The sequence below is a fragment of the Mchenga conophoros genome, linkage group LG14 (genome assembly GCF_057382185.1).
Source record: "Mchenga conophoros isolate Kocher_MC1m ecotype Shallow Benthic linkage group LG14, M_conophoros_male_GT1.1, whole genome shotgun sequence".
NCBI lineage: Eukaryota > Metazoa > Chordata > Actinopteri > Cichliformes > Cichlidae > Mchenga > Mchenga conophoros.
In genome coordinates this window covers 33,960,910-34,249,267 of record NC_140539.1, presented here as the reverse complement: position 1 = coordinate 34,249,267, position 288,358 = coordinate 33,960,910, and the positions used below count along the sequence as shown (strand labels likewise).

The window sequence follows — 288,358 nt, the reverse complement described above, 5'->3', positions numbered from 1 at the left end:
TATTTTCTTATTTTGTTTTCCCAAGCGAGCAGGGTAGAATAATGAAGGCTGACCTCTCTGGCCTCTTGTTTTTTTTAAATGTAGCTCACCTGCAGTGCTGACACGGATGACACCACTGGCTGCAGGGAGCGGAGAGTCAGAAAGGGAAGGGACTTTACGGGGGCAGTGCACACCACCAGCTTTTGATACCAGTTAGTAACAGATGTGAGGCCTTTCAATAACGTTTTCATTATTTCACATTAAATTGCATGTACTTATACCACTTGAGCATCATCTGAATAAGTATGACTGTAAGGTTTTAGTTGCGTAAAAAATTTAAAACAAAAAAGGTTTTCTGCATTTGAAAGAAAAGATCTGACCAAGGGTTATTTGTGAGGTAAAAATCTCACAAAGTTATAGGATTATTCCAGATGTTGCTGTCTGCAGCATTAAATATTACATAATAAATCTTTTTATTTTTTTTAATGACACTGAAAAAACTTCCAGCATGCACTACATCACCTGTCTTTAATCATTTTGTTTTATCTCTGTTGCCAAAGAAACTGATGGTTTGATTTCTCAACAATCCTCCCCAAGAAATAACATTTCTTTGGAAAGGTTATGAGGCCAGATGATGCAGTTCTGATGTCCAGATTTTCTTTTCTTTTGCTTTTTTGTCAGTTATCACGAGCTCCTATGTTTAACGAATAACTCTATATTATAATGTAGACAGTATTTTGTTCTTTAACTTTGATTTTTACAAGATAAGTTAAGTCCTATTTTCTGGATTTTCTGGATTTTCTTTTTTTTTATAAGACTTCCTTTCTCAGTGTCTTATTTGATGGGCGTCTTTTAGGTGGTACAGCTAAAAGACGTCCATGGTGTGCCATAACTGACAGGAATATTAGAAGCTAGGTTTATTTAAAACAAACGCAACACAACAACTCCTTTCCTCTCAAAGTTTGAACCTGTCTCTTTTTTCATCCGTACGAGGCACCAATGTGTGAGGCAGCTCTCCGAGGAAAGGCTAAACAAACAGGCTGGCCCAGGCACAAAGAGGCCGCCACTCAGAGACATGTGGCAGCAAAACCCTCTCAATCCATGTCCCCACCCCCCGAAAGTTGCAACGCTGAACCCCTCACACTCCCACCAGAGCCACACAAACTCCTCCGCATACCCTGCGCATGGAGCCAGGAGGAGAAAAGTTGGAGGAAGGGAGGGGTGGTGGTGGTGGTGGGGAAATTCTGATTCCTATTCACCGAATGTCACCACCTTACAAAAGGGGACCGCATGACACTGCCACTAAATCAGAGTTAATGGACTCCTTTCTCAGTCCTGTGAACATGACAGGGGGCGTGTGTGTGAGAGTAAGGGGGTGTGGAAGAGGGACAGAGGCTGTGAGGGTGCCTGTTTGCCCCATTGAAGGGGCACATGGGCCAATGAGCCTTGTGTGATATAGTGAAGGTAGTGGAAGTGTGTTTTCCTGGGGCATTAGCAGCTTGTCCAATAGGAAGCTTCGTGTCTCATTCAACACTTCTTTGTTTTAAGCAGTTTATAAGTCAGACAACATGTCGACTCGGTGCTTTCAGTAAATCATTAAAAAGACAAATGTTAATCGTATGGTTTGTTTGACTTTTCGGTACTACTCTTTCGCCACAGCCGATTAGTGTGTAAGACACAAAACAACATAACATCAATCACGGGGCACTTTAACACTAAGCACCTACCTACACAAACCATGTTGGTGTAAAGGCAATCAATCAAACTAAAGTGAAGGTACGGGGCAGGACCGTCCACAGGGCTTGTGGGGCGATTGTCAATTTGCATGTGAACACTTATTTCACAATGAGGAGCCAGACTGGGGGACAGCAATTTTGGAGCCGTTTGTTATCTTCCCTATGGGGCAGTACCTAATACAAGTAGCCCCTCCTGCCCCATACCAGGCTCAAAGTGCACGCCTCAGAGGTCAGGACGAAGATGAGTGAAGATGGCATTGGTGTCACTTGGTAGGCATTCATAACTGCCGAACCCCCCGCCTTTCACTACACAGAGGAGAGGCAGAGAGACAGAAGCGGGGAGACGTGGAGCCCCAGGTACCGACCTCATTAGCGGATAAAAGCAACCTTTCTGTGTGACCCCTGACCCCGGGAGTTGCCATGGAGCCTTCCAGTCGATGCATAGATGAAGCATGCTGGTATTGCCCCCAGCAGGGTAGGGTGAATATTGACTGCTGTGAGAATTATGAAGGTCCCACCCCCCGCCTCTCTCATGCTCAAATCCACATTCGATCGCTTCACGATCGTCTGAACTCACTTTTTGGAGTGCATGAGCCGTTCTCTCTTGTTTCCTGCTTTGTTTAAATCGTCTTAATACCACTCAAAAAGTTAAGCTCATTACATGCTTGAGTTCACCTTTGATGTGTAGGAAGGAAAGTTATTATAGTTTACATAAGGACAAAATGAAAAGCTTGCATGTAACTTTTGCCCTCCTTGTTTCTACTCATCACATTGGACACGGAGAACTTTTAGATGAAATTTAAACTAAAGGTGATTGCTGTGATGACTCACAAAATCTTGAGCTGTTTCTCTGATTAAATTTGCCTCTCAACTTTATTTTAAAGAGCACTATAAAATTAAAAGGTATCATTTGTATTATTATTGCATAAAAGCTGCTTCATGCATAAAACTAAGAGAGACTTCATTGGTGTAGTCATACCTTGGATGATATAACCTGTAGGAGAAAGTGTAACGGTACAGGGTGTGTGCTCATGCGTGTGTTATGTGTAAGTATGTGCATGCGTGCATGTGTAGTTGTTGAATAATGATGGGGAGGGGGTTATATCTTGGTCATGCTGACTGAGTTTTATAAGCTGTGGCTAACCCCACTCCCCACAGCTGACTGAATATTAAATAAACAGAGCCAAGTGGCTGAATTCAGCTCAGGCTGGAGAAGCACTATTTCACCAGCGCTGGGCCTCCCCCATGGGGCCCCCACATCAGCCTGTCTTATTCTTGGCAGCTGCAGTGGAGAGAGGCAGCCTATGGGGTGGGTGGATGCGGAGTATTTGGCTTAGTGTACAAGGGGGAGGTGAATGGAAGAAAAAGTTGGAGGGAGTGAAGAAAGAGGGAGGCTGGTGGCTGGTGTTTGTTTCTGTGCAGCTGTGGGGATGAAAATCACAACAGCGGCAAGACGAGAACTGTGAGTTGCGCCGTCACTGGCAGCTCAAATTTAAAGTGTGAATGTAAGGTGGTGTTTCAGTGTCAGCAGGTCAAACATGATCAAACATGCCAGAAACACTGCAGGCCTATATTTAATCCGGTGCTCATGTGTGATGTGTCTGAGTTGATGGCATGTGTCAGAACATAAATAGACAACAATATCATCCAGAGGCCTTTCCTCCCATTCCCATTATTTTTCAAAATACATTTTAAAAGAAAAATCTGCTGTTCTTTAAGAGCCCAACACAGTAAAGCGCAGGCATAAATGATGATGACAGTGCACAGAAACTACAGGAAGCTAAAAAAGAGGTGGGCATGGCTGTGCGTCGGCCCTGTGCAAAGTCTGTATGCAGATCTTAAGAGAGCGTCGTCTCCATGTTATAGCAGGGTAAAAAATATGTGGAACAGCTGGACTGTGGGCTGGACTTGCTTGTGTTTGTGCTCTTCTTAATCCTTTAGTTTAGCCCATGCCACAGAGAAGACCGAAGTCATAACAGAGAAGAAAATAACTTCTTTTTAATGAAGTGAAGCAAACAAAGTGTTAAAAGAAACTGTCCACCACAGCTACTGTTAGTGCTTCTCATCCCACTTTGCTTATTTTTTGGCACTTGACCCTTTTCTTGGTGAAATCCCCAATCACTGTTATTATTAAGCACACCTGATTTTGTTGCCATGAGGTTTAAATGGCTGATAGCTAGTCTGTTCCCACTGAGGAGCCTTTAAAATCACATCCGAATAAAACCATTAATGATGCCTAAATCCCACTATGGGACTTCAGTTTCAGACTTGTGTTAAATGCTTGCTTTGTCTTGCAGGCAGCTTACAGTGACACCAAAACACATGTATTTTCCCACTGTGGGTGTATAGCATAGAAATAGTGTGCAGTTTTTTAAAATGTATTTGACACTTCTCATCTTTAATTGTAATAAATTGGCAGTTGGATTACTTTTCACCACTGCCATTACTCACACCCTGCTCTTTTAGCACACGTTACTGTACTTTGTCCTTTGGGAAACAAAAAACCAACCATCCCAGACTGACTTCACCCATTCTAGACACCGAATAAAATGCATTTGATATCAAGCTCCTATTTGATTTATAAAGAGCCTCCACATGAATGCTATCAAGTCACAGCAAGCATCTGGGCAGGTCATGGGAGTCATTTTCTGGATGGAGTGAATCCGCAGGGCTACAGCCTCCCACACCCTGCTCTATAAACACAGCTGTCAGTCTTGTGTCTCCTGTCATTGCCAGCTCCTGTGTTTTATTCTCTCCTCTTTCACATAATTTGAGCTGCACAGCTGAGCAGGCCGAGAGGTCCCAGTCAGCATCCTTCACTGTTGTTGCTGGATGTGGGAGAGTTTTGCTTACTTGCTGACTGAACCGATTAAGCAGCAAAGAAATATATTAGAGATGCACCCCTGTGTTTACAGAGCAGGATTCACCAGGAATGTACACTACAGCAAAACACTGGCCATCTTTAATGGCTCACGCTAAAAAGCAGCCTCGCACAGAGTGAGTTCAGCTAATTGAAGCCAGTGCCTGTGTTTTTTTGATGAATTGTTGTCCTCTTCATATCCCTCCCTAAGCGTCCACCCACACTGTGCTTTAGACCTCCCACAGAACACTACAAACATACATTCAGATGTATTTGTGGACGCACACACGCGCGTACGCACACACTCAGCAGGGCAGGTAAGAGCTGTAGTTACAGAAATGTTGTTTCATCTTGACCTCAGGAAAGCAAAGGCCTGGGTACAGCTGAGTGGTTTTCAAAGGGTGAATGAAAAATGAAAAAGGGAGCAGGAAGACTGAGAGTGAAGGGAGACAAAGGGAGAAAGTGTGTGTGTGTGTGTGTGCGTGTGTGTGTGTGTGTGTGTGTGTGTGTGTGTGTGTGTGTGTGCATAGTGGAGGAAGACGGAGAACGAAAGGAAACACTGAGAAGTAGAAAGATAATGCCTGCTAAAAACTCTCTGTGGACTCCCGTCTGCTTCTCTCTCCTGCAGAACGGTGCAGGTCGGCATTCCCCCTCGCTCTCCTTGTGTGGTCCACAGTTCCAAGTCATTCCCAAACAATCGGCATTAATCCAGAGTATGAGGAGCCGGGAGCACAGTGCTGCCAGACTGCCGGAGCGCACTCACCCTGGCCTGTACTGACACATGCTACACTACACCTCTTCGAACACCAAGACACACACACACTGATAGACTCATGCAGCCTTTGATCAGACATGCTACAGTAGTAAGTTGCATTAAAATGGTAGAGTGGGCTTTCTTAGCATAAATACCATCCCAGAGCAACATCACAAACTGCAAAACATGCGAGATTTATTTAATAAAAAGTTACAAATTAGCACTTTGGCAGAGCTGTTTTTTTAAAGAATAATTTATTTTCGTTTTCTCTTACTGTGGTTTTGGTTATATGTGTGGTTGTATATATTGGTTATACAGATTTCCCCATCTTGGATCTAGGTGGTGAGTTCAACATGAGCTACTTTTATAGTAAAATTTAATTCCTTTTAGGGCTCAAACTGTAGGGAAGAAATTTCATAAACAGAGTAGTATGTTCACTTATTTCTAACCTATATGGTTGCTTGGCTGTTCCTGTGCTCTGCTCAGAATTAATGCATTATTAGCTGCTTATTAAACTATTTAGTTCCGAGCTGAGCCGACAACGGTGCGCTCACTCAGGCACATGGCGTTCAGAAAGCCCCTTAAAGATGTATTTGTTCTTCTATACGAGCTACAATAATTGCTATAGTTTTGCAGCGTGTGTGTTTAAATGTCTTCCTTCTTAAGGGTCATCTTTTTTATGTTTCCACAGGTCTAGTTTGCATCAGGCCAAAAATTTAATATTGGCTGCACATGTCTAAATCCATGAAAGCTTCATGTTGACCAAAACTCTCAACCATCCTCCTCACTCACCTGCAGGCCCAGAGATGTGGGATCTGCCAACATTGTGTGCTGCAGCCTGGAATGTACACTGCTGGCAATGCTAAGAGCAAATTGCTGTAATCATCCATTACTCTAATTTAGTAATTTACCTGACTTTACACATCCATCATTTTCATAAAATACTAGGCACATGGATGATGAGGCCCAGCCCCCAGTACAGGGCCCAGAAAACATTTTAGTCTCACTAGGGGACCAAACTGGACACCCCCTTTAGCCTCTTACAGCCTAATCACCATATATGACCAGCCATTAGTCAGCCAGTTCAGACTGACCCTGACACCATGTCTGCCATCCAAACTCCACCCCATCTTGTTTTTTTAATCCCACATGCAGAAGGTGGATGTGCTGCTAGGAGGCTGGCTGGATGGAGCTGTGCTGAGGAACCAGGTCACTAACTCCCTTACGACCATTACTGTAATTAAAGTTGGCATTGTTAATTGTTTTTTGCTGGTCCTAATGAGTTTGGGGTGGCAAGAGGGGTGCGGATGTCGCAATGCAATTAGGGAAACTGAAGGAGGGGGGAGGAGGTGAGGGAGTTTTGTGAGAGATGGGGAGTGATTGGGGAAGCCGGGGTGGGGAGAAGGAAGCGGGCGTTGGAGTACGGGATTGAATTGTCAGTCCAGGTTATGATTAGGAGGCACAGATGCGGCCATGTGAGAAATGAATTTCATGGCTGTTGATTCTGCGATTTCTCCTGGAATGTGGGGGTTTGCTGCTGAGAGGGAGAGCTTCTCAGACAGAGGACTAACACTCTTCATGTTCTGACACAACAAGACAGAGGCATGGAAAATGAGAGAGGAAACGGATGTGCACAGCAACTAATGATGTTGAAGTTGTGCTTTGATCTCCCTTTTAAATATCATCTGTTAGAAGTGGTGTAAAATGAATTTTTTTTTATTATGATGCCAAAATGGGCGTCAGAAATCTTTACGTATATACTAATTGTCTTAAAGCACCTTTGAATTATCAGCATTCTCAGTTATTATGAAATCCAATTATTAGTAGTGTTGTGCATCCAAATGCACTTCTGTATACAGCTTTTATGCTTTGCTTTCATTTTAGTGCAGAGCGATGATTACCTGAAGAAGCTGACACAGTTTGATCCATCAGTCAAGGGAAAGGCAATCACAGGAGGAGAGGTTACACTACAAGCCTGACCAGTTAAGTGACAGTTAATCAGGATGCCACAGATAATTACTCCCTTGTGTTTTTGCAGGGATGTGTTGGATCAAAGGTGAGAAGCTGAAGAAAATGTGGCAAACTTCTTTCTGTTTTGACTTCTAATGTGAGCACACTGTTCCCATTTCTATTTGGAGGGTCAGTATGTGTGAAACGAAGGGATAGCAGGGTGGATGTATGGGAATAGGCTGCCAGGCATAATTTACTCTGGCCAGCACCAGTCTGGATACCAGCCTTTAGCCAGCTGCCAACCTGCCATTTCTCAATAAGCTTCCCAACCCGCGTAATTCCCCGACCTTGCTACCTCTCCCAGGCCAGGGTTTGACGTCTTTTACATTTCAGGATTTCTGGGGCTAGACAACTCACAGAGATGTTGGCCAGTGAAATTTATTATAATAAAAACATCATGGTTGAGATTTGTTTGCCCTAGAAGTGAGAAATGGTTGTTATTCAGCTTAGAAGAGCACAAAACATCATAAATAGTAAAATGGGAGATGGGGTTCATCATGGTTCAGTGAGAGCAATTAAGACATTTACAGTTATTCCTAATTATACTGGATTTCCCGCTACAGCTCACTAGTGTTGGAATAAATGACGCTTGTAATTATTTGTCTTGACCAGAGGAACCAGAGCGTAGAGGTGGGAATTAAGAGTGAAGGGTGAGAGTACTTTGTTACTGACATGATTTTCCTTGTCTCAGCCTATTTTTCACTGAGCAATGTGCTCCCTAACAGAAAGGGTTTTACAGCCCTGATAATTAGAAGCTATCATGATGAAATAAAAGCTGAACTATAAGCCTTAAGGTGGGCTTTCAGTTTCAGTTTATAGTATAAAGTTTGCTTTTTGAAATGTTAATATACTATCATATTTGGGGTTTCATCTGAATTTGCTGCAGGTGTTTATAAATGTGAGAAGAAGAGAAGAAGAATTTTGAAATGTTAAAATGTTGACTTCTGGTTATTGGTGGTAGAGTCAGCCTGGGGGTAGTGAGCCTGAGCAGTGGGTTCCTGAGGAATGAGGTAGTACACTTACTGTAACAGGGTGTCACAGCGAGAAAAAGTGTTGTGTCTGTCCGCTGGGGCCATCGCATCATGGAAAACTGAGCACAGAGCTCAGCCTGTGCAGAGCTGGACAGGCAGGTTTTCAGCAGCCTTGTCGGAAATGACTCAGGAAACTCCCAAAAGCATTTGCAGCGCCATCGGTCCTGTCTACAGTCCCACAGTGTGGGAGAATACACAGGTGCAGATTTCACGTGTGTACATGTGTGTTTGTTTGAGCGTGCAGCTGTGCATAGGGCTCTGTTTGTACGTGTCCTGCTGGGTTTGTTAATGAAGGAATGTAATTGGATTTTTTGGGTCGGTGCCGTGGCGTTCAGTAGAGGGCGGTGCCGGTCTGAACCCCCTGAAGAGTGAATAGATGAGGGAGACAAACCTGTAGGTTGGATTACCACTGTGCCCTTTTCTCCCTTGCTCTGTCTTCCCAAGGTAGGGGATTATGGTCTGTATGAGCAGAAAGGCTGGCGAGGGAGCATTTCATGAGTTTAGCTTGTTAAGAAAAAGGGCAGATCATGTGAGGCTACACAAATTGTGCTCTGAATGTGAATGCTAAAGGTATAATCTTGCATAGGTCAGCTAGTGCTATTCAAATTATATCCACAGAGTTCGTGAACTTGCACCAAGTTATTCTGCAAGTTCTGTGCACGTCAAATCACACTTTTATGATAACAAACTTATGAAACACTTGTGTGACTTGAGTCCATTACAGATGAAAATCAACCATAGCTGGCTGTTCATTTGCTGAACTCTTTACTGCCTTGTACTCTTCCTGTTCAGTGAACTGACTGAATTAAAAAAATGGAGGCTGAGCCTGTGAGACATGCCATGACAATGGTAAAAAAGAAGAGGGAGGATCTGCAGATTGTTTTTCTCCAACTAAAGCAGTAAAACAGAGGGAGACATGGAGCGAGGATGAATACAGGTTCGCCCTCACTCTCACTCATTCCCACCCTCCCTTGTTCCCTTTGCCTCGACTGGGCTATTGTTCATGGTCCCCAACCTCCTTGTCTTCCGGCTGGGACTGGAGTAGTTCCCGATGGCCGCAAACTGGATTAGGAGCACCCATGGCTCTGGTCATTCTCTGTGGATTTGGGAGGGTTACTGCAGCTTGGCTGGGCTATGGTACTTTAATTACCCTGCCACCAGGGGGCCTCAGAGCAGCCCAGCGGGTATCAAGCAGGGCCTACAGGAAAAGCTTCTGTCTTTACATGGGAATAATCCCCAAGAGCCTCTGATCAGGTCACTTTTTTCTAAACACTAACAGCCATTTTTAACCTTGACTTCTAGGCTTCTGAATGCACTACACTTTAAAAACACCTAAAAGCATTTGTGTTTGTTTAGTATTGTCCACCTTTAAAATTTCAAAACTACTTAAAATCACTCTAAATGTCATAAACTTAAGTTTGCTTTGCATCACTGAACCACAGCAAAGCAGATTTAATAATAATAATTAATCCATCCATCCATCCATCCAACTTTGTTTGATTGTTGATTGTTAGAGCCTATCATATCTGTAACAGAGTGAGACACTGTGCACAGGTCATTCAATTTGATCTAAAAAGCTATCTCACTAACACTGCAATCAATTTATGTGGGCCAGATAGCATTCAAGTGTTTTTGTATTTGAGAATCAATGAAAATATATCAATCGGTGTATAGATTGAAGACATGTGTAGACTTGTATGTATATACACAGCAGCGGTTTATTGTTTTCTAAGTAACAAGATGAGGGCACTGCTCCCTGTTTGAAAAAGGAGCCTTTCTTTGTGAATGTTGAGATTTTTTTCATGTGTCTGTGGCGTCCATATCAGACCTGCTGCACCTGCCAATGGCCCACAGACTTCCTATGAACAATCAATAAAGCCAACAATGACGTCAGTACCATGAGACTACAGCTGTAAACTGATTTTACACATTTCACTCTATGTATTATTTTATGTGATACTGCTAAGAGACTCGAAATGCAACTTTGGGCCAAATGGCTGAGAATGGAATGAGAAAATATAGACTTTAAATGCCAACATCTGGACCTGGCTTAATGTCAGTGTTTGCTGTGTGTGTGTATGTGTATATTTGTGAGTCTCTGTGGCTGTGATATAGCAGATACAGTGAGTGTGTATTTACTTCTGAAAGAGCAAGGTCTGACGAGAAGGAGGCAGAGCACAGGCACAGACAAAGGTAGGCCTGTGTAGCCTGTCCACCGAGGACCTGTGGAAAATTCCCTGTCAGTGCTGTGCCAAGACGCCTGGCTCTGCGAGGCGGGACTCCAGAGGAATGTGAGAGGCAGACATGACCAGGAGAGCCAGCACTTAACCACAGCCAGGGAGGGTAGAACAGGGTTACCCTAAAGTGGTGGTTTAAATTAAGTAAACTAATTTCTCTTTATAATTTAAAAGAAAGTTACAGACTTTATTTTGTGACATTCATCCATCTCTGATAAGAAAAAATGTAAATGTTACTCAAACAGAGAGCTGCTGATTTACATCTAAATATACAAAACGTAAACTCCATGAACACATGTCATTTTGGCTTAGCAACCAAATGCAGTGCAGCTCAGCAGTAACATGTTTGGTGTTCTTGCATGTTTCTGGAAAAGTACTGCAAGTCTGCCCTCCTGGAATATACAGTACAGTATAATGTGGAACACAATGCACAGGTATGACCTGTGGGGATGAAAATATAATATATTTTGCGCTCTATAAAATAAAAAGGAATAGAAAGAACAAAACAAAAACTATATCTAGTCATAAAGGCCTGACAATAATTTACTATTCAAGAGAGGAATTAAAGATTTTTTTAATGTATGCAGACACAGAGGCATTGGTCAGGTGTGTGGTAGGGGTGAGGGCTGAGAGATGAGCTCAGACAGGAGTCTCCATGGACTATGATGTTTACCGACAACACTGTAATCTGCAGTGAGAGCAAAGTGCAGGTGGAACACAGTCTGGAGAGGTGGAGGTATCCTCTATTGAGAAGATGTCTGAAAGTTAGTAGAAGCAAGACAGAATACAAGAATGATACTCTAAACCTGGGCTGGGCTGCCCCATGTGCATTTCATTTTCACATCTTTAAAAACACTCATGATTCCCAAATGACTCACAAACAAGTATAATTTGGATGACTGTCCGTTTAAAAAAAGCACAGTGAGTCAGCTCTCGTGTACATATCTAAATAGTAGTTGCACGTGTTCACTTTTCACAGGGTTGGTGCTTTGATCTCTGGCCCTCTGCTTGAAGGTAAGCCTGCGCCATCCTTGCCGGCTCAGTTACTATTGGTGTGTGAATGGTGTGAATGAGAAACATGGTAAAGTACTTTTGAAAGGTGATACGTAAGTGAAAGCCTACTAGATGTGATCAAAAGGATCTGGGCACAGGTCCTTAAAACCAAAATTGATTTAAATTTGACCAAAGTCACATTTAAGGGCATCATGACCAGTTTCCAGCAGCTGCTATTTTTATATTCCTCTGAGTAAGTCCTATTCTGATCACTCACACTGTATACTCCCCAATCTGACCACAGACCACAGCTATGCTAAGAGACAACATTTCCTTTCAAACTGACCTGAATTCCACATCGTGGTGATGAGTGCTAGGTCTCCAGGTATGATCAAGTTTTCAGTTGAAGAGTCATCTCCTAACCTGCAAGTGCATGTGCAGGAGCCTGCAATCTTCACTCCCCACCCACACCACTCACCAGATTTGGTTTCCTGCAACCTTTGTTTCTGGTCATCTCTTCTATGGAAACTCCTTTTGCCTACTCATTAAAACAACTCAAATCCACCAATCGCTTCTACTTCTCTTTCAGTGCAGCCTAATTTTAGGGAGCTGTCCTCAGGCTCTTCACCTGGCTGTCTGGCTCAAGGTGTCAGTCTGGGCCAGGTGTCCGCTTGTACCCATCACCTCTTTGGTGAGGCATTTCTGACCTCAAGGAAGTTGTCAAAATATCCTGCCCCACCTGCACTGGAGGCCTTCAACTCCTCCAGCCTCTAAACCTGCTGATTGGTAGAAGGTACAATCTGGTAATCGTGAACTTCCAGGAACGGAACTGAATAAATGTTCATTTTCACTAATGAGCATGAGTTATTGCCATGGATGGACATTAATAATGAATAATGAACAATTATCGAGTCAGCAGGGTAGAGCAGTGATTAGAAAGCCTGTCTCTCAAGCAGAAAGCTTGAATTCAATCATGGCTGACAGCTAGACCCCTTGGGGTGCTGTTCTGTTACTGATTTGGTGCTATGATGGCTCCTTAATGAGTGAGAGGCACAAAAAAATCTGAATTAAAATGGTTGTTATTCATTGTTTGTATGTGACCTGGGAATTATGGCAGAGACTAGTTTGTATCGAATAGTGATGTAGTGTACGATATTCATTGTGTTGATGGGGTGCAGAGAGGAAATTGTCAGGTCTGTGGCTCCAGTGGGGCTACTGAGCCTGCTTCAATCAGGCCTAGGAATTGCCAGGACCCTTGCATATGGTCCTGCTTAGGGCAGTCCCCAGCCTCTCCACAATAACGTAACAGTTGCTTGCTTTTGCTCAGCTTTCTAACACGTCAAAGCTACAGAAGGGAGCAAAGGCAAACTGCTGGGTGTACTTCTGTGCCGTGCTACCAAAGCATGCGTGAAAACAGTCAGGGTTGGGAGGAAACACATGCTCAAATACATAAATAAACACACATATGGAGACTCACATACACAATGGAGAGAGAAAAAGGTCAGCTCAGCCTTGCCCCCACCCTTGTAGACATTCCTGGAGCACCTGCACTCACTTAATATTTTGGCAGGAGTGGAAAAAAAAAGCTCTTCTGCTCAGCGCCTGTCATGTTTGTTCACTGAAGGAAACAAGTTTGGTTTTAATTAGAATCCCTGCCAAGAGCTGAGGTAATTGCCACTCTGTATATCTTGCCTCCTTTTTAAAATTTCTTTTCTTTTTTTTGTTGGTTCATATACTTTAAAACAGAGCTCAGTGGGATCCATAAAAACACAACAGCATTTATCTAAGCATGTTTTAAATGCAGTCAGAAGGTGCATCCATGCTTGATATTGAAACAAAAAGTTAGCAAATGTAGAGTACATGCAAACCTGGTTTGACGTTTTTTTATACAGAACATTGTGTATGTGGGTATAATAAGTCGGACAAAAACTGCCAAATCCCGCCTCCCTATATGTCTATTTCTGCCTTGCTGACAGTTTTTGGCCTCAAACACAGTTTTGTCCCCAAGGGGTCCGGGGTTCCGCTCTTACTTAGCCCTCCCCACCTCCATCCATCCATCTCCCCTTGTTCCCACCTGTAACCCAGCTGTGGCTCTGTGGAGCTCATGAAAATTCCCACCAAATTATTCTAACAAAACACCAACATCTGCTGCTGAGAGACACCCCTTCATTAAACACACATGCAAACACAGTCATTTACATACAGAAAGTCAAGTCTTGGTGTATGGTAGTCACAAGCACCATCAGTACACTGCAGGGACACAAATCTTTGACAGCATATACTGTATAAAATATAAATGAACTTTGTGAGAGTTAACAAAAGCAAACACAGACATATTTAACAATAGATTCTATGCGTGTACCAGACAAGTCTAATTTCAGGTATAACATTTCTCCAGTAATATCTATCAAGTGAAGCAAACAAACATTGTTTGCCCACTTCACTTCACTGAATCCCATTCATCTGTTTGTAATGTACCCTGGAAGCTGTGTCTGCATTTGGTCTGCACACTTTATGATATGGTGCACAAAGTAATTTGCAACTTTCGCCCATACTAATTATTTTAGATGGCACGATACCGCTTTTTTATATTCGATGCCGATACTGACATAAATTTGGATATCTGCCGATACTGTTATGAATCCGATATAGTCTACTTTATAATCAATGAAACTGTTTTTTTAATGTCTTGCTTCATTTTGTACAAGTTCATACCAATTTTTCACTTTTTTACAAAACTGAAATATCACTACTTCCATGTCTAATTGTCTGTAATGGAGGCGGAGTAACTGGATCCGCACTCCGTGACCAGGAAATGCTCATGACGCAGGGGGAACAAATTTTGTCGGGGATACCTACCTTGGCACAAAACCTGGTTTGGCAGCACGTAGCGAGGCTCCAGACACTTTCAGTGTGAACTCCAGACCACACACAACAGCCGCTCTATCAGGTGAGGCACACTGCTCCGACATGCTAAGGCCACTACCTGGGTTACGCCATGTCGTAGGTTTTGTGAGGTATTTTTGGATATTTAATGGATCGGATTACTTTTTTTTCCCTCCTCGATATCCGATCCAGTAATTTAGGTGAGGATCAGACTGATATCGATAATGTATATCGGATTGCTCCATCCCTACTAATTATTAACTGCAGAATGAATAAATGACATCAAAGACAGCAAAAAATTGAAGAATTTAACTGAAGAAACCTTTAACCAATTGCACCTACACGGCAACATCATTGATAATTTACTCAGATTTATTATGAATCATTGACTGAACAACACAAAACATTTTTACAAAACATTTTTGTAAAATAATAATAATAATAATGATAATAATGATGATGATAATAGCATCTTTGAGAAAAACCCTGGCAATACTAGAAATCATAGTTTTGCGATGTTCAGTCACTGAACCTCGTTAATGTTTTGTTAAATTTTCTTGGTTTTTTTTTTGTTTGCTTCCATTTTTGTAGGGGGACTGAATAAACAAATCTTGCATGGATAGAGAGATGCACAAAACCAGACACCACTTGGTGATGTGATCAGTCGTGAAGCCAGTGAGTTCTTGGATCAAACCTCTTTCAAAAAACTATTGCATGGCCACTCACCTGTTAAAGTCACCTTATGTTAGGCGTTGCAAATATATTCAAAGATCACTTCGAAATGAAGTGCGGGGAATTGTCCTTTGCTCAGCGGTCACAGGATCATCATCTTCATACATTTCATTTACCATTTCTGGTAAATATGTAGTCTTTTATCACACCCTATGCAGCCAGTCAAAATGTAAAGATTGAGTGGATGTGCTTGAGACAGGAAGACACTTTTGATTTGTCTGCCTGCCAATACGTGAATGAAATTTGGGGATGTGTTTTCTCTCGGGTTATTCGCGACGGGGCCTCAGATGACTTGCGCACATGCTGGGGCTTTCAGAGGGGCTTTTATTTTGATTTGCACCAGCAGGGGATGGAATGGAGCCTGCTTGGTCTCGCTCCATCCAAGCCCCTGCGGATCCATTAGAGCTGCGCTCCAGTCCAGAGATGAGACGCCGTGGTGCTGATTTACTATTCAGAGGTTATTCATCGCCTGTGGATAAAAAGACAATTGAATTATGCTGTTGGAACAGAAAGACTAGGCCAGAACAGTTCACAGCATACGATCTCTGTGAACTGAGATCAAATGACAAGAGAGCAGGCAGATAGAAAGAGACGTCTGATTTGTCTGATTGCTCCAGGCGACTTCCTGTTTCTCTGATCAGGAAGTGCTGTTTTCAGTCAAGGCTGCTAATACTCCCAGAGATGTCAACAGAAAGCTCAAGGTCAGTGATCAGATCTGAACTTAGACAACATAATCGTGCTCAGGTGTTTCAAGTTCAAGCAAAAAACCCAAAACCCCCCAAAAAACCCAGACATTTGCTGTCTATAAAATTAACGATAAAATAAATTTATTGAATATTTGTTGTTCATTTGGTACACAAAAGCTCAAAACCTGAAAGGCTTTACATTATTTTGCAGCTTTTCTGTCAGAATAGCGAGGCCTAGAAGCTAGAAGGCATCTAGGAGGCGTCCTACTCAGGTACCAGAACCACCATAACTGGCTCCTTTCAGTACAGAGGAGACTTGACACTAGAGCTGGTATGAAAGATGGAATTTAGCATCTGAATCTAATCTAATCCAATTAGCACCATCACTAACAACAACTGATGCTTGCTTCCATTGATGCATGTTTTAACATTGACCATGAACACCACAGCATGCTGAGCATCATCATTTCAGCAAAGAGCATCACTGTAAACTTTGTCACAGTACTGTAAAGTAGCTTGTTTAGCCAGCACTGCACTGTCTGCTAATTTCGTGCAACATCTGAATAACACAAATCCAGTAATCTTCCATGTTTTACAAAACCATAATTCAGCAAAACATCATTTATTTAAAAATTGTAAAATGAATTGGGACATTATATGATTATTTATTATTATAAGATTTATGTTTAGCAAATGTCATCTGCTGAACAGTACTTACCTTTGAAAACAATTTCCCATCTTCCTCTCCTTTCCTGTCTTTTTTAAAACATCTTTCTCCATCTCACTGTTTTACGTTTAACTAGCAGACAAACTGCACAGAAACAATTTGTCTGCTAGCTTAATGTAAAAAATTCTACATATGTACATATTTGTCATATTTGTTGAGCAGTTTGAAAATTTGAAATGACCTGTCACCATTTTTTTAACTCCATTTATGTTCACTCCTCGTCTGTATCACTAGCTAAATGCTAACTACCGTGACTGAAATTTGTACATCTGCACTAGGAATACCTCAAAGGGATGGGGAAAAAAGTGTGAGCTGTGAATGTAATTATTTTCTTATTACAAGTATCTCTATGCTGTCATCTGCAGAATGTGAGAAATTAGCTAATTCACTCAGTAACATGCATTAATCTGCCCACTCACTGACTAAATGTTTAGAATACTGAAAATTGCTGACTTTTGCTAAAAACAGTGGAATTGGGGTGCAAAGCCTAAAGAAACTACCAGGAGAGTATTATTGTTAATGAATATAAACAAACAGTATTCTGTTATTACACGACCTGTTAGACCAACTGAGCACCAACTGATCATTTTTGAGTATTTAATTATATTGTTTCCAGACAGACTCTGACCTTAACTGTAGACTAAAAGCTGGAGATTTGGGATTGGCTAAGTGGGCTCTGAATTACCAAATAAATATGCTTTTGTTTTATTTCAGAAATAACATTGCATACTTTGTTTTTTCTCAAGAGTTTATTTATTTTTTCCGCTACATGTGGCACTGTAGCTATTAGAGAGGAGTGTTTAGACCTGGCAGCTTCTTCATTTCCAAAGACTGTGTGCACACAAGCTTCTTGTTTAAAGGAGATCATGTCATATTTGACAAATGTCCAACATATACAGTTGTTGCTGCTGTAATGAAGCAAGGATGCGGTCAGGTCTGAAAAGTCAAAACACTGGTCACACACCCAGCAGTAAAATTGTTTCTTGGATGTTCAGCTTCCTTCCCCTCAGTGACATCATGCTGTCACTGCTGAACTTCCAACTGTACAGCAGTAGACATTCTTTAACCTTAGTGAGAGTTTAGACAGTTGTTCAATGAGACGATCACCTGCAAGTGATATAAAATAAAAGAGACACTCAATAAAAAAAAAGAAAATTGCAGGTTTGTGCTTTCTATTAGATCACTTTTAATCACTCCTGCAGAAATGTCTATGCCAGATGAACTGAGGTGTTGGCAGGACATCCCGGTTTTTGAAGGGATGTTTTACTCATTTCCCATCACCTGTTTGGACTCACTGATATTAAATTGAAAATACACATTGAAATCCTGGGAAACACTCAGACTGCAAAAATCTAAAAACATAAACAAATGGAAAAAACGTTGAACAGCACTAAGCTGTGTAACTACAAGTTAAGTCCGCTGGGTGGCCTTTGCTCAGGGGGTGGCCCATCCTGGCATGCTATGAGTGTTGATTGTATACAGTGTGAGTAGCAATTGTAACACCCCCTGCCCTGTTCGCCAAAGGGGAACATAGCTCCCCGTGCACCTCACCTCCTGGGACACAGAAGGTGAGCTGGACATGAGCCTAGATAAACCCAACGGCTGATCCAGCTGGGGTTGTGTCAGGATCGCCTGGGCGGTGGGGACAGGCCTGTCTTTGTCCAACAGGAGCTGCGTGTGGTTCAGTATCTTAAGAGAGTCGTAATCACATTGGCGATCAGGGTGTTAACAGGCCTCCACAGCTGTCAGAAAGCAATGCACCCTGGGAATGCATGACGAAGGAACCGCTGGCCCTCGATGCGTGGGTTGCAGTATGTGTTAATCTCTGTACACACACAGCATGCATATGTCAATTCATTTCAACAAGGGTAAAATGGGCGGACGCCTCATTTCTTGTCCAAACACACCAACAGCTATGGCAGCACATCAACAGCTTCACCCTGTGTAATTTAAATGCCTTTTGAGATCTAACTGGGACACTCTGTCAAGGCATTCCTCCTTTGAACGAATTCTGAACCACAGAAAATGACTGGATTCAAAAATAAACAACAATGTCAAACAACGATATAATTTAACAACCAAAAAAAAAAGAAAAAAAAAAGGGCATACCACAAAACATTGTCAGCTTTAAATCAGCCCAGAAACATTCCCTCTTCCCTGAAGAGGCATTTGAAGGCTGTTTGATGGGTAAAGGGTGGCCCAAAAATAGCCAGGTACTGAGACAAGGAGATCTATAGGGCACTGCAGGGAACTCTGCTCATAACCCATGCTCAATACCTTCTGTCTAGGGTCTGATTCATGGGCAGGGGTCAGTCCTTCAGAGTATATATCAGGTTCTCGGTTTGTTGCTTTTAGCAGCTGTTATTGCATTTAGAAGACTGAGCTCCCTCCACTGAATCACAGGAATAAACAGAGGAGGGGGACTTTGCCCTCATGGGCCCCAGCGTGGAGACGAACAGGAGACTGGATTGTCACAGTGACGCTAACATACTACAGCCCGGCCCAGGCAGAGATACGTTAACACGAGCCCATGCCAAGCTGTTTCTAGGCTGGCAGTCAGTGCACCACAGGCTAGGTGGTCCACCCTTATTTACCCCTTTTAGCTGCACGCACAAGCTTGTTTAAACAAAGTGGGTGCCTTTGCTCGGCTTGTGGACGTCATCAGACCAGGGAGTGTTGGTGTGGCCTTTCCCTGGAGCACCCTGGACTGTGTACTCCGGAGAGAGAGAGGAGATGTTGCCAGCTGCAAAAGCTAGACCACAGCAGCCCTTGTCCCAGTTGTTTGACCAGATAACTGGATGCCAAAAAAGATGGTGAAACTGCATCAAAATCTTGGCTCTCTGGCAGCTCTGATTAGCATTTGGATCCTGAAGTCAAACTCTCTTGCCAACAATTCAACATTCTTCCACTCCACAGTGCTGCCAGCTCCTTCTGTGATCACTTTAGACTCACTCCATCACCTGCTGCCTACTCCATGCAGGTGAACACAGTACTAGAAAGAACAGTTAATGTGAGAAATAGCTTACAAAAAGGGAGATCATGAAGACTTTTGATTATATTCACACAGGCTGTGGGAAATTTAAAAAAACGAAACTAAACCAAAGTATGTTTATAACAGGTACAGTCATACAGTTCTTCCCTATTTGTATAGCTTTGTACTCGTTCAGCAGCGGTACCGTTTTCACATCCTCTGACTGTTTGCATTTGTATATTTGTGATTTGACAATGGACATGAAAGTTGTGAAAATGCTGAAAGTGATGCATGTTTAAAAAACAATGAAGTTATGATTATTTTTTCTATGTTTCAGTAGGTTTGAAAACTAAATTTCTTGCCTATATATTTTTGACTGTCTGGACAAAATGTTTAACTAAAATAAAAGAAATCCTTAATTATGTTGATTAAAAGGAATGTTCTTTGATAAAGCCTCTCAAAGGCACACTTGTATGTTTAATGGATTTGGTAAGTTGAAAAAGTAAATAGAGCCACAGACACAAAAGATTTTTATTAACTTTAAAAACAGACATAATACAGGAATTAAGGCATTTCACCCCATACATTCATTAATAAACTGTTTCTTTTTCACGTCCCTAAGTTTCGCTCCCTCTCTTTACTTAATTGCAGTTTGTTTCTTTTGTTCCTTATTGTTTCCTGCATTTCCTCATCTTGTCCTCATCCCCTATTGTGTCGATGCTTTTAGTGTCTTCCTCGTCTTCTTTCACCTGCTGTTTTAATTTGGTTGTTTCCTATCCTTGTGTGTCTCCTGTGTCTTGACTCTCTTTGTTTGGATTCTGTACAACCTCAAAGTCCCCTCCATGGATAATAGAAAGCAACGCGTTCTTTTCATTAGGCACGTCTCCTTCATTCTAAACACATACATTCTGTAATTGTAGCCAAGGAGCACAGCTTGAACCTCGTTTCTGCAGTGCTTCAACACAACTCTGTATTATCCAAATATTACTCTACAGACTTCATACATTGACTGTTGTTTGTTCATAGATTGTGGACTATGGACCAGTGCAATAAGTGAGTTCCTCTTTTCCTGCCTGCCCAGCAGATGTGCAGTTTTATTGGGAAAATATCTTGCTCCAAATATTCCAGCTCTTATCCTGACCTCCACAGAAATTGTGATTTTTCATTTCACAGCAACTTTCCAGACAGTGAAATTTTGGATGGAGCTTCTCTGATATTTTTTTAGTTACCATCTCTTGATTAATGGGCATCTAGTAGCTTCACTTTCATTTGGTTAGAGAAGCTAGTGATTGTGTGTTGTTACTGTGAAGTTTAATGCATTCAGAGAGTTCAGAATTGTTTTCAACTGACAATTTCTAATAAAAAAAAGTTAGTCTCATTAGGAAATGAGAATACCTGAGTTTTAATTCAATGAAAAAAACTTTTGCGGTTTTGCAAAAAGGTAAAATTGCCCAAACATTTTTTTAATTTTCAGTGATTTTTTTTTTAAAGTCCATGTTTCGGACAGTGGCACAATTTCTGTCATAGTTTGTCTGTCCTTGCTGAAGCTCTCTGCCTCATTCGTCTGTTGTGCCAGTATGTGTGTTCATGTGTGTGTGTGTGTGTGTGTCTGGTAGTGATGGTTTTTGTGCAGTAGCAGGTCTCATTGGAGATTTCCCGCCTCCTGGTGCCGCACACTTGCAGGTAATCACGCACCTGTCTGTGATGACCTTGTGAAGAGCCAATACTAAGGAGTGGTCTGTGCTGGATTGTTGAATGACTACAAAACCTGTGGTGCAGAGGTGTGGAGAGCAAATTGTAAATATGGAATGAGGTGCAGTGGAGAGCATCCTTCTGGAGAAGGATCAGTGAGATTGGGATCTAAAGACGAATGTAGAATCGAGTTTTGGGATTGCTGCTGTTGCACATTTTCACTGTAAATAAATTCCCTGTATTCAAGGAGTCCTGCTTCACCGCATGGCAACGTTTTCAACTTTAATTCAGGGTGTTTAACAAACATTCTGGATTTTTTATATATTCTTTATTGCATGTATAAGCACTAGTGGTCTGGTTCCATGCCATAAAAGTGCCTTCACCATGTTTAACAGATAGTGTGGTATATTCCAGACCACAAGCTTCTCACCTTCTCCCTGCTTGTCTCTTTTAATCATTCTGGTAGAAGCGGATCTTCATTTAACCTGTCTGCAGATTTTGCTTCTTTTTTTCAGAACTTTGCAGGCTCTTTTAGATGTTTTCTGGCAAAGTCTAATCTGGTCTAGTTGTTCTTAAGTGTAACCAGTTGTAAAGCCTCTGTATTTCCATTCATGAAGGACTCTCTGGACTGCAGACCTTGACAATCATACACGTATATCTCCTTGAGAGCGTTCTTGACTTGGCTGGATTTTTGAAGGGGTTTTTCCTAACAAAGGAAAGAATTCCACAATCGTCTACTTTCTTTGTCCAGATCATTCCTCCTTTTAAAGAATGTACCAGACTGTTTATACGGCCACTCCTAAAGTTTTTGCTATCTCTGATTAATTTTGCTTTTTTGTTCAAATTATGTCTTCCTTCATTTGTATCAGCATCTCTTTCGATCTCATATTGATAGCTTTAGTTATCAAATAGTTCAAGTTCAACACTTTGAATCAATTTCAGATCTACTTAATTTTGTAATGGAATATCAGGGCAACATACCTCACCTGGTCAATTGCCTGAAAACGGTCGGCTGTAATTCCCAAAGAGTCAAAACAATACTTTTGTTAAGCCATTTGAATTAAAGCTAAAAGTCTGCACTTCACTCAGTCTTGATTTAAAATCCATTAGGGAAGTGTACAGAGGCAAAAGTTTGAGAAATGTGCAAAAACCTTTAGACCGAACTGTACGTTGTCCATCTTTCTCATACTGTTGTATCAGCAGGGAAATCGTCTGATCAGCAGTGCCGCATAACATATCATAATGCCACACATACAATTTTATATGTACTCTGGATTATGAACAGATGGTGTCAATCTGAATAAAAAAAAAAGACTATTGAATAAAAGATGGTAAATGGCCTGTATTTATATAGCGCTTTACTAGTCCCTAAGGACCCCAAAGCGCTTTACATATCCAGTCATCCACCCATTCACACACACATTCACACACTGGTGATGGCAAGCTACATTGTAGCCACAGCCACCCTGGGGCGCACTGACAGAGGCGAGGCTGCCGGACACTGGCGCCACCGGGCCCTCTGACCACCACCAGTAGGCAACGGGAGAAGTGTCTTGCCCAAGGACACAACGACCGAGACTGTCCAAGCTGGGGCTCAAACCGGCAACCTTCCGATTACAAGGCGAACTCCCAACTCTTGAGCCACGATCGCCCCAGATAATTCACTGGGCTGATGTGCGGAGTTTCTAGAGTCTGGCATGGCCTTCCTGGACAGAGAACTGTACTCTCAAGTCAAGCTGAAGCCATTTACTGTGGAATTTTACCTACAGACCATCTCCTAATGGCCCACTGCTGTCATTGATACAGGCCACATCCATATCAGTCAAGAGCAGTAGGGGGACTCATTAGTACTTGCCATGAAGGCCACTTGGCTGCCCACTTTATCATTAATCAAATTCACCATGTCCCTTACTGGCAACCAATAGAGTGTAACAAGCAGTGCTATCTGATTGCTTTGATGAAGCATCTGCATGTTTTCTATCACCCTTTTGGCCCCCCAAGTGGCCTCGGGTGGGCTAATGTTATGGGCCCAGCTAGGTCAGTTGGGACTGAGTTTGAAAAAGGTGGCTATCTCGTATGTCCTCCCCTCCTCCATGCCATTCTTCTGTGTGTCCCCCAACCCACCCTGCAGCTTCTCCAGCACATGAAAGCTAACAGAGGGCATGCTGCTCTGATCCCAGCCACTGACATGATTTTTTGATCAATGGCTGGTGCCTCTGAAGGGCCTTTTCCAACACTGCTGCTCTTTCCAGCCTCCTCACCCTTAATAGTAAACCCCACCCCTTCTCATTCCTCTCACTCTAAAGCTTGGGCAACTCCAAATGTCAGTGATGTTAGTTTAGCCATTGTACACGGCTGGCCGCATCTGAAAGGGTGACTTGTCCCCAGGCCAGCCCCCTACAATGGCCTCCTTTCTCACTCTGACTTGTTCTCAGCATTTTCCCCCCTCCATGAAGAGAGGACTCTCTCTCTGGCTTTCTTAGCTCTTTGGCTCTGCTGAAGATCCTGGTGCCAGAGCTAAACCGGAGGAGAGGGAGCAGGAGATCAAGTGAGAAGGCCAGAAAGAGAGAGAGAGAGAGAGAGGGTGTGAAGAAAGGATGGAGGTTGGAGGGTCAGTGGGGATGTGGACCGTGACAGGGCAGTAAGCTGTTTTATAACCAGAATTGTTACAGTGCACTCTGCCAGTAATTACCAGCACAGAGGAACTGCGGTAAATCTGTCTTTCACAGACTGGCTAAGCTTGTTAGTGTGCTTAATCGGACAGGGAAGGAGTTTGTTGTAGTGCTGAAAGCTTTGGCGACTGAGAAAATGTGCGTCCGCTTCCTTAATAAAGAGTGACGACAAGAGATGGGGTGTGGAGGTCGTTGACAGAGAAAGCCATACATATATGTTGAATTTGCGGATCAGCATGGGTTGAAATTCCGCATCTGTGAAAGATAGAGCGGTACGTAAAGACTGACAGAGAACTGAGGAGCAGGCGAGGAAAAAAGTTCAGAGCCCTTATTTGGGCCCCTTATTTTTTAGGAGGCAAAATTGAGCCCAGATGATTGGTCAGTGGAGACGAGGGAAGTTTTTTGGGAAAGGTCCATGGTGTGTCTGGAGACAGCTGAGAGTCCTTAAAGGCAAATCCAGTCTGTCAAATTTTTTTCAATTTATGATATGAGTCTAATATTTAAATATTAAAGCTGTCGGGATCTGCCATGCCACAGTTTACTTCCATGTCTCTTTGAGTGTTTAGGAAACTGTGAGTAAAATCCCACACTATCTTCACACAGTTCACTTCATGTCAGTGGGACCGTGTAGTTTTATGCTCTAAAACATCGTAATGTATTAAGTATACAGACAGTAGCTGCAAAATACACACACACACATATATATATATATATATATATATATATATATATATATATATATATATATATATATATATATATATATATATATATATATATATTAGATGATCGCTTGAGGTTTTACTTGTTGTTCATCTTTGTATCTGTTTCCTAGCTACTTTGTAAGCAATCAAAGAGCTTTTCAAATTCATTGCCTTAAGGCACCTTCAGGCAGCTTGGTCTCAAAGCTTAACTTTCACGATCCAAGTTTGACTCTTGGATCGTGTCTTCAGCTCACAACCACCACCTCAATGCTTTCAAACTGAACTGAGCCTACTGACACCACTTTTATTACCGTTTAGTGACATAATTATTGTCGTTAAATAGTCTTCCTCATCTCCCTCGAGGGAACGGATCTATTTTTTCATATTAAAGGAGGAAAAAATAATTGCAATATCTTCTTGAGCAGCTGCTTGCTGCGGCTCTGCCAGATGTTCCAAGAGGAGACACACACACACACGCAAAGATAGCTTACAACTTTCTCTCAATTAGCTTTTTGTTGACACTGAACATCTGGAGCAGAAAAGGAGATGGCGTGGACAAGACGAAGCTTAACAAGCAACAAGACAAACACTGTCACTGGCATTATTTTTAAGGAATGAGGTAATTACTTTGGCCTATATCATGATCGTCATTTATGAGTTTTTAATATTTTCAGTCAGTGAGTCTTTTCACTCTCAGCAAAAGAAAAGTTGAATGACTTTGTCCTTATATTAACATTTTCCGGTCTGTCATATTTAGAAACCACTTACTATCTTTTTTATTAAGCCAAGTTGGTTTTATACCAATGGAAATGAAATGAAAGCCCAAATATGTCACGAAATAAGCCAAACCAAAATCCACTGGTTGGCTTTTTAAAAGTCAACCTTGTGCGCTGCCATCTACTGACGGATTCATGAAGTGCTTGGAGTTTTGCAGTCTCGGGGTCAGGTATTTCCACATCTGGAAGGCACATGGCTTCTAAAGCAGATGTATGAGGGGTGAGGGGGTCACCCGGGCCCTTTAATGCAGATTAAAGAAGAAAAGTGATGAACAGCAGAGATGAACAAACGTCTGTAGTGGCTCCAGGGCTGGACAGACTCTGAACAGCATCACTCAGGTGTGGCTCTGAAAATGCTACAGCCGACTGAAAGAAAGAAAGAGAAAAATCGGTCATATGAAATTACAATATATGAAGATATTCATGATGTGTGGTAAAATCAGTGCAGATTTAGTTCTAAGTAAAGGCAAATAGACTTTTGGCTTCTGTTGAGCCTTTGTTCCTTCTGCTTCTCTGCTTCTCGCTTTGCTCAGACATGTTTCTTTCTCCCTCCCCTAAATTCCCTCCTTTCAGAGAGAGGTCACAGGCCAAGGACTGTGACCTACCCTGGGGGTGGGCAAGGGTCCTCCCCCTCCCTTTTCCTTTAGAGATACGCTGTGTCTCCCCATCTCTTTATTTTGTATACACCTGAGTCCCTTATGCTCTCTTGGATCAACTGACAGTGCAGAAAAAGCCGCTGTATCCAGTTTCCAGCCAGACTTTAGATTTTTTTTCTTTCTTTTTTTCTTTTTGGCAAGTTGTGTTGATTTATTGTGTATACAGAAAAAGACAGAAGATGATTCAGAACCAGTCAGTTCATAAGTCAAAGGTGTGTGTACTTTTTTTAACACTAAAATGAAAAGAATATACATACACAAGATTGTTCTTAAGAAAGATGATGCCACAATAACCTCTTATGACAGTGTAGTTGAGATCTCAACAGTAACATGGTATGACTGTTTCAATATTGACCACTCTCCCTCCTCTGGTACCCCCTACATCTCTTTGACACTGCGTCTACATTTGTGTTAGCTTAGACCTGCAGGAGAAATATGTTCCACTACACTCCATCTGTCCCCTATGCACTTGGTCCAAAGTAAAGTGTTGCTGGAGCTCTTTCTGCTTTTCAAACACTTTTAAAAAACATGCCCCGGCTACACTCCTAGCTCCTCTTTTTTGACAAACCAGACGAGCAATATTTCTGGAATAAAGCTGGCCCCGACCCAAGCTTGCGTCCTTGCACCGTCTGGATGATCAGTGTTCAAGTACTAGTGTGTTTCTGCGTACGTGCTGGAAGCATGTTTTTCTGGTTAAAATGCGAATGTGATCTTAAATGTCCCAGTTTTACATTTTTTCTCCATTTATTATTTTTTCTTTGCATTTTTCCACCGTGTTTGCTCAAACTGCACCGATTTATCATTTTTGTGTCTTCTGTAATTTTCATCATTGCCCTCGAAAGCATATTTTTGTCAGATCCACTTATCATTTTTCTCCACTTTATGCACAGATAAATAAAGCTGAAGACTAATCCAGATATTTCTACAGAAACAGACATGACCGGAGGAGCTTTTGAGTCGTCATAAACTGTTGAACTTGGGTTTGCGAAGTTTTATAAGTGGGATATGAGATTCTGCTCCTCAGCTGGTGGCATTCCTTTCCTCCTCAAATGCAATTATCTTTTCCCATTTGTCTGTTTTTGTTTTCCTTGTGCTTCCCTTTTATACTCATTTCCTGTTTTGAGCTCCACCAGACTTTTAGCCCCCTCTGCTCCCCCTCCCGTAAGCATGAGAGCATATCTGCTATTTACAGCCCGCAGGGGATACCTGTCATTCTCACTGCCTCATTGTGATAGCCATGGTGACACCCAAATTCCATGAACTGCATGTCTTGACCTCCAACCACTCCACCATAAAGCTCTGACCCCTCACCTCCACACCTGGGGATGCAGGTCACAAAACTTATTGCTGCTGATTAGAGGGAGGAGGAGGAGATGCAGGAGGAGACAGAAAAACAGACAGATATAAATCCTTTGTCTGACAATTTTTCAAACTCTCAGTAAAAGTAAATTAAGAATCCTTCCTGAAGTCAAGTGACTCCTTTGAATATAAAGAAGAGTTCTTAAATGTTGTTGACTGTGTGGTATAACAAACTGGTAACAATCTCTTTTTTTCAATCTGTTTTAGGTATGTAGGTGTTTTTACAAGCTTTCAGGCTTTAGGTTATAGAGACAACCTGCAGAAGTAGACACATAAGAAGGTGATAAGAGACTCTTGCGAACTCTTGACCTCCTTTCAAGGGCAAAGTTACAGATTTACAGACTGAAACTGAATTTAATCTCTTAGCAAAATAATAAAATGTGAGGACATAATTTAACAACTTCCAGTTACCAGTGGAAAATCACACAGCAGCAGGGATTCATTCTCTTCTCATGGTCCGATTTCTGTAGTTTCTAAAAATATTTAATACGTCTGACTACTTGTAAAACAAGCCGAGTCCACTCTCAGGCACCGTGAAAAAGAGAAGAGACCTGCGCTCGTGTGCTAACATTTAAAGCCGGTTGAATTAACCCTCCAGCCTTTCAGGCTGCATTAGTACATAATTACGTGGTTTCACGTTTTCCCCAACTCATACTTACCCATGTAATGGTTTACTTCTGCAAATATTCTAGTCCGCTATATGCAGTGAAGGGGCTACTCGTGAATGGGATGTAATCTGAGAAAAATCCTGGGAGACATGCATAAGTCGTTTAGAGAAATGATCTGAGAGAATAATATGTCACAGACAGGAAAGGAAGGGTGATATTAAACTTACTTGGGTGTTGACTTTTTGAACAACTTGTTATAAAATCCACTGTCAGATTTACTTTTAAGCTTTTTTTTTTCATATTTCACTTCACCCACCTTTAAAAAGCTTTCCACAGTTATCTATCTCTTAATCCCCCCACAAAGCTTTCTGACGTCTTAAAGAGATTCAGGTCTTTACTTTATATGTGGGAGAACAATCTGAGATAGTAACTTTGCAAAACCAAGTTTTACAAGTGAGAGTCACACCCTTAAAAGCACCACTGAATTCTGCTTTTTTGGCGCTTTTGTCAGTGAAATTTTATCAGTTTATCGGCTGTTAAACTCTGATTACTTTTGATGTCGTCAGCTTTGTTTATGGTGATATTGTCTCTATTAGGCTACGTATGATGACGTAAATAAAATGAAATATACAAAACAAGACAAGATGACATCACCATACATGAATTTAATACTGAAAATCTGCACTAATGCAAAGTAAAGGCAAAGCATGCTGACTGATAATCTAGTAAAAACGAGTAGACACAAAAAACTTGACATAATATAACAATGAGTTTCATGTTGCCATAAAGAGGAACCAAAGCTCTCTTCCTTGTCCTTTAACTGCGTGTTAACCCATCTGTTACGTTTATAAACTTTACAGTTCTGACCAGGAGTGTTTTACAAGCTCTTTTCCCTCTGGAACAACCGGTCAGTCTCGTGGTCTCGTGGTCTAGATCTAATGAGGCAGACATTATTGTTGGCTGGGAGACTCGAGCGTCAGTCTAAACCTTTGTGCCAAGATGCCATTCTGAATCCTCTGCTGCTGCTTTCCATTCGACTGCCAGTCTGGCTGCTGAACACCCCTGTGACGCCCACCTGTCCATCACTGTTTGTTTTCCTGTCTTCTGGGCTGTCCACTCTTGGGCTAAACCACACAACCATCTGCTCTCTCCCTGGCTCCCGTCCTCTGAGACACGGATCATGAAAATGTTATTCCAGTGTAACCTCAGTAGAGCTACTGGAACCCCGATGCTCTGGCACACTCCTGTATTGTCTCAGAGAAGTGTGGAGAGAAAGTATGAAGGGAACTTTACTGTAACAGAGCTTGCCTCCCCAGGATCCTGAAGCCTTCAGGGCGAGCAGGACGTCAGGTCAAAGGCCACCAATTCATCTGTTACAGAAACGCTGAGAACACATGGTCAGACACCAACACCTCCTGTTTCTTTGTCCATGTGTACTTGTTTTACTCCTTACTACAGTAGCACAGTCTTTCTATTTCTTCACCCGCATGTTTGATTTCTATTCCTCTTTTTTATCTAAGTATTTATAGACTGCATAAAATCCTCAGTTAATATCAGTCTTGTTTGCCTTTATAAATGCAAATGCAAATTTTTTTTGCTTATTACCACATTGTCAATGTAGAAGTTCCTGTGCTTTTTCATATTTATGATAACCAGCATGCTCTTAATTCAAGCAGGCCATGAAATCAAGCACAGCCACAATCAGATCAGTTGATCTCAATGCCCACATCAGCTGATGGCTCAGCTGATACACATCCATGCGTTCAGTTGGAAAGTCTCTGCTGTTTAAGTTGTTTTAGCTCATATATAGATTCTGCACAAGTGATTGGAATTTTCAGGCTGTACAGTGTACATGTATCACTGGATGAAAAATGATGATCCAGCAGTATTCCTACAAATGTATAAACCTGTCATGTATCCATAACATTTATGGAGAAAATATGGGGAGATCTGATCTGTCGCAGATATTTATATGGGTCTTATCTGAATATGAATATCATGAAATATTTTGTAGAATGCAAGACAGATATATTCCAAAGATTTCAGATCTGGCAGAATGTCATCAAAGATTTTTCCAGGAAACTGGGTATATAGCGAAAGAAAATTTGATTACATTATTCTGACTTATCTCTAAAACTGACCGAAATACTCTTCTGAAATTATCAAGAGTCAGGCATCGATCCTTCCTTGAAGTAATTTCTTGTTTCACAGAAATGCTAACTTAACTCAGTTTATACCTGTAAACTCAATTCAACCCTTAAATCTTACCCGAAAAGGGAATAAATCTATATAATCCCCAAAAGATCAATTTTTATGCAATTTTTAATCATATAGGAGCAAATGGAATATCCACGACTCAGTGCATGTATTTCTTTGGACATTTTATTAGCCACTAAATATTGAAATACAACTAACCATTCTTATGCTGAAGAAAATATTTGAAAAATATTAATTATTTGTGGCAAGTTGTCTAAAAAATAAAAGTAATCAGTAAATATAATCGGTAAAATCTTTCTCTCTCTCAGGTGTAGCTGTGGGCTGGTTCCTGCTAGTTCACCTTCGGGCAGAGCTTCCCCACACTGGGTGTCCTTCCACATGTGTTCTGAATCATCTTGTCAAGCTTCTGGTATTCAAAGGCTGGATGGTGTTGTAGAAATCCGCCAGACTGTTAACGCCTGTATGGTGATAATCAGGCCCCTCCTTGATAACCTTTAGTTCTAGTGTTTTGCCTTCACTAACCCCGTTTCTCTGCTTGCCTCCTAGTTGCCCATTCTAAGCCTGCTCTTGTTTATTTGCACTCCTAAAGAGGACTTCAGCTCTCACCGCCAGCCAGCTACTCACCTGCCTGCCCACCACCAGTCACCTTGGATAACAGCCTTCCCATTTGTAACACTTCCTGTGGTTCAGTTGTGGGAACTGACAAGTAAGACTGTTCAGTCACATAACTCTAATCGCAAAATGAGTCTGAATTTACCTCGACTACTTCTGTCTTTGTCTCTTCTCTTTAACAGTGATACTGGTTGCGTTCTTGTTGCTAAATCTTTCCCCGAAGCTCCAAAGCTCTCTGTTCAATAAACACTGTAAAATTGCTGTTAGTGTGCTGAGTCTGTCTTAATCCATACTTGATGACGACAAGGTGCATCCAGTGTGTTTTCAGGGTCAGCAGTGAGCTGTTGGATTAAGCGCCTTGAGGCAACCGTTGTTGTGATTCAGCACTACATAAATAAAACTGAATTGACCTGAACTGAGTCACATTTTAACCTTAATCACTGTTATTTTTCTAAATCTTAAAAAAATGATTTTTGGTACTTTAACCTAAACAAACAGCTACTGAAAGTGAAAGAAAACATGTAAAAAATTAAACTAACCAGTGAGAGAAAAAAGTACACATTACCAGTCTTGTGAAAAACCACAACCACTCCATCTGCCTACTTACACATGCTTTAAGACAAACATCAGATGATTATTGCAATCCTTAATTACTGCTTTGTTGTTTATTACTGGTAAATATGTGAAGGTTAATGAACTATTTATTAGTGAAGATGATCAAGTATTACAAGAGGACCAAGTCTTTCTAATAACGCTAATCGGACAAAATAACTTTAAGACTCTCAGAGTGATTCGACTCTATAACAACAGCACTCACAGTAAAATTCAGTTCACTTCTATGAAGAACTTTTTGAACCATAAACCTCTCCATCACATCCCTTTCAAACTACCCATTTTTGCAGTGTCTGTGCTCTTCTCTCTTCTCTTGTCTTTGTTTGAAAACAGCTTTCAATTTCCTGGGTAGCTGCCTTCAAAGGGAACGGGAGGGGGTGAGAGGCCGAGCGGGATACCAGAGGCACAGTGACAGCTGGGAGGCAGGAGACTCTGAGACGAGATCAGAGGGTTTGAGTTTCTGACCGCCACAGACACGCTGTCATTCTTTGAGCTCCTGCCCCTGCTGCTTTCAGACACACACACGCATGTGACACATGCACAAGCAACCACAGGCGAAAAAGTTACCAAAACACTCGCATTTAAACACATGCAAATGCAGAAATAGTACGTTGAGAATTGTAAAAAAAACAAACAAACAAGGTGCATACCTATGCACTCCATAGCAAATATGCAGCATCAAAAAATGTGAGCAAAGACAGTTGTTTGTTGAAAGCTCACACATAGCAAACTTTCCCAGGAGCACCTGCCCTGACTCGACACCCTTCATCCCGCAGCCAGAGATCTTCTCAGGCTGCGGCACAAGTTGCAACATCAAGCTTTTATTCCCAGGTGATGATGTAAGCGCTGAGGGAAGAGCGAAAATAATCGTATTCAATTTGCATAATGTGTTGACTTTGGAACCGATACCTTTCTGCTGGAAGGAACACAGAACCTTTTCATTGGCAGCACTCTCACTCAGCACATTTTAGTGATTAATGCACTCAAACAGACTTGAAACATCTGTCCCACTTTCTCATCTAACTGTCTTTAGCTCCTGCATTTGGCTTGCCCGCTCGATATGGGTTTCAGCACGTCTGCTGTGTCGTGGCTTGGTTGGTTTTTCTTCAAAGCCGGCCAGGTAATGGCTTTTGTGATGCTGCCACCATCTCACAACTATAAAGAGCTTTTGAAGGTTGTGGCGCCGCATTACAACAGTATCTCCACTGTATAATCAGACCTTTAAAGTGGCCCGGGGAGCTCACTGAGAAGAGAAACAAATTACATCCTGATAGCAGTGGGTAAAGTGATGCCAGCCTGTTTTGTTGCTGCCTGACATGTGGCCTGGCAACCCCGACCAACCCCTAGAGTAAAGTGACATCAGCAACCACAAAGCACCCATTTGCACACGAGCAGGGAGCGGGAATAAACAGAGGATCTGTTTGAAGAGGTTCACTGATGCTTTCCTAAGTCTCACCTCAAAAACCAGAGTGTTGACTGCTCTCATATTCCCAGTGCATCTCGCACTCAGAAGGAAAAATATGCATGCGTAGTGGAGGCGAGCCTGACACTGAGTATGAAAGGAAGAGTGGAAGAAAATGAGACAGTAGGGACTTGAGCTAGAAAGGGAGAAGACGAAAGAGAGGTGGGTGAGAGAGGGAGAGGCAGAGTGAGGGAGAAAGAGAAGGGGGGAATGGTCTTTGTTAATCCTTCCACATCTGGCTTCTATTAGGATGTGGGGGCCGCTAAAATAATGTTTTTCACCCTACAAGCCTTTCTGTGCTATAAATTACCCACCAGCCACTGTGCCTTCCTGACTGAAACTCCTTCAGTGGGCCAGTTTGCGTTTCTCAGGCAGTCCGCTCGACTCCTCCCCCTCCTCCTTCTTGCTGTAGTCTTCTCTGCTTTCTCCATTTCAAAACTCCCTCTTAACACTCCCGCAGTAAAATCAGGCCTTTCTTCCTGTCAGCCTTCCACACTTCCACACTGTCCTGGTCTTTATATTATTGTTGATGTCAGGTATTTAGATATTTCTATCCAGCAGGGCAGTGTTTTGCTCTCTCTGTGACCTTGTGAGCTATCCCAACCCAGTCCTTTAATTGTGCTGAAAAACCACATGGTTCTTTCTCCTCTTCTTGCGTATGACAGGTTGGAGCACTGCATATAGATCACAGCGTCCAAAGGTGTAAATTGTGAACCATTTTAGTTTAAAGATTCCTAGCCAGAGACATTTCACGTTTTGTCTAAGCTAGGTGATTACATTTTTTTCTCAAATGCATGTTTGTTCAGCATGTTGATGGTTCGGTCTTCCAACATAAATCTAGGAATCAGCACCGTATTCTGATTCTTTCTGTAGCTTATGAGGTCTGTAAGTAAGCTTTATTTGAGGAAACAGAGTACTGTGTATAACCACTTGGCTTATGGTGATATTTTTAAGTGTTATTTATGGTTAGAGATGCTCTTAAGGCAATGGAAACCAACCTCCCCAAACATCTGACCACACCTGCATATTAACTTTTCAAAACTGACAGTGCGATATTCAAAACCACTCCAAGCCCCCCCCCTTTTTTTTTCTTAACTATTTCTGTCACTTTAAATGTTTGAAATCCAGTAAACACCAATAATATCTTCCTGGAAAGACCAGACCTGAAAACAAATGTGCTTATGCCCGTTTTTAAGACAGTGTCACATATATGGAAGCGAACCCATGTTTGTATTTCTGCATCCAGAAAACCTGCCACAAAGAAGAGAGCGTAAATATTGAATTTTAATGTGGGATTTGCCTTTGGTAGCATTTTATCAATCTTGGGGACGTCACTGTGATTTAAGAACTAAATTTGAGGATGTAATGTCCCTGAATTGTAGGAATTCGTGATTTCTTTTTCTTTGCCATGGTTTGCATTGTCAACTAAATGTCATAATGCACAGTCTTGAGTTCACTGACCGAGATAATCCTATCTCAGCTTTTTCAGCACGACTGACAAATCAAAGGCACATAACAGCCAGAATAGCTTATAGCTGATACCGTGAAATGTTCTCTGAATTCTCCCTTGCAAGTACTGAGAGTCACTAATCACTTTATTAGGCACTTAATTTGTAATTGTTCATGGCATGGATTCAACAAAGTGCTGGAGACATTCGCCAGAGATTTTAGCTCTAACAAGTATTAATATGATGCCAACACTTGGTTGATTTGTAGGCTGCAAATACATAATGTAAATCTCAAGGTGCTCTATTGGTTTAGATCTGGTCACTGTGCAAGCCATTTGAGTATAAGATTTGAGATTTCGATGTCATGTTTTTAGCAACAAGTCTGAGCTGATCTGAGCTTTGTGACACTGTATTGTCCTACCTGAAGCAGCCATTAGAAGATGGGTACTCTGTGCTCATAAAGGGGGACATGGTCAGCTTTGATCCTCCGCCAGACCGTGGCATTTAAACAATGCTAAGGGTACTAATGGGCTCAAAGTGTGCCAAGAGGATATCACCACCAACATAGACCGTTGATATAAAAATGGGATGAATCCATGCTTTCATGTTGTCCACACCAAAACATTACAATCTGAATGTTGCAACAGAGCTTGAGACTTATCAGACAAGATTTGTCCAATCTTCTTGCGTGCACTTTTGGTGAGCTTTTGGAAATTGCACCCTCAATTTCCTGTTGTTAGCTGACAGGAGAAGCAGCCGATACAGTCTTCTTCTGCTGTCACCCATCTGTTTTAAAGTTCAGTGTTTTGTGTGTTCGGAGATGCTCTTATTGTAGGTATAGTTGACCTTCTAACAGCTTGAAACAGTCTGAGAATTCTCTTCAGACCTATGGGATCATCAAGGTATTTTCATCCAGTGAATTGATGCCTTTCAAATCCACTTAAATCACCTTTCTTCCCCATTCTGATGCTTGGTTTGAACAAGTTTTCAAACTCGACTTCTTTGTTTCTCTTGGTCAGTATTATGAATCTACAGCACCCTTCAGTCTCTCAGCGATGAGACAGCCAGTTCTGATCTGTTAGGAGCGAAGCGCATCACTACCAGGAGTTAACCAGAGTTCAATGTGCAGAAGCGCATAAAATTAGCAGCGGGCCTGCACGTACGGAGTCGGAGACATGAGGTCTAAGGGCTGGGGAGAGGGCCAAGGCAGGGCCGTGTGGAGGAGGGAGAAAGGTTGCTGGAAGAGGTGAAGGGCGGCGGGTCAGTGCCTCTTCACCAGTAACACCAATTAGATAAATAAGAACTGACAGCAGAGGATAAAGGGGAGAGGACTGACTAATGTGCAAATTCAAAAAGCACAAGTGAACTGAGCGAACCTGATTTTTATAGCCATTAGACACCTGTTTCAGGAGGGCAGCTGGCTGAGGCTTCATCAGGTGGACCCCTATACCCAGGCACATCTGCTCTGAAACCAGAACCCAGCAGGCTCTGGCGGCCTTCCTCTTAATGAGCCCGATCACTGTTGAGATGCTTTTAGAGATCAAACCGAGTAAAGTAAACCACAGCCATTGTGCACTGCTGGTTACTGTTTGCTTTATGTACTTGATTGATAAAAGATCCTGTTATCTATCTGGTTTTTGGTTCACTGAAGAGTCATCACAAAAGAGCAACAATCCCCGCCTCACTCTCTAAAATCGCTGCTTCACATGTATTCTGTGAGCATCAGGAAGAGCCATTCAGGAACAGAGAAATGGAGGTATTGTATATCTGTTCAGCATGATTTATATGTTTCAATTCAGCAACTTTTGGCAGAAACAGCTCAACTTCTTACTGTTTGAAGTCATTCTGAGAAGCAGCAGCATCAAATGGAATATATGGCCAGATTTCAGCACAAGGTAATTCTAGCTGGTCACGGGCTATCACCGAGATGGAGTGAATGTCATCCCTGTGCGGGCATCCACTGTACCAACAGGCTCTTTGTTACATACACACATGCCCTCTGTCTCTTCATTCTCTCTCTCTCTGTTACAGTATCACATAATTACCTCGTGCACTTCTGCCAATTCCTCAGATGTTCAAAGGGAGTCACGTCTTTAGTCTGCTTAGATGGGCTGGCCAGAGGATAGACTGTCTGGATCCAGGCCGTCTGGTTCAGTCTTTGTGTCTGTTTTCACAAATAAAATGTAACACTGGCCTTAAAACCAGCTCAGGATCTTAAGGACTGTGATTTATTATGTGACTTGCATATCTGTTTATCTCATTTTGGAAAACTGCAGTTGCTTTGCCTATCGGCTTGCTTGACGCCTGCGTATCCTCAGGCTGTCAGAGTTTATCTCAGCTCAGAGCCAGAATGTCTAGATAAGAGATGAGCAATGAGATAGATAGTTTGAAAAGATGAGGGCAACAAACTCCAGCATGTCAATACCTCAATTTGTCCTATGAAAGCGAAGAAAAGAAAGGACTCGCACAAATGCACTGTATGTCACTCATGCTTAGGATACTTCAACTAACGTCATTTTTCTGTCATGACCCAGTGAAGTATTTGTGTGGACATGGGGTGTGTGAGAGAGTATGAACAGGGAAGGCTTTTCCTCCATGCAGGAGTCTAAAATATCAAAGCCAGAAGGCCGTGGGGAGGATGAAGAGGGTGGATACAGCAGGAGGGTTTTGAGGTGGCGGGGGTTGTCTTTTGTTCTGACCCCTCCACCAGGATCCCTTGAAAAGATCACCGAACAGGCCGATTTGTCTCGGCTCTGAGCTCTCCCCTCTGATTGGTTATGGTGGGCAAGCAGATGTTGGAGCTGCGGCAGGGGGTTCGGATGATTCCAGCTCCTCACTCTCACACCGCAGGACAGTCATACAGCACCAGCAGCTCTCAAACGCAACCTGCTGAAGCAGGGGCCCACAGGCTCACTACACACCACTCGCTTGGGTGACTCTCAAAGACAGACACACACCTACCACTGTTCACTTCTTCTTCCATGCATCAAAGATGAACATTAATGCTTCACCCTGAACTATGTTTGCTTCTGAAATTTATTATGGGCGTTAACTGACCGTGTATGAATCCACTTCAAGGTGCTCTGACAAACTAAATATGTTGTCATGGGGTCATAGCTTAACTGCTCTTTGAGAGTAGATTACAACTGCATGTGGAGCTTCTGAAGTCTCTTAGTTAATTTTCAGAACTGTTAAGGAACCATCACACTATGAAATTTAACAATCCGCACTAAAGCTATACAGCTAGATTGAACTGGATGCATCTTACTGTTCCTACAGAATTGCAGGCTACAACACGAAGCAGCAGTTACTGCACTATCTGTTTCATGCTAAAAGCTCCTCCATGTGGTCATAATAACAGCTGAAAGGCACATCACACAAATCAGCTTCTGCTGCTACAGCTGAAGTAAACTTTGAGTTTTTGTTACATTATTAAACATTTAGTTTTGCATTTATAGTCACATAGAATCCAAAATTTTTATTTTCAAGTACATCCTTCCCAGGAGTGGATGTCCTATCAAATTCTCCCCAAGATCAGACTGTGCAGTGCTCTGAGAAATTACAAATTACTCAAGGTCTGATTCTCATACTCTACAGGGCTCAGTTAGCATGTTAAGTATTAAAGTTCATGATAACATTCTTCCTCTTCTTCTTCTTTCATCTGCTCCTTTTAGGGGTTGCCACAGCAGATCCTGTCCATACCCTATCCATAACATCCTCTCCTGTCCCATCATCCCTCTATGTGTTCTTTTTTTTATTACATCCATGAATAATCTTTGTGGTTTTCCTATTTTCCTCCCGCCTGGCAGCTCCACAGTCAACATCCTTTGTCTAATGTATCGACTATCCGTCCTCTGCAGATGTCTAAACAATCTCAGACAGTGACGATATAAAAAAGACTGGACAAGTCTTGAGAAAGCCTCTTCTCTCTAAAAAGAACATGGCAGCACAACGTGTTTGCAGAGACGAGCAATGAGCAAATCACAAGACTTCTGGAACAATGACCTTTGGAGAGATGAGACCAAAGCGTAGATATTTTTTCGTTAATGCACAGCAGCAAATTTTTGGTTAGGTTACCTAACAGCTAAAGATTTGCAGAAACAGGGTCATGCCGTAGGACAGTGATGCCAAGCAGAAGTTAATTTAACTCTATGATAATGATTCATCAGATGCTGCTGAAATCAGTAGCACTTATTAGCAATGTTAGCACCAGCAGTCTTCTTTCACTGGATGTTAATGTCCACATAGATGTTATGCATCGGTCCACTGGCATGATTACATGCCAGTTTACTCTGATACACCTTTGATTCAGCTGTTGATCGGTTAGTGGGTTGTCATCTGCCTGATTTTCCACCCCCTTATTTTAAACTTACCTTTACACAGAAAGAAGGGTTTTGCCATCTGCATCATGGCGGGTGGCAGAACTTGTTTTTTTTAAGCTGAGGGTGGAGTCTAAAATATACCAACACCACTACGACTGGATAGGCATACCATTTGTGAATCATGCAGTGATTGAGCTTTGAAGTCCTGTTATATGTTCCACGATCTACTTGCTGCTTCTTCACTGTTTGGCCAATGAAGTGGGCTGGGCCTTGAATATTCATTATAAATCTCAATGTTAAAGATACATGAAGCTTTGTGAGCTGCCACAATTATAGAAGCTAATTGGTTGCCATATAAATTGTTCATTCTGCTTTAAAACTCTTGAAGTTTTTGTCTATTTCAAAATGTAGTTTTAGCACTAATCATATGACCTCCTATGAGCAAGCGCTTTGACAACAGTGAGAAGGAAAAAAACCCTTTTAACAGGAAGAAAGAGAGGGGGATTATTTTTTAATGGTAATTCATGTTTTAATAATCATTATCAGCTGTGTTCACATACTACTTGATTTTCTTTTCTTCTTCTTGTTTCCCCTCGCTAATAGAGCTAACTGCTAAAGATTAAACGAAAAGGATGCCTTAAGGCTAAAACTCTGACCGAGCCTGGCTTTGAGTGAACTAATTAGAGTGATTAGTGTAGAGATTACTTGTCTGTGTGTCATTTAAGCGATCCTGTTTCCCATCCTAGCAGTTCTGCAGCTCTTTATCCCTATCTTTGGCTTTTCTGCTACAGCAGATAAGAGTCCAGCATGTACATAGTGGTGATGCAGAGTCAAACTCAGCGTAAGGCTGAGCAGGCAATATCTTCTGCAATTTGGAGGGGGGGGGGGGGGATAGTAATTGGTCTGCTTTGCATCAACAGACTGATGCTTGCTGAAGGCTTTGGGTCCCCTACAAACCCTTCATGGCAGAGTTAAAGAAGCAGATATGCTATCTGGAAAAATCAGCAGGCTGCTCGCTTTATACAGTTCCCATACTTGTCCCTCTTCTGCTTGGCTAAAGATGCAGAATAATTGCCCACTTACTTTGTCTTTTGCTTTCCCCTTTCTCTTCCTGACAATTTTTTTTCACACAAAAACACACAAACAAAGAATCATCATGAGGTAAAAACAAAGATGAAAATACTGGCAAATCAAAAAAGGGATAAGTGACCTGGAACTAGTTTAGAATAAAAAATAAACATCTGTAGGTTAAGTCAGGCTAAGTCTCTGCATGATATCTTTTATTTCTAATTTTTATTTTATAATAAAAGGATATATAGATTTAGTTTCTGGCTTTATGCTGTTTAAATGTGCAGTTAGAGGGTTAGCTGGGGTTCATAAAAGTCTGCATCTAAATGTGCGCCTAGTTTATACATCCAACAAATCAGAACATTTGGAAAGCCGGGGTGTTTGGTGATAATCATCCAAGATTTATGGGTCCATGGACTGTGTTGCTTTTTCTTACGTAGAAACAAAGCAGATGGAAGGCTATCACAATGGTTTTTATTGACAATATGGCCCAGCAAATGGAAAACCTTTCAGCCCAAGCCTTGACAGCTGGCATCGTATTCAGTATGAAGAGCAGAAGTGAAGTTTGGCAGAACATCTTTCACAGCTACAGGAGGAGTTTTATAACTATAATATATATACAAAAACATCTTCAAGGCCTCTGGTGCTTTTTGCTGATGTGTTTAAAGCTGATTTAAGATTCATCCATTGTTATTTTTCTCTACATGGCATATTTGCTGCTCAAATGTCTGTGTGTTTCCTCCATGTGGCTTTGCATGTTTTTGATTTTCCTGCAGCTTCAAATGATGCAGCTAATTCTCAGTGATCTAAAACAGGAAGGCGAACTCAGGAAGGAATTTCTGATTGATTGGAATAATGAACAGTTCAGTTTGTCAGAGTTAAAGCCAGAAGGTCAAAGGGCAATGCTTCCCGAAGAACAGACAGGAGTTGTCTTATCCGCTGAAAATCAGCCTGCTGTGGCTCTGATGTGTGTGCGAGTTTATTCTCTTTGAAGTGCACCGCTCCCGTAGGTGTAGCATGGCGTGACTCAAGAAGAAGAGGGTGAGGAGACCTATGAGGGGAGATGTTCTGGTTGTGGTTATCGGTGTGCTATGCTGGCATCCAGGCAGCACAGCATGTTGGAGAGATAACAAGCCTTTAGGGGGGAGAGTGGGGGGAGAAAGGGAGTCAGACCATCCAACTTTTAATACTATTTGACCAGGCCTCCATCCAGCTTGTGGACAATTGAAGTCTGAGCCAGTAATGCACATCTGTGCCTTATTTTATTGCTGTTCCAATTTTGTCATGGTATGCGCAGAGGGCAACAAACAAAGCACAGTTTCACCTTGTTCCCATATCACTGACTGAAATTTTCCCCCTCCCTCCAGTCGCCTTCCTCCTCCCCCCATATGGAAACCCATTTGGACACACGTAGCCATGCATTGGGGTGAATGCAAAGTTACAGATCTTATATTGAAGCAGCATTCCACTGGAGCCCCCATGGGGTACATGACGGGGTTTTACTTAAAAGAAAAAAGGCAGGCAGGGGGAGACTTCAAGTCTGAAGAGGATATTAGAAAAATACATTGAAAAAAGTCCCCTCTGGCAATTTTTTTTTCACTTTCAGGAACAATTTGTACCTTTCCCTCAGAGGGAAAAGTGTGTTCACATGAGAGGGGGCGGGAAGAAGGGATGGATACCGTTTTTCTTTTTCTCTTTTTTTGAGTAGGTCTGAAATGCAGAAGATGTAATGAAAACCAACTGGCAGGCCGTCACTATCTATCTGTCCTGGTCAAGGAGTGCATTGACTTGGAGAGGAAAAACAGGCCCTCTCTAATCCAGTCAGGCCTGCACGTCTCTTTTTCTTCATTAGATTCCTTATTTTCCTTCTATTTTATTTTCAACATAGAAAACGGTGCTCATGTCTTTATTTTTGCAAAGCAAGAGAATGTCCTAGAAGAAGAAGAAGGCGACAGCTTCAGCTGAAATGAGCTAATTTGTAACTCGCTGAGGTTATACATTTTTATGTCAGCATCAACTAAACTTGATTCATTGTTTTTCCAAACATAAAGAGCAACACTATGATCATCTTCCCCTTTATTTTTCATCAACATGAGCACACATCATCCAGAAAGATGTCAGCTGTGCTTTGAAATATTAAATCTTGGCTATCTGGAAGGTAAACACATCAGACTACACTGGCTGACTCCTGAGTTATGTTGCATCCACCTGGCTGCACAGTGAAAGCCGTCTTTGGATTGATGCTGAATGGTGACCTGCAGCAGGGGGTTCAGTCTGCAAGGCGATACGAGAGCTCTTTCACAGGATGGTGCTTTCTAATCCACCCTGCACAAACCCAACCACCAAGCCCAATATTAGCTTTTCTGCAGCTGGCCAGTGCTGGTAATGAATATGAGCATGTTTGTCTGATTGTGTGTGTCTTGTTCCTGAGCTCCGGAAGGAATGTGGCTATGGATCACGTTCTGATGCAGTGCTGAGATTTTAAAAAATTATACTTTATACATATAAATATATTGGATATATTTATTTTTTACAAAGTTGTGTTATCTGCTTTGTACCATGACTCATGAAAGTTGATTAGTTAAACATTTTTTTATTATTTTAAATAGGAAAAAGTCATAAATATGAGTCACTATAGTTTTGAGAGCCCAAGACTTTACACTTATTCTTTTGACGATTAATCCCAAACCTACAGGTATAAAGTTCATACTGATGTAATTTAGAAAACCACACCATTGAGAGAAGCTGGAAAATCCACAATTTTGGCACTTTTACTTTACTCTTACTTTATTAAAATGATGAATGATGACACTTTCTTAGTGAAGTTATCACTGACTCAAGTTGCAAAGTTGCAAAACTCTCCAAAGATATTAAGTGAGCTTCTTCCATGATTTTCAACGAGGACTCTTATTTTAAATGCAGTGATTACCTGATCAATGACTAGAGAGAATGAATTGTCATCTAAAAAAAGTCCTATCAAAACTACAAAAGCACTCATAAAGTGAGTGCCCCCCCAGGTATGCTATTTCACTTTTCTAAAAGAAGGCAATGACTTCCAACAGCCCCTTCCACCTTTACACCAACTTTCATGTGTTAGTTGGACTCTTGCTGATAAAAAGACGAGCTAAAATAGCGTTAAAACATTAACTTTCACTGACATTTAAAAGCATAGTGACACTATGTGATGCTAAAATCTGTTTGAGTCAAGCTGAATTGGATTAAACACTTCAGACAAGGCCCTTCTGTGGTGCCCATTTTAGCCGTGAAACATTTACGACTGCCAATCTGTAGTTAAATGTTTGTTAACACACCTTCCACTGTTTTCCTAATCATCAGTCATTAGTGACGTCTAACAGCCTCCCCTCATTAACTGTCCCAGGCTGACAGGTAGAGAGACCCTTTCATTCCCTCCATATTTATTATGGCCCATTTTAATGAGCACTTTGGACCATCACCTCCACGCTGTGATTCATAGCATTTCTAGCAGAGATCAGAGGGCCTGGCCTGTTTTGTGCCTGTGAAGCTGGCAGCCTTTCCTGAACACTGAGCCAGCTTGGACACTGAGGGGACACAGCTGGGCCCAACATGGCAAGAGGTGTGAACTCCCCGGGCTTAATGAGCTGATGGCTGGACGGGGGCCTCGGAGGTTGGCCCTTATATGCACAGAAGAGATAAACTCCATCAATATGTGATTCCACCATTCCTCACAATCAAAATGGCAATTCTGAATCAAGCTGGAAACTAATCTGTGTGCATTCACTACAGTGCAGTAGACATGCAGTGGATTTAGTTTACCCTCAAAATGAAAACTGGCCTGCCTTTGCCTCTTGTTGAAAGAGGTAAAAAAAAAAAAAGAAAGGAAAAAAAGTCTTTAAAGGTTGATCCACCACAGCTAATATCCTCTGCAGCCAAAGAATTTCATTAAGAAAAAATCTAAAATCTCATTATCTCATAAATTTCCCTGACAGCCACATGCTGATAAACAGGCCATTCAGTGGCAAGCAAGTCCTTTATTAAAGCAAATATGTGTGTGCAAGCTCACCATGAGCAGTAAAGAAAATAAACACGACGAGGAGTTTGTGTAAGGCACCAAGTTTTAAAAACTATTAAATATAAAAAACAATTCCTTCAGATACAGTTCGAAAAGGGCAAAATTAGACGAAAAATTGTTGCTTAGGTGTGTTTTTTTCATTTAACCAGTCACACCTATTTACAAGTATGAGCTGCTAAGAGCATTAAGACATAGTTTCACATAGGTAAGATTTTTTTTAACCCATTTTTAAATACACCGCAATACCCTTTAAAATGTAGTTAACATTGCTATATAATAAAACAAAAAAAATTGGCATGAGCAAAACAAGAAATAACGAGGGTAATGTGGCTGAACACAACACCGAACAAAACAAAACATCCAGCATTCATCACTCTAAAAGACTACTCAATTCAATAATCCAAGAAGGTTAAAAAGAGAGCATCTGTGATGGTGTGGTGGTGCACTAGTGCACAAGAGTAACTTCATTAAAGCATCATTAAAGCCATATAACGCTTTCGAGCTACAAGTAGCATATTTTTCAGAGAAAAGTAACAGCCAGCAACTCCCCTGGCTGCACCATGGCATTTAAATTACTTACAAAAGCTCCTCATTGTTTTATCTACTTTTCACATATATTCATCATCATCATCATGAAATAAACAAAAGAAAAGAATCAAAGAATAACGTAAAAATGAGTCCTCTATGAGCTTGGTTGTAGCATTTATATAGTTTTTTTTTTTTAAACATTGTTAATCTTAGACATAGTCAAAGTCTTTTCATCTGAGACCTTACAAAACCTGACTTCAATCCACAGGAGAGTTTTGTTTTGTTTGTTTTTTTAAGTCAGAATACATTTCGTTTATTTTAGTTTATTTATTTATATAGCAACTTTTATTTACAACAGTGGTGTTAACTAAAGTGCTGTACAAACATACAAATTACACAATGAAATAACACACAATAAAATAGCAATATCAATTAACATCAATGCCAAATAGCAAATAACAAATAAGCAAATAACTCTCATGCACTATTAAAAGCCAGTGAGTAGAGATGTGTTTTAAGATAAGATTTAAAAAGATTGAGGGTAGGAGCCTGTCTAATGTGGAGAGGCAAATAATTCCACAATTTCTGCACCACAACTGCAAACACACCTCTAAGAACCAGCCTCGACCTTGGTGCGGCCAAGAGCAAAAGATCACCGATCTAAGAGCTCTAGGGGGCATATAAGGCTGCAGTAGGCCTGACAGATACCCTGGGGCCTGTTCATTCAGCGCTTTATAGGTCACCAATAAAATTTTATAATTGATTCTAAAATGTACAGGGAGCCAATGAAGCGAGGCAAGCACCGTGGAGACATGTTCTCTTCATTCGATAATGTTAAATCAGAACAATAGTCAGCTGGGTGGAGGAGCTCAAGGCTGTTGATTTAACTACACGCAGTAACGTCAGCTGAAGCTTATTGTCACAGCCTTGCTGGAGAATATGATTCTCTGAGAGGTCAGGGTCATCTTGGCTGTGCTACTCTGTTGCCCTGACCCTGCAAGTATATCCAATCACAAGCACCTGGGATGAGTTAGTCATTATAAAACCATTTGAAAAAGTTGGTGTGATACTGCACCTGTAGCAGCAGTTGGTGGTCTGCTGAGTTCTTCTCCTCCTGATCCCAAACTGCCTAGCACTAATTGTGAAGTAAACTTGAGCTGCCTGACTGTTCCTAATCGTGTCCCTGAGAGCTTCAACCTGCCCTTTCTCTCTTTTAACCAATTTGTCCCGGATGCCTCATCTTGTCTTCTTTGTCATAATATTTGATCTGTTTAAACATCCGCATACACCTTTTCTTCGGGTGACTATGCGATTGCTTCTTGATTGCAATCACATAGCAAAGACCTAGAAAAAGAAGCACGCTCATGGTGCTGGAAGATGGAGGTGCACGCAGTTTCACACCACCCCCCAATGGCATTATTCAGTGTGTCATTTACATCATCAGCCTGCAACTCAGCAGTGGCTTCAGTCCTTTAAGGCAAGGAGGCAAAATGAGGAAGGATGTCCAGCGGTCTCATGCTGCGCTCAGACATTAATCGTGGGAACACACACGCCATGAAGTATATGCCTCTTTAGAGAGAGGTTTTTAATACCTTTTAAAAGGCTGTAAACTGCCTTTCATTGCCCTGATCAAGAGACCACATGCACAGCTGCAAACTTGCTCGGCCATAACACAATGACTGTCACCATCTAGAGTGCAGACAAACCAAATGTGGTGGAGAAAATATAAATTCATTTAACTTTATGGTTGATGGACTTTTGTTCAGCATGCCTAACTCGAAGCTGGAGCCTTTTCAGACAGCTCTATCTGGCTCCCAGTTGTACTGTCTTTCCAGCGGTCCCCCGGGAACTGCAATTTATGGAGCAGGGAAGAGGGAAGAGAAGCCTGCAGCATGGAGCACATTGTTCACGGATCTAGCTTGTTTAACTGGCATGAGGGAGAGAGAAAGAAGGAGGTGGGCAAGCGTTGTAAAAAAATACAGATATCATTATGAAGACATCAGTGTCTTTACTCCACATCTGCCTGAGATTTCCCCACAGCCCATTCTGTTTTGTTTAAACGTCACAAAAACTCCTGTGTCGCTGATTAGATAGGGGTCATCACTGCAATGTGGTTGGAGAGACAGAACATGCATCTATACAGTTACATATATACACAAACACACTAAACAGATCTACAGTAAATCTGAAAACGGGCAGCTATGTACACATACTTTCTTTGTTTACGCTCGGTACGTTTTCCTGAGGCTCCACAGTGATTATCTGGTGATATTCTGCAGTGATTGTGCGCCTGGCCCCTGCTGTGGGCTGTGAAGCTCCACTTCTGCGAATGCAAACACATGGCAGATGGTATCTTCCTGGTTGGTGATGTTTGACCAGTGTGATGCACAAAATTTTTTTAATACTTCTCCTTAGATGAGGGCGCTGTTTTTATCAGAAGAGGCAAGCAAAGAAAAAAAAAAAAAACAATGAGGGCAGCGGACGCTCTATCACACCCTGGCATCCTGTTCTCAGCCTCCATTCTGTTTGTAAAACGCCAGGCTCTTTATCTCTGCTCATATCCTGAAAACAAACAAGCATGAAGGCATAGTAAAATATCCTCTAGAGAATACCACTCAAGGCTTCCAGTGATACCCAAGTGCTCTGTTTGTGGTTTATTTTAGCACCGGTGGGAATGCCGGTCCACTCCAAAGGCCACGATGAGGTAAGTTTAAATATCCAAATATTTTGGGCATGTGCTCCACTTAAAGTTGACAAATGTGCTCCACACTCAGGAATTCATGTTGACAGCTTGATGGATGGTTTCCTTCTTAACAATGCCACTTGGTAGATACTTGCATATTTGCACAGTGACATCTACAATATGCAGCTTACAGACAGGTGACAAGTTAAAGAGAAAAAAAAGACCAACATGTTCCTTCAGAGCAGCTTAAATGTAGTTTGGCATTGATTCTTCAAGTCTTCAAGTAGTACACTGAAGGGATGAAGCAAAATTGTTCCAAAAGGTATTATTGTTTTAATGAGATGTAACAAAATCTCCCTTAGCAGGGCAAGTGGTTTGAAATGTGGAGGCTGCAAAGCACATCATAGCAAACAATTCACACATTTCATGCTTATCAGACAATTCAGTGACCACTCAGGTCATGTGGATAGGTCCATGAAAATATGAAAATTTGCTTTATTCATTATATGATATAGAAATATTCATTTCCACCTGTTTATGTATGTAGTATGTGGGACAAAGGTGCAGATTTCTTTTTATTTTTTTGATGATGATCAAGCCTCTAATGGAAAGCCTTGAACTACTAAACATTTATTTGGGGGCATTTAGCCTTTATTTTGGACAATAGAGTAGAGCAGACATGCAGGAAATGGCCTGTGGTAAAACTGAACTGAGGTCCTTGTAAAGCCTTTCTGCACACTGGCACCCAGTAATCCTTAAGAAGGCATGTTGTCAGTTATTAATCTTTAAGAACACACAAAGGAAACTTTCTGAACACTTGAATTCAAAATATCTTATCAAATATTTTATGTAATATTAGATTTAAAATTAAGCAACTGCTATACTAGATAATTATCCTGGCCAGGTCACCTCCTTTCAAAAGGTGTCCTGGCAAGGATGGCAGTAATTTAACATCACACATTGTCAGGTGAACACATAAAACTATATTAAAAACAAGTCCAAGTCCATTCTTCTATGATAGTTTTATATTACACACACATAAACTTGTCCCTTTGTCTATGCTCCATATCAAGAAAATCATGAAAATAAGCCTAGTAGCATTTGCAGAGAGACAGCAAGACAGAGGAACCAATAAAATACAAGGTTACCTGCACCAAGGTGGCAGGCCCTCTGCTGAGGTATTACTTAAGACAACAGTCTTGTAATCTAGGATTGTGAGTGACAGAAAAGCCTCACATTATATAACTGACAGGTATGTGGAACAAAATAAAAACTTGTATAAGAACAAAAAGACCTCATTGTCACTGTTGTCCTAAAGAACAAAAACAACATTTCTTTTTATCTAATTAACAATTTTTGTCTAAATTGTTTGATTCTTGGTTATTTCTCCAAAGAAATAACCTCAGATCATAACAGTTTATTGAACCCTTGCACCAGATGCACTCCTCACATAACAAAGCAATAGAGTTCTCATAGAAAAGTCAGCAAAGAAGTCACTTGGCAGAGAAAAAGCATGCTGAATGTGGAATTCAGGCTGAGAGTGTGTGCCTGATGGTTATATGACCAGGCGGGGTGTGAGTGAAAGAGAGTGTGGTGACCTGTAACAGCTCCATGACTCCAGTCTGGGGCTTTAAAATCCACACGCCAGGATCCCGGATTGAACCCACTGCAGACCCCACTACAGTAAAGACGAGGCAGCCCCAATGGGAAACTGATCGTTTATTTAACTGCTCTTATATGCAATAACTAGTGACAGGAAGTCCTTTAAACAGCAGCAGTTACTATTTATGTAGTCCCTTTTTGAAGTAAACACACTTGCTGCCCCTCCTCCTTGCTGTAGACACCCTGCCGTTGAGGAATGCACCCATTCACAAGCTGGTGGCCATCTTGGAAGCTTGCCTCTCACTTCCTGTTTCCATGGCTACACTAGAGCGCTATGGGAGATGATAAGCACTTGCAGGCTCAGGTCCTAATCCTCTTCATCTAGCTCATTTTCTACATCACTTCATGGCATTTGGAATGAGCTGGAAAAGCCAGTTACCCGCAACAAGCATTGCATTTTTACACGGACAGAAGCAAGAGAAGAAAATGCGGTTACCCTCTCTCTCTCTCTTTTTTTTTTTTTGCTCTGATCTCAGCTTCTCTGATCTCAGTGCAGATCAAGATAACCAGTGACTACGTATGAGAGTTAAATGTGTCTGGATCTGGATCAGTCGTATTCTGATCCGCTCCTCCAGAACTGCATCATAAATCACAAGGTCACCATGAGCCTGTGGGACTGGAGGAAACTTTAACGTTAAACTGGGATGATATTTCACTTCAGCCTCTTCCTGCTGCACTATTCCCCAAATGCCCACTACCAAGTCAAGAATGCTTTATCATGACAACGGCACATCAGTGCTGATTTGAAAGCTGCGGATGAGACTGGAACATCCGTCTTTGGCTGACAGAGCTCAGTAGACGTGAGCGTAGGCATGGATGGAAGGAGGGATGCTTTAATGACTTTACATGGGTAGACACTGGATATCTTTTGCAGATGCTAATCATTTCACAGTGTGAGACGCTCATAAAACAATGTAAATAAATAAGTGCGAGTGGAACTATTTAGTCTCAAAAACTCTTTTTTTTCTACGGATAACCAAGAAACACTAGTGACAACTTTACAGACACACTGTTTGTAAAAATGTGTGGAAATCTGACCTTTTGTTTTTACATAAGAAAACTGACTGAACTTAGACACCAAGCGTATTTCATATACCTAATAGCAATTTTCAAAATGTGAGCTACGCCATGTAAATGTATTCTTTTTTTGTTGTTGTAATAATTAATGATGTAATCGCTACTATCAGCAATCACATTACACTAAGATATAAAAAACAGATTCTACAAAACTGATTGGACTGCACTTCACAGTGCAAATGGCCTAATGATCCAAAGCATACCGCAAAAGCAACTCCCGAACTTCTCGAGGCAAAAAGACCAAAAGACCAAGTCTGTCACTTGATGTCAACCCTATATCTTCTTTATTTGCTGAAGATAAAACTGAAGCAAAAAGACTCGCAAACATGCAGCAACCAAAGGAAACTGCAGCAAAGGCCCGGCAGAGCATCTCAGGGACGAAACACAGCATTTGGTGATGTTCATGGGTTCCAGACTTCAGGCAGTTATTAACTGCAAAGGGTTTACTTTGAAGCCTTAACAACAATTACTCAATTACTTTTGAGCCTCTGAAAATGGGGACTTTGTAAACACTTTGTAGACAGCTCATTCAAAATGTTCTGTTACTGTCATATCATATTTAAGTATAAAAATAACCTTTGTGTTTCTGCCATTTGTGTTTGGCAGTAGTCGTATTTATGTGGATGAATATATTTGATGGATTGTGGACAACTTAGACAAAACAGGGACAGCGTTACAACCTGGAGTCAGACATTTTTACGTCCCGTGTGCTTCTCACAGAGCCATGATATCAGACGGGAGAAAGCCGTAAAGGATGTGCAGGGTCAGCGCAGTGTCAGGGGGGACTCTGGGTTTCTCTACTTGGTAAAGCCCAGAGAGATGTGTGAATAAGTGAGATGTTACAGACTGATGAAATTCCCAGAGAGCCCACGATGGATAATGTGATCCCACCACAGTGATGCAGAAAACAGATGGAGAGGGCTGCTTTCAAATTTCTCTTTCACCCTTGTCTTTTACACATCCACGAACACACACACACAACTGTAGCTCATACCCAAACCTTCTGAGAGACGCAGTGTACACATATATATGCTCATCGCACACACCTGTCAAAGACATAGATATATGGCTCTCTGAGGGGAAATCCATTGAGTCTATCTTGTAAAATATTGTGATTTTTCTCACTCTCGTATATATTTCTTCACCCGGACAGTTTTCCCTGTCTCATAAAAAGTCTAAAATAAATGTCCTTGTGCTCGCTGCTTAGGACAAACATTTCTGTCTTCTACTTAGAGCAACACAGGACTTTTCATAGGGTTGCACTCTAAATTCACAACATCTGTTTTAAAGTAAATTATGTAAATTGTGGTGTCAGATCTGAGGCCTAGCAATTAGGCTTTGGTATTTTGTCCCACTGACCAACCAATAAACCCTGACTGGCTCAAACAGGGGATGTTTCTTCTGTTATCTGAAAGTGCCTTTTAATAGCACTGGGCGACAGGCGTCCCTCAGGCCCCTGCTGATAGAGTCAACACAACACACTGCTGCTTTGCAGGTCATAAACACTCTGTTGACAGTGCTTGGAAGCTTATTATCCTCACAGCAAAGGACAACATGCTGAATGTACCAACTCCAAACAGTCCCAGCCTGGACTTTAGAGCTCAAAGCCTTTGTAAGACAGTCACGTGCCATTTCCCTACCTTTTCAACCTCGGTCAGGCTCGGGAAACTTGATTGCATAAAGTGTAAACTACAGTGGCTGTATGCTCATTAAAAAGTAATCGGAAATTGGCTAAATGTGTTGTAATCTATTGGTATTTGGAATAAACGCTGATGTGAGCCAGGAAACAAGCCGCATATAAGTTAAATGTGGGCCAGAGGTCAGAGCTGCTTTGTGTGCTTAATGTTTCTGCTGCTTCTGCGCTCAGTGAGCAGCTATCTGGAGCTGCTGTGGCTCAACAGCGTGGAGCTGGCAGCTCCGTACAGACAAGTGAGTGTATCCCCCAGGGGGCCAGAGACAGCCGAACCCTCAGTGCATGAGAAGTGTCTGTGCTGTCAGCTTTGGTTCCCAGCGTGGCCTCTCCTCCTTGGTTGCCCCACCCGCCCCCATCGAGGCCCTCCATGGCCCTTTGTGTGTGGACCGTGCTCCCTGTGGACTAGCCGCTCTCTGGCCTTTCACATGCGACTGTGTCCAATCACCCCGTTTCCCCCCCCCTCAACATCAGGAGTCTCTGTCTCCATCTCCAACCAGTGGCTGACCCTGAGAGAGAGAGGCTGTCATTAGTGAGCTGAATACCTGCCTGAAGGAAAATTAATCATTTGTGGAAAAAAGATGAGGAAAAAAGAAAAGAAAAGCGGATAGCTCTAGCTAATAACATTGACTTCATAAAGGTTTATAAGGTTCAACAGATTATGGTTATTATTGGTTAATAAATTGTGTATAACTACTTCAAATCGCTATATAAGCAAATAAAGAAACAAGCTTTTGGCTGTAATAAACCCTAATGTGCTTTTGTGATAAACCCTTCTTCTGCCAATTGCATTTATTTAACGTTTAAAAGTGATCCAGCTAAAAAAGGTTCTGATGGTCTGAGGAGAGGAGTAGCAGTCTGTAGTCATCAGGATCTGGTTACGTTTAAGCCACTTTCATACATGTACTGCACCCCTGAAATCTTCTAGACATTGCCTGAAGGAGCTGCACATGAGATCACTTGGACCAGATATTACACAGACTTGTGAACGGAGCAGATAATTGTGCTGAGACTTTACAGCGAGCACATGTGTGCTGATGTGCATCATATCCTACATCCTGAATGCTCTATGTGGGCAAAACACCTTGCCTATCTACCAGCATTTCCAATAAGTGAGAATGTATCAGACACAGATAATGTCTTGTTGTATGCTACGTCTGTGAAAGGGCAGATTTAGGCAATTTCTGGAGAAATTTGTCATGATTTTAAAGGTAATTTGTGAAAATGACTTATGCTGGGCAAAAAAATTCCTTAACCAAAATTAGGACCTTGTAATGCCAAAATAAGCAATTTAAAGTCTGTTGGAATGTTTTTTAAATAAAGGTTAGGACTGTCCAACTCTTCTGAGCGAAAACAGAGGTGTGGCCTCTGTCCTTCATCAGACAGCTTCACCACCTCCTCCATGTTGTTTTCCCTCGCTCGCTGTGTCAGAGATTTGCTGGTTTGTTGGCTTTGGCCGTGGCCATCTAAAGCCCTGACTGGGTTGACCCAGCCTTGGGTGGACTGGCTCACACCTTCCATTAGAGTCAGCTGTCAGATGGTGAGCTGCACCTGCTGTCTAAAGCAGGGTGGGCCCGCCGTCGCTGCCTCCACCGCCCAGCCAACGCTGGAACACATAATTACTACCTCAAAGATGATTATGCTGTTTACTCATGCCCATACGCACAGCAGATGACTGTTTCACACTCACAGCTCGCTCTCCCCTGCCTCGCTGAGAAGGCGTCTCACCTAGTGATGAGGAAATTGTAGCAGCCAACCAACATTCAGACCATCCAACCAACAGGCCTGATGCCAAAGAATGACCCACAGCTATTAGCTGTTCAAACACCCTCCCTCCCTAATAACTTTGACTCAAGTCAATAGTTCCAGTGAGAGCTGGTTTAGTCTACAAAGAGCAGAGAAATCTGATGAAAGTAGTCCCTGAGACTGAAACACAAGATTAAGACAGACAGACAGAAATTAAATGAGCATTAAGCAGAAGCATGTTAAATATGTGTGGTTATAGCTTTACACTGTAGCTGTTCATTTTACTTTGACATACCAAACAAATACTTCTTACCTATAAATGTGTCTCCTCACCATCTAACACAGACGCAGACTCCTCTTTGTGCATAATTCAAACTGAATATTGGAGTTTCTGGAATTGTAAGTAGCATTACATGTGTAGTAGGTTTTCTTGTAGTAATTACCAAGCTGCAGGAGATCAGAGTTTATTGTGGACTATTGAATCCTCTCCCTGCTTTTCACTTTATTAAAAAAGGGCCCAACTTTTAGCCAACTTAGACCAGGCCAGTATTTCAAAATATCTGTGCTGTCATTTTGTAATTTTCGAGATTCATAAGTGACATAAAATCCATCAGTTTTTTTGAGAAGCATTGATTGTTTACAGTAAAAAGGTGATATCAGTGTGCATCATTAAGGTGGTATTAAATAGTGGGAGAATGTTGTGGTAACGTCCTGATAACGCTGTCCACGCGTGTGCGCAGACGAGGAAGGAGGAAGTTATTTTCTCGTTAGACTGTAAAACTTGTTAATGCACAGTCTATACAGGGCAACACCCCCCAAGCCCTCTGCTATTTCTCTCCCTCCCCTTTTCCAGGAGTCGTATTGAGCGTCGGGGCTGGGACATTCCTGGTTTGACGACCAGCTTCGCCGCTGCCATGATTTGCGGAGCAATTCGACACTGACTTCAAAGATGCGTGTGTGGAAGAGGCAGCGGTAGAGACGGAGACCGAGCACTGCAGAAAGTTACAATAAGACAGACATACAGAGACAGAGAGAGAGCGCCAAGTCGGGACTTTTACTGAGAGAAACGGACTCCAGAGAAAACTCTCCACCACCGACGTAACGCGAGTTTCGACCAGGGGGGACTTGGCGCACCTTGGCCCCGACGCCTGCGCTGCTTTTACGGGTTTGAACTCTCTCTCTCCCCTTTTCAACCTCTCCGACTGCTTTCATGTTCCTCAAGCCGTCTCGCACTTTGAGCCCGTTTCTAATGGAGGGCCCGGTACGGATTTGCCAACAGAAGAATGCGTTTTGCTGCTAATTCACCGGACGTCTCGCAGCTTTTGCTCTCCTGCAACAGAGGTAAGACGGCACGGAGGGGAGGCAGAGAGGGGAGTCCCGGGCTGGCTGCCTGACCGGCTGGCTGGCTGGGAGAAGACCTGGGGTAGGATTCAATGTGGAAAGCTCGAGTTTTCAGGGAAAAACAAAAGAGATGCTAGGATAAAATAGGCAGAGAGCTCCACGGTGCCGATTTGATCCATGTTGTCTCGTTTTCTTAACTTTGAATTGTGGCGGAGAGACCAGCGGCGCGGAGTGGCACTGTGGCGAGCGGAGCGTGTGTACGTTTCCATGAATTAAGGGCCCGCACTATAAACCAAGTCTGCTATGACTTTAAATAATTATTGCCCATAATTGTACTGGCGGCACTGAGTATTGAGTCTGCATTGCTTTGCGTGAAGTATAAGAATATGATGTTATGGTCCTAAAAGAGCTTGAAATAATCTCTTTTAAATTCTAATGCTGAAATCAATTCATAAGACTCCTTTAAGCAATTCTTTTGCCTACAGCCATGGTTTGTATTTTGCTTGAACACGCACAGAAGCACTCAGATTAACGTTGCTATTCAGCAGTTCTCTTTATCCTTTATGTATCCCCTGATTTGAAGCAAAAGAAAATCCAAAATATTTGTTTGGTAAACAGTTCTGGCAGCTCCTTGAAGGCAGCTACGCTCGAGTTAACATCCCACAGTTGAAATCAGATGGCCTGCAGGCTCCATTTCTTCTTTGAAAGATGAAAGAACATTTTTAGAAAAAAGGCAAACATGTCACTCCTCTGACACATTGGATTCACCTTGGTAAAAGCTGAAAATGGACTGTCAACAAGTCATACTTTTATTATAGAGAAGATCCACAGAAAAACTGCTCGAGCTGCCACATTTACCACTGTGCAGAAACATGGTGGCTTGGACTAATATTTGAAGTAGTGTGTTTTTTTCCTACAAAAACAGAGAGCCTTTATTGTTTCAGATGAATCCCCAGAGGGTGTCATAAACGTTGGTTTGGTAAATCCATGTTACCATTGCTCAGACACTTGGCAAGTGCACAAATCACTGTGCAAAGCATGCAAAAGCGACTTTACCTGCCTGGCAGACAGAAGGTGTCATTATTTACTCAACCAGGGGCATGCTTTTGACAAAGAGTAAAAACATTAGAGACAAAGAGAAATCTTTGAGTATACTGAAGAAAAAATATGCAGGTGTGCAAATATATGGTCATGAAACAGCCTTCACGTTGCTCAATTCTCCTCGGTTTCATGTTCCTTCTCACTCTTCTAATCTTACAAATAAAAAAAACAAAACAAAAAAGTAGAAATAAAGACGGCGCTGCTTTGAGCTCAAGACTAGTTGTACAAGTGTGGGCATGAACTAATTTTATTCAGGCTATGCACTTCAGGAACTTAAAGATTTATGTTTTCACAGTCCTATGCTGATGTAACCCAGTTTTCTAAATCATTGTATTTATAAAACTTTCAGCTAAATGTGCATATGAAAATGTAGTATGCACCATAAATATTGTAAGTGATAATATGAGATTAAGACTGTTGCTCTGGGTGGAAACGTGGAAAGCGGCAGAGTAAAAGTGACGGTAACGTGGTGGCTGCTGATGCCAGATTCCTCAACTTCCTCTGTCTGCTGTTCATCCTTATCATCAGAGCTTCACAGCGACTATTGTTACATAGGGGTGACTCTCAGAAAGCTGAACACTTAAAAGTTATCAAGAACAAAGTCTTGAATCCCTCTCGAATGCATGACATCGAGTCAGTGGGACACACATGGCTGCACTCAGATAAAACACTTTCAAGTTCAAACAGTTGCTCACGCATTGTTACGTTGGTGGGGGACAAGAAGACACTTCCGATGGCTTTCAAATCCTTTCAGTGCTTCCCAATATTGGGTGAGCTTTTGACAAGGGCAGAGCGAGATTTGCTCTTTGTGTTCAGGGCGTTGATTTTGAAGGAGAAATCCTTCCTCAGGTTTGAGTCTGTTCCAAGAAATTTTTCTTTTTATAAATAAACAAAAAACTAAGGTGTAACTTTTTCTGCAGCCGCTTTCCCTCATTGTAACCTAATTGGCTCTATGATCCTTGCATTGCTTTCTACTCAGTCAGTCCTCTTGGACCGACTACTCCTTTATTCAGAAAGCTCAATTGCCAAACGTATCTTTGTTTTATGGCAGCAGAAATATGTGTTTACAGTCTTTATTTGCTCTGTTATTTTTTTTTTAAATACCGTCTATATGAGGCTCTCTTTTGTGTCCAAACTATATTGCTGTATGGTATAGTACAAGTTCCTGATTTTAAACTTTCCAGAATGACTTTAATGTATTTAGTACAATTGACTGTGTTTATCTATAGTAGCTTTGTATTGGGAATGTGACTGAATTGGAGGACAGAGCCTCAGACCCTTTTTTGTGTGTGTGTGTGTGTGTTTGTTTTCCCTGCATGTATTTAGGGAAATTAATAAACCATTAGTGGCTCGGCGCTTATCAGACAGACCTGAACAAAGCACAACGATGCCATTAAGCGAGTTGGAATAATGTTTGAGCCATTAGGGTGCTCGTTAATGATAAACACATGTTGCTGTAGGAGAACTATGTTAAGTGGGCAATTTGGACATAACCACGTGTAATGATACCAGCTCCGGCACTTATAATGGCTCTCTTGATTTTTCTGATGCAGTACTATATTCTCACAACCACTTGCACACCAGCAATGACAAATGACTGCTGAATGTGGTTTTGTTAATGATTAAACCAAAAAGTAAAGTCATATATACAGTGAAATCTTGCAGTTCCTGAGATTATAAAACATTTTTTAATACTCATATGATTAATTAATAAGTTGACTGACAATTAAAGTCATTAAAGAAAATGTAAAAAAAAAAATCTAATATCCTGAGATGCTTTTTTTCCCTCTTACTTCAGACTCTGGGAAAGTCCAGTGGCCCTTCTCATCATTTTCTCACCATTTTTAAAGTAATTCTGCTGTTAAAACTAATTGTGAATAAGCAGTTTAGTTGTAGATTTGTAGATGAAGGTTTGTCTGAGGTGAGTGTGGAGGAAGAGGGAGACTCGAGTATATTTTGGCCATCTCCCACATTCTCCCCTTTTCTAAGCCGAACAGATTTGAGGCCTGTCAGTAAACCTCAGTTCTGGCTCTAAAGTGAATGGAAGTGAGTTTAAAACCTAAATCACAATGTGGCTTGCTTGTTTATTTGGTTTCGCGCTCTGATCTGTCGTATTATTGCACCATTGGATTCAACCTTTGGCTGAGAAGAATGTTATGAGAGTCATAAAGCAGGAGAAAATTTAGTTTTTGGAGCGGTGACGTTAGTTTTCATCTCCTTCACAATATTTTGACTGCTGGAATTAAGACTCATTCATTTTCTAAATCTCTGATTACTAATCCATTTCAGCTTCTTAGTAATAATAATGTAGAATTTATGAAACAGTTTTATGGTTGACGTTAAAACGTACAAGTAACTATTCCCAAACCAAAACCTGGCTTGTTTTAAACTCTTGACATATAGCCCTCCTTTTACTCTCATTGCTCAGGGATTGAGTCATACTGCAGCATTTTTACCATTTTCTATTGCTGCCCTTTACTCTGAGAGCTTCAGCTCCCATTCGTCAAGGGTAGAGTCAGACCTCAGGCCCCATTAGATGGACAGAGGGGAGTTGTGGGCAGCATGCCAAAGAGCCCCCATGTTCAAGGAGCCATGGGGGGTGCTGATTGACAACACCCAGCAGCCATGGGCAGGGGGTCGCTGGGAAAGATGGGCAGGTCAGAGTAAGAGTTTGAGCTCTTGTGACTGCTGGGTTGGTGAGAGCGCCCTGCAGCTGCGGTGCTAACAAAAAAGGCTTTACTTTCCAACTTCAGTTTCCCTCTGTAAATATATTCTGTGGGCTGGCTGTGAGCGGAACTGGGTTGGAATTGAGGTAGCTGTAAGGTGTCGCTTGTGTTTATGTGAAGCAGACATAAGTAGCGCTTCTTATCTCCTATGAGCTCACACTGTCATTATTTTAACTATGCTACACACATTTCTCTCTGCGGGACCCCCACCTCCCCCACCCCTCCCTATTTCTTCTATTCCCCCGACTCTGACAGATGATCCAAACACAGCAGCACAGACTCGCCGTACTACGCAAACTTGTTTCTCCTGTAGGTTACAGATGAGCTGCGTGCTTCCTCTGGTACGACTCTTCCGAAATGTCAAAGGTGAGCTGACTGTAACTCAACGTATACACCAGCTCTCAACAGATCACCATATTGAGTTTCTAAAAATTCAGAACCTTGAAGGACCTGAAACTGGATAACGACTTTCAGGAGATTTGAGAAATAAAATGAGAAACATCAGGGCATAATTGTTAAGACAAACAAACAGTTTTTGGAGCAGCAGAAACAGATGTTCCAGCCAGCCACTGAAATGCAGCGGAATGAGGAGATAGGCAGGGTGAAGAGGTCTGCTTGTTCTCTGAAAAATGTTTGCATACTAGGGCTGGGCCATATTATACCGTTCACGGTAATACCGGTATAATGTTAGGCATAGGAAAATGAAATATCGCGATAGAATGGGAGTAAAACGCGCATGCGCAGTGCCTTTGTTTTCATACGCACATGGCCGATTGTTGAGTGAAACAGATGAACCAGAATTGGTTTGTAAAAATGGTGCAACTTCCGTGATGTGGAACTGGTTTGGTGTTTGTCCGTCAGATACACAACAAAGCACATTTTTTTGCAGAACATGCAAGCGGCTGTTGTTATTGTCATATTTGTCGGACTAAGATGCTCTTAAATCTGGGAGTAATCTGGGTCCTAAACTCCGTATCCCTCAGGTCAAACAACACTGCAGCATCACTTAGAGTTAAAAACTGTCTAAATTCTTTCATCTTTAATAAAACGATCAGCATTGCTGCTTTACCAGGTGTAACTATAAAGTTTAACTTCCAGGCATCCATGAAAACAAAAGTTATTACATTTAACGGAGTTAGAAGTTAGCAGGAAGCTAGCGGAAGTTAGCTCGCTAGTTTCGCTAGTTACCTAAGCATGATATTGCATGTTCTGACTGAGAGATTTCTGAAAAAAATCAAACGTACAGCTCTGCTATCACTTCCAACATAAATGAAGACAGGAAACTAAACAGCAGTGACGTTTGTAGGGTTACTGAAGTTGGGCTAGCTGGTATATGATGTGCTACGTGATCGCTAGCGACACAGCTATGTTAGCATAACATAAACAGTGAAGCTGGAGGACGAACACTAACACTTTTCCACTTATAAAAGTTAACGTGAAGGTTCTTCATGGTTAGAGACAAATGCAATCGCATGGCAGGATGCTGTAAACGGACCAAACTTCAGTCAGGAGAACAACTGAGATAATCCATCCACAATACGAGGTTAGTCATTAATATACTGCAACAACATGGGAATAGAGCAGCTGCAGAGAATTCAACATTAATGAATCAATGGTACAGAAGTGGAGGAAGCAAGAAGAATGAGTTTAATAAAGTTTGATTTATCTGACTGCTTTGTTTCGCTTAATGTGCCTTATAATCCCGTGCACCTTATGGTCCGAAAAATGCGTACTGCACACTGCAGTTTAATGTTGCAAAGCACCTCTTTTTAACCATATAACCATATTATACGTGGTTATGCTCAGGATATGTCAGCCCATTTCTACTGGAAATGCCTTTTGGTTAAACTTTCAGCAAGGAATTTGCATTTGCACTGTTACATTTTTATAAAGCTTTAATGTACATAAAAACCAGCTTCTTGTTTAAGTGAAAATAAATGGAAGGTTGTCTTTTTGCGCTAGTAATGTTGTGGAGTTGTATTTTGTCTCGCATCAATTATATCGTCGGTTATATCGTTATCGCAAATTTTCAAATATATATCGTGATAAATATTTTTGGCCATATCACCCTGCTCTATTGCATACTGTTAATGTAATGGAAATACAGGCCTTAGCTAAATATATATGTGTCCATGCTTTCAATATGATAAGGGAATGTAAGCCAATACCACACACGTAGCGCTTTAAAGCACAAACGCAGCGTCCAGGCGGCCGCGTAGATTCTGAGAATACCCCAAGGGCAGGTTGTGCGACACAGTGGGATGCACTTTTTACCACAGGAAAATATAGTTGGGTTAACTTTGATCCATAGCTTGGGGATGTGGGGGTTATATGGATAGAACAAAAGATGAAAATGGACTAGAATACTTTAATGATCTCGAGCCATGGTTTGAAGTACGTCGCTTTCTCTAGATGCCTTTATTTATGGGCTCATAATCATCTGAGGGAGTGCCTCTTGGCTTGTGCAGCTACAGTACATGTGTCTTTAGCATGATGCAGAGCACCACATGCACGACAGAGAACAAAATTTTCCCCGGGAAGGCCTAACGTGGCATTTGCGCGTGCAGATACCCGATGAAAGCCATCGTCCTGTGTTGTTAATCAGCCCCAGAGAAGATTTCAGGGAGTGAACTTATGAACTGGACTCCTCTTGCAGAGTATTTCAGAATATTTTTTTTCCCCTTTTCTTTCTGCATCCTCAGCGTCTTCCTGTTTGCAAGATTAATTTCTTTTCCCCTTCCTGTTAGCGACCCCACTAAATACGCCTGCATTAGTCCGTCACCTCGTCGCAGGCTCCAAGAGTTAGCCTTTTCTGCTTGAATCTGCGGAGCGACCGCAGCTTTCTATTTCAAATGTTGAACCAATAAGTCACATCTGACATGGGTTTTCTGCAAACCAGAATGTGTGTGCTGCTGAAAAGCCAGCACAAAGATCAGCAAGACTATATTAAGGCAAAACTAGCGGCTGGCACTCCCCTGCAGCTGACAAACAGGCTTCTTGTTTGAAGGGCTGTTTTCCTCCCAGATCAGAGTGTGAGGCAGTGTGGGTACTGCTGCTGCCTGCCTCTGGGCTTGTGGTTGTGGGTGCCATTTTGGGCCTTCCCTACTCTGAGATGTGAGCCTTTAGGGAACATTGGAACCCCCTATTTATAAAAGATATTCAAAGTGAGTGGAGGAATGTAAGTCAGAGGGATAAAACATAGGGTTGGTCCAGCCTTTTACATTGTTCGGAGAATATTTTAAGATGGGAGCAGACATTCTGCATCCTGCGGAGTATAGTTCTGCCTTGAGATGGATAGATAAAACTCTGTTTTGACTGACTTTAACAAAGTAAAGTAAATCACTGTCACCGTTTCGCGGCGCTTTCACACAGTAGCAAACACACGAACCCAGACAAGAAAAAACAGAGTTGCCGTAAGCCACAGTTTTTCTATTTCCGCTGTGTTTTGGTGTTGTCATTGAGGTTGCGTTTCTGTTGGCGCCGCTGCAGCACTACATCATCTCCCAAAAGCTTTTCTCACCTCCAGTGCTGCAGCAGTAAGCAGCGGGGACCCTAAACATTTCGGAGAGCTTTTTACAGTTTGACCAGGAGCCAGAAGTGGAAACTCGGATGATGTGAGTGTTGATGTATCGCCACCGAGTTTGTTTTGCGATCATTTGATGGCTGCGCAGCAAAAGAGGAGCGTTACAAGGAGAGACGGATAAACATTTAGACAAACTAAATAAAGCATTTACACACTCTGTTTGGGACTGTATATTTATCTTTGGGTCTTCGAGCTTGTACGTGTAAGGGGGGGTTGGGTTGGTTTGTTTGGGTTTTTGCAAGAGATTTGTGGAATCTGTGAAGAAGACTAATTATATTTTAACCTTTTTGCATGTCTTTGTTTTTGTTGTGCCGGTGGCTGGGGAGTTTTTAGCAGATGAGGCTTTCCTCACCCCGTCCACACACACACACACACACACACTCCTCTCCAGCATGAATATGTTGCCATTACTCTGTTATACTTACAAAGTGCATTTATCATTATGAAAAAATGAAAATGTCTGTGTGCACTTTCTTTCTCACGCCTCTCGAGTGACAAATGAAGAAGAGCTGCTGAGGCAGCCCAGTTCAGTTTTATTTCTGGCCGGTTTTAAATCCTGACTTTGTGAAACTGAGTTTCTTGTTAGTATCTATTTGGACACCTTGTCATTTTGTTTTCGCTGCACATGTTTGAAATTACATTATTTAATGTATGTTTCAGTCTGAAAGTGCTTTTGGTTGGCAGCCAGGGACCTATCAGGAGGAGACTGAACAGGAATTGTTTGTCTGCGTCTTTGCTGCTTGTTGCTGTAGAGACACGGGCAGTGATGGAATCCAGGAGAGCTGGGGAGGGACGGGAGACTGCGCTTAGTGGAGAAAGGGTGGGGGCAGCTGGATCGCTGTATGCCCATGGTTTATAGCCCACACAACAGCATTTAAAACACAGATAGCATCTTGACTCCCACAGCAGAGCTGGACATTTTCAAGTCTTTTGGCAAACTTGATCATTTTTCTCCTCCCCTGCATCAGCATGTTTTCCCATCATCTCTCTAATCAGGACTGATAGTGGGGAATGTAAATCTGTGGCCTCCTGCCCCCGGTGCCACGGCTGCACAAGCTCCCAGCTCCCCTCGCACTTGCCATGATGAATCAACGTCTTGGCACATGCTGGAGATCAGTGTTATAACGCACCCTGCGGGCAAGAAGGCCTTCTTCTGCATTCCTTCTTTCCATCAGAATTACCTTTTCGTCTGAGCAGACGTTCCCCTGTGGGCTGAAAGGCCTGTGAAATCAGTTGGAAGGGCCCAGAGAGCTTAGACAATGGGGTAGGGTTGTTAGTTACATGCGCTTTGCAAAAGGTCTCGAGGTGGCCTTGTATGGTGGCGATACCCAGGGATCTGTTTCCAATGTCCGAGGCTGCTATTGAGTTTCGCCCCTGTGGTTAATCCTGCTGTTCAGGACCTTGGGAAACAACCATACCTCCCTACTTTCCTGTCCCTCCCCCGCACAGATTCCCAGGAAAAACAAGACATTGCAGAACAATCGCCAATTAAGATGGGTCTTACATACTGTACCATTCAGTCTCTATCCCTTCTGTCTCAATCTTTTTACCCCCTCCCTCTTTCTATCCACTCTCAGCTCTCTGTTTGTTTCCTTGGCCAACAAGCCTGAGGGTAGAATTAGCACTGTCTCCCAGGTCCCGGCCCTGGCACTTTGGGAGGGTCGGACTCTGGTGAACGGAGGCGTTGTTGGGAGGAGGTGGGGGAACGGGGTGTGTGTCCTTGGTAAACAGGGCTTTGTGGGATGTGACTGTCTGATCCCCAGGGGCCTCTCCTTTCATTGCTCTTCTGTCCCGTACAACAGCACTGTAGTCAGGACCTTGGCGTCAAGATGCTCTGGGACCCGCTTGGCCTCGTCATCACCCTGCGCCTCCCGGACTGATGGTTGTCTGTCAGCTGCACACAGACATGAGAGAAACAAGTGTCTCAAAAGTAGCCTGTCCTTGAAGATGTCTGCTGTAGAAAACTCTGTTTAAATCTTTTATTGAGACACCTTCATTAACTTTCTCAGGCTCAGACAAGTGCAGTCGATTTGTCTCATGGATAGACTAAAACCTCCTTCTCATTGTAAAACAAAAAGGACCCTCCCTTTCTTTCCCTAATTCCCTCAGTTCATTCCAAATCATGTCTGTCTTTTTCTCCCTTACTTTAGCTCACCCCCTTCTGTCTAAGACAGTCCCACTTTTAATAAGATCTCAGTCTTCAATCAGACAGAGTAAGGCCATACCAGAGGCCCAGTGTTTCCACTCATTAGTTTTTCTCGGTGGCCCCGGGCTGCCTCGGTGGACTCACCCAGACCAATACAAGAAGCCCATAATGGTCCCTTAGAGTCTGTTCTATGAGTCGGGTCTTCCAAAGTTTCTGGGCTGAGCTGAATGTAGCTCGGCTGAATCATCAGTCAGTTTTGGCAGTTTTGGATGTCTTTATCTGTACGCTTCTATCTCTGAGCCAAATAAAGGAGGAGAAAGAAGTTTGGGCTTGGCCACTTTTCACCTCCTATTGAATGTTTCACCTTTTTAAATCCTACACATCTCCTTTTACTTCTCTTCCAGAGAGCCTTTCTTTTTATTTTTCTGTTATAGCTTTTTTACCCCATTGCCTCTCATCATTCAGAATTTATCTCCCATCTCTTGTGTGTATGTGTGTGTGTGTGTGTGTGTGTGTGTGTGTGTGTGTGTGTGTCTTTCTCTGTCTTTTTCTGTGTGTCTGTCATGCTCTCTCTTTGTGGAACTGAGGAATGTGTGTGCTGCAGATCCTCTGTCAGTGAGATGTGGGGCGAGTGCAGACAGGTTTGGGGTATAGCATGTGAATCCGCTTCGGCACACAGGTCAGATTAGACCATCATACCAGAAAAGACTTGCCCTTTCTCTTACACCCCACTGATCATTTACCCTTGACATCTTTATCTCTAAGCTTCAATTGGTTCTGGTCACCTGTAACAGTTTGCTCTTTCTTAAACTAAACCTTTTGATTTAATGAATTTGTGCTCTTCTACTATTCATTATTAGTCATTTATGATAAAAACATGATATAAAATTAGTGCATTAATGTTGGAGGGCTGCATCATGGTGTCTGTGTTTCTCTGTGAAGCAGAGAAGCCAGGCCCCTGTCTCAGTCAGCAGCACCAGTTGTGACCTGTTCTTCCTCTGCCCTCCAGGTCTTTGATGCTTCGCTGCATTGCTTTTGTCCCTGTTTACCCAATATGACAGGGATATGGGCCAGTCCCACATGGGGGCAGATGGGGCTTTAAGTAGTTCCTGCAGAGAGGGGGCCAAAAAAGAGGTGCAGGTGCTAATCGCCCTAGAACTCAAATCCCTTTCTTTTCCCTGAGGGCAGCCTGTCAGTGTGTTTATTTTCTCCTGTGTCATCACCAGGGATCCTGCTTGTCCTGTGAGGGGGTAGATGGTTTTATTCCTCTGTTTGAATGTCTCCCTTGATAGAAAAATAAAGGTGGTGCCTCTCAATCATATATCTGTACTGTGGAGTTGTCCGGAAGGGAGTATGACAGATGAAGTAAAAAAACAACACAGAAAACAGAGTTACAAAGTCTCAGGAGATTGATGTTTTTCTTGCAGTTGCACCGTTAAGCCAAGTGTCAGTCAAAGATTTGCCAAACACACATGGGTCAACCCCCCACACCCAAAAAAATAGGAACGTTTCCACTTGAACTCGCTGACACATCCACCTAATTTTTTATTTTAATAAACTCTTTTTCGGTGTATCATCTTTCAACGGTGCACAGTTGATTTTTATGCAGGATGTCACTTCGATTTATAGCTGCTCGATCCTGCCTTGAGAAGGGCCATGCATCCACACCGTGAGTGCAAAAACAGACAGTATCATAAGATCAGATTTTCGGGAAGGAGAGAAAGAAAACGGGAATACCACATATTTTCCTTTTAGGTGGTAAAATGTGGAGGAGTGAGATCAACACTCCACCATTAACACTGGAAAAGAAAAAAAGAGTCTCAGGCTGATCCGGCTCCAGTTGACAGGGACTTCCCCTTTGTAAAAGGACCACTCCAACTTTTGTCTGGGTGTCTGGAAATAGGAAATTGGACTTGCCTTTCCATGCAGCCAGTGTTGCCAGCATTAGGACTAGTCTCTGATGAAAGATAAGAGATATCCTCACAGTGTCTGTCTCCACTGAGGAGGCTTCATGGTGGCGGATGTCAGGGGAAAGCCAAAAAGATAAGAAACAGGAATGATGCCCTTGTGTTTCCTCGTTGTGCCAGATCAATAGGGCAGATAGGCAGCTGTGTGTGTGTTTACACAAGGGCATCCATTCAGAACTTTAGTGCCCAACTGGCCCTCCTGATGGGAGGACTGAACAGGTTAAAATAAGAGAGCGAAGGAAAGGTAGCCAGAGGGAAAAAAGCTCCGGTTTCTCACCGTACTGTGTGCCAGTGTGCCCATGCTTGGTTGTTCATTGTTTTAGCACTGTTGTTATTATTGTAATTATATATCATTATTCCGGCAGAGAGAGAAAGATAGTTTCCACTGATGACATGGGGGTAGTGTGCAGGGCCTGTTGCAACTTGTGGGCTGGAGAAACGCCAGCCTGCAAAGATGTAAGTTTGATCTGTGTGAAGTAGCATGGACACAGTTAATATGGAGCCTAAAATGCAAAGAATACACCATATGCATCATGGCATGTTCCTGAAACTCGGCAGTTGTAAACTAGCTTACAGGCTAGAGGGTTCACAAAGAATTCATTTTTAAATATTAATTCTTAAGCACTTTATTCTTGTTTTGCTTTAAATATTTAGTTGTGTGTGTGTCAGTGTGTGTAATTGAAACGGAGACAGCTGGAGGTAACCTCTGGGAGCTGTCCCAGAGCCACCAGACACCCGCTGGTTCATCCTCTCGCTCTTTTGCTACTCCTCCATAACCTTTGACCTCTGGGTGATCAGGGGCGTGAGCCTAGAGCTGGAAGAGTTTATTATTTCCTGCCTCTTCTATCCTTCTCCTCTCAGTATGCCCTCTGAGAGAATGAGAGAGAGCAAGATGAAGAGAGTGGGTATGAATACATCAAGTGAAGGCAGCAAAAGCCCCAGCATTCAGAATGACCTTAAAAAATGCACAGTGTTAACTAATTAGCAATGCATATACATAGCGTTGGCACAATAAATCATTTGACTTGCCATTTGTGGCTTTTATAAGAATTTATGAACCTTTCACCACCATAAAGCTAGAAAGCATCTTCTGATTATATCGAGCCCCACTAGATTGCATATAAAATATAGACAGAGGTGCAGGGGTGTCACCTATTGGTCTTAAATGCTGCATTTTGAAGCTTCAAAAGGACCACTTTACCTGCTTGGTTGTATAATACAACTTGTCGATGTCACAAACTTGATGGAGAGGTCCAGTTCAGTGGGTCGATTTAGTGGAAGTTTGGCCTGGCTGCTAGAGTACCTTGTGTTGTTCTGTCCATTAAAGTAGTCACTCTCTTGATGTCTTTAAATGAGCAAATTATATGTAAAAAAGCAAAACATTCACACCCCCTTGTGTAGTTGTCTCGAAAGGCCACACTATCCATGACAGTAACCAAATTCAGAGACTGCTGTTTCGACTGAACCCTTCATAGAAAATGTTTTTACCCCAGTTAATCATATTTATATACTATACACCAAATACAGTAGATGAAAATTTAAAGAAGGTCTGAGGAGGGCGTGAAGTGAGAGTGGGATGGACTCCAGCGCTATTTACTCGTGGGTTAGACCACACCTATCATCAGACTTGACCTTCACTTTCATCCCAACTACACTGCTCTTCATGGCAATAACTTTCAGAGTTGCTATTGGGTGTTTAACATGACAAGGTAAAATTGTATTAGTTAATCTTCTTACAAAGAAAGCTTCATTGGTTTTAGTTTGGTACAATAGGCCTGTCTCATTGTGGGAGGCTCTGAACCTTTACAGTATAAGCTTGAGACATTAATTACAGTTTGCACATTACTAATTGTGCTCCTAATACACACAGCATTACTGTAATTACATGTAAGCACTTCACATCCCTGTGTTTATTTTTTGGCAAAGTAATTAGCAGATTAATTGACGACAGAAATAAATATTCATTGTAGCCCCACGCCAACAGGTCTTTTTCAAGCCCTACTGCACCCTCGAGAGGAGGCTAACCAAATTGACCTGCTTGATTGTCGGGCGGACGAAACAATGTTTTAGTTAGAGAATGAGGGTTAGAAACCTGTTGAGCCTCGCCGCTCCCACCCAGGCATCATGCTTTTAATTTGACCCACCCTTCAGCCTCGGTTGGCCCTTCCGCTAATGTCTGCGAGCCACGAAGCACCAGTGTGAATATCACAGCTGGACAACCATTGTCCCGCCAGCCTCAGGCTCAAACCCTGGTTAGCAACCAGGAACCTGGGATCAAAGCTTGCCCGGATTACTCTTAGAAAAAGGAGGAGGCGTTGCATTCGGAGGGGGGTCTGGTTGAAAAGGATAGAGGAATGCTCCTAATTACGTGCCCTCCACTTCTTTTCTGTCTCTCTCTTTGGCTCTTCTCTTGTCTTACCGTGTGTGTCTGGCCTGCACTTCAGGCTACATTGAACCTATGAGGAAGCAACACAGTGTGACAAGAGAGTGATATTAAGAGTGAGGCGACGGTCTCTCCACAGATACTCCATTATCAGGAGATCTCAGCGGTCTTGTGGGAAGAGAAGGAAGCAGAGAGGCTGGACATTCCAGCCTCCACACAGACACTGAAGTGGGTGAGAAGAGGGGTCAGAAGAGAGGGTGGGAGGTGTAGATCAAGGAGTGTGTAAAGAGGATGTGTCGTGAAGATTAGAGGGATTGTCGTTCAGGATTCAACGGGAACTTAATTGATTTTTTTCCCCCACCTCTGGTTTCCTCTTCCTTGCTTTGCTGTTTGTTTACATGTCGTCTCTTGCGCTCGCGTACATGACGCCATGTTTCTCTGCAGAGCTGCGGCCTGATATGTTTTTCTACTCATCTGTGTGTTGCAGGTTTGCTGAACAGACGTGGACGTACTTACTGGACAACACGGCCTCTGGCAGGGGTCAAAGTGCACCATGGACAGTGGCCTAAGGGTCCTCCTGTCCACTGTGCTGTGTCTCAGCCAGTCTTTGCTGATCACCTGCTCATGTAAGTTGTTGTACAGCTCTATTTACTTTTATTAGCAAAGAATAATTTTTTTTAAATGGAAGAAGATCAGCTTCAAAGCTGACAAACACAGTGGATGCTGTCCACAAATGAGGACACACAGATAGTTAATAATAAAGGCAAATATTTTCAGTGTCAGGTGGATGATTTAGAGGCGTGTTCCTGATTCAGCTCCTGATTGGCCATAAATTAACTTGTGCAACTCAAAGTAAATATTTTGGACCTTTTAATTACACATTTTGGTCTTCCCTAGCAAAAAACAAATTAATACTGGAAATTATTGGTGTAAAAGCAGTTCTGTTGAAAAAAGGGAAATTGTTGACAGGCTGTTGGATTATACTCTTTCTAAATTATCGCAAGCATCTTTCTGCCTTTTACTTTAAGAAATGTATTGACAAATACTGCACAGTAATTTGTCAGTCAGTCTCTATTGTGTAAGTTTATTAAAACAGCTTTAACAACAATGCGACAGTTATAATTTGATTTATAATTTGAGCAAGCCTGCCGTTTATTAATTCACATGTCTGAACCTGTTTTTCTCTGCTCTCGTCTTCTCATCAGCTCAATATCCATCTTTCCACTCTGAGCCCGCCTCCTTGGTTCAGAGTCAAGGCTCTGTTGTCCATCTGCAGTGCTCTGTAAGTCCTCCATCAGCGGTGGTCTCCTGGCGCTTCCGAGGCCTTCCCCTGGACCGGGACAGTCTGCCTGGTGTGGAGCTTGGCAGTGGCTCCCTCACAATCTCCTCCCTTATGCCCAGTCATGCTGGTGTCTATCAGTGTGTGGCACGCTTAGACCACGGGCCCGCCATCGCCAGCCGCTACGCGCGTGTTGCCATAGCAGGTACGGATGCAGAGAATTAGAGTCCTGTGCATGCTCCCGCTCACTTCAAAGCGCAGTGATGAAGAAAGAGAGGAAATGGCCTTGAGAAAAGGAAGGCTATTTCGTGATTGCTGAACACTTAGAAAGAATGCCTATCCTCAGCTGCCTGCTGCTGAGTGGCGGAGGGGAAGGAAGCAGTAGGAGCTTTTACTCGGGCATCGTTCCAGATGCCTCTTGACCGGTATCCTTAATGAGCTTTGGGCTTTCCTGTGTGCAGCATGTTCCTGCTGGGATGCTTCTTGCTCTTGGACAGTATGCTAAGAGGCTGACCTTGCTTTGGAACTGTATCAGGCATGAGTCGAATCACTCACTGCAACAATAAACAAGCCAAGTGGTCCAACACAAACAGCTCAGCTCAAGTAGTGCTGATCATCTTTGTCACTGACTGTGCAGATGCTCAGAAGATATTAAATGTCTGATATTCTGGACTCAAGGAAAGTTGAACTAAGGCAATTGTGTTTATTTCTATCCATGCAGAAATATCAAAATACGAAGATGGCCAACGGCGGTCATTATCAGTGCAGGAAGGGAGCACTGCTCTTATAGAGTGTCCTCTACCACGTAGCATTCCTCCAGCTATTCCTAGACTGAGGATACAGGGGGGCTGGGTGGAAGCTTCAAAAGGTATGTTTGAAACTCAGATAAATGTGTAGTTTTTCTAACTGTATATGCTGTTCTCTGAAAAAGTCAAAAAGTGTTCAATTGTAAAAATACCACTTATGTCAGTTTTCTTTATTTATTCATGAGCTCTAAATAGACTGTAGAATATTTAAAAAGTGCAACACTGCACTACGCTAAATATTATTTATATATACTATCACTTATCAAAGGGAGATAAAGGTGGCTCTCATTTATGAGGCCTTTTGAGTATTTTTGAGCTTTATGAAAATTTTTCATTACATGTAAATTTTCCATGTGATTTTGTGATATAAGTGCAAGGCAGAGTTTTAGATTTAATGGAATCTGGTCAAATGAATTTTCCTTGATTGGTACATATTCCTTCTATAGTATTCTTGTTTTAATAAATAAACATTTGATTTTCTATATTTCATTTTTATTGCTTTGTTTTTATTGATTTTAAAAATAATTTGTTCCAGTGTAGAGACTCTGATAAGAAGTGAAGACTACTTTGAGGGAGTTAAGTAAAGTTTGGTGAAGCCATCTGTGAATATGATTTCCTCAAAACAGACACTTCCATTTGGTCATTCATTTTGAAAATTTATGAAGGAATCCATGCATTTGTCCCCTTTTGTTCATCTGCTTGTGGTGTGATGCATGCTGGCTGTATACTGTGGAGGCCTTCCTATTACTTTAATCCTTTCCTTCTCTTTTCAGATGACTATTTAATACTTCCATCTGGCAACCTCCAGATTATCTCTGTTTCAGCCCAGCACCAGGGCATGTATAAATGTGGTGCAGTGAACCCTGTTACCAAGGAGACCGTCATACAGTCTCATGGCACTAAGCTGTCCGTCAAATGTAAGTTAGATGATGTTAAATCAAGGAGAAGCGTTTATATGTCTGCTCTGTTATGTCAGACCAACGAACGTCTTTGTCTTTTTTTTGGTTTGTTTAGATTCAGACCCCTCCTCCTCAGTGCAGATCGTTTATCCCAAAACCCCAAAGACTGTTTCGATTGAGAAGTCGCAGCCGCTGACCTTGGAGTGTGTTGTGTCTGGTAGTCCTGCACCTGCAGCTAAGTGGTTTAAGAATGGCAAGGTCATACCGGGGCCTTCTCACCAACGACAGCACAACAATCTGGCCTTTGTTGGGGCGATGAGAAGCGATGAAGGCAGTTACACCTGCGCTGTTGAGACGGAGCAGGGGACTCTCGTCAGCGCTAACTATACTGTGAAGGTTCTCGGTAAGAAAAACACAATGAGAGAGGAGTGTGAGTGGTGACTGTTTGATGCAGATGTTTAACATTTCACGCTCACCTTCACAGAGCCTGTTTCCATCATCGAGGGACCGGGGAACCAGCTCGCCTCTCTCGGCTCCTCTGCTCGTTTTATCTGTGTAGCCCAAGGAAATCCATCTCCAAACATCACCTGGCTGTTCAACGCAGAGCCCATCACCCCTTCACATCGCTTTCAGATCTCTGGATCCTCACTTGTTGTTTCAGATGTGACACGACAGGATGAGGGAGTTTATCAGTGTCTGCTGGACAATGGCTTTAGCTCAGCGCAGTCCTTTGGAATGCTCACAACTCAAGGAGGTATGTATGATCAGTTATCTCTATCAAACAACAAAAGCTGTACCGGATTGCCTTGTTGATTCCTAGGTTGGGAACAACTAAAGGTTGTTTTCTTCTCTTAGGTTTAATTCATCCCAAAACCAAACATATTTATTTTTCATTCAGCCTTTAGTGACATTCGTGCCGCTAGATTGTTTCGGTGTCTGGTTTTGGAGATTTCTTCAGTAACTGGGTTATGATTTCACTGCTGATATTTTTTTCTTTTATCACTTTGCGCACCACAAGACAAGTGCCATCTGGTCCCATTATGTTCAAGAGAGTGCAGAGATCTGACAGCCAGTATATCCAAAACTTAGACTTTTCCCTGCATTTGCATCACAAATGGAGGAGTCTTAGATTGAAGATGTTCCACACACCGAAAGTTAGAAGTTCCAAGAAATACACTGCATTGCAAATGTTACAAAAAATTTAGGGTATTGTTAGAAAGGGTTAAGGCATCTTACCAGATGGGATCTCTGTGGGGCCTGTGCATACAGTATCTGCAGGGAGCCCTCGCTTTGTGAGTGTGAATGTACGTGTTTCTCTAAGGACTGGCAGGGGAGGCTTGGCCAAGGCCGCCCTCCTCCTGAGCCTTGAACTGAGCTTGAGCGTGAGAGTGAGCTTTGTGCGCACCGTCGGGGATAAGCCCCCGGACGCTGGAATGTAAGGAGTAGCCGTGGAGGGTTATGACGAGGACCAGACCACCCAGCTGTCAACATCATACACAACTGCCTTTTATTTATTAATACATCACAACCATCCCCCTCCTCCTCCTCCTCCTCCTGCAGTCTCCCCCAAGCTTTCCTTCTACTCCAAGGCCCCATTCCTGAGCTCTCCTTGCTATCTTCAGAATGATTAATGCGGCTACATGCAGAACATAGGGAGTACAAGTCACCATCAGGTGGGTTCACTGCAAAATGTTTGCTTCCCTCCACAAACTGCAGAAATGAATATTTTTTGCTGCAGACCACTTTTATACACAAAACAAGCTGATAATTCAGTTTGTTATCAGGTACCAGGCACCGGAGCTTATCAAATGCTATTACATTCAAATTAAACAGTATTATTGATTTATGTAGCCTGTGATAGTAATTCATCAAAGAAAGAAATTTGGTTTGACAGCACCCTGTATTTACCTGCTGATGTGCGTTATTCTATCATGCTGTGGTCTGGGTTTCTTTGACCTTTTATGAATTAACATGCAAACTAATCACAAAGTTATCCACTAAAGTCATTATTTGTTGGTTATCAGTGACAGAAGATCATTAAGTGCAAGACTTGGCCTTTTTACTGCCTGAAACTTGTGAAACAAGAGGAGTCAAAACACTTTACTCTTTACTGGATCCGTCTTCACAGGAAGGAGGTATCCACAGGTCCTCCAGCAGGCTCTTTCCAGGCTCCTGTCTCTGTCCTTAATCCTTCATGATTTACCACCACATTCACTCCCAGGTGCTCTCCTCTAATGCCATGACCTTTTTCTGGGAAGAACCTGGCAATGTATCTTTTTCTTGGTTTACTAGCACTTGTAATGTACCACTCCTTCCCATCAGAATAGTGAGGTCGCTGTGTCCTTAATCGCCTCCTCCTCTCTCATTGTGTCAGAGTAGGAGCCCTGGCTGTGGTTGAGCTATGAGTCAGAGCTGTGGAGAGGTGAGAGTGTTGCAGGGCTGAACGAACAGGAACGTGTGGAGGGCTGGATGTAGCGCTGAGGTCTGATTCTCTCCGGTATTTTAATGGTTGGTGTGTGGAATGTGTGGCAGCTGGCCACAGTCCCAGGATCAGGTCTAGTGTTACCAGCTCTAGGCCTGTTTGTTTTACAAAGTGAACCGGTCCCACATACACCAAAAACAGCCTGAAACTGGACCCAGGACCCTGCAGTGTGTGTGTGTGCCTCTGCGGTGTTTACCTCCTTACTCACTTGTTTTGTTTTTTAATATTCAGCTGTGACTCTGTTTGACCTCTGAGATGTGGCTCAAAGTTGAGCAGTCCCAGGTTTTGTGGCTTCTAAATGTCTGTGAAAAAAACCCAACAGTTCACCTGAACTTTGCCAAGCTAATGTCAGCCATAATAAGACTCCCAGCTCGCATGATTTGCCCAGGTGGACCACTCTGGCTCTGACAAGGATTTAATAAAAAAAGCAAAGTGTGATTTGATGTAGCACTGTACACATATTTGTTCCAAATGTAAAACTTTCCAGCAAGTTGCCCTTTGTGCACAGGCGGGGCCACTGTGTTAGTCAGCTTTTCTTGGTGCTTTCTCCTCCTCCATGCTGTACAAAACTGAACAAAGATCCACAATTGTATTGGAAAAAGTGAACATACACAACACAAAAATGAGATCAACAAATATAGTACTGTTAACGGTTATTTATGGCATTTGTTTGCCTAATGCCATGAAAAGCATGACTTTCCAAAATCTTATTTTCTGCCTAAAGTATGAGCAAAGATAGGCGTTTCCATCTACAGTCATTTGTATTTAATGGTATGACTCAGGAAAGTTGCACTAAGACCCCCTACACAGAACAAAGCAGGCATCACTGACGGTAGACTTGACGTTGATTAAGTCTGCACTGAAAAGATGAGTCACCTGTGGAGGTGGGTTGAAAAGCAGCTTGCAGATTGCATGTGTAAAAGGGTATCAGCTGAGACTTGAGCTGATGTGGCCTGGTGATCATAAGTTAACAAAGTCTGTTGTGAATCTGACTGATCTTTGATGCGACTGTATCACATCTCACTTTAATCATCTCTGATCTTCCTCACTGACAGATTCACAGTCGGGTTCCACTGTTGGTGCGCTGCCTGAAGCTTCACCGTCACTCCACCCGATACAGGGCGACGAGGGCCACGAGCGTCTCCTCACAGAAAACGAAGGAGATCCGATTAACCTGCCGGCTGATAGGAGCGGCAACCGTCCTACCCCAGAGGCACCCATCATCATCAGCCCACCTCAGACTCACAAGCCTGATGTGTATGATCTGGAGTGGAAGGCGGGGCGCGATGGAGGCAATCCCATCAACGCCTATTTTGTTAAATACCGTAAGGTAGGGAAAAATCTTTTTCTTTAGTTTTTCTGAAATATTTTGCTCATATTTTACCCTGAAAATATGAATATGAATAAAAGGCTGTTCACTTTCCTTCTAAAATATTTGCTTCAGAAATCGTCTCACTCTGACTATAAAACTGCTAGTTAAACTTTGTTGGCAGGAATCGGTTTTGCTGGAGTTGGAAAATGTGACTGTGGAGCACCTGTGTAAATCACAGCCTTTGTTAGTGATGCTGCTCAGGCTTCTAAACTAAACTGAGACTAAATATCACTGTCATTTTTAGTCATGCTGTTGTATGTGTCTGTGTGTCAGGTTGATGAAATGGGAACGGTGGTGGGAAGCTGGCACACGGTCCGTGTGCCTGGCAGTGAGAAGACCCTGCGGCTGTCAGAGCTGGAGTCCTTAAGTCTCTATGAGGTGCTGATGGTGGCTCGAAATTCAGCAGGCGAGGGTCAGCCGGCCATGCTCACCTTCCGCACGGGCAAAGGTCAGCCCAGTCACTGGCTTATAATGAAGAAAACTCTCAAACACTATTTAATCAGTATCTGCTAATATTCCTGGGAATTGCTAAATGCTGTAAGAAAAAAACTTTACTCTCATTTCCACCAAAGCTACAAAGATTGAACAATAAATTAAGGGCCATGCTGAGTTAAGGAGGGTCTGGTTGTTTTTGGACATTTTGCACTAACATTGAGCAGACGCTAGAGAATACATTTGTCGGAGAAGAAACAGAAGCATGTTCTCCGCTGATAGCAGTCTCCGGAGGACAGAAAAATGAGCAAAGCACAATGAATTTTTCGTTTAGGGTTGCAAGAAGATTTACTGTAGTTTTTGCGCAATTATATTAATTTGAGGGATTTAGCTTGATATTTGTGATTTGTGTAAGGCCAAACAAAGTGCCTTCAACTTTTGGCTTTTGGCACAGAATGAAGAAAAAATGATAAAATCTTATGCAGATCAATGAAGACAGTTATTGAAATTTTATTATTATATGCAGCCATTTACTCAGTGTAATCGTAGATTATTACCTTACCTGTTCAGGTATTCCAGCAGGTCGTCCAGTCACCATTGTGAACACAATCATAATGACCGGTGTCAGTCATCGTAGACAAGCGTGAACATGCTTTTTGTCTGTTTAGAGACAAATAAAAGAAGAATGACCGCAAGTATTCCAACACAATAACAATTGTGCTTTACCACAGCAGGGTTACAAAATATTCCCTGGTCAGAAATATGCAAAGCCAGGGATACTGCCAAAAACCACAGATATGATTATATCTTCGGGGTGGTTCATTTACAAAATAGTCCAGGACCATCAAAATGCCAACCTCTGGGCTCCTGCGTCCAGCCAAACTCTACCAGAACAAGAAGAAGAGTAACGTGCATTTTTATGTGTCTTCTGTTTACCTCTTCCTGCTTTTAGGAATCCAATTCTGGTAGAGAAATACTAAATCCATAAACTTTTATGCTTCCACGAAGTCTATAAAAATATACAGTCCTTTACAACCATTACAAGTCACCAAATAGATACAAAGAACTCAAATACCCACAAACAATTTCAAAGGCCTGCCGTAAACTAAGAAATTTGCAGGTTTTATACGCCCATTTTGTTTAAAACACGTCCTAGTGTGCAATTTAAAACACAGATCTTTATGCAGCCGTAAGCAGATTTTTACAAAACTGATGTTTGAAGTGTGTCCTCTGGTGGCAGTGCTGATGTTTTTCTTACCTCCAGCTTTTCTTCTTCCTCTCTCAGAGAAGAGCACCTCCCCCAACAAGAATCCCTCCAAGCCTCCCGTCATCTCCGTGCCACCCAAAGCTCCAGAGGACAAAACCCCCAACACGCACTTTGGAGTTGTCATACATGACAGAGGTTGGTGCCGACACAATCGCAGACTGTCTGAAAGGCCCTGCGTTGTTGCTGCAGCTGCTGGACTCTGTGCAGACAATGATTGTGGGATGTTTCTGGGGAAAATTATGGGGCTTTCTGTCATGTAGCTAGTTACTGTGGAGTTCATGACCAGACTGTGTTAAACAGATCGCAGAGCTTAATGTTTAGATGTGGTCTGCTTTGTTTCTTTGTGCCTCAGAGTACAAACAGTCAGATGATAGTTGACACCCCGTAATGACTCTTTGGGAGAGAGATGCTGTGAGATTACACACAGCTTTAGGGTCAGAAATGAGTGTGTGTATCTGTGTGCGTGCATTTGACTTACTCGCGTCACAAGCAGGCCCTACTTTGCTGAGACTCACATTAATCTTTTCACTAACCCTCTTTTCTTTCTGTCTTACTCGCTCCTGCCTTCTCTAACTCTGTGACTAAGGGGCCAGGCAGTAAGTATACATCCCTCTGTGGCTTCCCTGTGATGTGCGTGCTTTACTTTTTTTCTTTTTCCGTAATCACGTTTGCATGAATTCAGATGCAGTAATGACAGGTACGAGTTTAATTCCTATTTGCTTTTTTTCACCAGTTCCAGAGGCTCCCGATCGCCCGACCATCTCCATGGCGACTGAAAGTTCAGCATACGTCACCTGGATCCCGAGAGCCAATGGCGGCTCTCCGATCACAGCTTTCCGCGTGGAGTACAGACGCGGCCGCAGTGCCGAGTGGGTTGTGGCTGCAGATAACATCTCACCTCTGAAGCTGTCTGTGGAGGTTCGCAATCTGGAGCCTGGTGAGTTTACACATCGTTCACAACTTCTCTCTACAGTCCAGTGATGCAGAAAATGATTGATCTGCCCAGAGGAGAATTTCCTTTTTTAAGGAGATTTGAAAAATAGCACAATTCTTATAAATAACTTTATGCTGCCGTTTGGCTCGCAAAAACTTTACCCCATCACTGACAATGAAATCAACAATTGATAAACAGCAATTAGTTGTTGTTATTATTTCTTGGTCTATGTTGATTTGTAGTTGTCACTGGTCTGCAAAAATGCTGATGTGAAAATAAGAGAAAAAGTAATAGTGAGAATAAAATAAAATACCCAGGGACAATTATTAATAAGGGAAAATAAAAGTTTTATGGTCAAAGCATTGAGGGCTTCTCAAACTTTATAAACCAGATAAAACAGATCATATCATACATCAGCAAATAGTATATATATTATAAATAATATAAAGTTTCAACTATTAACAAGATTTCAGATGCTGTGCCATCAGCTGTTTTTCCCCTTTCAGTTCCAATACACCAACTAACAGCATCATATGAGTGTTGCCTGCTTAAGAAATCCAACATTAGCTTTTGCTTAGCAACACTGTACTGTAACACTGCTGCTCCTGTTGTATTTCTCACTCAGGATCCACCTATAAGTTTCGGGTGGCAGCCATGAACATGTACGGTGAGAGCCCCCACAGCATTCCCTCGAAGCCGTACCAAGTGCCGCAAACAAGCCCTCCTAAGACAGACCGTCCAGTGGTTGGGCCTCATATTTCATCCACGGATGCTATCAGCGACACACAGATCATGCTGCGCTGGACTGTGAGTAGTACATCATGGAAGTAGTAGTGGCATTCAAACAAGCGCATTTAGTAGTGAAAACAAAGATAAACTGTCAAAAATTATCAGTGAGTTTTACACAAAACTGCTGTATTTACAGTAATTGTGTCCACGCAGTATTCTAGTGCATTGACCAAAATTAGCATTTAAAAGGTTTTTCAGTCGTGTTTGATTATCTGGCTACTTTTGTTTCCTTGTGGATTTCCTTTCTGTGGATACTGTGAAACAGTGATGTCACAGCTACAGATATGAAATACTGTTGAAATGGAAGCAAGAAAGTATAAAAATGAAATACTAACGCGTTTACATTCTAGTGGCAACTGTTAGGACTCAGCACCTTTATGGCAGTGGCTCTGTTCGGTTGCTTGGGCTGGAATTTTAAAGTGAATGAGTAGAGAGCCAAAACGTTTCTTTCAGTGGTCACCGGAACTTAAGTCAGATCTGATTAAACCGTGCTTAAAAAGTCTGTTGACTTGTGCAAAATGCCATGCCATTGTGGATTTATTTACGCCTAAATACAGGGTGCCGACATGATCAGCATCTCCGGTTCAACCCACTGGAGCGCTGAACAGTTGCTGTGGAAATTCATGTTATGTTAGCCAAGAAAAACAGCGCGTGCCCTTACCTACATGTGTTCTACGATAATGAGTGGAGAATTATGCCAGCCGCAACATGGTTGATAATGTTTCCCGCTTTTACTGATGATTCCTGTTCAGGCTCCTATAAGAGCTGCATCGCTTGTAATTGTTTCCAAAGTTAAGTGCGCATTCATCAAAATGATCTGAACAACTTCCTGTCCCTGCATAACAGTGGAAAAGTTTGGCTGATGAAGTGACTTTTCCAGGTGGCTCACCTGTGTTTGAACTGATCGTGGTTCTTTTGCAGCCAATCAGACTGTACTGATAGGAGCTCTGCTCCAACAGCAAGAAAGGGAGGCCCTGTCCCTCTGGGTTTTGATTCTTCTGTCTTCAAAGCTGTTTCTGCCTTACAACAGTTTTGGTTGCAGATGGATGTAGATAGTTCCCCACATTTACTTAACCTCAGACAGCCTCATTATTTCCTCAACTTCAGACAGACAGTGCAATCACAATCTAGCTTGCAGTCTTGTACATCTGCTGATAACAGGGCCCGCTATTAGGTGCTGGAAAATTTCCTCTCTTTGTATGATAATTGCTTACCAGATTGCTGTAGTCCAACATAATCTTTTTTCCATCCCCATCCAGTATAGTCCCTCGACTAACAACAACACTCCGATCCAAGGCTTCTACATTTACTACCGGCCCACGGACAGTGACAATGACAGCGACTACAAAAGGGACGTGGTTGAAGGTAAGTGGAGCTACATGTTTTACCGCGTGTATGTTTTTCCACTGCATACCGAGTGAGTAACGGTGTAGAGTGTTTGTCGACAGCTTCCCCCAGTCCTGTTGTAGACGTAAGCTCGTGCTTTACAGATAAACTTGGAAGTGTAATGGATACTGTGTCGAGAGTGGTGTGCATTTTGGCGCGTTGATTTATAGAGAGTGCACTTCTTTCTGAAATCTGTTTTTAATAAATGGTTGCCAGCTAATAGGCCGGAGATGTAATATGAGCCCGACCAGACGAGAGCAGCTCAGGTTGCTGGGTGGAATGCTAACAGTTGAGCTGGGTGCAGGAAGGGAGGGAGGGGCATCCATTCACTTTGCCCATCTCTCCAGCATCTGAGTATGTGACTTTCCACACTGCCAGGGACAAATGTCTGTTTGGTCTTTGTCCCCAGCGAGCAGCTTGTTATTACACCGAAGTTACAAATTCCAAAAATTCAGTCATTAAAGAGAGAAATTTTAAGATGTGGATAGCTGCGTTGCTATAACATTTAAAAATTAGTAGATTTAAACAGGAACCTCTGACCAGCTTACACTTAATGTCAGATTTTAAGAGCTGAAAAAATGGTAATACCCATCAAAGCCCAGTGTTATAGTGTTATGGTATGCTCATAAAATTACAGTTTGGCAAATAAAGTATCAAATCAGACTGAGCACAAGATTTGGACTAAAGAAGAATTTGTCTTATTTTTTGCACTAAAATGTTGCCAGTTTCAGAAGAGTGGCAGAAGAGAGAATGGCACTTGAATCAATTGTCTGGTGATTAAATTGATTTTTTTCACATTTGCATGTAGCTGAGGCCAACCAACTGGTGACCATGAGGTTTAACTTGCAGTACCCAAAAAACTGACCAATTTTGAACCCAAGGCACAGTCGCTGCAGTCAGTCTCAGACAGGCTGGCAAAGGTTTGAAGATAACTGCCGACAATTAACAACCAATCTTATTTAGACTGTGCTGAGTTGAACATTTTGGATTTCTGTTCAATGTGATTTTCTGTGTATTTAGATGGGAACAGATTTGCAGCAGACAATAACAGATTTGGAATTTTTGCTGTTTTATCACAGTTAGTAATCGTGTTAGTCACAAACAGATTGCGTGCAACTGCCAGCTTAACGCCATTCAATTGCAAACCGTTAGCAGACTGATAGCCATCTAAATGCCCTTTTATTGCTGTCTTGATGCACTGAAGTTGCTTTGAGGACGGCAACTGACTGATATCAAAGGCAATTACGTAGTCTGTTTATTGCACATGGTGCAATAATGTTGGTTGTGCCACTGTCTCCATTCATTGTGTGACTGTAATATTATCCTGGTAACGGGAAATTGCCGACAGGTTTCTGACTGATCTCTTGTCCTGTGTGACTGAGGCCACAGTTGGAAAAATAAAAAGCTGATAAAATTGGACGTAGTGACCATAACATCACCTATTGACGTGTTAAGTCCCATTTTTTAGTCTTAAGCTAAAGGTTTTGGCCTTTTATGTCTTTTGAAACTACACTTGACGAGGGAAGGATGGGTCAGATTTAGAATACACTCATGCCATCGCTGCTTGCCGATCACAAAGGAGACCTGTCCCATAGCATACCCAGCCTTATCCTTATTTTCTAGAAGAGACCTTTTCTTGCAACAGTTTCTAAGTCGCTCACTTGCCTAGAGGCATTTTTGTTACGGTGATACTGACATTAAATACTGAGATTCAGTGTATGCTTCCTCTCTAAAAACGTGTTCCCACTAAAATTACCTCGGGACATAGGTAGTACATGTGCAGCGATTTATTATACTTGTTATGAAATGAAACATGACAAGTACAGCAGCTTATTTCAGCCTCATTTGTAGGAAATGTGGCATTTCCATGTTGGAGACTGTAGCTGTCTCATCTGTGATTTCAAAGCACGTAGTAGTGTGATAGTGTGTAGTAGTGCAGCAGTGGCGTGAGTGTGGAGTGGGAATACTGGAGGCAAGCCAGGACAAACATGAAGCTGCCATATATGGAGCTTGTCTCGAATAAGGCAACTGTCTGGGTCCTGGTGAGACTGTCAGAGAAAGAGACAAGGTTTGGGTGTGAAGCAGAGAGAGAGGGAAAGAACATGACCTGAGTGAGAAGCCTGAAGCGAAGGACAATAGGAAGCGAAAAACTGGCTGTGAGTTTAAACAAGTTGTGTCAACACTGACTTGTAGAGGAAGTGATTTCTCACCTTTGTCCCCCTTTTTTCCTGCCTTCCCAGGTATAAAAAACTGGCACATGATTGGACATCTCCAACCTGAGACCTCCTACGATATCAAAATGCAGTGCTTTAATGACGGGGGAGAGAGTGAATACAGTAACGTCATGATCTGTGAGACCAGAGGTAAGGAAACACAACGCTGTAATGCAGAAGAAATGACTCACACTTTAACCAAACCTCTAGTTTATCAGAAGTCCAGGCATGTTTCTGCAAAGGCTGTAACTTTAATGACGGGTATGATCACCAAAATTACACAACATAAATGTACTGGGTTTTATGAGCTCAACAACAATGGCTTGCATTTTATGGTTTGGTGCTGTACCTTGTTATTTTCCTTAACGCAAATGGGTAAAAAGTTGTTCCTCATGTCCCCTTCTTCCTCTCTTCTGCAGCACGCCAGTCTCCAGGATCACCCAGCCAGCACCCTATTACCCCATCTGACCCCCATCCTGTGGATACCCCAAGCCCTCCTGGAGGACTGCTCTACGTGATTGTGGGCTCTGTTTTAACGGTGATGGTGTTCATCCTGGTGTCCTTTATTATCATCTGTCTGTGGAGGAATCGTCAACAGAACAACATGCACAGTGAGTTTAATATCAAAGTAGACTAGACTAAAAATCAATACCCAAACATTGCTCAGGGTATGAAAAGCAAACTTTTTCTCGTAGCATGCTCTATCTTACACTGCTGTTCACTGCAAGATGAACAGCAAGCATGCAAGAGTTAACTCATTTTTGAGAATAGCTGGCCCCAAGACAGCTTGTGAAACATATTCCAAGTGTTCATTCCAAGTGCATATACAGATCCCACAGTGCCTGCAAAAGAGTTGGCCATTGTTAGATGAGCTCTTTATCAGACCCGCTGGATCTGTAAATAGCTGAAATTTTGTAGCTTAAAGATTTCGTAGACTGGGTCACTGGTTTCCACCTTTTATGTAAGTATGAGGGTCGCATATGATTCATCGCAGTTCATCAACATCTTAGTTGATCAAACAGTTGGGCACATGATACCTGTTACAATATGATATTTGAATTATGTCACCAGTGCTGAAATGCTTGTTTGGTTGCTTGTCTGGGGGGCTGTAAACATCATCAAAACTGGCAAAGCCACGCATACAACCCCAATTCCAAGAAAGCTGGGATACTCAGTAAAATGTAAATAAAAGCAGTGATTTTCGGGTCTTGCAAACCTATATTTAATTCACAATAGAACACAGAAAACATGTTTAAACTGAGACATATTAGTATGTCATGAAAAATATGAGCTCATCGAGAATTTGACGGCAGCAACACATCTCGAAAATGTTGGGACATGGGCAACAAAAGGGAGAACATTTTGAAACTAATTGTTACTTAGCAACAGGTCAGTAATGTGATTGGGTATAAAAAGAGCATCTTAGAATAAAATAGAATAGAATAATCCTTTAATTGGCCCACAAGGGGAAATTTGGTTGTAACAGCAGCCAGAAAGACACATATACAACAAACAGTACACAGGACACAGAACAGAAACATACACAATTTTTTTTCTTACATATTTACATCAAGGACAATGGTTACTATAAACAGAGTACTGTACAGTTATTAAATTAAATAAAATTAGAAGAGGCAGATAGGCAGAGATTCACCAAGTTGCGTCTACAATTTTTAACATTGTCAGAATAATATAAAATTATGAAGACTACGTTAAATAACCTATACTAAATAATATAATCAAAAGACTCTTGATGCCTGTGACTTTCAAGCTCACAGATGGAGCTGTATTGAAAACTAGAAATCACTACGTGGGCTCAGGAACGCTTCCAGAAATCATTGTCTTTGCCATCCACCAAAAATGCCACCATCACCAAGTGGAAAACTCTACTGCGGTCAGAGCAATCAAAGATTTTTAAATCATTTTATTTTGCTGTTATTTACAGCTTTCTTGGAATTGTAGTTTTACAGTTTTTTTTGTCTATTTAAGCAATATCCAAAACTATTCCAGCTGATGCCCTAAATAATTTTTCAAGCTAAAGTTACTCCAGAGCTGAAACTGGTCTTGTTCCTATCTTGATTGTAGCCTCTCTTGCTGCAGAGTTTGATGCTCCCGGCTACCTGTACCAGTCACCAGAGTTGAACGGCCATGTGCTCGACTACACCACGCTGCCTGGCAACAGTCGCATTAATGGGGGTATCCACAGTGGCTATGGACACAGTGGCCAGATGTTACCCCAAGGATGCCATCACCTCCACCACAAACTCCCGAATGGCTTGGCACTGCTCAACGGCTCTGGGAATCTGTACACACCAGGTCCCCCGCATGGCCACAACGGCACCTTGCCGCACAGCACGCGGGACTGCGAGCACTCACACCCTCACCACCATCATAACGTGAGTGCTGAGGTCGTGGTGTCCATGTCCATGATGTTTTAAATTGTGGTATTTTACATGCACAGGTACAAATTCCATTCAGTGTGGCTTAATCTGGTGTTTGTGTCTCCCTGTCAGGGTGGAGGCATGTACACAGCTCTTCCCCAAACAGAGTCTTCTGATTGTATGAGCTGTCAAAACCTCTGCAACAACAACAGGTGAGATAGCATAATCTAACTCTTAAGCAAGGTGTTTGTATGGGTTTTTGATCTATTTTACACTTGGCAGGTGAACTGAAACGGGACTTTTCTTAATGGGCTTTGTAATACCAGTTGTATATCCTTTTTCTTATATAGTTATGTCCCTGTACAGTTTTCTTACATCTTCTCTTTTTTTCTCCAATGAAAATATGACATCCCCTTTTTAAGATTATTTACTTTCAATTGCAGTGATCAGTGTGGAAAATCAAATGAAATAACAAGCAAACAAGTGAAAAAAATCTGGAAATGGAAATTATTGGGATTTCAAATTAACGTTGTTTACTTCAAATTGGGCCTAAAAATACAGATCGGTCATATTTCTACTAAGATATCGCTGAGAAGTGCTCAAGAGCCCCTTTTGAGATCCAAACACACACACGGACACATTTGCCTTCCTTTTAGTCCTGTTTATGTATTTAAGGGTCCCCAGCATCACAGTTTACCCTGTGTGCACCCAGCCAGCAGACCTAATGAGTCCTGTGTTTATTTACCTCCGGCTGCTGGGAAAAGAGGGGGGTGAGGTCACAATCCAATCGTGTCCCGATTGAGGGAAGCTGAGTTCGGAAAAACAGGGACAACTTTGCTGCGTGCAACTCTCTGCTTTTTGGAACTTCACTGAAGAGCAAAACCACAATGTGTCACAGTTACTTAGAGGCTGTGTGGCCTGTAATCTCTGATGAAAACAGTTTTTGAAGCACGATGAGAGCGCTCCAGTTGTGTTAGAGCTGTCATTGTTTTGTGGACTAGTAATATTAATTCAGAGTTTTTCTGTGTCTGGTGGCAAACCTTCAGAGAGAAAGAATGAGCATGTAAAGCACTGCTAAGAGCTGTCAGAGAGTGAACACTCAGCAACGCACGGGCATTAATGAATGTTTCCCTTCCATCTCTGTTTGTCTCTGACCAGATGTTACAACAAGACCAATGGCACTTTCTCCAGTGGCACGCTCCCTCTAATGCATCGCGTGGCGCCGTGCCAGCAGGACGGGCTGGAGATGGTGCCTCTGGGCCAGGTTTCATCACAGTGCCGCGGCCACGACAGCCACACGCATTCTGTGGACCAGGAGGCCAACGCAGGATACCGATCAGATGAGCACAAAGAGTCCTCGCCCTCACAGCATTCCTGCTGTCTGATCAGCAACAATGAAACCTATCTAGCAGACAACACTGGTGAGACACGTTTTTCCAGAAAAAAAAGTTCTTTCCATGTATTTTGTCTTCCATTTCTGCATCTTCTCACTGCACCTATTATGCAATTAAATTCCCAAGTTATATCCAAGCTTCTCACATGATTACAGATCATTTAATTAAATTGGCTATAGAACAAGACGTAGGCGGGGACAACCTTGTCGCCTTAACATTATGTAGCTGTTATGATATCCCGGTCTCATTATTGCCCTTGATCATAACTCAAGAAGTGGGTGAAAGAGTGAGTCACTATTGCAAAGTGGAAGAGTTGAAGGAACCACGTCAACTCGACCACAAAGTTTTAGACCATGTAAGAGCCGCTGCAGAGTGGGGTCGCTGAGTGCTGAGGCACTTAGAGTGTAAAAGTCACCAGCAATCTGCTGACTCAATAACTGCAGAGCTCCAAAGCTTCTCTGCCCATCAGTGCAAAAACTGTGCAGCAGAAAGTTCGTGGCATTGATTTTCATGGCCAAGTGGGTGCAATGTGAAGGTGACCCAGTACTTACAGTGCTGGTAGGCTGATGTTTTCTACACATTTCCTAGTGGGAAAAAGATCCCATATGTAGCTTTTAACAAGTTGCTTTAAGAAATTAGCGCATTAATTTAAAACATTTACTTCTAGATGCTCACGGTTCAGCACTGTTGCATTGCTAGTAGATTTTTATATCACTGCCAATCCTGATGTTGTATGCAGACAAACTATGCGGCGTCACCACAAATTACACTGTGGGCCTCTCCAGAATCTCTGCTTGTCTTTTTTAATACAAATAGTAAACCAAGGCCTCTCGCTCTCTCTCACTCTCTCTCTCGCTCTGTGTGCAGCTGGGGAGGAGCCGGAGTGTGTGGACACGGAGGGGCCTGTGGTGCGCTGGGAGAGTCTTGGCCTGCCAGACTTGGACTGTGACGAAAAGCCTGGGTGGATCTCCAGCAGCAGCCTGGCGGGAGAGCTTATCCAGCCTGGCCCGCAGGAGGCCTGAACATAGCCCACACACAAGCACACTCTCCCACAGTTTGGAAGTTTAGAGAAAACAGACAGAGAGGCTGAACGAGAGCTGTGGAAGTATCAAGAGTGGAAAAAAGGAAGACCAGCGAGCGGTGGGATAGTCAGAGACACTGCATGTTATGGTGACGAGGACACTAAAGTGTTGATTGGACTGAGCTGAGATGAGCAACGTGGGGGAAAAAGAGGGACTACAAGAGACTGAGAGCGCAGTCAGACGGAGAGAAGCGAAAAGACACTATATCCCACTGGCGGGAAGCGTCTCATAAAAGATCAAAAACTCTTTAGATGACTTATTTATTTTTTTGTAGTAGTAAAATATTATTTCATATGAATGTATCTGTTTTAAAGAAAAAAGTTTGTCTTTTATATTATTTATGCCTTTTGAATGAGAAATACTTTTTATTTTTTGTTGTGTTGTGTCTCTATGTGTTCCACTCAAGTGTGGAGATTAGCAGTTGTCTGTGTAAAGTTTTGTAATAATATAAAAAAAAAAGATGTGGGAGAGTCAACAACAACCTTTTTCAATGTCTTTCCTGACCTCCTTCATGTGCAGCACCCGATGAATGATTGCCGTAGTGAATTTCCCCGCCTCGATCCAAACCCATCGATATTTCTGGCAGGCCTTTGATGTGGCTGTGTGATGGGCTGTTCCACTGCAGTGACCCCTGAATGGGGTGAACGCTCCCTGCACTGTTCAGATTAAGGCTGATGCGCTTTGCTTCACTGACTGTTTGATAAGTCATCACTTTACACAAAATCCAGTTAACTTTGAGAGCTCTGATGACCTGCTGACTGCAATCTATTAGAGAAATTGAGTAGTTACATTAAGACAGAGATGTTAAGTGTGAGCAGCCTAGATAACTTTGCAATGCATCAGTGCAAATGCTCGGCCACAAGCAGAATGTTTCTACGAACAGCAGGAAATACTATGTGCAAAGAAATCTTAAATCCTCTCGTCAGTGTGGCATCACTAGTTCTAAAAACGAAACGTCAACCACTTTACAAAGAAAACAGTTTTTAATGTCTTATTTTGCAGGGAAAATGGCCATAACAACACAGTGTTATTAAGTCTGTAACACTATTGTGTTAGTCTGCAGAAATGTCTCAAAGATGAAAGAATGAAATGAAACTCACTGCGTGGCCAGGTATCATAAAGGGCTAATTAGGAGAATGTAGCCAGTTTTCTTTAAACCGAAACTCTCAAGACATCACCTGACAGAGTTACCTGTGAGACACAGTCAACAGCTGGTCCATGTGACATCAGATTAAAAGTTCGGTGTAGTTATTTGCTAGAAGTAGCAAAGATTCTAATGCTTCTCATGCTTGAAAGTGCATTTTGTGTCACCAGTGAACTGAAGCTTTTAGTGGCTTTTGTCGAGTACCAGAATCTACTGCTGCAGTTTTACAATTTCTGTGAGGAAAAAACCAGAGTGAGAAAAACGTGACGGGCAGTGAGAAAAGCACCAAATAGAGGAAACCAGCAAATCAGTTGTGAAAAGTTGCTGTGTGATGTTCCTGCTGTGCAGATAACTCATTCATAAAACACTTGTACAATATTCTTCTCAAGTTTCAGCCTGTGTTGCCCATTTTCTAAAGGCATAAAACCTCTATTGGTTTTAAAAATAATCTTCATGGTGTTTTGGCTGATTGAAGTTGATAGGGTTGCAGCAGGCGGATGACGGGGCTGGCTGTGCTTCACTGAGGATGACTGCGGTGCAGGCTTTCCATGCTTGGTGCCTGTCTGCCTGTGATTTTTGCCAGAGTTGGCTGCCAGTCCTCAGGCCCTGGCTCGCATGGCATTTCTCCTCCCACTGATGGTATACGGGATATTCCTGGCTCCTGGATTTGCTCGCCTACTGCTGAGGCGTGGCGCAGCATCTTCCGGCTGTTATTTTTATTTTTGATGGAGGTTGTTGTGCCATTAAGGCAGCCAGAGTCCATTAAGCTGACTTGAATTGTTTCCCAAGAAGAGTCTGTAGAAGTGTTGGCAGCCCTGAAACTCTAGTTATTTAAATTTACACTGATTTGATTGTGAGAAAGAGAAAAAAGTACCTATTGGCTCCAAACTCGGCATTACAGAAGCAGACTCAAGTTTCCTCTTAGCATTTATTTTATGTCCATACAGTGTCTATTGTTGCTGTTTGGAAAGAAAAAAGAGAACAAAACAATGGATAGGAAATGAAGCTGGAAATGAAGGAGAAATTATCCGGGGAGGGAGAGGGGATGCTGACAGAAGCAGCCTGGGATGATGAGGAAAAGATAAGGACAGGGTTGTCTCTAAATGAGCTGCTTCTCCATCTCCCACGTCTGTCAGTCGGCACTCTCTCCCAGCCCTGCCCTGCACCCTCTACCCACACAGCTACACCCCTTCATTAAGGAGCCCATGGGAACAAGAAAGCTTATTGTCCGCCCTGGAATTTTTGCCCCTTGCTGCAGAGCGGACCTGTTAACGCCAGTCTCTCTTCCCTCCGCCCACCATTCTTCCTCTCTCCCCTCTTCAGCACACCCTGAATGAATGCAATTCTTATGAATCGGGCAGTGTGCTGTTAACTCGGTTGATTCAGCCACGGGCGGTTTTATCCTTGAGATGTCACAAACCACAAGTGAAGCGTGTTGTTGTTGGATGAAGTCCAGCGGTGTTCCAACGGGCCCCTGCAAAGGATGAGCTCATGTGCAGAATGCTTTAAGACTAATAATCAAAGTCTCCCTCGAGGATATCTGGTCTTTATTTGCAGTCAGCCTTTGTAGCACACAAAAATGCTGCAACGTTTTCATTTTTGTACTTTCATGCTGTTGGAGCAGCTGGCTGATTATGAGCTGACTGCACCTGTTGGATATAATTAGGGGGAAAAATACTCTTAATCTTTATTTAACCTCCATTCCCTTAACTGCCCCGTTTTTCCTGGTAAATTTGCAATTTCTTTGATCGGACTGATCAGGATCCATAATGAATATACTGATGATACCTTGTGTTGACATGAGCTAATCTTCAGAGTCAACAGTATTAACAAGTAAGAAAAAATTCACCCTAGATGAAAAATAAATGAGGGTACCAGCGCAGGAAGATAAGTAGCGATATGTTTATTTTACAAATTAATTATTTAGGAGAAAACTTGTTTTATGTGCAAGCGTTTCTGTCATTGCTAAAAGGCTAAAACGTTTATTCAGTTTGCAGCCTGGAGCGATGTGCTTTAAAATGATGAAGTGTGTCAGTCTGCTCTGCCGCCGTCTCTCAGTCTGTTGATAGCAACAACACACAGAGGTTATCTAACGATCGTTCTGTACTTAAGGAAGGAATAACAACGCAGGATGGTGGTTATTGGAGTTCAACTGAAGATTTCACGAACAGTATATGTCACTGAAGAAAAGAACAAGTAAAATGAGTCATGTCCAGTGCACAAAAAAATCCAGATGGCTTTAATAATCAAGAAAATGCAAGAGTGGAGAAACACTGAAATGAAAACCACAACCTCAGGTCTACATGGTGTCACGCGTTGTAAGTTTATATGGCTACAAAGATTGCAGGAGGCAACAGTGCGGTCTTTCACTGATCAAAGTGTTTGAGTGTCCTTCAGCCCAAACTGGTGTTTTCCCTGTATTGGAAGATGGAGTAAGTCGGTTAGTCTGGATTATATACACAGCAAAGTTTCTTTATTAAAAATACACAAAGATATTTATCTCGATTCACCAGGACGTCATTTATAAACAGGAATAATAAAGATGATGTTTATAAAGGGAACGCATTTTGAGGTACATTTTGTTCAAAATATGAATCAAACTTCTACAAACCATAACAAGTTTCAAACTTCACACCTTCAACGTAGATTTCTGGAAAAGCACTTGCAATCTTTAAGGCCAAGCTTTCTCAGGTTTTCTCATATATGACAAAGTAAAAGTATATATTTGGAAATTGTTGTAGTTGTGTAGAATTGCTGTAGGCTCCCTTTAACTGTGAAATTGTCTTCACCTGTATTTAAGAGCAAAACTCCTCTCTAACAACGTAAACTCTGAGACAAATTACATCAAAACTATTTGCGTTATTAAATGTTAGGGAACTTATTTGAGGGGGGGGGGGGGGGGGGGATTTGCATGAACCGCTTCTTTAGAGCAGATATATGTGAAGACATACACAACAAAATCAGCTGTCCTCTACATCCAGTCCAGTGAAGTAAAACGTTATCCTGGCCCCTTCCTCTGTATCGTACAAAGCCTGGCAGGTGTACGTCCCGGCTGCTTCACTCTGAAGCTCCTCTATGACTAAAGCGGAGGTGTTCACGGGCACGTGCATGCGACCCAAGTCGCTGGACTGAGACTGAACCTTCGGGCCTTGCCCGTAGTTATAAGCCAAAGCTATATTATTATCGCTTCCTGGTTTGGTGAAGCCCCAGATGAAGATGGTCGGCATAATGGAGCCACAGTCCAAGGTGACCGAGCCTCCCACAGTTGCGTTGGTATGGGAACGGATGTATTCCACCTCCTCGGGGTCAAATATCTCCAGACCTGCAACACAAGACAGGCAGAGTCAGTTACCTGCCTGTGACTGTGTGCAAAGAAAAGCTCTTTTTTTCTCAAGTAGACCAAAGCAACATTATTGACAGATTTATGCATTAATTGGTGTCCTTGGAAAACTTTTTTAAGACCTCACAGTTTGTTGCAAAGGAATCGTGTCAGCATAAACAACACATAATTAAACACTTACAGCTTAACGCCTCTGGCCACTTGATAGATCACATTTTATGATATCTCCGCCTGAGCTTAGCAATTTGACAAAATAATGATACCGGTGTGTGATAAAGAGAAATTCTCCTTGCCTCAACTCGCCTCCACCTGAACATTTTAAGGTTAAAGTACAATGAGCCTTTACCGTGTAGCGGAAGAGCCATCCAGCAGAGGAGAATGCAGAGATAAGGAATCATCCTCAGTCTCTCTCCGGTGCCACAAAGTTTCATCTGGAAATCTCAAGCCAGGGGGCTATTTAAAGCCTATCACAGTGCTGATAGTGTGTCCCTCTCCACTCTACACTGCTGTACACACTGAGAGTGACTGAGCGAGGCAGGGGGACTGACAGGGAGATTTCTTTCAAACTACACTGGATTCCCTTTAAATTATTCATCAATGCTTCCACCTCCCCAGTGTTGCTCCATTTTGCCTGTCTCTCCAGCTCTCCACTCATGACTGGGCTAATGGCTGGACCTGAGAGTAAAAGGTGTAGGATGTCACGGTGATGCCATCTCTTCATATATTATTAAATAAACCGGTGCAGATAGCCTTTTCAGAAATTCCATCACTTCCAGCGTGAAATGGAAACGAGGGTCTAGCAAGGTCAGAAAATTGCTAGCTCCTATCACAACGAGTTATTATTTACCCTATGAGAAGCACGCAACCTGAATAAATCCCTACACATTCACACAATCTTCCTAATGCATTGTGTCATCCAGTCTTTGACTCATGGAAGTAGTATACCCTTAAAAATGCATGTCTTTGCATTATTCATGTATGGATATTAGTCCAAAAATCCTTAGACTGCTTGTTCAAGTTGGACATTCATTCACTTATCTTTGTTGTTACAAAAATAGTCTGTGTTTGGACTAGATTTGGGGGGAGACAAACGTGAATATCATTAGCAGAGCCACCCAGCAGCTTCCAGTAAAAGCAAACTGTGTTTCTCAGAGCATCTGGCTAATGTTTGGGCCTGCAAGCTGCAGCAGTAGAGGCTGAAGCTGCACTCCATAAAACTGCTCTAACTGTGCACAGCTCCAGACTAGGCTGTGGAGCAAGCTCTAATTACTAAGCGCTTCATCTTTAACTCTTTTTTAGAGGGGAAAGGGGGACTAAATTTAGAAAGTGTCTGGAAAACAAACACATATAAAACAAACACATTTTGTGAGGACTTTAACCCCTTAATTCCATGTGTATCTTATTTGATACATGCAGTTTTTTGAGATATCTCCATCACAAAAGTTTGTAATGAGTTCACTGTCTTGGAAACCTTTTAACATGGAGCTACCTTTTAGAAGGAGGTGTTAGCATATTTTCTTACATACCACTTCTATTTAAATATTATTATATCATATTAACCTCTTATAACTGGCCCAAAATCACAGGATAAAAGAGCAATTTCCAGTCACTGAAGAGGAAAGGGTGATAGGGCTGAAAGCTCTGGGAACAACTTAGTAAGTCAAACTTCTAAAAAATGGGGGTAATTTATATTGTATCTGATCATCATAAAATAGACTTCAGATAAGAAATGAACCAGCTGCACTGGCCTGTGCCAGTGCAGCTCCGGTCACACCACTACCCTGCAGCTGCTATGAGCTGTATGTCCAAGTTATGACAAAAGACAGAAGAAGCGTGAGTTGTCATTAATGAGACTAGAAAGTCCTGTTTCGCTGGCGAAAGAGCTGACCAAATTCTTTACTGGTGAAGCACATCCTTTCGAAGCACTGTAGTCCTGCATACAAGGAGCTGCCACATCTGCTGGCTGCCTGCCTGATTTGCTGCCTGGCTGCTTGCAAATTTTTTGAAAAATGGATAAGAAAAAGACCAGGCGACTGGAAAATATGAGTCATTTTAAAAGCAAAATGTTTTTTGGAAGGTGGTTGTTGTGGGGGGTGGCCTTGGTGGGGAGTTAGTGATGAAGGCTTCTTATCTGGACCCTCTTAGCCCTGTAAAAGCTTTCAGGTGCAGTGCCCCATTGAGCAGATCCGGCCAGGCCGAGCTCTTGCAGCTTTTTTTTTTTGTTCTTGGCAGAAGATGAGAGAAGAAAATCAGACTCAGATAACTGAGACTATAGAGGGGTCTGTGTAACACTTTACTGCCACCCTAACATGTCCCACCCTCCCAGACTGTGAGATCTTGGCAATAATGCACTTTATGAGACAGCAGAGCTAGCAAAACAGGTGGGTTCCTTGAGTGTGCCCTATGATTAGATCAGTCATTACCACTGGCATTGTTGAAATCAAAGATAACCTCTCATTGTAGAGGACCACCTGTATTGGAATGTGTTACTAAAGCTAAACAGAAGATGATTCAGTCGCTGGATGAGAAAAAAGGTCTGGCCTGGCTTACAGTAAGGAGTGTGTGTTTTCACTTATTTAATGATTCCTTTATTTTCCCATTTGATAAAAAACTGCAGTGCAACCACTGTGTTTATTTTTTCAGAGCGTTACCCAGTTTTTATTAATGTGAACTTCCTCCTATTTGTGTCTTCCGTTGTGTCTTCCTTTCCTCATTGTCCTCAGACTTGAGTCTCACGCTGGCTGCAGCTGGCAGGTTTCCTCTTCCCCGCTTTTTCTTCTCTTGACGGTTGGGTCATGGACCACACATTGAGGAGGTGGAGCGAGACTGTTGTATTACTCTAGTAGACAGGCTAACATATATTAGCCACCCTACCATATATGTCTTCTCTATCATCATCTATCTGCCAGGCAAGCAGAGTGAAGAGGTAAGCCAAGTTTTGCAGAGGTTTGCGCTCGTAAAACACAGAAGCCCATCCCTCATGACCTCTATTTCCCTCCTGGCTGGCTTCTCATTTGTCTAGTCTTAGACTTCACCATTTCTCTGCAGAGGGCTCCCTGTTGGGCCTTCACCTGAATCACTGAGCAGAGCACAGCACAGCTGACTGGCCTTGGAACAAGGGCAGCAGGAAGGGTCCTCTCCACAACTGAGCCCCAAGAGTGCACAAACACAAAATGTCATCTTAAATCTGCAGTTCTGCAGTTATCCATTTGTTTCCATGCTGCTATCCAAGTTAAACTTGGTAAGTAGCAAAACAGATCACTAAGATTCAAATACACAAGAATACGGAAATGATCAAATATTACAACCAATTAAAATGAGTACAAGGTAGAGAATAAACCACATCCATAAAACAGCTGTTCACTGTAGTTAAAAAAAAAAGCTTAATTGCTTCCTTGCTGAGAGGTCGATGAGAAGATTGATACCTCTGTGTACAGCTGTTTCCAGGAGCTGATTAGTTAATCACCAAGTCTTGAAGTGCAAATTTAGGGAGCTACCATATAATTAAGGGCTGCACAAAAACAAACAAACAAACAAAACTGTTCTAGTGAGTCTTTGCAATGTGTCTTTTAGGAGCTTGCTTTCACTTTCATACTTTTTTGAAGTCTTAGTAAGAGCTTATTTCTAGACCCCAGCGTTATTTGTCACCATTAGAGAAGTTTGTTTTGAATACTGGAGCAGAACAGTTGAAACCGAAGAAGAATGGTCTTGTTTTGATTACAGTTTCAAGTGAATGAGGATGTCTACAGATGTACACTTTCCTTGTGGGATGCATAAAATATTGAATGTCACAAGCTCGCTAATACATTTCTCCTTGACAGCACCGTGGCTTTATGTTAAGTTACCAGTCTGTAGCTCTCGACCCAAGTAAATAGTCTTCCAAACACAAAAATGCATGTAAATGTTTAACCAGCATTTTAAAGCCGCACAAATTAAAATAACAAGGCTCAGAGGTGCGTAAGTACATTTGACTTTGAACCAAGTGAGATATTTTGCGTGTCTGAAATGATTCATCTTTTAATCAGTCCCATAACTGCTGGGTGGATAGATAAAGCTGAATGAGTAACCCAGAAACTTCTTTTTATTTTTGAAACATGCAAAGACTGATGTCATGGCGAGACATTGTTAGACAGATTGAAGGTTAGCTGTAAATAACACAAATGTTAACTGATGAAAACAAAGACACTAAATCTGACTTTAGCCAAGACTAACAAATTCAAAAGAAAATTTTCAGTCATTTTTATGTTAAGGCCTGTATTTTATGGTGGACTCTTCCGAAGCATACCTGGATGGCCCTAACACTTGCTGGAGCAGAAGAGACTGGCTCCATGTAGTCTGGAAATGAATTTGAACAATCTGAAGCTACAAACTAATGCACGGCACTCAGGCATAATGCATAATCCTTTTTCTCAGTTCTGGGATTGTGTTGTCAAGCATTACTCACTGTACACTTCTACATTTGCACACACACAATTCCAGAAATGATGTCAACTAACACTAGAGCAATACTTTACCTTGTGGTAGAGCCACATTTGCCCATTTTGTTAATGTGTGCCAGTAACTTTGTAAGACTATCAGTAATGCCTCCCAAGTATAGAACAAAGTAAGCATCAATGATAACAGATATGACATTGAGGGGTGCTCCTAAATGTAGAAGTTGTAGAGTAAGCGGAAACTGCAGGCAGGCTAAAACAACAAATATGATGCACTAAATAGCTGAACATCACTGATGTGGGCTGGCATTCAGATCAACTGCCATCTATTGATTTTGTAGCCTGCGATTAATTCTTTTAAACAAATGTTATTTGGGTGGCCTTCAAGTAGACTGAAGTATTAAGATTGCAAAACAACATAACTTGTGTAAACGATTGACTTGAAACAAGTGTTGTTCTCTTGAGACTAGTGGAAAGATCTGCTTATTCTGCCTCATTTCAAAATGTTTACACACACACTGAGTCCTGTAACATGAGGACCAACTCTGGATCGAACACAAGTAGTTTCATTCCACTGACAGAAGAAACCAGACTCAGCCAAATGCTAAAAACTGTCTGGCTGAGGCCATTTTTTACAGTGTGCTGGTCTGAGTGGTGCTTGAAAGGTGCTAAGTTGGGTATGAAAATCGCAGAACTACAGAGATCCATGTCTTTGGTCCATGTCAGGGAACGTGCAAAGTCCTCGACTAGTTGACCTGGAAAGAACCAGATGGGGATTGGGATTTAGGGACCATAGAGGCCTTCTGCAAACAACATGTGGAAAGGCTTTGGTGGCTAATGTAGCGTGGAGTATTTATGTACTGAGCAAAGACTTGACCACTGTCCATCAGGATACAAGGAGCAGATATGCCACATTCATCCGTGACCTCAGCAACCATTTCCACAAGACCCCCTCATCCAGACCAGCTTCCCTCCACCACCCCTTCTCCTGCCTTTCTCCCCACAGGACACTCATGCTGCTCCTGGTTCAGCTGTTTATTGTACAGTAGCTCAAACCCACAATCCTCTCTGAGCAGGTGGTCTGCCATAGGCCTCTTTGTTTTCCAGAGTCTCCCATGGCAGCTGAGGCCATAGAATAGAAGACACGTGCAATAATCTAGATCTATGGGATTTAAAAAAATGTTTGGTTTAATTGATTTAGTTTGAATGTCATCATAGATGAGATGAGTGAGGCCGACACAGTGCTTTGCTCAGTGAGTATTCTTTTTTTGTGGTTTGACAAAGCTACTTTATTTTGTAATGCCTATAGAGTAATACTGGAGGCAGTAGTGAAGCAGCAAGGTCAGTTTAAATGCTGCCACAACAAATATTAAATGCATTTATTGTAAAATAGACAACAAAATTATTTAATCACGGATAATGTTATATGTTACTAATATTTTTAAACACAGTCTTCAAGAATAACCTGCCAGAGATGAAATTTAAGACATTTGGAAGGTCGATTTTTAAAAAAAGGATCAAAATAAGAGAAACAAAATAATTTTCACAAGATGCTAAACTATCAGATGACTTAGTGATTTAAATGATTACCTTCCCCTTTTTTTATTTTCTTTACCTTTTCCCATATTTAACATATTTGTGCTAAACTGGAACTGGCATGACTACAAATGATTATTTGTAAACTCTAATGATTTAATGCACATTTGATGAAAAATACTGAGATTTGTTGGAAGATGACATCTTAAAAAATGTGCTTATTTGCCTTATCATAAAGAGTTCAGTAAGGAGCGTGAAACCTCTGAATTACCAATACCAGGAAACCATTAATTTCTGCATAAAGTCAAGAAATAAGCCAGCACATAGCATCTTATAGTACAGGGTAGTGCAGAGGATACTTATCCCATCTCCAGCAATAATGTTAAAGGCTTCACTATCTGCTAAAGGAATACAGTCCTATTTATAATAACTATCACATATATTTTACCCAGTGATGGTTTAACTAGAAGTATAAACCATTTGGACATTTTCACTGTTTATAAAGAAGCTGAATCAATCTGAAAGTTGGTAAGAACACGGTTCTAAACCCACAAACTGTCGCATGCTTTCCAAAATAATTTGCAGTAATTATAAGATGCAATGAGATGTTCCGTGGCTTTGGGCAGAACTTCCTTTTTCTTCAGAGACAGATGACATACATCACTGTTATTCCCTTGTTCAAACTGATTATACTGCAGCATTTGGGGATCTGTTTGTATCATTATCCAATTTTTCAACAGATGCACAACAGTAAATTATCAGTTTCTTTCAGCAGAATGTGAAACAGCAATATGGCATGTTAATGTGTCCACTGAGCCAAAAATTAACTTAAAACTGCTTTGAACATAACAGTGAAATTGCTATTTTGTTTGCAGTGGGGTAATGAAGTTGTCAAAAGTTGTTTAACTCCATGGTTTTTCAGCAAAAATATACCCTGTGTAATTTACGAGCACGCCACTAATTTGGGCAAATAGGGGTGTGAACGTGCATGATGGTGGTTGGCACGATGCTAGCTTATTCAACACTGGCAGAACTCACAGCTGGAAAGGAAGTCTGATAGTTCCTCCGTGTTGGTCAGGCTCCCATATGAGGTCAATTAGTATTCACACTGAATTATTTTCTTCTACTTATTTGAGATGTAAATGTATCCACGCATGCACCTAAAACTAACTTTGTTCATCACACTTAAAAGTAGAAAATGTATTGTTTTCCTAAATTTCACTGGTAGTTTTACTCAAGCTCAGCACACAATTTTTATTTTTTTTTACATGGACATGTTAAAGTCCACCAACAAAAAGGCTTCCTGTCCTATTCTTGTACCTTCAGTTGTTTTACAAACTTCATAAATGGATATTTGCTCATTTTTAAGTGGGGCCTGCCGTTTATATGGAAGCAGTCGCTAAAGGCTTTTAGGTGGGCAGTGGCCATGCGGGATTTGCCTGTACCTTTTACCCCTGTCTCTCTCTCCTTATTTGGATCAGTAATTTTAAGTATGAGGTGTCCAAGTTTGACATCCACACTGAAGGACAGACCAAGTACAGAACAGCTTTCAGACATAACCACATCTTGTTTGTTTGTCAAGTATGTCCTAGAAGAACAGAAGGAAGTCAGAGCAAACGTCTGATATGAAGCCGTGCTCTGTTTTTCCACAAGCTGTTTTTCCACAGCTTTAAACCACAGACAGTGTCACCAGTGTACAAAGCTTTCATTCATGCACAGATTGGCAACAAAAACAAACATCAACAAAGGTTTAAAAAATCCACAGAGCAGCCTTTTCCAGTTTGAGAGAGTGATGCATATCTCCTAAAAGTTGTGTCTCGCTCATGTAGGTTTCTCCACTAACTGCATGCTTTTTGTAAGGTAAAGACATTAAAGCATTACGCTTTTTTTCAAAAACAAACTTGAACCCTGGAGTGCCTTTGCCATCTGGAAGCATTAGAGTGCTTGTCTTAAAGATAAAAATGATATGAATTGCTGCTGGCAACTCAAATGTCCAGTCTGGGATCAATTACATAGACAGGATCCAGGGAAAAACGAGGGAGCACAGATTCTATATCATGGCTGGGCCCAGCATAGGCATGTAACCCACATACACCCACATGCAAACACACACATGCTTAAAAAAACTGCTGTGTGACCCGCAGCTTGTGCGCACAGTTCCCTGTGCCTGGTTATGGATTGGCTGAGACCGCATGCTGCCACATTCCCGCCCCACTCGCACACTGCATTTAACAAGCGACTTGCAGTTCCAGATGAGGCCACTCTAGGCCAGCTGCTCTGTCATGTGGGCCGGGGCAAAGATTTCTTCAAGGATCAATAGAATAAACTTGTCTCTTTCACTGCCCTGTGTAGTTTCATACTGTGGATCAAACTCAAACAAACAACAAATTATTCAATTTTAAGCATTATTTTCCAACTTTATGTTCACTGCCCAGATTTCTCTAACATGTATCCAAAATTCAGCACCACAAACACATCTGCCCAGCAGTCTCAGCGAAATGCATTGTGGGATTTTTAACACAGTGGAAGGGAGGAGGGTTGTAATGGAATGAATATGAACAGCACAAAGTAAAAACAGGCCAACCAGGAGGGGAGAATGGGAGAAAGACAAAAGGATTTAATAGGATCCAGACTGGTTTGAGTTTGCACTGTTTCAAAGGAACACGCTGCCATGTGTACATATACACATGCCGTGATTCTTTAAGGCCTGAGCAGACAGGACCAGGCGTTCACAGCTTTACAGAAGGTCACGGCAACACGTCCAGTCCCCATAACCCTTTTTAGGGTCAAGCTTCAATTCACACAGAGTGAAGGGCCTCACCTCATGTGGCCCCTTTAAACTTCATAGGCACAGCCTGCTCTGTGTCTCCCAATAAATGGTAAATGGCCTGTATTTGTATAGCGCTTTACACAACCTGTCATCCACCCATCCACACACTGGTGATGGCAAGCTACATTGTAGCCACAGCCACCCTGGGGCGCACTGACAGAGGCGAGGCTGCCGGACACTGGCGCCACCGGGCCCTCTGACCACCACCAGTAGGCAACTTCACCTACCGGTAGGTGAAGTTGCCCAAGGACACAACGACCGAGACTGTCCAAGCCGGGGCTCGAACCGGCAACCTTCCGATTACAAGGCGAACTCCCAATCGAGACCCTCACAAATTTACCCTCACAAATTTAAATACACTCAACTGCAACTACAGTCAATTTTTACACATTATTGTACAGTGATGGATTTGTAGGTCTCTTCTGGATACAATCTTCATTCAGATTATTTGGAATTGATTCAATATATTGTATTTATTACTTTAAACATATAAAAAGACAATTCCTAATTATTTCCCGCAATGATTTTTTTTCCTGTCCCATCACACTGAAAGGATGGATCCTTCTATAATTGTATTCCAAGTTTTAATAACAAGTATTTGTTTCTTTAATACTTTTAATTCTACCTATTCTACATAGATTATTCATAAATAAAGAGGTAATTAATGTTTGGGAATGAATGCTTACAATTAAATACATAAATAATGCTCTAACTGAAGATCAGATCATTTTGTGCACTTTGCATTACAGATGTAATTCCACATGCAGTGAAAAACAAAAATATACATATTTAAATAGCCTTTTAAAAAAATGCCTGGAACCTAACTTCTTATTATGTTTTCTTTCTTTACTTTATCTTTTCAATGAACCATACAATACTTGTGTAGGCTGAATGGTGTCACTGCAGGAAGAGAATGGTGAATGAAATGGTGATTAAAATTCATCAGAGTAACTTTACTGCCATCTACTGTTGGATCTTTGTCCCCCACAGTGAAAGTTAGTCTGCAAATTTTGTCTGCTTTCATGTTGAAACCTGAGCCGTGAAGCATCGCTCTGGTCACCAGTGTGAAAACTTAGAAAAGGGCCTATTTTTACAATCTGTTAGAAATTTTGTTACTCGCAGCTTGTTGCAAAAACACATATTTTGCCCCCAATTTCTTTAGCTCAAGCTCTGAAAAATGCCAGGCAAAAAATAGTAATTTTGAACCAACAAGGTGGTTTTTAGCTCAAAAATGGACATATCTTGGTCAAAATAAGAGAAAGAGAATAGAAATGGTAGGACTAAAAACCATTTACAGCACATAAACAGTATATGAAAGTTATGCCCTTAAGAACTACGGGGGGAGAAAAGATCTGACACAGGTCCTGAGAGGTGCATCTGGCACTTCAGCTGATTCAACTACTGTTCACTAAAGCCTCATTAGAAATCATTTCAGTACAGTACAAGGGTGAGAGTCAACCATTTTTAAGGAAAGGAAACAGAGAGAAAAGGCTGAGGTAAGACAAATTACAGAAGAAAATCAGTGGCAATGGGTCATAAAGAGGGATGGAAGCAACTTTTAAATTTTCAGTTTATTAGTCAGTGTGTTCAGAGAACATCAGGAGAAAAGTATAACACTCAACATCTACAGCCACCTGTGAAACAAGCTGGAGCCTCTGTAATGGTTTAGGGCTGCATTTCAGTCAGTGGTGTTGGGGATCTTGTCAAAACTTGAAATGATGCAGAAATGTGGATGCAGAAAATTACTGTTCAATTTTAATTCACCATCTGATAACATCTGGAAAGCATATAACTGACAGCGGTTTTTAACAATGACAAACACGCAGTCATGGACTGGCCTCCCCAGAGCTCAGACCTCAACATTAGTGAAGCTTTGTGGGATCTTCTTTACAGAGAACAGGACAAAAGAACATCCAAAGAATTTATATATTAATGATATCTGTGACATATCAAAAAGGTTACATTTTATTTTATTTGCAGATGACACAAATTTTTATTGCTCTGGAGAGAATTTGAAAGATTTGGTTGATATTATGATTTCTGAGATGTTAAGATTAAAAAAATGGTTTGATGTAAAAAAAATTATCTTTGAATCTGACAAAAACGAAATTCATGATATTTGGCAATCGTGTACAGGAGGAAGAAGGTGTGTGTATGGTTGTGTGTGTGTGACAAATAAAATTTGAATTTGAGAATTGATTGAAAGAGTTACTGAATTTTGCTTTTTGGGTGTAATAGTAGATGAAAATTTGACGTGAAAATCACATATTGAGTATATTAGAAAGAAGATGGTTAAAAACATTTATATTTTGGGAAATGTAAGAGATTTATTAGACTACAAAACAATGCGCATTTTATATTTTTCATTGTTTTTCTCATACTTTAGTTACTGTGGTGAAGTTTGAGGGAATACATATGAGAATACTATAAAACCTCTAAACTTATTACAGAAGAAAGTGATACGAATGATTCATAATGTTAAATATAGAGAACATACAAATAAATTATTTATAAAATCAAAATTATTAAAATTGGGAGATTTAGTGAAACTACGGACATTATTAATTATGTTTAAGGCTAAAAATAATATTTTGCCTTTTAAGTTACAAAGAGTATTTTTAATGTGTTCGGGGGGAGAAGACAGCAGAAGGAAATTTTATTTGAAGCATCAGCTAGCTAGGACTACACCAAGATTAATGGGTCCAACGGTTAGAGGTATACGACTGTGGGACTCTCTTCATTATAATCTAAAGAATTGTATAAATTTACATTGTTTTAAAAAGTGTTACATGTCTAAAACGATAACTCAATATGAAGAATGTGAATGAAATTGGAGTTAATTGAAAAAGGATCCATTATTTTTTTTGCCTCATTTATTTTATTTATTCATCTTTTCTCCTTGTTACTATGTGGAGTAGTATATTCTGATTGTAAATTTGTTGTTTGGTTTGAGTTGAGAGTGTTAATATTAGTTTGTTCCTTGATTTTTGGTGCCCACTTGCAATATAAGTTGGATTGTAGATAGGGGGCAGGGTTTAATAAGAATATTTTCTTCTTCCTGCTCCTTTTCACACATGGTTGCAGTGCTTTACTGATAGAAAGTGTGGTTGGTTTGTCTGAAAGAACTAACTGTGGAAACGGTTGTACCAAGTGTGTGAAATAAATAAAAAAATGAAAGAAGAGCTTTGGAATGTCCTTCAAGGGGAATGATATCGGAAGATTACTCAAAGAAATGAGAATAAAGCTGGTATAAAGAGAGTTCAGTTGACGAATAAAGGTGGTCAAACCAAACATTGATGCTCAAGATTGTTAGAATTGTATAAACTCTTTTTTAAAAAAAAAATCTTATATACTTTTTTCCCATTTGTGTTTGCACTTATTTCAGTAAATCACTGCACCTGTTTCCCATTCTGGCACTGCTGCCACTGAGCATTTCCAGCTCATCATTTCCAGCTCAGCCTATATGCAAAGAAACATGGGTATATGGCACTCTTAAGTTGTTCAATGAGCTTCAGGAGCCCCTTCAGAAACATATTCTCCTTCAGTTTTTTAGGTGACTCTAAACAATCTAGGTATGAGCTGTTCACAGCTGAACATTAGAAAGTCTTGTCTTTTTTTGAGAGTAAGATATCAAATAACCAAAAGGTTATGTGTTTGCAATTTAGTTTTGCTTATACTTTCTCATTTATAGTACCTGTGTTTGTTTAAAACCCCCTTATTCAATCTAGTCCCAAGAAGGAGACATTTGTCCGTCAGTATGCTTAACAAACATTACTTACTAAACATCACCTTGGTCCTTCCTGGGCTTAATCCAAAAGCTGCAGAAAAGTACCCACATGAGTATTTAGGTGTACCAACAACCTTGATCATAATACAAACAAGATTTTGGAGATTAGAGGTCTTTGACAAAAACTCAAATGCCCATTTCCCCCTGGTAATAAACCACAATCCCTTGCACTCACAAGGGAGTCAATTATATACATCCGATCCCTAGAGAATAGATGAATAAAAACATTTCCAAAACAGAAAGCTCAACACGTCCCAGTTTCCAGCATAGGACCTATAACTGCTTAATTTAGCTCTCTATATATATATCGTTTCTCCTTTTCCTGTCATTTCTGTCTTCTGGCTGCCCTCCACCAAAAAACTGCAGGATTTTTTTTAGAACAGAATAGAGTTTATTTATTTTGAACATGTAAATATAAATTTAAAGTAAAAGAGAGATGAAAACATGATTGTTGCTGACTTTGCCCATCTGGGAATCCACCTGTTTGAGATACCAGTGCTGTGCATCAGTTGCTGCGCCAGCCGCCATGGCAACCACTTACAGCCCCAATTACATTTACACTCCAGCCAAAATACACACACACCACTGTCAGACTGTTAGAGAGAGTGAACACAAAAACAAATCTGTGTATGGCTGCTGACTATTATTCAAGCTGTTTCCCAGTGTCAGCCACTGATGCAAAACTCCGCTGTGGGCTTCACTGCATTTTCAAATAGAACCTTATCTGTTAGAAATATTTAAAATGAAGATCAATGTATGGCAGGAGGCAAATGCCAAAACAGCTGCAGTTTTTTCATCCATGCATCCCAAAATTTTATGCTACACAACCCTCCTGACACAACTGTCCCCATTTATCCAGGTTTAGGACTGGAACTAGGAGTGCACTGGCTTGTTGTTCCCCGTGGTGAGGGTTACCCCTCTCCCTCAGATACACTAATAAGGGCTCATTTGAATCATTGTTTGACCTATCATGCATGTCTTTGGGCTCTTGGAGGAAACAGGAACACCTGGAGGAAATCCATGCGAACACAGGGAGAAAAGCATCAAACCCCAAATCTTTCACTGTGAGGTCTCAGCACTAACCACAGCACCACAGTTTCACTTTCAGCCATGTTTTTGAGAAATTTGTTTTGAGAAGGGTAGTGTGTTTTTTTTCTGGCAGGTTTATTAAAAGTGATGAGTTATGCATGCACAACACAGGAAACAGCAAAATTCATTAAGATGTGTGTATACATTTCAACATACGTACTTTGTGCAAGAACATTTATTGCATAAACAATAGTTCCATTTATGTGAATTTGTTACAAAAGACAACCTGTATGATATTTTTGGTGAAGAGCCCACGGATCAAATAGAAGTTCATTCTGTTGAATACCTGGTGTTCACAGATGTGCTCTGTTTTACCTCTGAAAGCATCAGCACAGACCGTAGGTGAGGGACACGACTCCTTACATTGCTACACACAATGGCAGGGGCAGCGTTTTGTCACCACAGAAACCATTAGTTTCTTGGCAACATTTCGATCCTCTCTAGCTGAGTTTAAAATCAAATCTAATGACGGCATTTCAGCACTTGAGTGAAATAAGAATGTTGGCGAGCAAAGTGCTGGTAATGGCTTTGGCAGCATATAAAAAGATATACTGTATGTGTGAAGGGGAAAAATGATATTGCACAGAAAACTTTGGCTTTTTAGGTCTCAAATAATAATAATGGAAAAGAAAAAGAAATGCAGCGCTTTCTAGCAGCTGCTCATTTGTGTTTCGCAACTAGACCTTTAGGCTCGAGACCTGTCATCTGTAATGGTCTCGGATGATAAGCGTTAAAAGGATAGCATGCATCATCACCATCATAAATGTCAACCTATTAAAGTAAAGCAACATTCCTGGCGTGCAGCAGCAGTCGAGCCACTAGTTGTTTACCCATATTAGTAATTCACCCACTCAGACTGACCTCTGAACCTCCCAAACTGATGCCATTTTTAATTAGTCATTATTAAGCAACTGCTCAGCCTAAGGAAATGCAGAGGGATCTTCTCGACTGCTATATGCTTTAAGCAGCTCTATGTAAAGATCCTCGTTTTGTCATCATTATCACTGTTATTTTTGTTTCAAGATCCTTTATTTGTAATATAATGTTATGGAAGGTTCCCCCTTAAATACATCTCCCTGCTTATTTTTCTCTGTAGCGCCATCACATTCCCTAAGGGTAAACCAATTTACATTCTTGTTTTGCTCTTCAGATCCATGCCAGTTTCCATGACAACATAGTTTCACTTTTTCATCCTCTCTGTCTTACTCCCTCAGTCTCTCTCTCTCTCTCTCTCTCATTTCCCACTGCTCCTTTCTTATGTTCTCTTGACCTTCCTCCAATGTTTTTTTTTCTTTCTCTCTAAATACCAGCACCCAAATTCCTCCTCTCCTCTCGCTTGCTCACCTAATTGAGCTCATTCCTCTGCTTGCCATATACAAGCAGAGAATAATGGACTCAGATAAAACATGTCTCATGGGGGGAGGGGGATGAATTCAGAGCATCTTTTTTACATTTTCATCATAATATACAAACGCAGCAAGCTCTGCCTGAAGGCTATTAAACATCTTTGGGCTGGTGGTGCCTGGAGATTAAAATGAACTGAATTAAAAACAATGTGCAGCCGAGGTTTTTCTTTTTTCGCTGATTAATAAATTACACCTGCTTGACTCAAAGAGAATAGGAAGGAAAGAATGATGCCACTATCAAATGACTCTAAATTACTTAATTTCATTACAAATCTACTTTTTTATTTGTAATAGAATGAAAAAAAATGTGGAATTTACCAAGTGGCATAATCAAAAACCTCCAACTATTTGATTTCTCAGTGCTGACAACAGGTGTGACGGTACTTCTTCGTCTGATTAATGCCAGACCTTTCTGTCTTGTCTGGAAAGAGAAGGTCAAGCAGAAGATGGTGAGCCTCTAGCACACCAGTGTGCCACCTTTCACTCCTCGTCTGCCGGTGCGGGAGTCACAACAGGTCAATTTCTCTTTTTTTAATTTGTGATTATTTTCTTCATCTCAATTCTGATTCCACTCCACTGCCAATCTGTTTTAGTCCACTTAGTCTTGGTTAGTCCTTCCTCTGGGATTTTTTTAGTGTCCCCTTTCTTAACATTCAACTAGTTGTCTTTTAAAACCAAGGTAGGATTTCTTACTCACCCTCAGAAAATTCTTGCATTGCTAGTTGCTCAAAAAAGAGGCAACTGTCAATGATGCAGTTTCAGTGAATGCAGTACATCTGGACAAGGAAATTGTGTGATGTGCTCTGCTCCTGAACAATGTCTCTTGATTGTGCCACTTAGTTCGGGTGAGGTTTGGAGCAACCATCACGGGGAAATTGTGGATGCCTTTGCTACTCCTGGATATAACCCCCTATTTTCTTGATGAAAGTACCCGAAGTCCAATCTCAGTTTAGCAACGCTTTCGGGAAGAAATGCCTCGAAGTTCACCTGAGGCAGTTTTACCAAGCCTACTTCTGCTACCCAAACCACTAGAGGGAGCATTCAACTGAAAAAAGATGAAGGGTTTAACAGTGCAACAACTGGATCCTCACTCTGAGCAACTTTATAATGGTTCTCCCAAACATTCAGTTACTAAACATCTCTTTCTAACTGTTTATGCAGTGGGTGGATGAAATCAGAGTTTTCTACTGCACGATGGTGTCCATTAGGAAAGTGGTGTGGGAGCTGAGATGGAAATGGTGATTTCCAAGACGGCATAGGTCTTATCAAATGGAAATAAAACACTTAACTGATTGAGTGATTCTTGGATTTCATCGCTTGGTGCACTTGAAATCTGTAAATCAAAATTTTATTTCAGGGATCTTACATCAGTATCATCTCGAATTAATATAAATATTCAGATAATCTGAAGAGAAAGGGAAGCAATCCACCCTCGGACAGCACAGAAGTCCAGCATGACATATCAGCATAGTGACATACGGATGCCCGTGTGGCCACACTAATTATTGTCAGCGACTGGGAGTGATATGGACTCGAAGAGAAATGCAACGTCCTGCCCTTCTACATCTTGAATAGTGGGAGTCATGAACCGCTGCAAGGTGACGCGTCCTCTGATTTCCACCGAAACTTCAACCTAGACACGGCGTGTTATTAATCATCACCCGAAACGCCGTCAAACTGCACCAGCTCCTTTTCCTATCAAACAGCAGGATCGGGACCATCTTGCGCAGTGTTACGGCGGACGGAGCAAGCGGTGGCGGCCACTCCGGGGAATGTCGATTGGCCGTCAGTCCTGACATCGGCCTCTTCTGATCTCAGACAGCAGCCAAATGGGGTAGAGTACACAGCATTTCAAAACACTGCCACTGCCGAGACATGCTAGCTGTTCGCACATATTTCGGAGCTGTCTTCGTAACGTGTGGACCCGCATAACTTTCCCTTCCTTTTAGGAAGTCTTCGGGTCGCTAGCAAGCCAATAACAAAGTTCAAATCCCATTAGCTAGCACTGGTTCGCTTGCAGATGTGTGCTACGGCAACGTCAGCTTACGAGCAAGTAGCCTAGCGAAGACATGAATTAGCATGCTAAGTTAGCCCGTGGACCTGGCTGGCGCACCAAGTCTCCACTCAGGAGCTCTGGCTGGGGTTCACATCAGGGCATGTGTCCTTAAATTCTCCTAACAAGAATGCGGTGCTTGGCCAACTTTATGTTTCACTGGTCCCCGTGTGCCGATGGGGACACTTTAATGCAGATGTGTAAATTTGACCGCTAGCTAATCTGAGAGTCTAAGCCAAAGCTGCATTTGAATGGTTTTTGTGCTAAACAGCTAAACCGTGTTCAGTGGGTGACAGGCTGCGTAACGATACCTGTCACTTAAACACAGGCTCAGCGGGGGCATGTAGAGCACGACATGCCGCTAATATCCCCGCTGCTCAACTATTACTGTCTGTCACTTTACTGTTACCCCATTCAGCGTTATTTTAATTTAGGAAAATGACCATTGTTTTAAAATGTTTTTACTTTAATAGGCACGCTTGCTGCGCTGTGATTCAGTTACACAACGGCTACAGAAGCGTGTTATAACAAGATTTGTATATTAATACAATTACAACAGGCGTGACATGGTAAAAACACAACGGCAATTCTAGTTTTATAGCTAATTGCGTTGACGAGGGTGCCAAGTGTTTGCATAATTGTTTAGGGACACACTCTTTGCCCCTCACCTGTTTATCTTCACCACTCTCTCTCTTTCTCTCTGTATGTCCGCATATGTCATATATATTTCTGTATGCATGTGTGCTTGATCTCAAGTATAAAACTTATAGCATCCCATGGTCCTGCCAGTTCAGCCTGTTGAATATGGGGTGACAGTAAAGCAGTTACTTCATACTAAGGCTTTTCTCTTTTTGGTACATAGCCTCTGCTCATGTGTGCACTGGCACTTCATGCTGTGTGTGTATCTACAATATCCTGGTGAGCTATATATAGCACCTAACAGAGTTTGCAACTTGATCCGAATTGTCTTTCAGGGCTTCAGTACCCTCTGTGTTTCTTTCCATTGGAAGTGAAACATCTCTCAGCATCTTTTCTTTTCCTTTTTAAAAAAAAATGCTATATATGTCTTTACCTGAAGATTAGTCCACAGCCTACCTGTAGACCTTCATTGACTGAAGCCTGTTTTTTTTGTTTTTAAATGTGTTTTGTCCTTTGGGGCTGTCTAAATGAGGCTGTAGTGGATAATGATGGAAATCTTGTGCAAGGCAATTAATCCACTATGTAAGGGCATAATGAACGAAATATTATTGGTGTTGTTTTTCACTACATGCGCAGCGCTTGACAAAATACATGGACGTTTTGGTACTCGGGCACACTTAGAAGCACACGCATAAAACAAGTGACAGCGCCAGTGATGATTTGGCAGTCTTTCTGTAACAGTAGAAAGGAAAGAAAGCATAAGTAAGCATGTATGCATTCATTGATTATATTCTAGGCATGAATGAAAAGTCTATTTCCTGTCTCCCTTTTAGTCCAGAGTTGATTTGAATGAATGCGTTCAAGCAGACACAGATTTGGTGAGCTGCTGACAAAGTGTTTCTTATCTGGTTAGGTGATCTGAGAACTTTGGGGTGAGTTACAGGGAGCGCTGCGAAGGTGAGCTATGAAAGAATAATGTGACATTGAGAACATTTCCACACCATTGAATATACTAAGACACTTTAGTACCAGAATCTATAGACTAGTAGGGGAAAAACTGGGCAAATCCTCAGTCTAAATGAAAGTGCACTACGACTCAGGTGTGTAGTTCACGTTAATGTCACAGAGCTGTTGTTTCTGTGCCTTTTCTCTGTGCTTATCTTTTGCATGTTTTGCATACAGTCCTGTCAGTGGATCATACTGACCAGTGTGCGCTGGTTCTCAAAGCTCTCAAATGACATCAATACCCCTTGCTCACACCAGGCACATTCAGAGCTGTGCATTCAGGCTCTTTAACTTTAGTTTGTCCGGTCAGGTGAAAACAATGCCATTTGAACTCTGCACAGCATAACAACAGTGAGTGTGAAGGTGTTAGTCCTTTCCTGGGATGCCGCTTAGACGTGACAGGGGAATTTGAAGCAACTACAGGTTAGATGATTTAAACTGTATCGTTGCATTGATGCAGAAACATAGTTTATAAGGCCAGTGATATTCTGGATGATTTAAAGAGGAAGATATTTTTTTAATCAAACTAAGTATTTGTGATACAAAACCAATTGCAGAAGTGCTCCCACGCTTCATCATTGCTGAGCTTACATGCTTCCTTTTCCAATCACTCTTGAACTTTAGCCAGATCTAACATTTACTATAATTTAGACAGCAAAAGCCAGACATGTGCAAAAGCTTAGATGATCTGGAGGTAATTTCCCACCTTGAGTCCAGTATTTACACATCAGCTTGTTTAATCCAGGTGGACTTTCCTCTGGGTTTTCTTTCTTCTCTGGACAGTCACCTTTCTGCTTCTACCTCTGACCAGCTAAAGGTTGTAGTGATAAGATTTTTTAAAGTTTCTCATTCTAGAATTTCTGTGTACTAATTTAGTTAAAGGGTAAATTGTTAAGGTCTTGTTTTGTTTAGTGTATACTTTTGGTTCACTGCTTTTTTGGGGAATAAATCTTCTAATGGTCTCCAGAGGGACACCAGTTGGCTTTGCGTTCTGTTACCATCCATTTTCTGTTGTTTATCTAAGTTTGGCTTTTTGGGGGCAGTAGTCTAAACAAAGATGCCCAGGCCTCCCTCTCCTAGGCCACCTCTCTTTCTGCTTTTCTGGGAGGACATCAAGACTGTTGCAGCAGAGAGACTCAATCAATCCAGGGTGTCCTGGGTTTGTCCCGAGTCTTCTCCTTCTCTTCTAATAGGTGACCAGGGGCCATTCTACTCAGATTTCCAAAACACCTCAACCGTCTCCTTTCAGTGTAGATGAGTACCAGTCTACTACCTGCCTGCCTTTCTTCTGAATGACTGAACTCTTCTTTGGGTAAATCTTATCATCAAGATGGTGAGTTTAAGAGTTGTGTGGACCTCCACGCGACTGCTCTGACTTATCCACCGAGACTTTATCTTACGATGCACCACCTGCTTACCAGGTGGCGGAGGTCAAAGAAGTATATCAGGAATGACATGACTGACTCCATCAGTCTTTGTCTTTGTCTGCCACAGAGTGCAATCCTTCAGACACCCTTAAAAGGAATTCAACAGATCTAAAAAGTTAGATGTTATTGTATACTGCATGATATTTGTTGCATAAAACTTATTTTCATTTAGATCGTCTTTGACCTGCATGGACAAACATTGTGTCTGGTTGCACAGAGTGGCCATCCTCTCCTGTGCAGACTGGGAAATGTGTGTTCAGCTAGACACTGAATGGCTTCTGTCCCTCAGTCTTCCATTTCCAGCTGCTTCTGTGCTGTAATGCCTGCCTTCTGTCTATACTGAGGCTGCAGTTCAGCCTTTTTCTTTGCTCCAGTTGGCTTTCTTCCCAGAATGTGCTGGAAAGGATACAACCCTTGACCCTCTGTACAAAATGAGCCCAGAATTTCCTTATCCGTGAGCTGAGGAAAAACTGCAAATTGAAAACCATGAAAAGATTTCCAAACTGTGAAGGTCTTTGTCTGATCTACGTGTGAAATGTTTACATTTCCAGGCATTAGCAGCTCAGACTACACGTGAATCAAGCATGTGAAATATCCACCCTGTCTCTGGCACATGAACTCAGGTCATCCTTCCTGTTGTCACTGTTCAGTTAGGCCTGTTATATCAAAAGGCAGCAATGCAGCATAGCAGGGGATTGCTAACAAATACTCCACCTACCTCAAAATTATCACCAGCCAATCCATGAAATTAATCTTTCTACAACTGCAATACACAAAACAGTTCTGAGTTCACAGATTGAGAAAATGAAACTTGATCTTTATTTTACAAACTAACCAAAAGCTTAAAATAGCAGAGACTACCTTCTCTTATCTCTACATGAATTTAGCTTTCTTCAAAGCATTAACCAAATGTTTTAGAGTTTTACAAGTTACTTGTACACAGTAGGCTGTTATTTGAACGCATCTATCATCCAGTAACTTGGTTTTCCATTGACTACTCAGATGATGCCTGTTAATGTTCTTTAGATGGTCTAATCCATTAACTGCTAAACTATTCAAACTCTAAAGCTTTGTTTTGGGGTTTTTCAATTTTAGTGCTGCAGAAATCCTTCGGTGTGTGTATAATAACTGGATTCTTATACATTTGCACATGTGTATCTGTACACATAAGGGAGACAAGTTAAAGGAAAGACTTGAACTCTTGCATTCCTTTTATTGATAGGGATGGTTGCTCTATTATTCTGTAGAATAATTGTCCTTGTAGAAAGTGGTTCTGCAAAGCAATACAACATGTTCAGAGTATTCACCTTTACCCTATGATGAAACATTCCTATCCTGATGGGAGTGGCTTTTTCCTGGATGACATTACCCTCCTTCAGAGAGCATCATGTTCATGGGTTTAGCATTGAAAATTATGTGAATCATATCATTTGGCCTTTGCATTCAGCAGACCTCAGTCCAATTGAATGCTTATGGAAGATCTTTGTATTACCACTGCTATCATCAAGAGGGAAGACGTATCTTTTGGAAGAATTGTCTTGCATCACTGCAGTAGAGTTCCAGAGACTTTAAGAATCAACGTCAATATGCACCGGAGCTCTTTTTGCAGCATGTGGTGGCTAAACATCTTATTTAAAATCCATATGATTTTTGCCCCATATAATTCGTTACTTGTTACATCACGGTAAGTTAGAATACAAAAGAGGAAGTGTTTGTCTTCAGACAACTTCCGTTGAAGTGAACAGTTGTTGTTTTTTTTGTAGCCTTTGCACTATTGCAGGACCTTTGCTCTGCACATGGTTAGTCTATATTTATACTGTGCTGTGACATGTTTTGTTTCCATGGCAATCTGCCACAACAGTGCCTGTCACCTGTGCGCTGTCCCACAATGCACTGCAGTTTACTGCTAGAAGTACTATAAGCAGAGTGACAGTTGAGAATGCAGCACTGAATAGCACAGAGTTAAAATCTGTGGATAAACTTTTTCCACATGTAAACACGTCTATTTTTTTTTCCCCTTTTAATCAAAGGTTAGACAAGCAGTATCCTCATTTTTTTTTTTTTTTTTTTTTTTAACAGGAGATAAGGGCAGGAGGAGGAATGGAAAGACTTTTGCAGCAAAGACTATAAACCGAAAGAAACACATACCAATATCATTGAATATGGTCAGTAATTCATAAATGGGGAGTTTATGAATTATTGGGGAGAGCTCTAAACAGAAATTCCAAAAATGCAGTGTTCATTTATCCCTGTTTCCTCCAGGCAAACTTCTGAATAAGTTCTGTTTGTTCCTTTTTTGCATGCATTGCCATATGGCAAAAATATGTTGTCCTTCAAAAATGGGAAATCTGACTTTCTCTGTGCAGAACACACACAAATCAGCGACATCACCACTACATTTTTTTTTTTTTTTTAACTTTTTGAACATTATCAGTAGTTTCTTTGATGATATGCTGCCATTTTTTTTTTCATCATCAGATATGGATAGTGATTTCCAATTAAATAACCTTTTAATGTTTGAGACCCAAGTGGGTAATATGTATATGAACACATTTTTAAATTGGTTTGTATTGCAGCAGAAGCTTGCAAAATTGGAAATGTCATTCACTAGAGAAAGTTTAAAGGCTGAGATTTAACATGTACTGATCGCTGTCACTCAAAAGTAGTTTGACATTACTGGTCACATTTGGTTTTTTCTTTAGTGAAAATTGGCAGGAACTTGATGGCTGATTCAACATATTTAAGCCTAAGAGAGCACTTATCATCATCCCTGTTAATTTTCTAAAGTTGCATGGCTTGCAGATCAATTTGGCTGCTGGAGGCTGACAAAGCAATGTTGTATTTGCCTTTCAGCTTTGTGTCGTCCCTTTGATTGTTTTTTTTTTTTTTCTTTCTTTTTGCATTTAATTGTCCAACATTTAATTGGAGTATCAGTTGTGATAGGTGGAACATGACTCCAAAAGGCATCAAGTAAAAAAGGAGTTATACTTTGCAAAATTTTAGAGAAGCCTTTCTTTTAATTTTTTTTTTTATTGTGCACAGTCTTGAATGGGTACCCCTTTCACTGTCACTCTGTGACAGTGTTTACAAAGATTTCCATTCTTACATGCTTTGTTAAAGCTATGGCTTTTTCACAGTTGCCATTAGTGAAGGCCAATGTTATAAATATAATGACTTCTCAAATTATTCCAGGAATCAGCACCTTAGGCTCCCTTAAGTAGTTGTCCAAACACTGAAGAAGAAAAAAACTCTCCACAAACCAGGAGAAAGCAGTAAGAAGATTTCAATTCAATTTTATTTATGTAGCGCCAAATCACAACAAAAGTCACCTCAAGGTGCTTCATAGGTACAGAGAAAAACCCAACAATCACGACCCCCTATGAGCAAGCACTTTGGCAACAGTGGGAAGGAAAAACTCCCTTTTAACAGGAAGAAACCTCCGGCAGAACCAGGCTCAGGGAGGGGCGGGGTCATCTGCTGCGACCGGTTGGGGTGAGAGAAGGAAGACAGGATAAAGATAGCTTGGTGGATTCTTTGTGTCGTCCAGAATGGATTCTTGCTGCCAAAGGGGATGTTAACAGGCCATTTGGCACACTGTTACAATGGCGAGTGCCCATATTAAACTATTTATTATAACCAAAGTTTAATATAATGAAGTCATCATATGTAGAAGTAATTCTATGAGCCAAAAGCTTGGATTTCAGGCTTCTCCAAATACTCCATATATTGCTTCTTCATTGGTTTTTCTTCTACTATTGGAAGTGTATGATATCAAAGAGAGTAAATATCATGAAAAGGTCACCTAATGCTGAACGCGATAGTCCCACCCATCTGCTGTTCAAACCTTCCATTTTTGAGAGGTAGCCAATCAAACGTTTAATGAGAATTAAAATTGCAGCTTGGTTGAGAGCTTAGACGAATTGAGGACCTGCAGAGCAGGATAAATAAATAGTACTTTTGATGTGTGAATAATGCAAAGCTATTCTAGTAACTTAATCTTCTGCATTTTGGAAATCCTATACTTTGCTATCCACAGTAACACTTTATATATTATCTGTATCTGCAATATTTTTTTCCTCTTTTTATATCAATTTCACTATTTCAAACATCATCACAGTATGTCCCAGTCAAACTGTTCCTGCACCCCCCTCCTTCACTGTAATGATTGGGTGTCATAGTTATTTACACATTCTCAATTAAATGCCTTCAAGGCTGTCTGGGTTATGTCACTTTTAATAAAAATTTTCACGGCCCGTTATAGAGCTCACCGGTAGATTCACCAATAGAAATCTTCTGAAAGAGACACCGTGTCTAACTCTGGGGAAAGCGGTTAGTGGTGATAAGGGTGACAATTTGGGGCTTGTTTACAACCTTTGTGTATGGAGTTGTGCATGTTGGAGCCACATTAACCCACATTTGTGACACACATTTAACTTAACAACATACAAAAAAACCATATTAGAAAATACTTTAAATCCAGTTATTGTAAAGGAATATGGACAGACGATTAGATTTAGTCTATGTATTTTGGTGGGAATTTATTTGAAGAGAGAATCTATCATTAGGAGAAGCCACAGTAATCATTTCCACTTCCAAAAGAGTTACTGACATGATCCTTACAACTTGCATTTATACTTTCTAACCTCCCCTTTTTCTAGACCTTTGCAAGGTTTTAAGTTGAATTAGTCCTTCACAGAAGCGATGTTATGTGAAGTCACACAGGTTGTGTTAGCCGTGACCTTGCTGTAAGGTGGAGCACAGAGCGGCAAATCACATTAAACTTGGTTTCCTTCTCTTAGACTACATTTTGACTGGCGCCAAGTGCAAATGCAGTTTGTTAAACAGCTAATGTCTAAAAAGTCAGTTTAACTGTATGTGCTCTTGCCTCACACACATTATTCATTCATTAGTACTGTTAAACACTTTGGCCTCTGTTTACTACTGGTGATCAACAGAGCAGCACTGTGTATTCGTATTTAGTTCTCTCCGTGACCTTGCAGGGCTGCACATGGGTAAAGATTGCATTGAGGCTTTCTGCCAGACTCTCCAAGAAATGGCTAACGTTATTGAAAGGGTTGTATTTTAACCCAGTCATCTTTTCCCAAGCCCAACCTTGTGTTTTTATTGCCTAATCTGGAATAAACTGAAACTGAAAATCAGCTGGAGCAGAAGTTTGTAGAATTTGCAGAACCGTGGCAACAGTGTCTTTTGTGGCCGTTTGCAGTGGTGTGTTAAATCTTCTGGGCACGTGAACACAACAGGTGAAAAGTAGTAATACAGCGGCTCAACTGCTGATACAGCAAACACAAGGATCTAAATAAAAACCAGAATTTATACTGTCTGCAATAAATGGGCAACTCGGTGTAACAGAAACTAGTGTTGCCATCTGTTTTACTGAACTGATAACATAAACCTTTTGACACGCAGCTAAACCTCTGATGCAATGAGATGACTTGTCTTAGGAGCAAAAAGTACTAAGCTGACAGCTAACAACCAAACATGAAGCAAGACACAGCAGTTTGACTGTAAAATATTTCACTGATGCTAAAATGTTAAACTATGCTGAGCTCATAGAGTAAAGCCAAGTTTAAGCTTTTTTTTATTTTATTTATATTTTTAGACATTTTAGACATTGCAGAGCTAATTGATTGTACAGTGATCAAAAGTAGTTAGCAGCTAGAAAGACTTGTGACCCACACTAGCTTTAGTTATATACACAATACATTACCTCTGATTGCTGTATACTCAGAAAAACTCGTGTTATGGTGAAATTTAGCGTGGAAGTACAGCAAAGAGCATCTGAAAAAAGAATAAATAAAAAAAAAAAAATGCTGAAAAATAGAATATAGCAAGCATCTTCTACTCTCATAGTCAAATTCCTTTTGGCAAATATATTCAAAACACTCAGCAAACCTCGAGCCTTAACTGAGAGAAATGATGTTTGTTTCCCTCAATTTCTGAAAGAATGTAAGAGCATATGTGTGAGTGTGATGGCCTGCGTTATGTGCATTTATCTTGCATATATTGGCTTTACATGTAAACATCATGTGTTGTGGATTTTAAAACTCATTGAATTATTCCCCTTGCTTGTTTGGAGCACAAATTGGACGCAGCTGGACAAGATCCAATTTTCAAACTGAATTTGCTTCTCAAACAAGTTGTGCAAATGTCAAATGGGGAACATTTTCCTTACCACATTAGACCTCGCTTTTGCATAAGCACGTGTCCAGCTGACACTTGCCTTTAAAAGCAATGGAAAAATGTTGGTTTGTGCACAAGACAAACTTTTATGAACTGGCTCCTGAGGATTAAGTTTTAATGTGGGCTAGAATGAGCAGCTGCTCTAACTTAGTAACTGGTAGTGAATGTGCTCATAATACAAAACTACGCCGAGAGATTTACAGTGTATGACTGAGGTTGATACTGTACATCATTGGATGTTATTTTACATTTCGTATTTGGAAAATTGAATCATCTCCATTTAATCAACAGTTACCAATTGAACTTGTTTGTCTTAAGTAGATACTTCAAGTTAACTCAGTAAATATTGTGCACATGAGTATAAATCCTTTAATTGTACACACCCTGCTCTGCTTGGCGCAAGACAATAACTTCTGTTCTCGCAACCAAAGGCAACAGTCTTTACAGTAAAGTTATCATCTCATCTGTCTTGCTCGGAAACAGTGGCATGCAATGTCATAGGCTGCAGTATGCATCGCATGACTTCATGGATATCTGTAACTTTAAACAAGAGATGCCATTTATGAAGTACTACCCCCCCTGGCTGCTGGCATGTACATTTCCTATGCTGGGGATAACATAAGAGCTGTTTATAATATTTTACTCAATCTATTTGCATACACAAGCATTTGCTAAATATTATGAAAACATTACTTTGATGCAAATCAACACTATAAATGACTTCCTCTATTAGCTACAGTACGAGGACAGGTTAAACAAAAGCTGAAATTTATAGCTTTTATGAAGGTAGGCTGGTTGGCAGTATTGCAGTATAACAGAGTGCATTAGTTGAAACTAAGCTGGGATCTTCAGAGTCTTGGAACACTGGCATATTTGAAAAGAGGCAGTTCAAATATAGACACACTTCCTGTCAGTCTCCATCAGTCCACTGAGTGAGCATTTCATTTAAATAGCTGCCTAGACAGACTTAGTTGTTGACATTCTTGGATGACTGAGCAGAATTGTTTATGAATAGCAGAATTTCAAAGTTGGGTGAATGATTTGGATATTTAGATGCTGAAAGAATTTATTTGATTGTGTACCAAAGTGTTCTTTTCTCTTTAATTACTGTTGTGTTTTATGGAAAGTGTAAAATGAGTACTATTATGCCTTTTTAGTTTTGGGTTTTTAAATTTTCCCCCCCCCACAACATTAGAAAGGAAAGTGCATGTACTTGTGTGTAATCTTGAGTCGTTGAGGAGCAACTACCAAGCTGAAACCCAGTGCACGGTCACCGCATTAGCTTTTGCATGTGCTAACTATGAAGTTGGCAGGGCCCTGTAACTATTTATACCGCCATGCGACAGAGTCATTTTTAACATATGTTGCAGCATCTCTCTCAATATAATCAGGGAATCTCTGAGCTGATGCCTGCTTATGCTTAATTTTGTGTCACCACCTAAAATCCCCATTTTGAACCAAGAAATATACATTTAGTTCTCTGTATTAATTCTTTCTTTGACAGCTTGACTGTTGCATCACAAAAACAAACTACATCATGATGACGTGTCCTGTTTTACTGTATGCAAACAGTGCGTACTATAAAACTGTGTGTGTGTGTGTGTGTGTGTGTGTGTGTGTGTGTGTGTGTGTCAGTTGACTTTTCAAAAGGCTGAGCATACTTTTTGCAGTCAGCCAATGAAGTACTCAGGCCTGTAACCCCCCTCCCCACCTCCAACCACCACCACTATGCACCTTATGCTTGCATTTGTGCTGTGTGCTAGCAGTGTAGTGTGTTGTCATTTACTGAGGCACATGTATCTGAATTGCTACATAGAGTGTATCAATTTGTGCAGCTTTTGAAGTTACTTCTGCATTAGTTTCTTATTTTTGGGGGGCTATGTAATTGGTCAGTACGGCTGATTTATTAGTTTGGTAATGTGCAATTTATAAAGAAGCACTCCCCAGTTACATAACGAGCTAGAGGCTAGAGTATATTGGTCTATATACATTTCCAGAGTGTGTCAGCATGTTCTTTAGCACACTTAAGACTTGAATCTTAATTGAATGTATAATGAAACTCCATCATCTCTGCTCTTACCCATTATGGGAGGCTGAGTCTTATCCAATTTCAACTTGGGTGTAAAATTTATCAACATCTTTCATTAAAGGGCCAATATTTTAGAATTTGAGATGCATATGACAACACCATATTTGAAAACACCAGAAATAACTGTAGGAGACCGTATTTGATCAGGAAAGCCACAGTCTGTGTGACCAGATGGAGAGCTATAATCTTGTCAACATGAACAGAAAAGCTAGACGGCTAGATAGAATTTTCAAACCTGACAGAAATTAAATGAATAGGGATTTGATTTTTACTTTATTTCATTAATTGCACAGATGTCAGGTTGATCTGATTTATTGTACTTTTCAAATGTCACCATAATTAAGTACTTTATCATATCTCAAGCTTGACTTTTAAAAATATTATGCTTGTGTGGTGAGGTCACCATGTAATCAATGCAGATGACACCAAATAAAGTCAGTATTTGACCCCTGTTGCTTTCTAGAATAAACAAGTTGCTGGAAATATTTCTCTTGAGAATGTTTTGGTTCTTTTGGTCTATTTTAATTGTTTGGCTGCACATCCATGATGTGAATCTCTTGTACCTCCACATCCTGAAGATGCCCTATTGTATTAGCATGTGATGACTATAGAGTCCATTTGAATACAGTTAACTTGTTGCCATGTCATTTCATGAAGTCAAGAAGCAAGTTTGAGATTATTTAAGCCTTGGCAAATGGTTTGTATCCTGGTGGAAGCAGGAAGATTGGTACACTGTGGTCATAAAGGGATGGACATTGTCAGCAACAATACTCAGGTAGGCTATAGAATTTACACAATGCTCAGTTGGTGTTCCAAGAAGAGATCCCCCACACCATTACACCACCACTACCAGTCTGAACAAGTTATACATGGCAGAAAGGATCCTTGCTTTCATTCCATCTAGAAATTCTAATCCCACCTTTTGAATGTTACAGCAGAATTCAACACTTGTTTTATTACACAATGTTTTTCCAGTCTTCTATTGACCAGTTTTGGTGAGCCCAAGCTCACATTGCAGTCTCATTTCCTATTCATAGCTGACAGGAGTGGCAACTGGTGTAGTCCTTCCAGATCTGAGGCATGTTCAGAGATGCTGTTCTGCATACCTTGGTTGTAACGAGTGGTTATTTGAGTTACTGTTGCCTTCCTGTTGACTAGAAGCAATTTGGCCCTTCCCCTCTGACCTCTGGTATCAACAAGGCATTTAATTTCAGAGAACTGTCGCCCTCTGAATAGTTTCCTCTTCTTCTGACCCTTCTTTATGAACTCTGAAGACAGGTGTGTGTTTAAATCCCAGTAGATGAGCATTTTCCAAAACAATCAGGCCAACCAAAACTCACTGCAGTTAACTACAGTCAGTATAATTCTATACTGTCTGATTCTATATAATTCTATGCACAGGAATGTAAAGCCACACATGTATACACTGAATCCTTAACAATATATAAAATTGCAAGGCTTTTTTTTTTTTTTTTTTTTTTGCTTCAGTCCAAATAGCTTTCTGAGATTTGCTAAAACATGCACCTTGTGTATATTTAAAAAAAGAAAAAAAGAAAAAAGGTGGGTCCTGGCAGGTCAAAAAAACAAACAAACAAAAAAACACAGCAGCCACAAGGGTTACCACCATAGTAGGAAGCTTTAATTGCTCTTGCAGTAATATAAGACCACATTAATAACATTGATTTTTACTTCACCTATGTTGCTTTGCTTTTTTGTGTGTTTTGGAGAGGAGATGCATGCCAATCTCCTGCATAAAACGGAGAACAAACGAGAGACACAAATAGCAGTACAGAGTGTGTACTGCCACTGTGATGTAAATCCTTGGTTTGTAAAGTCCCATTTTGAAGATTCGAGTTGAGCGTTTCCACCATCGCTATCTTTGTTGCAAAAAACCAAAAACAAATGTGATGTATATTAAACATGCAAATGTAATATAAACTCAGTTCTCTCCATTCACTCTGAGACAGGCTTCATTTTCAAGCAGCCACTCACAAAGAACATTACAGTAGACATCCATACATGTTGCAAGAAGTGGTGGATAATGGCAGCATGAGGCTGAACTGTTTATAGTGTTCAAGTGAAACACAAGATTTACTTCGGTGACTCTTCAATTCTTCCACTTTTTCCAATTTAAGCTGCACCCTTATTGCCTTGATTCCCCTCAACATGCCAACAGTAGCATAAATGACAGAGTTGGCTTGATAACCACTAGACAGGTATTCATTTTAGCCGGCTCTTTCTTCTCATAAGTGTCCACTTGAAGGTCAGCCTGTCACCATATGATTAGTCTGCCTCCCCTTTGTGTTGCACAAAGCAGTGAGTCATACTTTGTCAACAGTTGCAACGTCTGACTGTCCCTGTTTGAGTTAATGAATGATGAAATCCTCAGCCAGTGAACAAGGCACCCTCCTGTGCTGACTTGAGCCAGTGTTGGTTAATGACTAATGGGAGCATTGTGTTTACCATTACCTGTGAAGGTGAGTGAGTGCTACAGATGGTTCTTTTGGAGCGGAACAGCTGACCTGATTGACTAGGATTGTGTCATCAGTCAGAAGTGTTTACACGCGATCTGCCTGATGTCAGCCAAAGATCTGGCCTAGATATTTATTTTAAACAGGGTTTTTTTTTTTTTTTTTGTTTTTTTTTTTGTTTTTTTTTTTTTTGACCAGCTAATCTTGAAACCTGCAAATATTGAAGAACTAATGTTTTCTGCACAGGTATCTTTTATGGGATGAACTCAGTCTGCTTGTTTAGAGCTAGTTGTTAGAATGCATAAAATATTTTTCACCAAAAACAGCTCACTGCAGTAGCAGATATTAAAAACATAAACTTGAGGTTATGGACATAGGCAGGTGGTGGTGTCAAAAGAGTGCCAGCTTGCAGCAGCAGATTTGATTTGAAGTCCTCCATTACTAATATTTAGCTTCATTCTTGCTTGGGAAAAGTCTGTTGTTATACCTTAACCTTTTCTGTAAAGAAAATAATTGAAAGTCTATGATTAGGGCCTCATTACCTGGGATCTTTGGTCACTCTAAATTACATTAAAGCAAAGGTAGATAGTTCTGATGATGTCTTGAGATTTGGTTGCGTGTCTAAATAGTCCAAAAATAAAATCTGTTAGTATCGAGTAGTTAGTTTATCTGTTTTGTGCTACAAGTGTGAAACAGGAATGAGTGTGTCTAAGTGAGGGAAACAGGATTTTTGCTAAACAGCATTGTATGTGGTGGAGTTTTTGCGGTTTGCAAAGTGTTTAGAAGAGGGCGGTACCTTAAACACTGCTACTGAGCTACTTCTGAGTTTCGGGTCCCTCCCCCAGCTCAAACTCAGTTTTGCACTCTTTGTCTTAAAGAGACAGTTACCTCGGTGTGTTTTTGGCCTTACTCTGTTATCAGTCTTTGGCTTTTTCTCTCTCTTCTGTCTCATGACGTTGACTTTGACCCACAGGTTGAGGACACATGACTAACAGTGTTAGCTGTAAAGGTCGCCGTCTGCCTCTGCTAATGATATTCCTCTGTTACTGTCCCCTAGGTCTATGTGTGGTCAGTGAAGCATCCTGGAAACCAGCATGGCGATGTGTCAGCTGAGTGTCTAGGTGAGATGAGGTGAGTGAACACGGCTTAAGTTTGGTTTAAACACCTAACCTAGAACCAGCCTTTAAAATACTGATCACTGATTTATTTATTTTTTTTCTTTTCTCCATCAGTGTCGCCTGTAAGCAATGTGACTCCACTGACTAACAGCCCAGCAGTTCTCCTTACCAGACCTTCACCTCAATCACCAGCCTTTCAAATGCACCCAGACAATAAACTGGCCAGTCATGGCAAGCAGGTCACCGGTGACAGCCGATCCCAAATACCCAGCGTAAATCAGCAGGCGCAGCAGCAGCAGCCAGGATCTGCTACCCACCTGGGTTCAAAGGGCATTGGTTCTGGCAACCATGGAGTCAAAACCAGCCAGTTGTCTCTGAGCAACCCTGGGCTCAAAGTTGGCAGCCAATCAGTGAGTGGCACTGGAGGGATGCTGAAAACCAAAACCAAGCGGGATCGGAGCGTCTCCATTGACTCTGGTGAATTAAGAAATGCTGTTCCTCCAGTCCTGGAGACAGATGCCAAAGGGGGTAAGACATGTATCGATATATAGAGGGTGCTCTGTAGTGAGTTCTTTTTTTTCTTCTAATTATGCATAAGTTCATTTCCTTTACCTCCCTATCAGCCAGATCTTTACCCGAAATACCAGATTACGTGCATTCACCTCCTCCACAGCAGGAAGTGAATACAAGGACTGCGAGGACAGAAGAACTTGTTTTCTCTCATGCTGAAATGCCCTGACCTTTCACTGAAGCATCAGAATTTCCCCCTGGCTTTTGATTGTTTTCGCCATGCCTTCACAGCAGTGACGTGTCTCAGATGAAAAAACATCTGGGGTTTCTGTAGTGCTCTGAGAGCAAGAAAGCTAATGTGGTTGTGACAACTTAGTAATGCTAGAGAGGATACTATTAAAACAGGAGGTGATGAGTGTAAATATTTTTGTTCATGTGGTTCAGTACAAAGTGCTTGATTTGCATTTGTTTGCTAGTGCTATTTTAAGAGTTCATCATGTGTTTTGTGAAACTCATCTGAGCTTCCTGTGCATTACTCGAACCTTGCACACGCACACATACACAAACACCACACACACATGCACAGAACAGAAATTGTCTTATCAAAGTTAATGATTTGCATTATGGGAACTTGCTTTTTGACCCCAAAAAGGGTGGAGAGTCCCCACAGTATGAATATGCAAACACAGTAATGTATCAATACATTAATAATTAACACAAACACACATAAAAACACTCAGGGATGAGGTGTGGTCCCAGCACATAGAGCAGCAGAGGCTAAGAGGAAAGAATGAAAGATTGGGTGGATTGATTCAGACCCACAGTATTGATCCATAGCACTACTGCAATATTATTCTTTGACAATTTGACAGTTTATCAAGTGATGTTTTTTATAAGAGAAGAGTTTCCTAACCATAGTAGCTGTATTTTGATTACTTTGATAGCTACTTCACATGGGATATGCCATGCCTTGAGAATTATTAAGATGCAGCTATGTGGGACAGATTAGTTTTAAGAGGTGAGCACGGTGTAATTAGATGCTATATCTTGTTTCAGTTTTGGGTATAACTTTAACAAATTTCTGCTGCTTTCTGACGTAGCAGGTATGGAATAAACTTAATCTTTCTAGAGATTAGCTCGGCTGGTGTTAGACTGTGAAGTTAGAAGCGTGAGCCTCAAGCCGAACTATACACTCATGTTCTCTTAAACTGTGATGTTTATTGTTGAGCAACTTAAGATGCATAACACACACATGATCATAATCTTGTGCGAGTCTTCCAGTTAATTTAGCGGCATGGGTTTAGACTTGCACCATTCTGAAAGTGGTACATGAAGATTGTGGGAAATTGCAGTTGTGATTCTTAAAGAAAAGTGGCCGACCTAATGGTGATGAAACTGACTCTTGTGCGCTATCAGGTTATCAGAGAGGAGTCCATGTCTGCACAGGGACTTTAGTAAGGTATTGTGCCAATGTGTGCCACTAGAGCGGCTTAATTCAGCTTTGGCATTGATTCTTTGCGATTCTGCTATAGGAGTAAAACAGTGCTATGGTGGTGAACAGAACTAACACTAACATTTAAGTTTCCCTTTAATTTGTCATCATTTATCCATTCACACAAACACAAATGTTCAGATCCATTTGGTTATCCTACATGTGTTATATTAGCCAGACCTTGAAATATGCAGTGAAAAACTGCCTCAGTAACTGTTTTTCTTAGATAAATCTGTAACTACTACTTTGAAAAAAGGTACCAGTCCTCCCTCTGCTGTTGGGTTGTCTGTACTGTCATTTCAATTTCCTTTTTCACTTTAACTTTATAGGTTGGGAGTGTGGTTACCCAAACTCATGCTTATTTGGAAGTAGTTTTACGCTGAAGACAAAAAGATGATCAATGAATTGTCATAAAGCTTATCTGGAAGCATGTGCAGTCAGTAATCAGAGAGATCAGAGTGTGCTGATCTTTTCTTTAACCCCTAGAGATTTATTCATCTTTTGAATTTGCTGTCCATTTTTGGTTCTCTGTTCTTTGTGGAAATCTTAGGCCAGCCACAGCAGTTTGGACCGACTGAACCACAGTAGCTCGTGTTCTCACAAAATCGTAACTGTGTTTTTTGGCTAAATGTTTTTATAAGCAACACTCACAGTAGTGTGAAAAGTGTTTGACCCCTTCCTGATTTCCTATTTTTGGTTTGTATGTTTATCACACTTAAATGTTTCAGATCATCAAACAAATTTAAATATTACACAGAGATGGCACAAGTAAACACAAAATGTGGTTTCTAAATGAAAATTTAGAACCTTCATGGTCCTGTGTGAAAAAGTGATTGCCCCTTAACCATATAACTGATTGGGCCACCTTTAGCAGCAACAGCTGCACTGAAATGTTTGTGATAACTGGCAGGGAGTCTTTTACAGTGTTGTGGAGAAATTTTTGCTCACTTATTTTTGCAGAATTGTTGTAATTCAGCCACATCGGTGGGTTTCTGCATGAACCACCTTTTTAATGTCATGCCACAGCATCTCAATCAGATTCTAGCCAGGACTAAACTACTCAAAACTGTATATTTTGTTTTTCTTAAGCTGTTGAGACAGAGGTTGGGGAACTCCAGGCCTCAAGGGCCGGTGTCCTGGAGGTTTTAGATGTGTTCTTGATCCAACACAGCTGACTTAAATGGATAAATTACCTCCTCGACATGTCTTGAAGTTCTCCAGAGGCCTGGTAATGAACTAATCATCTGAATCAGGTGTGTTGACCCAGGGTGAGATCTAAAACCAGGACACTGGCCCTTGAGGCCTGGAGTTCCCCACCCCTGCATTAACAGGTGGACATGCTGGTGTGTTTTGGATCATTGTCCTGCTGTAGAACCCAAGTGTGCTTCAGCTTGAGGTCATAAACAGATGCTGGACATTATCCTTCGAGATGTTTTGTTGGTATGATGTTCCTTTTCTGAAATGCTGTGTTAATTTTACACCAGATGTAGTGGGACTCAAACCTTCATCAGTCCACAGAATATTTTCAGAAGTCACGGGGATCATGCAGATGCTTTCATGCAGATGTGAGATGAGCCTTGTGGGGTTTTTTTTGGTCTGTAGAGGTTTTCTCCTTGAACTCTCCCATGGATGCCATTTCTGCCTAGTCTCTTTCTTACTGTTGAACCATGAACGCTGATATTAACAGAGACATGTTCTGGGTTCTTTTGTGACCTCTTGGTTGAGTTGTTGATGTGCTCTTGTAATAATGTTGGTAGGCCAGACACTCCTGGGAAGGTTCACCACTGTTCCAAGTTTTCTCCCTTTGTGTATAATGGCTGGAGTCCCAAAGCCTTAGAAATGGCTTTGTAACCCTTTCCTGATGGATAGATGTCAGTTACTTTGTTTATCAGGTGTTTCTTTAGTGACATGATGTGCAGCGTTTTGAGATCTTTTAGTGTACTTTATTTTGTCAGACAGGTTCTATTTATGTGATTTCCTGATTCAACAGGTGTGCCTGTAATCAGGCCTGAATGTGTTTAGTGAAACTGAACTCAACTTTCCAAAAAATGTAGATAATCACAGTTTGTCTGTGAAGGTTCTCAGTCATCCAGGCCATCGTAGTCTAAGGAGCTTGGAAAGAAAAGCGTTTGGACTTCTTTAGGTTGCTTGAAGATGTTTCACCTCTCATCTGAGAAGCTTCTTCAGTTAATCACAGTTAATTCAGGATTTACTTTTTCAAAGAGAACCAGGTAGGTTTGGATGAGTTTTCTCCCTTAATCAATGAAATCATCACTTAAAAACCACATTCTATATTTACTCCGGTTATCTTCGTCTAATATTAAAATGTGTTTGATGATCTGAAACATAAGTGTGACACATATGCAAAGTGCTAGGAAATCAGGAGGGGGGGCAAACACTTTTTCAAACCACTGTAGATGAGATGAATAAAGTTGGCACACAGTTACATAAAAAATGACGTACATACAGCTAAAATGCCAGTGAAATGTTTACCTGCAAGTTATTTTGATAAGCCAACTCTGTAATATTTTTTTATTGATTTCTTTTTTTTATATCGAGTCATTGGCGCAGAATCCGGTGCCACTAATTCAGATGTGGATTGTGAAAGTATCAGTCAAAGGAAAGCAGGGAATATAATCCAGTGTATTTTCAGTATCTTGTGTTCTTGTTCCAGATGGACATGCCTGGAATACCTTGTGAGGTGTTCGGGTGCTGTTCCTATCAGATCCCAGAACCACCACATAGTTCAGTATTTACAACATTTTAAATTTTGCACAAGCAGAAAGACTTCATATGCTGCTTATGATATTTTTTTCATCTTAGAAAATGAATGGGAGTGAACAGGTATGTGCACCTTCTGGCAAGAGCAGCTGAAGCATTTCTGCAGAAATGATTTAACCTTCTGGGGTCGACAATTGTGCCGGCGCAAATCACATGACTGTTTTAAGATGACATAGCAGCAATACGCAGCCATTTCAACTTGGGTGGAAAGCTCAGACTTCAACCTTTATACATTTTTTTTTTTTCAATCCTAGCAATCCATTTATGTGGATTTTATTGACAGTTTGATGTATATAAGGCCTACACCACAAAAATGAATTAAAGCCACCAAAATAATCGTGCTTATGTTCATGTTGTGGATACATTTTAATGTAAATAATATACAAGAGTTTGAGATGGTTTAACAGCATCATTGTCACATCTTAAAATATGTAAAATGCTGGATACGAAAGCAAAAATAATCTACATCACATTTAGTGCTATATTTTAAATCTCAAAGTATATATTTGGGATTCGGGTATTTGTCTTTGTTTAATATTGCAAAGCAACATTTACTAGCAATGGTTGGTGCTGCTCTCCCAAAGGATTGGATTTAGGGTTGGCACATATGGTTACTTTAACCTCACAGGATTAAACATGGTCAAATTAATTCATGATTCACCAGTTTTTACTAAAACGTACCTTGCAGATGCATACCATAGCTCTAGTTAAAAATAATCCCTAATTGACATGTCCTACATTTTACTCACAACTTCATTGTGCAGCCAATTTACCATTTTTATGACCATATTATGATTTTAAAGTGAGTCTGCCATTAGAGATGCTGTTCTGAGCTGTAAGTTGGAGCCCTGTGAACTTTCAGCAAGTAAAGCACATTGCATGTGAACAGACAAAGTTAGTTAATTAACTTGTGATTCTGGAAAATACAGTTGTACGTTAGTTGTAACAGTAAAGAGGAAATTGTATAACAGATGCATGAATGTGGATGTGTCTGTCTGTCTGTCCTCTAGAGGGTGTTATGCGCAGCAAGCGGCGGTGTGTTCTGGAAAAGAAACAGCCGTACAGTGGAGATGAATGGTGCTCTGGACCTGACACAGAGGAAGATGAAGACAAGCCACACACTACAGCCCACCGTGAGTGTGAATACCTCAACACAGTGGTGAAACACACTGTCATTTGCTTTTGTCTAAATATGGAAATAGTGTTACTGTGACCACAACAGTCGACCCCCCCCCCCGCGCGCTCCATCCAGCACGTCTGTTTTATTTTCTCTGAGGTTCAGTTGATAAATTATCTTTTGCTGTTGGAGTTCCTGCACACACAAAACACTAAGAAATAGAGATGTCTGCTTAGAATGCCTTACTATCCCCTCCACTGATGGGACTATGTTTTTTTTAGCGCACTCTGGTGTTGATTTCTTGTAGCCACATGAATTTGCTGGTATTTAAATAAAAATCCAAGCTATTTTAGAGAAATGAAACCACTGTGGGGCTTTTTAATTATTTATGTATTTTTTGTTTTATTGTTGTTGTTTCTAAGGGGAGCGAGGGCTGGCTGGTCCTATCCAGGGACGCTCTGATCGCTTGACTTCGGGATCCATGCCCGAATCTGGAGGTCCAGCAATGGGATGTGGGGTGGGACCAGGGCTAAAAGCAGATCCCCCTCAGGCTTCACAGCAAGTGGTCTATGTTTTCACAACCAACCTTGCCAACAGGTGAAAAATATTTGCAGGTCAATGATTCATATGGAGATTAAGAGTATCAGCTTCTAAAAGTGGCCATTTTATTTTTTGACAGTGCTGCAGAGGCAGTAATAAAAGGGCAGGCTGATTCCATCCTTCTGTTTCACCAGCAAAACGTTCCACATTCAAAGTTGGAGCAGGTCAGTCATCTCTTTTTCTTTTTTTCTCCTAAACTGATTAAACCACATGGGAGTAAAAGTGTTTTCCACATTAAAGACCACAGGTGCAAACTATGTGTGAAGGGTTTTTGTATTTGTTTAGTTATTTTAATCTCGGATGCCTCTCTGTTCCTGTTTCTGTCTGTCTGTCACTTCTTTGGACTGCTGTAAAAAAAAAACAAAAACACTTAGAAGGGTATGTAGTGCTATTAATTGTCTGGTACCAACAAACAGCAAAACTGCAGGTGCAGCGATGAATACTAGTGATGTGTCTATCTCTAGAAGACAGACACACTAGTAGTAGTTACCCATTTAATACATGAAGGCTAGATAATGTAGGCTACACGAGCAGAAGACAATCACATCAAAGTGACAAAGTTCACATATAGAAAATAATTTAGCCTGATAAATGATCACACTACTAATGAAAATATATGAAAAGCAATTGCAACTGCAGGAATAACATTTTAAAAGTTCAGCCTTGTGTTCTTTGTCCTTTTTTCTGCCACAGGGCCACCCATCAGGGAAGCTTTCTAATTTATCTGAGAAGCTAAATACCAGTAGCTCACCACCTACAGGCACCCCGAAATCCCAAAGTGGAACTCCACGGCCAGCCTCTGCAGGTGTTGGGGGTCCGATGCATACTGCAGGGACACCGTCATCAGCAGGGCACTCTGATAACGAATCCCCTCAGACCAGACCTGGCGGAGCTTCCAGCAATAACAGTATTGTCACTCATAGGTCAGAGGGAGGAAGCGTGGTAGCACTTGCTGGCGCAGACCCAGGAACTGGAAATGGGAAAGGCACAGGGGGTATGCCTCTTCCTGTTTCTAGTGTCTCTCCCTCGGGAAGTCCCTCCATCTTAGCTACACACCTACAGAGTGATACAGTACAGAGGGGTGGCCAAGGAAACACAGATGGTCTTTCCAAAGAGCAACTGGAACACAGGGAGCGCTCTCTGCAGACGTTGAGAGACATAGAGAGGCTGCTTCTGCGCAGTGGATCAGGTGGAGGCTCTGGAGACCCTGCAAGCTCTAACAACAATGCTCTTAATAACTCATCCAATCCAAATAATAATAATACTGATAGGGGTGGCATTCTGGAGGAAGGTAACAGTGGTACTAATAACTCTGGAAATTGTGGTAGTGGTAATATGTTATCATCAGCCTTGGCTCCAATGGGCGATATGAAGAAATATGAAGAACCCTTGCAGTCAATAATTTCTCATACACAATCCATTGGTGGACCTGCCCTTGACAGCCCTCAAATGGACTCTCATCATAACCTGCCACAACCTCCACATCACCATCTGTCACCTGGGGATGACATGGGTCCTTTACTTGGACAAGAAGGACTGACCCAAGAGCAAGTGGCCTGGAGGAAACTTCAAGAAGAATTCTACCAGGAGAAGAGGCGACAACAGGAGATGCACCCTTCTCCGCATCCCCAAAACTTTAGAATCATGAGTGACATGGGCATGCCTATGATGATGAGAGGACCCCCTCCTCCATACCACAGCAAGCCTGGAGATCAGCAATGGGGTCCTGCCAATATGATGGGAGGTGGAATGGGTGGAAATGGACGAATGATAGAAATGCAAGAGGGACCCCGTGGCCCAAGGTTTCTTGGACCGAGAGGGCCGCCTGGAGGGGGCTTCCCTGGTAGTCCAGGAGGAGTTTTATCAATGGAAGGTCTAGGACCCCACAGGCCCTCACGCCCAGGCATGATTTGGCTAGATGATATGCCTAACAATATAAGTGGTGGAAGTCCCTTCCATGGATGCTACCCTGGTGGGCCGCCACAACACTTGCAAGGTGACTCAGAGCATCTGCTAACACGCGAGGAACTGTTTCGCATCATGGACAAACGGCACATGCAGGGTGCTTCCAGGTTTGAACTTGATAGATTGGCTAAACAGCAACAGCATGGCAACATGGGCTCAAGAATTATGGATAATCTTGGGGGCCCAGATCTTCCCAATTTAGGAATGGGCCGTGGTCAACCCTCCGGTCGAGGTGATCCCATGGACTTTCCTGGTTCACGTGATATTATGGGTTCTCCTGGAGGGGGTCCTCCAATGAGAGACTTAGTAGACTCTCCTCTGGGGAGCCACATGGCAATGAACATGAACCCACAAATTCATGTTCAGCAGCAACAGCAGATGATGTCTCAGAAGCTCAGAGGAGGCCATGGAGGAGGACCTCTAGTGGAGATGTTTGGCACTGGAGAGATTTCACGAATCAGGGCTTCTCAAAATGGAAGAGGAGGAAATAAAGGAATGATCCCTGGACCTGAAGGCCCTTATCAGTTTCCAAACCAAGGTCATTTTTCTGGAGGTCAGTTGGAAGTACCGTATCTTCAACAAAGTGGCCCAGAGATGTTTGGGCCTGATCATCAAGGACCTAATCAAATGGGAAGTACATCACGTCTTAGTCATATGCCGATGGGCGGAGGCCTTAGGGGTGCAGACCTTGGTTCTAGGCAAACCTCTGACCTGTCAGTAAATGTTAACCCTCTGACATCTCCTTCAGTGCCTCCTCCTCATCAACTAAAGTCTCCATCCCTCAATCAAGAGCCATCTCCTCTTATACCTTCCCCCTCTGCTCCAGGGCTGAAGTCACCATCACAGGTTTCTTCTGCTGGGCATCATCCCCCTCTTCCACCTGCATCTGGTGCTGGGACTCCTTCGTCTTCTTCCATGAAGTCTCCCCAAGTAATGGGATCTTCCAGCCTTGGGATGCACTCTCCGTCTGCCTCCCCTGCACGACTGAAGTCCCCCGCCCTGGCTTCAAACTCTCCAGGGTGGACGTCTCCTAAACCACCACTTCCAAGTCCGGGTGGTCCAGCCAGTGGAAAGATGGTGGGCAATGGAGGATGTGGTTCTACTGAAACAGGTAGACTCCAATCCAAGCTCAAAACAAACATCAGAGATGCCGTATTGGCTTCTCTGAGGTTTATGATATTCCTTGTCTTGCTGTGAGATTACTAATTTTTTTCATTGTTCTTTTTGCAGGCCAATCACTTCCCCCTAGGAGTTCAAGCTCTACCCCTATTTCCCAGCCAGGCTCAATGAATCCTAGTATGCCATTTACGTCCTCTCCCGATGTCCCAACATCTCAGAATCCATTATCTCTTATCATGTCTCAAATGTCCAAGTACGCAATTCCCAGTTCAACTCCTCTCTACCATGATGCAATCAAAACAATCGCTACTTCTGATGATGAGATGCTACCAGATCGTCCTCTTCTATCTGGTGTCAGCATCGGAGGTATGAAAATAGGGATATCATTACAGACAGAAAATACCTTTTACAGTGGTTAAACGGAGGATTTGCTTAAATTGTGCTGATGTAAGGCAATTTGTCTATGCCATTACAGGAAAAAACATGACAAAAAGAAAGTTTAAGTATTTATATTAAAGTAGTGAGTTTTTTGAATAAAAATAATGCTCCAGTTAATACTTTGTAATTTTAACGAGTTAAGAAAACATTTGTGTTTATTAACTGTTATAATATGGGTTTTTCATGTATTCATCTTGTTTTATCACCAGGAAATATGGGTAATCCCCAGACGTCACAGATTGGTCCTCACAGTGATCCCCAAAGCCCGATGGGTATTGTAAACCAAGGTCAGCAGCACCTGTCCCACGATTCCTCAGCACCTGTCCTTTCTTCCCCAAACCAAATGGGCATGCCTGCCATGAATTCTGCCATGATGGGAGGAGCACCTGAGGGAATGGGGCCCTGCAATGTGTCCCCTATACCCCAGACGGCAGGGTTTCCCCGCATGCAGCCACCACCACATGGGCCCATGCACTCACCTATTGGAGGCATGTCACAGAATTTCGCTCAGTCTAATGAAGATATTCTGCCACATCAGCAGTTACATCTTCTTAACAAAGGTCATCCTCACCAACGCCCCCCTCACCCACCAGACTCTTTTCCCTCACTTCCCATAGGTGAAGGACCTGATCTAAGTGAAGTCATACGCCCCACTCACACAGGGATTCCTGAGTTTGATCTCTCCCGCATCATTCCTTCCGATAAGCCGAGTAGCACTCTTCAGTATTTCCCTAAGAGTGAGCCACATCAGAATCCACATCAAGGGATGCCATCCCAGCAGCCACAGCAGCTCCTTAAACAGCTGTCTTCTTCTGGGCCTCCGCATAGCAGTGGCCCTTCGTCTAACCCCCACTTGGCAAGCCTACAGAATATGATGGCTGAACAGCAGCTGCCACCTCACCCCTCACATGGTGGAATACGCCAGAGCATGGTCATTCCTCAGGGGGTCTCCAGGGGTATGGTTTCTACTGGGGGCATGGGCCCCATGTGTTGTCCCCCTGGTCATATGATGGGAAGGACAGGGCTGATGCCCCAACAGCAACTCCAGCAACAACAAGCCATGATGGCCAACAGCCTTCTCCACCATCCCTCCAATGCATATGGACCTGGCATGATGCCTTCTCAGCAGCACCAACAGAATCTGATGGCACAGCAGAATATTATGATGATGCAGGCTAAGCAGCGAAGCATGTCAATTGCAGGGGAACCCTTTGGACCCCAGGGCCCACTAATGTCCCCTCAGGGTCCCATGATGGCCCCACCTCATCCACAGTCTGGTATGATGGGCCCACAGTCTCTCAGACAGCGGGGAATGTCTCTGGACAGTTCCATTGGCTATGGTCCTGGAGGTATGACCAATATGCCATTCTGATCCAGCTCAATAAACAGTTCTTTAATAAAAAAAATGCGTTCACTGGGTTACCCTCCCATTGTGTCCAGAATTTTTCATTGTTATTCTTGTAGTGGTTTTGAAAAGGAGGAATTAAAAAAAAAAAGAAAAAAAAAAAAAAGAGAGAGCAAAAAAGGATTACAACTGATTAAAAATGAAATCACTATAACACTGTTCAATAACAAGTTTGAAGCCATTTTATATAAACTGTAAAATGTGTATATTTCAGAAATGTGTGTATTTGTTGTGGGAACAGCGCAGCAGTCAGGAGAGGAGTGCCTCAAATTTCTATTTGTTTTAATATCATTGATTTATTTTCTCCAACTACCAAACTGTTGTGCAAAGGAATTATATATATATATATTATAATATATATACTTGCTGTATATAAGATGCAATTTGTGATTGTTTGCAGTTGTTCTGTATAACTGTGTTTTAATAGGAGTTTAAAAAAGAATAATAAGGATCTCTAACATGGTTTTGTTTTGGTTCTTGTGTTGTCAATTCATGTAATCTGATAACACTCACAAGGGAACACGGGTGTCGTATAATATATAAAATAAAATCTTTATTGGATTAGCAGTACCTACAAAACAACACAAGGCTGATATTTGGCCAGTTTTACAACTTTTTTTTTTTTTTTTTTTTTTTTTGGACTGGACAATTTAAAAAAAAAAAAAAATACAGTAAAAGTAGAAATGAGTATTGTATTATAAGATCACTGTACAGAGGAGGGGTATTTTCAGGGCATGTACACATGGACTAGAGGACTTTATTACATGAGCACTGTGCTGTTGGTGGTTGCTCCATCAGAAATTGATACCCGACTGTGGCCATGGACTCTGAGGAAAGGCAGGCAGATTCGTCTGCAGCCCAGTTTACAAAGCAGATGTATCATCTCATTGCGAAAGCGCACTCCAACAAATGCATACAAGAAAGGGTTCAGGCAACAGTGCAAGATACCCAGGCTCTTTGTCACTTCAAGCACTTGCAGCATTATTTCTCTTGATTTACAGTCGTCATCCACGATCACATTCTGTTGTCGCAGGGTATATATGATCAAACTGACATTATATGGCAGCCAACAGAAGCAAAACACAAGTGTGACAAGCAGTGATATTCGAATGGCTCCTTTTTTTGCTTCACTTTTCTGGCTGTTGCACAGAGTAATTACTAGTGCTGCGTAGCAGTAGCTCATGATAACCAGAGATAAGAAAAAACACAAATGATGAAAGACACTGTTGGTCAAAACCCAGTTGCTTGCGTGTGCACCATAACTGTAGTGGTAACAGGCCAGGAAAGGTATGCCTGACGTTGAATTTTTCTGTGTCACTGAGGCAAATACGGCGTTCGGTAATGCCAAAAACAAACAGATGAGCCACATTATCATACAAGTTAGGTGCACTGTTCTTGGAAGGCGACTTTGCATACTGGGAATTGCATGAACAATTGCCAAATACCGATCAAATCCAATGCAAGCTAAAAGGACGCTGCCACAAAGGAGGTTCAGATTCTTCAAGAACTCATTCAGTTTGCACATAAAATCTCCAAAAATCCAGCCGGTGGCGCTGTCGGCTACATCGAAGGGAATTGTAAACAAAAGCATGAGATCAGCCAGGGCAAGATGCAGTAGGTAGATCTCTGTGATGCGGAGCTGGCGCCATCGTGTCACCAGGACTGTTATCATCAGGCCATTCCCTGCCACACCCAGGAGAAAAATCACAGTGTACAGCACAGGCAGGAACTGGCCATAAAAACTCTGCAGGACCACATCATCACACGGGTAGACAATGGGGAAGTTGCAGTAGTCATCGGTGCAGTTGCAGTAGTCATCGGTGAAGTTGCAGGAGTCATAGGTCAAGTTATTAAGTTCTTCAGGTGTCAACTTGAAAACACATACAAGAGAGCATTACTTTTAATCATCAAATCTCAAATGAAGATTCCCTGTTGTATGCAGTATATGTGATAGTGATCAGACTAATAGTTTTGTTTCATGATGAAGTGAAATAAGATTCATTACAGGAGTGTGAACAGACTCATTTATGTAATGATCAAATACTTCTTTTTTCCACTGCAGTTTTCTCAGTCTAATGTTTAGGCAGGAAACACTGAATAGACCAGATTGTTTTCACTTCCCTCTCATGATGACTCAGAAGGCATTTCAAGCTAAATTTGACAAATGTGATTCAACCGTGGCTAATCATATTTAAAAAAAAAAAAAAAATAGTAGCTGGTACAAACACAACTTAAATAACTAGCTGAAAGCCTTGTAGAGTGTGCCGTTTCTCGGTGTTTAATCAAATGTTACTAAATATGGAAAGAAGTCTGCGGGAAAAATATCTGCAGAAAAATCATTAGAAATGCAAAATATGTGTAATAATCATAACACCGTTACACCAAAAGCAGCAACCTATTCAAATGTAATGTTAACTGTACTGCTGGACTTCTGTGGAAAAAAAAGTCACGTACAAATATTTTTATGATATATTACAGATGTGATTCTCCCTTTTGATGAAATATCATATTTTCATAAAGAAATCTTCTCTATGGTATTTGATTACACATCTATTTTCTATTGCGAGTAATGTAGACTGATAAAAGGATTATGATTATAATAAGAAATAACATAACAACCATACAGGTTTTATTTTAACTTCAATTTCCTTTTCCCTCCAAATCTGTGTGTCATCAAATGTGTATTAATAGAAAAAATTACATCATTCATTCTCTTTTCATATAGGAAGAATGTAAAACTCCCAGCTGAGCCGTAGTCACAGGCAGCAGCTATGTTGCTCATTCCATTTAAAATCTCTTGTTTTAAACTAAAACCTCAGTTTAAAACTGAGGCTGAGGTTTGGAAAATGAAGGTACAGAATTATGTTAATGTCTTATATGAGACTTTCAGCTTCATAACGATTAACGAGGAGTTACAGAATATGTGACCGGATAGGAAATAACAATAGAGCTTACGTATTCCTTTATGGTTGTGTATAAAAAAACAAAACAAAAAAACAATAAAACAAATAAAAAGTTCTAAATTAAAATATTTAGACAGAATTTCCCATTATACGTGCTACTACAACAAAACTCTGCTGAAGAGTGCTGTCATACAGAATATTTGCACTAACTTTCCATTCATCTCACCATTTCTTATTTTAAGTCTTACCTCAAATGCTATAAGAGTCATTGTTGAAGCCATGCAGATAAATCTTGGCCCCTTGAATGCATGTGTCACACTGCAGTACTGAAATATGCTTGCACTTCCTCCCAGTGCTGGCTGGCTCTATTCGCTATGCTAATGTCTTTCTTTTTTTTTGGGTTCATGGGCGTCTCTGGAAGGAAAGACACAAAAACAAATCAAAGCTTTAGTGTTATCTATCTACAATGTTATCTATATTAATCACACAAGAGCAGTAATGCAATTCCAAGTAACTGCACTCCTGTATTCTAGCTTTTGACCAGCACGTTGCAACTGCACTAAACTGAACAGAATTATTTCAGCACATTTATATACATCCTTCCTCTAAATTTTTTAATGACCGTTTGGAAAGATCATCCAGCTCGGTCATTAGTACCAGATTTATGTTTTTACTGACAACTGACAACACAATATAAAGCCCCTTGAATTGTGATTTGGTGCTATATAAATAAAATTGAATTGAATTGAACATTTTTATGTTCACGGTCCAGTTTAAGGTTAATATTAACAAGCAGGATGGTGACCGCAAAGGTTGAAACACCTTGCCATAAAAGTTACTTACAGCTTCAGCATCACCTTAACCACAAATATCAACAGGAAATGTGATTGGGGTTTTTTTTTTAAATTTAAAGTAGCCACAATCTCACACTTGAGACAGGGTTTTACAAGCAAGGCTCACTGACAGAAGCATACGAGGCAGACTGCACACTCAGTTCAAAGCAGCAGCCCCTGAATGAATGTGCTTCAGCCTTTTAAAGACACAGGTGTGCCCAATCAGTTGCTGATTGGTCTGGGATCCCTCAGCTGGTCCTATAGATTTTCCCTGGAGGTCTGCTTGAAGGAAGGCTGGCTCACTTCTTCCAAGGCCAGGAGCCATAACAAGCAGGATGGTGACTGCACAGATTGAAAGACCTTGCCATAAAAGCTACTTACAGCTTCAGCATCACCTTAACCACAAATATCAACAGGAAATGTGATTGGTTTCATTTTTTAAATCAAATTTAAATTAAAAAAATAAAAATAAAACGTGGGTTAATCAAATAAGGCTATTTCATTAAGGGTATTTAACGATGTAAACATAAAATACTATAAAAGAAAACAAATAGTAAACCATATATCTTTGATAGAGACACATATTGTTCTTAGAAAGATAACAAACCCTGTTTAATCTACTTCAGTCATCTTTTAGTTTAGACTCTACACAACATTATTATTCAAATTTTATCCTCTCTTTTGATAGAAAGGAAGTGGGGGTGGGGGCCACGGACATGGTTTCTGTGGTAAATCCGAATGTGGAAGTACAGTGCATACATGCCTAACAGCTGACAGGATGCTTCTCCACACAAGTGATCAAAGTCAGGATGATTAAAATGACTTATTTGTGATTTCCGTTCATGTCTGCTTAGCTACAGATGCAGAATTTCTCCAAAACAGGAAAGTACATTCTTGCTGCAAAAACAAGAACGACGAGACTCTGCATGACAAAAACAACTAGTGTGGGCTGTAGCCAGCAGCAACACTGCAAATCTGTGCCCTTTACAGTTTGTGCTCTGAACCAGCCTTGCATTTTAGCTCTCTTTACACAACAAACATCCCTTTTAGCTCTCCACCAAACTAAGGAGCCATTCAGTTTTTCTGGGGTTCTCTTGCATAAGTTTTATATTCTTTGTAAACCATATAAACAGTAAGTGTTTTGGTCCAATCAGTTATAATATACTGCCAATGTCCCCACTTGGACTGATTAAATTGAACTAGACCAAATAAATAATTAAATAAATAATTAAAATATGAAATAATAAATAGCATGGTGTCCACAGTGAAGTCTGCTATCCAAAAGTTTCAGTCCAGTTCTTGTGTAATTTGGCAAACCTCAGTTTTTTCTCCATGTTTCCTTTCCTTAAAATGGTCACTTCACAGCCGCTCCTATACTGAGACCATTTTTGATAATGCCCCAGTGAACAGTAGATGGATCAGCAGGAGGGACAGACGCATCTCTCAAGTTCTATGACGGGACTTTATCTTTTTTCAGATGCTGTTCATCCACCTTAGTTGTTGTTTTTTGTTTTAGGCCTGCTGCCTCTTCTTTTGTCCTCCACTTTTATCAATTTTTTAGAACATACTGCACACCATGCCATCTATTAGCTCTGTGGGAATCACATTATTGGGGCAAAATTATTTGCAGAAATGTGTTATGTTTGGCATTTTTCATATATTCAGCCAATGACTGTAGAAAACATTTTATACAGTCATTGTATTCAACTAAAGAAACTGCAACAAATGTTAATGCGTTTATTCATTGTTGTTTTTTTAAAGGGCTGCTAATAATGAAGTGCCAGAAGATACAATTTCAAACTGGTTCTTTTTTAAAGTTCTCTGTGATGTGTAGACACAACCCTGGTTCATCCCTCGAGTTATTTGTTGCTTGAATGATTCATAGATCAGTGTTAAGTGAACAAATGAAATTCCTCTGAAAACAGGACTTCAGAAAGCCTGGAGAACTGTTGCTCAAGACTGCTTTAAAAATGCCAGACTTAATCTATGGCTGTTGGAGGTTAATAGTGTGGATATGGACATGAAGTGAATGATCTTGGAAAAAATAAGTCTGGTTTCAACACTGAATTTATTTTCCCAAAAGAATCCTATCGATCAGAACACTGATTATTTAGGAGACAGGTACCTACCAATCTAAAGCAGACAGAATCACTGCTGAAATTTCAATTGATGAAGACCTTGGGATGGAGAGCAGGTGAGACCAACCTATGCACACTATGCAACAACTTCACTAAATGCCCAGGGAGATAAAACCTTTCTGAGATATACACTTTTGTTCAACAGAAAAATAAGTCAAACCTAATGGAAATATGTCCAAAGCACAGTTGCTTAGACCACCCAACAGCTAGTTGGAGAGATGCCCCCCAAAATCACAAACTGGGAAGTTCACCTGTGAGATCGCTTTGTGAAAGGCCCTGAAGTCCAAAAACAAACACTCTGTGCAAAGGGATTTGGGAAGGTGGTCAAACGTTGAGAAATTTGCCATACATGGAGAGAAATGGCAAAAAGAAAAGACTGAGAAAATTAACAAGAAAACAAAACTGAAGCAAAAAGTCCGGATACAACAGCTGATAATGCACAAGACACAAGCATGCACTACTGTGGACATGGAAGAGGAAAGGATGTGAAGGCAGCAATAACAATGGCTGTTTTCTGTATGTGGCTGAAAATGCCTAAAATGTTGCTGTATGAAGCAAAAATCAGCGAGAGACAGTTAAGTTAGGTTAAGGATTATCTTGAAAAACAGGAAACTGGGGGTATATGACTTTGGGTGGGTGATGAGAAGGGGAAGGAGGGGGATGTGAAAATGACACATGCACGTGCAATGAATGCAGGCGTGTCAACACAGCCATCTCTCACATTGCTGCTAAAATGGAAAAAGCTGAGGGGCATATTACGGTCAAAGACTGAATTCATCTGGTGTTTACAAACCCTCGCTACAATGAATTATCTGGGTTGCAGGACAACATGTTAACATTTTAGTAAACCCGTGAACAGACTAAGTGGTAGAGCCATAAAATCTGCAGGACCAGGAGACTTTCCAATGACTGAACAACGCAAAAGAGATTTCCGAAGACAATGAACGAATCTTTCAAACATGCATTTCTGCCGTCACCATGTTGTCCTGTCAACTTGCAGGGCTGTGTCCACTTAATACTACACTATATAACTTTATAACACTTATTAATAAAAAAGCATATCATTATTGAGGCACTGCAAATTATTTAATCCCAACAACATGTAAACTTGTTGACTGTCATTGTGTCAGGGAAAAATAGCTTGATTATGACATGAGTGAGTAAAATGTAGCGATTGTTAAATACAACTTGAATTTGCTTTCACATTGGAGTGGAAACTCCTACAGACTGCTGTGCTTGCATTTCATGATAAACAGGTGAAGTTTCCACAACAGCGTACACACACACACAATACAAGTGACAGCACATGTGTCTGAGAGAGCTGACCAAAAACAAAAAAACCCAAATGTGCAGTCAGAGTGATTTTCACTGATAAATGTCAAGGTTTTTACAGTATCCATGATACCAGTACACATCCTTCTCTTTCAAAAGCTGAACAAGATATTCAAAATGATGCTCAACAGTGCAGTGGAAAAAAAATAAAATTAAAATCTCTCTATTTAATCTCTCCAGAGGGGCTGACACTGTGACAATATGCTGATGATTTAATGATGTGTTTTCCTTCTAAGCAGGGCTGCGAGACCGACTGTTGAAATTCCTCACTGAGAACGGTCACAAGGTGATGGGCTTCAGAGAAAGTCACCTATGCGGAGGCACGTCCCTCTCTCCCAAAAAACCACAAGCAAATGTGGCGGCGCGAAGGAGGAAGAGCCCATTCCTCTCCTGGGGAGGAAAGTTACACCCCAGGAGAGATTACAATAGCCAGTGCAAACATTTTAACAGTTACAAAAGGCACACAGGCTTGTTATTAACAAGCAGAGGTGAAGCAGGTCAATTTCATAAAACAAGGTTTCAGATCATAACTGCAAATACAGTCCTGCAGAAAGGAAACTTCTAAGGTAGCAGGGCTGGCAATACAGAACTGTCAATCAAGACACTTTATTAACAAACGAACAAGGTTCGCTGCAACGATGCTGCCCTAGTTAAAATAGCACATCAGTAAAATAATTAAACAAAATGGTGGAGACCGGCTACTTGGGGAGGCAACCTACCGGGAGAAGTGCCCAAGGGTGCCACCAATTACTCACCCGTGGACTCTCTGCAATTCTCAATGCCACTTAAATGATGCATTATACCTCTTCTCCAGTGTGTACACTAGCATGCATCAGAGGGAATTCCACCACACATGCCTAGCCCCCACAATAAGTGGTGGCAAACAAACAAACTATAAATTAAGAGATAAAGAACAAAACTCAGTAAATGAGATAGAAAAGAAACAGGAACCAACACGCACAAAACCAAAAAAGACAACTCTAAAGAACCAGTCAATGCCAGTCAGTAAACTACAGCAAAGCAACAACAAGGCTGCAACAACACAGCAGCAGCAGTGCGTAGGCCTGTAACACAAGAAAGAACACAGTCATCCAGGCTCCACCCTGCTATAAGCCAAATTACCCATGAGGATCCAACTTACCACCCTTTAACGGTTACACAGATTAAGCAGTTGCGAGGGGAAATAAATCCGATCTGCAATACTTAAAAACAGACTGTGATCTTTGCCACCTTGAACAGGAACGAATAGCTTTCACTGACTTAATACTGCAGACCTGCATTACTTTACGATTATGAAATCCCGACAAACTGCAGACAAAAAGGGTGGATGCATGACCTCTGTTTTGCTAAAGCCGCATAGAGAAAGACAAAGACCAATAGCATTTTTTTCATTCTCGCTGGAATTACTAGCAGCAGATCTTCCTCTATATATGGAACAGCTCAAAAAGGTAGTACTGACTTGACATGACCATGCGGGTTACTCAGAATTAATGCTTTTAGTACTAACTGTGTCACTGAGAAAAACAAAATACACTTTTATCAGCTGCTTGTTGGTCAAGGTAAGTAAAAAAAAAAAGAATTCTGTTGTAAATTACAACAAAAATGCTAAGACCTTTAACAAGAAGGTAACCAACAGCAATGTACACACTATATTACTGGAAATCCCAAATGTCAGGGTTAAAAGTGGCCCTGTATTAAACTCAGCTTCACTTCTCACCACAGATGCAGATGGCGAACCACACAATTACAGAGAAGTTGTTTCTAAAACTAACCTGACAAGCAGTGGTCACAGAACATGACATCTTAGCATCAGGCACAGGACCGTCTCACTCTTCAGATCAAGCTGCTGAACTCGTGGGACTAACATGAGCGTGTGAAATCGCTAAGGGTCAAGGAGTCACCATTTCTATCAATTAAAGCCATGCATTTGGGGTGGTGCATGATTTCAGCACTTTATGGAAACAGTGACAGCGTATAACAGTCTCTGGGGAGTGGATTGCACATACTGAGCTTGTAGCTGCATTGCTGGATGCCCTATTGTTCCCCAAGATTATAGTTGTTTGTACATGTGAAACTCACACTTACTCAAAAGACTCCCTATCCCCAGCCAGCTCTAGGGCAGATGTGGCAGCGAAGACAGCAGCTAAACAGACTGTGAAACCAGACCACAGCATTAACATCAAAACCACACAAACTCCATCTCTTAACACGAATTTACAGGCTACCATGCATATCGATACTCTGTTTCACCCACGAGGAATCAACGATGGCATGCATGCAGCACCTGTTTGAACAACCAGGTTGTTAAATGTGCTGAAAAGTTCAGCATGTTTGTTTTTTTTTTTAATTAATATAGAAGCTGTTGGTGTGACATTTCTCATCCATGCTACACACGGTAAACATCCAGATGACTCACCAACGTCCCAAACATAAGAAATGTTTGTTTTTCAGTCATTCAAGGTGATCCTGAAGAGCAGGCTATTTGCTAGAAACGTGTGTGGGATTTTTGGCGTTGCACATGTACATTCATTCCTAACAATACTGCAGCTGGTTCTTTTACAAAAGAAATGACTACATTTGAAAAGCTGATCAATTTAAAGAGAAAGTTCTATGACTGAGCATTTGCTAGAGTTTTTGAAAAATGGAAATCATAGCAGGAGTGTTGGTAGCACTGGCTCTCTTAAAACTGTGTGAACAACTGAATAATAGCATTTCATGAATGAGCTGGATACTTTCCTACCACAATTGTGAAAAAATAATGTAAAAAAAATTAAAGTATTGTAAAAAACAAAACTGAAATACTTGTAAAATTTTAAATCACGAGGATGTCGGACTCATCAGCTAAGGCTGTCTCACTTTCTGTTTCACACTGTCTTGACTGAAACCTACCGGAATGCAAGCACTACTATTTTTGAAAGTTGTTTTTATTATTATTATGTTTTATATACAGATATAATGTTAGAAGTGATTAAATATAATGAAAAAAGTGGAATTGTAGTTGTAAATTTGTTGAAAAGTGTTCAAATTATGTATCTTCTATCCACGGTTAGTACAGTGTGTGATTGTAACCTTCATGGACAAAGACATACCTATAAGCTGTGTTTGAGGTCAGGAGGCACTTTAATGCTTTAATACGTGTGGCATTCCCAAGACGTTGTTCTATAAATCTGTGGTCTTTTTGTGATCACATAAGAAAGATGAAAAAGATATTGTTTCGGTATTTCTCCCAAAGTCCTCAACAAAAGTTTGGGACATTTACATCTTCACATCCAGATCTCTGCAGATCAAAAAGTAGCAGTCTGTTGGCTTTCAGGTAGCCTTTGCTTGAAAGAAGAAGAATTTCCCATTCTGATGGTTAATTAATCCCATCTAGCCATCACAGTCTCTTGAATAGAGTTGGATTTTGTTGCAGTAAAATTCAAATAATTTAAGAACAATAATATGTGTGAAAAAATGTAAGACCACTCATCTCACTCTTACACCTGTCGGTTTGAGGAAGAATAATAACTATAATTGTAAAGAATTTAGCCGACAACAACACACTGAGTTTGTTTGCTTTGCACCAAATATGATTACATGCTGCAAGACTGTGCAGGTATCAGAATAACCATTTGGGTAATTAAGTAAAGCACTGTTAACTTTATAAGGTCTGCACTGCTTTATCCTTTAACAGTTTCCAACTCTTTTAAAGAGCCGCATCTTAACAGGACTAACACCATGTAAAACAAAACAAAAAAACTTATATGAAGTAATAACACAACACATGAAAATCAGCCTTTTGGAGTCTGTCTTAGAAGTCTTAGAAGGCAGTATATAAGATGTAACTGTTACAGCTTGCTAGTCAAAAGCATGTTTTCCAAAACCCCACACTGCCACCCTTTGGCATATACCTAAAATATTGTCCCACAGCAAAATGATGTCACAAATATTAATTTACACTCGTTATGAGTCACAGTGTTCTCCGCACACAAAATAAACTGAGCATCAAAAAAGTTTACATCATCTAATGCGGCATTAGTTTTATGTGTGGCACACAAGAAAAGAAAGACAAAGAGTGTAGAACAGAGACCTCTGGTTGGTAAACTTTAATGTTCTCCCTAACCAACACATTATTACAGGATACCTTCAGTGTCTGTACAACAGGTGGCAGTGATGCACCAAAACACATGGATGACGCGACATCCACACCTATCCCTTACTGTACAGACAAATATCTATCATTAAAAAAATATTTATTTGATTTCTGTATGATCTTTTCTCCCTGACCATAACAACCACAACACTGTCTGTCTGTAACAGGTGGGCGATTTAAGGCCCAACTTTAAGGTAGAAAGGATGTGTGTTTATCTTGAGAGGGGCCTGATAACTAAATGCTCTGCATCCCATTCTGCTTTTTCACTATGAACAAAAAAATGTCTACACTCTGAGATCAGAGTACTCTGATAGTGTATTGAGATCATATTGGTATGCTGGGATTGTGTTAAGAATGGCATCTAGCATAAAAATCTGTCAAATCAAATATCTGGGGCTGTGGCAACTTGTGACTAGGGGAGCAGTTAAAAGTAACTCCATCTTTGTTGTTTGTGATAGAATGGTGCCTGAAGATCTGCGATGATGTTTGTGAGAAGCATTTTACATTCAGTTATATATAAAAAGGGGATCCAAAGAGGAGATGCTAATATGTGAAACTATGATCTCTCTTTTTAATCTTTGTTTGTACTCTCTCTGTAACATTTTAGATCAACTGAAGGCTTTTCAGAAAGCTTTTAGGCCAGCCTGGTGACACTGAATCACAACAGTGCAGCCTAAAAGTTACAAATAGATGGGTTTTAGAGCACTCTGAGAAATGATGAGACATTCTGTTCAAATCACATTAAAATTCACATTAAAAATAATTTAAAACAAACAAACAAAAAGAACTCACAAAATAAACTGAGCAACAACAACAACAACAATACACAGCTGCTGATGCCGCATTAATTAAGCGAGAATCAACAACCACACAGGAATCACTGAGAGTGTATTGAAACCTTGCTCTCCACATGACACCCAGGAGAGCAGCTTCGTTTTATACAATTTTTGAAGAGCAATAACATTCACAACCCAACTCACAACACAGCTGCAGTGTTTGCATGTGCATGAACATGAGGCGCAGAGAGCACGGATGGTAAACACTATCAACAGAGACGATGTGGCTGCACCGGCCGCGTTGGTACCATCGCAGATAGATAAAATATTTAAATGTTAGAGAGGATTATTTTAGGAGGAGACCTCACAGCTCCTTGATTTGAAATGAAATCAGCTGATTCGTTGGATGGGGGCGGGTTCAAATACGGGTGGAAGCCATCTTGGACGTTTGCTTGACTCTGACGAGACTCGTTGGTAGTTAGCTAAAGATTGCTCACAAATACCGCTTACGGCACCGGCTATTTCAATAGCTCAAGGTAAACGTCCTTATAATGAATCTGCTTCAATTCACGAATAGATCATTGCTTTAGGTTCAGCTGATATTTCTTGTAGATAACACTAGGCTTTAGTGTTTATTATTTTACCGTCGCTAGCCTTGCTAGGTTGCTAGCAGACCTAGCACGGCAATCTCATTGCAGCTAAAGTTAATGCTGGTTGATGGCGGATAGCCAGTCAGTCTTGTTATTGGGCTGACATTTAAAATGGTCAGATGACTTAATCGTGTAATATTGGCTGGAATAAATGTATATGAATTCGGTATTGTCGTGTTGATTAACGTGAAAAGCTTGAAATTAATGTACCAGAAAGTCATGTCTGTAACTAGCCTACCTACTCTTCCTTCGAGGGTAGATTTTTTTTTTTTTATTAAACGAGTACACTAATCACCGTTGAACCATTAAAGTATGCATCCAGTAGAAATCACATGCAGCACATTCTTATCCAACTGTACACTTAATTTGCCAATGCTCTTAATTTATCAAGGCCGCTTATTCATTGTTTGCGAAGCTAAATAACATTCGCTGTCAGCGCTGTGTCGGCTAACTTTTGACATTAGGCCAGCCGTCAAGTGTTTCTGCTGTCCGTTGGCAAAATGGTGACTTAAGTCTCACCAAACCCGAGGACTGCATGCTGGGGAGCTGTTATTCCACCGATGTTTCTATTTTGCCATTTCTAACGCTGTCTTGTGTGTTTTAGGTTTGGACAGCCCCGAGGAAGGACACAGCGGCCCAGTTTAGCTAATCAAGATGGCTAGCTGAACTGTCGGCCAATGCTTGAACGCTTGCGAAGCTCTCTTGGAGTATTCCAGATAATGTTGACAAAATTTATCTATGCTAAGCCCTAATTTAATTTCCATGCATAGAAGTCTTATAAAAAAACGAGAAGAGGAATTTGTTTCTGGACACTTGATATCACAAAAGACATTGTTGAAGAGTAAATGATTTAGTATTTACCTTTAGTTGATTAAGATTTAAAAAGGCAAGGGCAATTTTTATGTTTGAGTGGACTCACTTCACCTGGAAACTGTTAAAGGTTTCATTGCTGTTGGAATAAAGTTGAGCCAAGTCAACATGAGCACCGCCAGAACGGAGAACCCAGTGATTCTGGGCTTGCCCAACCAGAATGGACAGCTCAGAGGCTCAGTGAAGCCTGCTGGAGCACCAGGTGGAGGTGGAGGAGGGCCGCAGCAGCAGCTTAACCAGATGAAAGGCACAATCAACAATGGAAACTCCCAGCCAGCCCCTACAACAAATGCTGTCATCAAGTAAGTTATTTAATACTAAAATTAAACTATTTTGACTTCTCATTACAACTACTGCTGTCAGTTAAATGTGATACTGCTTGTTAATAATAATTCTGGCCTCCACAGGCCTGGAGATGACTGGAAGAAAAATTTGAAATTGCCCCCAAAGGACATGAGGATGAAAACTTCGGTTGGTAACACGTTTCTTTTGACCTGGAAGCTTATATATCCTATTACTCATTTGTTTTTTTTTTTGGGCTGTGAATAAAAATATTCAGTGCTGTGTTTAATAAGTCATTTTTATACAAGCCTACAATCACTGTTATATTAATGTGTTCCACACAAGCTGTCAGTACTCTTCTTCATATACAATCATTCTGTGACAATTACAGGATGTGACTGCAACTAAAGGCAATGAGTTTGAAGATTATTGCCTAAAGAGGGAGCTGCTTATGGGAATCTTTGAGATGGGCTGGGAAAAGCCATCTCCAATCCAGGTATGTTAAGACTGCTTTGATTTGACGGCTGAACAAGAAGGCATGTTTGTGCATAAGGAAGTGCATACTTTGGCACTTACAGAATAGATTGTAGTGCATAAAAGGACAGACGAGTTCTTTGACATTGACACGTGATCAGTGTTAAATGTAGTCAACAGTTTTTAGTTGACTATTAAAGGTTAAATGTAACAGTTAATTCTTCAAACCTGTGAAAATTGCTATTCCTGCAGTATGGCTCAGGAGCATTGTAGTACCTATTAGGTTGTTTAGGTAGTGCCTGTTAGCACGTGTCCTAAAAACTCTGGTGAAACCTCTTGGACATACTGTGATATTTCTTATTACTTAGTGGGTGGACTGACACACAATGTTTGTACATTTGTTGTACCCAGGTTATGCATTTCAGCTTTGATTTCATCAGTTATCTTTAAAAAAAAAAAAAAGATTGCCTTGTTTGTTTTTTGTTTTTTCTGTGGCATTTTTGCCTTTATTGGAAAGTGAAACAATGACAATGGAAAGGAAAGTGGGGAGAGACTTGAACCCAGGGACTTTCACTTGGCTATGTGACATGTGGCGCCCATCTCCTCAGTTGTCTTTCTGCACTTTCATGAGTTTAACATCTTTAGTAGCTTGTTTGGCAAATTTGGTTTATTACACTTCATTTATAAGCTTTAGAATCACTCTCGGCTGCACAGAATAAGTTTCAGTTTCTCAGCACTTATCCATCGGAAGGAACGATGTAAACAAAGTATGCTAATGAGTGGTGGCCTATTTCAGAAAGGCAAACTGCAGGGTGGGTGGATGTGTGTATGGGCTGTTAGTAGACAAAGTAAATGGAACTTGAAAAATTAACGTTTTACCTTCCACTCAGAACAATTGTATTACATGTTTGCACTAGAATAAATTAAGTAGATGTGTGATGTGACTGAAGCAAAAAGTATTCTTTGTATTTCTCTTTGTCTGCAGGAGGAGAGCATCCCCATTGCACTGTCAGGAAGAGATATTTTGGCCAGAGCCAAGAATGGCACGGGAAAGAGTGGAGCCTACCTCATTCCCTTACTTGAACGCATTGACCTGAAGAAGGATTGCATACAAGGTGAGAGAGCTCATTTTCAATAAGATTTATTTTTTTATTATAAATGTTGAATTTTAGCTTGCCTCATTTGAAAGTCATTAAGTGAGTTGTTAAAAAAAGAGGGGGGTGAAAATGAAATCAGTATGCCTTTGATAAACCTCGACACATAATGAGCCTTTACTGATGATTTGGTCAAATCAATGATACCAAAAAACAACTGCTTTAGTATTGAAATTTAACTAGAAATGCAAAAGTCATCAACATTTACATTTTTTTTTTCTAATGCCAATTTTAATATTACTTACTTAGGATAACAGGAGAAACAAACTGTAGTTGTATAAACAGTTGATATATTTTGACATTTGCTGTTCAGTGTTTCCAAAATAAAATGGCAACTATATATATACACTGTAAATTCTGCACAACGGTGCTGCTGAAATGGTTTACAACATACTCACGTTTAACCAAAAACATTATAAATTGCAAATCACGTGTTACACAATCGTGCTACACATGCGATCCCTAAATGTCAGCTTCTCTTCTAGAGTTTTCTGCTTCAAGAGCACAAAATCAGATCCTCATCCAAATGCATTATTTTGCTCGAGGCTTGGTTTCCTGTTACTGATGGTCTAGTTTGTTTTGCTCCATTTAACATGCAACTACATTTTTATTCTCTTTTCTGAAGACTGTTTTTGACTATGTTATGAATACAACAGTGTCTGATAAAGACATGTAAACATCTTTTTTTTGTTGATTCATTGTGTCCTCATAAAAATGAAAGTGGTGGGACAAGGTCTGAGACATGTTACTGATCGGAGCATGTTTTATTTTAATTTGTTTTTGATGCTTGAAAATGTAGTAGTACCATTGCATTTGATCCTATTCTTAATTACTTGCAAATGTTTAATAAAATGATAATAAATAAGTCTTCTCTTTTTCCAGCTTTGGTCATAGTGCCCACCAGAGAACTGGCTCTGCAAGTAAGCCAAATATGTATCCAGGTCAGCAAACACATGGGTGGTGTGAAGGTCATGGCAACCACAGGTGGAACCAATCTCCGTGATGACATCATGAGACTCGATGAAACGGGTAACCTTTCACACGTAACATCACTTATTACAGTCTTATATTTTATAACACTGCCTATCTTATCTTTTATTTATTTTTATTGGTTTCAGTGTTATTATATGGAAGGTATTTTCCAGGAGTAAGATTTAGGAAAACTGGAAATTAATCTAACAATACAACAGTTAGTGAAGACAGTTGACTTGCATTAATGTAATGCGTCCCCCTCCCAGTAAACAACAAATCTTTGAGTTGTACTGGCAAATTTTAACAAACCAACTAAAACTGAAACTCAATCTGTATTAACAAAATTTTGATTTGCAAATTTACAGTTTAGCTTATTTTTTCCATTTAACTAAGGTTTTTTTCCCCTCCTCCCTCAGCTACTCTTCTTGTAAGTTTAGCTTTAGTTAATGCTAAATACTCTTGGTGGGAGTCAACATGATTATTTCACGCTGAAGTCTGTGCAAGTCTGTGCAATCTCCTGCATGGATTTCCTCATACAGTCTGAAATCAGGGGCGATCTGAATCGTCTGCTTTACTGTCTGTCTCAGTGACGATTTTTTTTTTTTTTTTTTTTTTTTTAAGAAGATGTAAATTGAAATATTCCTGGATCTTTGGTACATCTCTAGTTGAATCCTAAATGTTGCTATTGTATACTATATGATTGCTACCAAAGCTCATTTGATTGGAGTGAATGAAAATCTTCATCTATACTTAAACAAACAAACATGAGTGCATCAAAGGAAGGCATTATAAGCTGCACTGAGATCTGCAAAGGAGAAAAGATGATAAGCACAGTCTGGCTTAATTTTCAAGTTTTTGCCTGATCTTATCTGTAGCCAGTACAAAAAATAGACCCCCGTAAACACACACACACATTTCGCAGGCAGTCAATGCTGATGTCTGAAATGTTAACTAATGAAAACACATGTATTGATCTGATTACTGTCAAATGCATATTGATTTTTTTGTTAAAGTTGTCAATATAGCTTTTGTTGAACATTCCTCAGCGGCTGAATATCAGCAATATGATAATCGTGATCATTTACCATCATTCCTCCACTGAATTGTGGACACGTAAATTTTGATAACGCTGCCATTATCAGAAAATGTGGTAGACCTTAATTATTGTTACCTTTTTGCTTTTTATTTTTCAGTACATGTGGTCATTGCCACACCTGGAAGGATTTTAGACCTCATCAAGAAAGGAGTGGCCAAAGTTGGTCAAGTGCAGATGATCGTTCTAGATGAAGTGAGTGAAGCTGTTTACTTTTATTAGACCTTTTTTTCTAAATAAGTGCATTTAGATAATTTGGGTCAGTCAGGTAATGGAGCTAAATGTCCCCCCCCCCCGTCCCCCCCCCCCCATCTCCTGTTCAAAAGGCTGACAAGCTCCTGTCTCAGGACTTTGTGGTCATGATGGAGGAGATCCTGGGCTTTTTGCCCAAGCAGAGGCAGATTTTGCTTTATTCTGCAACCTTCCCTCTCAGCGTGCAGAAGTTCATGGTACATTTTGGTTCCTTATTCGTGAACTTGTGATTTCAAATAAGCTTTACAATGCTACAACTTGCATTTCAACCTGTATATAATCATTTCTATGTATTTTTGTAGAATTCACACTTGCAGAAACCCTATGAAATCAACCTAATGGAGGAGCTTACACTGAAGGGTGTGACTCAGTATTATGCTTATGTAACTGAAAGGCAAAAAGTCCATTGCCTCAACACCTTGTTTTCCAGGGTGAGTTTTGCCTCTCTGCACGTGTAAATAATAAAAAAATGTATAAATAGGAAGAGTCTGATGAACATGCAATTGTTTACATATTTATTTGCATCATTTATTTTTAGCTCCAGATCAACCAATCCATAATCTTCTGCAACTCGTCTCAGAGAGTGGAGCTCCTTGCCAAGAAGATCTCCCAGCTTGGATATTCATGTTTCTACATTCATGCAAAGATGAGACAGGTCAGCTTAAAGTACTGCCCCAGAAAAGCTTGTTCACCAAAATGCACAATTGATTTTTGCAAGAACTGCTGTTCACTCCAACATCCTGTTTATGGAGAGTTGGCACTGCCAGTCCCCAGACTGACTACATGATAAAAAAATAGAACTGTTAACACTTGGGTTGCTGCACAAACAGATTTTCCACTGCTTTACTTGTCATTTGTTTTTGCATGTTATGAATACCTGAGATGACAGCTTAGTTACTGACTCAGCATATGTGCTTATACCTCACCTAACATGGTTTACATCAGTTGTGGACAAGTGTTATGAGAGTAAAAAGGCATGCATTATCTCTATGTAATTTATCCTTATGTAATTAAATGATGCTCTGAAGTGAATAAATCTGCTTCTAAATGCATTTTTAAAAAAATCGTTTTCCAGGAACATCGTAACCGTGTATTCCACGACTTCAGAAATGGCCTGTGCCGGAATCTAGTCTGCACTGGTAAGTGAAAGAAACGTGTGTACAACTGCCGCATTTTACCAGTAGGAGTTGAAAGAAACTGAGAGAGGATTTTTATTACTGCTATTATTAGTAGTAGTAGTTTTTGATGGTGAAACTGAGCTGTTCTATTGTGTACATCTCTAGTTTGTTTTTGCTTTTGTTTTTTTGTAGTGACTGATTTGCGCAAGCCTATTTTCTTTAATGTTCTATCCTGCGTGGTTTGATCTTTATTACTTCCCCCTCTAGACCTCTTCACAAGAGGAATCGACATTCAAGCTGTGAATGTTGTGATCAATTTTGATTTTCCTAAGCTGGGAGAAACGTACCTTCATCGCATCGGTAGATCTGGTAAGGGCCGTGACTCGGACTGTTTTCATCCTTTTTGCTTTAACTGTTTCACTCTTGTCTGCAATATAAATGCATTTTATGCAGCAAAAAATGCTAAAGCAATTATTTAAGCTCTTGACTACCATAATTTCCAGGCCGCTTCGGACACCTGGGTCTAGCTATCAACCTCATCACGTATGACGATCGCTTCAACCTGAAAGGGATTGAGGAACAGCTTGGAACAGAAATAAAGCCCATCCCTGGCATCATTGACAAGAGCCTATACGTGGCAGAGTACCACAGTGAGAGTGGCGAAGAAGTCAAGCCATGAGCCAGTGAGTACACAGATATGCGACCAGCTGGTTTATAGATGGTCGGAAGATAATTTATCTCCTGTGATTTAATCTTTTTCATCCTGCCGGTTCGAATAAGTTTTACAAACGAGCTGATGGATATGAGCTGTTGCAGAGCTAGTGCTTTGCTGCTTGGTATGCTGGATACTTCGGCACCTTGCTGACACAACTAAATACAATTTAGCCATGATTACTGTCATTACCTGGACTGTGCTTTTCTTGCTGCTCTTAGTGAACATATATCCAGTGAGGCAAGTCTGTTTTATTTTTAAAGATGGCAAAAGAAATCTACAAAGGTTTTTCAATGTAATATAGTGTGTATATTTGCAGTGTGAAAAATGGTGTGTATTCAAATGGTCAATTTTGCTACGTCACTGCTGTTATGCAGAGTATCAGCGTGTTGGCCATAATCGCAGTCGAATTCTCTAAATACTAAAAAGATACTTCAGTGCTTCCTTTATCACCTCCTTCAGCAGAGGACACATTGAAACGATCACTGAAACAGCAGAGCAGATCATGTGAGTGTTCAGAAGTGTTTTCTGTTTGCTGCTGCTTCAACAGGCGGTTAAAGCCACATGTGAACTATGAACATTAATATTGCTGTAATAAAAGCCTATCGAGCTGATGCCATGATTTTTTTTTTTTTGTTTTTTTTAAATGCACCAAAGAATTACATAAGTTCTATAAATCATGAGCTGTAGCCGTTGTTTCATTGCCAACATTTTAGGGTTTTTTCCCCCTTGGTCAGCTGGGACAAGTTACATTGAACATTCAGATAGGAATATATTGGTTAGGAATGAGATGCACGTCTTAGTCCCAAGTTTATGTGCTGTTGTCTTAATTCCTTATAAATTCTGCTTCAAACCTTGCTATGATCTTACAAAGTTTCTGAGATCAAGGAAAAATATCTAGGAAAAAGGACAAGGAGGCTTTTTTTTTTTTTTCCCCTCCCCCCATCCATCCATCCATCTTCATCCGCTTTATCCGAGGCTGGGTCGCAGGGGCAGCAGCCTAAGCAAAGAGGCCCAGACCTCCCTCTCCCCAGCCACCTCCTCCAGCTTATCCGGGGGAACACCAAGGCGTTCCCAGGCCAGCCGAGAGATATAATCTCTCCAGCGTGTCCTGGGTCTGCCCCGGGACCTCCTCCCGGTGGGACATGCCTGGAACACCTCACCCAGGAGGCGCCCAGGGGGCATCCTTGTCAGATGCCCGAACTACCTCAGCTGGCTCCTTTCGATGTGGAGCAGCAGCTGCTCTACTCTGAGCCCCTCCCGGATGGCCGAACTTCTCACCCTATCGCTAAGGGAGAGGCCAGCCACCCTTCGGAGGAAGCTCATTTCTGCTGCTTGTATCCGCGATCTCGTTCTTTCGGTCACTACCCACAGCTCGTGGCCATTTATTTTTTTTATTTTTTTATTTTTATTTTTTTGGTACAGTGTTTCCAGGTAACAGAAGATGAAATGTCTTTACCATCCTTAATATATCCTTGTAGAAGTTGGATATCTGCTAATGACCCCTGAGTTGATACATTTATACAGGTTGCTTCCAGCAAATCTGTCTTGATTTTGATGATAAGAATTATTTAGGCATTTCAATCATGGTGTCAGGAATGTCCTCGTGCATGTACAGAGAAATCGTACCCTAGTTTCACTCTGAAACATTATAACCCAAATGGTCATCTGATCTATGAAAAATCAGCCGGTTTGTTAACAAAGATAAAAGAAAAAAAGACCACTACACTGTAACTCCAATGTAAATCAAGAACTTCGGTAATGTGTAGAATAGTTTTTATCTGAGTGTTGTTAGTGGGGGTTTTGTTGAACAGTCTGGTCTAATGTGATATTTTTTTTTTCCCTTCTCCTTTTTCTAGAGACCAGTCCATCCTCCACTCCCCTCTGTATTCTACTTCATCCCCCACATCGTTGGATTTTTTTTTTTTTTTTTTTTTTAAATGTACAGTTGCTGTATGTCTTCCTTTTTTGGATGCCACCATTAGGAATGCGTGCTTTGATGGATGTGTTATTGGAAGAACTCATCTGCCTTTTCAAGGCTCTTTGCTGCACCACCACACCCTGAAGACATGGGCACCACGAGGAAAGAATGGGACCAAGTCAGAAAAGTTATCAGTGCACATTGTGATGATTCATATCCACCACTGACACAAAGCCAGCACCAACAGAGAGCGATAGGACACCCTCCATTCTCCACTTTTAAGTTCGGAAGTTTTATCCAATTAATATCAAGTGCCTTAAACAGTTCAGCTTGTTCTAAAGTAATAACCCCTCATTATCGGTCATCTCTCTCCACTCCACGCTACATATTTCTGTTCACCTAATTGAAAATTTGTTACACTAATTTAATGTCTGACAAAATAGGTGAATTCATACCCGTCTTTGGTTGGGTCATCCATTCACAGCAACTGGAGATGATTGGAGGCAGACTGGTCTGAATTATCTTCTTGCTGGCTAAGCTGAACTTGAGTCTGGCTGATAAATGAGGACAAACTTGGATTTCCATGGACAGAGATGCTGGATTTTTTTTGTTTTTGTTTTTTCCCTTTCTCCAAGATGCAGCCAGACTGTCAGTCATTGGTGAAAAAAAACTTGTGCTTCTGAGAGACCCAAACTCTTTCCTCTGTCTTCAGCATCAGAACACTAAAAATAATTAAGCAGCCTTGCAACGCCATGAGTCATGAGGATTCCTATTTTGGTGGAGTTTATTTGGAGCGAATGCCTGACGCGTATTTTTTATTTTTTCTCCCTCATTTCTTCTTCGGTCTGTCTTTTGTCGTCCTGTGTTTCACCTTCCTGTGGGTGGCCATACTTAATTCTGTGAGACGTGCAGCCAGCGTTTGGGGTGCACCTTACACTTTGTGTATATACCTTCATTTTAAGATTGTTTTAAACAAGTTAAAAAGGCTGCCTGACAAACTGAAAAGCCATCCGCCCCTTCCCTCTTGTTAGCACTGGAGATGGTTTCCCGAACTGCCAGTTTGTTTGATCTGCAATATTGGCCTGTGAATTTATTTATAATTTTAGAAATTGCAGAATTTACCGGAATCTAAAACATTTAAATGGCGTAGTTCATGAAATGTTTTTAGAGACAGTTATTGCTGAAAATCTTTTTAGCCCATGCATATTTGTTGGAATGTTTCTTCAAAGATGCACTTAACTGTTTAAATTGTTGCCCTTGTTCTTTTGCTTCCAGTGTTAACAAGTGCGAGTCTTGACAGATGGCTTTCTGAAGCTTGTGCATTTGAGTAATGAAGTCTTTGTCACCAGCCTTGACTTGTGAAACTCTTGAAACACTCTTAAGATCTCTTATACTGAGTGCTGGTGTTGGAAAAGAAAATATTCTATTACTTACTACTCGCTGCAGTGCAGCTGAATTGGCAGATAATTTGTTTTGTGGCGACGGTATTAGCTGTTACGTTGATTTATGCCCTGTTTAAGCACAGCTACATTACTTCCTAATATTGAGGGAGGGGCAGGAAGTCCCCCTCCTTCTGCAGAATGTTGGCCGACTGCATCAAAACGAACCATCTGAAATCCATCTAAAATGTAGCAGGAACAAATTCTGTGCTTTGCAAGTTGGCTGGCTTTTGTGAAACCAGCTAACAAAAGATACTTTAAAAACAAACATGAGCAAGTTGATCAGCACTTAAAACACAGATGGTTCATGCAGCTACACTTACTGCACTACTTTTTACACACTAGATACCCACTTGGGAGTAAAGTGCATGCTAGTGCAGGGAGGGGGAATGAACAAGATGGGTTAGAAAATTACTTTATGTCAGACTGCTTGTTTAAGACATAACTTGGGCATCCCAGCCTGCTGAGTTCATGGCTAATTTCTCTGCCCTTTATTGCTTTATGTTTTGGGTTTTGGGGCTTTACCTCTGCATTTTATATGCAATGTGACAACCTTACATTTGCATTGAGGTCCTCTGATCACTTTGTTCAGCTGAAACCTTTTTGTAACTGAGGTGTTCCCTTTAATATGGCGAGATGCTCTCTTAACTGTTTTAACCAATGGGAAGTATTGCTCATTTAATTTAAGCTCATTTCAAAAGACAAGTGTAGCAGAGATGATTAGTTACCCGTGTATTTCTCATTGGTTAGACTCTGATCCCTGTTCTCACACTTCTGCTGTTGTCCCAGAAATACTTGCACATCTAAACTGATAATTAGGCTGTTTGTTTTTTGGGGGGGTGGGGGGAATTTTTCTCGTTTAAAGTCAAAATTAAATTTGAGCATTAGTGGAGTCGACAGGGATCTGTTTGTGCAGGCACTTGGCAGCTGTCTGTTTCTTATCAGCCCACTGGCAGTAATTGACGCAGCAAAATGCTTTGAGGCTAAAATTGACGACCCTTCGAGGTTCAGCGTATGGCTGCCTTCATGTGGGAGCTAGTTTTACTGCTAGTGGCTGTCATGGAGAACCTTAACGACTGAGACAAGAGCATCTTTCCCCAGATTGGGCATCTAATTGGTTAATAAAATTGTCTCTTTTGTTAAGGTCTTTTTTTTTTTCTTTTTTAAATTTGGGAGGAGGTTGAATTGGTGCGCCTGCTGCCCTGATGCATAAGTTCGTCCTCTTGATTGTTGTGACACATTAATAACACAACTTTTGTGTACAATTTGGCCGTCCCATCTCTCAACTGTCAAGAGACGATAGGAGTCCTTTTTAGGATTTCTTTCTGAATTTATGCATCAGTAAAATATGTGGGGTGGGGCCTGTGGGTACTTCAGAAACAGGATATCTAAAGATCCAAAGTTTAGGTAATGGGTACGAAAAGGTTTGAGTTACCCCGCTTTTTTCTTTTCAAAATGAAATGTTCAATGGAGTACACGTTTCATGAAAAAGGCTCCAAATTTAAGTGAAATTTTCTTTATTTTGAATTTGGTTGCTTAATTGGCAGATTTTTCAGTGATGCAAGATGTCATAAATATTACTGGATTGGATTAAAAGTTGTGTTCAATAAAGCTCACTGAAATTTATTGTCTGAAGTGTTTTTTTTTTTTTTTTTTTAAATATATATTCTTTGTTTTTTTTCCTCCAAATATATTGCAAATTGAACTTGGACACTGCTGCTCGCCTGACTAATGAGTCTTTCAAAGCTTGGCGCCACTAATGTAGCAGGCAGCTGTCCTCTTCAGATCTTGTGTCTTTATATAAACTTTGACCTGGAGGCATTTCTCTTATGACAGTTCTCTTATAGCACTCTTGCTTGTACTTTGGCGTCACTTGACTTTACAGCTGAACATGAGCAACTTGAAAGCGTTGTGCTTCTTGTCTTTGGCTCTCTTTGCTAGCGTAAAGGGAGATGTTCCTCCACCATGTGACAGGTATGGATTATATTAATATATACTTTTAAATACAACTTCTGTGGTGGTGTTTGGTTTTTTTTTTTTTGGGGTGGGGGGGGTCTTGTGTGTAAGGGGACATGAAAGTCTCCATGATACAAGAGATTTGTCATTTCCTGGTCTAGGAAAAGAACTAGAGGAACCTTGGGTCAATCCTAAATCGACAAATTTGATTTAAAATGATGCCAAATTACTGCAGTGATTGAAATCTAAACTACTGAAAGGTCTCTGCTTAATGGCTTGCTGCGTTTCATCTGGGCAGTGATGACACGACTACAGACTAGGGTTGCAAACTGTCCCGTTTTAGCCGACGTGTCCTCTGTAATTAAAAAAAAAAAAAAAAAAAAATTGGTTTGGCCCGTTACTCTACCTTAAGCGTTACATATATTGACTATTACCTGCAATGTTGCATACGGTGCATCTTTACGCTATGCCCAGTCGGTTGTGCATTGTCCTTCCGCCAGAACGTCGCTTATTTGATAGGTTGCCAACTTTTTAACTTGCTACAGATGGCTGTTTGACAGGTTTAAAGTGTTGGGTTTTTTTTTTTTTTTTTTTTTTTTTTTTTTTTTGTTTGTTTTTTGGAAGGGGGGGGGGGGGTGCAACCACACTAAGCTGTAGGCTTACCTTTCCCCTCTCCATGATATATTTATATTTTATTGATTTACTGCTTCCCCACAGGACTTTGATAGCAACTGAGTGTATTGCTCTAATACAGACATGACCTTCATGATACAGTTAATAATTTATACCCCTTTTATTTCAGTGAAATATACTGCACCGGGCCCATCTTGCACCAGGTCCAAGAAGCAAAACTGTTTGACGATGATAAGCATTTTGTTGACATGAAGCTGAGGTCGGCTCCTGGTAAGTCGGTCTGGTTTTAAAATAAATAAAAAAAATTCAAGGCTCTGAATCATGTGCTTTCCTGCGTTGCTTCTCTCTCCCTGCAGATGATGTTTTATCGGCCTTTCGCAATCTTTCAAGCAAGTTTCCAAATACAACCATCCCGCCTGTGAAACTGGAGGAGTTTCTCAATACAAGCTTTGATCAACCAGGGACAGAGTTTGAGTCATGGGCTCCGCCGGACTGGCATGAGAAGTGAGATCCAGTGTTTGTTTGCTGCTGAGATTATACTGTGTTTTTAACTGTACCCACATGACATGACTGATTTGCAGGCCAAACTTCCTGAGTGGGATAGCAGATGATAAACTACGCGAGTGGGCAGAAAAGATCCATGGTCTGTGGAAATCTCTTGGCAGAAAGGTGATGAGTAGCAAACTAACACAACTTTAATATCCAACCAACCTTCCTCACAAATTTTATGCTTTTGTTTTATCCGTGTTTTTTTTTTTTTTTTTTTTTTTTTTTTTTCTTCTTTTCAGTTTCTTCTTGAGTTTTAGGAAATATTGATGCACTATTTCCTCTAGTTTTGTTTTGCTGTTGGATCCACCACTAACTAATAGAGATGGCACGATACCACTTTTTTATGTCTGATACTGATACCGATATCATAAATTTGGATATCTGCCGATACCGATATGAATCCGATATAGTGTTTTTTAATCAACAAAACTGTTTTTTAAAATATCTTGCTGCATTTTGCAAGTCTGCAAGTTCATACTCAAGTTTAAAACAACAACTACACTAAAGCTATTCTGTTATACCTGTATACAAAAAAAATATTTCATAGTTCAGCAATACTGATCAATCTAATAAACTTAGACCTACACCATCCTCCCTATTCTGGTATTTTAAAGAGTACTTAGCGTAAATATTAAGCAACCTAACTAATAGGGTTCCAACTCCCAGCAACAACAAAAATAAATAAATAAAAAATAGGGAACCACCCCTCACGCTCCACCTCATGATGCTTAATCAACGTAATCAACCTTAATTTGATGCAGTGTGAAAAAAAATGCACAGAAATCAATTATTTTTCAAGAAATATTAAATAGATTCAACATCTTTCTTCAACAAAATTGCAGACTGCACAGATGGTACCTTCCCAAAGGAAAATGTACTATAGCTTACTAGGGTGTATATATTAGACTTAATAGTCACTATATACAGTAATTGACTTCTATTCATTTTACATCAAATTAAAACTTTGGGTGTCAGATAATTATTTATTAAAAGCTAGACATTTTAAATGAGAATAAGAAAGAAAAGTATGTCTTTGTGCCCCCTTTTCCCAGTTAATGCCCTATCGGCCCCCCTGGCTAAACTTTGCTAGATCCGCCCCTGCACATAGGGTTGCCAACCGTCCCTTAAAATACGGAATCGTCCCGTATTTAGAAACAAAAGTACACGTCCCGTATTGAGCTAATAAGGGACGCACTTTGTCCCGTAATACAGTGAGAATCAAAAGTAGTCTATAAATGTTTATGGAATTAACGCTTTGTTTGAAAACATAATTCCCAGCCCCTCTCCTGCTTTGTGACCAATGAGCTGACAGCACACTTATGACAATTCGAGTATGACAATTCAGATTACCGCTCATCTCATTGGTCGAGGAAAGGTCGCTTACGGAGAAAATACCGGAAGACAACAGATGACCACAACAAGAAGCATGGCCAACAGGGAAACAAACGCCGTCACTGCGGTGCAAGTCTCGGACGACAGTACACCTAAAGCTGGGCAGACACTGTGCGATTTTTTTCAGTCGCATTATTCAGCTCCTGCTCAAACTGCACGATTGACTCGCAGGGGTTAGAAGTTGGTAGGTCACGATGCAGGTCTCACACTATACCGCCCGATGCTCTGATGCGACCTGAGTGCTCACACTGTGCCTCCATAAAATTAAGGTTATAACAGAAAATCTGTCGCTCGCTCTCTCTGTCTCTCACTCACACAGACACACACACCACCACCATCAACTTTGCTAAATTGCTAATGAAAAACATGATCAGGCAGCTGTGATTTAGCAGCGATGTAGATCCAACTATTTTCACGGTTGTTGTGGTCGTGATAATTTTGTGAGGCCACATCGAAAAGGCTCGGATGAGCTTTTCAAAGTTCTACAAGTTGTGCCTCCATCGCTTGTGTCCAGATCACACGCTGCACAGCCGTGCTGCTCCATCTTTTTCACGGCGTTTACGTGTTTGCGCGCGAGCAGTGTGAGCGGCTCACGAGCGATTGATGATCGGGAGCTGGTCGTGAGGTGTTAATCACTTCTCGTTACCCCACGTATACTACACGATGAAGGCCAAAATCGGTCCGATCACTCAAAAATCGGCTCAAAATGGGCCTAAAACCGCACAGTGTGAGCCCAGCGTTAGAGCAGCAATGTTTGTTCCCCTCAGAGAAAGGGAAGAATGGGAAAAGGAAAACACCTGGCTGGAAAAAGTTAATATGGACATGTGCAGTGAATATCAGCGCTATGTGGCCAGAAGTGTGATAATATAATTTATTTTGTGTAATAAACGACTGCAAGGATAGATGATTACAACAAATAGATGACTAATACATAAAAGTAATACACAGATGAATAATGATGATGAGTTAAGATGCTAATCATGGGAACAAGCGGGTTTTCAAACGGGAGCAGCTGATTAGCATTAGAAAAGCTGAAATAATACCTCAGCTGAAGCCAATTGTACTAAATGTGCACAGTTACGAGAATATTTTTCTTTCTATTGTTTTCTATTATTTTAAGTTAAGCAGGACAGAGTTCTTTTAAAGAAAGATTTACTTATATTCTCAAAAGTTAAGCATGACAGCTTCTGTTTGAGAAAGAGACCTGTTTTATGTGTTAATGTTGTCATTTTGAGCTAAAAATAAATGGCTAAATGATCATTTGTTTCACATGTGTTCATATCACAAAGAATACACATCTACTTAAATCAAATTCAAGTCAAAGGGTTAAAAAAAATAATTTCACACACAAAAAAAGAGCTAGAAAATTCACCACACTGGGAAGGGTGAAGACAACTGGGTCGCCCGGCCCTGGCCACGAGGTGTCCCTTATTTATTTTTCAGGGAGTTGGCAACCCTACCTGCACAGTTACCAGCCGTCAGCTACGTAGAAAAAGATCCTGGTGTAGAAAGTAATATTAAATAAATTGTAACAACAGCTTATCAAGCTTAAACGTGCTGCTGTTGTTCAGCCGCTGGTTTCCTCTTTCTGGCGCAAAGTGGACCAAAAACAAACAAGAGAGACTCACAACAGAAAAGCCGATCAGCTGATCATTAGCAGTTTCACGATTGAAGTAGCAGCCGGAGAGCGAGAGGCAGTCGCTCGTTAAGCTTAACGTGGGAATGCTTTACAAACATTCAGAGAGGGACTTACACACTTGCTTTACTTCTCTCGGGGATAACTTTGTCGGAGATGAAATGCCGGGTAGCTAGCGAAGCTCCAAATGCTATCCAGACCACCGACAGGTCCCGCATGCCACAGCTGCTCTATCACGTGATGCATACTGCTCCGACGTTCTGAGGTGAGTTACGGCGTGTTGCAAGTTTTGTGAGGTGCTTTCGTGATATTTAATGGATCGGATTACATTTTTTATTTTTCTCCGATATCCGATCCAGTAATTTAGGTCAGTATCGGACCGATACCGATAGGTAATATCGGATCGGTCCATCTCTACTAACTAACCTACGCTTCAGTCCAAACATTTTAAATTAAATATGATTTCCCATCCAGATCCATTCTGATGTTAAAGATCACCCAGAGCTCTACTCTCAGATTTACACCCCACATCCCGTTGTTGTGCCAGGGGGGCGCTTCAGGGAGCTCTACTATTGGTGAGTGAACAATGAAGCCTTTCACCAAGCTGTCTGACAGCTGTGGTAGAGTATCACAAGGTCAGAGAGAAAAGAGATCACAGGAAGTCCCAGACAGGGGTCTATGCTGATAGCCCACCTACGTGCCATACCCAGAAAGTGATGCGAGTCTCTGTGTCCAACAGGGACTCCTACTGGGTCATCAACGGGCTCCTGCTGTCAGAGATGACAGATACAGCCCATGGAATGATCCAAAACTTCCTCTACCTTGTCAACAGGTAAGCCTTTAAAACGTCTTTCATCATTCAGAGCACTTAAAAACATGTCCACCTCGCTGCAGGTAGTGTACCGTGCAAATTTTCAATAATAAGTCATTTAGTAATCCAAGTTGTGCACTTTGGAAATGGAGCTCTCAGGGGATATTCAAGATTTGTGGAATAAAAGATTTTTTTCCCTCCTACAGATATGGCTTTGTTCCAAATGGTGGGCGGATTTACTATGAAAGGCGCAGTCAGCCTCCATTCCTCACTCTAATGGTGGAGAGCTACTATCAAGCAACCAAGGATAAAGAGTTCCTCAGGTGATATTTAGCCCCAGCTGACGTCCTGCCAGACACATTATCATTCTTTAGCTGCCTTCTGCCTCTTTCAGCATATTAAACATCAGCACCTCCGTGCTCGTGCCTCTCTGTGCCTCCGGTGTTTTGTTGTTCCTACCATACTTAATTAGAATGTGACACTTTAAGTTTTGTGTTTAAGGATATTAAGCAATGTGAAAGTACTGTGAATTAAAAAGCACCTCCTGCTGTCTTTACAATCGGTTTAGAGCGGCTTTACCAGTTCTGGAGGTGGAGTACCAATTCTGGATGGAGAACCGTTCTGTGGATCTAGAATTAAATGGGAAGCAGCATGTACTGAACCGGTATTATGTAGAGGTGGGCTTGCCCAGGTATGTTTAAAGGAAGTTTACCTGGTATAAATAACAAATGGATATTTAGGTTGTGGGACTATACTCCATGTCCTCACCTACAACAACCATGTCTGTCTTTCTAGGCCTGAATCTTATCTGGACGATCTGGAATTAGCTGAGGGACTCACTGATGGTAATGGCCTATTAGTGTTCATGGGATGTATTGCACTCTGATGGTCATTTTATTCCAGTTGAGAAAGTGGGAAAAGGGATAATATTATATTCTCAGAGACTCGAGGATCATCTGTGCAAAACAAATTTGCTCTGAAAGTACCCGAGTAATGAATATTTAATGTTAAAACCCATTCATTCACTGAACAACTTTACCACACTTAAAAGAGAACCTGTTTGAAGGGAAAATACTGGAGCTGTATATTTAAGTTGCTTTCTCCTCCTTTGACAAGTTTTTTTTTTTTTTTTTTTTAATCACCAAAGCTTCTGACAAAAGTGCTAGAAAACAAACATGGCTCAACATGAGGCTGCATATTTAACGAGTAAGTACCACAGTTTAGATGCTGATTTGTTGTGGCTCTACTAGTGTTTTCTTTTTCTTTCCCTCAGGCAAGAAAGAGCAGCTGTGGATGGATCTGAAAACGGGTGCAGAGTCTGGTTGGGACTTTACTTCCCGCTGGTATATAGCTGATGGCAGCGACAACAGTGGCACCCTGAGAGACACGCGCACCAGTCAGATCCTGCCCGCTGACCTCAACGCTTTGCTGTGCCGCAATGAGAAAACGCTTGCGTCGTTTCATCGGCTGCTCGGTGAGCCTTTTTAACCTTGAAACTAACTTGTGCGTGGCTTTTTAATTCCTAACTGGTGTTACATAACGGTGATGTGTTACTTCCTGACAGGTGATAGTGACTCAGCTGCAGTATACGACCAGGCTGCAGCGAGGAGGCTGGAGGCGATAGAGTCTGTGCTTTGGGATGCTGAGAGGGGAGCCTGGTTTGACTACAACCTGATGACGCGCTCCAAAAACTTTGAGTTTTATCCCTCCAACCTGGGACCAATTTGGGCACAGTGCTATTCTCAGCCTGAGATGGGAGAGAAGGCGGTACAGTATCTGAAGGTTGGTTGATATTTTCCTGGAAGAATAGATCATTTTGCCTGTTTTGTTCATCAAAACTAGAAAAGATACACATTTACCTCAAATTAGTTTCCACAAGAAACTGAAACTATTAGCCCTTGAATAATTTTGTTGTTGCTGTTATCAAAGAACTGACATATAAAACCAGAAAGAATTGTTTTTATATGACCCCATCATGCCATTTGTGTGAAAGACCCCTTTAAAATATATTTATCCCATTACATTTGTAAAAATGTCAAGCAGATGTCCAACATGACTAGTCCCCTCCTCTGATGGCAAACTGAGCATTTAAATACTCGGCTCATGAGCTTCTTGACAGTCGCTGAGGGAGCAGAGACATTTAGATTTTTAGCCATGAACTCTTTTTCAGAAGCCAACTCCCAGCAGGATGCAACGTGCTTTTATAAATCATGCTCAGCCACACCAGCAGATGGCACAAACGCACTACAGAGCTTTCATCTATGCACACTCTTGCTTTGTAATGTCTGTGCAGGGGAGTGGAGCTCTCCAGTTTCCCAATGGAGTTCCAACATCACTGAAAGAGTCTGGGCAGCAGTGGGACTATCCTAATGCGTGGCCACCTCTGCAGCACATGCTTATCGATGGTAGGTACCATGAACTTCACCTGCCAACCCACAGTGATGATTCAGCACTTAACAGAACATCCTGTTCTATTGTCAGTGGGTAATTCTTTCTTAAAATGAACAGCAAATTCTAAACATAGGCTCAGCTCTGCACAGTGGATTTCTACAATACAGTTTCTAGGACTATTGATTATCTGTAACCGATAAAACATTCTCATCAGGTCTGCTCAGCAGCTCATCTGTAGCTTTGGATTATAAGTGTCCTCAGCTGATTTAGGCAATTTTCAGTAAACAGTTGAACACATGGCAAAGGTGTGCCATCCAAATGGTCCAATTAGACCTGGAGGATGACCTTGGAAAGTGTGCAAACTGCAGTATAGGGTGGCTTGGGTTTTTTTTTTTCCTGTTTTTTGGAGGGGATGATGGGGAGGAAGACACATTGTGCTAAAAGTGGTTAAAAATGATTCATGTCATTAGAGGTGTCTGTGCTGTTAAACTCATCCAAGCTAGAGGTCTGAGTCATCCTTAGTTTTACCGTCTTCTTGCCTTCCATACCACACTGAAGCGAGATGGCTGAACTGAGAAGCCTGACCCGTGTCTGATTTATGATAGCGGCGTTTCTTTGTGAAGACTGAATTTGGAAAAACTGAGATCTGTTGTTAAAATTACACCTATTTTTCTTAAGACCAGTTTCATAATGTACTAGTATTTCTTAGACAAGGAGGAAAAAAATTGAGGTGTTTGTTTGTTTTTATGACTTATTGTGCAGTGGCTTTAGTGATCGAGCCTCCTTGAGAACAAACGGTGTTGGTAATAGAAATAATAATGGCTGCTTGTAGCCTGTTGACTAAATTCAGTGCAATAAACGTTTGGTTATAATTGAGTGTTTTTATGCACATCAGACACGGTGTGCAAAATGTCCTTCCTTTGGGTCTCTCTCTGTCATTCATATATGTATTTATATGTGTATATATACGTCTTCATCACCTGAAATGCTTTCTCGGCAGCATTGAAATCAGGTGTCTGATGGGACCGGTAAAGACAGCTGCACTACTGGGTTATAAACCTTTCCTTGGTTTGTCTACTCCCTTTAATTGTTGGCATTACTGTTGAATTACCTCAGTGCATTAATTAAACAAAAACAAAGCCATGTATAACCAATCATCAAGGGGGATAATGGTATAAAAGTGACACTGTATTTTACTTTCCCCTGCTAATTCTAGTAAAAATCCCACCTGAGATGCAAACAATGTCCAAAAGATGGTACTAAAGTCAACACATCCCATGTGGCTTAATCATAAAAAGGCTCATTTAGAAGTGAGGCCTGATTCATAGTATCGAATCTGAATATGCTGTTTACCTCCAGAATATTAGTGTGCATGTAAATGTAGCTATCGTTTAATTCGACATTAGCTGGCAACATAAAGATGAAACATTACAAACATTTAACAGATTTCTGCTTTGAGCAGCTTAAATAGTTTTTAAATGTTTTAAAAACCCAGGTTTTTCCAAGCTACCTTCAGAGGATGCTAAAAAACTCGCATTCGATTTGGCCCAGCGCTGGATCAAGACAAACTGGCTGGCATACATTAAGTATGAAGCCATGTTTGAAAAGGTGAGTTTTTGAAGGCTTCAGCACTTTGGAGCTCGTGTTGCAGTGTGATAACACAGCTGGCTCAGAATGTGCAATTTTCTTCCTCCTGACAGTACGATGTGAACGGAGATGGAAAACCTGGTGGTGGAGGAGAATATGAAGTTCAGGTATTTCCCTTTCATGTGTTGACAGTGTAAAACTAATGTGCTTATAGTCACGCAAGTCTTTCTAATTCCATGCAAAGCCCAGAAAATTCCTCTTCTCTCCTGTTTAACTTGAACACATTTACATGCTCATGCACACACTCTCACTCCTCCTCTTCTTTGTAACATTGTTTTGATAGAAAATCGTTGTCATCCAGTTTTACTTTAGTTTATGAGATGGGAATACTAAGAAAACCAATGGCTGCATTTCCTGTATTTATTCTGTTGTAGTTTGCTGGTTTAGTGAATATATAAATACCCCTCATGCTGTGCTGTGTTGCCCTGTTCTGCAGCTGGGGTTTGGTTGGACCAATGGCGTGGCGCTGCAGCTCCTAGACCAATATGGGGCGACTCTCACCTCAGGAGGGAGACGTGTCTGATCTGGCCTCCTGCTGCCCCTGGTCATCTTAGCTAGGATCATGCTTGAGTGAGTCGGAGGTGTCAGAAGGACCCGTTGGATTTTTATTATTCCTGGTTTCACTCCTGCTACTGACAGACTTTAAACGCAAATTGACAATGAGACTTAAGCGCATATTGCACGCCTTCTAGACATTTTACAATCCTGATAACTTGCAAGGAACCAGCTATGATTTATTGTAACTAAGGATTACGTTGCTGAATATTTTAGTATGTAACCTCAGAGCTAAGTGATGCATGGTGTTATCAGAAGCCGCAGAACATTTTGGCATTTCTGGCCTCTCTCCAGCGATGCAGGCTGTTGCTCGCTGCTGCTTAGATTACAACATTAACTTGTCCTAGATATTGAACTGACATTACAAACGGCTTTTTCACCTAATTCAGTTATAGAGTTTATTGCTGTACTGTAGCTCAACTCCCACAGAGCCCCTTTATTTGCATGTAAACTGAAGTTGGAATGGAAATGAGTCCATGTGAGAAATAAAATGTGGTCTGCTTGCACTAAATATTTTTAAACCATCACAATGCTTTAATTCATTTTTTTTTTTTTTTTTTTTTTTTTTTTTTTTATATACAAGGCACCCGATAAATGTTAGATGACAGTTTTAATATATGAAATTATAAATGCATGATTGGGGGGCTAAATGTTGGGGTTTTTTTTGTTTTAATAGATGTGTTATTAAAGTGTGGGGGAATACATTTTCCTACACATCTACCAGCTGTGCATTAGAAAAATAACTGAATGTTAGAATGACCTTTGCTCCTTTTTGAATATGCACAGTAAAAGTGAATATGCCAACAAAGCAAGACAACAAAACAGAAAGCAGTGGAATTACATACATGCATTGTATTCAGTGTATCCCTGGTGCATTTAAAAGGCTATTTAAATCCACCATGGGAACACGAGAATGCATCGCTAACAATGTGAGCTACTATTTAGAGAACTAATTAAATGTCTCTTGCAGTGGGGAAAAAACCCAATGGTCTGTTAATTGTTTCTTTAATATGACAATCTAAAAGAATGCACTTTTCCTTTGTTTTCGGAACTGTTTTGCTGTATTTTGCCAGAAGAACCACAGTACTGTTAAATATTTTACATTAAAATCATTTAGTCATCATGGGTTATGAGGCTTTAAATTTGGCCTCGTTTAGACAATAAAAAAATCTTAAACCCTGCAGAGGCATTGTACTCTGCTGAATATAACTTCAAACAAAAACTGTCAATAACTGAAGAAGAAACAAAGACAAATCAACCCTTTTTTCCTAGGTCTGATTGTACAAAGGAACTCTTTCTGTTTTTGCCATTTATGCCTACATCTATGGTGATATCCTGGTCAAGCATGAAATTAAGTCTATATAGATATTCAAATGGTTGTCAAAAAAGTAATGAGAAATTTGCCTTTTTAAAGAAGAAATTGCATCCTCCTTTGGTGTGAAGATGTGAGCCCTAAGCAGGGATTTCACTGCATCCCTCTCTTTAGCATGAGTGAACACAACAGATTGACTGCAATTTAAATAGACAAAAGGCCAATAGGTGCAGTAGTCCGTGCAACCCCAAAGATCACACTGTAGTAATGTCCTATTGTGAGTCTCAATCTACAAGGCATATAGCTGGCAGCTTCTTTTTTTTATTTTATTTTTTATATACATATAACTCATACAGTGGCAGCCTTGTGTGCTGTGTTTAGAGATGTTTAAGCAGCAGGCAGCAGTCATTGTGTTTTCAGCCCTTGCTGACAGCAGTAACTCAAGTAGAACCTGCTCTATTTGACAACTCCCACATTATCATGCTGTTTTAGCAGAAATGGGTTGTGCTCAGTTAATGAGATCGAGCTCTAAAGTGTGAAAAAAGTCGTCCGGCAGTTAAGCGGCAATGAGGTGACAAGGCGGTGCGTTTGTGTGCACACAAGCATGTGCATTTAATTACAAGTACCTGAGGACATTATTTTAAGAAGCCCACTCGTTGGGTGGTGCATGAATTGTAAAGTACTGGTGACAACTGGATTACATGTTGTTTTGGAAGCAAAGGTCAGAGTGTCTTCTTGTCAGCAGTCATCCAGTAACAACCCCTGTGTACAAAAGCAGCATACTAACTTTGCTTAAAGTTCACATTTTTCTATTATTTTTTTTATCAATCTGATACATTTTTGTGATGTTTTTACCTGATGCAGAAAAGGTGCACTTAAAGCCATGTGATGGATTTGGGGATTATTTTTTTTATTTTATTTTAAATTCCACATGTAATCCCATTAATCTTCTCTACTGTGTGCACCTCTGGCCTTGGATATGTTAATAGTACTAGTGGCACAGAAGCAGCCCCCGATTTCCATAATGAGAATAAGATGCAGGGTGATATGCAAAAATGTGTGAAATCTTATCAAATGGCAGCGAAGGTGGGGGGGGGATAAAATAGGTAGGCATGGCAGACAATAGAGGTAGATGTGTCTGCGTGGCTTTGAATGGAAGCCCATGCTTCAGTGCTGCCTCCTGGCTCAGCTTTCACTAGCCTCTACAGCACACATCACAGACTGCACGTTATCCACAGAGTCCTCATGGTGCCACTCTGTGCTGCAGAACCCTGCTTTGCTCTGCCAGGATAATCCCCACCCTACCTACTTACATCCCTGCAATCTGTGAAGACCCACAGTGGAGATGTGCTGGGAGGGAGGCTGTCTGTCCTCTGATGGTGAATCAAAGAGCCAGACGTGGTTCCTTGGCCACCACTGACTCCTATTCAACATGCTCTAATCAATCACTAATTTGAGGGATCACGCCTGTCTTTCTGTGTAATATTACCTTAATTATGACTGCGGCCTCCACAAGAAATGTTGTCTCCAGCTTGGTAGCTAAACTGTTTATAGAAGAAAGCAACTCCTTGACCTCTAAACTGGAAAGATTGGCTAAATTGGAGGCATTATACAGATAGAGAAGGGACAGCTTAGTAATATTGATTCTGTACTGTCCGGCTATCTGACTCTTTATAATCAATAACTCTTGAAGAATCGTTTCTATAGAATTTCTCCTACATGAGATTTTAAAATTCAGTCTAACAGTCGAAGAGCTTCTAGTGGGAGACTTTAACGTCTTGCCTCATCTGCAGCGTTCAATCTAGTGAGAAATCTTTCAACAAGTGAGAGCTCAAAATAATTTGACCTTCCTTGTGAATTCCATAAATTTTTAATAAAAGGCTTCTTGTTGGCTCTCACACACATTTGTTGTTAGTGCAGCTGCAGATATATTCTGGTTTACTTACAACCGGTTACGTTTACGGCCACATCTAACTACAGCCAACTGGCCAACATTTTATAGGCTGTTTAAAAACTTTATTTTAAAGTGTCGAATTAATATCTAAACTAAATATGCCCAAATAACTTACTGGTATAAAAAAAATATTCAGCGATGTCTCCAGTGTTGTGTGGGTGTGGTTAGAATGGATTTAATCAGCAAAGCTGGCAACACAAGCAAACAGCTCCACATCTGTCACTGCATGTTGATCCAGATGTAGCTAAAGAGATGGGCGTACAGAAGCACGTAACTGAGTTTCGCATATTTAAAATGGGTAAGAAAATCCTGCTTGAATTTAAAGAGAAGTCAGTAAAAAAAATCTTATGAATTTGGAAAATTTGGTTATAAAATAGAACTGTACACAAACAGATTTTTGATAAATTCGTGGAAGGACTTGGTGAACTCTTAAAGCACAGCTTGTGTTTGTGCTTTAACTGCTTCCTTTTTCCAGTAACTTTCTAGACATCTCAGAAGGATAAATGAATTTCTTTTCTGTTGGATACCCCCTCCCTCCCTCCCTCCTTCTCTCCTATCCAAAACACTTAGGACCTTTGTCCCAATGTGCCACTGTGAGGTAGTAGAGCTCTTTGCTGTAGTGGATGCCTTGTTTACTCAGCTATGCCCTTTGATTCTGGTAGCCATACAATCAATATGGACCCCACAATAGCTTCTCAGTATTTGTAGAGTGGCACAGAGTCCTTACCTCCTAACTGACCATTTTTATCCGGAACTTATAGTAGGAAAAAAATATCTAATCCCACACTCCATAAGCATATAGAATCTTTTTCCATCATGCTCATTTTTCCATCACCCAGCTGAGTGAGGTGTCAGTGTGATTACTGGCTCAGATCAATAGTCTGCTGTCGTTGAGGACTTGAATTGTTCGATTTGGACTGCATGCTCTTCACTCTGAGAGGGAGACGCTTTTGTTTTGATGGAGTTGAGAGTGATCGTGCATTTTGTACGTGGTAAGGGTGTAAGGTCATCACGTTTCTGCTTTCAGAATACTTTCACCTGGAGATGAAAGCAGTGTTGCGCTAACTGGAGCTGCGTGACTGCAGAAGGTACTGTGTGACAACACAAGCTGAGTCTTTTTTTTGTACACAGTGGGTTTGACTGCATGGTAGCGCCATCGCGGGATGCAAACAAGTCAGTCAAACAGCCAAGCAGGGGAGCCATGCCTGGAGAGGGGGGTGAGCCAGAATCAGGAGGGAATGGAAATCAAGGGAGTGAAAGAGAGCACATGAGGAGCTCTGCTTATTACAGCTGCACAGATGGTGCAGCAGATGAGATGGGAGGGATAGATGAGGAATGAAAGTAAGACAGGGAAAGGGAGAAATGGCAGCAAAGCTCGTGCTTGACAGTGTACATAAGGAGCTCCCAATTGGAAGACTTCCAAGGGAAATACTTAAATATTTATTGTGCTGTGGCCAGTTGGAAACTTTCTTTCTACCTCCAATTCGTCAGCAAGAAAAATGGCTGAGGAAACGCCGGTGAAATATTAATTTCATTGCAGCACTAAAGGTAGAAGGTATAGAGTGGCATACGGTGTAACATCCTGAGGGGGAGGGGGATGCCAGGGTTCAAACTCCACAGACGAGGAAGGGTCGAAGTAGTGCGGACACATGGGCAGTGGAGGAAGAGAAGGAAGGAAATTAAATTATTGGGAGGAGGATTTAGTGAAGCCCATGAGTCTGCAACTGCAGGGGAGACATATTTGAATAGCCCAGATTTTGTGCTTTGCAAGCTATTATTCCACACGCAGTCAATATTCACCCTGTCTGTCTCCCAGAGATAAATGCCAAAGTAATAAGAGCAAAAAGACATTTCACACGTGTATTTAAAAAGACGTATTAAACCAGCAATAAAGCTTCACACTACTCTACTTTCCCGTTTTTGATTGATTTTATACATTGAAATTTAGACCGAGCACAGTCTGGATAAGTGTTATTAAAGAAGATTTGATTCTAAATTATATGTCAATCAGCAATGAATAATGATAAGTGATTGTGCTTCTTTTAAAGCATATACAGTATGCGTTTCAGTAATCAGAGAATGCTCACAATTCATGATCTCAGCTCAGTGGAAGTGGAGGAAAAACTGAGCTTCTGGCACCTACTGTGTTACTTCCGATTCCCTTATGTTTTTTCTTAGCACCAAGTGTTCCTTCAGCATACATATGCTCACTGGAGTATTACTGAACGTATATCTGGTATATAGCACTTGCAAGCATGCATAAATTCACAGTAGACACTCCAGTAATTAAACTACAAACATGACACTTCCAAATGAATCTGTGTGGCAAAATTAGAATACTACATGTATATTTTAAGCACAAAGTATGTTATGATTATTGAGGTGAACTGGTCCTACTTAAAAAATATCAACAAAATTTACAAAGCCCACTGCACCTGAGCTACCAGTTAGACATTATCGTCAGGGTTTAAGCAGTGGTTTTTCTTCAATTGCCTGTTATTAATTATCACATGCAGTTGAGTTATTATCAAAGCCCTTGCTAATAGAAGTGAAACCACTGTACAGTTTATAACTAATTACCACCAAAATGGATTAATTAAAGTAAGATGCACCTTCATAAGACTTGCACATCCTGGGAAATCATTTGAACACTAATGCACACTTCATAAAGTTACCAAATGAAGAGGTTTATTATTAAACTATATAACATATGGGTTATTAGATGAGATATTCCCACTCAGTGCCCCAGGCAATTTTTTTTTTTGACCATTTTGTGTCAAGTTCTGTATGTGGAATTGATGCTCTTAAATGGGAAAACAAAAGGAATCACTGTTTCTTTTAGGGAATGACATTAATGCATTTCTTTTAAAAGCATAAGCATCTGTGAGACGCTGCTGTAGCTCACCTGGTTGAGCACGTGACCTACAGGTCACAGCAGGAGTCTGAGTCTGCACTCTGCCCCTGACCATTTGATTATACTCTCAAATAAATAAGCATTAAACATACAGCAGCAGACATGGGCGAAGGCTCTGTTAACTAGAATCATTTTCAAACATAAGATTTAGGGCTTGATGATAGTCAGGGATAGATTATACTTAATGCATTGTTATTCCATTTTTAGCAGTCTGCAGTAATAGTCTGGATCCTTTTAAAACGTTTGAACTGAGATGTTTAGATTCAGTAAATAAAGTTGATAGAACAGCAAATACTTCAAATTTGCAGCTGAACTTTGAAGAGAGACAGTTTTGACTGACTGACTGATGTTTACACTTTCAAGCTACAACCTGAAAATAACATTCTGTTGAAATTAATTCATCTGAAATCATGCTGACAATGTTGATTAAACACGTCAATTTACACCATGAATAATAGTAATCTTCACATTCTGACACAGCATATGTTCAAATCTAGTTTCTACAGGTCCTGACTCACAACTAAGTGATTCATTTTTATTTACTGATACATGACACGCACATTATTTCTACGTTACATAAAAACAGTTTCTTGGAGATTGTGAAAGTGAGATAATGGGATCAGAGGTTCTGCCAGGTTCTCCCAAACATGGTCATTACTATTCACCTAATTGATGACTGACTTTTTCACTTGGAAGTTCTCTAATCTGGAACTTCATCATTGATAATAACAATAGTATACCATTAATTGGCATGTTGTAGGAAGGAGCCTCCTTGTCATTTTCATCACTTACCAAAAAACTGAAAATTTCCCAAAAGCTGGAGTAGGGTGAGATGCACCATCAACACACTACGGAACCAAGAACTAAAGTTTTTATAGTCTGTTGAACTGAAAAAGTGCACCTTTAATGAGACAACAGTGGATAAAAACAGCAGGAAGAGTGGAAACGGAAGAAAAAAATAAGTGTCAGAACAAATTCAGAAACTCAGCATGTCTTCCTGTGCAGCAGCAAGTATTTTGTCGCTGATAAGTCAAATATGCAAATGTCAGTTTTAGGTTACTATGTTGTTGTTTTTTTTTTTTGGAAGTCAAATGGAACCATTTTGAAAGTATGAAACTTGTGCCAAAGTTGAATACGGATTATTAAGAAAGCTTTAAGTTTGCAGTCACATGCACTGAAGGAATATTCATTTTAAAACATGCAGAAAAATACTAAAAACACAATCGTGTGTGTAGAATTTCCTATTAAATTAAAACTCATGTGCGAGTGTGGTGTGGGATAACTGAAATGACCCTTTGGTGACCTAAGACGATCCTCGTAGTGGTGGTGTTCTTTTCACGAGGGTCGGATGGACCCAGAGCAAAACCTGCTGAGAGGCATGCTGAGCAGCTCCTGGAGCTCAATTCCACTTTGGCTCATTATGAGCACAGGAGGTGGTGGATGTGAGTCACAGAACTGCAGCGTAGATCTGTCAGAGAAAAATCGGAACGGGGAGAGCAAACAGGACCAATTATTTGCACAGATTTTTATGTCTAAACATGCAAATCAAAAGTGGTCCTTCTGATTTAGTCTGGATTGCTACCATCTGATTTATGATTCCAACACATGAGCATACAGCATACCGGTGTACACATCCCTTATTTTTTGTCTTAGGCTGCACATTGTAATACCCGTTCCAGTCGTGTTAATCAGTATGCAGTTGCTTCTCTCTTTCTATTGTACCTGTTTATGAACAAACTAGATATCTGTAGTCGAGTGCAAGCTGTGTCATCCTGTGATTAACATGCACACATTGGCAAATTCTGTATTTGATGATGAAGCCAATTCATTCTCTCTGCATAAACAAAACAAAGGAGGCTCTTTTTGCCACTCTCTCCCTTTCCTATCCCCTTATTAGGAATGCGCACCATCTGAATATTCACGAAGGTCAGGTCAAGACCATATTTGTCCACTGGAGACCTGTTACGTCCCATTGGAAAGGAATAATAAAAAGAAACCAATTTCCTCTTTTGTCAAAGCCGTGTGAACCATGTAATCAGCAAATCCTTCCAGAACAGCCTTCAGGAGGGAAAGAAAAGAGGATTTCATTTTAAGGAAATATTGGAGCTTCACAGCTTTTATTGTGTTTGACTGTCATCTATTCTAAATGGAAAATTTGCTGGGTCTTATGATATATTATACCCCAGCGTGCCATTCACTGCTGCATCTTGGTGATTTTTTTTTTTCTCTTTTTGTCTTGTCCACAAGGAAATAGCCCTCGGTTCATTTCATCTACTTTAATATCTGATATGCAGATGCAGATTTAGAAAAAAAAGCTATATTCTTATCAGATGTCATCTTGTCAATTTAAAAAGTCAGCAGAAAGGAGGTGAGCAAAAATGACTTTTAATAATTAATAGCATGCGATGGCAAAGATTCTGTGTTAGTGTTTGAGGCAAGCATTTCTCGGTGGGTGTGGGCTCGAGAATCGGTGCAAACGTTGTCCCAGGTGTTGTTCTACCAGATGGGCTTAGGATGCAATGATAATATATTCCCCAAGCGTTGGCTCTGGCTTTGAAAAATGCTGGTGCTGGGAGAAGATGGCCTTATGCTGTTTGAAAGGCAAGCCGCAGGGGGGACAGATGCTCTGATATTCCAGCAGGAGTGTAGCTGCGGGGCCTCATGGTTGTTCTCTGCCTAGCAGGGGGAAGATCGTTTGAGTCACGCCTACGCTGCTCAGCGGGAGAAGCCGGGGAAAATGGCAGGCGGTGAGCAGTGGCATGCCTCTCGGGTCACGTTGCTGAATTTACCAATGAGAGCAAAACGGGAAGAACTGATCACAGCCTGTACTACATAATTCAGACAATGTTAGGGAGGATGTGTGTGTTGCTCAGTACTTTCAAATGTACAATAAACGCAAATGGTTTTTGGCTTTTGACCCTTCAAAACGACAACAAAGTAATTAGTTTCATTAGAGGCCAGTTAGATCTGAGGAGACATGAAGAGGCGGAGTGGAAACTCAAGCCTATTAATTAGTTTACCACTGCTGACACTGTGAATCTCTTAATTGCTTAACAAAGTAAAATTCTCAGTGGAATAGATATTCTCAGTAGTTCATATTTTACTAAACCACACAAGTCCAACCTGGGAAAACCGCCCATCCAGAGTGAGCTTTTCCCTCACATCACATAATTATACAGAGTTCAAAGTCTCGTTTCTTGTAATAGTTTCACAATATTGGTCCCAGTTCATCTCTTTTGAAGTATCAAGTTTAATTTTCATTATGTTACAATAAATGAGCCAGGATTTGAAAAGTGAAGGAAAAATGTCTATGACTAGCATCAGATCAGTGCGCGCAAGTTTAATCAGCTGACGGATTTTCAGAATCAGCTGTCGCTAATCGAGTTAGACAGCTTCTCGGGGCCCGTAAATCTCAGTCTCGGGGAAAAACGGACCGATTGTGGTTATGGAACTGCACGCGGCCGCTTAGGCAGAAGACGAGCTGCAGTGAGAGAGACCTTTTTTTTTTTTTTTTTGAGACAGCACCTAAATACAGGTTGTCAACAGAATAATGTGAGCGCCTTAGAAATGGGCACCAAGGTTAGGTTGAACGCCAATTAGCAAAATGTATTAGCTACAGAAAAAGTGTGACAGGGGCAGTCAGGACAGTTTTTTTTTTTTTAATTAATTTATTTTTTTTATGCATATTGGAAGGACTGCATTACAACTTGTTGATTCTTGGCAGTGTTTAGCTTTTTTTGGTATTAGAAGCAGGTTGGTCTTGGGAGGCATTAAACTGGTGCATATTTGTGCAGATGGGACACATGTGGATTCAGGATTTGTGTTCATATTGTCTGCTGTGTATGAAGCAGAAATCTCCAGTGTTGAAAAATTAAGGGATGTAACAGCTGTGCTGATATATGTAGCTGCTGACTGTCTGCTTGGCTTCACCTCGGCTAATTTGAGTCATTAAAATTTACTTTTTAGAGCATTTATTGAATTAAACTCCACGCCGATAACTGGTCCAAGAAGTCTGTGCTTCAGTTTTGATGAATTCAAAGTAAAAAAAACCCCAAAACAAGTCTGTAATCAGGCCTGTCTCAAAGAGTGGCCAGAAAAAGAGCATGCTTTATTTTTCCCAAGCAGGGCAAATTCCGAGCATGAGCCCTCTGTCCATGTGTCAGCACCAACACTGGTCTATGAACAGTGAAGAGCAAAAACTAAAGTTTAGGTGTGCGAGTTTCCAGAGGCGCACACACACCTGTCAGTAAGAGACAATGAATGTTTCCTAATCCTGATCTATCAAAATGCTAACAGGAGCTGAAGTTGTTGTTTCCTGCTTCTAGCTGTTTCAGTTTATTACACTGCAACTTCATAGGATCCATGTATGATTCACAACTTTGATACAAAGAGGATCAGTCAGGAACAGAAATCCAAAATCAACTAAAACTAAGTTTAAAAACTAAAATATTAGTAAACAGCAGATAGAACAATGTTTATTTCACTATTAGAAAAGATTAGTCTGTATATGTGTAATGATTACTGTATCATTATAGTTCACATGAATCATGCATGCAAACTATCATCTGCTGTGACCTTGTTACTGTTTAAATAAAGTTGCCATAACTAGCATTGCACTATAAATGCACTGCCAAAGCACTCGGGTATAAAATACACAGTGATTAATATAAATAACTAAAATAGGTATATATTATTTGTACACAGTATTTAGATGCATCATATGTCGTTTACTAAAAACAGCAGCAATGACTACATGCAAATGTTATTTTTGTGAACACAGACTATAGACTACTGATAATTAACAAATTACTTGGAGTTTTATTGTGTTGCAGGACAAATGGCTTTACACAAATATTTCCCCCCTCTTAAATATATATGACACCTCTGGGCTACTCAAAATCTGCGGGCGGTACACTGTCTATCCACGCATCATGAAAGCCAAACTCAAATTGCATCAAAGAACATGGGTACTGACAAGTTGGGATTTACAGATATTGCTCCCATGGTAGGATTGTTTCTAATGGGGGATTTAGGGCTCGAATGATCTCTTACATTGACTGACAATGGAGACTGAAGGCAAAACATTTCCCCAAACCATCTGCAGCATATTCTAAATCCTCCTCAAGTGGGCAGAGCACTCAGTTCAAGGTGAAAGTCAGGCGATTACAATCGCACCCGTTTGGTTTCCAGGACAAAATAGAGGCAGCTCTTAGAGAAGACACGTCCCCGTATTGTTCCTTTCTGGCCTCGCTGAATTGCGAAGAGGCCTTGGATGCAGCTACTGAGTTTATCACTCTTAATGAGAGACTCTGCAGTAGGCCACACTCCATTACACATGGGCCAGATGATAAATTACATTGCCTTCCATGACTCCATGACCCCAAGGGATGTTTAATTAATCAGTGGCTGGACATGGCCACCATTAGTCGATGGAACAGCAGCCAGGGCTGCCCTGGACACATTCTCACTCCCACACATCGTTATTTGGCTATCTTTTCAGCTACTTCACCTTCAAGCCAGGTGTGAATGTACAGAATCCGAAGAGAGAAAGAAAGAGGAGGAGGGACACAACCTCAAGGGGGTTTATAGCAAGACTAACTGCTACCCGAATGTGAAACAAGCTCAGCTTTTAATCAGGTTAGAATATGAATAAGTGAGTGTCACAGATTAGCAGGGAGGAGGAGGGGGTGCAGAGAAAGCGTTGCTACACAGGTAGAGCAGCTGCTCCCTGAGTGGGATCCAGAGAGCCCCATGAGGGATCCTGGAGGGGAATCCAGGAGGTTTCTGGCTAAATTAGGAATTAAATTCGATTCACTGGAAATCATCACAATTAGAGCAAAATGTATTAGACTATTCTAATGCGGTTTCATTATCACGCCTGTTATTTCCCCATTAATCGTGATGACAGTAATTTAGCGGTAAAGTAACAACACATTTACAGATAAGTAGCCAAAAGTGAGCAAACACCTGTGAACACGTGTTTAATGCAGTTTCCCAATGCAGGTTTTCTTTCAGCAGAACAGTTACTTTACTGCATCATTGTTCATTATTTTCATTGTTCATAATCCAAATAGGTCCAAGGTATGGTTTTTTTTTTTTTTTTTCTTTCCCCAGTTTGTTTTTTCCCCCCTTTTCTTACATATCAGTTGTTTTAACCGTTTCAGTCTTAAAGATGTCAGTAAACTTTAATTTAATGCAAAAGCTAGCTTACAAAGCTTGGCTAGATTTGTCCAACCAGCACTCAAGACTTTCAATCTAAACAGAGAAGCTGGCATCAGTACCAATTTAGCCGACTTCAGTTGGGTGACTGATCATTTAATCAGCTGCTCATTTCAGCACAAAGCTGCGCAATTCTCCTGTAGGTCAGGACAAAAGAAGTTTTATAATAGACAATTACAAACCATTGCTTTTAATCTATTGCAAATTTTCTCTATTATTAGAAAAGATTTCTGCCAAAAAGTTCAGAAATGTTAGAGCAATTTTAAAAACTATACCCATTTTGAAACTTTTGGCGTCTCGGCTTTGTAATCCCTATGCGTGGAGTTTGTTTTTATCATGAATTCTACATGTATGTGCAGAAAATGACTTGAAAGAATACTTCAAATAGTAAAGTGGCTGTAGCTCAGGAGGCAGAGCAAGTCATCTGCTAATTAGAAGGTTGGTGGTTGGATCCTTGGCTGCTACTTTGGGCAGAAACAGTGCATTTATCCTTTGGCTTCATTTTAATGTTTTGTTAATACTTGATCTGACTTCTGCCTTCAACACTTTTGTCCTTATTGAGATAATTGAGCATCAGAAAGTTGCAGATTTGTTGGCTGCACATCCGTGACGGGTCTCTCCCATCTACATCCCAAACATGCTATGTTGGAATAAGTTCTGGTAACTGCGGAGGCCGGTACAGCGCAGTGAACTCATTGTCATGTTTAAAACAAAAACAAACAAAAAAACTAGTTTAACATGATCTGAGGCTCGTGACATGGTGCATTATCCTGTTTGAAGCAGCCATCAGAAGACACTGTGGTTATAAAGGGTGTGGTGTGGTCATCAGCACTTGAGTAGGCTTTGGATACTAAATTATGCTCAGTTTATACTAGGGAGCCCAAAGTGTTACTGAACTGTTGATCTGAGGCAAGATCCATGCAAGGCTTTCATGTTGTTCTTCACAGCAGCCAACCTGTTCCCATCTTCTATTGTCCAGTTTTGGTGAGCCCATTCGAATCACAGCCTCGGCTTCCTGGCTTTAGCTGACAGGAGTGGTGTCATGTGATCATTTACTACTGTAGCCCATCTGCTACAAGGTTCAACATGTTGAGTGTTCATAGATGCTGTCCTGCATACCATGATTGTAATGAGTGGCTATCTGAGTTACTGTTCCCTTCCTATCAACTCAAAACATCTGGCTATTCTCCTCAGATCTCTGACATCAAACTCAAGGTATGAACACCAAGGAATCTCTGCTAAATTCATATTATTCCCTCTGTTAAACCGATAAATGGGTGTGTGGAAAGATCCCAGTAGTAGTAGTTTGGATGCACAGTTTGAAATTCAGCAGGTTGTGTTGAGCATGTCTGCATGCCTAATTGTTTTGGGATGTTGCCATGTGATTGGCTGATATTTTCATTAATGAGCAGTTGAATATAAGGAGTGTATGACAATATAAGAAATGCAGACTTGATGGATAATACAGCTAAAGCAGGTTTTGAGTCCTATGGAAATGAGAAACAATGAAATATTATAAAAAGACAATTATATCTGAACCCTGACCTGCAAAGTGGTTTGTTCTATTATAAAGTATTTATCTAGTGATTAAGCTTAAACATGCATGATCCCACTTAATTACACCTACAGGCCTCCCAGTGACCCTACGGTGTCTTTGACCACTGCGGCAAAAATAAAATATCATTGAAATCTTTTTTTTTTTTTTTTCTTTTTTTGCTTATAACAGACAGTGCTGTCCTGAAAGGCGACTGTTGTTTGCTGTGCTCATAGAAAGCTCATTCACATGTCTCTCATTCTGAGACCTTTTAGATACTGGGGTGATTTTTAATAGAGTTGGCCTTGTCTTGGCAATAATTTTAATAATTGAAGTGTCACAGCTGGTGGACTGATGAAGGTCTCACTTTGTTTATTTGGATAAATTTTTATCCTGAACACAGCTTAGCGACACACATAATAAAAACGTTCCAGGATTTTTCTCCATTCTTCCTTCACAAGTATCAAAACAGCTCTTTCTGTTACATGTAGATTCTGATCTGGCAGCCTTCAATAACGCACTAAAAATTCATCACACTCAACAACTTGAGTGACATATTTTCCTCTTTCTGCCCAGAGACCCTCAGCATCTCCTGGCGCTGTTGTTTGAGGTTGCCTCGCTCTGTTCTTTGAGTGCTACACATTTATCTGTACCAAACAGTGGCTTGTATTCCCATGAATCTGTGATTTGATAGCAGCAAATGGCTGGATGCATATTCCTTCGTTCCATTTATATTGCAATGAGGAGAATTACGACAGGGTAAAGAGCCTTTTTCCCTTTGAATTTCACTTCGGATGTTTGAAGTTGCTTTTTATATAAATTTAAATGTAATTTTTTCTTAGAAAGGTCACAATAAGTGACTGAAATATGTAAGCTCAAGGCTGACATTTGGTTATTGCATTTCAAATGGGCTTCCTTTCTAGGCAAAGTAACACACTTACTGAGCTCATATATCGCCGTGGATGTTGGATTAGGGTGATAAAGACACTTCTGCAGAGCTCCATTTTAATAAACGGATGCAGGGGAAAAAAAATCACATACCGATCTGCTGCACATTCTGGATATGTGGTGATCCATTCACCATCACTATCTAATTTCTGAATAACACAGAGCTAAAAACCGTTTTGGCCACATAGTTGCAGACTGTGGCTGAAGTATTAGTTCCAGCCTCTGTGTGGCACTGTTTGCTCATTGTATCACACTCGGGCATTTCAAGTTTAGCCAGCTCTGCATGGATAGCCCTCCTGGCTCCTCTGGTTGTCTCATCTGCTCTCTACATGCTGAGCATCTTCCAATCTGGCCTCAAGTGTTGGAGAGACTGGTGCTCTCAGTGTCAGCTCTCCTCAGGATTGTCAGAAGTCCTCTGTTGAATCCCCCTACCGGCTGGCCCTGCAGGCTCCAAGGAAATTAACCAGGAGAAGAGACTGGGGAGGGGCGATACTCTTTGTGCTCTAACAGTATTCCTGTTGGTAAAAGACTTACTCTGTGATCTTTGCTTGTGGTCATTTTATGTGGGGAATGTGAAGGGTAGCTGAGGAGTGAAATTTAGGTCTCTCTGTGGCTCTCTTTACTTCTTAGTCTTTTTCCTGGTGTAGTTTTCTCAGAGTAACTGGACTTGAACCTTACATGAACATTCACAACAGGCAAGAAAAAGAATTACCTTGTTTTTTGTTTTTTTTGCTCACAGGCCGAAACAGCTTTCAGAATCACAAATTGAAGAGCAAAGTTTGACCTTTTGGATTAAAAATAACCTCCAAACCCGTGCTGGATACCAGCCAAAGTGGCTGAGAGGTAAATAAAATTCAGCCAGCAACTTCACTAGCAGTTCCTTTGAGTTTATCGCACACTCTGATTAAAGAAAGCAACCTGCCGTCTGTGACTTTAAACAAATCTCGTAAAGATGAAAGAAAATACAGTTTTCAAATTTGGCTCACATACTTTGTTTTAATGTGCTGCTGAATTGCAAATGTTGACTCAGTGCAGCCACAGAGGAGTTGTGACACGGCTGTTATTTAAGAAAAAAAATTCTAAAATAAAGCAAATGCAAAAAAAAGTGCACAGCATCACTTCCAAAGACAGCAGCATTGTAAAAGCTACAAACTATGACTCATAGCATACCTGCTCAGAAGAATACAAACTGTGGCTAAAAACAAGCACCCTCTTTCTCCTGAGTGTCAAAAACAAACAGCTCATGGTATGTGGTTGTGCTTTTTAAATTTTTCATAGGTCAGTAGAGGCAACGTGCCAGTGAAAGAACATTTGGCAAAATCAAATTATATGCGCTAATAACATCAGATAGTTATTTTTAGACATTTTCTGTCTGTAAGCAGTTTCTCAGCTTATAAATGACTTTACAGTAAAATGTCAGTTTATTAGCTAAACAGTAATGCTGTCCATTACAACAGATTCTATCCATATGAAGGTCTGGACGTTTTACAGCCCAAACTATGGCACAGACAAAGCGCTAGTTTATTGTTGCAGCATTCGATTGTTCACAAGGATCCTTGTTTTTGTGTGCATGTTCAGTAAAAGACACAAGGCGCTGCACTGATTCATCAAACCTTCAGGATTGCGTCTGAAAATAGCGATGATGCTTTTCACCTCTTGCCTATGCTTCTGGATATCTGGCACTGATGCACTGTATTCTGTGTTCTTGCTTTTATTTATTTATTTTTTAGGTATAGCTGTTATTTGGGACTAAATGGTTGTTTAGTGCAATTTTTAGCCATAAATCAGATTAAGTTGACATCTCAAAGCACTTTATATTGTAAGACCACAACATTGCATTGTACATGGAAATCGACAATTCCCCCTTTAACCACTATGTGAAGGGGAAAAAACTCTTTTAAGAGCACAAACATCACATATAATAGGCTTGGGGCGAGTGGCCATCTGTAACAATTAGTGGAACGCGAGGTGGAAAAAGGAGGAATAAAATGAGAGGAAAAAAACAACCGATGAAAAAACTAAGGACGATGATTGACATAAAGTTAATGGCATGTAAAAATGGCATAGAAATACATGAACAGAGAAACAGCTGTAGTCTCAGGGTTACAGTGACCTTGACCTGTCCCTAATTTTGCTGCTGCAGGTTCATGATACACTTTCTATAAAACTATCAAAACAGCAGCAAAACTGTCTGTGTCACAAACTGTGAGCTAGTTCCACAGGTCAGGAGATTACCTGCTAAGGGCTCGGTCTCCCATTATACTTCACCACAAGTAAGCCTACACTCTTACAGCAAAGTGCTCCTTCAGGATAATAATGTACTATAAAGGTCTATAAGACATGATAGAGAGTGATCACTGAGGACTTTAAGGAGGACTTTAAAGGGAGCGAATGATGAAAATATGAGATGTATATAATCTTTGAAGTTGTTGTTAGTACACTCCACTGAAGGTTTTTCAGAGAACTGCTAAGAAATCCCAAAGAAGGCGATACTATAGTGCAGCCTACAAATAAGCAATAGTCATAATGTTTGTAGTTTCTGGATTTTAGTTTAGCCATTTAGCATGATAATGTGCTTTAATTTCATATGAGCTGTTGCTTGTTAGCAGCTATGCCTTTATAATATATTTGATAATAAACCAGTGTACTGGATACATTGAATGTCTAACGTTAAACTAATTAAATTGCAATTAAACCCCAGGAGTCAACAATGGTCTCTGCAGCAAATGTAGATGGTGAGACATCCATTTGCAGTCGAAATGTTTCACTTGATGCCAGAACTGAACACAACTGTTAATATCAATGTCAACAATCAGCTACAATCAGTCTTGTTGGGAGAATGAATATCTAATGGCATGAGAAACTAGCTGTTAAGATACAGTGGGAGAAATAATCATTTGACCCAGTGTTTAATTTGTAAGTTTGTTCACTTACAAAGAAATGAACAGTCTATTTGTTATGGCAGTTTCTGAATATCAACCAAAAATCCAGGAAATTAATTAAATTGATTTGCATGTCATTGAGTGAATTAAGTATTTGAAAAACATGGTTTAGTACTTGGTGGTTAGTCACCAGGTTTGCACATATCTCACATCTGAGGAGGGATTTTGTCCCACTCTTCTAGCTTCATAGCTGCAACTTGGCAACTTGAAGCTTCAGCTCTCTGCACAGATTCTCTATAGGACTGAGTTCAGGAATATAGGACTAAGCCACTTCGTGACCCTTAATGTGTTTCTTCTTTACCCCATTCTTGCCTTGGTGTTATGTTTTCCTTGGTGTTATGTTTTCCTTGGTGGTATGTTTTGCGTCACTGCCACACTGGAAGACCCTTTCATGACCCATGCTTGGTGTTCTGGCTGAGGGAAGGAGTTTCTCATCCAAGGTTTCACAGTACATGACCCCTCAGTGTGGTGAAATCACATACTCTTAGCAGAAAAACAGCCCCAAAGCATAATATTTCCACCTCTGTGCTTGACTGTGGGGATTGAGGATGGTCATCTTATATTTCTTGCATTTTCTTCTATTGCTCCAGCAGTTGTCTTCTCACTAAGCTTCTTATTGAGGATCTTCTACCCCCATTTAAGCCAGTGTGGATTGAGCAGGTCTACAATTTTATCAGTGATGTCCTTTGGCAGCTTCTTGGTCTTGCCCATGGCGGTAGAGAGGTCAGAAAAGAAGAAATTGCTTCTGTGTGCTTTAATGAGATGAAATCAGGAGCAATGCTGATTGTTAGCTATGTCCCACATGGGCAGCCAGCCAGTCTGTGTGAGCCAAAATTCTTACTGAGTTGTAGGGAATCAAATACTGCTTTCACTTAATGACATGGATATCAGTTTATAAATTATATGTAATGTGTTTTTTCACGATTTGTGGGCGATATTCTTTCTCTTCATTAAAAAGAAACTACCATAACAATTAGACTGTTCATTTCTTTCTAAGTGAGCAAACTTACAAATTCTGCAAGGGATAAAAATAATTAAAGGTTAGGAAACACACACACACACCCACACCAACATTCTTTGGGCCATATAGTGTCACTTTTACTCTGCATATGATGAGACTATAACACTATGAGGTCTCCGACAAAAGAAATGTTCTAGAATTGCACAGTAACTAAATGCATTAAAATGATGTTTTAGTGCATTCTTGCCCTGCTGGATTCATATTCAGATGTGACTACACAGGGGGTAAAAGCTTTTGACAGAGTTTCTCTTAAAGATAATTACAGTGGCAGTGTAAGATCTCGGATAATAAGCCCTTTTACCAAAGTAAAGCTTAACAAAGCAGTTGCTAATGCATTTTGTACAAGAAATTCTCTTGGTGGAAAATAAGAAGAATTTCAATGTGCAGATAAAAGTGAATCACTGCCGGCCAGTGTGTATTCCACCATGCCCCCCCCCCCCCCCCCCCCCCCCCCCGCGACTTCAGAATAAATTCTGAATAGATGTTTGTCCGTATGTATGCTTCCTAATGCAGGGCTCTTATATCCAGCTGTTAGGAGGCTCTTTTTCACTGATTCTAATGAAGACGAATTTTGATCAGGAAGATGAGGAGAGGCGAGCGAGATGGGGAACGAATGGGTTTGATCTTGAAGTGGGGAAAGGGTGTAGGGGCCCTCAGGGCCTCTCCTTCTTAAAAAGGTGCTTGTAGCCTCCAGGGAAGATGCTTGCTCTCTCCCTCCCTTTTTTCTCTCGCTCTCTGCGTGTCTTCATCCTCATCTCTCACCACCCCCACAACTCGAGATCAATTATGATTGACAAGTGCTCTGATTCAGAACTTGTTTAAATTGCTTGATGTAGATATCAGCACACTCACCTCTCAACCACCCTCCGTAATAAACCTCACCTCCCATCTTCCTTATTATTCCTATATCCCATTGTTAGCCCAGTCTGGTACCATGTAGAGTACCTGAAGGGTGGGTGCTTTCACTCGAGTCCTTGCTGCATATTTTGTAGTCTAATATCAAGAGGACTTTCAGTGACTTGTGCTTTTGTTACCCAGTTCAAGTGAGGGTGCTATTTTTGCTCCAGGTGAGGGGAAAAAAAACAAAGACATTTTTCACAATGCAATCTTGTTCTCCAAGGTACTTGATGCAGAGCTGTAAACTGATAAATGTAATCTTAAAGAACTTCTTCAGGCGTATCCATTTGTTGTTTTCAGAAACATACCAGAAAATGGATTATCCCTGCCATCTCTTTTTAGTTGCTGTAGCAGATAACACAACACAACATCTCAGTTATTATTCAGCCTCAAACAGCCATCTGTGCTTGGAATTTGCCTAAGCTATCCCAAATGAGCACGATGATGAGATCTGTGTACAAAGTAATGTGCACACCATCAGGTCTAACACAACAACTAAGCTGGATTTTCATCGAATCACAGGCAGCTGGTTCTCCTGAGACTCAGAAATCGGCACCAAATTAAATAGCTTAATTTGAAATAAAACATTAAATCAAGATCAGCAGCAGAGGCATCGACTCTCGCTGAGGACAATATTTGAGAAGCCTGCTCAGCTCTGTAACATGTATGGCCGTGGTCCTTATCCAGGCATGGGGTCATTCTTATTGACAACTGATGTTTTTATCATGTTGGTCCAGACTAATCATTTTATAGAGTCATTCATGCTCCTCAGAGAATAAAGACTAGTATCACGAGAGAAAATGTCATGTGAGTTTAAGATTTGCTCCCCCCCCAAAATAGGTAATTCACATGATGTGAAGTAGCTGGCATTGTTGCCTCACAACAAGAGGGTCCTGCTGTGTGGAGTTTGTATCCATGAGGTTTGGGTTTCTCTTGCCTTAAAGTAAACCATGCTTGCTAAATGCTGCTAACCCAGAGCTAAAAACTTTCCCTGCCTAGTTTGGATACATTTTAAATTAATACATTTTCTCAGGTTTGGTTAATTTTAATGTGCTTGACTGGAATTTATTTTGCTTGTTGAGATCAGCGTTAGACCTGATCTCAAGAACATGATCGCATCTGTACTCTGAGGAGGTAACCTGTTTATTAGTGGGCTAGCATGCTACTGACATTAATGATCTGTACAGCTGAGAAGATGGAAATAGTGACCTGGCCTTCCTCCCACATCCTGCCCACTCCTGAGGATTCCCCGGGGTATTATGGATGGTATACTAAAGCACAAACACAGTGTGAATAAAGAAATGAATGCATTTAAAGAAAAAAAAAAAAGGTTGGGGTTATCATCTTTTTAATATATACAAATACATTACTTAGCTGGTATATAGTACGTTTTCTTAACCTCTTAACTAACTGAAGTAACTGCATTCATAAAAACATTTTTAAGACAATGGATCCTGTGGCTACAGCCACAATGGTGTCGCTGTAGCCCAGGAGGAAGAACACATCATGTACTAATCGGAAGGTTTAGTGGTTTGATCTGGTTGGCTGCTCCAGTCTGCATGCCCAAATATCCTTGGGCAAGATGCTGAACCCAAGTTGCTCTCTGATACATCCACTGGAGTGTGAATTTTTGATAGAAAGCATGTAGGCATAGAAAAAAGTGCTTATATAAATGTGTATGAATTTATAAGCGAGGCATGTTTATAATACTTCATACTGAAGACAGGTTATCTGTTTGTTGAAAGTCTAAGATTTAATTAACTTATATTAACATTAATATAAAAATAAACATATTATGACTAGTAACAAGCATCTTAATATGATAGCTTGTGTTTTCATGGCATCAGTTTTAAACAAAGCAAGCATTTTAGTCTTGCATGTATAATACAATTTTCTTTCAAATGATTCTTTTCTTTGAAGTTTCATCAAGATATTAGTATAATGCATGTGTTTAATTTCCAGTTTAACTTTTCTGAGAGAAAGACTGAGGAGTAAGTAATTGCATATTTGAAGTAATCAACTTATGTGATATACTTCAGCAAAAGAACTTTGTTTTTCAGGAACATGTTTTGACAGCTATTCAGTGGTTTGTCATGAAATTTGCTATAGTTTCTTGAGAACTTTTGCAACAGTTCAATTTCTGACAAGCAACCCACACAAACGAATTATCCATTGGTGATAACTGTGTTTTGTGCTTCGTGCTGATAATTACATTTTTATCTAATTTACATGTTAAGACTAAAAATTAAAAGCAAGATGTTTGTATCTTCACCAAAGATGTGAAAGATGGACACAGCCTTCAGCTACAGCTGAAAAGTGAAGCCCCCGTGGAAGTGCTGTACACCTCTATTCTTTATAGTAGCAAGCAGGGGGTAAAAAAATAAATAAAATAAAAAAGTCCAGTTGTCTATGGAAAAAATGCTTTTCAGCTCCCTTCACCTCAAACTCTTTTCTGATTGGTTCTTGGTCTCAGTGTCATATATTACTGAATACAGCATGAGGTTTATTCTCCATTAGAGCCAAAAAGTAGGAGAAAGCAGGCTACGACGAAAACAGGAACCTTTTTTGACAGTAAGGCGATCTTCTGGAAATGCACAGCTGAGAGGGCCTTAGAGAGCTGCGGTGCTTGAAGGTGCATATTATTATTATTATTTTTATTTTTTTGCTAATATGCTTTGGTTGCTATGATACAGAATATCTGAGAGGTAATGCAGTCTGCAATTATCTGACTCTAGCTGACTGCTGCTTGAATGGTTGACCAAAGACAAATGGATTATTTTCTCATATTAATCTGGTTGTATATGAAGACACTCATTCAACACTCATACATGTCACAGTCAGTCTACTATTCTTTGTCCTTACTGGTTAAAAAGTGATAGTGACAACTACAGTGCTTTAAATAAAGTTTAAGATTTTCAGTTGTTAGCAAATAAAACAGCACACAGCATGCAAACACTATGTGCCTGTTCACACTTGATTGCAAAAACCAAAAAAAAGGCATGGCAAGACTTAAAGGGAAATTATCTAACTTGATTGACAATTTGCCACTGTATGAGCATGTGCAGTCTGGGTTTTTCAGTCAAATCCACTCTTTGTGTATTATTTTTAAATACCAACATGGTTACTGGTCAGAAGCTCAAGGCTTTGGCATGTTGTGACTATTTTTAAACTTAAATGACAGATCCTCTCATTGCTATGCTTTCCTAACTATCACTGGTTAGCTTAGTGTTCCTCAGTGGTCCTGACTGTAAACAAACTCCAGGGCCTCTATCAACATGCCATATAGCGCCATACTCTCTATTGACGGTCATACAGTTTCAGTCGTACAGAATTCTTTCTGAACTGATCACTGTGAAATTAACTGTGATAACTCCTGCTAATGCTCCTTTCCGAAGGCCACGTGACTGTCTTTCTGTCCGTACACTTCATTATTCCCCATTCCCACTGCTTTGAATGTGTGCTCATGTTACTAGAAGGGATTTCATGGGGAAATAAGCCCGAGAACCCCCCAAATTAGGCCAAACAAAAGCACAAAGCTCTCCGCTGGGGATACAGTTAAAAGTGCTGACAGTTTCCTTCTTTCTTAAATGAGACTCATCATAGTGGTTTCAAACAAAAATGCCCAAACAAAGCTTTGCAATTAGGGTATTTCTTGGTTTACAGACGATCTGGATCCTTTCAACATGACATCCGCAAATTTAAATAACACTGACGAACCTTTTTTGCATCGGTACAGCCATTTCTCTTCTGCCTCACAATACATATCAGCCTATTCAGGCATAGTTAATGGTCATATTTGTAGAAAAGCCATGAATCCATCAAGTTTAAACAGCTTTTTCAATGAGGGGAAAAAAATTCTTATCAGTGAAGTTGCAACTGGACCCATAGCGCCAGACTCGAAAAGGACAGTGCATTTGTTAATATTAATATCAATATTCCCCATAATCTTTGTGGAGCTGTGAGTGTGAATTGAGGGCTGGCTGATTGGTTTTCATTTTTAACAAGGGCTGTGGAGAGGCAATTTAATTTCTTCTTCTTCCTGCCTCCTGGGAGACACTATATGTATATGTGTGTGTGTGTGTGTATGTGTATATATATATATATATATATATTTTTTGCGCTTTCCTCTCCAAAAAATGTCAACATGACTTTGTCAGCACTAAGCACATTCTCTGCTGTGACAGATATCACCTGACCCCAATTTATGAAAGGCACAGAAGAGACACATTCCTGCAGCACAATATGAATATATTATCATCCCACATTGCCCTGTGTTCGGGATTTGAGAATTATATTTGAAGGATGTGTCGGAAATCCAAACAGCCTTCACTTAAATAAGACAAAAGTAGTCTATATGGATGCAAAACGGTGGACAAACAGTTGTCTGTGCACCTGGTCAGAGAAACTGTACTGTAGCCTGGATCAAAAAGACAGGACAAAATGTGCATCTAAAGATAAATTCATTAAGCTTTTATTTCCAGACAACGAAACTGCAAGATACCATCTCCTTCCTGACACTCCTGACATCTGTATGGGGTTTCTGTCTCTCTCTTTCAACACAGCAGGCAGCCTTGAGTTCAAAAGCAGCCTATCTTCTTGATAGTGCAATGTCATTATGGCACAGATATTAGCTCTGTATGGATAGATCTCAGCTCCTTTCAGCTAAGCAAGGCAAACACCAGTTACAGAGCAACCTTCTTTCTCCCTGTAATGGTGCTCTCTGCCACTTGGAGAGCAGAGCCTGGGTAATGCTTATTGAACTCTTTTCTCAACAACAGCCATAAAAGCAGACAACGCTGGCTGTGGAATGAAACCTCGATTAGGCAAATCTATACGTTACATAAACATACACTGCACGTGCGCGCACACAAAAACTTGCACACACACATCCGAACATCTAAAGCGTCTGCAAAGGTTTGACTATGAGTGAATACGTGCGCACATGCACGCAAATACACTCTCGCCCGCTGCATTCAAAAGACATCTGCCATCATGTGACCACGAGGCATTCAGATGCTACCCTCCAATGAATATAAAGTATAAACACTCCTCCAAATTCTCCACCCCTGGCCTCTATTTCATGCCATTATCTTGGCATAATAAACACATTAGCTTCTCCCTACCCAATTCCTGCTCCTAAGATGAATCTTTCCCCACTACATAAAATAATTTGCCAACATTATATGTGATGATGAATAATTCATGAGGGTTCACGGAGAGTTTCAGACCCATCTGAGTCCTGGAGGAGGCAGTGCTGATAGACACCCAGGTTCTACAGATGGACCGCCTATCGGGGAAGAAAGTGGAGGATTTACTGAAAAAGTCTTCCTTTGAAAATGATATACCGTCCTCTGTATTCAGTATGAAGGCCACTTATTCATCCAGGCATGAGGGCCTTTCAAATGAAGATGCAATATCACTTGATCTATTCAGTAGTTATAATTGCTTCAAGTACAATGACTTCTAAGTTGAACAGTCTTTGTTTCCCATATTCCAAAAATATACTTAACCTAAGCAAATTTGCAACTGCACCCACTAAACTTTGCTTATTAACACAGGAGCTTGCCAAACTTTGCTCTGCAAGTACTTTTCATTAAAGTGTCATTGCTTCCCCAAACACTCAAATTAATGCTTCAAGAATAAGTTTTGTCTGCCTGCCTCCATGGTTGTGAGCTCATTACAGTTAGGCATATAAATCACTCATTTGCGGTTCAGGAATAAATCACATGTACTCTTTCTCTCTCTATTGTTCTCCCCCATGTCCTCTGTGTTTTGGTCATTCATTTAAATTACATCTGTATGACTGAATTCATTTCCATTATTGATAGCAACACCAGGTCAACAAAGGCGCTCATGCAAAACAACAGCAGACAGTTTGAAGGGAAAACCCAGTGGAACATCCCATATTCCAGCCCATTCTCATTCCCAGGGCATCATGTACAGCTGCTTTGTCAAAACATTTGGCACCTCGCTGATAAGGGGGACTTGTCCTTTGGTGACTGTACTGTAGCACTGTACTGTTTAGACAGCAGTGAAATGCGTCTCATTTTTCAACATGCAACTGATGTGGGTTAAAGTTGTGAAGGGGCATATTTTAACCCAAACCACAATCTTTTCCTGAACCTTAAGAAGTTGTTGTTGCATAAACCTCAGTGCTAAAAATCTTGGCAGGATTTTAGTGCCAAATCCTTGCCAAATACATCTAAGTGCCAAAACCTCACCAAGGGGTTTTAAATGCATAAACCTAACCAACAAGAGAAAGTAAAAAGTAAAGTGGAAACGTAAAGTTCCCAAATGAGACACGAACTGCTGCTTTCTGGCTGACAAAGGTGTGACTTAAGACCCACAGGCTTAAGACTGTGACCTTGAAGCTAAAAAGAGCCACATTTCTTTAGACCTGCTCTTTCAAGCACTCTTTGCTCTTTGTTGGGCCAGTTTTGTCACATTTTTTTCCTCATTAAAAATACACTTCCAAATGGGAAATGTATGTATACATTCTTTAAATGTGTTAGCCATGACTTGTTTTTACATTTTGGTGTTTTTCCTGTAGTTACGCTGCAATAGGCGTTGGCTGCAGGGAAGATGATGCACTGAATGTTTCTTCACCACTCACTTTGTTTATTTACCACTCTGCATTTAATCATTAGTTATTATTATTAATCTCTGGCTCTCTTCCACAGCATCTCTTTTGTCCCGTCTTCCTCCCCTCACTCCCAACTGGTTGCAGCTGATGGCTTCTCTCATTGAGCCTGTTTTTTCTTCCTGTTAAAAGGGAGTTTTTCCTTCCCACTGTAACCACATGCTTGCTAAAAAGGCGTTGTTTGATTGTTGTGGTTTTCTTGGTATTATTGTTTAGTCTTTACCTTACAATGTATAGTTAAAGACCTATACATTGTATAGGTCTTTACTTATACAATGTATAGGTAAATAACTGTTGTTGTAATTTGTAATTGTAATTGTAATTTTGTAAAACAAAACAAAAAAAAATTACATGGTTTATAAATGAACAGACACATTGCAAAAAAGAATTACTTACTATCTTTGCTTTTAAATATAACAATAAATAACCCAAATTCTGAAGCTATTGTAGATTACAAGCTATTGCCGATATCACAACGGACAATTTCATAGCAGATTGATTGATGTTAAAACGCCCTTCATACATGATTACAGGCTACACACATGCAGTGAGTCACATCCAAAATCTCATATAATGGAAGATACAAATGGTAAATGGTAAATGGCCTGTATTTTATATAGCGCTTTACTAGTCCCTAAGGACCCCAAAGCGCTTTACATATCCAGTCATCCACCCATTCACACACTGGTGATGGCAAGCTACATTGTAGCCACAGCCACCCTGGGGCGCACTGACAGAGGCGAGGCTGCCGGACACTGGCACTGTCCAAGCCGGGGCTCGAACCGGCAACCTTCCGATTACAAGGCGAACTCCCAACTCTTGAGCCACGATCGCCCCATACAAAGCGTGAGATAGACAAAGAAAGTGGACCAACAGCAAAACTGAGGATTTAGATTGAAATTGTTCACTTTACTCTCTGCAAGCCTTCAAAAAAAGGACAACCTACTCTCTCCGCATTCACTGATTTGCCAATTCTGCCTCAGTAGAAATTGCCTTGAGGTCAGCTCCTTGTTTTCTTCCTTTATGCCTGTGTAACTGCGGTGCCTTCAATACACCACAAAATACAGTAATTTCATTACATTTATTCATTTTCTTTGTAAAATGATCAATGCTGGGTTTAGAAAGGGTTAGAAAATGCAGTGCAATTCATACTGCTCTAAAAAGCATAACAAGAACAGCTGTGACAAAGAAGTCGAGGTAAAAAAATGACATTAGCGATTTACTTTTATTTGAAATGTCTGTGCTTGTAAAATACTTAATAATTCTCTTAACAATCTTGGTATTGAATGGAGAGTTACTAGTCATACTACTACAAAATCTGCATTCAGCTCTTTTAGCACTTTACTTTCCACAGCACAAATTTGCATACTTGGTTACATCATGGCAGTACTCCAAACCTTTTCTTCGATCTATGATGAGACAAGAACATAACAAGTCACTAACAATTATGTTTTTGCTGTTTGTCTGCCTCCTGGTGGACAAAAAAAGCTTGTTGTGTAATTCATTTGACTATCTTGCCTTGCTTCCTCACCTCTTCTCTTCTACTATGACCCAGAAAACAGCCCTCCTTTGTCATTACAATCTATCTCTCAATGCCTCAAATGGACAATAGGGAGAAGAGGAGCAAGGAGAGTTGCCAGTTAGCTTAACCTACTTCCACACAGGAAGTATGGCTATAGATCTGTGACATAGTGACTAGAGACTACTTTAATTGACTACTGGTGAGAAACCAATTTTTAATACTAATTAAAAGTAGTATTAGAACTACTAGTGTTTATATCGGACAGGTCTTGGGATAAATGTTCCGTAGCTTTGAGTTGAGTGATTACCAATGTGAGTGCAGGATATACTGTGATTGACAGGGTAGTGGATACATAAGAGATCTCTTCCTGCTAAAAGGGAGATTTTCCTTTCCTCTGTCATCAAGTGTTTGCTCAAAGGAGGTCGTCTGATTATTTGAGTTTTTTCCTCTGTTACTGTAGGATCTTAAATCAACTTGAATCAACTGTTTGAACTGAACTGAAAACTTTTCTTGCAGCTCCCTTTCTTTCACATAGTCCCTCTAGGAGGAGTTAGGATGGATGGGTGGATGGATAGATGGAAGGATGGGTGGATGGATGGACATTGACTCAAGGGACAATGAGGTGATCCATTCAGATCTGTAATTATAGCTCCATTCAACAGCAGCAGCTAGCAGTAGAGCTAACGTATCATGGAGGAAGCCAGTGGTAGAATGACAGCATTTTAGAGGCTTTTCACACTAGCAGCTTCTGTTTGTATGTTTACAAAAGCTTTTACTTAGGTGCAAACTGTGGACAAATAGAGCTGACATAACTGAAAGGGTCCAACAACAACATGCTTTCTCTGTCTCACTAGGTCGCTCGCTCGTTTACTTGCAGTCTCCCCATTTTCGGTCAGAGACCTCAACTGAGAAGCGAGGTAGATGCGGGCTCGGTGTAACAGTTGTTGTTAAGCTTTCATTTCACACAGTAATGTAACGTAAGCTGCTGTTGTCAACACAGCTAAATACTATTTCACTACTATTGTCACTTCAGCTGTCTCCTGTCAGCGTCACACCTGTGTGTAAGGGAGAAAAAGGAGAAACTACTGTGACTCTAAATGACAGCAGTTGGCAGCCTAATGACTGTCGCTTTGAGGCACTGATATCAGACAAGTGCTAATAAATTAGATAGAAAACCACCACAAGATTATTCATTTTCTCACTGTACTTTTCCTTTTATATATGTTTTCACAAATTATATGAAACATTGTTACATTTTTACTTCGCAATGCCGTGTCTCATGCTCACAGTGAGGGATCCTTAAAATAACACATAAAGGAGACAGCTCAGCATAAAGACCAGGTAGCGATAGGGCTGGCGGACTGGCGCAATAGGTCACGTGACTGAACGAAAACCTTTCCTGAATGCAACATATGTTTTAGTCTTTACAAGTCCTAAAAAGAAAAGATCTAAGATTCTTGGCACAGTTTTATTCATTGGCACTTTCTTTGGAAATTACTGCTAGTATGTGTCACAGCATACATGCAGAGATGGTCACAAAGAAGAGAGCCTGTGTTTCATAGATAGAAACAGACCTACGGGTTGCCTTCTTCAGCCTTTTTCCTTTTTACACTTTGCAAATTGACTTGCTCATATTAGTCTACTGCGCAAAAATAATATCTATGCCTTACTTTAGTTGGTGTTTGCTTAGCAACCGTTCTGACCACTTGTAGAGTTTAGCAGCTGCTATGGGGCCTATTCATGTAATTGTAGCAGTAGGCATTAGTCAGCTGTGAGGCAGCTCTTTTATTTATTTTAGGGATGCTGTGCAGTGCTTGTCCATTTTATTACCTCCATGCACTGGATAATAAACTTTATTGCATGTGCAACACCATACCGAGCCTCCATTATGTATTTCTCTGCACTGCTATGTTATCCAAGTTGCTGCTTGTATTTGTATTCAGCAAAAATCAGGTAAGTCAGTGACACACTTTTATCAAAGGGTTAGGCAAAACTTCTGATTGTGCTTTAATGATGTGACCAAGCTTCTATCAGAAAAGGGCTGAAATTTCATTATAAGATATTCTGATGTGGCTGTGGCATCACTGATTAAGGAGGACAGAATGTGATAAGCAGTAATGGGCTGTCAGTGTATTATCTAGTGTCAAGAAAAGGTGATGTAGGTGTAGGAAGGAGCAGCAGGAGACAGGAAAGAGAAAGGACCGTATCATATTGAAGAAAAGTGCTGCTGACAGGTCCATGTTTTCCTGAAGCCAATAATGTTTTAAAATAATTTTATGAAGCAAAACAGATAAAACAGAGAGCAAAAACGATTTTTAATAACCAAGCTAAGGTTTGACTTTACCCAAAAACCTCTAGTTGGTAATTTACTAAGGAGGAAAAAATAACAGCCTGAGCAAATATCCTTCTTTTATTTACCTCTCATTTACCAGAGCACCTCTCTCTAGCTTTAGTTGACTGATGGAAGAAATCCCCCAATTTTTCATCTGCACAGTGAACTCTGATATTTCACTGCTTACATTTGAGAGATGCTTTCTTGATGGGTCAATACACAAACCCTCCTGGCAACCTATTTGTGATGGGACTGCAAACAATTAATCTGCTTGACTGCAAGCTAAATCAAAACTAAAAGAATAAGCCAAAAATAAGCCAAACAACAACATGTACAGTTAAAAATGTGCTGATTTTATGTGCATATTTTTTTATTATATTTAAAGTCATCCATTTTTGTGTTTAGCTGAAAACTAGTACACAGTTGCCAAACCTGTATTTATAAAAAACATTGACATGCTTACTGTACACAGCTTCAGAGCATTTTGAAGACCAAACGTGATTTACTTAAGTGAGGATATTCTAAGGAGTCTTTATGTTCACAAAATTTTTGTCCCTCTAATGAGGAAGAAAAGAAGAAGCAAAAACAGAATATTATTATTGCATGCAAGTTAATGCAAATTAATACAATGATACAAACAACTGAGAGGAGAGGTGTGAAAATGTAGCAGCAGTGAAAATCTGATGAACAATGGTAAAAGTGAAGGCACTATGTGGGTAAATGGAACATCTTAGGGATGTACCGATGAAATGATGCGTCACTATTCATGTTTAAAACAACAGTTACCTAACTCTAACCCACGCTAATGTTTTTTGGTTTGCTATTTAATTGTATTTGTTATTCATGTTCGTCTTTGTACCAGAGAATCAAAGAAATTCTCGGATTGTTTTTCATTATCTTCTCATTCTTTTCAGCACTCCATCACAGTAAATATGAGCATTTAGCCAGCATTATATTCATTTGACACAACAGATAAACAAATATTGGTGTGGGCCTGGAATTAAACATGATTTACAGTCTTTGTTAGTTTGACTTTATTTTTGTATTGTGAGAGTAAAGATGGAAAGCTTGATATGGCTAGCTCTGAATTCTTAAGGATTTCTCGTTGCAATAAGAACAGCAACTGTAAGCCACATGACCCCATAAAACACATGCATCTGTAAACAGCTGATGTGCCAATCTAGTGTCATCAAACAGACACCAAATAAGAGTGACAACCAATAAATGGGAAGTCTTAGTAATCTTCTCCACAACTGACGTTATGGATTTTCTGTACAAATTAATTATTCTTAGTCTCCTGGATTAGCCTCAGTTATTGTCATAAGTCGTTTTTTCCCCATTGCATTCATTATACTGAAGTTTCAGCTTAATCGACTTGGCAGTGCACACACACAAGAATCTTATCGCCAACGCAAAATTTATTCAGGTTGGTTAAAATGGTCTGACTAATATGCATGCTGTTTTTTGTCTAATAAGTTAGTGATCACAGCTCAAGTTTAAGCATAAAAAGTCAAGCCATAAGCAAATCCATGCAATGTAGCTGCTGACACTAGGTAGAACCTGTTCAAAGAGAATATTTCTCACCACCACTGAGGCAGATCAAGCCTTCTGGCTCCAAACATGACAGCAAAGCAAGAGATTGAAGTTGAGAAGATAAAGAAATCAGTCCAGGTCCAAGTAAAGTAACATCTCCAATCCCTTCAGTTGTTTAAATAAAGTGTAATCACTGTTATGTGTTTTCACTTGAGGCCAAGTAGTGCTAACTCAGGCTAATTCCTGCTCTGTTTGATCAAAGCCAGTGTGGTACCCCGTGGTATCCCACATGGCTTAAAGCAAGAATGAGTCTGAGCTGTTGAATTTAAATTCAGTAAAGCTATAGGACTGGCTGCTATAGTGTCTGTAAGGCTTTCCATTTTCACTCTCACTGCATGCTTATATGTCTGCACAGCAGGTTTATCTTGATTTGCCTTTATTAAGACTTTATCGGTGCAATGCAAGTAAAGTCTGCATAGCTGTGACATTAGCATTAAAATTATGGGAAATCCATTTCTGAAATTAAAACCAAGCTCAAGCTGTTATCAGATGCAGAACCTGTCAGCTTTCCATCTCAGTATGTTGCAGATACTCATAGATTTGTTCAAATATGGCTAAATATCCCATTTCTGGCTGAGCTTTTGAGCTTTGATCAAAGCAATAGCTTGACATGTAAGCAGCAACATTTTGTCATATTTTGGCAAAATGATGAGAATTTGGAACATAGTGAGCACACAGATGGACAACACAGGAGTGAATTATGAGTGGCTGCGGAAGTTCTAAATGGTGAATTTAATACATTGGGAAAACCTTCTATCACTGTCTGGTGTACTGGCTAAAATGACATTAAGGGATTTGAAAGTATTTTATATGGCTTCTGTATTCTTGTGCACTCTATAAGGTTTTTGTAAAGAGAGAAGGCTGACGAACAGAAGGTCATCAGGCCTGATTACAGGCCTGCGTCATCCATTAAGTCTGTGTTATTTTTCTTTTTATATGTGTGTATATATATATATATATATATACGTGTGTGTGTGTGTGAGAATGTGTCTTTCAGGTAAAGCAGAGTCTTGCAATGGCTCTGTGGTAAAGTTTATTGTACAAGAAGAAGCAGTCCATTCAAAAGAACTACTTCCATCAGCTTTTATTGCATCGCTTCTTTATTGACAAGGGCAGAAAAATTACACCACTTTCCCCGACAGCATTGACTGTTTTTTTTTCTTTTTTTTAAATGGAAATTTAAAATGTGCACTAAAGCAGGAAATGTAATCAAGTGACAGGATCAAACGTGAAGTACTGCTTTTGCAACACGTGTTGCCTGGAAGAAACATAAAAGATGGTTCAATAAAGACAAAGCCCCACAAAACACTGTTCACAAATATAAAGAAAAAGTGTGCGTTTGTGCAGAACTTCCCCACTCCTTCCCAAAAAACAAGTGTGTGCAGAATGGAGCAGAGTTAAATTAGTTTGAATGCTACTGACGTCTGAACCACTGGCTATTTCTTCACATGAAATATTTCCCCATGTACACTAAACTGCATGTACCCTGGAAATAACAAGTCTTACTGGTGGTACTGTGCAAGCTCACAGTAATGGAAGAACACAAAAGACGTATAAAACCCATTAACACATTACATGAACATGAAGCTGAAAACAACTGAGCAAGCAGAACAACACAGTCGATCTGCTGAACATGTTTTATGAGACATGAAAAAAACAGACACCTTCAGTGTATCTGAATTTGTTTGTACCATTACCATTTGGGAAGTCAGTGAGTATTAGTGTAGTATGTCTGCTGGACATTGCAGCTCCCTTTCCCTGCAGCAACTAGCTGTGTTGTTCTATAATTAGATTTCCAAACCACGGTACCCCTGAGAAAGTCTAAACTGCTTGCATGAAATGGATAAGGTAGAGCTGTTTGAATACAGCTAGGTTTTTTTTAATTGTCTTTTTAATCCTTTAAATACTAGAGTGTCAAAATTTGTATCTACTGATCAGCCACTTCTTATATTTTCTGTTTATGGACAGCCCTGTATGAAGTTTTCTTGAAAGCTGTTTTCTTTTTTTGGTAAGTAACATCCCTCATGTGCTTTTCCTTCCTCCATGACCTTTATCACCAGATGTGTCTCTGCTTATTTTGATTCCTGCAGCCGTCGGTGTAAAGACTGCCCAGTAGAGGTGCATGAGTAGAACACAAATCTTTTTTTTTTTATGCCCTCACACTTTCAGTTTGGTATTTATAATGTGCATGTAACTTAGATTGCTGGTTTGTTACACACAACCTGCCGAGGCATAGAATAGAAAAAATCCAAATGACACAGTGGTCACCAAGTAAAAGTACAATTAAGCCAACCAAGAAAATGTGATGATATACTGTATTATAGGGAGACTGCAAAGTAATATCTCTTCAGCTGCTCTGAAATACATCCAGAGAGCAGGAAAAAAAAAATTTTTCTGACAGAAGGATGAAAAGAGCGGTCAGAAGAGACAAATAGTTGACCTTAAAAGACTTCTAGCTCAGAGGATTGTAAAAAGCAAGAAAACACAGTTGGAGAAGAACTATTGAAAAGTTTGAGGTTATATTTGGGGCAGACACATACGTTTAAAACAGTGTCTTTTTTCAAATTACACAGTAAGGAAGACATTTCAAGATCTTTTGGTGTCTGTGCTTTGGGATATTGTATTCCCATAAACAACGTTCTGTTCAGCTGGAAGGATCACCAGATGTAGCTAATGATCACTTCTTGCCTGCATACAAATGTGTGCGTGTGCGTGTGTGTGTGTGTGTGTGTGTGTGAATGAACATTGGGCGAGGAATTACTCAAGCCTGCTGAATTCAGTCAAAACAGAAGCCAGACTGAGCTGTGAAGAATGTGTGTCACTGTGTAGGTGGGTAAGACAGGTCGCAGGAGTGGTGCTATAGCAAGAATAAAGCCTGTCAGCCAGAATGTTGTCGCAGTGCACTTTACAATAGTCTCCACTGCCAGAGATTCACTCAAATGCAGTTTAGAGCTCTTAACTATGTCTCAGAGAACTAAGAAACTGCACAGAGACAGACACGTACTTTGTGCTAATTTCAGGTAAGTTATTGTTAATTGCAAATGTAAATAATGACCTATGATAAACTGTGCAGTACAAAATATGCATACAAAATTTGGGGCAGCACAGTGGTTAGCACAGTTGCCTCATAGCAAGAAGGTCTGGAGTTCAATTCCACCATCAGGCTGGGGTCTTTCTGTGTGGAGTTTCCATGTTCTCCCTGTGTTTGTGTGGGTTCTCTCCTGGTACTCTGGCTTCCTCCCACAGTCCAAAGACATGCAGTTAGTGGGGATAGGTTAATTGGTAACTCTAAACTGCCCATGGGCAGGCTATCTCTCTGTGTTAGCCCTGTGACAGACTGGCGACCTGTCCAGGGTGTACCCTGCCTCTCGCCCAAAGACAGCTGGGATAGGCTCCAGCTCCCCCGTGACCATGAAAAGGATAAGCGGAAGAGAATGGATGGATGTTTTGGAAAAAACAAAGGGCTTTAACAGCCACAGTGTTGGGTGGGCACTACTGAAACTATTCAGTGAGCCCCACCCCACCCAATATATAATTATTCAACCATAAAAGCTCACACTCACACTGTGTAAAACACTGAGAAAAAACAAAATCCAAAGTTTCCTGAGTGTGACAAACAATTTCAATTAGAACTCAGCATCCGTAAATGGAAGGACAGAAAATCCACGGCCCTCTCTGATGACACATAAGCACCACAGATAGTCCATCCAGAATCAGGAATGTGCATTCGAGGAGGCCCATCAACAGCGCCACAGAGAGATTCTACAGGCTGAAAATAACTGCGGATCAGGAGGAGCAATCAGTGGGCTGCATGTTGTGTGAAGACAAGTGGGGGGCTGATTACCTCCAGTTGGTTTGCCCTGGAAAACTGATGCCAAATCAGTTTTTCAAGTTGCACCTTGGACAAACATGCTGCAAAGGTTTTACCATTGGAAAGCATTCATGGAGCTGTTCCACAGTGGATGAGTTCTGGCACTGAATTCATTCTAATAATTTGAAAGGTTGGCAGCTGTGTTTGCACATCCTCAGAATCGTGCATTTGTGAGATTTGTCATGTATAAACCCAAGGTCGGATATTTTACCTTAGTTATATTGCAAAATGAAGCCAAATTAATCAAACAAAAACCAAATCAAATGAGCAAAAAAGGGGAAGCTTATGTTTTTAGTAAATCCAAGATTCATGTATACCTTGTAATGTAAAGTGGGCCAACTAAGTGGAAAAAAGGAAAAACAAACAAAGCAAGATTTGAACCAGAAGACTGAACAGGGAAAGATTTTACATCCTCTTTACTATTTTTATTCATAACCTGCATTCTGTTCCTCAAATGTCAACCTGATATACTTGCAATTTAAAAAATGAATGTATGGAATTTCAAATACATGGGTTAAAATAAGAATCTCTTGGTCTGGCTGCACAGCTTTTGTATGTATTGATGGGAACATTACAGGGTTCAGCAGAGGCTGAGAAGTTAAGTAGCTGAGCAAGTAAATTCTGATACCACTGCCCCCTGTATTGACTTCTCTGGGCATCCAGCTGTATATGTACTAGAAGCATTACTCAAACCAAAACAGCTTGACTACAGCTTGATGTACTTCCCAGATCGATGATGGTGATGTCTAGTTTTGGATAGTTTCCTCCACAAGTTGAGGGACAGAGACATTAGCCGGGATAATCAGTGGACTGAGATGCAATAACTGTTTGGACTGCATTCTGAGGCAACTAATCACAAGGAGATTGTGTCCAGTGTCAAAGTGCATTTGCATCAGTGTTGGTTAATAATGTGCATGTTTTACTCTCTTTTACCTTTGAAACTCACTTGGCCTCTTAGACCATCTGGCACTAATCTGCTAATCATTCTGAATCCAAACTCAACTAAACAGCATTTGCTTGGCCATATGCGAAGGAAATATGTTACATACGCAAAAATAAACTCATCTTACTGACATTATAGACATACATTTTTCCATCCTCAGATTTCTGTCCCTGCGCTCTAAGCGTGAGACATTCATGTTCTTGTTCACAATAAGGCAATTTCACTTTATCCCACTGACTGCTTTTCATTGTGACAACAACTAAAATCCAATTTTTTTTTTAACTTTAAATGATTCATCATGACAGCCTCTACGGACCAGATGACTGTTCTCGATAAAACAGTTTCTCGCTGACTGCATCTGAAAAGTTCTGGCTGTAAAGGACTGCAATTAATGATTGACAGAAACAGCCTCTTTGGCTCCTAACCCTGATAGAAAACACGGTTCAAAAGTTTGACTCCTGTGTGCCCACTTCAAACTTCCATGTATTTTTCAATTTTCTCTGTAGCGAGTAAATATCAGGGGTGTCAAACTGGAAGTGTAAGGGTAACCTGAGGGCACAGTGGTCCTATCTGGCAACACACAGAGCCCAGCGTGACACTGTCTCAGTCCACAGGAGCTAAAGGCTGATTGATGGTAAGAGCTTCTCTCCCTGTTGAAGGATAGAGGAAAAGACCAGAGACCAGCAGGGAAAAAAAGGAAAAAGGACAGATATTGTGCGTGAAATGAGCACAAAAGTCTCATTAAAAATCTCCATGTGGCTTGCCGATGTTTAACTTTATGACAGACATTAGATCTCTGCACGGTGCAGATACATACTGAAGAAGTTGGCGGGGAAATACGCCTTTAACTAAATCAGTCGGACAGGTAGAAGATTAGGTGTAGCTGTAGCTCTTCTGTGTGAAGTTTCCCTGTCAGCCTTTCCTGGAGACGGAGGAGCAGCATGTGGCCCTGTGTGATACAGGCAGAGGCTGTCGGGGGTCCAGTAGCAGGTGACCTATGCATCTCTCCTCTGCTGGGTCCTGTTTATGTACTGCTCCCTTTTTTATCACACCTAACCACAGGCCTAATTAACAGGCTTTTCAACAGAGTCCAGGGTCCATCCAACAAGGTGTGCTGTACATTAATACCCTAACACCACTAACCGGAGTCCCTCAGAACCATGCCAATTAATCCTAATATAATTAGAAAGTGGTGAAGTTCAGGGAGTTAGATATTTACTGTATATCAGCTTTCCTCCTAGTCATCGCTGCCCCAGAGTTAACCGCTGGAGGTTTTGTTTGATATGAGACTCACAGATTATTGTTTGGCATTGATTCAAGGATATGTCTGCCGTTAAATGATGAAGTACATTAAGTTATTTTTATTTATTTATTTTTTGGTGAAGGTAGAGTTAAGTACGGGCGGAACAAGGTTGGAGGAGAATTAGTGGGATGCCAAACCAGCTGTGCTATTTATGTAATTTATATCATTTGCTTCCTGTTATTAAAGCTCGGGAGCCCCTGTGCATTTTTTATTAACCTTCTATGTTGTGAAGGCTTGCACTGCAAGTTTACTATCAGCCTTTTTGCACAGCCTCTGACTTTTAAGCTCACACTGCAGAGATTAACTGATGAACCATGACGTGGTCCTCACATTAAAAATAAGCACTGTCAGGTTTGTCCATTTATAATTACAAAAAAATTACTTCAGGCACGTCTGCATATCCAATGATAACAAATGAGGTAGAAAAACAGCCCAAGTAGAATCAGTTAGGAGCTTCCAGTTTTGAATGAAATCTTTATTTTCTGAGCGCACAGGCGTCCGAGGGGACTTGTGGCTACTACACTTTCCATGCACACTATAGAAAGTAGCAAAGCAAAAAACAACAAGGGGTTAGCAGTGTCTGCAGCTGTTCATAAGGACATCCTCAAGGGAGTATAATCCCTACCCGAAATGAGAGAATATCAGCTTGGATTTGCAGATGCAATCATCAGGCAGATTGTACATATGGCTTGAAACTGGCTAAAACAAAAGAAAGAAAGATGGAATTATTATCTGATAAATACTTTAGTATTGAATGTAGATTTACACAGAAATGCTGGAGCTTTACTTCTTGAGGCACAAAAAGTCATTCCCATTCTCACTGTATTTTGAAACCAGTCTGCCCTTTTGCAGTCACCGACCTTTTCACACGATGCGCACTGTGGCAAGATCAGAGGCGTCTCTCGCTGAGTGCTGGAGAGGCTCGATTTGGGACGTGTTTCCAAGAAGTGAAAAAAAAAGTTTTCTCCAACGTGTAGACAAAGTATCTAGAAGCGCACCACATTTTTCCCATCAGACCCTCTAATCCCTCATACTGTCTTCTCCATCTATTTGACATGAGCCTGCTCCATTAGTAGGATTTTAAGCCCTAGGCAAGATTTAAACACAGAGCAGGTTTTGAACAGGATGTTGGTTTAAGCAGTGCGCTCATTCTCTTCGCTCTCAGCAGAAAGTCTCACTGTGCTGGCATAAAGGCTGTGACCTATTTTAGCTCACACAGCTCCAGTCCTTTAAAGGGTGTGTCTAAATGTCACGCCAAATCAATCAGCAGAAATAACTGTTGAGTGTTGCCAGCAGAAATTTTATGACCCTTAAGGCTTAAAAAGCGAAAAAGAAACACACTGCACAACTGTACATGGCTACTTGATGGGGAGGTGGCCCTGTAAAGACTGAATAAAACATTTGCAGTCTGCCTTGCTTTAATTTTATTGAGCATCTGTGTCCCTGGGTCAGACGTGTGCATTCAGCTACACTGCTGTCTGCCACCTTGCCTGTTTTAATGCCACAGTACAAGGGATGAGTCATATGTTTTTGCAATCCATGCTCACACCAACACCTGGTTAGGTAACCTTGTAACACATTATTATCACTGGGTCTGAATAAGAGCCTTACTCATGCACTGGTATAGGTTTATAGGAAGCAATAATTGTCACAGCTCTTGAATATTATCATTTTAAAGCATATCTGTGGTTCAGATAGTTGAGGCAAAACATACCCATAAAATAAATTCCAGCGTCAACAAAATATTTGGTAGCAGACCTTTCAGTTCATTTTCAAAGCCTTTTCTTAAGAACTGAAAGCATATTTCATGTATAAATATTTTTGCTCTTACATCCAAATTGTGTGCCACTATTTCAGCTTCTTTAGTTGGGAGCCCTGCGGGTTGTTTGTGTCGATAACACCCCTTACAGCTCTTGAGGTGCCGTTTGCACTTCAGCTGCAATCTCCTGCTTGCCTCGACCCGTTGTCTCACCACCTACCTCGACCAGAGCTGTCACCCACATTTCACTCTCACCAAGCTGTTTCCTCCCATCTCTCCAAAGCCTCCTGTCCCACAAGTCATTTATCACCCTGTTTGGACAACTCACCCCCGCTCTTCCCCCTCCTGTAGCAAAAGCATGATTTCTAATTAAACCTTCTAACTGGGAGGTTAAGAGCCAATTTCATGCACCTTACTCTTGATAAATAGGCAGTAGCCCACTCACTCCTTTAGCCCTTTCCCTATCTGTTGTGCCCAGGCTACTCTAGCCTTGCCAGTCTTCAGCCTGCTTGATTCCTCCGAGTTCCACTTCTCCCATATAAGTTTCTTCAGTAATAACATCAATTATTCATCGTTCTTCAGAAATGTCATTAATGGTGAGTCAATGGGTGGGGGGGCAATGAAGTGAAAAGACACCCGTATAGACCATTTATTACTGAAATAATTCTAATAAGCATAATAGGAAGCATATCAATTCAAACCCCTTCCAACCACATTTATGAGCTCCCAGGTCGAAGTTCTAAAACTGTTCTGCAACAGTTCAGATTTTCTTCAGGGATTGTGCTCAAACATTAATTATTTGGCTGTTATATGAATCATCGATTCCCTCGATGGAATGTAAAACATGATAAAAAAAAGAAAAGCTATTCATTTACTAAAGGTAGAAGAATAGGCAGAAGCATTGATTAGGGTCTTTGTCAAATAGTCATGCCTGAAGGCTCTGTTGGACTGGGGATTAATTACCATCTTTGCTCAGGAAAAGGAAACATTGATCTGAGTGAATGAAGAAAAAGAGGATTAATGACAGGCAGCTTTATGTTGATTAAGATTAAGTAGGACAGAAAAAAACTGATTTCAATGTCTGACATAGAGTGATATGAGTGGTGTTTTCAATTAGAAGGCTACGCCCAAATTATGTGCTAAACTGTCTGGGTGCTTTTTTCATTACTGATCAGTTATGTTTACAGTCCTGAATTGTATTTCCTTTAGATATTTCCATATATTATATCAAGTTTCTTCACCAGTTGAGAAAATTCCTAGTTCTTAAGCTACATAACCCATTTAACAAGATTAAAAGTCTACAGCCACTTTCAGCAGCTATGTCAAAGGGAAAGTATGTTGATTTAAACACCTGCCATCAGGTCTTACGCTGCTGCATAGGTTAGAAAAGAAGAAAGAAGCTGTTGGTTAAGAGAAAGAAAAACTCAGCAACACACTCCCCTAAGCTGCAAGCTAGCAGGCTAAGGCTACATTAAGGCTTCTTTGCATAAAACACTCAAATCTCTGACTTCTCTGACTTTTAACATTTAGAGGTTGAGTTGCACTGAAGGTAATGCAGGTAATATAGGTTTGATGTGGCATAAAAAGCTAATGTCTTTGGGTATTCTATATTTCTTTTCAGACCTTTTTAAACTACAGGCAGACAGTTTTATAGCAGCTGGCACATTTTCTTGACACTGATGTTGTCTAGCTGTTTGGTGTCTGAGGCTGCTAATGTTATAAAAATGATATAATAAGTTATCTCAGAATTTCAGCACTTTTTACGTATTAGGGTAAAGACCACAGATAATTATAGATTACTGAGCATTTGGGGGAGTGGGAAGAAAGCCTTGCATATAACGGGACAAAACCTCTGGCAGAATCAAGCTAATGGACAGTGAGAAATATGACAATAAAACAAAATACATGAAGAAAACAGAGCAAATTTCCCTGTAATCCATCAAATAATTAAAGTACCACATCCACATTTTCCATTTTCCACCATGTGAATGTTTTTTCTTTGGAGTAGCCTCGACCAACCTGCGGAGACACTCTCAGAAATGAAAACAGTGAATGCCACATAATTAGTAATATCAGCCACCAGAGCTATTATAATTCCAGTTTGGCACAAATCTGAATGATCCTTTAAGCTTATTTATTTTAACATATCACATATATGAGCACACCATCCTCTTATTTTTCGCTGCAACTTCCCCACAGAGATCAATAAAATTTAATCTCATCCCATCTTATTAAGATTTAGTCTCACAGTACACTTAGCGCGCGCAGAGATAATTAAGGAGACTACACGCCACCCTGCAAGATGCTCGCCTAATTAAGAGCAAGCCAACATTCAAATTTTGCTGACACATCATTTCCCTTTTTACATATAATTAGATTTGGTAATTCTTGAAGTTCTTGAGGATTAAACATAGACATATACTAAAAGTATTCATTGTGAGTTCGGGACTTCACGTTTGCTTCAAACTGCTTTAAAGTCGGACGAACGGTTTAGCTGATTTGGGAAAGCTAAAGCTTTTTTCTCTTAAACCGAGGCTGAAGTTGGGATCGAGGTACATTTTCAGTGCCATATGTCTATCAGAAAGATTAAGCCAAAGCAATGAAGCAGACTTGGAAACTTGGAGCACTGACAGGAAAGAGAACTCACTAAATTAGGTGCAGATCACTTTAAAAGTGCGAGGCAGGTTTTAGCTTTGCCAGGTGGATGCACTCTCTGAGTGCCTTTTAATTTCCCAGTGTTTTGTTAAAAACAATCACCTGCGCCTTATTAGGAAGAGATCTCTTGTCAGCAACACTTTTTAATTTAAACTTCACATTGCAGCCCTGTGTTGACTGAGTAGGTGTTGACTGAGTAGCCTCACCTCTAATTTTAAATAAACGAGAAGTTCTGTTCACACATTATAGGCAATAATTAACAGGATGTCCTCATTTTATAATAAAACCTAATCATTTTTGCTACTTTTGTCAGAGGTTTTCACCACTTTTTATTTTTTTTCCATCTGTGAATAATTATTGTAACCCTAGAAAACATTCCCTACAAAGAAACCCATTTAAAGCACTCCAGAAATTGTATGCATGTCAACCTAGAATTGAAGCTTACATACTTTTCTGTATCAGTCCTCTCCTGAGTGCTCAGCTGTAAAAGCGAAGTCCTTTTCACAGTGCTGTCATGGGAAAAGTGATGAGTTACAAACAACAGATAATGACGGAGCCCATTTCGAAGGATAAATTCTAAATCTGTCATCAGAGCGAGAGGCTGAAATTTACACATTCAAATTTATAGAGATTCCTATTACCAGATATTCAATCACCATTTTGTACTGTGTGGTCTTTGGTTTTTCACTGTGAAGGAAGTGAAATCCAATTTACTTTCTCTGTAGCTGTGTAAACACAAATAGGGTGAGAAAAAATTACCCAAATAAAAATAAATAAATAAATGGGATTAGAAAAAATTGATGAGACATAATATTTGCTTTGGAATAAAAAGCAAAAGCGGCAGCCAAAGCAATGCAAGAGGACTGCACTTATATATGCTGTGTCTAATGGAAAGGCAGTACTGCTACAACCAAAAGCTTTGACCACTGCTGAAAGAGTAGTTTTGTTTGTTCCAACACACATCTACCCTCAATCCGCCTGATACACAAAAAAAGCTAGCTGCATTCAGCATCACCCTTTGAGAGCCCCTTTACTTTAGTGTTCCTGGGATAAACATTCATTCACATGCTTGATCTCTGTGTCGTTCTCCAAGTGAGTCACAAGGTCAGCCAGAACTGTGTATTTTAAAGAGCCTGTCAGAGGTAGAAATGGCCATTTAAGCGGACAGTGCGGTGAGAGTCACTGTAATAATGTAATATACAATAGCTGGTATTCAAAGGAAATGCAACCTGCTTGTTTTCGGTCACTTCACGTTGACATGCCCTCCTTAACCGAACATTAACCATTTGATTTTTGACCTAAAACACTGGTCAATCAGCATCAAACCTTCTTTAAGTATATACTTCACAGTAATGGTGTTTACATTCTTTCTCAGTTACTTTGAAATAGCGATGGGAAGGTTGACCTCATTTCACGATTAAATATAACACGAAATGTGTTTATGTTATTGCACTGTGACAGAGAGCTGAGGTCATGGTGAAGCAGAAGGTTTGCAGTAAAGAGAGCTTTGCTTTTTTTGAGATAACTGAGCTCTTCTTCAGCATCAGGCTGGCTTCACCTACTGTGTGTAGCAGATGTCCATGAACAACATGTTACTATTAGATGTAAGAGTATTATCAGTGTTTAGTGTGGATGAATGTCCACGCGGTAAATGAATTTAGCCAAGTGGAAAGCTTAAAATTTGACTTTTAGTGTAATGTATGGCATTGAATCCATCTCAGTGGTGTCTAAGATAACTTCAACAACCAACAAGTACAGCTCCAGAGACAGGATTGATAGTTTACCTTAGGTTAAGGTTTTTTTTGTTTTTTTTTAATCTAATTGAGCAGAACAGGAACTACTCAGACATAACTGTTTGTGCCTCGGGTTTGGCCTATTCTTTCTTCATTTTAAAGGTATTCACCTTCAAGATCTTGCCTAATGATTACAAAGACAGAAAAAACACAAACTGCAAAGCACAGAAAGTAATGGAGATTACATGCCATGTAGATTTATGGCAATTTCCATGACATTAACTAACAAAGACGATATTATATCTCCCTGCCAGTTTTGAATGCACCCACTAGAGAATCCATCCACTTTGCACTTCTTACCGTTTAATGTTTTCAGCTTTTGTGTCACTGGTGATGAGATGAGACCCTTACAGGGATGCAAAATACAAGGCAACATGTGGCCTTGTTATGATATTACCCAGCAGTCCTATTGACTTAAAGTGTTTGGATTTTAACAGGTGCATGGCAAATCTCTTGGTTGAAATTATAACAGCCTATTTGCCATGTGGTCGACAGTGGCAGTTTGTAGTTTCAATTGAATTTTATCTCAGCAGCCAGCTATTTGCAGATCATTACACAGGGAGTGCAAGCCCTAGATTGCCACTAGAGCAACGTCGGGCTTGTGCTGGTTTGTTTGCTCATTCATTTATTTATGCTATTCAAATCTCAACACCAATGCTGTTCATTTGGGATGCTAACAAACTGGTTCAAGGTTGTTGCAGTGGGACGGAAAGAGAGAAGGAGAGAGCTAGCAGAGCATTTGGTGCCAGCTTGCTTCATTTCTGTGCTGGCAAGCTTTGTCACACACCCACACCACGATGCCATCACATGAAATGTTAATTTGAGAAGTCTAATGTTGTGGGACAAGGGCTGAATCGCTGCCAGAATATGCAGAGCCAGGAAGGCAAAGGCCAACACCAATGAACTGGAGAGATATGCTGCTGCTAGTTCAACTGCCTGTGGCCAGCTGCCCACGACAGAACACACTCTGAACACAGAGGGATATTTCTCAGTCTCTTTGACAGACAGGTATCAACTCTTATTTCTTCTCTGCATATTTTCCAGGCATGCAACTCTGAACACGCACACTTTCCTGGGTGGACAGCAGTATTGTAATTAACCTACAGCACGCTGCTTGGTACAGAAGTAAGCCACACTTGCTGTTTTTACCAGCGGCTAAAAAGCCTCACTCACAAATCAGATGTAACAATAGCTAATGTGAAGCTGACGTTCGAACTTTGTGGAACATTTTCTCTTTTCAGTCAGCACACCTCCACAGATGTTCAGAGACTGTCTAGCTTCAGCACTGTTTGCCGCAGGGAACATCTGGCACCACCCACGATCTGGATTCTTCTCCCTTGCAAATGTGTTACAGGAAGAGGATTTCAAAATCACGTGGACGGGAAAAAGAGCACTGATTATGGGTCCACGGAGGAGAAAGTTTGTATGGCTGACCATTCACAATGTCATGTGGAGGTTTTTTGCTTTTACTAAATATAACCAGTATCATTCAAAAATACAGCAAATTTATAAAAGCAGCTGGAAAGTTTGTTTAAAATGTTAAAAGATGTTTTCTTGCAAATCTGAAAAGGGCTAAAGAAATACAACCCTAGGTTAATTTAAACATTCATATGCAAAAACATATCTAGCTGTAAGTCTAGGCTAGAATTAAGTCATTAAAAATCATACAGGACAAAACAAATAAATAAATAAATAAATAAATAAATAACAATTATCAAAAATAGTCACAGTTTAATTATATTAAATGTCATCAGTGACAATGTAAGCATTGACCCCTGAGCCTTTACTGTGAAAACATCATCTTCCTCACTGACTATCTCATATGATTGCCCTACATGTTGCCACTAAGCATGAATTGATGATGCAGATCAGGTGAAACAGAAAAATCATAAAAAGCAATCTTTTACAATGATAGGCAAACCAATTGAAAGCTGTTTATAAAGAAATATTAGACTATAAAATAATACCCCCTGATGAATTAAAAGACTTTTCTTTTTCCACAAAATTGATCAAACATTCATAATCAAGTAGCTTTTGTCCATTTGTCTTCATTTTTCTTTGCTACACTTTGGCTTTGCTTCAGGCAAATGTTAGTCATTCTGTTTGGTGATCATTTAACCCACGACTGTGGTCCACTGTAGACTGTTGGATGGATTGTCAAGATTTACAAATATTAATGGTCTTGAGGGGATAAATCCAGCTGCTTTAATGTGTGTTTAATTCACTCTGATATAATAATATGACTAGTGTGGCTTTATAGGTTTATAGGCTTTCAGAAAAGCAGGTAAAAGTGTATGTGTGACAGGTAGCTGGAGTTTCCTCTGGCTTTTTCAAAATAACATGGATCATTTTTTAAAGATGTTTTTGAGTGTAACCGGCAGGATAAATGGAAGCTAGCTGTTGAAATAGCAATTTTGTGCGTCAGGAGTAACCTATTGACTTACCCCTTGTTTTAGGTCAGTCCACACATTTCTTCACTTAAGGTGGTTTGTTTATGCGTTCATGCCGAAAGCTTAAAGCAAACGAGCTGTCCAACATATAAAGTTAGTTTTTACTTGTAACGGCGTCACTGTTGAAGCCTTATACTTAAAAAAAACAAAACAAAACTGCCAGTTAACTGAGCTAGTCGGATCATTTCTTGTTGTAGATTATTGGTATTCAGCACTAGTCAGCAGAGGTTCTTCCCCTCTTTGAGATTAGCTGTGCAGTAAACAGAGAAATGCCACCTGTATGTTGTTTTTCAGGACAGTCCCATTGTCTCTGGGCCTCAGTCTTCATCTCTGTGCCTTCTCTTCTCTTGGTTTATTGACTCCAATGCCGATGACTATGGCTGACCATCAAAATGAAATGGCGTGTGACCATGGCGTAAAAGACCACTTAACTATGGAGTTTCAACAAAGTTCGCATTACACATGTAAACAAACCAACCTGAGCAGATTAATGCCTGTGATTAAGTCATACAGCAATGAGTCCCAGATGGAGATCCCTAATTCAGTAAGCCAAGTGGTCATTCCGGGTGGCCAATTTCTGTGTTTACTTTCGGTCAGCTCAAGTAAATAAAATGTTCTTGATGAAAGTTTGTACAGACGTTAATGGTTCCCAGGCTGTGAATGCAACACATCCCCCGACTCTTTCTATGGCACAGCTAGAAATATGTTGTTTTGAGTAAAATGTCACACAAATTGACAAATTGATTTTTCCTCTGTTTTTATTGATGCATTATTACTATTATATAATAGTATAATATTATATACATATATATATATATATGTTAAGAGGGATATTAATATCCCTCTTAACACTGGAATGAGTCCTGTTTGACTTTGTAGATTAGATAGAAGGTAGAAAGAACGGACTGACAGAATTGATGAATAATCATTAGCATTATCCTTATTGATCAGCTGATCTGTTTCTCTCCAGAGAAAGACAGACAGAAGGAGGTGGGCAGTGTGCGCAGTGTAAGAGTCCTCAACTGCTTCCAGATGGTTAAGAAAAATGGTGGGATTGATCAAGTCAAGTTTATTTCTAAATCAATTTCCAGGAAAACATCTGTGACAAAGAGCTTCACAGACAGTAAACACAGATAAAAAACAAGGACACAGCGTCACAGATGAGACACACAGAGTGACTGATGGTTCAGTGTGCTCTCTGTAGATGTACCATATCCCTTCTAATGGGCACTAGGGGGCAGATTAACTAATCCTCTTTTTGTGAAATAGTGAATAAATAAATTACTATGTGAGCGAATTACTTTATAGATCCATGGAGCTTTGTATCAAAAAACAAAGACAAATAAAAAGGGGGCAAAAACAAGAGCAGGATTAAATCCAACAGATGAAGCTGAGCTTCTGTATGAAGTGGAGAAGCTTTATATGGATACTTGCATCAGTATGGAGGACCGAAACTGCCAAAAAACAATCAAAATATAAATCAATGACTAAAGAAATAAAGATGCATAAAGAAATAAACAACATAAAAATGTTGTTATTCATTGATTTATAAATTGTGACAGGCAGAGCAGTCTAAAAACATCTCTCGCCCTTTTCCATCAGCAAACTCAAACTTTTATGTCACCTTTTTTAAAGCTACTGTGTCAGACTCTGTTGACAAAAACAGTAACTTTGGTCTATTCCTCATTCTGTGTTTGGAATAGTGTGTCTTTTTTGCCATTTTGATGCAATTTGAGGCAAAATTGCTCCTTCAGTTCATTCAGACACTGACTGAAAGATTTCCCAAGGGCAACAAATAAAAGCTTGTCAGTTGCCCTAACACGTTTTTTCAAAGCTGCATAACAAGAATTTTAAACTTGCAGAATAATTTTCCTTCGAGTTCTTGTCAGTGTACGAGGATGCACTTTATGTTTACAGTGGGAGCCCATCTGATTTCTAGTAAAACGTAAGTGGATGTATGCGCTAGCATGTTCAGTGTTCATACAAAAATATATGGACACACTTTAATTTTATGCCTTTGAAAAACTAATTCGCAGCACTATTAATTGTTACATTTTGTCCAACACTGACATTGAGTAGTAACAAATTTTTAAAAAATGGAAGAAAATATTTTTTTAATCACAGCTTGATCACTTTTTTGCATGTATTTCCCGTTTACCTTTTACCCAAAGAAACCTGTTCTGGCTGTTACAAGTCAACAGCACTGTGCAAAAATGCAACAATTACTTTATGTTTAGTTTGGAGCAGTTGAAGCAGTCTTTAATTTAGGTAGATTATATTTGAGGCTGTAAACCTGACCTATTCAGAGCCATGGGATGTTTCACAGAATTAGCATCCTTCAACCAACTTACAGCTTTTTCATCTTTATCTTTAGTTTTAAATTTTTTTGCATTAAAGTAAGTAATTGAGAAACTTGTCTAATTGTGTAAATCACAGTAAAGTTGACAACAACAGTTAAAAGTTGAGAAAATTAAAAAAGCTACTGATGATGCTGCCTTGAATTTTTTTTAGTTTTCTCAACATTTCTTTTTTTTGGCAGTTTTGGCCTTCCATATACGTGTGAGGGGATGAAATGTCATTGCAGCTCACTTGAGAAATAAGTAAATGACAGACTGCAGGCAAGCAGATAAGGGGGAACGAAAGGCTAGCAGCTGATGCTAGGGAGGGGGCATTGTAGTGGAAGGCAGTCAGTCGGACTCCTGAAGTGCTTCTTGGCACGCCTCAGTGGAAAAAGCTGCCGACTGAAAGTGCTCCATTGCATTGACATTTTGTCATCGAGAGGGTGGAGGACATTGTCCATAATAGCAGACCGCAAACATCGTTTTCTCCACCACTACCCCGAGTGATTCTGGTTCATCCCTCAAGCAGCACTGGCTTTTCTCAATTCTTACCAACTTGTTCAGAAATGTGTGTGTCCCCTGAAGTGACAGTGCACCTCACTAACAAACACCCTCCATCCTGTCAGAAAGATTATGGACTTCTTTCACAATAGCTGGTCAGGTAGAGGTTTAAAGCTGAATATAGCGTATTAGTCGATCCTTCTAGAATTTAGTAATAAAATATTTATACTAAAAGTATTTCTCTGACTCAAAAAGGTCATGTATTACACATGACCTGTCTTTTTAAGAAAAGTAATACATTACCTTATTTATTCAGTTAGAACTTTATGCTTACACTACTCACATTATTTTTGTGGTTAGTCTACAATCACCTTCACTATGACCTGATGCATTGTCATCCAAATTAAAACTTATATTATCCAACACAAAACTGTGACCTACTGGTGTTTTTGTGTAAAATAAAGCAATAGGCATGTGTTGAACCCTAAGTAGTATTTAAATAACCTTTTACATATAACATTTCATGCACTGTCAGTAATCCAGTTTTCTATCAAAGTCACTCTTGAAGTTTTCAGAGTGCTGGCCTTCTTCCACATGATGCCTGGAATTGGGGTCTCCATGTCCCCTCAGAGATCTACCTCCCAAGGTGAAAATTACTGTGTTCTATTCAGTTCAATCTTGCAAATGTATTCCCATGTCCCCGGGATACTTTTGTCTGTGCCTGTAAGCTTTTTTTTTTTTTTTGATTACATGGTCAGAAGCAAAAAAGGGTGCTTCACAACTATGCTTCACAGCAAACAAACCGCTCATAGTTTTTCTGGAATTATTTGAGGCTAAATGACTGAGAAAAAAAAAACATGTTTTTTTAAAATAAAAGTAGCTAATGTAGAAATTCATGCACTCTGAAATTCTAAAAAAATGATTTGTTATAAAGCATAATAGTACAAATATTCATTTGCCATACATTAGCATATAGACAATATTTGGGAAGATTCTGAAAATTGGGCTTTTTTTCAGAGGTGGGTGTAAATTTTTAGAAAATACATAATTATAATTTAGCTTTTAATTGTGGGATAATGATAGGATGATTTTGTTTGTCCATATATCATTAGAGTATTACAATAACAGTTTAGATATTTCTTAGTACGTTTTCTATATCCCTGCAAAGGACTAGCAACCTGTCCGGAGTGTATCCCACCTCTTGCCCTTTAACGGTCGGAGTAGTCTCCAGCCAACCCGCGATCCTTAATTGCCAGTTAGGGAAGCGGATGGATGAACTGAAGTCTAAATGTCCTCTTCAAAAACCTTCTTTTACATGACTAAGGATCCAAAATCATAGCATATTCAGTTTGAAATGAGATGATACACAGCTGGAAGAAGTGAAAATGTCTGCTGGATATACAGCAGAGTGTTTATTCCCACTCTGCATATGAAGTATAAAATAAATGGTCTAAAAAATCTGAAACTACTCACTTTCCTTCTTCTACACAGCGATTTCCTGCAGTAAATGACAATAATACAGACACCTTAGTTTGAATTGTTATCACCAAAATGTACCAGTAACATTGTGACTCTCGACTATCATCTTTCCATAAACTCCAAAGTGCTCTGTTCATGTAAAACATCCCTGCAGCCACTCTTTTGACACTTCTGTCAGGGAGTGCCTTTGCCACCATGTGTCACTGTTGCAACGCTGTGCCGCTGAGTGCTTACCCGTTGTTTGTCTGCAGAAAGGTGGGGGGAGAGAGACAGAAAGCAGGCAGCTGCTGGGCAGATCATCAGTCTGTCGTTCCTGTAGTTCTCTCCCTCCTTCTCGTCCTCTCCCTCTTCTCCCATGGCTCTGCATGCCCCAGAAACAAGGTAGTTTGGTCTAATTGCTCTAATGGCGTTCCATCCTCATTAGACTCTTGACCTTGGCTGTGCGTGATAAGAGTAGGTCACCGTGGATTAGAAGTGGCCCCCTAGGTCTCCTCCACTCTCCCGTTTACCAGTCGATACCTCTGACTCAATTCACTCATCTGAAAAACCTCTAGTGTTTCCCCATTTGAAATGGGGCTGCATTTAAAACGGGTTTTGGCCTGTCTCTGCTGGACAGACCGGATGAATCTTACATCATAGAAGCAAGTAAGAAAATTTAATGATGAAATATTGTCTTTTTAGTCTGTTTATTGAACCTATCATTGGCCTATTTGAAACGATTTGACTTGACTAGACTAGACCTTTATTTAATAACCTGCTGTACTGAAAGACTGGCATTATTATAAGCAAAGCTATACAACACATCTTTCATGTGGTTCTCCTGCTGCTCATTTAATTCTTTGTTATCATAAAGCTATGATAAATTGGTCAGCTCAATATATCAGATGATAATAATGAAGAGATATTGGCGTGAGTGTGTATGCTGGTCATTAATTGAATATCTGAGGTAATTCAGAAACAATGTCCTGATTTGTTCATTATTGACCAGTTTGTGGGTGTACCAAAGAATCTTTAGTGTCAGTTGAAGTGCACAATATCAGATATATAAAGTGCTGTGCTGTGCTTATAACTAATGAAAATGTTCAACTTTTGGAAGCTGTTACTTTGTCATACTATAATACCTGATTATGCTAATAGAAACATTTATTCAAGAGTTGAAAACTATCATCAAAATATATATATTTTTAATATATGCCTTTTTTTTTCTCCCCACGCAAGGACATGCTGATATCTTCAAATACTGACAATCCCGATTCCTTGATGATCCATTAGAATGCATAATCTAGTCCACAGTTTGGTTCTTTTGTCAAACCAACACCCCTGCACAGAAGCTGCATTGGCTTCTGGAAAAAAAAATGTAAGAGGATTTGTTTGCAATCACTGACCTACACACACACACACACACACACACACACACACACACACACACACACACACACGATGAAAATAAATAAATCTGGGCTGTTGTAATAGGACAGTTCATATTACAAGGGATCCAAGGGAATGGTGGCACAAAACCTTGAAGTCATCACTGTAATGATCCCACGCTGTAGTATTCACACCTCTTTCAATTCATTCCTCATCTCAGCTCTAACAGAGTGCCTGTCTGAGGGGGTGGAGGACAGCACAGCCAAAACCGCGGCAAAGAGAGAGGTAGAAAATGGTACACCCTCAAGACAAAACATAACAACTACATGAAAAAGACTGCTCAGAAGTATCTCTGTGGGCAGAACAGCACCGATTTGGTTCAATAAGGCCGTTATTAGGCTTATGTCCACCTATGCAATTACACTTGGCCCAGCTAAGCTCTACAGGAGAAACCACTCCCTCATTCTGCTTCATCTTCACTGTATCTAACAGCTGCGCGTGTGAGGACACGAGCCTGTACGCTTGTGTATAATATAATAGTAGATCATAGTGTCAGTGTTTATGTGGCTAAGTATGTATGAGAGAGAAGCAAAGTGAGAAACACAAAGACAGTGACAGACACTGAACTGCATACACCGAGCCGCACTGAGTCAAAAGACAACAAACAGCACTTTCATCCCTTCCAATTCAGTCCCTCAGAAACAGAGCGCCCTGCAATCCTACGAGCACTTCCTGTTTGAAGAAGACCTCTCCTACACAATGCTTTGAGGCTTGCGGTAAACAAGTGCTAATATGCTACCTCTGCGAGAAACTCGAGCTTAATGAAGGATTTACTTCCTATGACCAACGCTGACGAGGGACTTGATGATTAAGAAAACTCGTGGCCTCTGGCGATCATTATGTTACGGCTGACCCTTTTCTTCTTCCAGCAATGTTTTCAAATTGGGCATTAATTAATAAGCTGCATGCTGCATTCATTCTTTGAAAGCCAAATCATAGAGAGAAAAAGGAAATAAAAAGTCATTTCCTCTTGTTCCCAGAACAGCTGAGTACTGTATAATGTAACGCAGCTACTAAAGCTTTTAGTTCATTTATTCATCTCCCTTCCATCTGTTTTTATCTATTCATCCACATCTCTATCTTACATTCAAGAAAACACTCTGCAGAAAGGAAATGTAACTGAAAAATCTCAATACGTGAAAAAGGGATCTTCATAAGACCATTTAAAATATATTTGTCATCTATAAGCATTTTACACGGCATGCCATACCTTAATTTATGTCGTCTCACTTTCTCCATATGAAATTTAATCTGCATCGGTGCTTTTATTGTTTAAATGTTTCTTTTTTTGGAGACATCTGGGATAAAAGCCGAATGCTTCAACAAACAAGAGAAATGCCACCTCATCTCATTATATCAGATCAACAGGGAACAAAACTGTCTGCCTAAATTGCATCTCAGCAGAAATGACATAATAAAGTCCCTAAAGAAATAGAAAAAACAAGCGAGGAAAGAAATTATCACTGCCATCGCACTGCGCCAGAGAAGAGGTAAATCAGTTTGCACAATGGTTTACGGCAACAAACCATGAAGCAAGATGATATCCTTGTTCACAGAAAATCAATTTCGGTTGAAAATGACAGAACTGAAGGATACTTTGAGTTGGGAAACTCTGCGTCCCAAATACTTTCTGTTTCAGTTTCTCTTTCTGCCAATGTCAGAGTAAGCTGCCATGATATCTTACTTTAAGACTTATGCCTTTTCTCCTTTTTGATCTCACCCGATTTGCAATAAAGACATTTCTGATCATGATGGAAGAAGATTTCAAGATAATTATCTACAACCTCCTTTCATATTTTGGAGGTAAATTCATGGCCATTTGAGAGTATTTTAAAAGATTTGCCAATGCCAACATTGCCAATGCTTGAATAAATAACATCCTTATCTGCTTCAGGAAGGTGAACCTTTAGATACCTTGCAGAAGGGTGGAATATTAATAATGTGGAAAACAAGTAAACAAGCATTGAAAACAAGCGTGTAAAGAATAAACCCTTGCTCGTTGATTACTGCATAATCTATATACGTGTGTGTGTGTCTCTGTGTGGGAGAGGGTTGCTGTGTGAATGTTTGTGCTTGGATGTGTGTGTAAAGGTGTATGTGTTGAAGGGAGATGGACAAACCCAGGGGTCCGTTTATCTAAGCTGACAGAAACAATTTACAGCACTGCCAAATAAGGAGTAAGAGCCCCTCACACAGAGTGAACTGGAGGGAAACCAGACAGAAAAAGCAGAAACTGTGTGGCAATAAGAGCCCTGTAGAAGAGTTACTATAGGAACACCAGACTGGGCACAAAATGTGGCCCTGGCATTCTTTAGTCACGACTCATCCGTCCATCCATCCATCAGATGGTTTAATTTATTACATCTACCACTGAGAAAATAAAGCTCTTGGAAGGAGTTGTTCTGGATCTTTTTTTCCTGTCTTTTATCATATCTAACAGAAATGTTTAACATTTTAAAAAGATGTTGGGGCAGGGTCAGATCATCAGCCAAGCAGATTTGATCTAGATCCAGGCACTTGAATTTATTTTGATGCCGACTTTAAAATCACAGTGAAACATGTTTGAAGAGGGCACGCCATGACCCATCTGCTGAAATAGACTACATTACCTTCAGTAAAGTCACAACATTTTTACACTGTGTTCTTGTTGTTCGAAAAGATACAGTCCAAATTAGTGATTCATGAAGTCGACTCCTGTGTCTGTTCTATTCTTTGCTTTTAAACAGCAAAAAAACAGCTTCCAGTTTCAAGTCTAAATCCAACATCCATCAACAATCTTAAATATTAAAACCTGTGAACCCAGGGAATTAAAGTACATTCAGCCAAGATTTTTTTTTCTTAGAAAAACACTTAACGAACACCTTTTTTTTTTTCAGGAGTATCACTTAACATGGACCTATTATGCCCTTTTCAAGCTCCCTATTTTTATTCCATGACTCTACAAGCAGGGGTTAGATAGTGAGATTCGGCAGATGGGCAAAGCAGTGCAGCATAGGGAAACAAACTACTTAGAAATAAGGCACATAATAATCTGTTTTGTGAGCTCCATTTGATTTTTCTTAGTATATAGACTGTGATCAGTTGACCTGGGCTGCTGCTCTGATTTTCACTGCTCTTTGCTGATTTATCCTGCTGAATTCAACATTGTTACATGAGCTTTAGTTTTTTTTTTTCAACCACTAGATAATATAAAGCTAATGTAAAAGGTAGAACTCAATAACTGACTCTAATCAGCATCAGTACCCTAGATATAAACTGATGTCTTTACCCTTGATGTAGCGAAAGAATAGCACGTTAGATGTGTCTAGTACAACATCAGAGCATCACTGTAAAGCTTAGTAAAGCAGAGTACTGAAAACTGACCAGTGCAATTATGAAACTGCAAAGTATTTTCATGCAAACTTTGAATAAAACTAAATTTGCAAAGTGTTTTAAATGTGATTTAAAACTGTGCACCTGTAGCAGTTTTATTGTAACACAATAATTCCCCTTATGAAATCAATCTATCCATCCAATAGCTGATAAGAAAACACTACTAAGGAAAAGCAACAAGCAGAAGACAATTGTTTGGGCCAAGAAGCACAAGGAATGGACATTAGACCAGTAAAAATCTGTGCTTTTGTCTGATGAGTTCAAATTTGAGATCTTTGGTTCCACCTGTCTTTGTGCGATGCAGAAAAGGTGAAGGGATGGTCTCTAAATCCATGGTTCCCCCGTGAAGGATGGAGCAGGAGGTGTGAGGGTGTGGGTGTGCTTTGCTGGTGACACTGTTGGGGATTCATTCAAAATTGAAGGTAGACTGAACCATCATGGATACCACAGCATTGTGCAGCGACATGCCATCCCATCCATTTTGCATTAAGTTCGTCTATTATTTATCTACAATGTAAATAGTCATGAAAATAAAGAAAAAACATTAAATGAGAAGGTGTGTCCAAACATTTGGCATAGATGGAAGAAGTGGCTGATACTGGAAAATCCTATTAGTGGCTAGGCAAAGCTGGCTTGAAAGACAGCGCAGAGGCAAGATTCAAGATTCAAGATTCAAAAATGTTTATACAAGTATAACACGCAGTGAAATGTGACCTGATACGCTCCTTGATTGTGTAAAAAAACAAGAAAACAAGAGAGAGAACATTATATACAGTGAGTGAATATGTACAAAGAGGACATTGTCTGCAGTAAGTGAGTTATATACATTATATAAATAAAATAAAATAAAACAATCTGGAAATTTACAGTTGAAATCTGAGAATGTACATTGTGTGAGTGGGGTGTTATCTATCTAGGCACTAATCATGGCAGCACAGGAACAAGCCCTAAGCACAAGATCCATAGAGACTGGGGTCTATCACACCAGGCAAGAATCCAGGTGCAGAATGCTAGCAGGCAAGATATAACCAAGTGGCATATATATGGAACATCTGTGCTGAGTATGGCCTGGAAGTCCACAGGTCAAAATGGGACACACCTCTTTGGGTGGTTGAGAATCCTGGGCTATGAGCTAAGATCCTGGTGGACTTCCAGATACAGACAGACAAACTGGTGATGGCTAACCAACCTGACATATTAGAGGTGGAGAAGCAAAGGAAGACGACCAAAGTGATAGATGTAGCTATGCCAAGTGATAGCAACATCAGGAATAAGGAACACGAGAAGCTTGAGGAATACTAAGGGCTCAGAGAGGAGCTTGAGAAGATTTGTATCATAACACAGTTTCTGCAGATTGCCTGCAATCTTCCATTCCACCACATCCCAAAAGTGTGCTGTTGGATTGAGATCAGGGAACTTTAGAGGCCACTTGAGTATCATGAACACTGTCATGTTCGAGCAAGCATTCTGAGATGATTAAACTGAGGAGTACACATGCATGTTATTGTGCACGTGTCCTCAAGATGGGTATACTGTCAGTGCGCCCCAGGGTGGCTGTGGCTACAATGTAGCTTGCCATCACCAGTGTGTGAATGTGTGTGTGAATGGGTGGATGACTGGTTGTGTAAAGCGCTTTGGGGTCCTTAGGGACGAGTAAAGCGCTATACAAATACAGGCCATTTACTGTGGTCATAAAGGGGTGGGCATAGTCAGCAATTATACTAGGGTAGGCTGTGGCATTTAAAAACGCAAAGTAGGTATTAAGTGGCTCAAAGTGGACCAGGGAGCCATCCACCACCCCACTGAACTACCTGAACTGTTGATAGGAGGGTTTAAGCCAAATTCTGACCCTAACATCTGAACACCGCAGCAGAGTTTGATCCTTTTTCCAATCTATTGTCCAATTTCGTGTGTAACTTTCAACTTGACAACAATCATGTCAAGTTGAAAGTCACTTATCACCTTTCTTCCTGTTTCTATCCATGTCCACATCCATAAATGCACTGAGCTACTGGCATGTGATTGGCTGATTAGATATTTGCATTAATAGACAGCTGAATAGGTGTCCCTAGCAAAGTGGTCAGTGAGTGTATTTTACAACTTCCTTAAACATTCCAATAAAGAATAAAAAAAACAGCACAAAATTTAATGAAGTGTGAAGGTGCAGACTCGAGGAGAGCAGGATGCCTACATGAGCTTGCAGAAAGTGATGGTGGCGACTTCAGTGTCTTGTTTTTTTCCACACAAAAGTTTCAAACAGAAATACATGAAATTTACAGAGAAGAGAAAAACACTAGAAAGTTTGAGGCTGTTGTTACTCCGTTCGCTTAAAGAAAACTTTAAAAAACAGCAGAATATTCCCCGTGGATGAAGGAATTTTCGAGAAGCTTTTTTTTCATGTTTTCAGTTCCCTCTCACAGTTTTGAGTGGGGTCACCAATGCAGCCTCTGAATGCACAGCTCAGAGTAGTGGAGGGAAAACAGAATGCTGTTAGAAGAGGGTGAAAGGGTCTTTAAGTGGCCTTGTCTTTCTCTTGCAGTCTCTAAAGCTTCAAATTAAAGTGCACATGATATATATAAAGCGCACTGTGCCTCACATAGCCGGTCCACTTTCTGTTGCATAATAACTTGCCTGAGGGAAAACCTGGCGGTGGGAGGTAAAGCTTGGCATTTTAAGATATTAAATTCAACAGAAGCAGGCATTCGATAAAGAAATCCGAGCTTCTTTTTTTTTTCCACGCACACTAACGCTTTGATGTTAATGTGATTATGAGAATGATGAGGTAGACTCGCTTTATGTCACGTGAACATGTTAATCTAATTATGTAGCTTCAATTAAGGCGATATTCAGAGCATTAGCTCAAGCATTAAGACATCAAGTGCTGAACAGTTTGTACAGATGTTGATGTTTCACTCTGACTCACACCGATCATGCAAGTTGCGACACTTGCCCAGCATTCACCGGGCTGTTAATTTTTATAGCCACTATCTGTATTTACATCCACACTTCTAGTCTGGAGCCTGAGCAATAAATAATTCTGGGAGAGAAAAAAGTTGCACAGAAAGAAGTGATGCAACGGAATATGAGGGGGGAAATGACTGACAGGGCTTGTGTGCTATAAGGCAGACATTATGCGACAAATCTATTGAATTAAAAACTGCAGTGTGGATGATTGAGTGAAAATATTAACTTCCACTGCAATGCATTTAAACAGCTTACTGAAATTCTTCTCATAATCCACACTGGGGCATAAATGATTGTGTGCACATAAACAGTGTAAGACAAAACCCACTTGATAAGTTTGTGTAAATGAATAAGCCTCCTGCACATAAATGAAAAAGCCTTTGGAGGAGTCAGTGCATCTCTTCCATTTCTGCTGCAGTAATGGACTGCAGCAGCTATCGCATCCCCTTAAATCGTTTTTTTTCTCTCTCTCTTGGGGAGCAGTATCTCCATGAATACAATTTGCCATTCAGATCCTGAATAAAGAGAGCTAATACAAGACAGCTTTATGCAAAAAAAATCATTTGGAAGAATACACTTTAAGAAATCACCATCACAGTCACAGAACATGTGTTGTATATTACAGGAATAAGTTACACGCAAAAAATAATAATAATAAAGTGGGTCATAGGTATTCAAGTAGATAATGTTGGTAAATCATTTTTTTATTCGGTACACTGAATTTTAACATTGCGATTTTATTTTACAATTTAAAATAAGGAGACTTGCTAGATATACACTTTACTACTGGAATAAAATACCTCTGTATCACAAAATTATTCATAGAATACTACCAACTTTAAGAAATGCTCTGAACATAATGATATTTCATTTTTTCCACTTCAAAATCTAACTTTACCTAAGGGATAATTAAGATACTAGACATACAAGGAAATGTGGTTAAACCTATGATTACTTTTGTCTCTTGAATCCTTAAACCTTAATAGTAACAGCACTTATTTATTACCGTTTCCTGATAAGGACTAGGTAAACATTCATGAGCGTGTACACTCATATCTGATGGATGCAACAGAAACACAGTAGACTGGAGTTTGAATATTGTCTGGGACCTCTTTTATGTTTTGCTTTCACTCTTTTTTGGTTTTGTTTGTTGTTGTTTGGTTATGCTTAGATTGCAAAACAACTTGGGTTAATATACTGTTTTTAAAAATCTATTTTAAGCACAGACATCATGAAAAATGGACAAGATGTCACTCGTTGGTTTTGGACTCGATATTTTGGCTGCCACCAAGTTGGTTATTGTGGTTACTGTCAACAACACTCTATATGTGCACAAACACATCAGACATAGATATCGGCTAATGACTGCAGTGCAGGAAATAATAGAATTTCACTCACCGAAAATGAAATACAAACATATTGGACGGTCAATGCCAAACAATAAGGCATATTAAAAGCCAGATAAAATGCTCCAAATGGCACCAACAGCACAAACACAGCAGAGAGGTCTTTAGAGCAGTGAATGACACTTTGTAGACAACAGTGGGCTCTAACTGGCTGTGTCGGGATAACTGCCAATTAAGGCAGCCATGCGCCTATCTCCAGTATCCAGGTGAATGAGTTATAAAAAAATTCACCCCACTCAGAGTTGGGGAAAGCTATCCATAGACCCCTAAACTTTTTTTTTTTTTTTACAAGCCTGCAAATATGAATTTAATGCTATAAAATTGGTTATTTCTACATGGAAACCTATGAGATCCAGCCTCAAGTGGCACCTAGAGAAATTGCAGTTTTTGGCACTTCCTTTTTCAGCCTCAGTATGGTTTCAACTTCCTCACGGAGCCAGCGGAGGTGACTTTACTTTAAAACTGAATTATCACAATAGACAGACTGGTGACCTATCTTTTCCCCTATTACAGCTGGGGCAGGCTCCATCCCACTACCATTAGGGGAGACATAATAACAACTAGCATGAAAAACCTTTCCAGTAATTAAAGAGACAGTATCCATTTTCAAGCTATTTTAGGGTGACAAAATCACATTGCCTAACAACGCTGGCATAATATCAGAGATGATAAATCCAATTTATTAATCAGTAGTTGTTTATGTAAACACTGTCCTCTCTGACATTCAGTTTAAGCTCCGTTTAGCAAAATCTTAACGTTAATAACAACAATCTGATGAAGCAGACAGATTAACAACACTCAAGTGAGCACAGAATATATGAACTAAAACATAAATCAACCTTATCACAACACATTTTAGAGAAATTAAATCAACTACACAACGATATATAATAATAAATGTAAATCTTTTATCTTTATCTGTGTTTGGTCAAACACAAGACATTGTTTGTTTTTTCCTTAATAAGGTATATTCATGTAATCTCAGCAAAAAAGCCATATTTTTCTCAGTTCACTTTGGTTGAGTACAATTAAGGACTGTGGGAGGCAGCCAGGGAATCCAGAGGAAACCCTCACCACGGTTTAAACCCGGCACCATCTTTCTGTGAGATAATAGTGATATCCATTCCACCCAAGAATTAAAGGAATTAGAAATGATCCCACCTGAGTGATATTTCTCCCAACACTGGACACCATTTAAACAAATATAGAAATTTCAAAAAATGTATAAGTTGTCAATTAAAGATTAACACTTAAAACTGTTAAAGAAAACAGAGAAATACTAAAGTCAAGCTGAAATTACTTGAAAATGTATATGTTAAATAGAGGTTAAGTAGGTTATATAAAGAATATTTGGTGAGATCGAGATCAAGAGGGAGCCTACGTACTGCTGGTATGTTTGCTCCCTCTTGTGGTACGCGGGGAGTCTCCCAAAAAAGGTTAAGATTAAATAATATACCATGTTCTGATTGAGGGATTTCTGAAAAATTAAAACGTACAGCTCTGCTATCACTTCCGAGATAGATGAAGACAGAAAACTAAACAGCAGTGACGTTTGTAGGGTTGCTGAAGTTGGGCTAGCTGGTATATAATGATGCGCTACGTGATTGCTAGTGACATGGCTATGTTAGCATAGCATAAACACAGTGAAGCTGGAGGATGAACGCTAACTTTTTTCCATTCGATAAAAAATAACATGAGGGTTCCTGATGGTTAGGGACCAGTCGCATAGCAGGATGCGATAAACCAGTGATCCCCAACCCCCGGGCCACAGACTGGCTCGGGGGTTGTTTTGTACCAGGCCTCGAGAGTTGAGGCTCGGGTCTGAAATTTAGGGGTTTTAGGGTTTTTATTGTTAACTCGGTTTCCCTGGGTCTTTTCCCGTGTTGAAGTTGTGTGTCTTATTTTGAAAGAAATATTTATGCGTGCCCGTAGCGACCAGAGAGCATTAAGGGGCAAGGAGGAAGATGTTACTCTCAATATTGTTGGCGCATTTCAGGAGGATGCTGCTAATAAAGTTACACAATAACACAGTGAATTCGCATTTATTATTATATTTACAAAATACAACAGTTTTTTTCTTGGTTGTATCATTTTATTTTATTGTATTTATCTGCGACACCTTAAAGGCCGGTCCGTGAAAATATTGTCTGACATTAAACCAGTTTGTGGCGAAAAAAAGGTTGGGGGCCGCTGCTATAAACGGACCAAAGAAATAAAATTGTCTCGTGTAAACTGTATATGGTGTTAAATAGGCGTATACTACTGTACTTTAATGTCAGTCATAAGGGCGGTACTTAAAAAGCCATATATTTTATGAGGCGGTACTCACTGTGAAAGTTTGAGAACCCCCGATCTAGATAATTCTACAATAATAAGCACCAACTTAAATTAGTCGAAGAGGAAGGTTTTTTTAGTGTCTGCTTTCTTATAGTGAGTCGAATCTGATTATCTGGCAATCGTGATATTGGAAGCACAGAAATCACTAGGTCCAGCCAAGACACTCAGATCTATCCATATAACCTCAAAAACACAAAACACCATAATACAGAGATTTTTCAGTCGACAAAGTGGAATCAGTGCCGCTCTGCTAAAACTTCTTCATAAAGGTTAGCTACAAGGATGCTTCGATTCTATAATAAGAGTGACCTCATTAATTGGCAGCTGAGTGTAGACTGATATTATGATTACGCATTTCATCATATACTTGTGTGCCAATCTTCTATTGATTTACCTCAGCTGTGTTTCATAATGATTAATGCAAATATATGTGCTACATACAGTATCTATGAATAGATGACCTTAAACACATGTGCTGCGGTTCAATCTAGCAAGACTGTAAAAAGCCAGAATCAATAATCATGTTAATACACACTCTCATCAGCATTTCCCGCCACAGGTGCTGAGCTTTAACACTCACAATTCATATTATAAGCCGAGAGATGTGAGATGAAACATTATGCAAATGAGTCTATCTTTCCCTTTAGCAAGGTCCTCTGACCTTCATCCCGCAGAAACCGCTCACACTCGCACTTCACTTTGACCAGGAAATGGTTTATTATAAAGATTTTTTTCAAGAAATAAGAGCAATTGTGGTTCACTGTAAGTTAAAAATGGAGCAGATAAAAAAAAAAGAAGAAAATCAGCGACCTAATTCCCCAGAGGATCAAATGTACAATAACTGTTAATTCTCCCATTTAATTATAGCCCACAAAAAGCATCTTGACAGGAAGGTGGGGTGTGAAAATCCAGAACCACCATTGTTTGCTTCGCTGTTTCACAAGTGCCTCAAAGTTGCTCAGTGAGCCCATCGGTTCCCACGCGCTGTTCTGAGATGATCTTTTATGGTAATCGTGTGGGTGCCAGTGGCCTGACAGGGTACGTATAGGAAGGCAAGTATTTAATAAAGGGTTTTTCTTGGCTCTTCATTTCCATTTTTATAACAAATCGTCAGCTCTGCCCCATGTAATGAGGCTATTTACTGTGTACAAAAGAAAAGGGAGATTAGAGCATCACAGGATGGGATTATAAAAACCTGAGACCACAGACCACAAAGACAGCCAAGCCAATCACTTCCAGAAAATCCCTCACCATCTTCAAGCTTTCATTTGCCATTTCCCTGTTCATTCTTCACAGTCCTTCATCTGCCTGCTGTCTTTCTTCTCTAGCTTTCTTTTTTGTTTCCTTTAAAAAAAACAAACGGCAGTACAGACATTAGAAAACTCTCATAATTCATAAATACATGAGAAAATCTCTTCTCCTACAGAAAATTGGTGCCAAATTATTATTAGTTGTGCAGATACAATACTATTGGCAAGTATTTACATAGCCTGAAAATCTTGTTTGTCACCACTCTGTTTATTGTGAACATGTTACAAACCGGGCAATGAAATACAAAGTCACATAGGTACAAAAGAATGTGAAGGACAGCGAAAAACAAAAAGTTGCCGAGCTAGTGATAGAAAAATGAAAAATCGCCTATACAGAAAGAAAAAGAGAGAGAGAGAGAGAAATGGGTAAAGAGAAAACAACGACACTCCCTGACGGCATAACCATTCAAAGACTAAGACAATATCAAAGCAATTTCAGATCAAATTTAAACTGCCCACTTGTCCCTTTTTCATGAAGCAGATAGAATCTCAGAGCAGGGGCCTTGAGAAAAGGTCACAGATAAGACCCGGCACTCAGATGACACATGGTGAGTGGCAGTGTAGCGGTGCTACCTCTGCTTCAAACACTTTTTTTCTGTAAATTGATTTGAGGGAAAAAGCCAATACACTCTGATAAACAAAGTAACTATGAAACAAAGGAAAATAAATACAAACACCTTGTAGTTTTGCCTTTTTGTTTCTGCTATAATGATTTATCTGAAAATGATGAGATAAAATACATTTTTCTTTTTGTCTGGAAGGGCATAGATTATGAATACTTATGATAAACGGAGGAAGTTAAAAATAAAAAGCAATCAAAATATCAACAAGAACTAAGAGAAGGTAAACAAGATGCCGGTTGATTGATGTCAGAACGGCGATGCAGTTCTGACATCAATCAGTGGGGAGCATGCAGGTAAATTAAAAAGCAACTCTTTAATTTGTTTTTGTGCTACTTGTAAGCACTTAAGAGGTACATTCACCCCATTCAAAGGTGAACAAGACACAAAATGTATTAATATTAAAAGCACAGAAACATAAAACCTGGATGTGAATTCAGATCTGCATCCAAAAACACAGCTACCAAGAATGTGCAGCAGAAATGTTTTAATCAAGTACTGTAATTGCAGAGGGTGATAAGAATAAAAGAAATCTGGAAGCATTATGCAATGTTTAAAGTGTCGTGTGGCGTTTTTGGCCACGAGCAAATGCGTGTTTGAATCTCGTGTTCTGCCAGACTGCCAAATGTGGGATTTAATAATGTAAACGGTTTTATATTTAAAGCGTACCATTTTTTTTCACACACCATTTGGTGTGAGGAAAAAACAACAGCTTTATAGGCATGGATTCGTTTGGAATCCAACAGCAACAACCAAAGAATAATCACCAAAATTAGTTTTAAACTGAACAAATCCCACAAGCCAAAGGATGTGAATGATTTCATCAGATGAAGGATGCTCGGAAGCCTCTAAGTGAACAAACAGGTTTGTGTAACCCATGCTGGTCATATGTGCTGTGATCATGGTACACCTGTAATGTGTGGTGGTGTTGGTGCAGCAGACCATTGGCTCCAGGATAGCTTGTTATTTCAGAAATTTGACAGATATGGAAAGGAAACTTCCACTCTGAAGCTTTGCTGCGCAGTACTTAACACTGACCGTGCAACGCTAGGTCACAGTGGCACTTTCGCCTTCACCATTCATAACGGAAAATCTCGTCCGACTGCTTTAGCCCAACACGACAAAAAACAATGAGTTACAAACTATGTTAAGCTACTCAGCAGTTATGCTGAACAGAGTTAAAGAAAGAAAAAGAATCAAAAGAATGACACATCCAGTAGCCCAGCACTACTCGGCAATAGGGAATGAAGCTAAAGAAGTTATTTGGATTGACTCTAGAACTCTGCTGCACCCCTTGAACCTTCATTTAGGGTACAAAGATGTTCTATGTCAACACAATAACTACAGTCAGAGTCTAACGGTGATAAGCTAAAGTGAAGATGACACAAGGTAAGTGGGAAAAGGGTTAACACGTCTTTTCCTTTTCAGGAACACACATTTAAGACACTTCCTCTGCAAACATTCACCTCTACACAATTAGGCCTTTCTACGGTGGATGAAAGAACAAAAACACAGTGACTGCACGGTTCATTAGTAAAACAAGGTCAGGCAGATGCTACCTAAATCTAACTGCAATTCTGCAAGTACAAAAACAGTACAAAAGAAACGGGTAGAAATTTATGCGGTGTCAAGCGCTGCATTATTACTCTTATCAAAGTCTTTGCTGTGTCAACAGTGAGAATCTTTCATGCATCTTTAATTGTTATCCTTGCTGCAGGGACGGCAGGTCCAGTGAAAACTTGAATATAAGTAGCGCATGTTTCAGAATGGTCATGTTACTTTTTAATTGTTTAAAGGAAGGAAACAATTTTATTTGTGGTATCTTAAAGAAGTCTTTTGAAGAAAAATGTATGCAACAGAAGCCAATCATGACCAGACTTCCAGCCAAATATTTCTGTACCGTATTCATCCATCTGCATATTTAGTATTTAGTAAAATGAAATCAACACCTATCCTTCTTGGCAGGGATGGTCTCCATATTGCATAACCATAAAAATCTTGGTTATGCTTCTTTTAAAAAAGTCTCGTGTTGATGAATGTTATTTAACAAATAGCATCACCGGCAGCAGATATTAATTCATCGTTTTAAGAAGGTGTATGTCTAAAGCTTTCAAAGTAGAACCCCCTCACTGCAGACTTTACCACATAAACTCTGTGCACTTGCTGACTTGTGCCGAGCTTGAATCTCTGCCCAGTCTTTGAGCAATAACAAGATTCTTGTTATTGTATGATTGCTATTCACAAAGCATGCCTGAGTGAGGAGGATGTGACAAAGAGGAATTCACTCTTGGGTGTGCCACAGTCTGTGAATCTCAGCAGGACACGTAAGCATCACACAAAACCAATCACTTTGTAAATGAGATCAGTAGGAGACTAATATATCCGCTCCGGTGTCATTTTTTCAGACTGTCTTCCACTGCAGGTGTCCACAAACTATTTTGTCATCTATTTCCAGGAAATAACATAGGATGCTCTGATTCTTGGTTCAGAGCTGACCGTGATGGATAGACAGCAGCATCAGACCAACATCAGACCAGTGACACAGTCTAGGTTTTTTTTGTTTGTCCTCTATGATAAAATCAGGCGAGGGCACTGGCAGCTCATCTTTTTGTCACTCACTGAAACACAATCTGCAGGACACCACCAATCAGATTTTATCACTGCTTTTGGGGAACGACACGTCTCATTCATCTTTTCTGCTCTATTCAAACTGCGCTGATTGGCCACAGAAGTGAATCATCACATTTTGTTACCTGCACCAAACTGCATCGTCTCCCTCCTTACCCTGGTGTGTGAGAAACATGAGGTAACACATTTTCAACTTCTTGCCCCATTACCATTCCACATCATTTGTGGGGCAACATGTTTACTTGTTTGCAATGGCTGGCGTGATGTACTTTTTCACATTCCAGTTGCTCCGACTGTTTGTTCTCTTGTCTTTTCGGTTCAGGTTTGTCTTTTGCAAATCCAAACTGCAGCATCCAAACAAACACCTGCATTTGATGAATGTTTTTCTTTCTTTTATTTTTTTTTTTACCTCCACCCATGATGCAATTTGGTTGTTTCCCCTGTGCTTTTTGTGATTTTGACTGTCATCAGCCTTTCCATTTGATATACATTATAAAAATCTATTCCTTTTTAAGTCTCTAGCTCAGTCCAAATATATGAAGGTGTCTTTTTTTATTGAAATGTCCTAATAATCAGTTTGTTTAACTCTTACAATTCAGAAATCACTTCGCATTACCTGCTAGAAAGGAACTTTCTGTAGCACTGACTTATTATTACTATTAAGGTTTAAGGGAATTTTGTTTCCTAGCAACATGTCTTTCTAGTAGAGCAAATAGATATTACATTACAAGACAAGACAAAGTAAAAAAAATGAAATTTAGCAGGTTCTTTTAATATCAGTGTGTTTCTACTTTGTGGAGTTGTATCAGCTATAATGTTTGCATTATGTGCTGCTAACTGAATATTTGGGGGTCTTTGAAAAAAGGAGAAATCTGAAGACGTCTCCTGTTTTGAGATTTGTTTATATTAAAAAAAATTTTTTTTTTAAACTTTAAAAATTCATGAAGAGTAAAAAGGTTATGCATAAAAAAAGTTACATTTCCTTTTAATCACAGGAGCAGAAACAACAAACCGTCTTTTAACTAATGGCATGCCTACATGATCCTATGCTTTTTTGTTGTTGTTGGATTCAATCAATTACAAGTGTGTATACATCCACTTAACAAATATGATATTAAATATTGTTTAAAAAAACTCATGTTGCAATTTAGGTTAAAAAAAATATCAAATTTTAGAAAAGACAACAGGCTCGATAAATTCTCTGCCTTACAAAAACGGGTTTAGATTTGACTGATAACCACTTCAAGGTGGTCTCTTTGGGTAGCAATGTAAGACTGAGCATTGATGTTATTTCTAGATTGTTCCAAATGGCAGTTTTATAATTTGGATTCCATTTTGGAGAAGAGGACAAATTCAGAGGGAGGCAAATCTGGTGAGCAAGCTACAATTGAGCTCTTGAGGCCAAACACATTTTCATGTACTGTGTGCACTACGACAACACAGAGGAGACACAACAGAAGTTAGAACTCTGAACTGACAGTTTGAACCTGGGGGATGAATTCAAGGTTCACAACCCCTCAAATGTTGGAAAAAAAAGAAGGAGAAAACACTCCTGTTGCCTTTGGGATTGGACAATATAGACTGAAGACTGCTGCTAAGCCTCTGGATTGTAACTGGGGACCCAGCTCTTATCAACAGCAATGATCCTTGACATGAAAAGTTGGGTTAGTTTGACACAGAAGTTGAGGTTTGCTCACTGTTTGAGTCCGTGGTAACCGATCAGAATGGGACTTTCACTAAATAATGTAAAAGCAGAAACAGGAAGTAGTTCAAAAGTGCACAAACATGTGATCATCAAGGGGAAAATAGACAAATTTAAAACAGGAAGTTGTTTGAGTTTTAGTTCATGATCCCACTTAATATGGCAAACAAAAAGCTTTTGTTCAGCTGCTCTTTTGTTTTGTGATACAACAAAGTAAATTGCTGTGATGTAGCTCTAACACATGTCAATGCTGATGCAAAGAGAGTTTGATTGAGTATTGTCTAAAATTTACTGCTCACTGTAGAGAACCATATTGGATGTTTATTATCAGGACACGGTGAAATAATGAATGCTGGAGTGAATCATTCATGTCAGTGTCCTTTAAAGCGAAGAGTGCTTTTCTCCTCTCGAGCGCTGAAGGTAGCATAACTGATCTCAAGCTCTTACCAGAGAAGACATTTATTTCAGTCAACTGCAAGTGCTGAAGCGTCACACTGCACTTGAGGGTCATGGGAAGTCAATAGTGAAGAGATGCCTCATTTATCCTTTTTACTTACAGAATATATACGCACGTACACACTAACGGGAATGTTGTTTTTCTCAGAGTGTTAATTTTGTGATGAATTTATACAGGTTGACACTTGTCTCAATTTGTGACAACATTACTCAAGGCCATCACTGAAAGCGTCAGTCTGCCTGTGTAATCCTGTCCCCAAAATGTCAGCATGTGCACACTTACAAGGCTGTCTATGGAGAAATGAAAAGACCACAGTAGAGGGAGGCGGGTGTCGCAGATAACAGCATTTGAAGCAGGGAAGAGGGAGGAAATGAGTGAAAACAAATAGGAAATTAAAACATGACATCTTCCTCTGCACCCTGATTAAAAGAAAGCAAAGCTATTTTTACTGAGGGGTTAGGATTGCAACCACATCCTTAAATACCAAAACCAGATGCTCAGTCAACACCAAAACATTTCCTCTTTTTTTTCCTCAAGGGGTTGATAGCACATGCAAATACAAAAACAATCCTGGAGAAAACAAATAATGAATTTTAAGTTGCTGCTCTCAGACAGTTATTGTTTGCAAACAACAAAAAGCCTATCCCAAATCTGGTGGCACTCATGATGGCTGCCTGCTGAAACAGCTGTGCTCTCCCCAAGAATGAAATAATGGAATAACAAGAAATCTGCATCATGCATAATTTTTCAGTTTGCATTGTTCAGTATGCATACGCTTACATTTGAAAATAAAACCCTTTATATTTGAGTATAAAACTTTGTTTAGGAGTTAGTGTGTTAACAAAATGGTCTTCATGGATTCGCATAGATTGCTACGATACACAGTGTTTAAAACAGGGTCCAATTGCTCTATTAGTACGTGCATAAAGTGTCAGTCAGAGGCCGGGTCCCTGGCCACCTCCTCTAGCTGGTCCAGGAGAACACCAAGGCATTCCCAGGCCAGCTGAGAGATAATCCCTCCAGTGTGTCTTGAGTCTGGGCCTCCTCCTGGTGGGACATGCCCAGAACACCTCATCCAGGAGGGACCCAGGAGGCATCCTTGTCAGATGCCTGAACCACCTCAAATGGCTCGTCTGGATGTGGAGGAGCAGCGGCTCTACTCTGAGTCCCTCCTGTATGGCCGAACTCCTCACCCTATATCAAAGGGACAAGCCGAACCACCCTTCAGAGGAAGCCCATTCCTGCCACTTGTATCCGCGATCTCGTTCTTTTCGTCACTACCCACATGTCACAGTCTGTGATATACATATACTCACTGTATATATGTACAGTGGAACAGGTAACATGGTACTCCGTGGGGTGGGGGGTGTTGTCGTCGGGGAGGTCAGAGGGTGAGGGAAGGTTGCTCCCAGAGCGCTCTTGCTCACTCACACACATGCACAGGAATGCAGGCTGCAGGAGAGACAGGCAGGGAATCCGAGAGGCCTGTATACAAAGGAAAACGACGTTAGGAGTAAACTCTGGGAAATCAAAAATGATACTCAAGAGGCTAGGCTACACTGACGCTAGGTAGTGCGACGATCCAGTGAGGAAGCAACATCTCCTGCCGTCTTATGTAGTCTGCCAGGAATAATACTCCTGATGAGCAGAATCAGCGTGAACAAGCCTTAGGTGTGCGTTTAGGGCGGGTTCAGAGGTGGGGAAGCAAAGTTCAGTTCCGCCCTGGTGGGAGAGGCAAAGGCAAAAACACACCACACCCTCTCCAGATCCTGAGAACCATGACACCACAGCTTGTGACCATAGGTGACGAGCTTTTACACTCAGCTTTCTCTTCACCATGATGAACCAGTACAGCCTCCGCATAACTGCAGCATCAATCTGTCTGTTTATCTCCCACTCCCTTTTTCCGTCACTCGTTAACAAGACTTGATCAGGAACTTGTCCCTGACGAATGGGCACTCCACCCTTTTCAGGCTGAGGGCCATTGCCTAAGATTTGGAGGTGCTGGTTCTCATTCCCGCCGCTTCACACTTGGCCGCGAACCGTTCCAGTGCAAACTGGAGGCCATCACCCAATGAAGCCAACAGAATCACATCATCTGTGAAAAGCAGAGATGAGATTCTGAGAGCGCCACTGTGACAGCCTGGCAGAGTCCACCACCCTCCGCAAATGAGTCTGACTAATTGCCGGCTATGCGGACCAAACCTCCTGTTGTATAAGGATCAAATGGCCTGTAGCAAAGGGCTAGACACTCCATACTCCCGAAGAAACTCATCCACCCTAGGGGCCCTGCCACCAGGGACCGAGTTTAACTGCCTCAGTGATCTCATCCCCAGAGATAGACGAGTTGTCCCCCTCGTTCCCAGACTCTGCTTCCTCAAACTCCTCCCACACCTGAGTTTTTCAGTGACTGCCTAAATCGCGTTCCACTTGGCCTGTCGGTATTATCAGCGGGCTTCCAAAGTCGCACAGGCTAACCAAGCCCGATAGGACTACTTCTTCAGCCTGGTCGCTCCCTTCACCCCTGGTGTCCACCATTTGGTTTGGGGGTTACCACCATAACAGGCACCAACTACCTTGAGGCTGCAGCTCAGTGCAGTGGGTTCCTTCCCTATCAGGCAGGTGACATTCCATGTCCCAATCACTAGTTTTGGTAGTCAGGGATTGGTCCGCCAGGGCCTCTGCTCACATTGCACCCCATGACCTACGGCGCCTCCGCATAACTGTGGTGGGCCTACTGGAGAATGGGCCCATGTCCCTTTTTTGAGCTGGGCTCGGCCTAGTGACCCGGCCACTAGATGCTACCCTTTGGGCACCCTCCCCGGGCCTGGCTCTAGTTCACCCTATCCTGTTCCCTCAATGTTCTACTCATAGGGGTCTTTTGAATCGCTCTTTGTCTGGTCCCTCACCCAGGAGCAGTTTGTCATGGGTAACCCTGCCAGGGGGCAAAGGCCCTGTGACAGCATAGCCACTGGGATCACTGGGACACACAAACCCCTATATTTTACTGTAGTCCACATTAGGTAGTTAAATTTGGAACAGGCCAAGCTTAAAGTAACTTTTTTTCATTGGTACAGATGAACTGGTGCCGCTAGAGATAGACGAGGTAAATAAAATGAGTAGAGTGACTGGCTGGGCAGGTTTGCAGTTGGAGTAAAACATTTTAATTTTGATCTTAAATAACTGCTCATAGCCTCGAGGCACTTCAGCTTCTTATTAAACCACACCATAATTTCTGAGCTTAATTAAGTGCTATGAGTTCATAAACACCAGCAGGAAGAAAAAAAGAAAAGTTTATTAATGTTAGAGTCTTTGAGAGTTGAAGAGCATATATCACTGATATACACGAGTATACACGTGAGGCAAAACGTATGGCAGTTGATTAGTTATTAATAACTAATCTTAAATGTGGCCAAACAGTTAGTCACAGAGCAAGAAGAGCTTGAATCTTGTTTGACTCCACCGGCCACCTGGGGCTTTTCTGTTTGGTGTTTGCAAGTTTTTCCTGTTACAGGTACTCCAGCATCCTCCTACAGTCCAAAAACCTGATTCTTAGGTTGTTCTGTGATTCTAAATTCTAAACAGGTGTTAATGTGAGTGCTAATGGTTTTGTGTTTCTCTGTGTTAGCAGAGTACATGTAAGAAAATGGATGGATCTAAAAGTGTAAATTATCCGTGTTTCCTCATTATGCTGATAGGAAGTATAATCACTGTGTTACATTTCCTTCCGAGTAATTTCTTTTTCTATTTATTTTTATTACAAATGCAATTCATAGAGGACAGGACTGGCACAATGGTACACTGTAGCTTAAGGGTACTTGGAATTTAAGCTCCTGGTCTGTTGCAATTCACAAAAATCATGAAGTGTCTTATTTTTCCTTTTAGTGGTTTATGACAGTGGTCTTGATTTCCACCTTGTGGAAGTGCCACAGGGACCATGTGCTGATTTTGCATTTCAGCTACTTTTAATACTGTATGGATTTCATTTAAAATCCAAATATCAATCTAATGCCTCATGTGTATTTAAATGCCATCTACTGTCATACAGCGTGACCCCCATCCAAAAGTTTCATGCCACTCAATTAGAAAAGGTCACCAGGACACTGTTCCAGCTTCATTCAGTTTTCATTCAAGCATGTTTCAATTTTGCACTTACTCTCTCTTTATTTCCCCCAGTATTTACTTTCATAAGAAGTGCAAAAATGTCACCGGAATAATAATTCTAGCCAGGAATTGAACTGCAGAGATGCCAGATTATTAAGAGCAGGTGCGCTTGGAAAATTAAAGATTTCACCTTGCACATGTAGGAAGATAATGGATTTAGAAAGCACCATAAAATGTTCAGTTAACCCTTAAACGCATGGGATGTTTTCTGACATTATTAGAATTTCATCACATCTGCAATTAGATTTGCTAGATTAGAGCATAAATTAAAATCACATTGCTTGAAATATGTTGTGGTTGTTAAAAATTTGCATAATTTTTTAAAGGTTTGTTAATATTAAGTGTAGAGGTAGATTTGTATGATGTACTTTTCCTGCTTACAGGCAATTGTGACTTGGAATAAATCTGCTAACCAAAATCAGTGTAGATGGGATCAGTAAAAGAGAGTGTACTTTTGAGATCTTCTGGGTCCACATATTAGAAATAAGGCCTGAAAAAACTATATATCTTTAAAAGTCGAGTCAGTTAATAAAATACAGCTTCCTTATTAGTCTATATTGAATAGAATAGAATAGAATTCAACTTTATTGTCATTGCACATGTCACAGGTACAAGGCAATGAAATGCAGTTTGCATCTATCCAGAAGTGCTTTAGCCATGATATAGATATATTACAATATATATTAGCAATAATATAGATATGTAAGTATATTACAGAAATGGGTCTATTATGGTATGTTATAATGTACACGGTATGAAGTATGTTATGAATATGCTATAACTATAACTATGTACAGGCTGTAGTGAGTACAAGCTATGTACAGGCTATGAACAGGACATATATATGAAAAACTATACAGAAATATGAGATATACAGCTGTACAGAAATTTGAACTATGTAGGTTATAAACAGTTGTAGAATTAAAAATGATCATATTGTACAGAATGATTGTTTACACAGAATTATACAGTAGTGCAGTTAAGATAAGTGACATATGTGGATAATTTCTACAGAGGCTATATAAAGTGCTAGTGGTTGTGAGTGGTGGTTCAGTCTATGTTATTATTGTGTGTATGAGGGTACAGTTGTCCATTGTGTGTGTAGGTGGTTGTGGGTGTGTGTATGTCCAGTCCATGTGTTAACGTGGGTCAGATGTCAGGAGGCAGAGTTCAGGAGTCTGACAGCTGTTCCGGTACCTGGTGGTCTTAGTCCGGAGGCTCCTGTAGCGCCTCCCAGAGGACAGGAGGGTGAAGAGTCCATGTGATGGGTGACTGGGGTCTTTGATGATTTTCCCAGCCCTTTTCAGACATCGCCTCCTGTAGATGTCCACAACAGCCATGTACCAGTTTTGCTTTTTATTTATTAATGTTAAAGAAACTGATTCATAAATAAATCTTTACTAGCAGTGCTGTTGTCATCAAAGCCCTCCAGCATCATGGGAAACGCAGCTCTAAACTAAACCCGTAATCATCTGCAGCTCCATCTTCTTACTGTGATGACTATCCAAACAAACACTCCCCTCTGTCATTCTGACTGGGTATAGGCAACCTAACAGTGAGCTCAATGCTACTGGTTACTTGCAAATTTTAATACTTTGTTGGTAACATTTAAAAACAACGATCTTATTATATTTGACATTTCACCACTTCATTATTAAAGACATATAGTACCACAGAGTTTCTTTTTTTTTATAAAAAAGGAAATATATTATAATGAAGTGTTGGTTGTATGCGTGCATAAGGTTAAGTCTAAATGAACTCTTTTGTTGTATCACAGCTGAAACTCAAGTAAACAATCGGCAGTAACAGAAATAAGTCAGAAGTCTGGTAGCATTCTAGTTTATATTTGAACTGCAAATTGGTCTCAAACTTGGTTAAAAAATGTGTGAACAAAGCAAACAGCAAGTTGCAGCTGTGTCAGCCAGGGTCCCCGAGTGCCTAGCTAACAAAGAGGAGGTTGTTATTTTAAAAGTACAAAAATACAACTGCACAAAGCAGATGTTCAGGTGTGTAAGGATAATGACAGCATCCTAACCTGCTGTTGCAGGTTTTAATCATATGCATAGTGAACTGTGCAAGAGAGAAGGGAAATGCATGTAAATTGGAGGGTGTTGTGACAAATCAATATCAGTGGCATTGTTCGTCTTATGCCACAGCTGTGCTGATCACAGCAGCATGGGACAGAAATGATTTATACTTGTGAGTACTTGCTAACCACGTTTTCTGTGCGATGATGCACATATGTTTTGTTTAGAACAACAGTGGTATCATTGTGTTAAAGTGCTAGGTGTTAGTTTAAACATATGATTTATTTTGTGAAATTTAATTTCATAGTCCTTGAGCACATATTATGTAATCCAGCCCTGTTTAATCAGAGCTAGTTCTGTCATGCGATGGTTATGGTTGGTTAAGGCTATCATTATACAGTTTGGGATGTTGTAATTATACCTGAATATAGCCTCTTAAGCAGTAAGTAAGAGTTGGGTCCATGTAAGGTGAAATGTGCTATCCATTGCATTCACTCCACCTACATGGTAACATCTGCACATAAGGCATGAATTGAAATAAACTGCTTATCTCAACTCTATGCACATTTAATTAGACAGGTTCTTAAATGATTTATTACAGGAAATGTAATGAGCTCTGAAAACTCTAAGATTCCCAAATGCACATTCTTGGATCCTACATTCATTGAAGCATCCCAACAGAACATCTCATTTTTACAGTAAACTCTTTCTGTCATTTAACACTCAGGATACAGTGACTGTAATATTGTATCACATACATTCACTGTCCACTTTGTTAGGTACAACTGTTCATTATTATGTTCATGCATTTACTGCTTGTTAATGCAAATATTTGATGGGAATATCAGATGGCAGAAACTCAGTACATGTAGTTATGTAGATGATTACATGCTAAAGTTCAAACTGAGCGGTCTACTGAGTGAAGAAAGGTGACATATTTGACTTTGATATGGTTGCTTGTGCCCCACAGAGTAGTCTGAGTATATCTTAATCTTCTGATCTGTAAACACTGGACATGGTTTCTGCACAATCAGAGGATACAAAAGCCGGTCCAAAAAAGACAAAAATACTCAGTGATCTGCAGTTCTTTGGGCAAAAATATCTCGTTGATGCAAGAGGTCAGAGGAGAATGGCCACACTGCCTCGAGCTAATGAGAAGGTAACAGTAACTTAAATAGCCACTTGTTTTATTCAGTGTATGCAGAAGAATGACTGATGCAGAAGAACTACTCTGAACACAGAGCACATCAAACCTGAAAGCAGATGGGCTACAGCAGAAGGTTGGAAAATGTTTTCTTGGCCTGATGAGTCTTAGTTTCTGATGCAACAATTGGATGGTAAGGTAAGAAATTAACACAACGCATTTCAAATGAATAAGTTAATTCCCTTAGCATTAACTAAACATCATTTAAACAACACAGTCTGACCAGAGTGTTGTTGCTTACTATGTCCACCCCTATATCGCTTTCAAAGCTCAAATCGTCTGAACCTGGTTTCTTGAACGTGACAGTAAATTTATGATCGCCACTGTTTCCACAACTCAATGCAACAGAGCATCTTAAATTTTTGCTATGAAGAATTATAGAAAAGGGGATTGAATTATTGTATTAGAGTGATACGTTTTTGTCTTGTACCAATTGCTGTCTGTCTTTTGAAATAGATTAAATGCTATTGAGCACAATATGCTTTCACGAATGTGACTGTATTCTTGGAGATTTATGACTCCCAGTGTGTCCTTGAAGTCTGTATAATAGTAATTGTGTACGGATTTGAATGTCATTGGCATGTCACTTCCCCAGGAATAATCTCCTGTATGCGTGCTGGGATCTGAGAAGACTGACAGTTACTGCAAACCCTTCATTATTTGCACTGCACGTACAGTTTCATGTTTATCTTTGTGTTTGTACACAGCTAAAACCGTGCAATAGCAGGTGACAGCTAAATATAAGTTTTCCATGTAGTAAGGTGAATGGCTCAGTTTGTGACAGACATATATTTGGATGTGGTTGAAAAACTAAAAGCAAGTGTGTCTTTCAATGAGCTTACTGAGAACCCATTTGGATTTGAACAAATTTTGAATTAGAAAATATCAGAATTTAAATTTAAAATTACACCTGAAAAATCTTACATATATGCAAGAAGGCAGACATTAAATACTTCAAGATGACAAACTGCTGACTTCCCTTATGAGACACCCAGAGCAACATAGTTTAATAGAGTCTAAGTTAAAAGACCAAAAATGCTTTTATAAAAATAAAGCTGACATGCTGCTGACCCACATTGATATGTAGGAAACCCAGAAGAATGTCAAGACTTTTTCAGGAACCTTTAGTTTCCAGTTTGCATAGGTCAGAACAATGTAGAACAATTAAATATTTTTCAACTAAGAGATGTAGGAGTCTTGAGGAAGGCAATAGATCCATTCATTTATGTACTTTAAACACAACTTCTCCATCTCAGGTGAAAGGTCATCTCCTGCATCTGTAACACCACACCTTTTACCAGCTACACAAAACCACAGCTGGCATTCTTTTCAGGCTCTTTTCCATTCTCACCTCTGAGGCGAAAAGGCTGTTCTTCACTGCTCTAAAAGATGCCCCTTCTGAACTCTCCCCTCCAAGCTCTCTACCGTGTGATCTGCAAATAGACACAACAAAACAGTCTTGTGACAAGAGCAAAAAATATTTTGTGGTTGGGTGGTACCCACTACTAACCACGTTAAAAGGTTGAAGTTAGCTATAGCTGCTAAATTTATCAGAATAAACAACAGCAGAGCATGTTTGTGCAGAGCGCTAACTTGGCTAAAAAGAGCTGAAGGGCAACCCTGCTTTCCTGTGGACCTGGATCTGAAAGGACAGCAGCTGAAGTGAATCACAGTGCTTCCTTGAACCACATAGTAGTAAGCTACCAGGGCACAGCGTAGCTTTTAATACAGATGACTAAGAAATTTAGAAGAAATCAACGTATATGCAACAAGTTGTTTCATTTATTTTACAGTTGTAATGCTTTTGTTCCAGAGTGTTAGTCTGGAACAAAGTCTTCTGGTTGCTATGCTAACCCCTAACTTATAACAATCGTTATTAACTTGGCATCGTTATTCATACATGGGAGGAAATTTGAGGTAATTCAGGGATCCTGCCACAAATGTCCTTTGTTTTTAGTGAACACATGTTCAACCACATGTTACAGAGAAAAAAAAAAACACACACACACACTCCTACAGGCACACAATCTCTCTGTTTACCCCACACACATGCATACTCTGTTTGGTCTTAGTCTTCATTTAGATTTTTGTGTTTATGCTCATTCCTTTTGTAAATAATTACCTCTGATACATACTGGTTAGATTAATGTTGTATAGGAGTGAATGCTGCCAACCTCTGCTATGCGGAACTGTCAAATCCTTCAGCCTCACTGGCCATTGAGATGTAACAATGATTGGATTAATTTAATTATTAACCAGTTTTAAATCAATAGTCTAATGTGTTTTATGGGACTGATTAAACTAATAACTTATATTGATTTCCAGGTGATTTTGATGATTTTAATTATTTATTAGAGTCCTGCAAATTAATAGTTAATCTTCTGAGATCAGGTTAATTGTTTCATTGGTTTTTCTTCATGCCCCGATTAAGTTCCTTCTTATTCACAAGGTTGATAAATACAACAGAAGCCCCAACATTAATGTTACTGCTTCCCTTGTGAGGCACAGGGATAATGAAGGTAGATAATAACCCGATACAGAAAAACACCACACTCCAAAGGATAACAATGCCTAAGAGCAACCTATCAGCCAACCTCAAATCTGTTAACATAGACACAGTCCAGATAACTAGATATCCCAGCAAAGGCCATGTTGGGACATGGTAATCATTTTACTATCCTGGACTGGTGGCCACACGATAAACCTTTGGATCAACCCTGACTGAAAGAATAAAAGAAAAACCTTTTTATGAAACACTATCTTGAGTTATAAGGACCAAATTACATAAAGTACATAATCAACCATACAGTCAGACATTTGTTTAAACATACACACATATGCGCAAATAGTTGCAAACTATGTCTGAGGAAAAAGGGAAAAAGATAAAGGGAAAGCTAAGCTACAAAAGCTAGTTTTCAGTACACGTTTAAAACAAATAACAGAGTCAGCAGACCCGACTGACTCAGGAAGGCTATTCCACAGTTTGTGTGCAATAACCTCAAAAGCACGATCAACCCTGGTTTAAAAATCAGAGTGAGGGACAGTTAGGAACTTAGGAGACCCTGGTGAGAGCATTGGAAAGGCCGGCTGCTGTGATAAAGTTTCAGAAGCTCTGCTAGCAGGGGCCTGTCCATGCAGAGCTTTTTGAATTTCACTGGAAGCCAGTGAAGCAAGAATAGGTTTGGAAAGGTGGGAGAAAGTGCAGTGGGAGACCACACAGCAAGTGGCCGGGGTGGATTTAAACCAAGACATATACACTCAACAAAAATATAAACGCAACACCTTTGTTACTGCTCCCATTCCCCATGGGATGGACGTAGAGACCTAAAATTCATTCCAGATACACAATATAACCATCCCTCCCAAACAGTGGTCACAAATCAGTCCAAATGTGTGGTAGTGGGCACATCTGCCATATTGAGATAATCCATCCCACCTCACAGGTGTGCCACATCAGGATGCTGATCTGACATCATGAGTAGTGCACAGGTGTACCTCAGACTGCCCACAACAAAAGGCCACCCTGGAATGTGCAGTTTTTTGCGCTATTGGGGGTCTGGGGACCCAGAACCGGTCAGTATCTGGTGTGACCACCATTTGCCTCATGCAGTGCAACACATCGTCGCATGGAGTCTATCAGATTGTCAATTGTGGCCTGTGGAATGTTGGTCCACTCCACTTCAATGGCTGTGCGAGGTTGTTGGATATTCGTGGGAACTGGTACACGCTGTCGTATACGCCGGTCAAGCACATCCCGAACATGCTCAATGGGTGACATGTCCGGTGAGTATGCTGGCCATGCAAGAACTGGGACATTCTCAGCTGCCATCTGCCCTGAACAATGTGAACCATGATTCATCCGTGAAGCGCACACCTCTCCAACGTGCCAGACGCCATCGAATGTGAGCATTTGCCCACACAAGTCTGTTACGGCGACGAGCTGGAGTCAGGTCAAGACCCCGATGAGGACGACGGGCATGCAGTTGAGCGTCCCTGAGACGGTTTCTGACAGTTTGTGCAGAAATTGTTTGGTTGTGCAAACCAATTGTTCCAGCAGCTGTCTGGGTGGCTGGTCTCAGACGATCTTGGAGGTGAACCTGCTGGATGTGGAGGTCCTGGGCTGGTGTGGTTACACGAGGTCTGCGGTTGTGAGGCTGGTTGGATGTGCTGCCATATTCTCTGAAACGCCTGTGGAGACGGCTTATGGTTGAGAAATGAACATTCAATGCACGGGCGACAGATCTGGTTGACATTCCTGCTGTCAGCATGCCAATTGCACGCTCCCTCATTGCTTGTGGCATCTGTGGCATTTTGCTGTGAGACAAAACTGCACATTCCAGGGTGGCCTTTTGTTGTGGGCAGTCTGAGGTACACCTGTGCACTACTCATGATGTCAGATCAGCATCCTGATGTGGCACACCTGTGAGGTGGGATGGATTATCTCAATATGGCAGATGTGCCCACTACCACACATTTGGACTGATTTGTGACCACTGTTTGGGAGGGATGGTTATATTGTGTATCTGGAATGAATTTTAGGTCTCTACGTCCATCCCATGGGGAATGGGAGCAGTAACAAAGGTGTTGCGTTTATATTTTTGTTGAGTGTATTTGCACAGATACTTGTCCTTTTATATTTATATGTATATTTATACCTGTATGTATTTTCCACATTATAATGTGCTCTTAAAATCCTTTAATTTTCTCAAAAATGGACAGCGCGCCTTATAATCTGATGCGCCAAAAAATGTTTTAGTACGACTTTAGTAAGCTACGAAGCCACACCGCTTGATGGATTGTCGGATAATTACAGCTACTGTAGTCAGGAGCCTCGAGGACTCGGAGTAATCTGGGTCCAAAACTCTGTCCCAAAGTCAAACGAACAATGCAGCATCACTGAGATTTAAAAACTGTACCTGGTGTAACAATTAAGTTTAACATCCAGGCATCCATGAAAACAGAATTTATCAAATTTAACAGAGTTAGAAGTTAGCAGGAAGTTCGCTTGCTAGTTTCCACCTAAACATTATATAGCATGTTCTGATTGAGAGATTTCTGAAAAAATTAAGACGTACAGCTCTGCTACCACTTCCAACATAAATAAAGACAGAAAACTAAACAGCAGTGACATTTGCAGGGTTACTGAAGTTGGGCTAGCTGGTATATAATGATTTGCTATGTGATCGCTAGCGACACAGCTATGTTAGCATAACATGAATACAGTGAAGCTGGAGCATGAACACTTAAAACTTTTATCAAGTGGAAAAAAGTAACTTAAATAGACCCGTTCATCAACAGTACGGCTTTGGAATCTGGTGCACCATATGGTCCGAAAAATACAGTATATCTATATATTTATCTTAATATTTCTTTAACACTGTTTCTATACTCATTTTATATGAGTTCTTGATGTTTGTTGTATATTTGCTGCTATGACAGCTCCGTTTCCCTCTGGGATGAATAAAGTCTCTCTGATTCTGAGTACATATAATTAACTCTATTTTGCTTTAATATGTTGATATGGTTCAGTGTAAATAAGTAAAATTTATTCATTTAGCACTTTTCACAGAAAAAAAATCACAAAGCGCTTCACAACAAAACCAGAAATACAACATATGATAACAATATAAAACAATCAAATATAAAACAATGAAAACATAAAACAAAAATATTAAAGATTTTCTGTGTAACATTGTGTTCAGCTGCATTTTAAAAGTATCGGTGGAGTCGGTACAGTGTAAAGACAGTGAAAGACAATTCCACAACTTAGCTGCCACTGCCTCAAAATCCCCACGAGTTTTGAATGGAGTACGTGGGGGCAGCACCAACCTCTGACCTGAAGACCTAAAAGTTCGGAAAGAAGGTTGAGGTTTCAGCAGGTCAGAGATATACTGGGAAGCTTCACCATGTAGGGCAAAAATTTTGAAGTGAATCCTGGAAGTATGTTTCTTCTAGGTTTATAACCAAACTTCACAGTGTATATCCCATCTTAAAAATCAGTTATTATTAACCTTAAATAAACTTGTAATATCTGGTGCGTCGTAATGATATCAAAGCCCACATACTTAACGTGTTAGGCACTTGGGATCATTGAGAATAAATAATTTATTTTTGGTAAGACCATCATTTTTATAGCGGCAACCCTTCCCATGAGTGATATGGGTAGACATTTCCATCTAGCCAGATCATCTTCTACCTTCTTTAAAAGTGGGATATGGTTTAATTTAGTTAGATCTGCAAGCTTGGGAGAAACATTAATACCTAAATATTTTATATTTCCCGATTGCAGTGGTGTAGAAGAGGAATTATGGAAGGAGCAATTAGATTTTGACCAGTTAATTGAGTAATCTGATATTCTTGCAAAAGAGTTTATCAATTCAATCACCCCAGAGATATTGGTTTGTGAATTTTGGAGAAAGAGTAACACATCATCCGCATAAAGGCTGATTTTATGTTCCACGTTCTTGCATTTTATGCCCTTAATTACTGAATTCTGTCTAATTGCTGCTGCTAGTGGTTCAATAAAAATTGCAAATAGTGAAGGGGAGAGTGGGCATCCCTGCCTGGTGCCCCTCAAGAGACAGAAGCTGGAGGATGTCTGGTCATTTGTTCTAACACAAGCTGTTGGGGAATTATATAATATTTTTAACCAGTTTATGAAAGAGGATCCAAAACCAAATTTGTGTAAAGTTGCAAATAGAAATTTCCAGTTAACTCTGTCAAATGCTTTTTCTGCGTCTAAAGAGAATATTGTAGTTTCTAGGTTTTTACTGTATGAGTAGTCTATCAAATTAAGTAATCTACGTGTATTTGTTGATGAGTGCCTACCTTTTATGAAACCAGTTTGGTCAGGATGAATTAAGAGGGGGGTTATTTTCTCCAGTCTCTTTGAGAGAGCTTTGCAGATTATTTTAAGGTCTACATTTATAAGGGATATTGGACGATAGCTTGAGGGATATACAGGGTCTTTGCCTGGTTTTAGCAGGAGATTAATGTTTGCAGAATTCATATTTGATGGAAGTCTGCCCTTTTCTTTAATTTCCAACAACGTTCTGTAGAAAACTGGTGCTAGAATCGACCAGAATTCTTTGTAGAATTCTGCAGGAAAGCCATCTGGACCTGGAGCCTTATTATTGTGCATACTTATCAGGGCTTCCTGGAGTTCACCTGGTGTCAGTGGTGAATCCAGTGCCATTGCTTGAGTGTCCAATAATTTTGGAAGAGTTATGTTGTCCAAAAACTGATCAATTTCTTTTTTAGATGGGTTTATTTGTGGTGAATACAACGTTTTATAGAAATCCCTGAAAATGTTGTTTATTTGTATCGGTTCATATAATGTGTTCCCAGATGAATCTTGAACAGCACATATAGTTGTTTTTTCTTTATTTATACATCACACAACACCACCAGAAGGCATGGCAACAAATAACCAGCAGAAAAAAAACTCAAAACAAAACAAACAAACAAAAAAACAAGAAGCAGAAGAACCACGACTTTATTCAGTCACTTTGAGATTATATGAAGAGGCAGAAGCAACTGAGACGGCCTAAATCCACAGAAGAACTTTGGCAAGGGCCTTAGACTGTATACAAAAGACAAAGCCAACACTGGTGCTTGGATTCCCATTTTGAGCTCGAGCTGAGCATTTTGGCCACAGAAACGGAATGCGATGAGCTTGGATCAGAATGTGAAACTGTGATAATGCATACTTTTAGAAAAGTGACTTGTCAATCACAATGCAGCCACATTCTATATCACGCACACCTTTATCATTTAGTTTAACTGTACATAAGGTCGGGATATACACCAACAAACATGTGCAGCATTTAAAGAAGACTTGAAAACTGCAAATGAGACCATCAACTGAAAGAAAGGTCAAAAATCAAGTGAGAAGCAGAAAAGTTTTTCTTAGATTTCTGCACAGCTTTTGCAACCACAAGACGTTCTCACTGCTCGCTGTTTAAAAACATTATTTATTTTATGCAATCTTTCATGATAAAAAAAAATACCTTCTGAGTACTGTAAAAAGTGTACCTATATGAGATGATCCTATGTGTATATGTTTAAATCCATTTACTGCACACTGTATTGTTTTGAAAACTCCCTTGCTTTACCTTTATTCCCTTAAACATTTGCTGAGTACTGAATGTGTCCTTGCTTCCTTTTGATAAAACAAGTTTCATTTGGTTACACCGTCAACCTTTTTGAGTGGTTTAAAAAAAAAAAAAAAGCACAGTGTTGTTATTTTATTCACAGTAATTACAGGAGGCAGACAGGTCTGGGCAGTGTCAGTCACCTTCCATGACCTCTTTAAACTCGGTCCCCGCAGTTTCCACAACAGTCAAATAGCCATTAATCCAGCAGCCAAATCTCACTCGAACAAAACAACATGACGTACAGAGCTTACTGTGTATTCAATCAGTTTTGCTTGAGCATGAATTATGCTTTATCCACGTTATATCTTCTCAATCACATCTGAGGCAGCCCAACGCTTCTAAGACAAGAACCGTCAATTGCTTGGCTTGCTTACATAATATAAAACAAGAAGCTCAAAGTTAAAACTAAACAGCTGAGCAATTCCTAACCTAATCAACAAAGCAAATTTATCTTAGTCCGATCTAAGTCCATTATCAGCATGAAGCTAACAACAGCTGCTCTGTTGTAATGAAAATCTTAATTACACACATTAATTATGCTGGGATGAATGCAAGAGAAATGATATATAAGCCATTATCATCAAAATCATTTGAACCATGCAGACATAATGGACCCCTGCACTACATGCAGATGATTGGAAATGTGCAATACTTAAAACTGAATTTGTTTTACATAGATCCCCGTTGAGGAGACAAAAGGCCTCCTGAAGACTCAAGCCTGAGCTTTATTTCTATCAGTCTTCACCTTCGCCCATGATGGGATTTTTATCTTGAGGCCTGAGGGAGGGATCTGTTTGAATAGAATGTGGACAAGCCCTGAGATAGCCTGCTATTACCACCACCCAACTCCACAACAACCATCAATCTCTGCAAGTTTCACTGTTTACATGCAGGACAGCAAAACAGTCATGAATCATTGCAGTTTAGGATGCAGTTAGAGAGAAATGAGGTTACCCACCCCCTTTGCCGATCACCCGGACACTGCTAATCAAGCTCTGTGGTGGATGCTCTGTCAGTGACTGGAGTATCTTGCAGACCTTATACCCAACAGTGTTCATCCTGATTGCAATCACGTGCCCCGGCTTTGTCTCTCCCAAGCTCCGAGTCTCAGAGACCTTCGTGATTTCTTCTGCCGCTTCTTTACAAAATGTCAGATATACCCAGCCTGTCTGATTTCCCACTCTGACTCCAAAGCCATCCCAATTCATTTTCTGTAACAGCAAAAGATTGCTGGGTTTCTACAATGTAACCCTGATGAGATAGGTTAGCAGTTTTGCACCATCAGGGAATAATCTTTTCTTTTTGTGTCTCCCAACTCAGATTTCTTTATAATAATTTGTTTGTGATAATGGAACCCCACGTATGAAATCCCAAGTTCACATGTGAAATAAATTCTCTGTCATGTGCCACAAAATATCATAAAAGTGTGTTTGACATTGTTATATGACAGAAAAGACAAGATTGAATGAAGGTTACAAAAGAAAGAGAGGCAATGTTTTCCTGGTTCTTAGGCACTCACGCAAGAGCACACAGACAACCAGGTGCTGGATTTTACTGAGCAATGGATTACCATTAGAAACAGGTTTGCCAGGACTTTAATTAATTTCGTTTACTTATATTGGAAATGCAATGCTGGTTTCATTGGCAATTCATCATACAATAATTATATCAGAGGCTAATGATTCAAGCGGAAACAAGGATATGTATGAGAAGAGGGATTGGCAAATGCTAGCAGAGCGCTGACAACAGGCTTAATAATAATGATGATAATAATAATAATAATAACAAAAAAAAAAAAAGCACATTAGAGGAGTCAGTCTATTTCGGGTCACCTTGGATGCTCTGTTCATATGCCACAAACAGTACCTAAAGTAATTTAAAAAACAAAGGTTTTACTCACCATGATGTATGCTTGGCAATGTAGCAGAGATGTTTTGTTTACAACAACAAATAATCATTATAATATGAAATTTGGAGTACCAGTTTATAAGATTCATGGCTTTAGTTAGACTATTCAGATATGGTTTTAGTAAAGTATTCAATTTTAAGCATTTGGTTTAGTATTTAAAGTGTAAAGTAAAAGTAAAGTGTGCGTGTTAGTCCCCATAGGGAAATAGTTCCTCTGCATTTAACCCATTCACCCAGTGGGCAGCCACCAGTGCAGCGCCCGGGGAGCAGTGTGTAGGGACGGTACCTTGCTCAGGGGTACCTCAGGGTAGCCGTTCAGTGGAGTCGAACCCCCGACCTTCCGATCATGGGGCCACCACTCTACCTACTGAGCTATCCCTGCCCCACATTAGGATATATATTTTGAAAGGTGGAAATATATGCCATCACAACTTGGATATCACTAATGTGCATGAGGAATACAGCCATTTGATGTTTTAAATTTGCTCTTAATTAGTACAGAAGCATACAGAAAGGTATTTGGAGAAGCTCTACAGAGATGAGTAATTTTGAAGTTAGGTCCGTATCATATAGGCTGTAATAAATATAAATCAAAGAAACATCAGGTGCAAGGCCAAATATTCATGCACAAAAACAATATGTAAAGTCTACTGTTTATTCTTAATAACTTAATAGTATTTTACTCCTTACATTAGCAGTCCCCAACCCCTGGGCCTCGGACCTGTACCGGTCCGTGAGTCGTTTGGTACCGGGCTGCGAGAGTTGAGGCTCACGTGTGAAATGTATGGTTTTCAGGGTTTTTATCGGTTTTCAGCGTTATTTTGTTATCGTTTTTATCGTTAACTCGGTTTTCCTGGGTCTTTTCACATGTGTTATGAATAAATCTTCTTTTTTTCGGTACCGGTACTAGTTTTATTTTGTTGTATTTATCCGCGACACCTTAAAGGCCGGTCCGTGAAAATAATGTCGGGCATAAACCGGTCCGTGGCGCCAAAAAGGTTGGGGACCGCTGCCTTACATTGTAAAAATAGGCACATGATAGACATGGAGGCAGTTTACAGTTTTTTGGAAATCAAAAAAACTCTGGAAACTTGATCTGCTCCACCTCTCTTTTCTTTAAAAGCAGGATTTTAGACAGTGGACTCCTAAGTATTTACCAATAATTTGTACTAAAACTTCTATTTTTCAGTTTTATCACTCTTATTCCTTTATCTTTGTAGCTGCCTTCTGCTTTATTCATTCATCATTTCACGATTCCTTGTCTTCAAGCCTTGAATCTGTGAAACATACAAGCAGATTGAGTAATTAATAGAAAGATTATAATGTTTGGGTGGAGTTTTTCTGTCAGTTCACTTCATGCTTCAGCAGTGAGATGTTAGTGTGCGCACTGTGACACAGAATGACTGAGCCCAGAGGCTAGCGCAAAGGGGCACCGTGGGACTAAAAGGTTTGATTACGGTTTAATCTGCTGAATATAAATTAGAATTTCAATGGAATATTCCAACATTTAAACTACGTTATAAAAATAACTACTTTCCATTGGCTGTATATTCTTAGGCAGTTGCTCAAATCAAATTATAAATTACTTTAATCCTGCTGTGTGGATACGCCAGAGTAAATAAATTTGTGTAAAAAGGTTCTGTTGTCATTGATAAACATCCTCTGAATTAGGCAAAAAGCACATAAACCTTCCTTCAAAGGACTGCAAGGGAGTCTGGTTTCGAATTTTACACATTACTGGAAATGCAAACGTGACTTATTTGTTTTCTCCGTAGGAAGCAAAAGAGAACATCATTACCTTTATCTCTGTATACGAAGTTTTGATGCTCTAAATATATCCCATCATAAATGACTTTAGTACATTATTTATCTTGCCTTCCCTAATTGCTGTGGTTTGTTCACAGCAGGAGGAAGAGTGAAAGCCAGCGCACCACTGCTTTTTTAGATCACTGCAGGGATTGACTACGGCTCATTATGCAGGGGAAAGCAAATCATTTCTAATGATTTTCAAAACAAAACTGACACTGAACATTATGCCATTATTTTTAGGTCTCCACTCTCCATCTTAGATTTTAGCTGAATCTACCTCTGCTGAGGCTGTAATTAACAGTAATCATTCATTTTCTGTCAGCTGTAACAAACCAACTGTACAACTGGTCTCCACCTTCTGAGCTTTTTTCATTGCTTTATTTCAAGTGACTTGCATTTCCTAATTTCATTCTCACATCTTATACTGTCTGCTCTGCATCTTGCTGAACAAATAGTTTTCCCATTTAGAACAATAGTGCTTTTATTAAGCCTTTAACCAACCCAACTGCTTATTTATGTGTTTTCTGTATAAATACACATTTGCATATCACATTTATAGCAAACACACCATTCACCATACTGTGAGCTCAGTCAAGCAAAACAATGCAAAACTTTCCTTTGGAGAATGAAATAAACATGAGCCGAGCCATTATTAGTGCGGTGTCTGACACCATAGTATATTTGCGCAATGATTTGTTGCTATATGAAAGACAATCACAGTGCCCCTGTCCTTCTATTGTTTACTTTGTAGCTTCAAATTGGCTTAGTTTGCTTTGTTTAAAAGAATGCTGTAATGAGGACCTATTTTAAATGTAAATCTTTGAATTTACATTTATAGTACATCTTTATTACTCAAAGAGAATATTAAAATTAATATTTATCACCCATTTATTTCAGCTTATATATTACATTTTAGTTGATTGGGGTAATTTCAATGTCTAACCAAACTAACTATTAAAATGACATTTATGCTGAAATTCCCCACAAACCACAATGACAGCTTTACATGACTATTCGTCCCAAACCTAAATTCAGCATCAGCAATAAAGTCAGACATTACATTGTATTGAATAGGGCCAGAACCATTAAATATACTGACAATTATAAGAATTACTTGAGTCCCCCAAAAAACTGTTCATTCTTAGGGTGTTGACTGACTGATTTTATCAACTGATCTAGTTTTATATCCAAAAACAAAAAAGCTAAAATAAAAAAGATTGTTACTTTTAATTGAGTTCTTTTCATAAATAAAGGTTAAGTACAGGTTAAACAAAAGAGGTCTAACAAATTTATTATTGTTTCACCAGAGCGGCACTCCATTTACAGAGGATGATGGACTAATTTTCTCCCTCTGATTCTTTTTATCCTCCCCTGTTACTATTTTTGAATGCTGTCCCATCTGGCCGTTCTTCACAACAATATTTCCCAATGAACTTTCATTTCGTCTGTTGTTAAATAGAAATGAATTTGCTCTCCTTCACAGGTGGGAGGCACACTTAATTGACTCGTGTTAACATCTTCCCATGCCTTGTACACCTGGTCTCTTTCTATATGCACATTTTATCAATGCATTTTATTCTGATGCTGTGATTTGACAGTTAACCCGCTGATGGACAATCGAGTCACAGCAACAAACTGCTCTGAGTTCGATTGTGCATGGAGGCTTGTATTATTTAAATTCACACAGCTTGCGGGCTCAAAAATATATATTCAATTTGCCTACGTGCCGAACTACAGAGGTTGCATGTCTGAAATACACATAATAAGGATTTAAAGACATGAATAAATGATTGGAGAAACACAACAAATGCAGATGCTTCCACAGATGCACTGCATGCTACAATTAACAATAAAATTAACATCCAATTATGCTCTGCGGCATAAATAAATTGCTGAACAGGCTCAGCTGATTCTGATTTGTATCAAGAAATCACGAATAAAAGATCTATGTGACTGACTTTTCAAGCACGGGTGAGAGTCGATACAGGCACAAAGACTCAACAGTGGGAACTGCTGTCATATGATTGGTAACTAAAGAGACATCTGCATTTAGATCTATGGGAAATAAAGTAAAGAGGGTTGAAATTTGACAATTCCTTTTCAGGCAGAGAATGTCTAAACAGGATGCAATAAGAATAAGAATATGCATGCAGGAACAGTCCATCAAAAGATTTAGAGGAATTTTATAGTAGGATTTCAGTGCATAAACATTTTATTACAATGATGAATGCACATTTGAGAGTACAATAATGCAAAACTGTAGGCACTTGTGTGCAGGGACTTGGGGAAAAGAAGATGGTCATATAGTCACCCTTCACCATATTCTCCACAAGTGGCGAATGTTTTTATTCACCAAGAGAATGGTGTATATAAGGGCTGAAATGAAGAGCCGTACACCGGTGCACCAGATCTAGAGGTTGAGGGTGGGACTTTGGTATAATGGTTCAGGCCAAGTCACTCTAAATCTGTTATGGAACGGCTGTTTGCAGGCAGGAAAAGGACCCAAAGTGCAGACTCTGGAGACAAACGTGAACTTAAAAAGCTTTAATGCTGAACTCAAAAGGGTAACAAAACTGAGAATACAAAATACACCTACACAGACAGAGCACACAGCAAAATAAGGGTAGATCGCGACACCGACAAACTGAAACACAGGGCTTAAATACATAGAGGGAGCAATCAGGGAACGGGCAACAGGAGGGAAACAGCTGGGGCAAATCAGGCCTAACGAAACTGGGGAAGCAAAACCCGATACATCAACAAAAGACAAGGACCTTCAAAATAAAAGAGGAAACATAACACAGACTGAACTTACAGACACAGACTCACAGGCAGGCACTACAACAGAGGGAACAGAGACGTTGGACCAGGGCAGACACAGACACTGACTGGACACGGGGATATAGCAGACAGGGGAGACAGCAACTAAGGATTACACAGAGACATAAACCATAAGAAAGAACTCTAACAAAGAAACCAAAGACTAGAAATGATAAATAATATAATAAACTCAAAAACCCTGGGTCAACGACCCAGGCATCCTAACAAAATCACTGCAATGTTCACCTTAATTTAATCAACACTTCTCATCAGTGTTGGTCAAGTTACTTGAAAAAGGTAATCAGTAACTAATTACTGATTACTTCCCCAAAAAGGTAATCCCATTACTTTACTGATTACTTATTTTCAAAAGTAATTAATTACTTAGTTACTTCTTAAAAACACGATTTACAACCTGAATAGGTGATAAAGCGATAGATCTTTCAGCCCAATTCTACTTTTTCTGCATAATCCATCATACAAAATGTAATCAAATGGAAAAGTCTCTTTTTAAGACTTGTTTTATTAGTTTTAATCTTTTAACTTTATGCATCAAGCAAAAATTTAATTATATGCAACATTTTCTGACTGGAAGAAATTTTGCCGTAAAAATATGTTTTCCTCCCACGCACAACGGACACTAATGTTTTTGTCAGTTTTTATGGAATCAAACTCAAAGTAAGGTCAGTACTTCCAGGCTTTAAACGCTCCACGCTCATACTCTCTCCTGCACTCGATATATATGATCCACTGTTGATCTACACACAGCTGTTGTCACGAACATCGCACTCGCTTACGTCACTGTCATGAGACATTCTCGCAAAAAAAAAAATCACGGTTTTAGTAACGCAGTAATGTCGCTACCCAATCCGTACCGGAAACCCGATCCGTACCCCGCATGCGCAAATCTCACGTCACTTCCTCTCTTTGCCAACATTGCGACGTTCAATATTTTTAAATGATACAGTTAGCACCCAGTTAGCTCCTAGCATTTCTCAACAGCTTTGCCTCCTTTTCAACTACCGGGACATTTAAACAATGGATAATCTGTATACAAACAAATTCATGCTTTTCTCCTCAACAGAGAGCGTCCCCCGATTGAACAACAGACTTTGTAATATGTCACATGAAGATTCATCAGCCAGATGAAGTGTTTACTGACAATTGACAGTGATAATGGACATCATCATCACTATTCCAGTCAATCCTCTCCACACAGACAAGCATAAAACCACTCGACTATCACTAAATCAAATTTAACACACGTTAGTAATGACGCTAATTCAGTTTACAATAGGGTTCATTCGCTCGGTCAGCAGGTGGCAGTATCCTCGTACACTGGGGAGTAAATTGCCATTAAACGAAACAGAAGAAGAAGAAAACATGTGCACATGCGCGGTATGGATGGGGTTGACCCGATTTGTACGGGCGGACTGTGTACATGCGCAGTAAGGATCGGGGAGTCCTGATCCGTAACTATCTTTTTATTTTTCGTTTTTGTCTTCATTATATTGAAATGTTTCATTATTGCAAAAATTTTAAGAAGTACTTATTATTCTTAACATCTTAACAGATACTCTGACCCGTAACTATCGTAAAATGCTTCGACCGGAAGTAGAAGCCTTTCGCACATGCGTGGTACCAATCGGGTTTCCGGTAGGGATCGGGTAGTGACAAGTAACGCAGCGTTCCTACGGGAAAGTAACGGTAATCTAATTACCGTTTTAGCAATAGTAATCCCTTATTTTACTCGTTACTTGAAAAAAGTAATCGGATTACAGTAATGCGTTACTGCCCATCTCTGCTTCTGATGCAACATAAGGTGTCAGTACTTTGATGGAAATAATGAGTATACACCAACTGGCCACCTTGTTGCTTGCTAGTACTGTGCTTGTACACCCTTGGCCTCAGAACAGCCTTGCCCCTTTGTGGCATAGATTCAATGAGGTGCCGGAAACATTTGTCAAAGATTTTGTTCATACTGAGATGGTAGCACACAGCTGCTGCAGATTTGTTGTACATCCACACTGTCAGTTTTCCATTTCACCACATGGCAAGGCACTCTTGGATTAAGATCTGGTGACTGTGGAGGCCACTTAGGTATTGTAAATCAACTGTCACGTTCAAGGAACCAGTTTGAGATTCTATCCTATTGGACGCAGCCATAAAAAGATGGGTCCACTGTTGTAAACAATGGATGGGCATGGTCAGCAAAACTAATCAGGTAGGCTGTGCATGTAAATCATAATTAGTTGGTGCTAGAGGGCCCAAAGTGTTTCTTGCTTCCCCCACACTATTATGCCACTACTACCTGATTCATGGATACAAGGTAGGTTGAATTAAGCCATCATGAATTGGCTCTATGAATTAAAATTGAACTGAACTCAATTTCTCACACACTCAGACCAGCCTCTGTAGCACCTGTTGCACACTTGGATTAAAATGAATTGAAACCAGTGTGGCTTTGTGAGTTTGCCTTTACTGCATCTGCAAATATATACATGGACATAGCACAACGTTACACACTTTTGCAGTCTCACACAACTCTTATAGGCGCACTGCCTTATGGGTAGTCTTTAAACTCAAATAACTAATATTTCTTACAGGGTAACAATGAAATAAACATAAACAAAAGATAGTGTGATCCACCAGTCTATATCTGCTGTGATTACAGCCCGGTACAGGTATAAATCCACAAAAGTGCCACAAGTTTTCCGCACAAACTAATGAATTAGATCTAGCTGCTAATCGTTAGCATCACGGCTAATTCACATCGCTACCAATAACTTATACACTAATGACACATAGTGGGGATTAACGACCAACTTTCCCACATTCTCTGCAACCCCGTGGACTCATCTGTAGATACATTTTAAGTTATTTACCATCTTGTATCTGCTTACCTGCAAATATATACATGGACATAGCACAACGTTACACACTTTTGCAGTCTCACACAACTCTTATAGGCGCACTGCCTTATGGGTAGTGGCTGGGCTTATTTACTCCCGCTAGAGCTGCTCATTTTAGGGGATACTCCCTCTTGTGGTGTAACAGAGGAATAACTATGCTTCCTGCACTATGTCATTTTTGGAGACTGGGGCACACATTATTTTACCACAATCAAAGAAAATACAGATTTGAACAATCAGACCATTTAACTAACTATAATATTGTAACTAGAGATTATGGGGGGTGTCCTGTTTTGTCCACAATGTCTTTCTTGTCCTTACACACCAACAACCATGCCACATTTAAATTTTCTTCAAAATTTTAAAATTGTACTCAGCTTGAATCATAAAAAAGCAGGAAAATAAAAAGTTATCTCTATTTTCTGTTGCCTACATTGTAGAGGGTGACTTTGCCTCTAAACAGGAAAATGAGCACAGTCAGAGGTCAAAGTGGAATTCAGCAGGTGGGGGTACTGGCCCAGTAATTTAATGGCTCAGTGTTGGGAAAAGAATCACAACTCACAATAATTTCTGGTGAGAGCTGCAGTAGATTTTCTGATCAGCTGATTCTGCAGCTCTTTGTGGATGTACACAACTAAACTCTACACCAGGGGTTGGCAACCCTAGGCACACGTGCCAGCCGTGGCACGCAAAGGGTTAACTGATGGCACGACCATAGCTGGACTGGCCATCGGGCATACCGGGCATTTGAAAAGTGGGCCGATGGTGATTTTCTGTTTTTATGGGCCGATGAGTTTTTTTTTTGTAACAGTATAAATAATGAAAGGTGGTGGATTGGCCAGATGCTGGCCGGTGTGTAAAAATAACTCAGTTGTTTGGTGGTGGCTATGGCGGAGCTTCCACAGATTCAGTAACATTAGCAAGTGGTGGAGGCCAGCAGGTGGATGAGAGAAAGGGGAGGCAAAAGGAGAGACCCGAGGTGGGGCGGTCCAAGTGTCAGGTGAACTGAACTTCAGGTAAGAAGTTATGACCTGCAGTCTATCTGGGTCAGATATAAACCAAGTTTAGGTGGAGTTTATTTTCGTTGTTCTGAGTTTTTACAGAACAACGAAACTGCGTACTAGCTAGCATGACGGAGTTTCTATACAGCTGGGTGGGTGCTATGCTGTTACTGATAGTGAACTTTATTTATTTCTAAGGTTAGTTAGTAGAGTTGCCACTGTCCCATAAAAAGATGTAATCATCCCGTATTCAGAGAAAATATCACGCGTTTTGTATTCAGCTAGAATGGAAAAAGACACAAAGCTGGAGTTATTCTGTCGTTACGCTGCACAGCTGTTTCTTCTTCTCATTCTCTCCCCCTCCTTACCCTGTTGCTACTTCAATCATGAAACTGATCAATGATCAGCTGTTCTCTCTTGTTTTTTTATCACTCACTTTGCGCCAGAAAGAGGAAACCACCGGATGTCGCGTTAAACAACAGCAGCATGTTTAAGCTTGATCAGCTGTTGTTAGAATTTATTTAATATTAATTTCTAGTATCAGCTGATGTTTGCTGGAGCCACAGCTGTAAAAGCTGCTGGTTATGATATCGGTTTGGATATGTGGTGAGAGGGGAAACATGAAGATGAAACCAGGAGATGTCCTTACTGAATCATCAGAGCTGGACAGGTGATGGAGAAACAGGTTTACCTTTTAGGTGACATGAATGAGTTGAAGGGAAGTTATAAGGGAAGGAAGAAATACACGGATACATACGTAGAATCGAGACAGAATTCACAATGCGTTTTTGGGACTTTCAGGTGTTTGGACCAATTAATGCAAGTTAATGCAACATAATAACCAAATTAATGCAACATCGAAGCAGCTGGAATCCATAGCTGTGCGTGTTCACAGAGCTTGCATTTTCACCTGCTGGACATCACTACCTGACAAGTTTAACTGTCTTCAGAACATTGCAGAGGCCTTATTGACATATTCGGTTCTACATGTCTGTGTGAGCAGATTTTCTCTCACATGAGTGTCCTCAGGTAGCCGTCTGAATGCTGGACACTCGGAGACCTGTGTCTCTGAGTGGGAGACCAGAAATCAGATTAACATGTGTATTGTATAGGAATTTCTTTTACTTATGTATTAATCACATTATTTTGTTGTATAATGCCTTGGTGCCACTGGATTTTAACATGTCTGACACTCATACAGTAAGATAAATGATGGGGGTGTAGTAAGGAAGTTGGGGGAAGCAGACAACTCCACAGGAAGGATCTTTTGTCTCTGTGAGGACTCTGGGAGGTAGCAAGGGAGTGTGAACCTTAAGGTGTGAAACAGCTGTGTACTGCCTTTTGTTCCTGAAGAAGGTATTTAACTGAGAGCCATGTTAGGCTCGGGAGACTCTGCTGACCATCTGCCCCGCGGTCATGTAGGCTCTCCACAAGCTTGGTTGTCTGTTCTTTGTGTGTTTTGATTAAAGAAAGTTAGCTACCGCTCACCGCTCGTCTGCAGGCTTTATTTAATGGAAAACTTCCACAACAGTATTAACAGACATGCCATATTGGCTCAGTTTATTTTTCTTATCATTGTTGTGAGGAGACCATAAATAGCATTTGCATTTTCTGTTGTACAGTTCATTTGCTGTTATGGAGTTCTTTTTATGGATAAAAAGTATATATTTTTTGTTTCAAAATAGCTGATAACTTCGCTGATAGCTGCCAACATCTGCGAGAAAATATAATTCTATAAAGTGGTTCTATATAGTGTGTAACTGTGCCATATGATTGCAATCATATGGCACAGTGACTTCTGAGGAAATTTTAGATGGCACTCGTCATCAGAAAGGTTGCCTACCCCTGCTCTACACGATGTCAGCAGATATTTCATGAGTTGTGCTGACTGATTTCTATCCTCTACACTGACAGTACACTGTTTATGCTTTCATATTCTAGATGCAATAAAGTTGGTCTGAAGGTGGAATTCAGTGACTGAATTTAAGCATCAGCTTAAATGCTAATTTATATTTGCTATCCTTTATGTAACCTTTCCCTGACTGTGAAAGCAGCAGTCCAACACACTGTTCTTCACTTTAAACCCATCACAGTACAGCAAACTAACCTGTTTATCCTGCACTAACCTGTTTTTATTCAACCTTTAAATAACACAGTTAGTCTAACTCAGTTTCTTTTGCAGCACTTTTCACAATCTGAAAAAACTTACAGGCCCAAAATCTGATTTAGAAACATAACGACTTACATGTAAGCTTTACATTTCCAGTTTATCAAACACCACTGAGCAGTCTTCACCTTTAAATCTAACAGTGTGTTTAGCTAGAAACACACTGTGCAACATACTGCACACAATTTGTGTTTGCTGATATTTGTTAAACCGATATAAACACTACATTTGAAATTACCTGCCACCTAAAAAACGTAACTCCCTTTATGCTCAATTGTCTTCTGTAGATATGCTGAAGTACTTACGGACATCCCCTGGAGATTAATACACGGACAGGACTGAATTTCATGTGTTATTGTTTAGCCTCAAATTGGATTGATGTTTGAAGGCTGGCAGTTTAATGAAATAATAACTCCCCTCAGATGTGTTAAACCAAAAGTAACAAACCTGTTACTTTTCTGATGACAACAATGCGGAAAATACAGATATTTTTTTAACTCTTTTCTTTCATGCATGAATTATGACAACCTCAATTAGGATTTTTTTCTTAAGTATTTTTATTCATCTTCAGGCATGAAAAGATGAATAAAATGACTGATTATGGTTGTCATAATTCATGCATGACAAGGTTAAATAACAATAATTCTAATGAAACACGTCATACATCTATATTAACATTAAACGAACAGTGGGTGGCAGGGTATGGAGTGACACATCAGTGGTGGTTTATGTGCAAGTATACGGTGGCCCTGAGAGGCCAAACGGACTGCAAATTAAGAAAACACCAGCAATAAGAAAAAAAATGGCCTGTATTTATATAGCGCTTTACTAGTCCCTAAGGACCCCAAAGTGCTTTACATATTCAGTCATCCACCCATTCACACACAGGTGATGGTAAGCTACATTGTAGCTGACAGAGGCGAGGCTGCCGAACACTGGCGCCACCAGGCCCTCTGACCACCACCAGTAGGCAACGGGTGAAGTGTCTTGCCCAAGGACACAACGACCGAGACTGTCCAAGCCGGGGCTCGAACCGGCAACCTTCCGATTACAAGGCGAACTGCCAACTCTTGAGCCACGATCGCCCCCACAAAACACTGCAAACGCACACAAAACACAACAGAAATAGGAAAGATGACAACGGGAATAGGAAAAACGAAAACAGAAATAGGAAAAAACACAAGTTAAGTGTTTCTGGGGAGACAATAACCCGACGGACCAGTTGCAGGAATCAAAATATGCTAAGAATTGTGCTGGGAGACACTTTAAAGAAGTGGAGGATCTATCGGTTTTGTGAGGAAAGAAAAAATGAGAGGTAAGAGTGTTAGCCTAACTATTATCATCAGTATTATATGAATCATGATAAAACATGCCTACCATGTTTTGGGTTCCTGCAACTGGTCCGTCGGGTTATTGTCTCCTCAGAAAAACTTAACTTGTGTTTTTTCTTATTTCTGTTTTCGTTTTTCAAATTTCCATTGTTTTTTGTGTGCTTTTGCTGTGTTTTTCTTATTGCTGGTATTTTCTTAAGTTGTAGTCCGTTTGGCTTCTCAGGGCCGCCGTAAGTATACCATCAACACTGACACAAATACAAGAAAAGAGCCTTTGAACAGCTGTCCACTGTAGTGACCACTGTGCGTGAAAGGGTTAAAATGTAGGGAGTAAAAGTAAAGAGGAGTCTGAAAAATAAATACTCAAGTAAAGTACACTTAGCTGAAAATTCTACTTTGTTACTGTACTTCATTACTTCCCACTTCTGAACAGGAGTACCGATTCAACAAGGGGACTATAAGATTTAACCTTTGCAGTCAATAGGTTTGAAATCTAATGTGAGAATTTTGATTGATATGTTAGTGACTGAATGAACTCTCCACCAACATTATCCAAACATCAGTCAAGATAACTAAGGAGAGCAGCATGCCACACGATGACCTAACACTTGCTAAGGCACTATTTATTTTTTCTAAAAAAGGCTAAGGTACTGTATTCATTTTTCCTTTGATTTCCCACTTTTTGTATATATCTGAAGAGATAAGTTTCAGAATAATATTTATGACACCGATGTGATTTAAAGTAAAGTGTTAAGGTGAAGGGCAAAAAGGACCTCCAAACCTCCATATCAGGTTAAAAACCTGAGTGGGAGTTTAATTTGTCTTCCAGTGCTCTGAGGAGCCACAGTATAAATGAGAAGGTAAGGAGAAAAAAAAAACCCTGAAGCATTTATTTTTGATTGGCTATCTGTATATCACGGGTCTTTAAAATGAACATCAATTTCATCTCATCTATTGCTTGACAGAACTTAAATTGGATCCCAAAGAGAATAATATGATAGAAATGAAATCAACATTTCCATTTTTTGCTTCTCTGCCACCTATCAGAGTTGTTGATTCAATGACTAAAGACACATTTTATTTAAAATTGCAGGAACATACTTGGAAAACTTTTCAAATCAAAATTCAAACAAGTCTCACAGAAATGTCATGTGCTCAGCAGTTATTCACAGCTGTTATCATAAATGTCTAACAACGTCTGAGTTGAAATAGAAAGGCTCATTACTTTCATGCCACTGGCTTGTAAACTGCATACCAATTGTAATGTTCTTTTCTTCTGTTTTCATCCTGTTAGAGCATTTTAACAGCTTGGCATTTCCTTTTGAACAAACACAATTTTATGTAGATTCTAATTTCAATAAACTGCAGTGCACAGTGATGGCACTTACTCTATTATAAAACTATACCCTTATTTCCTACACAATTAACCTTGGGCTGATGCTAATTTAAGCCTTCAGTGCCCACAAGATTCTTCCTGGAAATTATTTGTAAACAGAACCATAAAGCTGTAGAGATTCAAGAGCAAAGGAATATGTATGTATACATTTTGTTTTTTCAAATCCCCCGGGTTTGCATTGTTCTTTGTTATTTTGCTGCACATATGAGAAGTGCACTCATTGCCTAGCCTCTATAATAACTGGTCTATAATTGGAAGCAGATGCAACACTCAGACTATTACACTGTTTAATTTTTAGACTTTTTGCATCTTCTGTATGTGATTGAATATATAATTATTTATATATAATTTTCTGTATAGTGTATGTGTGTGTGCTAGCAACAGTGTCTAATGAATATTCAGAGGAGATATTCTGCAGAACTGTCCCTCAGGAATCGGCTTGTTGTTGCACACATGGGAGGCTTGCAATACACCTTGACTACACTTGTCACACAGGGTTAGAGACTGACTGGTCTCTGGGGAAAAATGTATATTCCTCAATCACTTGAGGTTACTTGTGGTCACTTGGTGAAATACATTGCAAACAGGGATACAGTACTGGCCTGAAAGCCAACTTGCAATTGCTGTGGTCATTAACAGTTTGGCCATATCACCTGTAATTTGTATGGAACTCACCAATGATCCTCAAACCCAAAAGGAATAATAACCCACAAAAAGAAATAAACAGTCTCAAATTTTTATGTATATGAAGGATTGGCCTCACTGTGATATTCAGTAATTTATTTTACACAAAGTACATAACAACTGATTTATTTGTAGATGATCACTTATGTTTAGTATTATTTTATAATGGGGTGCCCTCGGCCTGGGGCTCGGTCACTCTGGCGCAGCTGGCTGCCGGCGGAGCTCACGGACACGTCACTGCAACCCCCCCTGGCTTCTGCTCCGTGGCTGATGAGTGACCCTTCATCTGGGACTCTCCTCAGCTCTTTCTGGGACAGTGGCGCGGCTGCCCCTCTGTTGGTCTTCCTTGGTCTCTTGTGCTCTGGGGGCCTCTGGATGTCTGGAGTTTTGATCTCCTCCATACCTGCTTCATGCCCTGGAGGACGGGGCTGTGGCCCCCCCACACCCTCTAGCAGATCATTACATGAAGGAACCTTTTAAATACAAGCGCGCTCATGCTCACAGGTGTACACACGGGTGATCACACACACAAACGACACCCTTTTTGGCTCCTACCTCAAAGCACACTGTGCGCTGTCGATCTGGTGATTGATATATGTATTTTTTTGTCTGCTTATTTTGTTGGTTTTTGTTTTTTTGCCCTTTATCCCCATCCCTCTTCCCCGCTGTTTTTCTTTCCCTCTTTCTTTCTCCCCTTTCTTTTCCTCAGTCACGTCTGTCCCGTATCTAGCAAGTGAAAATAAAATAAAACAAACAATAAAAGGTGAATCAAATGGACCATTATGGCAAGGCTGGGATGGTCCATTTGGTAAAGTAAATCCATTGGGCATCTTTCTTCACCTTTAGACAATAATTCTGATGGCAAAAGAGCCAAACGGGACAGGCAAAAAAAAAAAATATTATTTTATAATTACGAAAAAAATGGGTTTCACACATTTGTTTTTAAACTTAAATTCGTCAAATTGAAAATGCATAAAAATAACATATTAATAATTAATATATGATAATTTATGTGATTTAATAAAAGATATATAAATGTTTTTTAAACAATATTCAGTCAAATATAGAGCTTCAGTTAAATCTTTGTTTACACCAGAGTCCAAAGTTTTCGGAAAAGAAGTTGTTTTCATTTTCACATACTAGACCTTACACTATTTTGGCAGGCCAAGCTAAAAGAAGAAAATACTGACTCCATGCTGAGCTAATATATACTGCCTCGTGTCAGGTTGCGTAAATCACAGGGGTAATCATTAAGATGGTTGAAGTATTACACTGTGTGCTCTGTGATTATGCTCTAAAAACAAATGATGTGGCGGATGTATTAATATGGTCCAGTGGTGTTTTTAGATCAGGAGGGGGCGAGGGAAAAAGAGAGAAAGAGGGAGACAGAGAGAGAAAACAACCTGCGGCTCAGTCCTTTGATCATCAGTGATGCTGAGTGTAGTGATTTACTGCACCCACAAACCCTTTGAAGGCACCCCTACTGAAGCAATGGGCCTGGTCAGTCCTTTGAGCTCCACTTATTTATTATTATTCGCCTCCCTGCATACACACTAGATAATACTCATGATTCATTAGATTTAGGTCGAACACTTTAAAAGTCATTTTGAAAGAGTTATCAGGCAAACTTTTTCACATAGTCTAACTTCATATGTTTGATTCTAATGCAACCAACAGAAGTACAATACTGTGTAAAAGTCCTGAGCCACCCCTCAGTTATTTACATTTTGCTAGAATAAATGGGTGCAAAGAGGTTTTTTTTAAAAAACATGTACAGATTTATGGAAGTAGGGTATAAAAGCCATATTTGGAACTGATCAAATCCTGGAGCACCTTTTTTCTTCAACACTGTCTCAACTCTCTTTGGCAAGATTTCCTGTAATTGCTTTAAAGAGTCTTCAGAAATAGAGCTTCAGGCTTCCTGAAGGACATACCAAAGCTCTTTGGATGTTGGCTGGCTTTTGTTACATTCTCTGTCAAGATGATGCTACACTGCTGGAAATAACTTTCAAATGCTGCTCATCTGCTATAAGTTTTTAGGCTTGCCACTACTACATTTGCACGCTACTTGTCCAGTTTCTTAATTTTTTTTCAGTTCAGTTCAATTGAATTTATATATCTGCAAATACAAAATAAATACCTCAAGGAGTTTTTAAGGTCATACTGGACATAATGCTGAGATACGCCAAGTTTTTGACAAATAGCACTTTGGGAATTACATTGTTGGAGCAAAAATACTATTTTATGCTGATAAAATTGTGTTAACTTTGGCATTTGTCTTAGATCCACTTAAAGAAATTGGAACAAATCGTGGTTTTGTGGCATAAAGCTAGTAACAAAGAAAACAAGTGAAAAAGCAGCAAATGTCCACATAAAAACTTTAGATAGACTCTGGGACAATAGCTGAAGATCACTTTAAAAAACTACAAGAGGGCATTTTAAGTTATGTGCCATTCTATGTTTAATTGATTTATAGATCAGCCTTTAAGTGGCTTACCAGCCATTAAGTATTCCTATGGAAATCTTCAGGTACAGGACTGGGCTGAAAATGAGTAAAAGGCAGTTAATGTCTTCAAAAAGCCTGGAGAACTGTTGCTCAAAACCACTTTAAAACATTACAAGAAAGTCTTGGAGGTCCATGGATGCAAAATATAACGACATATACATAATAATATAATGTAATATGAAAACAAACGTGATGATTCAGGACTATATTTCTTGTAAGTATACAAAATGTATTAAAGAATCACCTAAATTAGTAAAAACCTTAAATAAGGCGCATCTGGGACTTGCTTTGGATCCCATTACAACTCCATATTGTGTCTTGTCACTGATGCTTGCTCTGTTGCATATGGTGGTCTTGTTTGCTGCCCCCCTTACATCCATTTTTGCTTGCTCCTATCACTATCCTGAAGTTTGTTCTCTCTAACACAACTTAACAGGCACGTTCTCCACAAGGACACAGGTATCACCTTCTGCATTCTCGGACTTGATAATTACCCTTTATCTTGAACAGTGGGTTGCACAAGGACCTATTAGAATTAATTTAATGTCTATTAGAGGATGTGAAGGCTCTGCAGGGAGCATGCCTTTATAACACTGTTGTCCTTTAACTTGATTAAATTTGATTTATTGAAATTATGAAGTTAAAGATGGATTGCTGATGGATGGCTGAGTCTGAGGAACTCCGAAAACCCAAATGCTGCTCATGTTTTAAAAAAAGGTTTTAAAAAAGGTAGGTTAAACATAAATAATACATTTATTCTTCACTGCACACAAACACTTCACATCAACATGTTAAAATTGTATAGGTCTCCTCAATTATCCAAGCCCAATGTTTTTAACCCTTTAAGACCTACCATAGAACCAAGTTCGCCAGAGCTTATATTATATTTTTACATGCTGTGGAGCCATTTTTGGGAGCATTTCAAGTTGCTATACATCAATACAACCATTATAGCCCAAACTTTAATGATATGTCTGCATTAGGTGCATAGTAATTACATAAATTGCAAAAAAGTGCAATAAACTACAAAAAAATTGAAAATCGTTTTTGTTTTTTTAACATATATTTCTAGTTAGAGAAATTTAAGAGGCTTATCCCTCAAAACTGTAAATACAAAAAAGTTACACAAACTAGTTTCCCACCACAGGAAATTTATTTTGAGTGTCTTCATAGTTTTATTTTTGAAATACACCAATTTTTATATACTGCAGGAAAAACGAAAATAAATATTATAGTGCAAATTTGCAAAATAACAGCATATGCATCAAAATAAACTATTTCCAGCAGTGCAATATGAGTCTTAAGCATCCCAGAAACGACACAGAAAGTCATAAAGTCAAACATAACTTTTTAAAACACATAACAAGTAAAACACAAGCTCATAAGGCCCCGATCGTAAAAAACTACATTTCCGCAAAATGACGTCACTTCCGGTTTCGGGCAGGTCATGCGGTCATGGACGTAGGAAGTGTTACAAACAGCTGATGGATCAGCGAAGCGTGTTTCTGGAATATCATGTTTTTGTTGCTGCAAGTGATTTTTATGCAGTTTTTGCAAAGCTATATGTGGAAGGAAACTGTGACCTAGGACAAGCTGATGGCATAAGATGTAAGTACAACTCCTCCAGTTTCATATGCAAAAAAAATTATTGCGCTAGCTTACTTGGTTGCAGAGCTACCGGGATTTAAAAATAGTTACGCAAAACAGAGCGTGCCCGCTCCGATCGGCTGTAAAGGGTTAATGTTTTTTTCCTCTGTGAACATCCTGCAGTGCATATGCATTATACTTTTGACTAACACAAAGCGCAGCAGGCAAATGCATGAGCCTGGCAATGAAGGAACCTCGGAAGTGAGACCATGTCACAGTATGAAAATGCTCCAAGAAATCGCATTTGTGCTTTTCATGCCCTTAGCCTCTCATCTCTAATCTATCACACTTGATGTGTAGGTTTGTATAGGTGTGAAAAATGCTTTCCTTCCATGGCAAGAATTCCACATTGTTCTTGCCAATGGGAAGGAGAAAATGTTTGGCAAGATTTGGCACGATTCTCGAAACCCAAGCGCCTGCAAAAGCCTATTCAAGTGAGAAAAGAAAGAACAGTTTTGCTCTGAGCATTCAGTGGCTTTGTGAAGCACAGCGTGACATCATCATTTAAGTTTGTGTGCAATTGTGTCAGCCATAATACAGATGTGAACAAATGTCATGACTCTTAGATGAATGCAGCAGGGAAGCCTTCAGGAACCAGATCAAAGTCACTACATTATGTTTTCTCTTTAACAGAATGATATGCAGCACTTCTTGTGAAGGGTTCATATTCCCCAGATATACATAGTATATAATTTGATCAATCACATGTTACAGCTCTCTCTTTTATACAGCAGAAAAAGTAAATGACATTGTTGGTTTAACTTTGATCAAACCAGAATGGCAATAGCAAACATGTGAAGCCTTCAGCAGCATTCAACCACTCTCACTAAGTGTCTCTTAGGACCCTTAGATTCAAAAGAGACATTAATATGTCATGTTAAGGTTTTTACTTCATGGTTTTATAAATAACTTCCTATTTTTAAAACTCAAGTAAAACATGCATTATAAGACAAAAGGGCTCCTGTACGCAAACATATAGAAGAGAATTCCTCATTCTGACACACTGTATCTGTTTTGCAACTGTTTGTATTCAGTTTGGTGTCTTTGTAGTTATTTTTGATCTTTTTCATGCCTTGTTTTGGTCAATAGGCATAAAGGTTCCCTGTGTAATTACATTTCTGACAATACTGTAACTGTTTACACAGCTTTTGGAAATGAGGCCCCACCTCCAAGTGCACCAAGTACACAAGTGGTCAAAAGTACAAGTAATTTTATTAAGTTCAACCCAACAGAGCTCCCACAAATGCATTGCACTCGCATGTTGCTTTGCTTTCAAACTTCTGTCCAGTTTAACCCACATCAATTTGATGGGGTTGCAGACTAAAAGCTGTGCTGGTTTTCCATCTTTTGAAGTTCTCTCTAGTTCTTTTTTTCTAATGTCTTGGGTCATTTTTAAGCTGTACGATGTACGAATCCACCACCAACCCGTATGCCTTTTTTTTTTTATTACTTTACCATTTTTCACACCATCCAAATATCTGTAAGTCATCATAAACGTTTGGACACCAATATAGATCGCTAGCATAAACTTTAATGAGTTAATTTACTTCTATCAATATAAAGCTTTTACATGGACACATATTTCCATTTTTTTTTTTCAGTTTCAGCGTTGGGCTTTATGGTTTCAAACAGAAATTTGTGATCTGAAGTTTTCACCAAAGATTCATACCATGTTCAATTGTAAAGCAATTTACACTGTCTTTCACAGTAATAAGCCTCTGTGTTCTGTGCCTGAGCAAATGAGTTTCAAAGCCTTATATTAGATAACGCTAAATGAAATCCATAGATCAAGTTAAGTTGCTGCTTGTGCCTGGCTCCTGAGGAGAAAAAAACCTAATATTATTTATGGAATTAATGTTCTTTTTTGGCTAAACCTTTACATCATTATTGAATGTTTGTTTTCTGATTTTTTTTCTTAATATATTTTACTATATGTGTTCTTTTTTTTCTTTTTACAAAAAAAGAAATACAGTAATATAATGTATATACCAGCACTTTGTGTAAAGCCTTGAAAAGAACTATATCAAAATTTCATTGCCAGCAGCACAGCCGTGGAATAAATGTTGCTTAATTAAATGCAATGGACTAAGAACAGTGTTAATAGATGTGGGACTATGACAGTACATTTCTCTGTAACTCTCTACATCACCAAAAATCTGACTGATCAACCTTAAAATATATGCTTACAATAAGACTTGAATCCCACTGCTGTGACGATACCGAGATTAATGCATATACTTTTAAAGTGTGTGCATGTGCTTGGATAAGAAATAAGAAAATGTAATTATGGTTATGTAACGTAAAAATAAATTTAATCACCTCTTCTGTATACCTCAGCCTTTATGACTGAAAAGTTTTCCAAGTCATTTTTGTGTCTATTCACAGCATCCAACATTCCACTAGCAAAAAGTGCTGAAATGCCCTTGAGCAAGACAAGTAAGCATGCCGACTCATTTACTATTAGTCAGAACAAGCACATGTGAATCTGAAAGAGGGCCACCTAAATGCTAGGTGGTTGGTTTCAAGGCAGAATAATCAAATGTCCTAGATGTGAATGTGGATGATTATAATATGAAGGTTCAAAGAAAATTCTCCCCTCATACGGTGATCTTTAATGATGATGATGACAGAGATACATTCCATGCTTCAAAACCCAAAACTGTGGTGATAACTGGTTTATTGCAAGGATTTAGAGATCTCTGGTTATCTCTGGACTTTATCCCACAGTGATAATTATTCAGTCTGGATATAAATCAGCCTTAACTGTAAACTAAATGGATCTTATTTATAGCACAGTAGTTTTTTAAAACTGCACTAACTAAATCTTTTTTTTTCTTATAATACTAAGTTCAGAGAGTAACGAAATTTCTATTCTCTGTATGTCCTGTACATGTGGCAGAATTGACAAATAAAGTTGACTTTGACTTTTGACTTTGAAAAGTCTTGAGGGTTTCTTTGATACCAGCAGCAATTCACAAACTATATGGTTTGTTCCAGTTTCTTTAAATGAATCGTAAAAAATGCCAGGCTTAAAATACCATTTTTCATCATAAAAGGTGATTACCAAGCTTCTCTATTCTAAAATCTTGGTAAATTTCTGCATTGTGTGCAAAGTGAACTTAAAAATGTTGGGAAACTGGACAAACGGAGGACAAAAGTCGAAGTGATAGACCTAAAAAACACAGGACCAGAGAAATACATGTAACCCTTCAGTTAAACTATCTACTGTCTGAAATCATCAACAATATATATGGAAGAAGTCGTGAGAGAAGTAGACCAGTAAGTGTCTACAACCATCTGTAAAACACTTTTGAGGTTCAGTCATGGTTTGGGGCTGCATTTCAGCTAGTGGCAGTGACAATCTTGCTAAAACTGATGGAATAATGAATGCAGAATATGTCAAATTTTGATCCACCACGCAATACCTCGAAATCTGACCTGCTTCACAATGATCTCAGACACGCTATTTATATAGTAAAAGCACACGTTGATTGAAAAACATACAATGGAACGCTACCAGTCATGGAACCAAACATGATTGAAACATTGAGGGATCACTTTGACAGAGAATGCAATGAAAGGCAACCATCATCAAAAGAAAATCTTTGGAGTACCTTTCAAGATGCCCGAGGAGCTGTTTGATTACAAATAAGGTTCAGGATATGCTGAAGAATAAAGCTTGTTAGAACTGTATAAACTTTTTTTGCCTCTTATTTGTATGTATGTATGTTTTGCACTTGTTTCAATAAATCTCTGCATCTATTTCCCATTTTTCTAACAGAATATAAATAACTAGAAGTGGCTCAAGATTTTCCACATCATGGTAATAAAAAACAGAACAGACTCTGGCTGTAGCTCAGGTGGTAGAGCAGGTCATCTACTGATCGGAAGGTTGGTGGTTCGATTCCTGGCTTCCCCTAGTCTGCATGCCAAATATCCTTGGGCAAGATACTAACCCCAAATTGCTCTCCGATGCGTCCATCGGAGTATGAATGTGTGTGAATGTCAGTTAGAAAGCACCCAGGAAAAATGTCCTGGTGTGAATGGGTGAATGCACAAGTTGTATAAAGTGCTTTGAGTGCTCAGAAGAGTAGAAAAGTGCTATATAAGAACCAGTCCATTTACCATTTACTCTTACAGGATTCACATCCACAGTCCTATCTGTGCTTAAGTTACAAGATAGGTCCACGTTCCCCCAGCAGCCTTGGCCTGTAGTAGCACAAGGGTTGAGGTGTGATGGAGAGTTAGCTTATTCAGTCTGTAAGTATATACTGTATCAAAAAGAAATGTTTCAATCTAATCTTAAAAGTTCAGAGTGTGTCTGCCAGCTTCCACTTCAGGTTCAGAAGGGGCGCATGATGGTTTGGGACTCCACCTCTTCCAAGTCAGCCTGGACTGAGAGGCTACTCTACAGGAAAAAAATATGGTATTATGAGGCACTTAAGATATGATGGAGTTTGGCCATTAAGGGCTTTGTATGTAGGAAGAAGAATTTTAAATTCTATTTTGGCTTTAATGGGGAGCCAATGAAGAGAAGCTTATCTGTGAAAAATATGATATTTCTCTTTAGTTCCTGTCACTCTTACTGCAGCAGTTTCTATCAGCTGGAGGTTTTACAGAGAGCTTTCGTGCCCTTCTGATAATTACAATATTTCATCCTAAAAATACCAAAATGCATGGTCAAGTTTTCCAGCAGAACTTTGAGACAGTGTATTTCTAATTTTGAACTGGACAGCCAAAAGAAAAGTTATTTAATGTGTGAGGGGTAAAGGATGTTGTCCTGGTCAGTAATAAGTCATTTAGTCCTGGAGTGACTGGTGATGCTGGCTGGTTCAGAAGGCTGGGCAGGGAAAGTCTGGGTGAGGTGGTGTGTGAGAAATGAACAGTGTTAGCAGAGGAGGTCCAGCTTATGTAATAAACCATGCTGTCTCATCCTATACTCTGTTTGAGCATATTATTCAACTTTAAAGGCAAGAAAAACAACAAAGTCTTTGCACTACACAATACGGATCCAAATATAAAAGGCTCCTAAAATAGCAAATGGTCCTTACGATTAATATTAAAGGATAAATGACCTGCACTTTTATCATGCCTTTTATCCTTATTATTATTAAACAATTAAAATTAAAACCAATCTATATATAACAGCTGTCTTGGTTCTTCTAAGTTAAATCTATGTTGCACCTCACCACAAATTCAAGAATATGTAAATCCTCTCGGTGTTGGTACCGATTACACAATGATATTTGGCCACATCATTGGAGAGGCATAGAGCTTTCCTGTCTGTTTTCATCAGTAGTGTCGATGTGACAGGCAAAAGCAAATTTGGCAGACTGAGTCACGCAAGGACTGAGATGGGGCTGGTTGCAAGGTTAATTGGCAATGGGAATAATTGGCCACTGGGCTCAATTTGTCTGATGGGAGGAATTGGAAACCAATCTTACTGTCTGTTTGGAAGCATTCCATGCAATTCCTCAACAGAGGCATCCTTATCTGATGCTCTCTGCTTGAGCTGCACTCCTCACTCTCATCGCACTTGCTATGAATAGTTGTGCTGTTGCCAAACCACTAGGAAATTCTAACAGCAGCACTTTTGGAAAGCTATATTTCAAATCAATATTTTCAAATGTTCCTTCACTGTGCACACAGCAAAAATAAAGAGCACACTTTTACGCTCCCCAATCAGCACGTAAATATGTAGAAGGTTAGAGAACTTGTGCTTGAAGTGCATTAATCCCCCATCATCCAGATATTATTAAAATTTTCTAAAAGTAAAAGTAAAAGGCAGCAAACATTTAAAACACAATTCTGAATTCATGTTTTCAAGATTTTTATTATCTGATATGGGTTTTATTTTTATTTTTGTAAATGTAGCTTATAATACATTATAATTGATGCAAAATAAAAATGCAGGAACACTCTTGCCTGTGAACGTGCATGTTTGGTACAGTATTCTCTTAGAGAAATTGTGTGGGTTTGCTACTGCAGACCCTTTCACTCTTTGCTGCTTGCTAAGCAGAGATGTGTCTCGAGGGTATGATTGGCCTGCCTTCCCGTTGATGGCTATTTGTATCCACAAAGAGAGGATCAACAGAATCAGCATCTGAAATTGATTTTTCCCTCTGACTACATGTAAATGAACTTTCCAATGATTTTAAACTCAAAGCCGATGATGCAAATTTAATGGCATTTTGTTCTTTTTTTAATGCTCTAATTCCACTCAAACAGCCTAATGAGATGGCATGTGTCAGACTGCGCTGTTTCTAAGATAAAATGAAAATGATTATCATCTGGAGCACACTGGTTGAAGTAGAAATTCAGAAAATCTATTTTTTCCTAATCAAAAGTGGAGGCAAATTGACATTTACTCCTTGTGTGAACATGTATTTTTTATGATAAATTGCAGGTTAAATATTAGAAATAAAATGATAACTTAAGTAGTAAATGCACTGACACAAAGATAAACCAGAACAATAAACTTCTGATGTGTCCGAACATTTTAACAGTACCTCGGAGGGAGTCCTGTGACATTTGACTTCTGATTTTTTCCTTTAATTTCTTACAATAAAAATACTCAGATAAGCCTCAGATTGTAGTTCTTTTATTTGAAAGACATTTTGAGTCTAAAATCCTGTAATGGCTTAAGTTCTAGACACTCGACTAGCCAAATGTACAGCTTTTTTCACACTGAAAAAAGAAAAGCATTTTGAACAAAGAGAATAAAACCATGATGAGCTTTTGGAACATGCAGTTTGCACTTCACAATTGAATAATAAAAAAATAAATATTCTGAAAAGAAAGTTAAAACATTTAAAACTGGTACATCGCATTAAACTTATTTGTTCGCTGCTTTGTGGTGTATTTTTGACTAATAATTGCCAACAACCTTGTCAGGAACTCGAGTCTTACCACTCATTGTTCTCTGATAAGCCAGAAAGTTTTATGGAGCAGAAATACACACGCTTGTATCTTCCCATTCATATATTATGCTGCTACTGCTGCAGAGAAAATCCAATTCAAATTTCATATCAGTTCAGGATTAAATGTCTTATTTTCCTGTTGGATAAATGGACTTTTCTGTGAACCTCATGAAGCAACCTCACTTTGCAATATCTGCAAATGAACTGAGAACTTACCTAATCGAGTATTTTTTAATAGAAATGATGTATGGAAATCTGTGACATGTATGACTCAAACTTGGGTCTCAACAGTGACGTAAATAAATTGTCAAGGTGCATTTACATAAACGAGAATTTGTACATATGAGACCAGAGCAATGAAAAGTAATGGCAAGGGACATTAAAATCATGTGTGTAATTTAATGTTCAGAAAGAAACATATACTATTGTCCAAATCCATGAACTGGAAGTTGAAACTACTTCACAAACTACTGCATTGGTTTTTTTTTGACAGGTGTCCTTTTAAGAAAGACTATTGTGAATGCCTGTTGCACGTTATTTAATACAATTTGTCATGTAGTGAAATTCTGCACTGTTGAATTTGAATGTGAATTGCCTCCTTTTACCCTTCTGATCCCTGTGACATTTATACAAAAAGGATAATCACCAATCACTAGTAGTTCCTGTCACATCATTACAAACCATTGTAACATAGGCCAAATTGAAATGCATCAGGGTCAATGGCAATGCTAGAAACATCATTTCTACAAATATCATGTCACCATCAAAGTCACTAATGTCCCACCAACTGAATGCTATGACAGATGCTATGTGGCCTGCTTTTTTACTACACATTATAGTCACCTGAAATATGATAAATGTTTAAATATAAAATATGAATGTGGCAATTCTGTGTGTGTGTGCAGTATATGATATAAACTGAATTACTTTCTTAATGTTAAATGAAACGTTCGGAAATAATAGTATTGCTTTAATAAATGTGTATGTGCTAAAGGTGAGGCTTCTTTAAAAAAACATCATTATAGCTTTGGCAATACCATACTTTGGATTGTGATATTTTTAGATTGATTTATCATGCAGTGCCAAAACTATAAAAAAGGGTATGTGATCTAAGTCAAATTCATTTTTCAGTGAAAATAACCAGATACATGCAGTCAGAGTTGTCCAACTCTAACTTAAAAAAACAAGAACAATGTCCTATAGGACATGGTGTTGTTTTTTTTTGTAGTTCTATTTAGTTTTTTTATATATATATAGTTTTTCACACACACACACACACACACACACACACACACACACACACACACACACACACACACCTCCGAGTCTTCACTGGCAAACAGATATAATGAACCAAAAAAATTAAGCAGCATCGATGAGCTAATGTCTCTGCAAATGCACAGTTTCATTAAGCTTTGGTTTAAAAATCAGACCAACACACAGATAGACTCCACATTTTCTCTTTTATTGTGACGAATTAATGGCCCCTCTACATGTGCACATTCATTTTAGAGTGTAAGGTGCAAGCACGAATGGTTTCTATTAGGAGCCTGGCTGATACAGGCAAAGACCAATACCAATATATGATGATTTAAAAATCTGATATAAATGCCAACATTTTTCTTTCTTTCACAAATACAAAAGATAAACAGATTTACGTAAAATTTTATGTGTGTATTTATTTACTTGTTCACAATCTTCCTGAATGTGTTTGAATCAACTGATTGTTGTGTCTGTGGTTTAATTGTCATTGATTGGCCATTGTGCATGATGATACTCACAGATCAACACATAACTAATATTGGCTGATAATATTGGCTCACCAATAAGGTTAAAAAAAATATCTTCTCCGGGTTCGCTTTAACTAACATAAATCTCAGAGACATTTGTTCATCTTCAACTAAAGTCCGTTAGAATCTTGAAGAGGCACTTGATACAGAGATAACTTAGATGAAAAGCCAAAGGTAATTTGCATGTATCACTGCACTGCAAAGTTTCTCACTAATGATAATTAATTCCAGATATTTATAGAGCATGGAAATGAATCCTTTTCATATGCAGTTAAATTCCTGAAGCTATTTAAGTGCATCTAGGGATTTATTTACTCTTCTTCCACATTCCAACTGACACAAAATCAAATTAAAAAAATTAATTTAACATGAAGATGAAATTGAAGATGAAAGTGATGAATGTTTTTTCCCCCTATGAGACTCCAGGTTCTGTTTTAGTGATTACAATATCATTGATTAGCCTCCACATATTAACTTTTGCACAAACCTCAGGAATAATTCATACATCATTTTTGCTGGCATGACAGTTTTTGAAAAAAAACAGTATTGACTAAAAAAGTGTTAGAACAGAAAAAACACATTTTAACAAAGCAATGCAAGGAGAAATGTCATATTTTTTTCCTTATAAAGGTGTTCAGTCATGCTCGTGTTCGTTCACTGTGAACATTCTCTTTGCTTTTGTACTAATCCAAATCTAACTGGAGTATATTCAGTATTAAACTGCTCGGTGACCAAAGGATTGACATTATTACCAATAGATTGGACATGAGTAACACAAGTATACAATGTAGAAGGACTGGAGTTAAAATTTGTTCAATGTCATCCCCCGTGTTGAACAATTTAGTTCATTATAATGCAGTTGTGGGACGCTCACCTCACTCTGACTTTCTGCACAGACGATAGCGAGTCAACCTTTTATCCAAGAGCTGAGCTAAACAATGCTTCCCTAATCATTAAAGTGGCTAAGCCTGCAGATGAGCTCATTGGGTATAACGCACCCATCACAGTAATGATTACTGACAGGACATGCAGCTGCTAATGATCTTCTCTTAATCACACTTAATCAGGTAATAATGATTTTGAGGTGAGAGATGAAGAGCTTGCTCTCTGCTTTCGCCATGCAGAGGCCTTGTTTCACTTGACTGGTTCTGGTGTCAGCAGGGGGGCTGAAGGGGCGGTGCCTCCATATGCTGCATTTCTCCCAACTCATATGGTCACTTGTTGAAATTGGAGGGAGGAAGGTCCTGTGTATGATAAAAAAGACTGCTGGGAGATAGAACAGCACACAATATACAAAGTAAAGTTGACTCCACTGCCAGGAAAGACTAGATCCATATTTGTAATATGCTAAGTTAATACGATTTAACATTAAACAAAACACGCTTTAGTAACTTTAGGGAATATTTGCATGTGAGTCAGATGGTAGGGCTTAAGCACACTGACTACCATTGCAGCTGACTGAGTGTTTTGGGAACAGATAAGAATAAAGTTAATTAAGTATAACACATTTGTAGATGGTGTTTGAATAAAGATCTCTTTTTGTATTATTCTGGCCCCTCTCTGTAGTTTTGATCTATACATGTACCTGTCTGCAGCAGGTAAGTCATCAGTGTGACATATAGACAATATTGCTGTCTGTTACAATGGTTACTGTTTTATGCTAGTTAATTACAGTCATATAATCTTACTTCTTCAGGACAAATAACACCTTCTCCACCCACAAGGTAAGAAGCTGCTAGACTCGTGAACAGACAACGGCCAGTGACTTGTATATGACTGTCTGTCGTGTGTTTCTCTATTTCTTAATTCCACCCAGCTACACTGGCACTACACTCCTTTTCTGCTTTGCACTTTATAGTTTTTCACATCTCAAAAGAAACTCACTAGCAAGCACAGAACTCTGTGCACACATAATGCTGGTCAACCTCGCAGAAGTGACAGCCCTATTGTGTTGAACCACTGAAAAAAAAAATCCCACGTGATCGTCTTTCTGTCTAGACTGTCATGTTTGAGACAAGGATTGTTACACAGTTTTTTCTGTGGTTATGTAACTTTAGTTCCGGATATGCACTTTATTTTCTTTCTGTATGGGTGAGGCAGGAATAGGAAGTTCTGCTTTCAATTATCCTGCAAACCTATTAGTGAACTTGTACCTGGCAAGTCCTTTTTTTTAATAAACCTGCTAAAAATAAACAATGCAAAAAAAAACCTTGCACCCACCATTTATATGTTTCATTACTGCTATACAACAGTTGCAGTTATAGCATAAAGTGGAAAATATATTTATCAGTCCTCTTCCTATGTGTTAATTTCACCACAGTGGTAACGCCATTACACATTCCAGCCTGGACTGTGAATGATTACTCAGTGTGTTTAGTAAAGACTTGAAAAATACAGCTGTTTGTTACCATTTACTCAGACTGCCCATCCATCTATCCATTCTCTTCCACTTATCCAATTCAGGGTCACTGTGAACCCCACTCAATGTGCTTTGACTGAAAAAAGAAGGCACAGTACCTGGAGTACCCAAGCAGACATGGAAAACCCAGGACTCAGGACCTTGTTGCTGTGAGGCAACAGAACAAACCACCATGATGCCCAATGTAATCACCCTTAATATTTCTATGGGCTCCTAAAAAGCCATTATTGGTCATTCTCCAGTTTCTTCATGGTCAACTATTTGCACAGTTCAAGAAGTTTAACTGGATTTTAATGACTGAAGAAATTTCCATGTTAATGTCGTTATTTGTTATGTAATTATGGCTAAATGCATAAAAGGCCAAATCTCACAAATGCCAATGACAAATACAAAATCTTTGGTTAAGATGGTTTCTTTTGAAATTTGAAGTTGCTGATATTGTACTTCCATCTATCCATCTGTTCACTAAATCTTTAATTTCCACTGAGCATCGGGCAGGAAAGTTGGGTGGTCAATCACAACACAAACCAGCAGAACCAAGCTCACACCTACAGGTAATTTAGAGCTTCCAATTACAGTTTTCCTGGCACTCATATTTATTCCCACAGTCCAAGCGACTGAAACTCTATACAGATTAGACTATCATGGTTAGGGGCTTTTGTTCTACTTTTTAAAGCATGTGAGTGTACATGCAGTTACCGACTGCGCTGCTGTGCATGTGCTGCACATGCTACTGGCTCATAACTGGAATCTGTGCAAGTGAAACATTCTGGAATTTTGGTGATTCCAGTACCTGGAAATTTACCGGTGACCTGCATTTGAAAACACCTTTCCAGCATTTCAATATATTTAGCTTTTCTTTGTGTATCTTCTGCTTTTTGGGTTTTCACTGATAGGTTTGCATTCCAAACTTCCCATGTTATTTTGTTAATCACTTTCATTCTGTATCTTTATTTTATTTTTTAAAACCTCTTAGTCTTTTCCCAGTTTTGTGACTGACCTCATCCACAATAATCACATTTGTGTTTTGCTTCACATTTATAGCCTAGCCCTTCTCCACCACAGTTTTTCTGTCTTGCGGCTTTGCAGCTCAAAGCCCTCACTGGCTTTCTTTCTCTCATTTTGGACTCACCTCCTTACTTCAAGTGATTTATGGTTCTGGACATTTATCAGATTTGCCTGCTTGTACTAGGCAGCACCTGTTATTAGTCCAAAGTAAGCTTTATTAAAATTTACATTGTTGGACTTACCTGCCTGTCCAAGTCTCTTCATTTTAAAATAAACATCAGAGTAAATCATCAGCTAAACAAAAGAACTGGAATGCTTGACTGAAAAATCAAAGACTTGTCAGGTTTATAACTCTGAAAAGAAGAAGAATACAGTTGCACTTTGGTTCATTTCAGTTCATTTCTTTGACGCTGCTCTTTGTTGTTGCTTTAACATCATTAGAAAACTTACTGAGTGAAAAAAGTTATTTTTTCTTCACAGGGAAAACAATTAGAATTGCTTTGTTTCCTGGCATAGACCCAGCTTTCTAGCATAGTCCACAAATGTTCGATAGGTTTGAGGTTGGTGCTTTGGGAACACCATACCAGAAACATAATGTTATCCTGCTTTATCCATTTCAAAAACAGCATTGAATCACTGTCATGTTGAAGCACACATCGGTGTCTATGTGAAGGTCAAGAATTTGCAAATGGTCCTTCATTATTCCTTTCACTTTTTGCAATATACCAGTGTCACTGGCAACAAAATAGCTTCAGGATGAAGCACCACCATGCTTGACACTATGGTACAGTGCAGTACAGTGTTCTTTAGTTTGAAGCCTCACCTTCACAATAGCTCAATCTTTGTCTTGTTTGACGAGAAGACTTTTCTCCAAAAGGCTTTTGGCTTATCCATATATTCAAACTTGTGAGTCAGTGTAGTCTATGGTATATGATCACTCCACCATGAAAAAGCAAAGATCAAAAGTTCTACAGTTCTTAGCCCCATATTAAACAAGTATTTTGTGTGTGTAATGAAATAATTACTCATGTTCCACATTAAACAAATCAGATCATAAATGTTTCTGGATCCTGCAGAAATTTTGCTTCATGGATAGCATTGTGTACTCATTTCACGTTGATCAGGTTGCAGTTTCTCGGCAACGCAGTATTGTTGATTTCTTCCCACCCTGGTGCAGGATGACGTTATCTCTTCAGTTGCTTGATCACATTTCTGTTCTTTGCGACGCAGTCAATGTACTTTTTTTTTTTTTTTTTTTTACATCAAAATACAGCAGGACCACTCCAGTTATCATGACTGTTATCTGTTCACTTTCCATCTGCTTTGTTTACACCCTCCCTCCTAAGCAAAAGAGTGATCCATTAGTAGCTGCTCGTTGAACCAGCAACTGCTATTATAAATCAATAAAATAAGAATAATATGTTGAACCAACTAGTATTTCTGGCACCAACTAGCAGGAGCAACAATGTTTAAATTACTCACATCCCTAACAAAGAGTACTCCAGGTTTTGTGGAAGT

The 288,358-nt window shown here is 40.2% G+C and overlaps 6 protein-coding genes across 11 annotated transcripts; 4 read left to right on the top strand and 2 right to left on the bottom strand.

Annotated features, from left to right (window-relative positions):
* Window positions 1-54,117: 54,117 nt before the first annotated feature.
* On the top strand, window positions 54,118-90,915 carry cdon (cell adhesion associated, oncogene regulated). Of its 2 annotated transcripts, none has more exons than XM_085244075.1 (19): window positions 54,118-54,588; window positions 68,982-69,120; window positions 69,700-69,978; window positions 70,495-70,641; window positions 71,353-71,496; window positions 71,594-71,881; window positions 71,963-72,232; window positions 75,016-75,290; window positions 75,606-75,780; window positions 77,050-77,166; window positions 77,765-77,968; window positions 78,591-78,772; window positions 80,014-80,119; window positions 82,381-82,503; window positions 82,773-82,964; window positions 84,454-84,749; window positions 84,867-84,946; window positions 85,893-86,155; window positions 86,996-90,915. In XM_085244075.1, the coding sequence occupies exons 2-19, from the start codon at window positions 69,048-69,050 to the stop codon at window positions 87,148-87,150; spliced, it is 3,369 nt and encodes a 1,122-aa protein (XP_085100201.1). In that variant the 5' UTR covers window positions 54,118-54,588; window positions 68,982-69,047; the 3' UTR covers window positions 87,151-90,915. The 2 variants fall into 2 exon arrangements, with proteins under 2 accessions (XP_085100201.1, XP_085100199.1); XM_085244073.1 differs by having other exon boundaries at window positions 84,439-84,749.
* LOC146560172 (uncharacterized) lies at window positions 90,325-92,212 on the bottom strand. Of its 2 annotated transcripts, XM_085244077.1 has the most exons (3): window positions 92,041-92,212; window positions 91,306-91,676; window positions 90,325-90,769 (listed from the first exon to the last, which is right to left on the bottom strand). In XM_085244077.1, the coding sequence occupies exons 1-2, from the start codon at window positions 92,123-92,125 to the stop codon at window positions 91,315-91,317; spliced, it is 447 nt and encodes a 148-aa protein (XP_085100203.1). In that variant the 5' UTR covers window positions 92,126-92,212; the 3' UTR covers window positions 90,325-90,769; window positions 91,306-91,314. The 2 variants fall into 2 exon arrangements, with proteins under 2 accessions (XP_085100203.1, XP_085100202.1); XM_085244076.1 differs by lacking the exon at window positions 90,325-90,769 and having other exon boundaries at window positions 90,806-91,676.
* A 14,991-nt stretch (window positions 92,213-107,203) lies between these two features.
* Window positions 107,204-135,350, top strand: bcl9l (bcl9 like). 2 transcript variants are annotated; one of them, XM_085244069.1, is made up of 9 exons: window positions 107,204-107,290; window positions 123,718-123,791; window positions 123,893-124,306; window positions 129,572-129,694; window positions 130,101-130,275; window positions 130,358-130,442; window positions 130,972-133,354; window positions 133,474-133,728; window positions 134,010-135,350. In XM_085244069.1, the coding sequence occupies exons 3-9, from the start codon at window positions 123,979-123,981 to the stop codon at window positions 135,170-135,172; spliced, it is 4,512 nt and encodes a 1,503-aa protein (XP_085100195.1). In that variant the 5' UTR covers window positions 107,204-107,290; window positions 123,718-123,791; window positions 123,893-123,978; the 3' UTR covers window positions 135,173-135,350. The 2 variants fall into 2 exon arrangements, with proteins under 2 accessions (XP_085100195.1, XP_085100194.1); XM_085244068.1 differs by lacking the exon at window positions 107,204-107,290 and adding an exon at window positions 108,258-108,609.
* A 383-nt stretch (window positions 135,351-135,733) lies between these two features.
* cxcr5 (chemokine (C-X-C motif) receptor 5) lies at window positions 135,734-208,955 on the bottom strand. 3 transcript variants are annotated; one of them, XM_085244071.1, is made up of 4 exons: window positions 208,632-208,955; window positions 208,397-208,470; window positions 138,357-138,522; window positions 135,734-137,075 (listed from the first exon to the last, which is right to left on the bottom strand). In XM_085244071.1, exons 3-4 carry the CDS (start codon window positions 138,387-138,389, stop codon window positions 135,966-135,968), a joined length of 1,143 nt encoding a protein of 380 aa, XP_085100197.1. In that variant the 5' UTR covers window positions 138,390-138,522; window positions 208,397-208,470; window positions 208,632-208,955; the 3' UTR covers window positions 135,734-135,965. The 3 variants fall into 3 exon arrangements, with proteins under 3 accessions (XP_085100197.1, XP_085100198.1, XP_085100196.1); XM_085244072.1 differs by lacking the exons at window positions 208,397-208,470; window positions 208,632-208,955 and adding an exon at window positions 144,184-144,264; XM_085244070.1 differs by lacking the exons at window positions 208,397-208,470; window positions 208,632-208,955 and adding an exon at window positions 138,952-139,263.
* ddx6 (DEAD (Asp-Glu-Ala-Asp) box helicase 6) lies at window positions 147,711-159,882 on the top strand. The gene is made up of 14 exons (XM_085244067.1): window positions 147,711-147,855; window positions 148,574-149,141; window positions 149,247-149,310; window positions 149,513-149,617; window positions 150,581-150,710; window positions 151,632-151,778; window positions 152,915-153,009; window positions 153,141-153,263; window positions 153,369-153,497; window positions 153,605-153,721; window positions 154,142-154,205; window positions 154,452-154,553; window positions 154,688-154,867; window positions 156,756-159,882. The coding sequence occupies exons 2-13, from the start codon at window positions 148,948-148,950 to the stop codon at window positions 154,861-154,863; spliced, it is 1,446 nt and encodes a 481-aa protein (XP_085100193.1). The 5' UTR covers window positions 147,711-147,855; window positions 148,574-148,947; the 3' UTR covers window positions 154,864-154,867; window positions 156,756-159,882.
* treh (trehalase (brush-border membrane glycoprotein)) lies at window positions 160,082-170,894 on the top strand. Its single transcript, XM_085244066.1, has 15 exons — window positions 160,082-160,230; window positions 161,015-161,115; window positions 161,202-161,349; window positions 161,427-161,514; window positions 164,897-164,997; window positions 165,162-165,254; window positions 165,440-165,556; window positions 165,802-165,924; window positions 166,029-166,078; window positions 166,507-166,707; window positions 166,798-167,015; window positions 167,527-167,638; window positions 169,120-169,232; window positions 169,325-169,378; window positions 169,708-170,894. The coding sequence occupies exons 1-15, from the start codon at window positions 160,148-160,150 to the stop codon at window positions 169,792-169,794; spliced, it is 1,689 nt and encodes a 562-aa protein (XP_085100192.1). The 5' UTR covers window positions 160,082-160,147; the 3' UTR covers window positions 169,795-170,894.
* Window positions 208,956-288,358: the final 79,403 nt, after the last annotated feature.

Coding starts and splice junctions, on each gene's coding strand:
- cdon (XM_085244073.1), top strand. CDS start 69,048: ATGGACAGTGGCCTAAGGGTCCTCCTGTCCACTGTGCTGTGTCTCAGC. Junction 82,504..82,772: donor CATGATCTGTGAGACCAGAG/GTAAGGAAACAC, acceptor TCTCTTCTGCAG/CACGCCAGTCTCCAGGATCA. Junction 82,965..84,438: donor TCAACAGAACAACATGCACA/GTGAGTTTAATA, acceptor TCTTGATTGTAG/CCTCTCTTGCTGCAGAGTTT.
- ddx6 (XM_085244067.1), top strand. CDS start 148,948: ATGAGCACCGCCAGAACGGAGAACCCAGTGATTCTGGGCTTGCCCAAC. Junction 149,618..150,580: donor AAAAGCCATCTCCAATCCAG/GTATGTTAAGAC, acceptor CTTTGTCTGCAG/GAGGAGAGCATCCCCATTGC. Junction 154,554..154,687: donor TCATCGCATCGGTAGATCTG/GTAAGGGCCGTG, acceptor CATAATTTCCAG/GCCGCTTCGGACACCTGGGT.
- cxcr5 (XM_085244071.1), bottom strand. CDS start 138,389: ATGGCTTCAACAATGACTCTTATAGCATTTGAG. Junction 137,076..138,356: donor TGACTCTTATAGCATTTGAG/GTAAGACTTAAA, acceptor TGTGTTTTCAAG/TTGACACCTGAAGAACTTAA.
- bcl9l (XM_085244069.1), top strand. CDS start 123,979: ATGCACCCAGACAATAAACTGGCCAGTCATGGCAAGCAGGTCACCGGT. Junction 124,307..129,571: donor GGAGACAGATGCCAAAGGGG/GTAAGACATGTA, acceptor TCTGTCCTCTAG/AGGGTGTTATGCGCAGCAAG. Junction 133,355..133,473: donor ATGTGGTTCTACTGAAACAG/GTAGACTCCAAT, acceptor TTCTTTTTGCAG/GCCAATCACTTCCCCCTAGG.
- treh (XM_085244066.1), top strand. CDS start 160,148: ATGAGCAACTTGAAAGCGTTGTGCTTCTTGTCTTTGGCTCTCTTTGCT. Junction 160,231..161,014: donor GTTCCTCCACCATGTGACAG/GTATGGATTATA, acceptor CTTTTATTTCAG/TGAAATATACTGCACCGGGC. Junction 166,708..166,797: donor GTCGTTTCATCGGCTGCTCG/GTGAGCCTTTTT, acceptor ACTTCCTGACAG/GTGATAGTGACTCAGCTGCA.
- LOC146560172 (XM_085244077.1), bottom strand. CDS start 92,125: ATGAAACTTTGTGGCACCGGAGAGAGACTGAGGATGATTCCTTATCTC. Junction 91,677..92,040: donor GATGGCTCTTCCGCTACACG/GTAAAGGCTCAT, acceptor CTTGTGTTGCAG/GTCTGGAGATATTTGACCCC.